Raw genomic sequence first — 288,358 nt, forward strand, 5'->3', positions numbered from 1 at the left:
AATGACCCTCCTCCTCTCACACTCTCTCACTGTTAATGACCCTGCTCCTCTCACACTTTCTCAATGTTAATGACCCCGCTCCTCTCACACACTCTCACTGTTAATGACCCCGCTCCTCTCACGCTCTCTCACTGTTAATGACCCCGCTCCTCTCACACACTCTCACTGTTAATGACCCTGCTCCTCTCACACTCTCTCACTGTTAATGACCCTGCTCCTCTCACACTTTCTCACTGTTAATGACCCTGCTCCTATCACACTCTCTCACTGTTAATGACCCTGCTCCTCTCACACTTTCTCACTGTTAATGACCCTGCTCCTCTCACACACTCTCGCTGTTAATGACCCTGCTCCTCTCACACTCTCTCACAGTTAATGACCCATTCCTCTCACACACTCTCACTGTGAAGGACCCTGCTCCTCTCACACTCCCTCACTGTTAATGACCATGCTCCTCTCACACTTTCTCACTGTTAATGACCCCGCTCCTCTCACAGTTAATGACCCATTCCTCTCACACTCTCTCACTGTTAATGACCCTGCTCCTCTCACACTCTCTCACTGTTAATGACCATGCTCCTCTCACACACTCTCACTGTTAATGACCGCACTCCTCTCACACACTCTCGCTGTTAATGACCCCGCTCCTCTCACACACTCTCACTGTGAAGGACCCTGCTCCTCTCACACACTCTCACTGTTAATGACCGTGCTCCTCTCACACACTCTCACTGTTAATGACCCCGCTCCTCTCACACTCTGACTGTTAATGACCCTGCTCCTCTCACACTCTCTCACTGTTAATGACCATGCTCCTCGCACACTCTCTCACTGTTAATGACCCCACACCTCTCACACACTCTCACTGTTAATGACCCCACTCCTCTCACACACTCTCGCTGTTAATGACCCCGCTCCTCTCACACTCTCTCACTGTTAATGACCGTGCTCCTCTCACACACTCTCACTGTTAATGACCCCGCTCCTCTCACACTCTGACTGTTAATGACCCTGCTCCTCTCACGTTCTCTCACTGTTAATGACCCTGCTCCTCTCACACTCTCTCACTGTTAATGACCATGCTCCTCGCACACTCTCTCACTGTTAATGACCCTGCTCCTCGCACACTCTCTCACTGTAATGATCCCGCTCCTCTCACACTATCTCACTGTTAATGACCATGCTCCTCGCACACTCTCTCACTGTTAATGACCCTGCTCCTCTCACTCTCTCTCACTGTTAATGACCCTGCTCCTCTCACACTCTCTCACTGTTAATGATCACACACCCCTCACACTCTCTCACTGTTAATGACCCTGCTCCTCTCACACTATCTCACTGTTAATGACCCTGCTCCTTGCACACTCTCTCACTGTTAATGACCATGCTCCTCGCACACTCTCTCACTGTTAATGACCCTGCTCCTCGCACACTCTCTCACTGTAATGATCCCGCTCCTCTCACACTATCTCACTGTTAATGACCATGCTCCTCGCACACTCTCTCACTGTTAATGACCCTGCTCCTCTCACTCTCTCTCACTGTTAATGACCACACACCCCTCACACTCTCTCACTGTTAATGACCCTGCTCCTCTCACACTATCTCACTGTTAATGACCCGGCTCCTCTCACACTCTCACTGTTAATGACCCCGCGCCTCTCACACTCTCTCACTGTTAATGATCACACACCTCTCACACTCTCTCACTGTTAATGATCCTTCTTCTCTCACACTCTCACTGTTAATGACTCCGTTCCTCTCACACACTCTCACTGTTAATGACCCTGCTCCTCTCACACTCTCACTGTTAATGAGACCGCTCCTCTCACACTCCCTCACTGTTAATGACCATGCTCCTCTCACACTCTCTCACTGTTAATGACCCTGCTCCTCTCACACTCTCTCACTGTTAATGACCCCGCTCCTCTCACACACTCTCACTGTTAATGACTCCGCTCCTCTCACACACTCGCACTGTTAATGACCCCGCTCCTCTCACACTCTCTCACTGTTAATGACCGTGCTCCTCTCACACACTCTCACTGTTAATGACCCCACTCCTCTCACACACTCTCGCTGTTAATGACCCCGCTCCTCTCACACTCTCTCACTGTTAATGACCGTGCTCCTCTCACACACTCTCACTGTTAATGACCCCGCTCCTCTCACACTCTGACTGTTAATGACCCTGCTCCTCTCACACTCTCTCACTGTTAATGACCATGCTCCTCGCACACTCTCTCACTGTTAATGACCCCACTCCTCTCACACACTCTCACTGTTAATGACCCCACTCCTCTCACACACTCTCGCTGTTAATGACCCCGCTCCTCTCACACTCTCTCACTGTTAATGACCGTGCTCCTCTCACACACTCTCACTGTTAATGACCCCGCTCCTCTCACACTCTGACTGTTAATGACCCTGCTCCTCTCACGTTCTCTCGCTGTTAATGACCCTGCTCCTCTCACACTCTCTCACTGTTAATGACCATGCTCCTCGCACACTCTCTCACTGTTAATGACCCTGCTCCTCGCACACTCTCTCACTGTAATGATCCCGCTCCTCTCACACTATCTCACTGTTAATGACCATGCTCCTCGCACACTCTCTCACTGTTAATGACCCTGCTCCTCTCACTCTCTCTCACTGTTAATGACCCTGCTCCTCTCACACTCTCTCACTGTTAATGATCACACACCCCTCACACTCTCTCACTGTTAATGACCCTGCTCCTCTCACACTATCTCACTGTTAATGACCCTGCTCCTTGCACACTCTCTCACTGTTAATGACCATGCTCCTCGCACACTCTCTCACTGTTAATGACCCTGCTCCTCGCACACTCTCTCACTGTAATGATCCCGCTCCTCTCACACTATCTCACTGTTAATGACCATGCTCCTCGCACACTCTCTCACTGTTAATGACCCTGCTCCTCTCACTCTCTCTCACTGTTAATGACCACACTCCTCTCACACTCTCTCACTGTTAATGATCACACACCCCTCACACTCTCTCACTGTTAATGACCCTGCTCCTCTCACACTATCTCACTGTTAATGACCCGGCTCCTCTCACACTCTCACTGTTAATGATCCCGCGCCTCTCACACTCTCTCACTGTTAATGATCACACACCTCTCACACTCTCTCACTGTTAATGATCCTTCTTCTCTCACACTCTCACTGTTAATGACTCCGTTCCTCTCACACACTCTCACTGTTAATGACCCTGCTCCTCTCACACTCTCACTGTTAATGAGACCGCTCCTCTCACACTCCCTCACTGTTAATGACCATGCTCCTCTCACACTCTCTCACTGTTAATGACCCTGCTCCTCTCACACTCTCTCACTGTTAATGACCCCGCTCCTCTCACACACTCTCACTGTTAATGACTCCGCTCCTCTCACACACTCGCACTGTTAATGACCCTGCTCCTCTCACACTCCCTCACAGTTAATGACCATGCTCCTCTCACACTCTCTCACTGTTAATGACCCTGCTCCTCTCACACTCCCTCACTGTTAATGACCATGCTCCTCTCACACTCTCTCACTGTTAATGACCCTGCTCCTCTCACACTCTCTCTGTTAATGACCTCACTCCTCTCACACACTCTCGCTGTTAATGACCCTGCTCCTCTCACACACTCTCACTGTTAATGACCCCGCTCCACTCACACTCTCTCACTGTTAATGACCTCACTCCTCTCACACACTCTCACTGTTAATGACCTCACTCCTCTCACACTCCCTCACTGTTAATGACCTCACTCCTCTCACACACTCTCACTGTTAATGACCTCACTCCTCTCACACTCCCTCACTGTTAATGACCTCACTCCTCTCACACACTCTCACTGTTAATGACCTCACTCCTCTCACACACTCTCGCTGTTAATGACCCTGCTCATCTCACACACTCTCGCTGTTAATGACCCTGCTCCTCTCACACTCTCTCACTGTTAATGATCCCGCTCCTCTCACACACTCTCACTGTTAATGATCCCGCTCCTCTCACACTCTCACTGTGAAGGACCCTGCTCCTCTCACACTCCCTCACTGTTAATGACCATGCTCCTCTCACACTTTCTCACTGTTAATGACCCCGCTCCTCTCACAGTTAATGACCCATTCCTCTCACACTCTCTCACTGTTAATGACCCTGCTCCTCTCACACTCTCTCACTATTAATGACCCTGCTCCTCTCACACTCTCTCACTGTTAATGACCCTGCTCCTCGCACACTATCTGACTGTTAATGACCCCGCTCCTCTCACGCTCTCTCACTGTTAATGACCCTGCTCCTCGCACACTCTCTCACTGTTAATGACCCTGCTCCTCTCACACTCTCACTGTTAATGACCCTGCTCCTCGCACACTCTCTCACTGTTAATGACCCCGTTCCTCGCACACTATCTCACTGTTAATGACCCTGCTCCTTGCACACTCTCTCACTGTTAATGACCATGCTCCTCGCACACTCTCTCACTGTTAATGACCCTGCTCCTCGCACACTCTCTCACTGTAATGATCCCGCTCCTCTCACACTATCTCACTGTTAATGACCTCGCTCCTCTCACACTCTCTCACTGTTAATGACCCCACTCCTCTCACACACGCTCATTGTTAATGACCCCACTCCTCTCACACACTCTCACTGTTATTGACCCCACTCCTCTCACACTCTCTCACTGTTAATCACCATGCTCCTCGCACACTCTCACTGTTAATGACCCCACTCCTCTCACACACCCTCATTGTTAATGACCATGCTCCTCTAACACTCTCTCACTGTCAATGACCCCACTCCTCTCACACACTCTCGCTGTTAATGACCCCACTCCTCTCACACACTCTCACTGTTAATGACCCCACTCCTCTCACTCTCTCTCACTGTTAATGACCCCGCTCCTCTCACACACTCTCACTGTTAATGACCCTGCTCCTCGCACACTCTCTCACTGTTAATGACCCCGTTCCTCGCACACTATCTCACTGTTAATGACCCTGCTCCTTGCACACTCTCTCACTGTTAATGACCATGCTCCTCGCACACTCTCTCACTGTTAATGACCCTGCTCCTCGCACACTCTCTCACTGTAATGAACCCGCTCCTCTCACACTATCTCACTGTTAATGACCTCGCTCCTCTCACACTCTCTCACTGTTAATGACCCCACTCCTCTCACACACGCTCATTGTTAATGACCCCACTCCTCTCACACACTCTCACTGTTAATGACCCCACTCCTCTCACACTCTCTCACTGTTAATCACCATGCTCCTCGCACACTCTCACTGTTAATGACCCCACTCCTCTCACACACCCTCATTGTTAATGACCATGCTCCTCTAACACTCTCTCACTGTCAATGACCCCACTCCTCTCACACAGTCTCGCTGTTAATGACCCCACTCCTCTCACACACTCTCACTGTTAATGACCCCACTCCTCTCACTCTCTCTCACTGTTAATGACCCCGCTCCTCTCACACACTCTCACTGTTAATGACCCTGCTCCTCTCACACTCTCTCACTGTTAATGACCCTGCTCCTCTCACACTCTCTCACTGTTAATGACCCTGCTCCTCTCACTCTCGCTCACTGTTAATGACCCTGCTCCTCTCACACTCTCACTGTTAATGACCCCACTCCTCTCACACTCTCTCACTGTTAATGACCCCACTCCTCTCACACTCTCTCACAGTTAATGACCCTGCTCCTCTCACACTCTCTCACTGTTAATGACCCTGCTCCTCGCACACTCTCTCACTGTTAATGACCCTGCTCCTCTCACACTCTCTCACTGGTAATGACCCCGCTCCTCTCACATTCTCTCACTGTTAATGAACCTGCTCTTCGCACAGTCTCTCACTGTTAATGACCCTGCTCTTCTCACACTCTCTCACTGTTAATGACCCTGCTCCTCTCACACACTCTCGCTGTTAATGACCCCGCTCCTCTCACACACTCTCGCTGTTAATGACCACACTCCTCTCACACACTCTCGCTGTTAATGACCACACTCCTCTCACACACTCTCGCTGTTAATGACCACACTCCTCTCACACACTCTCGCTGTTAATGACCCCGCTCCTCTCACACACTCTCACTGTTAATCACCCCGCTCCTCTCACACTCTCTCACTGTTAATGACCCCGCTCCTCTCACACACTCTCGCTGTTAATGACCACACTCCTCTCACACACTCTTGCTGTTAATGACCACACTCCTCTCACACACTCTCGCTGTTAATGACCCCGCTCCTCTCACACTCCCTCACTGTTAATGACCCCACTCCTCTCACACTCTCACTGTTAATGACCCTGCTCCTCTCACACTCTCTCACTGTTAATGACCCTGCTCCTCGCACACTCTCTCACTGTTAATGACCCCACTCCTCTCACACTCTCACTGTTAATGACCCCACTCCACTCACACTCTCTCACTGTTAATGACCCCACTCCTCTCACACACTCTCACTGTTAATGACCCCGCACCTCTCACACTCTCACTGTTAATGACCCCGCTCCTCTCACACTCTCTCACTGTTAATGACCCCGCTCCTCTCACACACTCTCGCTGTTAATGACCCTGCTCCTCTCACACACTCTCACTGTTAATGACCCCGCTCCACTCACACTCTCTCACTGTTAATGACCTCACTCCTCTCACACACTCTCACTGTTAATGACCTCACTCCTCTCACACTCCCTCACTGTTAATGACCTCACTCCTCTCACACACTCTCACTGTTAATGACCTCACTCCTCTCACACTCCCTCACTGTTAATGACCTCACTCCTCTCACACACTCTCACTGTTAATGACCTCACTCCTCTCACACACTCTCGCTGTTAATGACCCTGCTCATCTCACACACTCTCGCTGTTAATGACCCTGCTCCTCTCACACTCTCTCACTGTTAATGATCCCGCTCCTCTCACACACTCTCACTGTTAATGATCCCGCTCCTCTCACACTCTCACTGTGAAGGACCCTGCTCCTCTCACACTCCCTCACTGTTAATGACCATGCTCCTCTCACACTTTCTCACTGTTAATGACCCCGCTCCTCTCACAGTTAATGACCCATTCCTCTCACACTCTCTCACTGTTAATGACCCTGCTCCTCTCACACTCTCTCACTATTAATGACCCTGCTCCTCTCACACTCTCTCACTGTTAATGACCCTGCTCCTCGCACACTATCTGACTGTTAATGACCCCGCTCCTCTCACGCTCTCTCACTGTTAATGACCCTGCTCCTCGCACACTCTCTCACTGTTAATGACCCTGCTCCTCTCACACTCTCACTGTTAATGACCCTGCTCCTCGCACACTCTCTCACTGTTAATGACCCCGTTCCTCGCACACTATCTCACTCTTAATGACCCTGCTCCTTGCACACTCTCTCACTGTTAATGACCATGCTCCTCGCACACTCTCTCACTGTTAATGACCCTGCTCCTCGCACACTCTCTCACTGTAATGATCCCGCTCCTCTCACACTATCTCACTGTTAATGACCTCGCTCCTCTCACACTCTCTCACTGTTAATGACCCCACTCCTCTCACACACGCTCATTGTTAATGACCCCACTCCTCTCACACACTCTCACTGTTATTGACCCCACTCCTCTCACACTCTCTCACTGTTAATCACCATGCTCCTCGCACACTCTCACTGTTAATGACCCCACTCCTCTCACACACCCTCATTGTTAATGACCATGCTCCTCTAACACTCTCTCACTGTCAATGACCCCACTCCTCTCACACACTCTCGCTGTTAATGACCCCACTCCTCTCACACACTCTCACTGTTAATGACCCCACTCCTCTCACTCTCTCTCACTGTTAATGACCCCGCTCCTCTCACACACTCTCACTGTTAATGACCCTGCTCCTCGCACACTCTCTCACTGTTAATGACCCCGTTCCTCGCACACTATCTCACTGTTAATGACCCTGCTCCTTGCACACTCTCTCACTGTTAATGACCATGCTCCTCGCACACTCTCTCACTGTTAATGACCCTGCTCCTCGCACACTCTCTCACTGTAATGAACCCGCTCCTCTCACACTATCTCACTGTTAATGACCTCGCTCCTCTCACACTCTCTCACTGTTAATGACCCCACTCCTCTCACACACGCTCATTGTTAATGACCCCACTCCTCTCACACACTCTCACTGTTAATGACCCCACTCCTCTCACACTCTCTCACTGTTAATCACCATGCTCCTCGCACACTCTCACTGTTAATGACCCCACTCCTCTCACACACCCTCATTGTTAATGACCATGCTCCTCTAACACTCTCTCACTGTCAATGACCCCACTCCTCTCACACAGTCTCGCTGTTAATGACCCCACTCCTCTCACACACTCTCACTGTTAATGACCCCACTCCTCTCACTCTCTCTCACTGTTAATGACCCCGCTCCTCTCACACACTCTCACTGTTAATGACCCTGCTCCTCTCACACTCTCTCACTGTTAATGACCCTGCTCCTCTCACACTCTCTCACTGTTAATGACCCTGCTCCTCTCACTCTCGCTCACTGTTAATGACCCTGCTCCTCTCACACTCTCACTGTTAATGACCCCACTCCTCTCACACTCTCTCACTGTTAATGACCCCACTCCTCTCACACTCTCTCACAGTTAATGACCCTGCTCCTCTCACACTCTCTCACTGTTAATGACCCTGCTCCTCGCACACTCTCTCACTGTTAATGACCCTGCTCCTCTCACACTCTCTCACTGGTAATGACCCCGCTCCTCTCACATTCTCTCACTGTTAATGAACCTGCTCTTCGCACAGTCTCTCACTGTTAATGACCCTGCTCTTCTCACACTCTCTCACTGTTAATGACCCTGCTCCTCTCACACACTCTCGCTGTTAATGACCCCGCTCCTCTCACACACTCTCGCTGTTAATGACCACACTCCTCTCACACACTCTCGCTGTTAATGACCACACTCCTCTCACACACTCTCGCTGTTAATGACCACACTCCTCTCACACACTCTCGCTGTTAATGACCCCGCTCCTCTCACACACTCTCACTGTTAATCACCCCGCTCCTCTCACACTCTCTCACTGTTAATGACCCCGCTCCTCTCACACACTCTCGCTGTTAATGACCACACTCCTCTCACACACTCTTGCTGTTAATGACCACACTCCTCTCACACACTCTCGCTGTTAATGACCCCGCTCCTCTCACACTCCCTCACTGTTAATGACCCCACTCCTCTCACACTCTCACTGTTAATGACCCTGCTCCTCTCACACTCTCTCACTGTTAATGACCCTGCTCCTCGCACACTCTCTCACTGTTAATGACCCCACTCCTCTCACACTCTCACTGTTAATGACCCCACTCCACTCACACTCTCTCACTGTTAATGACCCCACTCCTCTCACACACTCTCACTGTTAATGACCCCGCACCTCTCACACTCTCACTGTTAATGACCCCGCTCCTCTCACACTCTCTCACTGTTAATGACCCCGCTCCTCTCACACACTCTCGCTGTTAATGACCCTGCTCCTCTCACACACTCTCACTGTTAATGACCCCGCTCCACTCACACTCTCTCACTGTTAATGACCTCACTCCTCTCACACACTCTCACTGTTAATGACCTCACTCCTCTCACACTCCCTCACTGTTAATGACCTCACTCCTCTCACACACTCTCACTGTTAATGACCTCACTCCTCTCACACTCCCTCACTGTTAATGACCTCACTCCTCTCACACACTCTCACTGTTAATGACCTCACTCCTCTCACACACTCTCGCTGTTAATGACCCTGCTCATCTCACACACTCTCGCTGTTAATGACCCTGCTCCTCTCACACTCTCTCACTGTTAATGATCCCGCTCCTCTCACACACTCTCACTGTTAATGATCCCGCTCCTCTCACACTCTCACTGTGAAGGACCCTGCTCCTCTCACACTCCCTCACTGTTAATGACCATGCTCCTCTCACACTTTCTCACTGTTAATGACCCCGCTCCTCTCACAGTTAATGACCCATTCCTCTCACACTCTCTCACTGTTAATGACCCTGCTCCTCTCACACTCTCTCACTATTAATGACCCTGCTCCTCTCACACTCTCTCACTGTTAATGACCCTGCTCCTCGCACACTATCTGACTGTTAATGACCCCGCTCCTCTCACGCTCTCTCACTGTTAATGACCCTGCTCCTCGCACACTCTCTCACTGTTAATGACCCTGCTCCTCTCACACTCTCACTGTTAATGACCCTGCTCCTCGCACACTCTCTCACTGTTAATGACCCCGTTCCTCGCACACTATCTCACTCTTAATGACCCTGCTCCTTGCACACTCTCTCACTGTTAATGACCATGCTCCTCGCACACTCTCTCACTGTTAATGACCCTGCTCCTCGCACACTCTCTCACTGTAATGATCCCGCTCCTCTCACACTATCTCACTGTTAATGACCTCGCTCCTCTCACACTCTCTCACTGTTAATGACCCCACTCCTCTCACACACGCTCATTGTTAATGACCCCACTCCTCTCACACACTCTCACTGTTATTGACCCCACTCCTCTCACACTCTCTCACTGTTAATCACCATGCTCCTCGCACACTCTCACTGTTAATGACCCCACTCCTCTCACACACCCTCATTGTTTATGACCATGCTCCTCTAACACTCTCTCACTGTCAATGACCCCACTCCTCTCACACACTCTCGCTGTTAATGACCCCACTCCTCTCACACACTCTCACTGTTAATGACCCCACTCCTCTCACTCTCTCTCACTGTTAATGACCCCGCTCCTCTCACACACTCTCACTGTTAATGACCCTGCTCCTCGCACACTCTCTCACTGTTAATGACCCCGTTCCTCGCACACTATCTGACTGTTAATGACCCTGCTCCTTGCACACTCTCTCACTGTTAATGACCATGCTCCTCGCACACTCTCTCACTGTTAATGACCCTGCTCCTCGCACACTCTCTCACTGTAATGAACCCGCTCCTCTCACACTATCTCACTGTTAATGACCTCGCTCCTCTCACACTCTCTCACTGTTAATGACCCCACTCCTCTCACACACGCTCATTGTTAATGACCCCACTCCTCTCACACACTCTCACTGTTAATGACCCCACTCCTCTCACACTCTCTCACTGTTAATCACCATGCTCCTCGCACACTCTCACTGTTAATGACCCCACTCCTCTCACACACCCTCATTGTTAATGACCATGCTCCTCTAACACTCTCTCACTGTCAATGACCCCACTCCTCTCACACAGTCTCGCTGTTAATGACCCCACTCCTCTCACACACTCTCACTGTTAATGACCCCACTCCTCTCACTCTCTCTCACTGTTAATGACCCCGCTCCTCTCACACACTCTCACTGTTAATGACCCTGCTCCTCTCACACTCTCTCACTGTTAATGACCCTGCTCCTCTCACACTCTCTCACTGTTAATGACCCTGCTCCTCTCACTCTCGCTCACTGTTAATGACCCTGCTCCTCTCACACTCTCACTGTTAATGACCCCACTCCTCTCACACTCTCTCACTGTTAATGACCCCACTCCTCTCACACTCTCTCACAGTTAATGACCCTGCTCCTCTCACACTCTCTCACTGTTAATGACCCTGCTCCTCGCACACTCTCTCACTGTTAATGACCCTGCTCCTCTCACACTCTCTCACTGTTAATGACCCCGCTCCTCTCACACTCTCTCACTGTTAATGACCCTGCTCTTCGCACAGTCTCTCACTGTTAATGACCCTGCTCTTCTCACACTCTCTCACTGTTAATGACCCTGCTCCTCTCACACACTCTCGCTGTTAATGACCCCGCTCCTCTCACACACTCTCGCTGTTAATGACCACACTCCTCTCACACACTCTCGCTGTTAATGACCACACTCCTCTCACACACTCTCGCTGTTAATGACCACACTCCTCTCACACACTCTCGCTGTTAATGACCCCGCTCCTCTCACACACTCTCACTGTTAATCACCCCGCTCCTCTCACACTCTCTCACTGTTAATGACCCCGCTCCTCTCACACACTCTCGCTGTTAATGACCACACTCCTCTCACACACTCTTGCTGTTAATGACCACACTCCTCTCACACACTCTCGCTGTTAATGACCCCGCTCCTCTCACACTCCCTCACTGTTAATGACCCCACTCCTCTCACACTCTCACTGTTAATGACCCTGCTCCTCTCACACTCTCTCACTGTTAATGACCCTGCTCCTCGCACACTCTCTCACTGTTAATGACCCCACTCCTCTCACACTCTCACTGTTAATGACCCCACTCCACTCACACTCTCTCACTGTTAATGACCCCACTCCTCTCACACACTCTCACTGTTAATGACCCCGCACCTCTCACACTCTCACTGTTAATGACCCCGCTCCTCTCACACTCTCTCACTGTTAATGACCCCGCTCCTCTCACACACTCTCGCTGTTAATGACCCTGCTCCTCTCACACTCTCACTGTTAATGACCCCACTCCACTCTCACTCTCACTGTTAATGACCCCACTCCACTCACACTCTCTCACTGTTAATGACCCCACTCCTCTCACGCTCTCTCACTGTTAATGACCCCACTCCCCTCACACTCTCTCACTGTGAATGACCCTGCTCCTCGCACACACTCTCACTGTGAATGACCCCACTCCTCTCACACTCTCTCACTGTTCATGACCCTGCTCCTCGCACACTCTCTCACTGTTAATGACCCCACTCCTCTCACACTCTCTCACTGTTAATGACCCTGCTCCTCTCACACACTCTCACTGTTAATGACCCTGCCCCTCTCACACTCTGACTGTTAATGACCCTGCTCCTCTCGCACTCTCACTGTTAATGACCACACTCCTCTCACACTCTCTCACTGTTAATGACCCCGCTCCTCTCACACTCTCTCACTGTTAATGACCCCGCTCCTCTCACTCTCTCTCACTTTTAATGATCCCACTCCTCTCACACACTCTCACTGTTAATGACCCTGCTCCTCTCACACTCTCACTATTAATGACCCCACTCCTCTCACACTCTCTCACTGTTAATGATCCCGCTCCTCTCACACTCTCTCACTGTTAATGATCCCGCTCCTCTCACACAATCTCACTGTTAATGACCCCGCTCCTCTCACACTATCTCACTGTTAATGACCCTGCTCCTCGCGCACTCTCTCACTGTTAATGACCCTGCTCCTCGCACACTCTCTCACTGTTAATGATCCCGCTCCTCTCACACTATCTCACTGTTAATGACCCCGCTCCTCTCACACTCTCTCACTGTTAATGATCCTGCTTCTCTCACACTCTAACTGTTAATGACCCCGCTCCTCTCACTCTCTCTCACTGTTAATGATCCCACTCCTCTCACACATACTCGCTGTTAATGACCCCGCTCCTCTCACATTCTCTCACTGTTGATGACCCTGCCACTCTGACACTCTCACTGTTAATAACCCGACTCCTCTCACAATCTCACTGTTAATGACCCCACTCCACTCACACTCTCTCACTGTTAATGACCCCACTCCTCTCACACACTCTCACTGTTAATGACCACGCACCTCTCACACTCTCACTGTTAATGACCCTGCTTCTGCACACACTCTCTCACTGTTCATGACCCCGCTCCTCTCACACTCTCTCACTGTTAATGACCCCACTCCTCTCTTACTCTCACTGTTAATGCCCCCACTCCACTCACACTCTCTCACTGTTAATGACCCCCCTCCTCTCACACTCTCTCACTGTTAATGACCCCACTCCTCTCTCACTCTCACTGTTAATGACCCCACTCCACTCACACACTCTCACTGTTAATGACCCCACTCCACTCATACTCTCTCACTGTTAATGACCCCACTCCTCTCACACTCTCTCACTGTTAATGACCCCACTCCTCTCACACAATCTCACTGTTAATGACCCCGCTCCTCTCACACTATCTCACTGTTAATGACCCTGCTCCTCGCACACTCTCTCACTGTTAATGACCCTGCTCCTCGCACACTCTCTCACTGTTAATGATCCCGCTCCTCTCACACTATCTCACTGTTAATGACCCCGCTCCTCTCACACGCTCTCACTGTTAATGACCCCACTCCTCTCTTACTCTCACTGTTAATGCCCCCACTCCACTCACACTCTCTCACTGTTAATGACCCCCCTCCTCTCACACTCTCTCACTGTTAATGACCCCACTCCTCTCTCACTCTCACTGTTAATGACCCCACTCCACTCACACACTCTCACTGTTAATGACCCCACTCCACTCATACTCTCTCACTGTTAATGACCCCACTCCTCTCACACTCTCTCACTGTTAATGACCCCACTCCTCTCTCACTCTCACTGTTAATGACCCCACTCCACTCACACTCTCTCACTGTTAATGACCCCACTCCCCTCACACTCTCTCACTGTTAATGACCCTGCTCCTCGCACACACTCTCACTGTGAATGACCCCACTCCTCTCACACACTCTCACTATTAATGACCCTGCTCCTCACACACTCTCTCACTGTTAATGACCCCACTCCTCTCACACTCTCTCACTGTTAATGACCCTGCTCCTCGCACACACTCTCACTGTGAATGACCCCACTCCTCTCACACTCTCTCACTGTTAATGACCCTGCTCCTCACACACTCTCTCACTGTTAATGACCCCACTCCTCTCACACTCTCTCACTGTTAATGACCCTGCTCCTCTCACACTCTCTCACTGTTAATGACCCTGCTCCTCTCACACTCTCACTGTTAATGACCCTGCCCCTCTCACACTCTGACTGTTAATGACCCTTCTCCTCTCGCACTCTCACTGTTAATGACCCCACTCCTCTCACACTTTCTCACTGTTAATGACCCCGCTCCTCTCACACTCTGACTGTTAATGACTCTGCTCCTCTCACACTCTCACTGTTAATGACCCCACTCCTCTCACACTCTCTCACTGTTAATGACCGTGCTCCTCTCACACTCTCTCACTGTTATTGACCCTGCTCCTCTCACACTCTCTCACTGTTAATGACCCTGCTCCTCTCACACACTCTCACTGTTAATGACCCCACTCCTCTCACACTCGCTCACTGTTAATGACCCCGCTCCTCTCACACTCTCACTGTTAATGACCCCGCTCCTCTCACACACTCTCACTGTTAATGATCCCGCTCCTCTCACACTATCTCACTGTTAATGACCCCGCTCCTCTCACACTATCTCACTGTTAATGACCCTGCTCCTCGCACACTCTCTCACTGTTAATGACCCTGCTCCTCGCACACGCTCTCGCTGTTAATGATCCCGCTCCTCTCACACTATCTCACTGTTAATGACCCCGCTCCTCTCACACTCTCACTGTTAATGACCCCGCACCTCTCACACTCTCTCAATGTTAATGATCACACACCTCTCACACTCTCTCACTGTTAATGATCCTGCTTCTCTCACTCTCTCACTGTTAATGACCCCGCTCCTCTCACACTCTCTCACTGTTAATGACCCCGCTCCTCTCACTCTCTCTCACTTTTAATGACCCCACTCCTCTCACACACTCTCACTGTTAATGACCCTGCTCCTCTCACACTCTCACTGTTAATGACCCCACTCCTCTCACACTCTCTCACTGTTAATGAGCCCGCTCCTCTCACACTATCTCACTGTTAATGACCCCGCGTCTCTCACACTATCTCACTGTTAATGACCCTGCTCCTCGCATACTCTCTCATTGTTAATGACCCTGCTCCTCGCACACTCTCTCATTGTTAATGATCCCACTCCTCTCACACTATCTCACTGTTAATGACCCCGCTCCTCTCACACTCTCTCACTGTTAATGATCCTGCTTCTCTCACACTCTCACTGTTAATGACCCCGCTCCTCTCACTCTCTCTCACTGTTAATGATCCCACTCCTCTCACAGATTCTCGCTGTTAATGACCCCGCTCCTCTCACACTCTCTCACTGTTGATGACCCTGCCCCTCTGACACTCGCACTGTTAATAACCCGACTCCTCTCACAATCTCACTGTTAATGACCCTGCCCCTCTCACACTCTCATGGTTAACGACCCTGCTTCTCTCACACTATCTCACTGTTAATGACCCCGCTCCTCTCACACTCTCACTGTTAATGACCCTGCCCCTCTCACACTCTCACTGTTAATCACCCCGCTCCTCTCACACTCTCTCACTGTTAATGACCCCACTCCTCTCACAGTCTCTCACTGTTAATGACCCCTCTCCTCTCACACTCTCTCACTGTTAATGACCCCACTCCTCTCACACTCTCTCACTGTTAATGACCCTTCTCCTCTCACAATCTCTTTCTGTTTATGACCCTGCTCCTCTCACACTCTCTCACTGTTAATGACGCTGCTCCTCTCACACTCTGACTGTTAATAACCCCGCTCCTCTCACACTCTCTCACTTTTAATGACCCCATTCCTCTCACACTCTCTCACTGTTAATGACCCCACTCCTCTCACACTCTCTCACTTTTAATGACCCCATTCCTCTCACACTCTCTCACTGTTAATGACCCCACTCCTCTCACACTCTGACTGTTAATGACCCTGCTACTCTCACACTCTTTCACTGTTAATGACTCCGTTCCTGTCACACATTCTCACTGTCAATGGCCCTGCTCCTCTCACACTCTCTCACTGTTAATGACCCCACTCCTCTCACACTCTCTCACTATTAATGACCCTGCTCCTCTCACACTCTCTCTCGTTTAATGAACCTGCTCCTCTCGTACTCTGTCACTGTAAATGCCGCACACCTATTTGTTTAAGTCAGAGTAAAAGCATTCAAGCCATAAACAGCAGGTGGGCCTTTTTAGCTGGAGAGCTGGAGACAGATATCTGGACTGTTTGCAAATAATTGCTGACTGGAGATGTTTTTTTTTAGAGTTAAATCTAATTGAGTTTTAAAGCATTCTGTGAAACATGAAAGTCTACATTGCCATCGAGGTGACCATGAGAAAGTTCCTCGTTTTAAAGCATCTGTGTCTTTTCTGTCTGAGTTGAAAGTTGCAGTCTGGATCTCATGTGGTTTGCAGCTCCTCGAGAAGCCCTGGAAGCATTTGGTGCAGTTGGGAGCCAGAGGTCCAGGGTATCTGAGAAGTTGGTGAACGGTTACTGTTTTCATGCTGAAGAGGACCATCATTCAGAAGAAGCCCCAGGAGACATTTATTGCTTGATGCATCTGGGAGTCTGGAGTTTGATTTGATTTGATTTATTATTGTCACATGTATTAGTATACAGTGAAAAGTATTGTTTCTTGCATGCTATACATACAATGCATACTGTACATAGGGAAGGAAGGAGAGAGTGTTACAGTCATAGCTAGGGTGTAGAGGAAAGATCAATTTAAAACGAGGTAGGTCCATTCAACTCGCTGACGGACGAAGGTGGAAGAGAGTATGTCCGGGGTGCGTGGGTTCCTTTCCGAGGCAGCGGGAATTGTAGGCAGAGTCAATGGATGGGAGGCTGGTTTGCGTGATGGATTGGGCTACATTCAGGACATTTTGTCGTGTCTTGCAGTCTTGGGTAGAGCAGGATCCATACCAAGCTGCGATACAACCAGAAAGAATGCTTTCTATGGTGCATCTGTAAACGTTGGTGAGAGTTGTACCTGACATGCCAAATTTCCTCAGTCTTCTGAGAAAGTAGAATTGTTGGTAGGCTTTCTTAACTCTAGTGTCGGCATGGGGGGACTACGACAGGTTGTTGGATCTGGACACCAAAAAATGTGAAGCTCTCGACCCTTTCTACTTCGTTCCCATTGGTGTAGAGAGGGGTATGTTCTCCACTACGCTTCCTGAAAATGATGACAATCTCCTTCGTTTTGCTGACATTGAGTGAGAGATTATTGTCGTTGCACCTGTCCACCAGATTCTCTATCTTGATCCTGTACTCTGTCTCGTCATTGTTTGAGATCCGACCCATTAAGGCGGTGTCATCAGCAAATTTGAAAATCGAGTTGGAGGGGAATTTGGCAACACAGCCATAGGTGTATAAGAATTATAGTAGGGGGCTGAGGACACAGCCTTGTGAGGCACCAGTGTTGGGGATGATCGTGGAGGAGGTGTTGTTGCCTATCTTTACTGATTGTGGCCTGTGGGTTAGGAAGTTCAGGATCCAGTCACAGAGGGAGGAGCCGAGGCCAAGGCCACGGAGTTTGGAGATGAGTTTCGTAGGAATGATGGTGTTGAAGGCTGAGCTGTAGTCAATAAATAAGAGTCTGACATCGGAGTCTTTGTTATCTAGGTGTTCCAGTGTTGAGTGCAAGGCCAAGGAGATGGCATCTGCTGTGGACCTGTTGCAGCGGTGGGTGAACTGTAGTGGATCAAGGCAATCTGGGAGGCTGGGGTTGATTCGTGCCATGACTAACCTTTCCAAGCACTTCATAATGATGGATGTCAGAGCCACTGGACAATAATCATTAAGGCACGCTGCTTGGCTTTTCTTTGGTTCAGCGATGATGGTCGTCTTCCTGAAGCAGATAAGGACCTCAGATTGTTGTAAACAAAGTTTGATGATGTCTGCGAATAGCCCCGCCAGCTGATCCCCACAAGGCCTGTGTGCTCGTCTGGGTAGCCCATCCGGGCCAGTGGCTTTCCGTGGGTTGACCTTCGAGAAGGCTGCTCTGACATCTGCAATGGTGACCTCAGATACAAGTTCATCCGAGGCTTCTGCGGTGGAGGGTATGATCTCGCTGACCTTTGCTCAAAGCGGGCATAGAATGCGTTGAGCTCATCAGGGAGGGGTGCGTTGGAGCCTGCGATTTTACATGCCTTCACCTTGTAGCCTGTTATGTCTTGCAGACTTTGCCATAGTCGGCGGGGCTCCGTGTGGCTAGCCTGGGACCTGGGCCTGTAGTGGCCACACCGTGCTATGGTGTGCACATGGTGGCGGCCGCTTGAGGACCCGGCCTGCAAAATAGTCCCCCACTTCGTCCGGCTCACACGCCCAGACTAACCCCCACATTGCCCCCAGCCCTGAATAATGTTTCCCCCCACTGCCCGTGGATCGGCCCTCCCCGACTGTGGCAGTGCTGGACTGAGTCCGCAGCCGCCACGCCGAGTTCCCGACGGGTGAGACCATGAGAGACCCGCACCATCGGGAACTCGGCTGGTCGGGGTCGGAGCATCGGGGGCAAGCCTCAGGCAATGTCCTGAGGCCATCGATATGTGGCGCAGCATACTCCTAGAGTGCGCCGCTTTGGCGGAGAAGGAGTATCGCGAAAGCGGCGCCGCCCCCGATTTCGTCGGAAACTTGGATTCTCCAGCTAGTCAGCGAATGCAATTTTGCCGTCGCCGACCGGAGAATCCAGCCCATGATCTTTGAAAGTGAAGAGTTGAAATCTGTTCTGAGGGAGGCAGAGTTTTAACACGATATTGTGATTCACAATGGTTACTGACATCTGGGTGGGTTACTGAGAAATCTATGAGATCAGACATGATCTCATCTGCCATTTAATGTGCAATGTAATCGCCTTGGCCACAGTTTGCCTGTTAATTCATATTTTCCTCATGGAAAGGATAGAAAGGCATGAAATTTGAATGTTAGAATATCAGATAGATATTATAAATTGGTTTAAATTTCTGACTGTAAAATTTATTTTTCTTTGTTTAAAACTGAAATCTCATTGCCTAATTCTCTTAGTGGATAACTGGGAAGTCAAACATTGCCAACTTTATAAGGAACATTACTGGTTGTTACCATCATGAAGAAAAAATGTTAAGTGCAGATTTATAATTTTTTTAATTACCTATTGCTATATTAAAGTTTACGATTGAGTTGTCGGCCTGAATGTTCCGCCATATTGGAAGCGGTGAGCCGCCAAATGTCCACTAATTTCAGCAACACTGGTAAATACTGTCAATGGGCAAGACAGGAAGACCCTGCTAACAGAATGATGCAGTACAGGTGGAAGCTATTTGGCTCATTGTGCCTGTGCTGGCTGTTTGAGTTATCCAATTAACCCTCTCCCCTGCTATTTCCCCATAACCCTGTGAGTGCTTTGCTAGTGTCAGCTCTGGCTCAGTTGATTGCACTCTTGCTGCTAAATCAAAAGGTTATGTGTTTATCCCACTTCTGGACTTGAGCCTAAAAATCCTGAAACCTGAGAGTAGTACTCAGGAATTCTGCAATGTTGGAGGACCTGTATTTCGGATGAAACTGAGGACCCATGGAGTTGTTTCAAAGAAGAGAAAAGGAGTTGGTCCTGGTGCTGTGGCCACTATTTATCCCTCAATCAATATCACAAGGAAAGATTATCTGATCGTCATCACATAGATGTTTGAGAGAGCTTCAATGTACAAACCAGCCGCTACCTACATCCCTCCAATGTTTCCTAAATTACAAGAGTGAATACACGTCAATGGATAGGAACATACTTCTGGACGTGCTGAGGTAGTGAAGGGTACTATGTAATTTCAAGGGCAGGATTTTCTCGGAAATCGGAGAAGGCCATTGACAGCAACAGCGGCCTTATCCACCGCATAGTTCAAGACCTTGAAAGCAAAATATCAAGGTGCGTGTCCCACGACATATCGCTGATGGCATAGCCTCTGATTCATCCACTTAGACTTAGACAATAACTTAGATGATGGAGAATTGGGCTGCCATTTTTAAAGGCGACCCCAATGCAGCGAGAGCAAAAGAGTTTACTCTGGCATTGCCCCCGACATTGCCTGAGCACAGCTCTCTGGTACTACCTGGGCATTGCCCGGTACTGCACCCTGGTACTGCCTGGTCACTGCCCTATGGCGCTGTCTCGGCACTGTCTTCTGGCATGAGCAGTGGCAGGGAGCAGTGCTGGTGTCAGTGCTAGGGGCAGAGCTGGGGCAATGCCAGTGGGGAAGTGCTGGTATCAGTGCCAGCGGCAGAGCTGGGAGCAATGTCAGGGGCAATGCCCAAGCATGACCCTGTCCCCTTGAGCTCTGCACTCACCTGAGCTCCCTGGAAGGTCTGTTTGCCAGGTGCACGGCTTGGGAGACCTGTCGGGTTTCATGCCTTTCTGTCGTTGCAGCAACGTAAATGGATTCTCTGATGGCGGGAGATGGTTCAGGAGTCGTGGCCTGTTAATGATATGTTAATATATTCAAATGATGTTCCCAACATTAAACATTAGGAAATGTGCCTGTCACTGATGGGAGGGGGAGAGGCGGATGCTGGGAAGTGGGGGGGGGGGGGGGGGGGGGGGGGGGAGTAGGGAATCACATCACACATTTACAAGGATGTAAAATGTGACTTTGCAGTTCTCAAAATATGTTCTGCTCCTGTCACGAACCTGCCCAGCATGGCCGTGAGCTGAAAATGCCAGCTCCAGTCTTTCTTTTTTCCCCACTTTTAATATTTATCCATATTTTTCTGAAAGTTAAGCTGTGATCCTTGACAAGATCCTTCAAATATTTGGTAAGATTTGTATTGTTTAATGCAGACAAGGTTTGAAATTCAAGATCCTTGCTGGGGGTGAATTAAGTCATAAGGTTCCACGTGTTTTGAACAAACAGAAAATCAACTTTACTCTAAGATTAAAGAAGGTATTGACAGGGTGGACATGGAGAGGATGTTTCCTTTTGGCAGAGAATCTAGAGCTGGGGTCAGTGTTTACAATTTAAGGGGCACTCATTTAAGACAAAGATGAGGAGAATTATTTTCACTCACAGTGTTGTGAGTCAGTGCAACACTTTTCATTAAAAGGTAGTGAAGTAATGTTCCTTCAATTGTTCTCCAAGATAGCCAAAAGTCGTAGTGTTTACAAAGAACATTAAGTGATGTATTTAAACAAAGCCTGTTTATTTTATACTACTTTAAATGGTTCACACACTCTACTGAGTAATAGCTAACAAAATAATAGTATTGAATCTGTTACAGTAATCTATTATGTCTCTCTAATACAACCAACACTCTAACTCAACCTCACACTATCCTTCCCCATCAATTTCTCCCAGAATGCTCAGAGACGCAGCCTTTTATAAGACTACAGAGTGATGCCATCTGGTGTTGATATATATGAACATCACCCTTTACTCTCCTTAGATTATACATATCATTACAAGTGGAAGCAAAGTCTTTGAATATTTTTATGGCTGAGTTATACAGATACATAAATAACAAGGAGGTGAAAGGCTATTGTTGTAGTTACAATCAGATCTGCCATGGTGGAGCAGATTTGAGGGACCGAGTGACCTTCTCCTGCTCCTTGTTCATATGTTCATATTGTAATTGAAAATATGGAAAGATACGTAATTTGAAACATGGAAGTCTGGCAATACCTGATTTAAGAGAAACATGACAGCATATAGAGAAAAAACCCACGAAGGGTTAACAGCAGCTGCCAGGAGAGGATTGTAAAATGCAGATAGCCTTGGTCAAACAGGCAAACAAAACAGCAGATCTTTCAAGTCACAATCGAGTGAATCTTTAGTATAAAGCTAAAAGCAATATTTCACACTTACATTGAAGTCAAGTAAGCAGCTGGAAAAGAATGGATAAAACTTTCAGTTGAATTAAGTGATAAATGTTTAAAATAGGCAGGTCTTTCAAGTCATAACCAAGTGGATTTTAGCATATAGCTAAAAGCAATATTTCACACCTTCATTGAAATTCACTTTCTTAGTAAGCAGATGGAAAAGAATGGCTAAAGGTTCAGTTGAATTAGATGACAATTCTAGGTGTGAAATTTTGCTGACATCAGGTAAATTAAAGAAAACTGGAGACAACCTGGAGGCAAATTAGACCCAAATCAAAGTCAAAATTATGAGCTGGGGACACAATTCGATAATAAAACTATAAAAATGACAGGAAACAAAATTCACACCCCTATTGAAATCAAAGCATTTTGAACATCACAAAGGAAACAATGTAATCAGAGATCTATGAGCTGAGGTCATGTCAAAATGAATACTTAGTCGTGTAAGAAAAATTTAGAATAAAGGTACCTTTTAAAATCCAAGTGAAATAAAAATTACTTCACAATAAAATCATAAAAACTTAATAACTGTTAGAAAAATATATAAACCCTGAGAAAGGGGCAGAGAAGCAGAGAAACAGAGAAGAAACAAGAGAAGCAAGCAGAGTCAGCTTACAGTCAGCTCGGTCATGGGGCAGAACAAAGCAGCCGAGCTAAAACAGCTAATACATCTAAGGAAGACCATAATTTAAAGAGAAAGCAGAGTCAGCTCAGAGTCAGCCAGCAGAGCCAGCTCTCACAGCTCGGTACATGGGAAAGATAGAGCATAGCAACCGAGCAGAACAGCGAATACATCTGAGGAAGACCAAAATAATTTAAAGAAGAGTGATTGTCAAGGTGGGCCTGAAGGTCCCTTCAACCAACCAGAAAGATCCAGAAGCAAGATTTTTTTACTTTTCTGTAAAGACAGTGATTGCAGCTTTTAAAAGAAAAAAATATAATAATAAAATAACTTAAAAGTTTTAACCTGAAACAGTGCTTATTGCTAAGCCTACTTTACTTACTTAGCAATGCAGGATCCAGGACATCGATGCTACTAAGTGGTAAGTAGGTAAAATTCATCTATGAAGATATGGGTTATACCGGGGGATAACTTGAAAATATAGTTTGACCTGAATAACACCCACCTAAGTCTGCATAGGAGTCAGGGAGTGAGAATCCCTGTTCACCATTTAGAATGTCGGCCCTTTTTGGTATAGGGGGACTTCTAAGAATAGTGGTGAGTTTTCAACAACAATATGTAAGATAAAACAAGTTACAATATTTATCTTGCACTCTAACATTCAGGGTAAACATGTGAATTAACATGCCGATTGTGGTCAAACATCTCACTTAATAAAATAAATGTCAGATGCGACCAAGAAAGAGTTTGTGGAATTCTCAAAAACCCACCCGGATGTCAGTGAGTCAACCAATCTCACAGAAACTCTGTCTGTCTCACGAGGGATTCCAGTCTTCATCTTCAAAGTTTTCACATTGGAATTGTCTCCAAAAGTTGTTCTATTGCAAACTGTATCGATAATGGCGCACCTCTTTGGGTTTCAATCTTGTCTCTGGAGAATCCGTTGCCCTGGTTTCCTGAGTTTAGAAACATATAAAATAGGAGCAGGAGGAGGCCATTCGGCCCTTCGAACCTGCTCCGCCATTCATTATGGTCATGGCTGATCTTCCAACTCAGTAACCTGTTCCCGCTTTCTCCCCCTTCCTTTGCTCCCTTTAGACCCAAGAGCTATATCTAATTCCTTCTTGCAAACATAGGGGGCGGGATGAAAGAGAAAATGCTGGAAAATCTCAGCAGGTCTGGCAGCATCTGTAGGGAGAGAAAAGAGCTAACGTTAGGGCTGGGGGGAGTTATGGGGGTGGCCAGGATGTGGGGTTGGGGTGGGCGGGTATACGGTCCAGCACGGCCGGCGCCATGTTTTCCAGTGCGACCGGTGCAGGTGTAAGTGTGTGCGGCTGCAGCTTGTCAGCTCTGCGAATGTGCGGCCCGGGACCCAGCGATTCTCCGGCTGTTTTCCGCTCATTCCGTGGGTGTTTCACGCGCCGCTGGTGCAAGCCCCTCACCGGTACCGGAATCGGTGAGGGTTACATGTGATTTTCCCATCATGAAACACCACGGAATCTCCGTTGCCGTAGGCACGTAGCCTCAGAAACAGAGAATCCAGCCTACACTGTTTTTACCTCAACTGCTTTCTGTGCCAATCAATTTTTTATCTATCTCAATACTTTACCAAAAGCTCATCATTCTCTTTATGAAGAAATTTCTCCACATCTCAGTCCTAAATGGTCTCCCCATTTCAGACTGGAGCCCCTGGTTCTGGACTCCCCCGCCATCAGGGACTTCCTTCTTGCATCTAACTTGTTCAGTCATGTTACAATTTTACAGGTTTCTATGACATCACCCCTCATTATTCTAAACTCCAGCGAATATAATCCTAACTGACTCAATTTCTCCTCATCCATCAGTCCCGCCATCCCAGGAATCAGTCTGGTAAACTTTCGCTGCACTCCCTCCATAGCAAGAACATCCTTCCTTAGATCAGGGGGCTGGATTCTCCAAAAATGGGGCTATTTCCCCACGCCGGCATAAAACTGCTGGCGTTTTACTCCAGACGTTCCTGAAAAACTTTAGAGCTATTCACTTACCTTGAAGGGGCTGGCAGGGACCCAGAGTAATTCACACAGCTTTGGCTTCGTGTACGTTCCCCGTACTTCCGGTTCTGAGTCTGCACATGCGCATGGCGGCAACCTCTGGCGGCCGCACCGAGAGCCATGGCGGACTCGGACCGCAGACCAGGACCAAGACGCAAGGTCCCACCGATCTGTCCCACGCCACTTCATCTGACCCACCCGATCGCTGCCACAGCCGCCCATAAGCCCCCCCCCCGGTACTTGATCCCCCTGCCACCCACCAGGTGACCGTGGACTGAGTCCGCAGCTGCTGCGCGTGTATCATGGCCGGCCACACGTGGTTAGAACCACGCCGTCGGGAACTCAGCCTGCTGGGAGCGGAGCATCGCTGGGAGGGCCTCTGGCAATGGCCCCCCAGCCATGCATCGTGATTCGCAGGCGAACGGTTCTCCGGGGACCGGAGAATCGCGGGAGCGGCGCCGGGCCTGATTCTCGCGTAAAAGTCGATCCGCGTTTGGCGCGGTGCTGCCAAATTCAGCCCAAGGAGACTAAAACTGCACACAATACTCCAGATGTGGTCTCATCAAACTCTGTATAACTGCTGCAAGACTTCCTTGCTCCTCCTGGATTTGAATCCTCTTGCTGAAGGCCAACCTAATATTTGCTTTCTTTACTGCCTATTGCACTTACATACTTACTTTCAGCAACTTCTGTACAAGGACACCCAGGTCTCATTGTGCATTTTCCCCTCTCAATCTATAGACATTCAGACATTGGTCGCAAAAACAGGAAAGCAGATTAATAACCTCACATTTATCCACATTATACTGCATCTGCCATGTATTTGTCCACTCACTCAATTTGTCCAAATCACACTGAAGCATCTCTGCATCCTCCTCATAGCTCACCCTCTCATCCGGCTTTGTGTCATCTGCAAATTTGGAGCTAGTACATTTAGTTCCCACATCTAAATTGTTAATATACATTGTGAATAGCTGGAGTCCCAGCACTGATCCCTGCGATACCCCATTAATCACTGCCTGTGATTTGGAAAAAGACCCGTTTATTCCTACACTCTGTTTCCTGTCTGCCAACCAGTTTTCGATCCATATCAATACAGTAAATCCCATGTGCTTTAATTTTAAACTCTAACCTCTTACTTGGGACCTAGTTGAAACCCTTCTGAAGCTCCAAATAAATCACATCAACTGCACTCTATTCATTACATCCTCAAAGTATTCCAGTAATTTGTCAATCCATGCTGAATCTGTCCAATCCTGCCTTGGTTTTCCAAGTGCTCTCCTAATAAATATTTTATGATAGACGCTAGCATTTTCCCCACTATCGATGCCAGGCTGATTGGTCTATAATTCCCTGTATTCTCTCTATAATCTCGCTTTAAATAGTGAGGTTTATTCAGCTCCCCTCCAATCTGTAGGAACTGTTCCAGAGTCTCTTGGAAGATGACTACCAATGCATCCACTATTTCTGGGGCCACTTCCCTAAGTACTCTGGGATGTAGATTATCAGGCCCTCGGGATTTATCGGCTTTCAGTCCCATCAATTTCCGCAACAGTATTTCCTACTTATATTGATTTGTGTCCTCCTTTGTGAAGACAGAACCAAAGGATGCATTTAGTTGGTCGGCTATTTCTTTGTTCCCGATTATAAATTCCCCTGTTTCTGACTGTAAGGGACCTACATTTGTCTTCACCAATCCTTTGCTCTTCGCATAACTATAGATGCTTTTACAGTCAGTTTTAATATTCCCCACAAGCTTACGCTCATACTCTATTTTCCCCATCTTAATGATCCCTTAGTCCTCCTTTGTTGAATACGAAACTGCTCTTAATCCCCACGTCTGCTGTTTCTTCTGGTCAATTTGTGTGGCTCTTCCCTGAATCTAATACTATCTCTAATTCCCCTTGTAAGCCATGGTTTGGCCAGCTTTCCCATTTTATTTTTGCACCAGGCAGGAATACAATTGTTGCAGTTCACCTAACTGCTCTTTGAATGTTTGCCATTGCCTATCCACTGTTATCCCTTTAAATAGTGTTCCCCAATCCAACATAGCCGACTCATGCCTCATGCAATTGTAGTTTACCTTGTTTAGATTCAGAACCCTAGTCTCAGAATCAACAATGTAACTCTCCATCTTGATGAATAATTTTATCATATTATGGTCACTTAACCCCAAGGGGCCATGCACAACTAGATTGCCAATTAATCCTTTCTCATTACACAATACTTAGTCTAGGATTCACTCCAGGAATTCCTTCTCTCAGGTGCAGTTACTAATTTGATTCTCTTTTATCGCATGCCTCACCAATTTCCTGTTGAATGCAATCCCCAACATCACCACTACAGTTTGGGAGTCTATTAGTCAACCCCCACTAATGTTTACCCAGCTTTACTCATACAGATTCCACACTTGGAGCTAATACACTTCCTCACTGTAGCGTAATTTCCTCTTTAACCAGTAATTCCACCACCTTTTCCTTTTTATCTGTCATTCCTAAACACTGAATACCCCTGGCTGTTCATTTCCCAACTCTGGTGACCTGACAGTCCTGTCTCCATAAACCTGGCTATATCATTACCATTTACATCTATTTGTGCGATAAATTCATCAGCTTTATTGCGAATACTCTATGCATTCAGGCAAAAAACTTCAAGGTTCGTCTTTTTAACATTCCTTCTCCCGCTCCCATTATATTTCATTGCGGCATTCTGGCCCAGGGTTGCCCTGCTGTTCACTTATCTTATTCCCTTTTCTGTCTTTTGTTCTTATCCTTGTTTCCCCTTCCTCTGGCTCCTTGCATAGGTTCTCATTCCCCTGCCAGTTTAATTTTAACCCTCCCCAACCACTCAAGCAAATACTCCCCCTAGGATATCGGTCCCGGTACTGCTCGGGTGCACCTTCCCAGAACTGGTCCCAATGTGCCATGAATCTAAAACCCGCTCCCTTGCACCATCTCTTCAGCCATGTAGTCATCCTGCTATTTCTGCTCTGACTAGCATGTGGCATTGGTAGTAATCCTGAGATCACTATCTTTGAGGTCCTACTTTTCAACTTACTTCCTACTCCCCATATTCTGCTTTCAGGACCTCATCCCTGTTTTTGCTCTTGTCCTTTTACCATAGCTGATGTATGCATGACCACTGGCGGTTCACCCTCCCCCTCCAAAATGTCCATTCCCCCCTCTGATACATCCTTGACCCTAGCACGAGGCTGGTAACATACCATCCTGGAGTCTTGATTGAGGGTATAGAAATGAATATCTATTCCCCTTACAATTGAATCCACTGTAACTATTGCACCCCCACACATTTTGCTGCTCTCCCATGCAGCCGAGCCCATCGTTCTGCAAGAAATGTGGCAGCTGTTGCTTTCCCCTGAGAGGTCATTCCCCCGAACAGTGTCCAAATTGATATCTGTTTTGTAGGCAAATCGCCACAGGAGATTCCTGCACTGCCTGCCTCGTCCTCTTGCTCTGTCTGGTGGTCACTTATTCCAATCTTGCCTATGGAGTCTTAGCCTGCGGTGTGACTTAGCCCTTAAAATTAAAGATTTTGTAGCTGTACTGGGACAGCTTGGCTAGGGGTGTGGCAAATTCTGGAGCACAAGTCTTCAGTACTATTGCCAGAATATTATCAGGACCTATAGCCTTTGCAGTTATCCAGTGCCATCGGCCGTTTCTTGATATCACGTGGAGTGAATCGTATTGCTAACCACTGTGCCACCATGCCTTCTTCACTTAAAATCTGCTCTCTGCACATCTTTTTCTGGAGTCTGTTTCTCTCTTCCTCTCCTTTTAACTGAACTTTTTTCTGTCCCTGTCCCCTCTCCCGGACATTTCTTTTGGAACCTCTCTCTGTAGGACCGCTTTCTGTCCCCTCACTCTGCCCCCTACCTGGGACTCTTCATTTTGATGGTGATCTGCTTCAGGCCACCTGACCTGGGTTTTCACAATTTTTTATGCGTAGACACACAGGGCCCGAAGAACGTAAAAAATGCCAATCCACAAATGTGCAGCCCACTCTTGATCTGCCCATGTGCAAAAGCTCTGAGGTCACTAGGGAGTTGATGTTCCCAGTCTCCACATTAAACACCAAGGTAAGTTTGGTTTTCATAACAATTACATTTGAATCTGCTTCCACCCCTCTCAGGCGGTTCTTTTCAGATTCACAAGAACGTGCCTTAATAAAACAAACTTCTTCATGTCATCTTTAGTTCTTTTTCCAATCAGCTTAAATTTGTGTCAATTGGAAAACAGTTGCTACTTTCTACTCTAATAAAATCATTCATGATTTTGGTTATCTCTAATCAAGTTTCCCCTTTGCCTCCTCTGCCCTAATGAGCCCGTTCTAAACTACAAATGTGTTTTGAATCGGCCTTTACCTTCCACACACCCACTGTCTATTAAGAAAGCTGCTCTGCAGTTTGGGTGTCCGCCGTATCTCAGTTGTTCACACTATTCCCTCTGGCCAATGGCTATGAATTCAAAGTTCCACTCTTAGGAGAGGGATTACACTTTTAAAAAATAGTTCATTGACGGTAAAGTGCTTTGTGACATCAGGTGCTCATGAAAACTGCTATATATATGCAAGTCTTCCTTTTAATGATGTATCTATTTTCTAGGCTGCATTAATGAGGTAGGTTGGCTGGTCAAGCCTCCACAGTACTCAAGACCTGCAAAGCCCAAAGTGATAATGTGGTTCTGATCTTCTATTGCAAGGTACGTCATCTTGGAACTAAAAACGCAAACAGGCCCTACTCACTGTGACATTATGGGAAATGTTCAGAATACGAAGAGTTAATGTCATATCATAATTAACCACTAGATGAAGCTAGAAGCAGAACTATATTAAGCACCAACTCACAGGCTTCCAGGAGAAGGCTGGAGAGGAGAGCATAGTAGTAATGAGAGAGATCCGGGTTCATTATAGATGGAGTGTAGAGACTAGTGTTAGTTGAGTGTAGATTACTAGATTATTGCTTACTATTGGAGTAAGTGGTCGAGCTTTAATAAGTAGTGTAAATAAATGTCAGCTTTGTTAATGAACTTAGCTTTGGTGGTCTTTGTGAACACTACAACATCCATCCTGAGAACAAGAATCACAAAGAATGCCACACTCACCTTTTCTGTAAATGTGGCAGGGCCCACGTTTGTAATACGCAATGCAAAGTAGCAGACCTCTTCTTTACTGGAAGCAAGGTTTACATAAGAGTGAGGTTACTTTATCTGGTATGCATATAATCTCACGGCATATCCATTTTGTGTGGCACCTTTGTGATTGAGTGCTGCTAACAGTACAGGAATTGAAAGCAGGGTGTAACATTAGGCAATTTTGCATCGCAGCTGCTTGCTATCAGGTTCCGGTGACAGCAACATCAAAATGACTTTACTGCATTATCATCTAATCTTTACATTAGAACTACCGCTGGTCTCCACAGGGGCATGTTCTGAGACACATGGGTCCTCACTGCCACTGAAGTCAAACAGGTCAGGAAATGTATACTGAAGAATGAGACTGTGTGAGACTTGCACTACCATAGGGGTCAAAGTCTAGCTTTTTCAGTTTGTTGCTTTAGGAGTGTTACCCTGCTGTGTTGCCCTTAAAGAGGCAAACATTACAGAGAGCAACCTCCATTCAATCTCTATTCTTGTTTGGATAAATACTTGATTGGAAAGCTTACCTCATTCAGCCCCTGACTGTGGTGGAAGTTGTTTTAAATAACTAAATAAAAATGTTCTCCCTCTCTTACATTTACCAGGAAGAGCAGTCATAAAACCCGAGACCAGGGAACTTGGTGGAACCAGCTACTTACTGTACCTGTATTTATATTCCGGCCATAAGTCTCCTCAAGCTGGCGGCAGTAGATCACATTGATCCATCTGTCTAATTATTGGATGACTCATATGAAGGACTGTAACTATTGCAAATGGATCACACAGCTGTCCTGATCTGATATAAAGGAATCCATGAAGCATGTCAACTCTTGGCTTCCCGCAGCATCTAGCATTTCATGGGCCCCCAAGAGTGAAGGATGAAGACATGGAAAACTAATACTCGACTCTGAAAAAATCATCTGTCGGGGGATTGTAGGCCCAAGCAGCAGACACATGACATCAACCTGTCACTACTGATGCCAATACCTCAGTGATTTTCCAGCATTTTCTGTTCTTATTTCAGAATTGAAGCGTTTGCTTTTTCTTTCCCGCTGCTCAGTTGTTGGCTGTTTTGACTGCAACAGCAGTGCTTTAAAATGTTTGTTAGCTACTTTTTATAACAGCAGGAGATTTTGTGTTCTTGGAGTTCCGTATACTTGCTGTTCCCATGCCATATGACTCCCTGAAGACGTGAACTCTAGGAATCGCCAAACGCGTCTACAATCACAATAGCAGCCAGACTGTTGCTAACTATTGGTTGGCTCTTAATTCGTAATTTGCTCTGTTTGTTTAACCTTTGCTCTAGAGTCGCCAGGTATCTTTATGATACCGCCACGAGGTTCAAGTTCAAGTAATGATCAATAACTCAACACACCAATTAGTAAGATTCAAATCAAAACACATTTATTATACACAGTAAATCACTACTCATGCATAAACTCTACTTTCTAGGCTATTCCTATCACTAAAAGGCCTATACTTAGCTTCGGACTGGCCCACCAGGTCAGGGGAACAAATGGCCTTTCGTTCAGGTCCTGAGTCTGCAGGATTAAAAAGCTGGTATGGACTGGTTGCTCGGAGCGCCTATCTCGTAGCGAGCGTTGACTTGAGACTTACTTGGTTGGCGGCAGCTGAGACAGGTCACTCTCACGGGTTGATTCAAGTTGCTGAGTGACCCTGCCAAAGAAGGACGATTTGAACTTGGGGGCTTTACTTTATAGTCCCCAGGGACATCCCGCCCTTCGGGGCGGACCCTGTACCTGGTTCCAAATGATTGGACTACTTTCCGATCACTTGAATCGATTTCTCCAATGCTGGAGCGGTTCCCTGATCGCTGGGCGGTCCCTAAGTGTCCGTTGGCCTCCCTTTGTCTTGGCCCCTGCTGGCGCCGAGGAGTCTGGCTTGGCTTTATTCACCTTAACTGTTGCGATTGTGCCTTGGAATCGCTCATTACTATGCAGATGGCTGCTGGTTTCAGTGCTGTCTGGTTCCTTACAGGTTTCAATACACATGATTTCTGCATTTGCTAGTCTTTGCCTGTGTTGGCTGAATTTCCTTTCAGCCTTTGCGGTTCTCCATTTTAAGTCGGGAAGTGGCCAACTCAGGTGGCTACAAGACAAAATCAGTCAGTCAACTGATGATCCCCTTAAATAGCATAGGTGGGGTGGGTCCTTCCTACTGCTGACCACATCTGCAGCTGGAGTATTGAGCTCCAAAATGGTTGTGCCAACATCAAATCAGCAGCACACACAGATCAACGTTACTATCTACCTAGTCTGTATGTCCGGCAAGCACTCCCTGCTCACATCCTAATGTCCTCACCAAAATGCCCCCCCCCCCCCCCCCCCCCCACCAACCCCACCACCATTACACAAATTGGCAATGAAGAAAATGCAGATTTCACCAAGGATAAATGTCAAAGGTGTTTTCCCATGAACAATGTGATTGATTTATAACCACCCGACCTATTCAACAGGGGGAAAGTACTGTGACAAGCTCATAAGTTGTTCAATATTGATGTAAAACAAGAACCCTTATTTAACTATTTCATCAATTGAATTGGGCAGATAATGCTTCCTTTCCTAACCAAATTGTTTTCTACTGTACTTGACCTGCGATCTCATCAGGACAGGCTGCTGAGAATGACTTAATAGGAAACTGCATTTAGGCTGAAGTGGAATCCTGGATATAAATTGAACAAACCTGCCAAGTATGACTCAGTTTCATCTGAGCAGGGACAAAGTGGGCCCTGTAAACATGACGCCTACACTCTTAAAAAGACTATTTTTACTGAGGAAAACGATTGACTATTTCCTTCCAAAAAGTACTGACAAGTTCTACAAGAATTTAAAGTGTCTTATCCGCCTGGTTTTCTGATTAGTCTTGTATGAACTGCTTTTAAAGCTTCTCCTACGGTTGCATTGCTCAGTGTCTTGCGTATGCGACATACTTCTATAAATAAATCTATTCATAAATTAACAACACAGATTTGCTGAAACTGGCAGCAAGTTCTAGAGTTTTACATGTGAGTTCAATATAGAAATCCAAAGTTGCTCTCTGTGATTCTATATTTCTCCATAGGGTGTACTGTCGAAGTCGCAGTGATGGAAATCACTGAGCTAATGAGAATATGACATTTTATGCCATCAGTCTTGTTGTAAAATTCCCCCACAAAATCCAGGCCTATTTTACCTTGTTACATAGAGTCTGCCAAGACTGATATTATCCTCCCTCTGGCAATGATGTGAAATGTAATAGAGTCCTACAGTTGACAAAGCATGGATACATTGCCCAATATAAACTATATGCTAAATGCATAGGAATGCATTTCATGGAATCATAGAGAGAACACAGGCTCTATGGTAGAGGTTATATTGGATGCAAACCCAAATCATGCTTACAAGTACAGGTTAGTTGAGAAATATGAAATTTGTCACCATGTAATTCTGCCACATTGGTGAAATAATTCAAACTGGGTTTAATCTTCTGGAATGTATCGAAAGTCAGACTTGAAAGAGGTGCTTTGTATGTAATTTCTGTAATAAGTACGTTGTTGGCAAGATGTCTCTTGCCTGTCTGACGATTGGGGATGCAATTGAAATGCTCATCGCTTTCCTGAAAAGAAAAATGAAATTAGCTATGAGCTGAAGAACACTTAGCTAGTGCCCAGACTTCAGTGTAATGAAAACCAGCTGACAGAGCGAAGCCCGTTGGGTGGGCCCTAGTTCTGTTCCCGTAAACTCATTCAGTGGGGACTAAATCTTGTCTGTAAAAGCTTGCAGTTAGATTGAGAGAGAGCCTTTCACTGGGGCCTATTTAACTCAGTTGTTGTAGCAATCTTTCCAAATTGCTTATGTTTTCTTGTTCCAGGGTTCACCTGAAAATGAATATTATCATGTTCTGAAGGTCTAGTTATACCAAAGGTCACATTATTGCATCATTTTCTCCCCGCGCCAATTTTCTTCCTCATCCTATACAATGCTGAAGTTGCTGGGTCTTTATTTCCATAGGCTGTAGCTGCCTAACTGATTCCCGAGTAAAATGGTCAAACCCTGATCTAAAATGGTGAACGAAAGAGGCTGATGGGAAAATCAGCCAACAGGACTCAAACGGACAGCTGCAGGCAAAACAGTGTATTCGGCTCTGGGGAAATCGTCCATGACCGATACCTGCAACCATTAACAGCACAACAACCCAGCCATCTGCATACTAAGCAGCCATCCCCGGGAACAATTGCTACACATTAGCAGCATAAAATCGATCCAGGCTTTTCGGCGCCAGCAGTGGCTGAGACAAAGAAAGGTGGACGACCACCCCCCGATCAAGGAATCGCCCCATTATTGGAGCATATCGAACCAAGTGATTGGGACCAAGTCCAATCACTTGGAACCAGGGTCAAGGTCCGCCCCGAGAGGCGGGAAGCCCCTGGGAACTATAAAAATAAGGGGCCAAGTTCAGATCGACCCTTCTTCTCCTGCTCGCAACCTTCGAGACCCTTCGACGAAGAAACAAGTAAGTGTTACTCCAGCAATCGCTACCAGATAGGTGCTCCAGACTATCGACCCGTACCAGCCTTTTTGAATCCCGCAGGCCAGACCCAATTCGATAGACCATTCATTTCCCTGACCTGGTGGGCCATCACCAAAGTTAAGTATTGGCCTTTAGTGGTAGGTAATAGTCTAGAAGTAGGATTATTGTATAAATATTTATTGCTGTATATAATAAATGATCGTTGATTTAACTTTTACTAAGCGGTGTGCTGCATTATTAATCATTACTTGAGCTTGAACCACGTGGCGGTATCAGAAAGATACCTGGCGACTCGTGAGCAAAGGTGACAGAATTAGAGCTAATAAAACTAAGGCTAATAAGAGCAACAAGGCCTAGGTCCAAATGCAGGCAGGGAACATAAGGGTATTGGAAGGGTCCTTCCTGGTGATTCCCTTATTTCGCCTTTCTTTATTTTTGCCATAATCATTTTTGTGTCATGGATTCTTAATGGACGTGATTCTTTGAGGAATTCGAAATTCACAAAAGAGACCCTTCTAGTTTTGGACAGGCGAACTCATACTTCCTGGCACCTGAGAGTTGGGTTGACTGGTTCGATTGGTTGGCTGGTGACCAATGAATTGGCCAAAAAGGTCTATTCTGTCCGGTAACAGGTGGTGATTCGATCCTGCCTGAGTGGGATGATTCTAGAGACCTACGAAAAGCAGAGTTTGAATTCTGGACACTCAGGGGAAAGGACCTGCTCTTTCTCTCTTTTGCTGTTTTTCCAGAAAAGCTATGTATTTCTGAAACTGCAAAGACCTGAATGAATCTACAGTGAAAACAATTACGGTCTGTCAAACAGAAATCTCGACCTGAGAGCCTGATTTGAAGCGAAGTGTGCTAGCAACAACCATCTGAAACAAAGACTCTTATCTTTTACTTTTACTTATTATTTCACCCTTCTCTTCCACTCTGTGTTTGTTTGTCTTGTGTGTATAGAGAGGGTAGGTGCAAGTTAAAGTGGGGGACTAAAATGAGATAATAGTATTTGCTGCATATTTCTTTATAGCTTTAGTTATAAATAAAAAGCAATTCTGTTTAAATTTACAAACCGGGTGACGGCAATTATTGGACAGTCAAGGGCCAAAGATTCAATTGTGTTGTGTTGTGTTAATTCAATTGAGTTTTGCCTCTGGGTCAAGGGGCCTGGAATTGACAGCGCCCTATTCCAGTGTATCGTAACTGTATGGACAGGCGGAAAGAAAGAAGGAAATTGTGCATTCATTTCGCACCTTTAAACAACTCAGGATAGCTCAAGGTACCTTATAACCAATAAATGATTACCTGGAAAATGCAGCCCAGCTAATCCCTGCTCCACATGAGTGAATAATTTTGAAGGGTGGTCTCTGCTGAAATGTAGGAAATAGTTCAACTACTCAATGGATAGACTTGCTGAACCACTGGGATGCGGTTATTGAACCAATATTTTTATTCTACTTTATACTGTAAATCATATGGGTAGAACCTTCCTACCTGCCCGTGTTGTGTTTTGTGGCAGGCAGGAGCAAAAAATACGGAGAGAGACCAAAAATCAGAATCCTGCCGATGGGAAAACAGTTTGGATTTTTCTCCTCACCTTTTCCGTGGCAGGCTGGTGGCAGGTAGGGTATCCCAATGGTCAGTGTTGGGAATGCTATTTTGCATGTATTACCATGTCATGAATGCTCATTAAATATGACATTCACCAGAATTACATTCCCCCTCCCAATCTTGCACGACATCAATAGGAAACTAGGAACATAGGAAGATAGAAATTAGGAGCAGAAAAGTAAGCAATTCAGCCCTTCGAACCTGCTCGCCGTTCGATCAGATCATGGCTGATTTCTTCCTAGTTTCAAAGCCACCTCCCTACCTGTTCCCCATATACCTTTAACTCATTTCTAATCAGAAATTTATCTATCTCCCTCTTGAAACCATTTAATGATTCCGACTCCACCACACTATGGGGTAGCGAGTACCACAAATTCACCACCCTCTGCGAGAAGTAGTGCTCCTCTTCTCAGTTTTAAATCCACCGCCTCTCTGTGATCTCTTCTTTTAGATTGCCAGTCAAGGGGGAACATTTGGTCGACATTTACTTTATCAATCCCTTTTAGTATTTTATATATTTTGATTAGATCCCCTCTCATATTTCTAAACTCCAGCGAGTATAAACATAAACTGTTTAATCTGTCCTCATACGTCAACCCCTTCATCACCGGAATCAATCTGGTGAACCTCCTCTGAAATGTCTCCAATGCCACAACATCCTTCTCAAATAAGGACACCAAAATTGGACACAATACTACAGGAGTGGACTCACCAACACCCTGTACAATTGCAACAACACTTCTCTACTTTTATACTCCAGTCCTTATGCAATGAACGCTAGCATTCCATTTGCCTTTCTTATTACGTTTTGTACCTGCATACAGACTTTCTGCGATTCGTGAACAAAGGCACCCAGATTCAAACTAGACCAGTCTTAATCATGTTTGGAAACAAGTGGCATGCAGCTGTCAGCCCTCACTTTGGTCCTGACTTCAAGGTGAGTGCAAGGTTCAAAGCTGACCTAAAGCAGCACTGCTTGGGGTTCTCGCCAGTGACACACTACACAGGTGGGGGAGTACGGTTGGTCTGCTGACTGGATTCTTCCATTCTACTTTTGAGCAAGAGAGTCCCAGAAACTCACAGGCCTCTGAGAGAAAAAACTATCTTCATCTCTCGTCTTAAATGAGCAACCCCTTATTTTCAAACCATAACCCTTAGTTCTGGATTCTCCCACCAGAGCAAACATCTTCTCAGCATCCGCTCTGTCAAGGACCCTCAGGATACTAAAGGTTTCAATGAAGTTGCCGTTTACTCTTCTAAGCTCCAGTAGACATAAGCATAACCTGTCCAACCTTTCCTCATAGGACAATCTTCCCATTCCTGCTATTAGTCTATTAAAAGTTCTCTGAACTGCTTTTACCATCTTTCCATGAATAAGAGGACCAATGTTATGCATTGTGTAAGTTAGGATTGTGTGTGATTTGGAGGAAACTTGCAGGTGTTATTTGTTGCGATATTCTGTGCATGCCATTGTAATGTAAAGGTCCTAGGCAGAGCATGGGTTAACATGGGATTGTAGAATAGCACTACCCAGAATATTGAGTTATAGACTCAGACTATAGACTCAGAGTGAACAATTTAGAGAGAACACTCTGGAAGCCCATCTGTAGGAGTAGCAGCACCATGCATGACAGTTAGCTGGGATCTGTAAATAGTGAAAGGCTAACAACGAACGGTTCATTTTTAACCATACAAGTCTCAAGATCTCATCATGCAGGCATCTAAAGAATCCTCAACAATCGTGTTTCCATGCTTACCATCATGTTCCCAATTGCCATTATGAAGGAAAGATTAAGCCGACTATGACAGATTTCTTTACTCTGTTCGCATTCGGCAGAGTGAAGTGGTGAGTGGGAGAGTTGGGAGCAGCGACTGACAAGAGGGTGAATCAGGGAGCGGAAGAGGCTTCACAGCTCCAAGGTCCCAGGTTCTATTCCCGCTTGGGTCACTGTCTGTGCAGAGTCTGCAGTCTGCACGTTCTCTCCGTGTCTGCGTGGGTTTCCTCTGAGTGCTCCGGTTTCCTCCCACAGCCCAAAGATGTGCAGGTTAGGTGGATTGGCCATGATAAATTACCCTTAGTGTCCAAAAACGTTCGGTGAGGTTACTGGGTTACTGGGATAGTGATGCATGGGCTTAAGTCGGGTGCTCTTTCCAAGGGCCGGTGCAGACTCGATGGGCCAGATGGCCTCCTTCTGCACTGTAAATTATATGATTCTATGACCCCAGCGAATCAGACAGCAGAGGGGCCGGGAAACGGGCGGGCTGCTGGTGGGCAGTGTGCTGAACCATTTGCATGTCCTGAACTTCACCTGGATGGCACTCTTAGTGAGAGCGCGCAGTTCCCATGATTCTACACCACCGGCAGCGCTTAGTCTCCAGAACGAGAATCGAGCCAGGGCTCAGACTGTTTTAAATTACTAATTAAGAACAGCCACGAGATGGCGCTGCTGTGGTTAGTGCTTGTCTAATGCATAAAATTCTGAAACATCTGTGTTGTGAGAAAACAGTAGTTTTGATGGCCTGAGGCTGCAGGCAACCATATAACTCCTTCAGATATTCACCTGGATACCCGTGTTACTGCAAAATATACTCCACATCAACCAGTGAAGCCTATGAGTAATTTTTACCTTCACAAATGGGTGATTATCTGGTAGAGCGGATTGTCTACCTTTTTTATTCCAGTGATTTCATGGGACCAGAAGGAAACAGACTAGCCACAGGTCTTCCCTGACATCTCTGCTGCCCTCAAGGATGTTACTATGCAGATCAGTTTCTTTGCTAGGGAGTAGCCAGAAAAAAGGGCTTGGTTGGATTAGATACAGAAATAAAATTGCTCAGTGGAATATATCCAATCACCTCCAAAATAGCCTAAGCCGTTGGGAAGTATGTGTGTGTGTGTGTGTGTGTGTTGGGGGGGGGGGGGGGTTGGATTGGGGGGTGGGGGGTGGGGGGGGTGTCATGATATCCACATTAACATATCATGGTGCAATCACACACGCACACTGATGGACAGGTAGTTGGACCAACCAACACACACACAACATCGCAGCCAATCACCAGTGAGAGCACACGCACTATAAAACAGGGAACACCACAGTTCCCGCTTATTCTACCAGGAGATAGCTCAGAACACAGAGCTCACAGCGTGCCACTCAGACATACACCATGTGCTGAGTGCCTCACCAAGATAGTGCTAGGGCTGGGTCCACAGGTTAACTAGTGAAGTACGAACCACAGCCAGAAGTTAACAGTTATTATTGTACAGAATAATAAAACAGAGTTGTACCATCTACAACCGTGTTGGTTCGTTTGTGTATCGGAACACCCAACACGACAGGTGGGGAGGTTTGAGGGCAGTTGGAACGAGTGGCCTGGGGTGGCGGGGTGAGGGGGGGGGGGGGGGTGGAGTTAGCTACAGAGTTTTGTACATGTAACTATTTCTTTGTACTCACTTTCCTAACATCAGTTGATTGCTCTGTGATCAATTATCCTGAGCGACTCAGCATTGGGCCTCCAATTTCACCATTGCTTACTGTTACTCTAGGCCTGTTGAAAGACAGTTAAAACCTGCATTTCTACCACACCATCCACAATGACCCAAATCACTTCAGAGCCAATTAAGTACTTTTGAGTTGTACTCACTGGTGCAGACAATGTTATAAACTGGCAGAGTAGAATTGAGGGGCCAAATAGCTTATTCCTGCTCATAATATACATGTTTATATGTCATTCTGGGATGGGTGATATGAACTCAGCTAGAAGACTTTTGATTAGGGCGAAGTCATGGTTGGAGTTCTGTTTACTATGTTGTTGCAGTGTCTGGCCCCTTTAAGGAGCGATCGGTCGATAGGATCAATTGACCCAGAAAAACCAATTGAGGAACCAGGATAGGGGTTCACCCTCGTAAGTGTGGGATTTTGCCGAAAACCGATTCCGGATCCTGAATGGTAACCTTGAAGTTGCAAGACTCTGTAAGATAGTATGTGGTAAATAAATGTTAGCTGTTTCATAACTAGCTGGTGAGCCAACGTTACTACATTGATGATGAAGATAAAGCAGTGGACATGTGGTCCCAAGACTGTGAATACAGAACCATTGAGGTCGAAGTCAGGTTGCAAACAGAAATGTGCTGCAGAGAAAATGCCTCTATTTGGTCAATTAGATCCCTTAGATGTCTCTATTGAGGATTGGACACAGTGTATAGCATGTCTACGTTATTATTTTATAGCCAATGGAATAAAGAAGGAGGGAAAGAAGAAGGCAATCCTTTTAAGCATGTGTGGGACCAAGACCTATAGTCTAATCTATCGCATACACCCCAGAAAGTGATCGATTCTAGTTAATTTACGGAGATAGCGGATTTGGTAAAGGCACACTATCATCCAAAGCCCTCAGTCATCCTGAGCAGCATTTTAAGTTTAGTTCCATGGGGGAGAGCCCCAGGAGAGACCATTGCAATCTACATTACGAAGCTGAGGCAAATGGCAGAGTACTGCGACTTCAGGGCCACACCTGCCAGACCCTTGTTAGAGAAGGTGGAGTCAGAATTTAAAAGGTTAGAAGAGCTGGAAATCATATGGCCAGTCTTGTTTGCAGGATGGGCATCCCTCATTGTCCCTGTGATAACACCAGACAAGACTGCCTGCATCTGTGGGCACTACAAATTGACAGTGAATCAGGCTGTGAGCTAGGCAAGCATCCCATTCCAAAGATAGAAGATTTATGTGCAAATCTGGCCAGATACCAATCTCAGACAATGAGACATGAGCCATGCTTATCAGCATCTTCAGTTGGCTGTCGATTCTCAAAGTTATGTTACAGTTAACACACACAAGAGTTTATTTCACCATATGCACCTGCCTTTCGATGTGGCGTCAGCTTGTGCCATATTCCAGAAAACAATGGAAAGTGTGTTGCAAGGATTGCCATGTGTAATAGTATACCTGGATGATGTATTGGTAATAAATCGATGGAAGCCCAGCACCTCGCTAACTCAGAAGAGGTGCTAAGAAGATCTCAAGAGGGTGTCGATCGCCCCAAGAAGGAGAAATGTACTTTTCAGGCCAATGAAGTGACTCACCTGGATTACCGGGTACATGCACACGGGTTACAACAAGGTTAAGGCAATAAAGGATGCACCGTCCCCGGAACCACATCTGAGTTTAAATCCTTCTTAGGAATGGTGAATTATTATGGATGCTTTCTGCCGCATTTGCCAATATTGTTGGTCCTCATACATGTGTCACTAAAGGTGCACCAGCATTGGTTTTGGAGGATGTCTCAGAGAGAAACTTGTATTAACATAAAGCGGTTATTACATTCATTTCGTTTATTGGTGCATTCAATGTATCCAGAAAATTGGTGTTAACTTGTGATGCCGCTCCTTATGGTGTCAGTACAGTTTTGTTTCATGCAATAGATTTTTTTTCTTTCTTTTTTTTCTTCTTTTTTGAAATTTTTTATTTAAAACAGATTTGTAACATTTACAGAGAAATAAGAAGGCCATATACAAAAGCCTTAACATATTGAAAACGAACAGTGGGAAAGAATAAACACATTAATAAGGCACTTCCCCTATCAGCTCTGTTTGCCCATGTCCCACGTGTTCAACTAAACTAATGTGGCTCTAACCCTCTTCCCCCCCCCACCACTCCAGGGTGCTGCTGCTGTCGGTTTCCTACTCTGTTCCCTGCAAGCGACTTTCTCCCCTGGGGGATCCCTGATCACCACCCCCCCCCCCTCCCTTGCCCACTTAAGTCTTCTCTGCTCTCCTTCCCGGCTACCCCCCCCTCCCCCGCCCTCCCCCCTCCCCCCATCTGCTGCTCTCTTGGCCAGTGAGCCTCCGCTCCCTGGTCCCTGCTGTCCGCCATGCTTCGCCGTCCGGTCTGGGGTCCCCGCTGCTCCTGCTTCCACCTTTGCCGCTCCATTCAACCACTTCTGGTCCAACTGTCCATACCCCGGGGGGGAAAACCTCTTCCCTTCGTCTCCTCCACCGATTCAGGTCGTCAGGTCCCGAAAAAATCCTGTGAAACAGGTCCGTTTGCCCATCGCGGGCGGGAGCGATCCGACCTGCGACCTGCTTCCTCGAGGGCGCCACCGGAAGTCCATTTCATGTAATAGATGATGGATCTGAAAGACCAATAGGATATGTCTCCAGAACCCCCTCTGAAGTCTAAAAATGCTATTCTCAGATTGAAAAAGAAGGGGTGGCTGTCTTGACGCGTGGCCATTAATCATCTATGGATCAAAAATGTAACAGCAAAAATCAAAGAAAGGGGAAATAAGGGAATAACCAGGAAGTACCCTTATCAATGACATGGTTAAAAGGCAATAATGCTCCTTCCAGATGAGACCTATGATAGGTGGGGAATCATTGGAGCAAGCTTGTTTATGTGGGTTTTAAAACTGTAGCTGAGACCAGAGTCTCATTTTGCTGTTCCTCCAGTTAACATTGAGCCACAGTACTTCATCTTCTGATTAGACACTTTCCCGCCTCAACATCGTCAGACCATGAACTTTCTCCTAACCAATGGATAATCAGAACCAGATACAACCAATGGGTAATAAGAACACCCAGCGGTGGCATCGCCACAAGAGGGCATCACGCGACCACTATAAAAGACAAGACACTCAGGCCCTCAACCCCCTTCCACTGGCAGAAACCTAGAGAGCAAGATGTGTGTAGCAAGTATCACCGTCACACCACCACATGTGGTTTAGAGTAAGTTCATATAGCTCGTCAAGTTTACTGTGTTACTAGAGTCAGATCAGTAGAGTGTAGAACTCATTTAGGAGCTTTGTTAATTGTTCAATAAATACGTTCAACTTACCTCGAAGTCTGGAGTATTCTTCAACAGCGCCTGCAGCAAGTAGAGGCTTATAACAACACATGGTACAAGGAATGGCTGCTGCATCTACCAAGTTAAACTCAGTAAGTTCAGAGACAAACTTAGACAGCTCTTTGGCAACAGAAGCATCGCCTCCGGAACAAACCCTGCTGACCACACACAAGCATCACCTCCGGAACAAAGCTACTGAATCCAGGCACGATGGACAAGACACAAGCTCCTCGTCGCCTCAGGACCACCAGCAATCTTAGTGTTAACTGGCGTTTGTTTAAACAAAAATTTCAACTATATGTAGAAGCGTCTGACTTGAACAACACGACCAATGCTCGGAAAATAGCTCTTCTACTGACCACTGCGGGTGACCATGCGATGGAGATCTTCAACTCTTTTCACTACACAGAAGGGCAGAATAAAACTAAGTACGAAACTATCCAGGAAAAATTTGATAGCCACTGCGACGTCGACACAAATGAAATAATTGAGCGCTATATCTTTAAACAAAGGATGCAAGGTAAAGATGAATCCTTCAACAGTTTTCTCACTAACCTTAGACTGCTAGCCCAATCTTGCAACTTCGGTGACATAACTGACTCCATTATCAGAGACCAATTAATTTTTGGAATCCACTCTGATCCTCTGAGAGAGCAACTACTAAAAATCAAACATATGACTCTAAAGAACGCTATCGAAACGTGCACTGTAAATGAACACTCAAAAAAATCGCTACTTACAATACAGAAATGCTGAAAATGGCGAAAAAACCTCCCACGAGGTGGAGAGTGTTCAGGCCATCTCCCGAATGCAGCGCCTCCATATCTCCGATGGCAGCCATCTTGTGTGCTCCTCCTTGGGCCCGGCACATGCGCAGTGCGACCAGAAACACAAAACGGCCAAGAACCGCACCACACATGCGCGGCGACGCACGGAACATCAACGTCATGACATGTACAAAATGCGGAACCGCCCACTTTAGAAAAGAATGCCCTGCAAAAGGCAAACAATGTCTCCAATGTGGGAGACTCAACCACTATGTTGCCCAGTGCAGATCTGCACCACAATTCAGGGGTCAGCGACCACGGTTAAAACAGAACCGCACCAGAAGTGTGCATTACCAAACAGATGACTCTGATCAAGGTAGTGCAACAGATCCAGACGATGACTACCGGGATAAAACATTCTGAGTGGGAACCATAACAAAGTGCGAAAACGCCACACCGGACACGGTGCATGACACATCAATCCTTGCCGTTGATTCCGAGGATGAATGGAATGCAGTGATGGATGTCAACCGATGACCCATCCAGTTCAAACTGGACACAGGTGCCTCCGCCAACCTGATCTCAAAGCTTGACTTCACGAAAATCAAGAAGGCTCCCAAAATCCTTCCAGCTGCCTGCAAACTGCAGGACTACAATGGCAACGCAATCACGGCACTGGGGTCATGCCATTTGACAGTGTCCAACTGACACACAGAGACAAGCCTGAGATGCGAGATTGTCCAATCAGACAGGGCGCCCTGCTAGGTGCAACTGAACCTCATTCAAAGGGTCTACACCATGACGCCGTCTTATCAAGATCTTCAGGCCAGCATCAACGACATACTGAACCAATACCCAGATGTCTGCAGCGGAATGGGCACACTTCCATACGAGTACAAAATTCTACAGCGGGCTGATGCAAAACCAGTGGTCCACCCACCAAGGAGAGTTCCTGCTCCACTGAGGGATCGACTAAAATCAGAACTTGCAAGCCTACAGAAGAAAGGCATCATCTCTAAGGTCACTGAAACAACTGACTGCGTCAGCTCGATGGTGTGCGTCAAGAAGCCTTCGGGGGACCTACGAATTTGCTTCGACCCCAACGATCTAAACAAAAACATCATGCGGGAACATTACCCGATCCCAAAAAGGGAAGAAATCATGAGCGAAATGGCACACACGTGCTTCTTCACGAAATTGGATGCATCCCAAGGATTCTGGCAAATCCAACTCGAAGAATCCAGCAGAAAGCTCTGCACTTTCAACACGCCTTTTGGCAGATTCTGTTGCAACCGAATGCCATTTGGCATCATCTCGGCATCTGAAATATTCCACCGCATCATGGAACAGATGATGGAAGGAATAGACGGGGTTCGTGTCTATGTCGGCAATGTCATTATCTGATCTTCGACTCCAGAGGAGCATGTGTCGCGACTGAAGATAGTATTCCGATGCATACATGAGCATGGCCTCCAGCTAAACAAATCCAAGTGCAGCTTTGGGATGTCAAGTTCCTGGGTGATCAGATATCGAAACACGGTGTTCGCCCGGTCACATAGAACATAGAACAAAGAACATACAGTGCAGAAAAAGGCCATTCAGCCCAGCAAGTCTGCACCGACCCACTTAAGCCCTCACTTCCACCCTATCCACGTAACCCAACACGGACAAAATAAAAACCACTGAGGCAATGAAAGTCCCCGAGGACAAGAAAGCAGTACTGCGCTTCCTTGGAGTCGTAGACTTCCGAGGCAAATTCATCCTGAATTTGGCCACACACACAACGTCCCTAAGAAAATTGATAAAGAAATCAACTGCCTTCGAGTGGATGAGCGAACACTAGACAGAGTGGTTGGAGCTGAAGGCCAAACTCACCACTGCACCCGTCCTCGCATTTTTTGACCCAGATCGCGAAACTAGGATCTCGACCAATGCAAGTCAGGATGGCATTGGAGCCGTTCTGCTACAAAAGACGACACATCATCATGGGTCCCAATAGCATACGCATCTCGTGCAATGACACCGACAGAGACCAGGCACGCGCAGATTGAAAAGGAGTGTTTAGGTCTTCTCACCAGCATCCTCAAATTCCATGATTACGTCTATGGCCTGCCAATATTCATTGTTGAAATGGATCACAGACCTCTGGTCCACATCATCCAAAAGAACCTGAACGACATGACTCCTCGATTACAGAGAATTCTGCTCAAACTTCGGAGGTACGATTTCAATCTTGTGTACACGCCTGGCAAAGAGCTCACCATTGCAGGTGCATTGTCCCGCTCCGTCACCTCACCGAGTGAGCCACTGGAGATCATCCAGCACACTGAATCGCAGGTACAAATGTGCGCAAGCAACCTCCCGGCAACGGCCGAAAAACTCGTTCTCATCAAAGAAGAGACGGACAAAGACCCCCTGCTGCAGCGAGTCATCTACAACCTCAACAATGGGTGGCCGAAAGGACAATGTCCTCAATTCTACAACGTCAAAGACGATCTAACGCTGATCAATGGAATCCTGCTAAAGATGGACAGAATAGTGATCCCGCTGCGTCTCAAGCACATGGTACTGAGGCAAATTCACGAGGGACACCTGGGCAAAAATGCAGACGCAGAGCCCGACAATCCGTCTACTTGCCTGGCATCAACCAGGACATCACGGACATGGTCTTGGGCTGCGAAACCTGCCAGAAGTTCCAACCAGCGCAGGGTAAGGAGACGCTTCAACAATACGACTTGGAAACCTCGCCATGGTCCAAGGTCGGCATTGACCTATTCCACACGAATGGTCGCGACTACATACTACTCATCGATTACTTCTCCAACTATCCTGAGGTGCTGAAGCTGTCCGACCTCACCTCAAAGACTGTCATCAAAGTGTGCAAAGGGACGTTTTCTCGGCATGGTATCTCGAATACTGTCATGAGCGACAATGGACCGTGCATCCACAGTCAAGAATGGATCACGTTTGCTAAAGGCTACAACTTCAAGCACGTTACCTCCAGTCCGCACTACCAGCAGTCCAACAGCAAAGTCGAAAAACGGGTGCACATCATCAAACAACATATCCACAAAGCCTCGGACTCCGCCTCTGACATACACCTTGCACTACTCTCGTACTTGGTGACTCCCTTATCAACTGGCATGTCACCCGCTCAACTGCTGATGAACAGGGACCTGAGAACAATGCTTCCGGCCCTACACCTGCCCAACCCAGATCACCTACTGGTACTACAAAAGATGCAACAGCTTCGTGATAGTCAAAAACATCACTCTGACACACATGCCACCGATTTGGACACGTTATCTCCAGCAGGGCCCGTCAGGATCAAAATACCTGATGGCGGGCGATCTGCCCCAGCTGTCATCATTCAACAGGCCACGCCCAGATCCTACATGATAAAAACGGCTGACGGCACCATCATTCGAAGAAATCAAAGGGCACTTCGGAAAATCACATGCCCACGATCAACCCCCCTCCACTTCCGTCTGCTGAAGTGACACCTGAAGACACCACGAACCACGATTCCACTAGTCATGACTCCCACATGACTATCAAGCCAACAGCATCTCCACCGCCACCTCTCAGAAGGTCATCAAGGACCCCAAAGACTGGACGTATGAACATTTTCCTTCTCATGTCTACTGTGTATCCAAGTCATGCATATCATGTTATTATCTTTAGTACTGTCAACCATAGCTACCATCACCACATTAGAAATGCACACAAACAAAAAAAAAGGGTGAGATGTAATGATATGTAAACATGTAACCAATGGGTAATCAGGACCAGACACAACCAATGGGTAATCAGAATACCCAGCGGTGGCATCACTACAAGAGGGCATCACACAACCACTATAAAAGACAAGACACATAGGCGCGCAACCCCCTTCCACTGGCAGAAACCTAGTGAGCAATACGTGTGTAGCAAGTCTCACCGTCACACCACCACATGTGGTTCAGAGTAAGTTCATATAGCTAGTCAAGTTTACTGTGTTACTAGAGTCAGATCAGTAGAGTGTAGAACTGATGCACTATCAATTACAATGAGACAAGAGTAGAGAGTAATCGAGGCTTTATTAAGCAGAGATGTGTTGCCTCCTGCAGCTACTGCCGAAACGGTTCCCTCGCTCTACGCCTTCCTCACTGCCTGACCGGTACGTACTTATCAAGAACACGCAGTAGCTGATCCTTGAACAAGCTCCACTTATCCAGTGTGCCCAACACTTGCAGCCTACTTCTCCAACCTATCCCCCCCAAGTCACGTCTAATGGCATCATAATTGCCCTTCCCCCAGCTATAACTCTTGCCCTGTGGTGTATACTTATCCTTTTCCATCATTAACATAAACGTCACCGAATTGTGGTCACTGTCCCCAAAGTGCTCTCCTACCTCCAAATCCAACACCTGGCCTGGTTCATTATCCAAAACCAAATCCAACGTGGCCTCGCCTCTTGTTGGCCTGTCAACATATTGTGTCAGGAAACCCTCCTGCACACACTGTACAAAAAACGACCCATCTAATGTACTCGAACTATATCTTTTCCAGTCAATATTTGGAAAGTTAAAGTCTCCCATAATAACTACCCTGTTACTTACGCTCTTATCCAGGATCATCCTCGCCATCCTTTCCTCTACATCCCTAGAACTATTTGGAGGCCTATAGAAAACTCCCAACAGGGTGACCTCTCCTTTCCTGTTTCTAACCTCAGCCCATACTACCTCGGAAGATGAGTCCCCATCTAGCATCCTCTCCGCCACCGTAATACTGCTCTTGACTAGCAGCGCCACACCTCCCCCTCTTTTGCCTCCTTCTCTGAGCTTACTAAAACACCTAAACCCCGGAACCTGCAACATCCATTCCTGTCCCTGCTCTATCCATGTCTCCGAAATGGCCACAACATCGAAGTCCCAGGTACCAACCCATACTGCCAGTTCCCCTACCTTATTTCGTATACTCCTGGCATTGAAGTAGACACACTTCAAACCACCTACCTGAACACTGGCCCCCTCCTGCGACGTCAAATCTGTGCTCCTGACCTCTATACTCTCATTCTCCCGTACCCTAAAACTACAATCCAGGTTCCCATGCCCCTGCTGCATTAGTTTAAACCCCCCCAAAGAGCACTAACAAATCTCCCCCCCAGGATATTTGTGCCCCTCAGGTTCAGATGTAGACCATCCTGTCTGTAGAGGTCCCACCTTCCCCAGAAAGAGCCCCAGTTATCCAGAAATCTGAATCCCTCCCGCCTGCACCATCCCTGTAGCACGAGTTTAATTGCTCTCTCTCCCTATTCCTCATCTCATTATCACGTGGCACGGGCAACAACCCAGAGATAATAACTCTGTTTGTTCTAGTTCTGAGCTTCCATCCTAGCTCCCTGAAAGCCTGCCTGACATCCTTGTCCCCTTTCCTACCTATGTCGTTAGTGCCAATGTGGACCACGACTTGGGGCTGCTCCCCCTTCTTAAGGACCCGGAAAACACGATCCGAGACATCATGTACCCTTGCACCTGGGAGGCAACATACCAAACGTGAGTCTCTCACGCTCCCACAAAATCTCCTATCTGTGCCCCTGACTATCGAGTCCCCAATTACTAATGCTCTGCTCCTCTCCCCCCTTCCCTTCTGAGCAACAGGGACAGACTCCGTGCCAGAGGCCCGTACCCCATGGCTTACCCCTGGTAAGTCGTCCCTCCCCACAAGTATCCAAAGCGGTATACTTGTTTCTCAGGGGAACGACCGCAGGGGATCCCTGCACTGACTGCTTCTTCCCTGTCCCTCTTACAGTTACCCATCTATCTCCAATCTTTGGTGTAACTAATTCCCTGAAGCTGCTATCTATGAGCCCCTCTGCCTCCCAAATGATCCGAAGTTCTTCCAACTCCAGCTCCAGTTCCCTAACTCGGTCTTGGAGGAGCTGGAGATGGCAGCACTTCCTGCAGGTAAAATCAGTAGGGACACTAACGACATCCCTCACCTCAAACATCCTACAGGAGGAACATTGCACTCCCTTCCCTGCCATCCCTCTAACTTTCAACCAAGATCTGGCTAACAACTAAATTAAAAAAAATAAAATAATAATAATACAATATGGTACTTACCTCACACCAATGGGTTTTATTATTAGGTTAGAGGAGGAGGGCGGGTGGGAGACACTACACGTGTAGTGTCTCGGGTTTCCTCTCCACCAGAATTTATTGGTGAGGGACTTCCCAGAAGTCCGCAGGACGAACTTCCTGTTCCCGCCTTAAAAAAAAAATACAACAGCAGCAAAGAGGAACAGAAACGGGACCAGGTAAGTGTTTACTTCAATACTCACCCACCAGCAGCCCCCGCACTCCGCTCCTGCTGAAACCCCAAGTGATTGCCCCTGCAAGGTAAGTTATTTTAAACCTAAATACTCACCTACCGGCAACCCCTGCACGCCGCTTCCCAGAAGTCCGCGGGTCGAACTTCCCGTTCCCGCCTTAAAAAATAAATTAAAAAAAAAAAAAATACAACAGCAGCAAAGAGGAACAGAAACGGGACCAGGTAAGTGTTTATTTAAATACTCACTCACCAGCAGCACCGCACTCCGCTCCCGCTGAAACTCCAAGAGCTGCTCCTGCAAGGTAAGTTATTTTAAACTTCAATACTCACCCACCAGCAGCCCCCGCACTCCGCTCCCGCTGAAACTCCAAGTGATTGCCCCTGCAAGGTAAGTTATTTTAAACCTAAATACTCACCTACCGGCAACCCCCGCACTCCGCTCCCGCTGAAACTCCAAGTCGACATGGACTGCTTAATTATCTGAGGAGTTATGAATGGTGCTGAACATTGTGCAGTCATCAGCGAACATCCCCACATCTGACTTTATGTTGGAAGGAAGGTCATTGATGAAGCAGCTAAAGATGGTTGGGCCTAGGACACTACTCTGAGGATCTCCTGCAGTGATATCCCAGGACTGAGATGAATGACCTCCAACAACCACAACTATCTTCCTTTGTGCCAGGTATGGCTCCAACCAGTGGAAAGTTTTTCCCCTGATTCCCATTGACTCCAGTTTAGCTGGGCTCCTCCTTCATTGAGGATGGGGATATTTGTGGAGTCTCCTCCCTCAATACTTGTTTAATTGTCCACCATTCACAACTGGGTGAGGCTGGGCTGCAGAGCTTAGATCTAGTCTGTTGGTTTGGGATCACCCAGCTCTGTCTATCACTTGCTTCATTATGATGTTTTGCCTGCAAGTAGTCCTGTGTTGTAACTTCCCCAAATTAACATCTCATTTTTCGGTATGCTTGGTGCTGCTTCTGCCATGCCCTCCTGCACTCTTCATTGAACCAGGGTTGATCCCCTGGCTTGGTGGCAATGGTAGAGTGGGAGATATGATGGGCCATGAGGTTATAGATTGCGGCTGAGTACAATTCTGCTGCTGCTGATGGCCCACAGCGCTTCATAGATGCCCTGTCTTGAGTTGCTTGATCTGTTCTGAATCTATACCATTTAGCATGGTGGTAGTGCCACACAACACAATGGAGCGCATCCTCAAAGTGAAGATGGGACTTCATCTCCATAAGGACTGTGAAGTGGTCACTCCTACCGATACTGTCATGGACAGATACATCTGAGGCAGGCAGGTTGGTGAAGATGAGGTCTAGTATGTTTTTCCCTCTTGTTGGTTCCCTCACTACCCCTCCCAGATCCAGTCTAGCAAAAATGTTTTTTAGGACTCGGCCAGCTCGGTCAGTACTGGTGTTACAAAGCCTCTCTTGGTGATGAACATTCACATCCCAACCCAGAGTACATTCTTTGCCCTTTCAACCCTCAATGCTTCCTCCAAGTGGTGTTCAACATGGAGGACTGATTCATCAGCTGTGCGTAATCTTTCCCACGTTTGACCTGAAGCCATGAGACTTCATGGGGTCCAGAGTTGTTGATGAGGACTCCCAGAGCAACTCCCTTCCGCCTGTATACCTCAGTGCCACCACGTCGACTGGGCCTGTCCTGCCAGTGAGACAGGACAACCCAGGAATGGTGATCGTGGTGTCTGGGATGTTATGGGTATGGTATGATTCCATGATTATGACTGTCAGACTGTTGCTTGACTAGTCTGTGAGACAGCGCTCCCAATTTTGACACAAGCCCCTAGATGTTAGTAAGGAGTTTGCAGGGTCAGCATGAGAGGTTTCACCTTGTCGTTTCCAGTGCCTAAGTCGTTTGGTTTCTTCCCTTTTAAACTTTGTAGTGGTTTTGATCCAACTGAGTGTCTTGCTAGGCCATTTCAGAGGGCATTTAAGGATCAGCCACATTGCTGTGGATCTGGAGTCACATGTAGGCCAGACTAGGTGAAGACTGCAGATTTCCTTCCCTAAAAGACATTAGCGAACCACCAGGGTTTTATTTTACAACAACCGACAATGGTTTCATGGTCATCATTACTTTTAATTCCAGAAATATTTGGATTCAATTTCCACCATCTGCCACAACGGGATTCAAACACGGGTCTCCAGAGTATTACCCTGTGTCTCTGGATCACCAGTCCAGTAACAATGCCACTATGCTGCCACCATCGCCCCATTTAAGATGTAACTTCCTCTTGGCTCATCTGCAGTTGGAACTGCCCCCTCATCGCAACAAACAATCTTGCACAAAAATTGCAGCTTTCCAATGATACAGAAATGAGGCTGGCCCTCAAAGTGACTCAAGCTTTTTGACAGTAACCATGCTGCCGATGACTGTACTCCTTGCACAACCTGCCTGACGTCCACTCAAAATGAAGGATTCATTAAAGTGCCTTCTTTGTCAGGTTATTTTGTAATACAAGAATTAAACGACCAAACAAAAAATTGAGTTGGCCTACACCCGGCTTTTGTTCAGTTCCATGGGAACAGGCAACTGAAATTTGAGGAACATATTACTTGTGTCTGGCACTGTTATAGTGATGGAATCGCTCGAACAGAGAGTACTTTATTAATTATCATATTACATCAGGAAATACGAACCCTGTCCTGGAAATAGTTTATTACCAGTCAGCAAGGAAATTCAAAACAGTACAGGGCATTAAAGGATGATCTTATAAATATTTGAATAAGGCATTCAATGTTTGTGTTATGTTTATCATTACTGGCTGGTCACTAAGAATAGCTTGTTACTCATTGACTCTGTGCTCGCCCATCTGTTATCACCCACTTGCAGCCTTTTATTCTCCCTTGTATAAACAATCGGGAATCTACTGGAATAGAATAGCTGAGGGTGAAAGCTCAGCAGTCGGGTTATCTGAAGGACAGACTCAGCTATTTGCAAAGTGGTGACCCTTTGAACTGGATTAGTAGGTCAATCAGCAAAGCAGGAGTTTATTATACATTGTCAGCATAAGGATCAGGAAGGTTAGGGATTTGAAGTTGATTAATCCTTACCTGTCTGAGATATGCTCCAAGTCAAATGTTGAAAGTTGTGGCAACCTGAACGCGATGAAAAACATCAGTTTCTTGAGCGGGTAACATGAAATACAGACTAAAAACATTCTGACAGGAGCTGAAATGTGGGCCATTTTATATTGATTATTAATCCAGTAACAACTTGCAATTATACATAGTACCTTCAGTGTAGATAAGTGCACCAAGAAATACACAAGGGTATAAGGAAAATAAATGCATTTCCACCCAAAGTGGAGATATATGGGCGGACTGACCAAAGGAATGGATGCCATGATGTGGAGATGCCGGCGTTGGACTGGGGTGAGCACAGTAAGAAGTCTTACAGCAACAGGTTAAAGTTTAACAGGTTTGTTTCAAATCACTAGCTTTCGGAGCACTGCTCCTTCCTCAGGTGAATGGAGTAAACAAATCAGGTGGAGGTCAAGGTTCTTGGTCTAGCAACACCTCAATTTTAAAAATCTGTTGTAATCTGTCATGGCTTTATCCTCCCTCTCTCCATATCTTCCATATCCTCTTTCTAAAAGCACGTCACAAACTCTGGGTTCCTTCATTTCTAGCCTCTTCTGCATTCCTGATTTCTTTCACCCACCATATGTGCCTGTGTGTTCTGCTGTCCAGGACTTAAACTGTTACATTTTTTCTCAAACATTTACCCCATTCGTTTCTCCTTTAAGCCACTCCTTAAAAACCGCCCTTTTCACCAAGCTTTTGATCCTCCAGCTAATAAGTTCTAAAGTGGCTTGGTGTTAAATTTTGTCTGATAAAATTCCTTGAGAGGTTGTGATGGCTCGAGACAGACACTGGAGGCTTCCAGTAGCTAACAAAGGGGTTTATTGATGAAAGGCGAAGGCAGTAAAGTAACAGGCACAGAACTCAATATGACAGGCCTTAACACTTTGGCTCCGGGACCACCCTGCCCAGGCTTCTGCTCCCAGGACCCCGTGCTAACTCCCTATTAGCCAGGGTTCACGGGCTCTCACGCGATTGGCCCCCAGGCCAGTCGCATGGTGCATGAAGCCCACCCCTTAAAGCAGACTACCACACAGGATTACTGCATTAACAGCGCTATATAAATGCAAGTTGTTGATGCATTTGAATTGAATTTACATTGTTGCATCATATAGTTGGGAAATAATCTGATCATTATTCCTCCAATATATTTTCTTAATAATAAAGAGTGCATAATTTAAATAATTGGGGAGGGGGAGGGGGATAATGCCAACTCGTGGGTCCCTATATTTCCTGTAGAAAATGGGTGTGAGGCCTCTGAATTTCGCTTGGTATTCCGTGGCATCTTATCAGAAGTGTGCCAGTAACCATACAGAATGGAAATTACCAAATGTAGCTTGCTAACATTATTGATGGTGCAGAACGGTTTCTCCAGCCCCTCTTGCACTAGTTTTTGGCTCAAGTTAAATTTCATCCTCAGGTGTTTTTTCCACATTTTAAACCGTTCAGATAATGAACAACCCATGGAAAGCGATTAAATTACAATAAAGCACTGAAATATCCAGAAAACCGATACTCTTCCATTTATGACAGGTTATTGAAAGCAATGTGATTTGACACTGTATTGAGCATTCTTGTAAGTCTCCCACCCTGACTGAGATTTCCTTCCTTCCTTTGTGATTTCTTTCCTACCATTATTTTTGCCAAAGAATAGAAACCTCTTTGGAGCTTACAATTGCTTTTTAAAAATATGACATAGCCAAGGATTTTCTTTATGTAAGTTCCATTGTGACTGATGTCTATTATTTGAGTGAAGAGTGGCTTTATTAAACAACCTTGAGTGTGTTAATTTATTTTCTTTAAGGTTTTTATTGATAGCCGTTTTAGGTTTTGGGCAGTTTGTAAACATGTGACACATTATGGGGAGGCAGTGGAATAGTGGTATTGTCGCTGAACTAGTAATTAGGAGACCCAGAGTTATGCTCGGTGGACCTGGGTTCGAATCCCGGTATGGCAGATGGTGAAATCTGAATTCAATTTTTAAAAAATCTGGATTAAAAGGTGACCATGAAACCATTGTTGATTGTTGTAAAAACCCATCTGGTTCACTAATGTCCTTTGGGGAAATAAATCTGCCCACCTTACCTGGTCTGGACTACATGTGACTCGAGATCCACAGTAATGTGGTTGACTCTTAAGGGATAATATCCTGAGCTTGTTGGTAGCGCTGCAGGTAAATACACTGCATAGTGCTTCATTGATTGATACAAGGAGACCAAGAAAGTGGCAGCTTCATCTCTGCCTTGCTCAGTGTTACTTGGCTTTAGCCGGAATAGCAGTTCTCACACTGAGAAGTCATTATTATGTTCTGTTCCATTACGTTCTGCCTCAAAAGCAGGTAGGGCTGGTTCCCAAAGAATCCCCATATCCAGGTCTCTTTACATGACTGTGCAGCAAGCATACTTGGAAGCAAATTAGACGGTTGCCCCTGTTGTATCAAGTCAGTAAATGTGGCACTTTCAAGACCTCAATGGTTCTTGCAATTAGGAGACACATGCCACTTTGCAACATTTCTCAGCTGCCATTCATGAAAGTCTTAGAGGGATCAGTAACTATGAAAACAAGGGGTACATCTTTATAGATTATAGGATTACACACCTCAGTGAACAAACAGTTGACTATTATGGCTGTGAAAGAACTATCCAAATATTTTCGCTGCCCTGTCTTTCATCCATTGATCTGCAAACCTTTCCCCAAGCATTTATCCGATTCCCTTTTGAAAGTTAGTATTGAAAAGTTTGTCCCACCTTCTCAGGTTGTGCTGTTCAAATCATAACAGCCTCCTGCCTAAAAATAATTCTCATCTGGTTCTTTTGCAAATTACATTAAAATGGTTTCTTCTGGCTTTCAGTTCTTCTGCCACTGCAAACATTTTCTGTTTACTTATTTTATCAAACCATTCATCATTTCAAATACCTCTATTAAATGTCCTTTTGTTGCTATCTTTTAGTGGCTATAAATACGGCGGTTAATAAGGTCTCCTTTCTTAATCTTAAATATGAATATGCTTTCAGAGTCGCCAGGTATCTCTTGATACCGCCACAAGGTTCAACCGAATAGCGATCAAAGAGCCAATACACCAGTTAGTTAGTTCAAAGTCAATGGTACTTTATTTACACACAGTATGGTTTACTCAAGCACAATAACACTACAGGCTAAACTATGTTTATCACTAACACCTATACTTAACTTCGGGTACCCGCTTAGGTCAGAGGAACAGTGGCCGTTGTTCGGATCTGAGGCTGTTGGGTTCAAAGAGGTAGCAGGAGTGTAGCTATGGTTGTTGGTCTGGTAGCGAGCGTTGAACCTGAACTTGCTTCTGGTGGTGCAGGTGGAGGGGTCTCTCCAGTTGAGAGCTGAATCCAAGAGAGCGAACACATGGCGGGGTTCATTCTTATACTCGGGGGTGCTTTGCCCGAATTAGGCGGGCCTTAAACTTGGTCCCAATCAATTGGGCAGCTTCTTGATCACTGCCGTCGATCTGAGCCAATAAAGGGGCGGGTGCCCTGATGGCTGGGCGTGTCCTAAGTGGCCGTTGGCCTTGCTTTCTTTGTACCTTTTTGCTGAGGTAGTGGTGCCGGAGTGTCTGGGACGGTATCGGCTACCTGAGCACTAGTCTTTTGTTTATCAGAGATGGGCCATCAATGTGCAAATCGGCCTAGAGTTTTGGTTCTGTCTGCAGTCTGTCTTCTAAATGCACATTCAGGCTCTGTGCCTGCTTGTTACTTTGCATTGTCCATTTTTCCCTGTATGCTATGAGTGTCCATTTTATATGCTGAAAGTGGCCATCCCAGATGGCTACACTCCCTCCATATGATCCTCAACGCGAAGCGTGAAGGATCACATTACTGAATCTTTGTTCTCTGCCTAAGTCAAGCACCTGTAATCAAGGACAGGTTCTATCCTACTCTGTCCTATGGATTTGAACCTTTACCTAAATTGCTTTTATTTACATCATATCATTATAAAACCCTAAGGGGCAATATAACATTCAAGCATGCATTACATTTCTTTCTTTAAACACGGGAACCTCTAACTATCTTCCTCTAAACTATATTCAGGCTGTTTAGCCAATAAAAGGAATTTACAAACAGTATAAAACTATACAGTAGCAGCGTTACATTTCTCTGTATCTTGGCGGTCAAGTACAGGAAATTCAAATCCTTTCTTTTGTTAGAACAAAACAAAAAAAAATAGTCGATGCACTATATTTATTTAGAGAGAGTGGGGGGTTTGCTGGAGTCCGAAAATAGGGGTCTAAGTGTGTATACTTGTGTGCGGGAGGCTTTCCTTCACCATTTTTGAAGTCTCAGTGTCTGGATAACACTGCAGAGTATTGCTATCACTAATAAGGCTTCCACGATGTATGAAAGGGAATACCATTTTATGAGGTTGTCACACCAGGTTGGTATGTCAGTGGCTGTTTCTGGGTGTTGTGTATGGCATGATGGGATACATTCACGGCCTGTGTGGTAGGGGTTAGGGGGGTCGCTTCCGCGCGCAACTGTAGTGATCCCACGATGATCCAAATGTAGGTCATTATGTCCGTCTTCAGTTTTCACTTGGTCTTCCTCTGTCTTTTGGTGTTTTGGATTTCCTGTAGACACAAGCATAATATCTATTATTACCTAGTTTAATATCTCGTATGTCTGTCTGTCTCTCCTTTTATCATCAATTGCCCATAGGAATTGTCACCATATATGAGTCACTCATTTTTTTTAAACCAAATATTTTTGGGGACAAGACATCCGAGAAAGAAATACAGTCACAGTGCGAGCAGTCTCGCAGCCTGCGTGGTCGATGCGCTGAGTGGGCGGACACTTTCTCCGTCCAGCAGCAAATCGTTTCACCCAAGTGTTTGAAGATGCAAATAGCATGTGGGGAAAGCGACCTACAGGTCGCCGGAAAGCAAAAAAACTTGTGGCAAAGAGCATTCTTTAAACCACATCCTAAGAAACAGTAAAAGAGTTTTGAAATAAAAGTGCCGAATGGGGTGCGTGTGGGCCGCGGCGGGGCAAGAATGGGTGGAATCCCCGGGTAGGGTGGTGACCAGTGCCGTAGATGCACTACCCGAGCTTAGCTGACCAGATGGGGGTCCTCAGGCAGGGCGAGGACCAGTGCCGTTACTCCACTGCCTGGGACAAGAACGGAAAGAATTTGTGTTCGCCGTGGATAAACTGGTTCTTATGATTGCTGTCGAATCAGAAGAGTAGTTACGACTGTATCAGGAAGCTGTATCGTGAGTCGAACAACATACAAACATTCAACATTTAAAAAAACAAGCTGAAACAAGAAAGCGGGCAGGCGCCATCAGAAAGAAGGACACTATAAATCTCAATCGGTTCCTTTTTCGCATCATCTGGACACCTCATTGTTCTACTGTAAAAAGCGTCGCAAAGGGGCTAGCCTGGTGGCAGTCAGACTCTGAGTCATCATCTTCTCCCGGTTGCCAAACTCATGACTGGAGTAGCTGTGCCAAGGCGACCTGGGCCGATGTGGGGTCCATCTCATTGTACGGATGAGTCTGTAGGAATTGTCGCGGTGCCAATGCTTAGTGTCTAGGGTGGAGGTGGTAGGGGGCAATCCATCGTCATCGGTTGGTAGGTCCGGTTCAGGGTCTTTTACATAAGTGGTCTTGTAGGGGTCAAACATATCCTGTTCGGAGTCACTGGGAGTGGGGCCTGCTGCAGAATTTAAATTGTGTGGCGGTTCCATGAGATCTAATGTATCAGTGCTGTCGCTGTCGGTGCTAATCGAATGAAGGGAGGGGCGGAGTCATGTGTTGGGGGGTGGAGTCGAAGTGGTGTCCGTGGACGGGCTGGAGGAGGGTAGGAATAGGTCGTTCATGGGTGGGGCGTGTTCATCTGCTGCGGCGAGTGAGGTGTGGTGGGGGTGGTTGTACTGTGTGCCATAAGCCTTAAGCTGGTTTATGTGAAACCATCCTGACTTGCCATTAGGATAAGTGATCTTGTAAACGGAGGGGCTGACTTTGTCTGAAATTGAGTAGGGTCCTGCGAATATGGGGGGAAAGAAATGAACTAGATTTGAACAGGGAGAGCATGACTTGCTGTCCTACTGAAAATTCCGTTGGGTGTGCCGGTTTATCAAAACATGCTTTACTCTGTTTTTTCCATGTGCCAAGCCGAACAGCTGCGGCGAGCTGGGCTGCTTTAACGTTTTCCAGGATTTGTTGTACTGCTTTCTCATGGGTGAGGGCGGTGACCATGGGGCTGGCCAAATCATGTCCTAATAACTATTCTGTCCCCTTCATGGGTCGTCCGGTCATGAGGGTGTGGGGGGTGTATCCTGTTGAAGTCGATACCGTGTTCCTAATGAACATGAGTGCAAATGGGAAACTGCGTCCCATGTCGTATTATGCTGCTGTACCATTTTCCTAAGGGTTGCTTTGAGGGTCGATTCATGCATTCTACAATCCCGCTGGATTGGGGGTGATAGGCTATATGGAAGTTTTGTGGAATGCCGAAAATTGAGAGGACATTTTTCATGACGCATCCTGTGAAGTGTGAGCCTTGGTCTGGCTCGATACTACGGGGGAGTCCCCATCTTGTGAAAATTTGCTGTGTTAGAATCTTGGCTGTCGTTTTAGCCGTGTTAGTCCTAGATGGAAAAGCTTCCACCCATTTTGTGGAGGTGTCGATCACTACCAACACGTATTTAAAACTATTTATGCAGGGGGGTAGGGGACCTATATAATCTATCTGTAAATTCGTCCAGGGGCCATTAACAGGGCGGGTGTGACGGAATTGACCTTTCTTCGTATACCTGTCTGGATTGTTCTGGGCGCTAATCAAACAATTCTCAATGTAATGAGTCACATTGGATTTTAAATCGGGCCACCAGCAGAGAGGTCTGAGGTGGGCAAGGGTTGAATCTATCCCTTGGTGTCCATGGAATTGGCAGATAATCTGGTTTCTATCTTGGGTGGGGATCACATAAATACCGTCTTTTAAAATTATGCCATTGTGTGCTGTTAAAGCGTCTCTGTACTTATCATAGGGGGCTGGGAAGTTACCTTTTAAAGCTTTTCGTCTTCCTTCTGTGTTTGGGCTAAATCTTGGATATTGGTCTGTGAGACCTGGACCGCGTGTACTGGGACACTCTCGGGGGATTCCAAAAGTGACCATGTCTGGAACCTGCTTTTGCTAGGGCATCTGCCTTAACGTTACCAGGGGGGGAAGAATGATGGTGGCTGCGAACCTTAACGATACCGTATTTTCAGTCTTTAGCTGTCTTGAGGATATGCTGGAGTAATGGGGCTGAGGGTAGGGGTTTTCCATTGGCGGAAACAAAACCTCTCGAATCCCACAGGGGTAGGAATTCAGTTAAGCTATTGCAGACAGAAAGGCTGTCGGAGTATATGTCGGCTGGGGTCGGGAACAAGTCGGGTGCTGTACAATGTAGGCTACGGCTGCTAATTCGGCTGCCTGCGAACCTGGATGTCCAGGCAATTTGAGTGAAATTTCGTCTAACGCGCGTCCCTGCGTGTCCTCTACATAAATACCACAATCTCCTTTGTTTTGTTGACATTGAGGGAGAGATTATTGTCGTCGCACCAGTTCACCAGATTCTCTATCTCATTCCTGTACTCTGTCTCATCATTGTTTGAAATCCGACCCACGACGGTCGTGTCATCAGAAAATTTGAAAATCGAGTTGGAGGGGAATTTGGCCACACAATCATAGGTGTATAAGAATTATAGTAGGGGGCTGGGGGGGACAGCCTTGTGGGGCACCAGTGTTGAGGATGATCATGGAGGAGATGTTGTTGCCTATCTTTACTGATTGTGGCCTGTGGGTTAGAAAGTTCAGGATCCAGTTGCAGAGGGAGGAGCTGAGGCCAAGGCCATGGAGGTTGAAGATGAGTTTCATCGGAATGATGGTGTTGAAGGCTGAGCTGTAGTCGATAAATAGGAGTCTGCCATAGGTGTCTTTGTTATCTAGGTGTTCCAGGGTTGAGTGCAGGGCCATGGAGATGACGTCTGCTGTGGACCTTTTGCAGCAGTAGATGAACTGTAGTGGATCAAGGCAATCCGGGAGGCTGGAGTTGATTCATGCCATGATAATCTTTCGAAGCACTTCATGATGATGGATGTCAGAGCCACTGGACGATAGTCATTAAGGCACGCTGCTTGACTTTTTTTTGGTACAGGGATGATTGTCTTCTTCTTGAAGCAGATAGGGACTTCAGATTGTTGTAAAGAGAGGTTGAAGATGTCTGCGAATACCCCCGCCAGCTGACCCGCGCAAGACCTGAGTGCTCGTCCGGGTACCCCATCCGGGCCAGTGGCATTCCGTGGGTTGACCTTCGAGAAGGCTGCTCTGACGTCTGCAGTGGTGATCTCAGATACAAGTTCATCCGCGGCTTCTGGGGTGGAGGGCTCGCTCTCGCTGACCTCTTGCTCAAAGCGGGCATAGAATGCATTGAGCTCATCAGGGAGGGGTACGTTGGAGCTAACAATTTTACATGCCTTCATCTTGTAGCCCGTTATGTCTTGCAGACCTTGCCATAGATGGCAGGGATCCGTGTGGCTAGCCTGGGACATGAGCTTGGTCCGGTACTGTCTTTTGGCATATTTGATGGATTTCTTTAGATCATATCTGACTTTCTTGTAGAGGTCAGGGTCGCCTGACTTGAAAGCCTCTGACCTAGACTTCAGCAAGCAGTGGATATCCCTGTTCATCCAGGGTTTCCAGTTGGGAAACATGCGGATTTGCTTCTTTGGCACACAGTCTTCTACACACTTACTAATGAAGTCAGTTACTGTAGTGATGAACTCGTTCGGGCTGGTCGCAGAGTTTTTAAATACTTACCAGGCCACTGACTCTAAGCAGTCCCGTAAGGGATCATCTGATTCCTCAGACCAACAATGCACGACTTTCTTTGACGGACTCTCCACTTCAGTTTTTGCTTATAAGCCGGGAGCAGGAGCACAGCCTTGTAGTCAGATTTGCCAAAGTGTGGGTGGGCGATAGAGCGGTAGGCATGTTTGATATTTGTGTAGCAGTGGTCCAGGATGTTTGGGCCTCTGTTGGAACAGGTGACGTGTTGGTGGTAACTTGGTAGTACGCTCTTGAGCTTGGCCTGATTGACGTCCCCAGGTACAACGAACAAGGCCTCGGGATGTTTCGTTTCAAGGCTATATGTGGTGGTGAATATTTCGTCCAGTGCAATTTTCACGTTCACATGGGGTGGGATGTAAACTGCCGTCAGGATAACGGAGCGGAACTCTCACGGAAGGTAGTAGGGACGGCATTTTAGCATCAAGTATTCTAGATGAATGGGAGATGAATAATGGGAGTAAGTTAATTTATGTGAGGTATGCACCTTGGTTGCATGTTTTGAGGCTTCTCACTTTTGTCTGCTTGTCCCCACCTCGTCCCGTGCATAGGTGAGGTCCTGTTTCTCACCTGCCAACTCAAGGACTTTCTCCTCAAAGGGTGTTTGGCATCTCAGCTCAGGTAATACTCTGGCAGACTGTTTCCACTCATGTTGGTTGTGCTTGAATTTGTCCTTGTGATAAATTATGAAATTGTTACATATTATATTTTATATTTGTGGCAATGTTATTAAAAACCCTGGTTTAAAATACATACAGGCAGTCTGTCTGCTAAAGATAGTTGTGAAATGTGAGATAATGATGGATCCCAACCACTTATGTGGTTACAGATAAAGGACTAATGGAATTGTGTTTTGATTGCTGGAGATTCCCTGGAGTGTAGATAATTTATGAGTGGTGTTCGTCCCAGCTAAGCAGAGCATGGGGCTTAGTGGGATACAGATGATGTAATTAATGGGAGGAGCCAGGGGGCATGGTGGCACAAAGGTTAGCACTGTTGCTTCACAGCTCCAGGGTCTTAGGTTCAATTCTGACCTCAGGTAACTGTCTGTGTAGAGTTGTACACTTTCTTCTCATGTCTGCGTGGGCGGGGGTTTCCTCCGGTTTCCTCCCACAGTCTGAAGATGTGCAGATTAGGTGGATTGGCTATGCTAAATTGCTCCTTTGTGCCCAAAAAAGGTTAGGTTGGATTTCTGGGTTACGGGAATAGAGTGGAGGCATGGGCGTAAGTAGGGTGCTATTTCCAAGAGCTGGTATTTTTAATGGGCCAAATGGCCCCCTTCTGCGTTGTAAATTCTATGACTCTGTCTGTAGTTTTATAGTCTGTTACAAGATTTTAAGGAGAACAGTAGTTTTTTTCCAAATGCTGTTAGGTTGAACAGAAGTGTACTGGATCTGCTCTGGAAAGGAACTCTCCTCAAATGTCCCATACAACTAAACAAGTAATCTATTTTGCAAATTTTTATTCATAAGTGGCATTTGAACTGTATTATGTTGCTTAATCGGAATTAGTGGCAGGAGATGGTAGGTTTTTCTCCCCTTTTGGCTTTAAAACTGTTCAACAAATAATTGTAAAGCTATCTCTTTGATGTTAATGTAGTTAATTATGTATTTAAATTAAAGTTAGTTTTAACATAAAAGATATCTATTGGTCATCATTCCTGGGATGAAGTATCCTTTCCTCACAGTATTACAAATAGAAAAATTGTTTGGGGTTGTCATCCGGTATCCTAACAAACATTGACATTTGGTCCACTATCCTACCATCCTGCAATGAAACAGATTGGGAGAATTTAGGCAGGAGTCCTGCGGGTCAGATGGTGATGAAGGCTGGCATGTATGGGTGTGAGCACTGATGTGAGGAGCAGATTATCCATAGGAGGAAACTATAGAGAGTTGTGGGGGGGAGAAGAAATAGTAAGGCCCCATGATAAGTGTTGGGAATTGTGAGCAGGTTGGGTGAGCGATCACTATGGAGGTGTGATTGATGTTTGAACGGGTGCAGCTGAAGACATTAGGAAGTAAACTTACATTGGCTGCATGAAGAAGGTCATTCATCTTCTTCCGGCAGTGCTGCCCGTCCTCATATGGATCCAGCTGGCACTTACTATCGTGGCCACTGCCTCCCAAGATAGGGTGGTGACCTTGTTTGTTGGATGTCTCGCCGATTGTGGGTTGAGGATGTTAAGCCTCTGTTCAACACAATCCAGAGGTTTTGTGAGGGCTCCCTCTGTGGAAGGTGGTGCTGTGGTGCTATCTTCCCAGCAGCCTCTGACCCCCCGCCCCCTCCCGCCCCCGCCCCGCCGCTAACTGAACTTCAAACAAGTGCTGAACGTTTAAAAGGAGCCTCTATTGATTACAGAGGTTAGGTTTCCCGAGACGAGGGTAATGGAGGCAAGTCGCAACGATCACAGCGCGAATCACTTGAAAAACTTGGGCGAGATTCTCCACTCCCGCACCGGTTGGGAGAATCGCCTGGGCCGCCAAAATTTCCCGGGACGCCGGTCCGATGCCCTCCCGCGATTCTCCCAAACAGCGGGAACGGCCCCTTGGAGTTCCGCAGGCCAGAGAATCACCGGAGACACCCAAAACGGCGATTCTCCGGCACCCCCGCTATTCTCAGGCCCGGATGGGCCGAGCGGCCAGGCCAAAATGGCGGGTTCCCCCCGGCGCCGTCCACACCTGGTCGCTGCCGTCGGGAACAGCGTGGGAACGCTGGGGGGGCGGCCTGCGGGGGGGTGGGGGGGGGGGATCCTGCACCGGGGTGTACCTCAAATGTGGCATGGCCCGCGATCGGTGCCCACCGATCGTCGGTCCGTCCTCTCTGAAGGAGGACCTCCTTCCTTCCGCAGCCCCGCAAGATTCATCCGCCATCTTCTTGCGGGGCGGACTCAGAGAGGACGGCAACCATGCCAGTTATGCGGCACCGGCCGCGTCATCTATGCGGCGCCGCCTTTATGCAGCGACAAGGCCTGGCGTATGTAGATGACGCGGCCCCGATCCTAGCCCATTGTCGGGGCCTGAATCGGTCGGGATCAGGGCCGTGTCGACGGCGTTCATGACGGCGTGGGCACTTCGGCGCGGGAGTGGAGAATCCCGCCCCTGGCACGTGTAGATGACGCGGCTCCGATCCTAGCCCATTGTCGGGGCCTGAATCGATCGGGATCGGGGCCGTTTCGCGCCGTCGTGAACCTCAACGGCGTTCACGGCGGCGTGGGCACTTCTGCGTGGGAGTGGAGAATCCCGCCCCTTATCGTTAAAGAGGCTGAATATTCGGTGAGTTGCCCGTCGGAGCTGACGGTGGGATTCTCCCCGGGTTTCTCATCGAAACAGAGACTTTGAAAAACTATGGTAAGATTCCACCATCGATGGCTGTGGTAGTATGTATTGGGGGTCATGTGGGACTGGAAGCCCTAATGTCATTGGCTGACAGATCCCGGGTCCTGGTTGGCCATTGACCTCAAGCTCCTCCCTGAAGGCGGAGTATAAGAAGCCGGAGTCTTCCCCCGCAGGCCAGTTTACTATCGAGCTGCGGGGGAACAGACACGCTTAATAAAGCCTCATCGACTTCACTCTATTCGTCTCATGGAGTCTTTGTGCGCTACAATTTATTAAGCGTGCCGTTCTCCCTATCTACTTGCCCGTTCCCCCGGGGGTTGTAGCTGGTCATCCTGCTTGAGGCTATGCCCTTGCTGAGCAGGAACTGGCGCAGCTCGTCACTCATGAAAGAGGACCCCCTGTCACTGTGGACGTATGCGGGGTAACCGAACAGTGTGAAGATGCTGTTGCTGTTCAGGGCTTTAATGACTGTGGCCGCGGTCATGTCAGAGCAGGGAATGGCAAAAGGGAAGCGGGAGTATTCGTCCACTACATTAAGAAAATATGCGTTGCGGTCGGTGGAGGGGAGGGGCCCTTTGAAATCGAGACTGAGGCGTTCAAAGGGGCGGGAAGCCTTAATCAGGTGCACTCCATCTGGCCTGAAAAAATGCGGCTTGCATTCCGCGCAGATGTGGCAGTCCCTTGTGACTGTACGGACCTCCTCTAAAGAGTATGGGAGATTGCGGGACTTGATGAAGTGGTAAAACCGAGTGACCCCCGGGTGGCAGAGGTCCTCGTGGAGGGTTTGGAGGCGGTTAATTTGTGCGTTGGCTCATGTCCGCCTACCATCGGCTCCCCATCCGCCCAAGTGACCGCAAGTACACAGCCTTCGAGGCAGACGGGCGATTATACCATTTCCTACGGGTCCCTTTTGGTGTACTGGGGGATAGGGCATCAGACGGCTCGTTCAGTTTTCCGCGACAATACAAAATCTCATAGTTGAAGGTGGAGAGCTCGATCCTCCACCTTAAGATTTTGTCGTTTTTGATTTTGCCCCGCTGTGCACTATCGAACCCTAGGAGGTCCTCCTCTGGAACGTCGCTGCCGACCTGGCTGGCGGCCCCAGGACCCATCCTGCTCCGAAATCATGTGCGGGCACATAAGGCGGACCCGTTGATGGCGCTTCGTGGCCTTTGCGATATCCGCTTTGATGCGGCTGAAGGCCTGGCAAGCCTCTGTCGACAGAGGGAAGGTCATGGTCTGTATTAGGGGGCGGGCCTTGTCTGCGTACTGGGGGACCCACTGGGCGTAGTACGAAAAGAACCACAAGCAGCGTTTCAGGGCTTTTGGGCAGCGTGGGAGGGGAAATTCCACGAGTGCGCGCATACGTTCGGGGTCGGGGCCTATTATCCCATTGCGCACTACGTAGCCCAGAATGGCTAGCCGGTCGGTGCTAAAAACGCACTTGTCCTCGTTGTACGTGAGGTTCAAGGCTTTGGCGGTCTGGAGGAATTTTTGGAGGTTGGCGTCGTGGTCCTGCTGATCGTGGCCGCAGATGGTTACATTGTCGAGATACGGGAACGTGGCCCGCAACCCATGTTGATCAACCATTCGGTCCATCTCCCGTTGGAAGACCGAGACCCCGTTTGTGACGCCAAAAGGGACCCGTAGGAAATGGTATAATCGCCCGTCTGCCTCGAAGGCTGTGTACTTGCGGTCACTTGGGCGGATGGGGAGCCGATGGTAGGCGGACATGAGGTCCACGGTGGAGAAGACTTTATATTGGGCAATCCGATTGACCATGTCGGATATGCGGGGGAGAGGGTACGCGTCTAGTTGTGTGTACCTGTTGATGGTCTGGCTATAGTCAATGACCATCCTTTGTTTCTCCCCTGTCTTCACTACTACCACCTGCGCTCTCCAGGGACTATTACTGGCCTGGATTATGCCCTCCTTTAGTAGCCGCTGGACTTCGGACCGAATGAAGGTCCGGTCCTGGGTGCTGTACCGTCTGCTCCTAGTGGCGACGGGTTTGCAATCCGGGGTGAGGTTCGCAAACAAGGACGGGGGTTGCACCTTGAGGGTTGCGAGGCCGCAGATAGTGAGTGGGGGTATGGGGCCGCCGAATTTGAACGTAAGACTCTGTAGATTGCATTGGAAATCTAATCCCAGCAAGGTGGGGGCACAGAGTTGGGGAAGGACGTTTAGTTTGTAGTTTTTGAACTCCCTCCCCTGCACCGTTAGGGTAACTATGCAGAATCCCCGGATCTGTACGGAGTGGGATCCTGCAGCTAGGCAAATCTTTTGTGCGCTGGGATAGGTGGTCAAGGAACAGCGTCTTACCGTGTCGGGGTGTATAAAGCTTTCCGTGCTCCCGGAGTTGACTAGGCATGGCGCCTCGTGGCCGTTTATTAGTACCGTTGTCGTCGTCGTCTGGAGTGTCCGGGGCCGGGTTTGATCGAGCGTTATCGAAGCGAGCCGTGGTTGTAGTAGTGGAGTGGGGTCCGTTGTTGCCGTCCAAGATGGCGGCGGGGATGAACAAAATGGCCGCCCTCATACATCGCACGTGGCTGGGGGGTCACAAGATGGCGGCGGGGTGGACAAAATGGCCGCCCCCATGCGTCGTACAGATCTGGGGGCGGTCCAAGATGGCGGCGCCCCTCCTCCTCTTGTGGTGGCCGGGACCCACAATGGCGGCATCTGCGGGTCGCACATCGGCGCCCCTCCTCCCCTCGTGGTGGCCGGGACCCAAAATTCCTGCCACCGCCGCACCCCGCGACCGTCCCCTTCCCAGGAGGATCGGTTCCCCTCCCCTCAGCACCGACCCGAGCTGAAACCGTACGGCTCCTGGAGGCGACAACACTGATACAAGCACCACCACCACCACCAGGGCCGAGGCGATCGACACGGACGACCAGACCGCCCGACCGACTCGTGGCGTCGAAGAAAAGCAAAATGTTCTCGTGAACAATCCATATTTGTTTTACATCGACGCCCCGAGTCGGTCGGGCGGTCTGGCCCTCCGTGTCGATCGCCTCGGCCCCGGCGGTGGTGCTTGTACCAGTGTTGTCGCCTCCAGGAGCCGTACGGTTTCAGCTCGGGTCGGTGCTGAGGGGAGGGGAACCGATCCTCCTGCGAAGGGGGCGGTCGCGGGGTGTGGCGGTGGCAGGAAGGGGGGGTTGGGTTGATGGTGTCGGGGGGGTGTGCGTGTTGCCGGCAGGCGCCAGATCCCGCAGGGAGACCATGTCCTGTCGGCCGTCGGGGTACTCCACGTAGGTGTACTGGGGGTTCGCGTGGAGGAGGTGAACCCTTTCGACCAACGGGTCCGCCTTATGTGCCCGCACATGCTTTCGGAGCAGGATGGGTCCTGGGGCCGCCAGCCAGGTCGGCAGCGACGTTCCAGAGGAGGACCTCCTAGGGAAGACAAGGAGACGCTCATGAGGCGTTTGATTAGTGCTCGTACCTAATAACGACCGGATGGAATGGAGAGCGTCCGGGAGGACCTCCTGCCACCTTGAAACTGGGAGGTCCCTGGACCATAGGGCCAGTAGGACGGCCTTCCACAAGAACATTTTGCTTTTCTTCCTATACCCTCTGTAAATAGTTGCAACAGGACGAAATTGTCCAATACTGTATTGCCATGTGAATGTTTTGTCCTCCCAGGACCAACCCTGTAAACCCTTACCACCATACGAAGCATCACCCCGCCGGGTTCATTTTTGACAAGGGGTGAATGTGGTAGTATGTATTGGGGGTCATGCGGGACTTGAAGCCCTAATGTCATTGGCTGACAGATCCTGGGTCCTGGTTGGCCGTTGACCTCAAGCTCCGCCCTGAAGGCGGAGTATAAGAAGCCGGAGTCTTCCCCTGCAGGCCAGTTTACTATCGAGCTGCGGGGGAACAGACACGCTTAATAAAGCCTCATCGACTTCACTCTATTCGTCTCATGGAGTCTTTGTGCGCTACAATGGCAAAATCAATCATCGATAATGGAGGCTATAAACAAATAGCCAATAATAATACCCATATGATTGAATTCTAGAAAGGCACTATGATTCCCATGTGAACTGTTCCTTAACAGGAGTCACCGGAATTTGTAGTGTGATTAAAGTTTTCCTGAACTTGCAGAACACATATTCCAGTCACCAATCAAATAACTACAATGCAAGTGGGAATTACTAATGGAAATAATCCCATCGCAGGATCAGATGAAGTCATTTATGATGAGATAATTTTCATAGAATGAGCCCCACCATGTGTGAGGAATCCTTATAATGTGACCAATTCTCCATTCTTCCGTATGTTGAAGCACTAATGCTGACTCCATGGGCGGGATTCTGCAGGAATCGGCGGGGCGGGCAACACCAGCGCCAAGGAGTGGCGTGAACCACTCCGGAGTCGGGCCGCCCCAAAGGTGTGGAATCCTCTGCACCTTCAGGGACTAGGCCAGTGCCGGAGTGGTTTGTGCTGCGCCGGCGGGGAAGGGGCTTGGCGCCACGCCAACTGGTGCCGAAGGGCCTCCGCTGGCCGGCACGAGTTGGCGCATGCGCGGGAGCGCCAGTATGTGTTGGCTTCATCCCAGCGTATGCGCAGTGGGGATCATCTCCACGTCAGCCATCGCGGAGGACCACAGCGGCCGACGCGGAAGAAGAGTGCCCCCGCGGTACAGGCCCGCCTGCAGTTCGGTGGACCCCCCCCCCCCCCCCCGAGGCCACCCGCGCAGCCAGGTCCCGCCGGCAAATACCTGATGTAATATATGCCGGCGGGACTGGCCGAAAACGGGCCCCGGGTGAGGATTCCCGCCCCCGGCAAATCCCCAGCGCCGGAGAATTCGGCAGCCGGCGGGGGCGGGATTCATGCTGCCCCCCCGGCGATTCTCCGACCCGGCCGGCGGGGGGGGGGGGGGGGTCGGAGAATCCCGCCCCATGTTTTGCTGTTCCCGGGGGTATAACATTAAATAATCGGCTTGGTTTAGGTCCAACACTAAGGACAGTTTTGTGCCAGTAATGGGCTAATTTCAATAATTGCTACTTGTACTATCCTAAATGTTGCCAGTAAACTCTAAGTAACAGGACTTTTTAAATATCACTTTGAATTAGTGGAAGTAAGGGTGATCAAATTCATAAATGTATCGTTTATACCGGTGAGAAAGGAGGCACAAACCACACTTGCAGGACAAATCCATTGCTACATAAATTGCCTTAAGCCAAGCACCATTGATTTTAATCAAATGAAACCGCTTCCCTCTATTTCTGCGAAGAAATAAGTTGCTTCTGGCCATGAGCAATGTTTAACTGTGACTTGTATGGCAAGCATTCAAAATCTAAAAAATTGAAATGCTGTCAAACATTTTATTGCGATTTGTTGCACTGGGATATATGTAAAAGTACATTGCAAAAAGCTACTTCGGGTTATTTTGGAAGTCACATTAACACTGCGCACAGCAAGAATGAAGTCATAACCCCAGCATTCCCCAAGCAAATTTAATTTAGCAGATTCAAGATATATTCTTAATGGCTTTTATAGCTTTGCATTGATGAGATATGGATTACATATGCCACACTACAGACTAGCAACTGGAAATGCATTTTTAAAATTATATGCACACCACAGTCAAGCTTTACAAAGAGCATATATTATGCATACGTCTACACAGCTTGCTGTTTTCTGGAAGTTATTATAAGTTTGATTGTTGCTCTCGGCAAGATGGAGTGATTCCAGTATAAACGTGTGGCCGGATGTTATTCTATGCTAATGTTAGGTTATTTCAGGGAAAAGATGTCTCATTAAAAGAACAATCCCAGTTTTGTGACTGCAAATCTGGAAAAGTTTGATTTGTTGGAAAATGTCTTAAAAGCCAAAACTGAATGGCAGTTAGCCTGTCAACAGTAATTATAAGCCATTTATTCTTTAAAATGTTCCAAATAATTCATTAATCCATAGCAATTTAGCTCAGTCATGTTCAGACAAAACTGCTTTTACGTTCTTCAGTGCTGGCCCCAGCAAGAGGGGAAGTGCAGATAATGGAGGATTAATAGATCAGGATAGTTAAGCTACACATGAAAAGTCAGTTTGAGATTCTTCATAACATCTTTAAAATGTGTTTCCCCTACCCCCACTCCTCTGCACCATTTTCCCCCTGCATTCCTCAACATGGTGACTCACAGCTCATCCTGTACCCGAAACTCAAATTGAAATATCCTTCATTTGTACAGAAGCCAAGACAAATTGTTAGCAAGCTCTTCAACGTGAAAAAACAGGAATCACTATTGAGCTAATAGCGAAATATGTACTTTTCAGTTGTATTTCCTGGATAGATGAATTTGCAAGTTGGATCCCTGGATGATTGAGTTCTCCTCAGCTATATATTAGAATAATCTGTAGAGTTTTCCACTTCGCTCTGGCCATCAATTAGCCAAGAGTATGGAAAACCATATACATGCAAAGAGCGACAAACTTTTAATTATCATCAGTTAAATTGAACTTTCAAATGCTTTATACCGTTGGGGATAAGAGTTTAGATTTTGAGTTAAGAGAACTATTGTGCCAGTAAAATGAACCTGATGACTGATGAGAGAGGGATGTTGAAATGCTGAACTCACATGGCTAGTGTCATAGAGTAGTATATCTATGTAGTCAAGTCTTCTGGATGCTGGAGTCTTGGGTGAAGAAAGAAAAAGCCTTTCTAGTGCTGTTCTGCATTAAAGATGAGCTTCAGCAAAAATGACAGGTCCACTGTGTGTGTGTGTGTGTGTGTGTGTGGGGGGGGGGGGGGGAAGAGTGTACAAAAGAGGTTAGAACAATAGTTTGCACTGCTTAATACCGAGAAGAAATTGGATAAATACCTTTGGCTTGAGCAATTTTTCCAAAGGGGCAAACGGTATTATAAATATTACTGTGTGGCAGTGTTCTTCAAACTTTCTTGCCCAGGACCCATTTTTAATACCAGCCATCCTTCGGGACCCACGTCGGCCGACCTTTGCGATCCACAGGAGACAATCTTCGCGACCCACCATTTCATGACATCACAATCTTACTTGCTTTGTCATTCAATGTTACATTTCTGCTAAGGGCTTGAGCTGAAGGTGTAAGGTCTCACTGCATCCATTGAAAAAAATCAAGAGGTTTGTCCTTGAACTCACCATGCTGAGTCTTGGAATCCTTTGAGGTTTTGAGGGTTTTAATCTTTTGTTTGCCAGTACTTCCTTGCACATAACACACACTAACTTTGCATTCTGATTTGCAGTGGCACAATTAATAAACCCATACCTCAAGAAATCATCCTTATATTGCTTTGTTCCTGATTTGAGCTGCTTCTTACTGGACCCTGGAGCACCATAGGCCTTGTAGCTCACACCAGCACTGCTGGCAGCTTTTGCACCCAGACCATGTGACATCAGTGTAAGGGACACGTGACCTGCTCTCTGCCACCGTTTCCTGAGAGAAGACTCCATCGATTTTTTAAAAGAATCTGCTCCTGGGTCAGCACGCTGACATTAGAGGTAAAGGTTCCATAAGACCATAAGACATAGGAGAAGAATTAGGCCACTCGGCCGATCGGGTCTGCCCGCCATTCAATCATGGCTGATATTTTTCTCATCCCCATTCTCCTGCCTTCTCCCTATAAATCCTGATTCCCTTATTAATCAACCCCTGATCCTTTTATTAATCAAGAACCTATCTGTCTAGGTCTTAAAGACACTCAGTGATTTGGCCTCCACAGCCTTCTGCAGCAGAGTTCCACAGATTCACCACCCTCTAGCTGAAGAAATTCCTCCGCATCGCTCTTTTAAAGGAACATCCCTTTCATTTGAGATTGCGCCCTCTGGTTCTAGTTTTTCCTACAAGTGGAAACATCTTCTCCACATTCATTCTATCCAGGCCTTCCAGAATTCTGTAAGTTTCAATAAGATCCCCCCCTCATCCTTCTAAACTCCTTCTTTATTCCAGGGATCATTTTTGTGAACCTCCTCTGGACCCTTTCCAAGGCCAGCACATCCTTCCTTAGATATGGGGCACAAAACTGCTCACCATACTCCAAATGTGGTCTGATCAGAGCCTTATACAGCATCAGAAGTACATCCCTGTTCTTGTATTCTAGCCCTCTCGACAGTGGATTGGAGAAAGTATTTGGTGAAATAAGGGTTAAAAGCCTGGGTTAGAGTGAGTTTTGAGTGCTGCAGTCATATTTTAAAAGTATCTTGGTTCGAAAGACAACAAAGCATTTAGGAGCCAAAGGTGGAATTGCCCATCGTAAAAAGCTTAGGCTAATGCAATTCTGTTTTGATTAAGAGGATTCCCTTGAGTTAATTAGTTTACAGCTTGGTGAGACGATGTCATTGCTGGGTGGAGCCAAAGCAGCAGCCTTTTGAGAAAGCATTTTCAGTTCAGTTCTGAGCTGAATGAAGCTGTGTGCAGAAGTGAGGCAATTCTACTATCACAAAGAGATTAATAGTTTTTAAAGCAGTGCAAACTTGGGAGGACCAAAGGGGAGCTGCCGCGTGCCATTTGAATGAACTTTTAAAGACATAATAGCCAGATGTTTAATTTTTAAAATTTAAATCCTAGGTTTATTTATGTTATGACAGAAGTCAGATCTTTTCTGTAAAGCAGTGTCCTGAGATCGATCTCTTTCTCAAATAATAACTCTAAAGCAAGTATTCCTCAGTGCCATTGGTGTTTAAGGTGGGTGTAAGTGGGAATGAAGATAACAATTAAGCGTATTACATTCACCGTATGTAGTAGTATTGTTTAATGGGTAATTGTAGCTATTTTCTAGTGTGATCAATTTTAATGCTGTTGGCAAAAAGTTTGTTTTAATATATCATGGGCGAAATTCTCCAGAAACGGCGTGATGTCTGCCGACTGGCGCCCAAAACGGCGCAAATCAGTCGGGCATCGCGCCGCCCCAAATGTGCGGAATGCTCCGCACCTTTGGGGGCTGAGCCCCAACCTTAAGGGGCTAGGCCGGCGGCGGACGAATTTCCGCCCCGCCAGCTGACGGCATTCCCGCGCATGCGCAGTGGAGGGAGTCTCTTCCGCCTCCGCCATGGTGGGCCCCGATCGTGGGCCAGGCTACCGTGGGGGCACCCCTCCAGGGTCAGATCACCCCGCGCGCCCCCCAGAGCCCGTCCACGCCGCCTTGTCCCGCCGGTAAGGTAGGTGGTTTAATCTACACCGGCGGGACAGGCATTTTAGCGGCGGGACAAGGACATTGCGGGGGGAGGGGGGCCGCCAACCGGCGCGGCGCGATTCCCGCCCCCGCCGAATATCCGGTGGTGGAGAATTCGGCAACCGGCGGGGGCGGGATTCACGCCAGCCCCCGGCGGGGGGTCGGAGAATCTCGCCCCTGATCCCTAATTCTTTGTGTGATTACCACTGGAGCAAAGTATCCTTTCTACAGCCAAATTAAAATATTGGGGTTTCTGTCCAGTTTCCGAGCCACTGTTGGGGTCTGGCACTGGGTCGTAATAACACCCTTATTCAAAAAGGGAGGAGGCAGAAAATGGGAAATTATAGACCATTTAGTTCAACATCTGGCGTTGGGAAATTGTTTGAATCCACTATTCTTTTTCCCCGAATTAAGGGGCAGTTTAGCTTGGCCAAACCACCTGCCCTGCACATTTTTTGGTTGTGGGGGTGAGACCCATGTAGACACTGGGAGAATGTGCAAACTCCAAATGGACAGTGACCCAGAGCCAGGTTTGAACCCGGGTCCTCGGCCCCATGAGGCAGCAGTGCTAAACACTGCGCCACCGTGCCGCCCAGAATCCATTATTAAGGAAGTAACAGCACATTTGGAAACTCAAAACACAATTATCAGGGTAAGCATGGTTTTATGAAAGGTAAATAGTGTTTGACTAATTTGCTAGAGTTCTACAAAGATGTAACAAGCCAAGTGGATGATGGGGCTCCTGTAGAAATATTTATCTGGACTTCCAGAAGGCATTTGATAAGGTGCCACATAAAAGGCTAACACACAAAGTTAAGATCACATGGGATTAGGGATAATTTATTAATTTGGATAGGGGTAATTTATTATCTTGGATAGAAGACTAGCTAACCAATAGAAGGCAGAGAGTCAGGGTAAATGGGTCTTTTTCTGGTTGGCAAGATGCAACGAGTGGGGTTTCACAGGTTTCGGTCTTCAACTATTTACAATATATATTAATGACTTGAATGCACGGGCCAAATTTGCAGATAAAATTTGGCAGAGGGCATTTAACGTGGATAATTGTGAGAATATCCATTTTGGTCAGAAAATGGAAAGGCAACTTATTATCTAAATGGAAAGAAACTTCAAAGTTGGTGCAAGGTATCTGGGTATCCGAGTGCATGAATCAAAGAAAACTAGCATGCAGGTAATACGTGAGACAAATGGAACGTTGGCCTTAATAGCTAAAGGAAGAGAGTAAGAGAGTTTAAAAGTAGGGAAGTGCTGCTGCAACTGTACACATCATTGGTGAGACAGCACCTGGAGTAAGGTATACAGTTTTGGTATCCTTATTTGAGGAGGGGTGTAGTTGCAACAGAGGCGGTTCAGAGGCTCCTCACTGGATTGAGTCCAGAGATGAGAGGTTTGTTTCAGAGCAGATTAGGCCTTTATTTCAGAGTTGAGAAGAGTGAGAGGAGATCTAATTCAGAGACAAGATGATGAAAGGTATTGACAAAGTAGACATACAGCAGATGTTTCCTCTTGTGGGGCAATATAGAACAAGAGGTCATAGATTTAGGAGAAGAGGTAGCAGATTTAAAACAGAGATGAGGAGATATAACTACTCTCAAAAGGGTTGTGAATCTCTGGAGTTCACTACCCCAGAGTGCAGTGGATGCTGGGATATTGAGCAAGGAGGTAGACAGATTTTTAATTAATGGGCTGAAGGGATATGGAAAATGGCCAGGAAAAATGGAGTTGAGGCTGAGATGAGATCAGCTACGATCGTATTGAATGTCAGAGCAGGTTTGAGGGGCTGAGTTACCTACTTCTGCTCCTAGTGTTCTATTTGCAACTATGGTGAGCTTCAAAGGTTGCACTCCATCTTCTTGGCTGCCAATAAGCAATGTAATTCGATGTTTAAAACGCTTAAAGAAAATCTTTCAATTGTTTAATGAGTGTAAATAATATAATAATCTTTTATTGTCACAAGTATGAAGTTACTGTGAAAAGCCCCGAGTCACCACATCCGGCACCTGTTCGGGTAAGCTAGTACGGGAATTGAACCTGTGCTGCTGGCCTTGTTCTGCATCACAAACCAGTTGTCTAGCCCACTGAGCTAAACCAGCTGTACTGGTCAGGTGATGCAGCAAGCCCAAGCTTCCAGTCTTTTTTGACCTATGGTAGATACTGGTTATATTTTGCATTTTGCCTGCATTCAAAGGAATTGCACAATGTTAATTAACTTCACTTCAGTGAAGTTAGGCCTCATCACTTTAGGATTAGAAACAGGGAACAATCCTTTGAGCCCTGCTGAAAAGTAGGACTAAAAGGTAAGAATTGGGTAGGATAGGATTGAGCAAGGCTACAAATTTCTCATATTAAAAGTACCCTACTGCCACACATCAATCTAAAAGGCCTCCTAGAAAAGGGTATAAAACTAAGATGGAAAAATGAAACACCAAGGCAAATAAAGTAGTTTGTGTTCATGGCTTTATTTTCATTCCCTCGCAGAAATTAGTAACACATTTATGCAATTTCTTAGAAACAAAAGATGGAGGAAAACAGTCTAATCTACAGCACAATGTAAAGGGCATACAGAAGCTGCACAGTTAAATCTACTCAGTAAATTTGTAGATTACATTGTAAAGGTGGGGAAAAAAAACAACATATCATAAACTGTATATTGTCATCTATAATCAGAAATTAGGAGATATTCCAAGAAACACAGCAAAACGTTCATGTCTCCATCAGTCTATATATGGTAAATAGTCAAAACACATGGAATTTAGCTATTTGATGCAAGATGAGTATGCTGTAGAAAGTTAGCAGAAAACTTCTGATGTCCCAGCATAGTGCAGCACAATGGCAAGAGATTTAAGAGCTTTTGACAAACAGTTGAAAACATTGGCCCCATTTACACACCATCGCTGCTCAGAGCACCCTCCTGTTAATAGAGCTGAAGGAAATTGATGCCTTTGTTTAGTCAAAATGTGGGAATTTGGTGTTGTACCCTCAAATTGATCGATTATTTTATTGACAAAATTTACCAAATCACTCAATTACATGATTGTGACAAATTATAGAAACAATTATTGAAATCAAGATATCTGTTTTCTCTCCCATTGTAGATACTGGTTATATTTTGCGTGTTGCATGCATTCAAACAAATTGTTCCCATCCCTATGCTGCTGACAGTCTCACATGCAGCCATCGGGTTACATAGCTTTTGCCCTTGAGCTCTGCCCGCAGCACAAGGCTTTGAAGTTTTACCCCCAGATTTTGGAACTTAATACCCCATCATTTGAAAATAGAGAATAAAAACAACCTTAACAGACTTGATTCGATTCTAATGTATTAATCCAGTCAATACTATAACTGCATAAACAGGTCAAATCTATTGTAGTCTTCCTTGATTCATTTTAAAATAAAAAGTTTTTCCAATCAGTCTGAAGATAATGAAAGGGTAATAACATTTATATTGATTTGAGATACCTCACATGAAAAAGGGATAATTGGTTTGGCAGTTTAAGTAGTTTCCTCATGTCTGAAATACTATGCCAGCATGTAATTTATTTATTTAATTTTTTTTTTAAAACTTAGAGTACCCAATTCAATTTTTCCAATTAATGGGCAATTTAGCGTGGCCAATCCACCTAGCCGGCACATCTTTTGGGTTGTGGGGGCGAAACCCATGCCAACACGAGGAGAATGTGCAAAGTCTGCACGGACAGTGACCCAGAGCCGGGATCAAACCTGGGACCTTGGCGCCGTGAGACAGCAGGGCTAACCCACTGCACCACCTTGCTGCCCGTCAGCATGTAATTTAGATCGACCATCACACTCATTTTGCTATCCCTCTCATTTATTGATCTTTGTTCTAGCCAAATAAAATCTATGGTTTTAAAATGCAATAAGGGCTTCTCTTATTTATTTTCAATCAGTGCGAAATAGAACGTAGGATCGTTGTTAACATTTTAGAAGTGCTAATCCAGCCAAGCATTTCAGATCTAACTCATGAGCTGATTTGATTCATTGATAACCACCTAGTATCTACAATCTATACACAACAGCAACATATATGTCCATAACACTGACACCAGTTATTCTGCTGGAGGCAGCATGCAACTTGATGATATTGTACAAAAATAATGCATTTCTATTTATCAAACAGTTGAATACTTATGTTTAAACTAAAATGGTTTTCAACCACTAAGTGCATCGCTCAGTCCCACTTTTATAGAATTGTTGCCTCAGTTCCACTCATGAGCAACACAGAACAGGCAATATGTATAACCTACAATAATTATTTCCAGTCCATTGACAACATATAAAAATCCTGTGTTAAAGCAGCAGAAGTCCCATTTTTAAGGCCAAGCTTTTAATGACTGGTACATTATATTTTAGGAGCTTGTTGTGTACACCTAATTAAGGCAGACTCTGGAAAATTCAGTAGGACAGGCATACTCAATTCTTTTGGGTTTAGCCACATCACAGGTTACTGCCACAATGGGGATAAGGAGCCCACAGAGCCTCCAATTTGTCAAGACAACAGAATATGGTACTGCTATATTGTGTGGAAAATGAAGGTTGCTTAGTTCACATCCGCACATGCAAGTCATCCAAAGTATATGTGAGGCGCCAGCACAGAGATCGCATCAATGTCATTTCTATCACAGAAGACCTGGCTACAAAAATCAAATCAGGGCAAGATCACACACCATGAACCAGATTTTCAAAGCAGATGGGGATTAAAATTGCCGTCCCAGAGGTCATCTCGGAATCCCAAGCCTCCTTCAAAGGGATAGCATGGGGGGAGGGGAGGGAGGATGAATGGGAAACATGATTGCTACCTGCCTTTGCTGCTGGTGCCAGGTCAGCACTTCAGCCCTCTGGAGGTGCCTGGCATCACGAATATGACGCCAGCTTGAGCACAGGTCTGGAACCCGGAATTCATCCAGGTGTTGCTTGGCCGAACATTATTGAAAATCCAACCCCATGATATTTTACCAAGTAGTGGGGCAGGTAAGGCAGACTACAAACCTTTCCCCTTTAACTCAAACCAGTGTAAAAGTCTTTGAATTGTTACTGTTCATTACAATTATACAGGACGGCACATTTTGTAGCACCAACTAATACATGGGCATTTCCCATACTCCTATCCCATAAGTCCTCATCCAAAAATGTCTTCCAAAGTTTCTCTATATTATGCATGCATCTGGATTGATACCCGTGATGGGCAGTAGGGCAGACTCTGCAATATTTTCGTGATACTTTCAGTCTTTCAACCCAGTTTCTCTGTTGCAGGACAAAATGATGTGCTGCTAGTGCTGCTGCTTCACGGCGCTGAGGTCCCAGGTTCGATCCCCGCTCTGGGCCATTGTCCGTGTGGAGTTTGCACATTCTCCCAGTGTTTGCGTGGGTTTCGCCCCCACAACCCAAAAGATGTGTAGGGTGGGTGAATTGGCCATGCTAAATTGCCCCTTAATTGGAAAAAATTAATTGGGTACTCTACATTTTTTTTTAAAAATGTCGCACCGAAGCAGACAGATGGGAGAAAAGGGCATTTTAATACAAAAAACTACAAGTCACTTCGGTCACTTCTGTACAGAGACAGTGAGAAGTCACAGATCTCCCCCAAGTTCATGGCTGGTGCTTTATTTTTCACTTGGTCTATCTGACTCATTCACTTTCCCTCTCCACCACTTGCATACATTCAAACACAGCACCAGGCAATGTTATACATCCTGCCGGTGATATGTGAATGGTATCACACGACGACCAGTTTAACATGTGCCCTTCTCTTTCTATAAAATTCAAACAAGTTGCAAAATCGCTACAGTGCAGAAGGAGACCATTCAGCCCATTGAGTCTGCATCGACCCTTCAAATGAGTATTCTATCCATGTCCACCCCACTCTATCCCCATAACCTAACCTGCACATCCCTGGAAACTAAGGGGCAATATAGCATAGCCAATCCACCTAATCCATACATCTTTGGACTCTGGAAGGAAACCGGAGCACCTGGAGCAAACCCCGCAGACATGGGGAGAACGCACAAACCCCATACAGACAGTGGCCCAAGGCAGTGATTGAACCCAAATAAGGAGTTGATTGAAAGTCTCTTGTTGGCTGATGAAACCAGGCAGTCACAAAAATGAGCGCCTGTAAATGATATAGGCCAAATAGAAATTAAAAGGGGAGCATCCAGCATGGAATAGGCTGCAAGTGTTTAGCAGCAATATTGCCGGTCATGCACACAGATCATTCTACCTGGAGGTGGTCATATCATTGGTTGAATATCTATCATCATATGCGATATGAATGTTTTGCATTCCCTTAAATGGCAGTAACTCTGTCTCAATTTGGTTCATATTCACTGACTAATCATATAATACAATTATTTTGTTTATACTCATGGCACAAGAGGAAAGAGTCAGGGCCCCATTGCATATAACATTTCCTGTGCAATCAAATACTTTAGCTAATTGGTATCAATATGATTAGTTCCTTAAGTCAAACAGTGTTTATCATTTGAAATAATGCAGCCCATGTTAGCCGTTGTCTAAAATACTACAGCCGCCAATAATAGCAACAATACCTGTCCCCTTTCAATGACCCTCCCCCACCAGAAAAAGTGTAATCTCTGCAAACTTTTCGCCAGCATTTATTTTACTTGTAGTCTAGCCATCGTCAATCCATCTCCAGATGTCTAGCCATAGTCAATACACCTCCAGATCTTGCAAATGTAGGCAATGTTTTCCTGTATATGTGCCTCAAAATTAATTTGTAATTTTCTACCCAAGTCAATGTGTGAATACAGGCTACCAGAAAGGCATTTGTTCAGTTACAATTATGAAAACAAAAGCGACAACTTTGAAGAAGCTATTGTGCCATAAATTTGGTCTAAGTTTTTCTTTTAAACTCAATGAAAAATAGAAATATGACTAAAACCCTCGTCTGCATTTGACAAAAACAGAACTTCACCTCGATGGAAGGATGATGAACAACAGAAACCAGAAGGTCTCAAATTGAATTCTTATTCTGCATGGAGCTTCCAGATGTAAACTGGTAATCGGGGGAAGTAGAATTAATGTAACAAACATTTAATGCAGTGATGCATCAACTGTGCGCCAAGTTACTTGAAATTTGTATTCCAAAGGTAAGCCTTGTAAATTTGTCCATGACACTATTTGTCTGAAGTTATTTGGTAAGCATTAATGATACAGCTTAATTTATCAATTCTGCATCGGAAACAATTCTGGTTCTAGATATGGTTTGACCACTAACACAAATTTAAATTATGGCACACAGCTTCATTCACAATCCAGATATCAAAAGCAAAAGGTTTAAAAAAAATTTTAAATAGAAATCCAGAAGGCGTATGCTCAACTCTTACACTCTGGAATTGGGATACACGGCTACAACCTCATATCCCTCTGGAGGCTGTACTCGTGCTTTTGCATGGGTCTCACAGTATAGTTGCTCTTCAATGAAGAAGTAGCCTTTCTGCTTCAGATTCAATCCACAGTCAGAACACATGAAGCATGCTGGGTGGTAGAGCTTCTCTCGCGCCTTAACAACAGCACCACTAGCAAAAATAAAAATAAGTGTCAACAGAGAGACAGAGAATTAATGATTTGGGAGCATGACAAACAAAATTTCACGTTATGCAATCACTGTGGTGCGCAGAGATAATCTTATTAGGAAAAGATAGGGAGAGAAACGGGTGATCAAGTCTTCAAAATAATGCAGAACTCTATTTTTTCGTTTCGTGAAACACATTCAAAGGTCAGAATTAAATCCAGTAAAAGGTATAGCTGCCTCACATCTCTGCTAGCAAACACTAAGTGGAAGCATTCAAATGTGAACCCGGATTGAACTTGGATGTTGCATGTATACAGTGGTTTCAATCAAAAAAAGGTGAAACCTATTGACAGAATCTTAGATAATGGGATTGTGTGGAAGGATTGAAAGGGCTCACACTCTCAACTAGAAATCACATAAGTAAACTAGAGTTTGAAGGCAGTCCAGTGTCAACATTAAATAGGAAATGCCACACTAAGTAGTCAGCCCCTTTCCTCTCTATCCAAAGAGAAAATGCTGGAAGATCTCCGCAGGTCTGGCAGCATCTGTAGGGAGAGAAAAGTTTGAGTCATTGGTCTCGAAACGTCAGCTCTTTTCTCTCCCTACAGATGCTGCCAGACCTGCTGAGATTTTCCAGCATTTCCCTTTCGTTTCAGATTCCAGCATCCGCAGTAATTGGCTTTTACCCTTTCCTCTCTATCCTTCTTGTACCCACTACAATTCAAGCTCACTTATAAATTAACATTCTTTTGTTACTTCTCTTCCTGCACAATCGGCACATTGTATAATATGCACAAAACAGGTGTTCAGACCTCTCTCTAGCTTGCTTTATGGATAACAGCCTAGTTAGTCTCTGCTCAATGTTTCGCTTTAATGGTGGCTCGAACGACAGCTTTTCAATGGGTTAGTAATTATGGATTCCTAAATTATACAGCTATATAATACTCAAGAGTATTTATATAATACTCGTAATGTGAAAAGGCTGTATTAAAAAAAAAGAAGAGTATTAAAATAATGCCATTAAGAAAACAGTACGAAGTCTTACAACACCAGGTTAAAGTCCAATAGGTTTGTTTCGATGTCACAAACCTATTGGACTTTAACCTGGTGTTGTAAGACTTCGTACTGTGCTCACCCCAGTCCAATGCCGACATCTCCACATTAAGAAAACAGGCATTTACTTAGAGGTCAGTGAGACAGATGTGCCTGCAGAGTCTGTCTATCCTCAAGTTTCCTTGCTAGGTAAGAGGGCAAGCTCTATGTTGAGTTGATGATGGTCACGCTCTGTTATGTCTCCTGGGTCACATTTCATACAATTTTTACCCAATTCATTTTTTTCAATTAACGGCCAATTTAATGTGGCCAATCCGCCTACCCTGCACATCTTTGGGTTGTGGGGATGAAATCCACGCAAATGCAAACTCCACATGGACAGTGACCCAAAGCCGGGATCGAACCTGGGACCTCGGCGCCGTGAGGAAGCAGTGCTAACCACTGCGCCACCATGCTGCCCTCATTTCATACAATTTTGAGGACTCCCTGAAAAGTCTCAATGAACCACACTGCCTTGTAGCAGTGCAGCCAAGATTGGGAACATAATGGCATGGATGAAATTACCAATACAATCCCAGAATGCAACACAAATGGCACAGCTGATTGGACTTCAAATAAGCAGTTACAACACTATCAAGCGAGGCTGGAGTCAATGCCAATCACCAACCTGCTCTCCGCAGCACCCAGCTCATGCTTTACCATCACTGATCCAATTTTGTCAAGAGGTTCTCACAGGTTGTGTCAGTGGACTGAATTTGCGTCACCAGCGTTGGCCTGCTCCTTAGAGCTACTGGTTCAATTAGAGGGCCGGCTGTTCAACAGCACCACTGCTAGTGATGGCTGCTGCTCCACCTGCAGATGGAGGTTGAGAGCACATCAATGCTGAGTTGCAAATTTATTTAGTGACGCTGGGGCAAGGCTGCCAGCATTTAACTTCCGATATGGGCAAAATGCTGGTGGGGTGGGAAGCGGCCCTTAATTGGCCACCCAGTAGTCAGCTGCACTACTGAGGTACCTTCTCCAGGAAGGTACACCATGGCTGTGGGAAGATGTTAGGCTCCTGGAACTCCATCCTCCATCATAGTACCAGGACTCCTGTCTCCCCGCCCATCTCCAAAGAGCTGGAAGACAGGAGTGCCATCAGGAACAAACTAATCAACCGACTCTCTTGAGTTTCCTGTCAGGATCAATGAGCCCCTCATGACCTTCCTTCAACAACCTGCCAAGTAGCAGCAGACAATGGTCTGCATGCTTTCACCACAATCCCTGATGCCAATGATGAGTCTGGAGAAGGTTTCTACTCCATCCTGGACACCATACTCTTCAACATTCCTAAGGAAGATAATCCTCCTTGGGGACTTCAGCGCCAGAGTTCGAAACGATTCCCAAATCTGGAAAGGAACAATCAGAAAGGAAGGAGTGGGAATTACAACTCCCACAGGGTTCTACTTGCAAAATGCACGAAACATCAGCTGGTTATCACTCATACACTGTTCCGCAAAAGAGACAAGTTCAAGACTTCCTGGAGACATCGATGATCAAAGCACCAGCACATGATTGACTTCATCCTCGTCCAATCCAAGACGAAAAAGATGGCCTCACCAACAAAATGATGATCAGTGCAGGTGACAGTACAGACCATCGGCTCATTCACTCCTCGATGTCCATCAACCTCTGCCAGAGGCAGAAGAAGAAACAGCTGAGAAAAAAGATCACCATTAGTGACTTTAAGAGCCAAGCATGCTCGTGAACATCAGGTGCAGCTCCCGACTAAACCGTGGAACAACAAACATGATTTTCACTGCCCGGCAACTTAAAGAGAAATGCCAGGAGCAACATCAACCACGTTTACATGGCCTTCATCAAGGCTTTTGACTTATCAATCAGAGGTGCTCTGTTAGGCCCTGTCAAAGGTCGGCTATTCAGAGAAATTAATCAACATCCTCTGACTCCTCCACGGCAAGATGGTCGGCAACAGTCCTCACCAATGGAAATAACTCAGACATTTGAGTCAAGACTGGAGTTGAGCAGGATGTGCCATTGCACCCACCCTTTTCGCTATCTTCATCACCACCACCCTTCATCTTGACAAGAGCAAGCCTCCCTTTGGAGTGGACACAAAAAAATTTCAACTTACCGGTTGAAATCCAAGAAGGAAACGACATGGCAATCGCTTGTGGAACTTTAGTATGCAGGTGACATTACCATCTCTAGAGAATTTCCAAGCCATGCTTGATACCTTCACAGAAGCATATAAAAGAATCGCTCTCTGCCTCAACCCCAAGACAACCAAGTCCTCTACCAACTCCACATGGCAAGATTCAGTCTTACACTCCATCAAGATCAACGGAGAAACCCTACCAAACGTGGAACATTTCCCAGACCTGGGGAACCACTTCTCCAAGGCTGACATTGATGCGGAGATCCAACATCGTATCCAATCCACTCTTTTGGATGCACAGGCCAAGAGTCTTTGATGACCGTGACATCCAAGTTGACACCAAGATCCTCCTGTAGAATGCAGGCGACCATCCAATTTTTCTATGTGGCTCAGAATCTTGGACTACGTACAGATACCATCTCAGGGCCCTGGAGAGGTACCATCAACGCTGTCTAAGATAGATTCTCCGCACCAGCTGTCTTTCCAGTGGCCTTGAAGGAGTCAAGAGCACCAGCATCGAGGCTATGATCATCCAAAACCAACTTCACTGGGCCCACCATGTGCTTCGGATGCAAGAGGTCCGACTGCCAAAGCAAATTTTCTTTTCCCGGCTTAAGGAAGGATCCCGAATAAGACGACAAAGGGAGCGCTTCAAAAATACCCAAAAGACTCACCTTAAAAAATGCAACATCAACGTCAATGCGTGGGAGACCCTTGCTCAGAAAAATCCATTTGGAGGAACCTCCTGATTTAAGGAACAAATCTTCGAGAAGACCCAACGGCAAAAGGAGACCCAAAAAAGGAGCGTGAGAAAGGAATGCCAGCCATCTAAAGTCCAAGGCCCGATCCCATCTCCCGGAAGCACCTGCCAAGTGTGCAGCTCTCGGATCGGGCTCATCGCCAGGAAAGGACCCACAGAACCCGTGACCAGTAACACAGAATTTCTTAGGTGGACAATCATACTCAATAGCGAGTTGTCACCAAAGATGATTAATACTGCACTTCAATCCCAAAATGTTGGCAAATGCAATGAGGAAACAATCACAAAAACCTCTCCATCGGTGTCCTTGTTAAGCTAATGTTTCATCAGTTTTCTCCTTACTAAAGTGCTGCAACTGAATCCCTGCACTCAAGTACCCGGCTATTCATTTATGAGCCGGAACATGTCCATTTACAGGCTACTCACTAGTGAGATACACTGCAGCCCAACCTAATCCTCAATTTGCTCTTACACCCATATACGAGTGTTTTCCAGCTTCGATGATTAGGTGCAATTAGGAACAGAAACCATGGACCGATCTTTTCCCCCCCTGTCACTAGTTGCAGTGTGGACGCCTACAACTGAGTTTAGGCAACTTGGCACGCACTAAAAGTCAATGCCCTACTGAAAACGTTATACTTACACTATGCCAGTCTCACATCTAGTACATTGTGGTAACTTCTGTAGTGTGGGTGCAGAATTGCTGAATTTTGTTACAGGAGATTTTACACTTTTGGTGATAGCCGGCCTTTCACTTTTGTCACCTAGAACAAAATTTTAGAAATTACATATATTTAGGACTGTAGAATTGAGGTTTGGAATGTGTACATAAATAGAAATATGCGTTGATTAATTTAAAAAGATAGTCCAATAATTGACCAGGTTCCAATTATACTCTGCATGTTTAAACTCAATTTAAAGATTATTATTGAGCAAGATTAATAATCGTCACAAATAGGCTTACATTAACACTGTGAAGTTACTGTGAAACTCCCCTAGTCGCCACACTTCGGCGCCTGTTCGGGTACACAGAGGGAGAATTCAGAATGTCCAATTCACCTAACAGCGCATCTTTTCAACAACATACTGGACTTTGATACATTTAAAGGAGCAACAAAAAAGTAATTTAATCATGTACGAGGTATTAATGGTCCATCCTTCAGCTAGGGGATTACCTGTCTGTTCTGCTTCCAGCATGCCCTGTAGTATTTTGAAAGACCCAGATTGCTTAGGTTCTGAAACTGGTTCCTCGCCATCCTGAAGCATCTTATAAACATCTGATTCCGTGTCGACCTCATTCCATAATTTTGGTGATAACTTTGGTAGATCAGTGCTATAAGAAAACAGAAGCTTTGGGAGTTAAGCATAGACAGATAAACAAACAGATAATTTTGATTTTTAATCACCAATTTTATCCAAGTAGAGCAAGCCAGAACTCATCTCGCAATTCAAAAAACGTTACACGCAACTTGACATTCTTATACTGGAGTGTGAAGATTTTTCTGAAATTCTGCTGGATTTCTGTGTTTGTCTGTAATACAACCATTGTGATTTATTAGCAAAGAGCTTGGCCTCGCAGCTCCCTTGCCCCAATTTGAAAGAGGGGACAACCAAACAGTTAGTAAGCAGTGAATAGGTAAGTCAAAGATAAAATTAAAAGTGGAAAAAAATTAAAATTCTGTGGATGCTGGAGATCTGCACTAAATATCTTCAACCTGTGGAGAAAGCATCCAGTTTTAATGTTCCAGGTTGATAACTTTTCATCAGAAAGATGATTCAGAGATTTAACTCTTCATAAACAAAAAAGTAACTGATAAGTGTTGGGAGAGGGAGAAATGAATAGAGAAGTTCTGAGAGAGGGTGGAGGGATTAAGTAACAAAAGGAATGGCAGTCCAAGGCAAAAGGTAATTGGACTATTATGAAACAAAAGATAGGCCCAGGGGAGGTGTAAATGGTTACAGCAGAAATAGAGAAAAGTAGATAATAGAAATATAGAGCAGTGATCATGTTGCTGAATGCAATGTTGAAGTTTTAAGGCTGTGAAGTGCCCAATCAAAAGGCGAGGGTTGGGATTCTCTATTCCCCGCTGCTGCCATCGGGAATTCTGTTGGGACAGGTAATGGAACATCCCACTCAAAAATAGGTGTGGCACCTGGCAGCCTCAGTGTGCTACCCACTCCACTCCAGCAGGGGGATGCAAACCACTGATTTCTATTTGACTAATGGACTGTAATTTAGCCTCCCCCCCCCCGGGGTCTGGTTATGTACCGACCCCACAACGACAAATCCTCTGGATGCGGTGGACCCGGAGGCGGCTCAAGGGGGTTAATGCACAATTGATGTCCCCCCAAAGTGCTTTGGAAGGACCCTCTCACCGCCCCCCCCCCCAACCACGGGAATAACTGGTCACCCCTCCCCCAAAGCGCACACACGTGGAGGACCCCGACCCCCTATCAGACCCCCCCCCTGCCAAATCAGAGACCTCCGCCTAAAAGCTGAAGAGCAGTCCTGGTGGTAGAGTGAAAAATCACTACATTTTCACTTGCCCTTCCCTAACATCTACTGCCTCAGACAAAAATGTTTAAAGCAGCAGAGCTTCAAATCCAGTGACAGCCTTCAAAATCCAAATCTTCCATTCAATTTCACACAGCAATACGTTGCATCAGCCAGTGATTGACAGTTGTATTGCTCCAGAGACAGCTGTTGGGTGGATTGCTGATCTATCTTTCCCTTCACACTTGAATGCACGTCAAGTACCCTGGCTTTGACACTAATCAAAATGTTCATAATCACTGCTATTATTAACAGCTCTTCACCTTATCAAAAGCAATCGTGTGGTTTCACTTCCTCTTTTTCACAGCAGAAAACTGTGGCCAAGCATCTTCACAGGTGCAGATTATGGAGGGCTTAAGGGCAGACCAAGTGCTGTGAACACTCTGCGTCTCTGGGTCATCCAGAGCTATCAGGTTAGCAGCGAGGCTAGGGTTCTCGTTTCTGGGTCTGAGTGCCTCAGTGTTGATTTTCCTGCAGCATTGTTTCCGTTTCCATTGGTGTTGATCACAGAGCAGATTAGGATGGTGGTGCATCCTGTAGTCATTGGCTCCTGTAATGGTGCAAGTGATACGCATACCCTTGTGAACCTTCGCTCAGACAATGACTAGTCCAGCAGGTACCAGTGCCTGAAGTGAGGGTGTTGCCAAGAGGTCATGCAATTATCTCGCTGATGGGACAAGATGTTGCTTATGACAGGGCCGTGTTCTAGGCATTATGTCAGGAGCAGGATGCCGCTGGTGTTGGATTTACCTATCCCCTCTCTGCCCATTAGACTTCCCCAGAGGTCGTTGTCCTTTCTAACTCTGGCATCAAAGTTGTCAAGGAGAATCAGTTTGTTGCCTGCTGGGACTCTAGTCAAAGATTGTTCAAGGCTCAAGTAAAATTCCACTTTGGACTCCTCTGTAGCTTCCAGTGTTGGAGTGTTTGAACAGAGAACTGTAGTGTACTGATTCTGGGTTAGGGGGAGCCGAAGGTTCATGAGGCAGTAGGTTATCCTGCAAGTGGAGTCTCTGAAACAGACAACTAGTTCGATTTTAATGGTGAACCATCCCATGGAGGTGGTGATCTTCTGGTTTATCGTTCCGCAAGATACAACTGCGACCTTGTTCCTTGAGCTGGCCTCCCTTGCTCATCAGGTCTTATTTAGGATGGCAATGTCAATGTCCAATGTCAATGTCATAACACCTGAGCTCCCGACAATAGCAGTATGCGATTTTGGTCTGTCACAGTTGCGATTGTCCAAGAGGGTCCTGACGTTCCCGATCCAGAACTTCATTTTAAAGGGTTGGAAGATGCCTATGCACGAGTTCGTTTAAAGTGGGTGCCCACTGCGCACGAGCTCCCACATGGGTTTGACGGAGCATGACCTTGGCCCAGTGGCAAGGGGTCAAAGACGACTGCAGAACAGGCTCCACTGTATACATGCACTAAATTCCCACCGTCTTCCTTTCTCCTTCCTACATGGCTGCTCTCCTTGGAACAGTGATGCATGCTCTACTTGCTGAAGTCTCCCTCTTCACACCCTGCATAATAAAGCAGTCAGTGCCCACATGTAGCAACAGCTGGAAACCAAATCAGGCTTACATTGCTAAGTGGCAAGTAACATTAGCAACACAAAATTGTCAGGAAATGATCGTGCTCAACAGGGAGAGTCTTGATCTTTGCAGCGCCGCTCTCCTCGCTGAAGTCTCGCTCTTTATAACCCCGATCTCCTCACTAAATCTCCCTCTTTATAACCCCGATATCCTCGCTGAAGTCTCCCTCTTCATGCATTACTCTCCTCGTCCGCGTCTTGCTCTTTACAGCCCCAAGCTCCTTGCTGAAGTCTCGCTCGTAATACCACTCATGTAATACAGCAGTTGTGACCGCATGTAGCAACAGCTGGCAAACATTCAGACTTGCACTGCTAAGTGGCAAGTAGCATCGGCAACACAAAAGTGTCAGGAAATTACTGCCCCCAACAAGGCAGAATCTAACCATCTCTTATTTGCACTTGAAAGCATTACTATTACTGGATCCCCCACCAACATCACTCTGGAGTTACCACTAACCAGAAACATACATCACTGCTTCAGTTAGCTATGTGGCTACAAAGGCAAGTAAGAGACTGTGTCTCCTGCAGCAATTAACTCATGTCCTGACTCCCAAAGCCTCATCAGCTATACGGCACAAGTCAGCATTATGTTGGAATACTCCCCACTTGCTTGGATGATTGCAGCTCCAAGAACACTCAAGGAGCTCAGCACCATCCAGGACAAGGCAGCCCACGTGACTGACACCTCTTCATTCACCTTAAACATTCATACCCTCAATACTGATGCACCATGGTTGTAATAATACATGTTGTCTGCAAGACATTCTACAGCAACTTCTTCAACAGCGCCTTCCAAACCCACACTTCTGGCAGCAGGCACATGGAAACACCACCATCTGCAAATTCCCCTCCAAATTACAAATCACCTTACTTGAAAACATATCACCACTCCATCATGGTTCTAAATCCTGGAACTCTTTCTCCCCAAAAACAGTTGTGCGTACTTACATTAAATGGACTGCAGCAAAATTGTGACTTAATTAAGAATTGACAATAAATGTCATAGAATCCCTGCAGTGAACAAGGAGGCCATTTGGCCTATCGAGTCAACACCGACCCTCTGAAAGAACACCCTACCTAGGCCACACCCCCAACCTATCTCCATTACCCAGTAACCCCACCTAGCCTTTTGGACATCAAACGGCAAGTTAGCATGGCCAGTCCACCTAACCTGCACATCTTTGGATGACAATCTCATGACAAAATAAGAAAAAAAAATGGTCTCGGGGAAATTAATTTTGCGTGCAACAACTTTGAATTGTGGAAAGTATTAGGTATTAATATTACAGCTTAATAGTGTTACAAGTACAATTTATAATAACAATTAATGTTCTAAGTAGAAATCAGTGCCGGTAATAGATTAGCAGAGTATATATGACATATTTAAGAGATAAGACTCCCTCCTCCCCCCACAAGAATGATACATTGCTCATACTGCATAAGAAAACCAAATGGCGTACAGAACATTTCTGTCTTCAATTATATGGTGCACAGGGAAAATAAAATACAACTTTTTCTTGCACACTGTTTAAATATGAAGGTCTAGCATACAAATGTTATAATTGAATAAATTCACTCCCATGTTATTTGGGGGGGGGGGGGAAAAGAGGAAAGAAAATTAAATATAACCAAATAATTTTGATCACTTTCCAAAATTAGCATTTATGCAGCTCACCTGGTTAAAGTAGTGGTAACAAAATCTATTGGAGTCTCAAGCTTGACCTCAAGCCATGCAACGAGTTACCGGATTTAATAATAATAATCTTTATTGTCACAAGTCGGCTTACATTAACACTGCAATTAAGTTACTGTAAAAGTCCCCTAGTCGTCACACTACGACGCCTGTTCGGGTACACGGAGGGCGAATTCAGAATGACCAATTCACCTAATAAGCACGTCTTTCGGGACTTGTGGGAGGAAACCGGAGCACCCTGAGGAAACCCAAGCAGACACGGGGAGAACATGCAGTTTCCGCACAGACAGTGACCCAAGATGGGAATCAAACCTGGGACCCTGGCACTGTGAAGCAACAGTGCTAACCACTGTGCTGCCATGCATGTGAGGGTATTAACTTTGGCTTTGATGGCAAGAGGTTGAGAGGGGAGAACTGGCCAGGTTTTCTACTCCCATCACCAATGAGCAATCCCTGCTGAAGTGGATATATGTCAATGCTGGTCGAGGATAGGACCAGGTTCAGTTCTTAATATTCTTATGGTGCGAGTAGCCTCCCAACACTCACTGTCTAAACTCACAATGAGAAAGGGTTACCAAAGACCCTAACAAATGAATCAATTATTCAGACTGTGACAGAAAGCTGGCAGGACAAGGATGATTTGTATCAGCAGGATACCTCTTGCACATGTGATATAGAGCCAAGATCATAAACATGTATGGACTCACTCAACTATCAGGTTGACAAACCATGGCATATAATAAGCAAACCAGTTTCTTTGGATTTCTACTTTTGTCCATTTACAGAAAAGGGCAGAATTATTTCACCCTTTGTCTGAAAAAAAAATCCAAGCATCTGTTTGCCATCAATTATCAGGACAAAAAGACATTGGACGCATTGTCCTTTCTGTTCAAGAATCAGAGAACACCACAGGGGAAAAAACATTCTAATAAGACACACATCATAAATCCAAGTGAAGTTGATTCTCAGAGCCGAGTGTGTGTTCTACAAAAATGCTGGGATGGCTTAGTAAAGTTAGCTCTTAACATGTGGAACAAAACCTTTGGCACCATTGTATTTTACAACAGCTTGGGGGGGAATAAAATAAATGCTTCATTGTTTATTTACTCTCCTCCTGCTGGGATATAGTTCCATGTGGCACCAATCATCTTCTTAAATAGCCACTTTTCATATGAGCCTAGACAATCAGTTTCAGAAAGTTATTTTACTACAGTGGATGTAATAGCTTGCGCAGGGTGTTCACATCCAATACGCATACTAATAGGAGTCACCCGATAGTGATCCCCAAACAAGAAAGATTGCCATTTTTTCCACAATGTGGCTGAAGAATGGAGAGATCAGTTGTAATATCCTGATCACTACTCCTGCATGAGATCAGATAATCTATATAGACAGGGGACTGAACACCAGCCCTGTCAGTGGCAGCGAGAATTTATTTTCTATGACAATTGACGTGGTATTTTCAATTCCCATGCTGACTTGGTAGAAGATGTCTCACTTACCTGAAAAATACAAATTAATAAAATATCAGGAAAACACAAAAGCAAACTTTCTACTTGGCTATGTGGCAGTGGCAATTTGCAAATAAAAATGGTAAAACTCTAGTGACTGTTGAGTTGGAATTGAGTGATATAAGCCAAGAAAAGGTTGAGTTCCATTTCCATGAGGAGGTGGGCTTAAAAATTGATAGTCAATCAAATTGTACATCCCACATACCCAAGTAACTGCAGATAAACAGCATCGGCATTTTCCAACTCATCTTTTACTCTTCCAATTTTGAAGCTAAAAGTGATTTATAGCTTGGAATCAACATTGGAAAAGTAGATTAAACTAATAAGTTTGAATAATCGAATTGCTTATGTGATTAGTAGTTTCTGATCAGATACTTCTGGGATGAAAAAGGAGATTTTCTACAGCTGAGTTAAGTTGTTGGAGACAGCAGAGAAATTAAGGTTATGGACTTGTCAGGAAAGGTAATCAGAGAACTCCGTCTGATGACCTTGCCTCCTTCTCATCACTTGTACCAAGTGCATCAGCAATATTATTTGCAGTAATCACCAAGACATACTTACTGCTGAGGAGAGGCGACGTGAAGCCCACTTAACTGTTTCTGCAAAGTGTGATCAACATGGTCATTGGTATAGAGTGCAGCAGGAGTGTTGTGCTGTGTATTTGCTGACTGTTTGGCCTCAGTCATATTTGTACCAACCCCAAATGGCATCGGCTTTCTATTATTTGAATTTCCAACGGGTCTGCAATCCTGGAGCACACAAAGAGGAAAATCAATCGTGAGCTTCATAAAGCATGTAATTGCATTCCGAGGGCATATGGGTTCTCAACACGTCATTGCACGAACAAGTCATTGACTTTTTCCTTCACATTTTGCAGACCAAAGTACTCCGTTTTTATATGGTTATTACACGTGTTGACTAGATTTTAATCCCATTCCCAATGGAGATGGCCAGGGCAGAGTATTGCTTTCCTCTTAATACCTTCAAGAAGAAAAATATATGTCAGCCACACAGTACTGACAAGTGTGACAGCCATAAACATCAAATTAATACTCCCAGAGGAGAGACACTGCACAAAACAAGTCACATGTTATATCTACGGCCGTCACTCTTTACTTTTCACAGAAATGTTTATGCTGCAATGACCGAAAAATTAGTTGGAAAATATTTCTAAATTACTTTCACATCTGTTAATAACAGCACATTCTGGAAAAAGTGAAAAAAATGTAAATGATTTGATTTGAAAGGTCAAGTAAGTGTCCAGTGACGCAGTTAGATGATATATTACCATACCTCTTAAAAATGTGGAAAATAATTGCCCAACCTGAAGAATGAGTTATGCGGGAAAAACAAAATAAATTCTCCCCTAGTTTTGTATCTACTATCAGCATTAAATACTTTCATGTCTGACCCAAGACACGGAACATGGACGCCATCAGAGACAACCACAATTTTGCTTTTGCACTTCCAATAAGGTTATCTTGCGAGGAACAGGAATCCTAGCCATTTTGACCCTACAGCTGGCCACGGTGTAGTCAGAGTAATGAGGTAGTTTACATCTCTGCCAAGGTTAACAAACTCAGCACACAAAGAAGTTAAAGCAAAGATCCTATAGTTCATTACCATACCCACAGGATCATCTGAATTTCTTTAAAAAGTATTCATTACATGGCTGGTTTGATTTGATTTGATTTATTATTGTCACAATTATTAGTATACAGTGAAAAGTATTGTTTCTTGCATGCTGTACAAACAATTAATACCGTACATAGGGAAGGAAGGAGAGACTGCAGAATATAATGTTACAGTTATAGCAAGGTGTAGAGAAAAGATCAACTTAATACGAGGTAGGTCCATTCAAAAGTCTGATGGCTGTAGGGAAGAAGCTGTTCTTTAGTCGGTTGGTACGTGACCTCAAACTTTGGTATCTTTTTCCTGATGGAAGCAGGTGGAAGAGAGTATGTCCGGGGTGCGTGGGGTCCTTAATTATGCTGGCTGCCTTTCCGAGGCAGCGGGAATTGTAGACCGAGTCGATGGATGGGAGGCTGGTTTGCGTGATGGATTGGGCTACATTCACGACCTTTTGGAATTTCCTGCGGTTTTGGGCAGAGCAGAATCCATACCAAGCGGTGATACAACCAGAAAGAATGCTTATATGGTGCATCTGTAGAAGTTGGTGAGAGTCGTAGGTGACACACCAAATTTCCTTAGTCTCCTGAGAAAGTAGAGTCGTTGGTGGGCTTTCTCAACTATAGTGTCAGCATGGGGGACCAGGACAGGGTGTTGGTGATCTGGACACCTAAAAACTTGAAGCACTCGACCCTTTCTACTTCGTTCCCATTGATGTAAACAGGGGCTTGTTCTCCACTATGTCTCCAACAAGTGAGGGGAACTCATGGATTTATTTGTCAACAAGATTAAGACCATCCATTCAGCTACTCTCTCTCCTCCTTAGCAACCAAGCCAAGCTTCCCCATTCCTTTACTTGTATACATATGATTTCTAGTTTGTTGCTCATCGACAGTCCAGCTCTATCCAATGCTATCCTGTTCATCGAGACCCATCTCCTGCCACCTCAACGCAATTTTTATCACCCTACTTCTCCATTTAGCACTTCCTCTAATTGATGTGATAAATAGCCCCATCTCTTTAGATACTGTCCCATCCTTTCAAACTGGTCAACACCCCTTCTCGATTAGAACTAATGCTCGACTAGCAAGGCCTCAACTCCAACATTCAGAATTCAGAGGCAGAAAGTAACTGCTGGAAATGAGTTAGGGGTGTAATTAACCCCCACCTCACCTCCCCTGTCCAGAGCTATTGGGTCTCAAATTTAAATATGTGGAGCAAATGAACGTATTTTTTAAACCCAGTATTCCGACTTTAACAACCGGCACATGGGTTTCCCGGGCGGTGTGGTGAGAACGTAGTGTGGATTCATTGCTTTTTTTTAAAAAATGTTTTAATTCTAGTGGAGTCATTGCTCAGTAAAACAAATAGGCTGAAAGGCCTTTTAAAAGGAGTAAAAACACTTAAGCCTTTCACTTGGGCAAGGAAGCAGTTATGTTCATAAGACCTGTTCTGTGAATGTGCTTTCACGGCATTAAACAGTTAATTTCCAACTTGGTCTCCGATGTTGATGTGTCAACCTTGATCTACCCTGCTGCCATGCACTGCAGCATTTTTACCTCTGACCCATGATGACAAAGATGAGCAACAACATCATCAGGAGCATAAGGAGCAGTCTCAGCACTTGCCTTCTCTGCCACTTACAACACCAGGTTAAAGTCCAACAGGTTTGTTTCGATGTCACTAGCTTTCGGACAGCAGCTCCTTCCTCAGGTGAATGAAGAGGTATGTTCCAGAAACATGTATATAGACAGATTCAAAGATGCCAGACAATGCTTGGAATACGAGCATTAGCAGGTGATTAAATCTTTACAGATCCAGAGATGGGGAAACCCCAGGTTAAAGAGGTGTGAACTGTATCAAGCCAGGACAGTTGGTAGGATTTTGCAGGCCAGATGGTGGGGGAGGAATGTAAAGCGACATGAATCCCAGGTCCCGGTTGAGGCCGCACTCATGTGTGCGGAACTTGGCTATAAGTTTCTGCTCGGCGATTCTGCGTTGTCGTGCGTCCTGAAGGCCGCCTTGGAGAACGCTTACCTGGAAATCAGAGGCTGAACGCCCTTGACTGCTGAAGTGTTCCCCGACTGGAAGGGAACATTCCTGCCTGGTGATTGTCGCGCGATGTCCGTTCATTCGTTGTCGCAGCATCTGCATGGTCTCGCCAATGTACCACGCTTCGGGACATCCTTTCCTGCAGCGTATGAGGTAGACAACGTTGGCAGAGTCGCACGAGTATGTACCGCGTACCTGGTGGGTGGTGTTCTCACGTGTAATGGTGGTATCCATGTCGATGATCTGGCACGTCTTGCAGAGATTACCATGGCAGGGTTGTGTGTTGCGGCCTCAACCGGGACCTGGGATTCATGTCGCTTTACATTCCTCCCCCACCATCTGGCCTGCGAAATCCGGCCAACTGGCCTGGCTTGACACAATTCACACCTCTTTAACCTGAGGTTACCCCATCTCTGGATCTGTAAAGATTTAATCACCTGCTAATGCTCGTATTCCAAGCATTGTCTGGCATCTTTGAATCTGTCTATATACATGTTTCTGGAACATACCTCTTCATTCACCTGAGGAAGGAGCAGCGCTCCGAAAGCTAGTGACATCGAAACAAACCTGTTGGACTTTAACCTGGTGTTGTAAGACTTCTTACTGTACTCACCTCAGTTCAACGCTGGCATCTCCACATCGGGGGCGAAATTTTCTGGAAATGATGCGATGTCCGCCGACTGGCGCCTAAAACCGCGCCAATCAGACGGGCATCGCGCCGCCCCAAAGGTGCGGAATGCTCCGCATCTTTGGGGGCCGAGTCCCAACATTGAGGGGCTAGGCCGACGCCGGAGGAATTTCCGCCCCGCCAGCTGGCGGAAACAGCCTTTGTTGCCCCGCCAGTTGGCGCGGAAAAGACATCTCCGGGCGGCGCATGCGCGGGAGGGAGTTTCCCACGCATGCGCAGTGGAGGGAGTCTCTTCCACCTCCGCCATGGTGGAGACCATGGCGGAGGCGGAAGGGAAAGAGTGCCCCCACGCCACAGGCCCGCCCGCGGATCGGTGGGTCCCGATCGCGGGCCAGGCCACGCTGGGGGCACCCCCCGGGGTCAGATCGCCCCGCGCCCCCCCCCAGGACCCCGGAGCACGCCCACGCCGCCTTGTCCCGCCGGTAAGGTAGGTGATTTAATTTACGCCGGGGGGGGGACAGGCAATTTAATCGGCGGGACGTCGGCCCATCCGGGCTGGAGAATCGAGCGGGGTGGGGGGGGCCCGCCAACCGGCGCGGCGCAATTCCCGCCCCCGCCGAATATCCGGTGCCGGAGACTTCGGCAACCGGCGAGGGCGGGATTCACGCCAGCCCCCGGCGAATCTCCGACCCGGCGGGGGGGGTCGGAGAATCTAGCCCCAGGACTCCATAAGACAGAGGGGGCAGTACCAGAATGCCAGCTTCAAATATGCGCAAGAGGCAGGTTCAGAAGAGAACTAACAACATTTGCACCCTTTTCCTCACCGTCCGTAATCATGGTGATTTTGGAAAGAAAGATGTTGTGTTTCTTGACCCCCAGAGTGTGTGGCCAATTTAAATAACAGCAGCAGCCAAAAAGGGTTTAAAGATGGCTAAATAAAGCTATCTATTCATGCATTCAATCCCTAAACACCACATAACAGATACATATGCTAACAATGCACCGTTACAAGTTGTAAACAAAAGTTCATAGTTCATGTTTGGCTCATCATAGGAAATACTATTGTTGCACAAAGGTGATGGCTTCAGCCAGAAAGGGTTGATTAGGTGGTTTTCAATACCTGCAGTCATATATTAAGGATTATTATAAGATTCCCTCAAAGAGATGGAAGTTCAGCAGGTCGTAAAGTGAGTCATGTGCAGTTTCCTCTTACCAGGAGATTTGTTTACAGGTGGGCTTGGAGTAGGAATCAAGCTCAGAGAACATTCAGGCTCAACAGCTGTCAAGATTTTTAAAAAGGAATAGATCTTGATGCCTTTGGCTGAATGTGATGTTCTCTGCAAATAATGGGTAGACTGCTCAAATTTTGAGAATGGATCGATTATCTGGAACTAGTTTCAGTCACATGACCAATACTTTTATTATACGCAATCGGTTGAAACATTGGGAATTGGTTGCCCTTCATTCCCTTAGTGTGTATCAATCATCATACCAGCTACTATTAGCTCACAAAGACACTATTTGAAATTCCAACCTCTTGGCACCGACACATCTAACAACCATTGTTCATTATACCTCTTGAGCTAGTCAGGATAGTCCCTTTGCACCCAAGAAACACATTTGAATTTGAGGAATTTCCAGAGGCATTTTCAGACAGAAGTTAATCCTCCATGCAGAAATTATCAAAATGACCTGATCCTTGGCAGTCTTTTTGGTGTTCATTTTTAATAAGAAAATAATATACTGAGCACAGTCTGTACTTCAATGTGCAAATATCTTCACTGGACATCAGAGAGGTGATACCACAGAATAGATATACAGGCAGAGGATCAATTTGATGGAGTAACACATCTCAGGAAGCTTAGGCTTTTGTGGCAGATCTTTACTGCTATCCACAGCTTACTGGAACACAACCGCCTTTTAAGAGAGCCTGGTGGGCATGCATTGCCAGTGGCCATCAAGGTCATCACAGCCGCCCTGAATTTATTAAACTCTACTTCCACCCAAGGATGTGCTGGTACTAACTGCAGGACTTTACAATCTGCTGACCACAAGCAATCCCACATGACCAATACTATGCTTGCCAAGACAAAACATACATTTACAGTGGCTGTATTCCCACAGGCAGCAATAGATGGCATGTGACAATCAAGATGCCCTCATCATAATTCAGAAGTATTTGTTGATGAAGAGGGAGTTTCTCAAAATTCAGACAGTAAATTACCATTGGAAGCTTATCATACGTGCAAGATGTCCGGAAACTACCATGAATCCTTCATTGGGCAATGGTCATATCTCCCACAGATCTTTGCAAGGAGTGGGTGATTCCTTGAAGACAAATGATGGCCTGGCTGAAGATATGTGAGGATCCCGTCCACTGATGCAGGAGAGTTAAGAGCTATATGACCACAAAGACAATAACCGAGCAAACAATTAGCTTGCTGAAAATTCAGTTTAGGTGTTCTGCCAGATCCGGGGCACCCTTCAATATGAAGCAGCAAGATTGATCTAGAATTCGGACAAAAGAATCGTGGAACAATAGAAAGTTAATGGAAAGAATCCATTTGGCCCATTGTGTCAGTGCTAGCTGACAAGTAGCCACCCAACCTAATCCCACTTCCCAGCTCTTGTAGCTAATGACACTTCAAATGCTTATCAAAGCACTGTTGAAATGCAATGATCTTTCTGTTTCTACCACCCTTTCACGCAGTGTGTTTAGATCCTACCACTCTCTGGTTAAAAAAAACCCTTAGACTCACGTTTAAACCATTCCACCCTACATTTATACCCCTGGTTATGAACCATTCTTCGAAGGGAAATAGGGCTTTCCTATATACGCTAGGCCACACCATTTTAAACAGTTCAGTCATCCACCCAAGCCTATCCAATCTTTCCTCATAATTAAAATCCCATGGTCTCCTTTCCACAACAATGTCTCTAATCAAAATATCAAATTAGATTCTCTGTGACAAACTCTCACGCCTCATCTCTCCTGACCTCTGTGCAACATAATTGGCCACATATTTTACTTCAGTGCAGGAATATAAGAGCAGGACTAGGCCAATTAGCCCATGGAGCCTGCTCTGCCTTCAATATAATCATGGTGAACTCCATTTCAATGCCACCCCCCAAGCCCTCCATCCTGCCCCACACAATACCAAGTCCCTTTATGTCATGGATATTTCGAAATTGGTCAATCTTTTCTTTAAACATACTCAATGACTAAGCTTGCACAGCCCTCTTGGGTAGGGTAGAGAATTCAAATATGCACAAACTTCTGAGTAAAAAGGTTTCTCGGCATTTCTGTCCTAAGTGGCTTCCCACTTGAAATGGTGTCCCCTGGTTCTAGACTCATCTACCCTGTCTAGCCCTTTCATTATTTTGTAGCTTTCAATGAAATCACCTCTCATTCTTGGAAAATCTAGAGAGTACAGGCGGAGTTTGTCCTTCATAGGACAATCCTGCCATCACAGAAACAAATCTGAGGACATTTGGCGCACACCCTGTCTGGCAATAATTTCTTCTGAAGGCGAGGGGACCAAATCTGCACATAGTACTCCAGGTGTGGTCTAACCAAGCTCCTGTACAGTCGGAGCAAGACTACGTTATTCCTGTACTCAAATACGCTTACGATAAAGACCAACATTCCACTAGCCTTCTGCAGGTGCAGCTACAAAAGTCCCCAGCATCACAGATGCCAGTCTTCAGCCAATTCGATTCACTCCACGTGATATCAAAAAACGGCTGAAGCCACTGGATAACTGCAAAGGTTATGGGCCCTGACAATATTCCAGCAATAGTACTGACAAATTGTGCTCCAGAACTTGCTGCACCTCAGCCAAACTGTTCCAATACAGCTACAACAAAGGAATCTACCCGGCAATGTGGAAAATTGCCCAAGTATATCCTGTACACAAAAAGCAGGGCAAATCGAACCTGGCTAAATACTGCCCTATCAGTCTACTCTAAATCATCAGTAAAGTGATGGGAGGGGTCATCAACAGGAACTAGATTTAAAGGGTACAGCAGACTTCAGAGGTAGTTGAACCATTTGATGTCATTTTAATACAACCTGGGAACCTCAGAGATAAAACAATCGTATTACTTTGCACAGCAGTCAAGAGAAAGAAATCAGTAAAAATCCTGGACTAAGAGTGGAGCAGAAGCTTTGTTTAAAAGTGCCATTTGGAAAACGTGGTCTGGATTTCAGAATGCAAACCACCAAGGGAAAACATAATTTGGAGAGATCCTAAAGCACGTTTTTGGGAGTGCAGTTTGGAAACCCTCACATGACAGTCATCTGGGGGGATTCTGAGGAGACATCCACAAACATTCATAGACAAGTCCCCTGGGCCTGACGGGATATATCCAAGGATTCTATGGGAAGCAAGAGATGAAATTGCAGAGTCGTTGGCAATGATCTTTTCGTCCTCACTGTCAACAGGGATGGTACCAGGGGATTGGAGAGTGGCGAATGTCGTGCCCCTGTTCAAAAAAGGGACTAGGGATAACCCTGGGAATTACAGGCCAGTTAGTCTTACTTCGGTGGTAGGCAAAGTAATGGAAAGGGTACTGAAGGATAGGATTTCTGAGCATCAGGAAAGACACTGCTTGATTAGGGATAGTCAGCACGGATTTGTGAGGGGTAGGTCTTGCCTTACAAGTCTTATTGAATTCTTTGAGGAGGTGACCAAGCATGTGGATGAAGGTAAAGCAGTGGATGTAGTGTACATAGATTTTAGTAAGGCATTTGATAAGGTTCCCCATGGTAGGCTTATGCAGAAAGTAAGGAGGCATGGGATAGTGAGAAATTTGGCCAGTTGGATAACGAACTGGCTAACCAATCGAAGTCAGAGAGTGGTGGTGGATGGAAAATATTCAGCCTGGAGCCCAGTTACCAGTGGCTTACCGCAGGGATCAGTTCTGGGTCCTCTGCTGTTTGTGATTTTCATTAATGACTTGGATGAGGGAGTTGAAGGGTGGGTCAGTACATTTGCAGACGATACGAAGATTGGTGGAGTTGTGGATAGTGAGGAGGGCTGTTGTCAGCTGCAAAGAGACATAGATAGGATGCAGAGCTGGGCTGAGAAGTGGCAGATGGAGTTTAACCCTGAAAAGTGTGAGGTTGTCCATTTTGGAAGGACAAATATGAATGCGGAATACAGGGTTAACGGTAGAGTTCTTGGCAATGTGGAGGAGCAGAGAGATCTTGGGGTCTATGTTCATACATCTTTGAAAATTGCCACTCAAGTGGATAGAGCTGTGAAGAAGGTCTATGGTGTGCTAGCGTTCATTACCAGAGGGATTGAATTTAAGAGCCGTGAGGTGATGATGCAGCTGTACAAAACTTTGGTATGGCCACATTTGGAGGACTGCGTACAGTTCTGGTTGCCTCATTTTAGGAAGGATGTGGAAGCTTTGGAAAAGGTGCAAAGGAGATTTACCAGGATCTTGCCTGGAATGGAGAGTAGGTCTTACGAGGAAAGGATGAGGGTGCTAGGCCTTTTCTCATTAGAACGGAGAAGGATGAGGGGCGACTTGATAGAGGTTTATAAGATGATCAGGGGAATAGATAGAGTAGACAGTCAGAGACTTTTTCCCCGGGTGGAACAAACCATTACAAGGGGACATAAATTTAAGGTGAATGATGGAAGATATAGGGGGGGATGTCAGAGGTACATTCTTTACCCAGAGAGTAGTGGGGGCATGGAATGCACTGCCTGTGGAAGTAGTTGAGTCGGAAACATTAGAGACCTTCAAGCAGCTATTGGATAGGTACATGGATTACGGTAGAATGATATAGTGTAGATTAAGTTGTTCTTAAGGGCAGCACGGTAGCATTGTGGATAGCACAATTGCTTCACAGCTCCAGGGTCCCAGGTTTGATTCCGGCTTGGGTCACTGTCTGTGTGGAGTCTGCACATCCTCCCAGTGTGTGCGTGGGTTTCCTCCGGGTGCTCCGGTTTCCTCCCACAGTCCAAAGATGTGCAGGGTAGGTGGATTGGCAGTGATAAATTGCCCTTAGTGTCCAAAATTGCCCTTAGTGTTGGGTGGGGTTGCTGGGTTGTGGGGATAGGGTGGAGGTGTTGGCCTTGGGTAGGGTGCTCTTTCCAGGAGCCGGTGCAGACTCGATCGGCCAGGTGACCTCCTTCTTCACTGTAAATTCTATGATAATCTATGATTAATCTAAGACAAAGGTTCAGTACAACATAGTGGGCCGAAGGGCCTGTTCTATTCTGTATTTTTCTATGTTCTATGGGGTTCAGAGTGGAAAGTGTATTTGCTCAAAGCCATCTTGTGTGCTTAAAAGGGACTGTGTTATTGAGACCATTGTAGATCAAGACATGCTTCGTAATCCATTTGAATCCTAAAACCTGTGTAATTGTTGAGCTAAGGGGAGACTAAAGTAATATTGTATCATAATCCAAGTTTTCTGTGATTAATAAATGTTTTGTTTCTTGTTGTGAAAATAGTTTGTAGTCCTCAGACTCTTGTTCTTCCACATGTTATTTCTAAATATTTACGGTCTTTTGAGTCAGTATTCCTTTCTGGACTTTCCCTTGGTTATACCAACTGGCATCATAAAATTACTGAAGGGCAGGGGAGACAATGGCAGCAGTGTACACAAACTACAAGATGCACTGCAGGAACTCAACAAGGTTCCATAGGCGGCACCTTCCAAATCCACAACCACCATCACCTCGAAGGACAAGGCAGCAGACCACCACCACCTGCAAGGAGCCCTCCAAGTTGCTCACCATCCCAACTTGGAAATATATAGTCGTTCCTTCACTGTCACTGGTTCAAAATCCTGAGGCTCCCTCTAACAGCACTGTGGATGCACCTACACCTCAGGGACTGCCGCGGTTCAAGGCAGCAGCTCACCACCACCATCTCAAGGGCCACTAGGGTTGGGCAATAAATGCTGGGCCAAGCCAGTGACACTCACCCCGTAAATTAATTTTAAAAAAAAAATTGAAAATGGAATTGCAGTTTGAACCAGCAACAGTCAGTCTCAAATTTAATGGTTTTATTTCCTTCTGGGGAATGGGGTTTGCATTTAATTTGGTAGAAATCCAATTAGCATCTGCCAATAAAGAACAATTAATAATCATACTCCTTATGGAAAGGCATGCACCCATTTCATACATTTTTCCCATCCCTCGCTCATACGCCACAGAATTCACAATATACAGACCACAAATATTGCCATGCTGTCATAAAGCATGGGCTTGTCCAGGAAGTTTAAGCACATTTGTTTAAATTCCTCCGCCCACTTCCAATTTTATGCTTTAAAACACATAACAGATGAGATCAGAATTTAAAAAAAAAAAAATCAGTGCCATTACTCAGTGGTTCCTCTCCCATGTCAAGAAACAGCTGCTTGTTACTTTCCAAATGCAGCTGTTGCTTGTTATTATCGAGATGCAGACTGAACCACTTTGTTCGGGAGAGCAAGGCTATATGTTAATCTCAGGAAATATGCACCGTTTTTAGAATGAACCAGTTTCACATCTAGGACCACAGAAATAAAACAAACAGGATCTGGGTTATTCAGGTCTGGAAATTGGGTGCATCGTTGGAAATTCAAAATGGTTCATCATCAATCCAGTAACCGATGACACTGTCCCACCTCTCATCTGATTTTCTGCAATGAAACCCTCTGCCAGTAATATTTTTTACGATGCTCTTAGGAATTACATAACATGCCTTGGACATTAAAAAGATATGCATCATCCGGGTTCTTTTTAACACAAGGGAATTAGGACAAAAGCCTAGTGCCCGTTTGCAAAAATCTTAATGCTGCACCAAACAAGATGATTGAGATTATTTCACATAGATATGAAATATGCACACATGATGAAATGTTAAAAATGCTGCACAGCTTCAGTTTAGATTTGCAAAAAATTTTGTTTGCCATTTAAGTTCTACATTAGTTTCCTCCATGCATGCAGGGAATGGCTATTCTAAGCATTACGCCAGACCCATTTTGTAGTACAGGAACACTTGAATTGCGAGTTGGTGGAAAGCAGTCTCTCCGGAATCACCTCAAGTGCCCAATGTTAAGTTTGGCCCAAAACAAAGAACTTAATCACCAAAATAAAATTTACAACTAAACTTCTCATTTTAGCAAACAGAAACAGCAGGAGCACAGAAACAGCAGGAGCACAAAGGTGATAGATGTAAGGTAAAGACAAACAATGTTAGTGACCTATCTGTGCCTTCCCAGATCACGAGGGAGAAATAAATCTGAACAAATTTTTTAAATCTCAAATATGTGCACATACCTTTTCCAGGATTGCCTTTTTAGGACAGGATTTCAATCTTCACGATTAAAGAGTTTGCTACAGTATACTACTAGGAATGTTACTGTACAATAGAGCATCAATGTTCCCTGACATGCAGTGGCAAGATGCTGTTAAGGACCTGCAATAAGTCCAAGGAGACTTGGGTTGGACTTTTCACAAGAACACCGAACAGAGATATATAGGGCTGGATTCTCCGTTCGGACCTGGTGGAGCTGAATCGCTTCTGTTTTGTGCTGGCACTAGGAGAGGATGCTCAGGAGTGATTCAGTGTCCCTTGCCATGCAAATTTATGCATGGCAGGGATGTCAAAGGATTCAGTCGCAAATCCTGCTATCGGGCTATTGAGCGGGCAGGGTGGCCTGATAGTGAGGTCCAGTGCTCCCCACCTCCCACAATGTAAATTCTTCCCTTCCTGAGAAGTAGGGGCATCCTCATCTCCCGCCCACAACCGGGAATTTCTGGATCAACCACCCCCACACAGAATGCACACGTGAAGGTGACCCAACTACCCCCATAGCAGAGAACCCCACCCCACCACCACCCCTCACCGCCACCTTACCTGGAAGCTAAAGAGCAGTCCAGGCAGAAACAGTGGACAAAAACTGCTTTTTCACTGGACTAGTAAACCAGAAACCCAGGATAATGCTCTGGGGAGCCAGGTTCAAATCCCACCACTGCCGGACTGGAAGACACCTGTAATGACCTCCAATTGGCATTATTGGTTGGCCAATTGGAGTATGAGCTCCCTCAATGATAGCTCATTGAGGGGGCCCATATAAGCACCTGTGTAGGCTTTGTGAGGCAGTCTTAAGTTGATTGGAATGCTAACAGCATTGTTTGGAGCTGCTCTTGTATATAGTTATTGCAAATAAATACTGGTGTAGTGAGGGAACCCCTGCCTCCTGTGGATTATTACAACACCCTAAAGCAAAGACGATTGTATTTGAACAAACCCTGGTGGGCATTGAAGGAATTAAAAGCCCAATGATGACCATGAAACCATTGTCGATTGTTGGAAAAAAACATCTGGTTCACTAATGTCCTCTATGAAAGGAAATCTGCTGTCCTACATGTGACTCCAGACCCACAGCAGTGTGGTTGACTTTTAACTGCCCCCTCAAGGGCAATTTGGGATGGGCAATAAATGCTGGCACTGCTTGCAAAGCCCACAACCCATGAACAAATTTTTTTTTAAAAATAGGAGAACTGTGAAACCATGACCCAGATGTTCCATTCACTCTTATGCCTGGAAGATGCATTTGCTGTGCTTCAGACGCAGACACAATTGATCCAGGTTGTTGTTGCGCTCCCCCTCAGGTTTCCCAGGGATCAGGATATCATCCAAATAAACTGCCATTTAGGGAATCCCCTGCAACAGATTATCCAATGTCCTTTGAGGTGGCACGGTAGCACAGTGGTTCGCACTGTTGCTTCACAGCACCAGGGACCCAGGTGGTCACTGTCTGTGCGGAGTCTGCACATTCTCCTCGTGTCTGTGTGGGTTTCCTCCGGGTGCTCTGGTTTCCTCCCACAAGTCCCGAAAGATGTGCTTGTTCGGTGAATTGGACATTCTAAATTCTCCCCCAGGTGTACCCAAACAGGTGGCGGAATGTAGCGACCAGGGACTTTTCACAGCAACTTTGTTGCAGGGTTAATGTAAGATTATTATAAAATGTGCCAGACTGGAAGACACCCTAAAACAAAGACAATTGTATTTGAACAAAACCTTGTGGGCATTGATTGTGACACACTGTTTGAGTCCTCCTCTAGTAAGAGCTGTTGGTAGGCTTGACTCATGTCAAGTTCAGGTTTTGAAAATATATTGCTGTCTGCCAGGGTGGAAAACTTAGACCCTCGCCATGGGTAAGCATTTAGCTTGGAAACCTGATTAATGGCAAGTTTGTAAACCTCACATACGAGCACAATAGCGTCGCTTTTAATAACCAGTACCATTGGAGCTGCCTAATGGTGAAAATTGAATGATTTCTAGCTTTTTGCAGCCGCACCAACTCACCCTTCAATTTGCTTTTCATGATGGAGGACACTGCCCTGGCCTCGAGTAGCCCGAGGATCCACAAACAACTTAAACAGTAGTGACCCACAAAGTAGCCAGTTCATATTGGAGAACCTCGGGATATTTCTGAATGACATCCTCGGTCACTGTTGTGCCCTTATTACCTCATCCCAGTTCAACTGACTTTTCCTGAGCCAGTCACGCCTGAGCAGACTAGGTCAATGCCCTTTTAATATCTAGAGCCATGCTCTTGCTTCTTGGCTGTTAGATGCAGTGTCCACCCACTCCAAGTAATGCTATAGTCTTGTCAGTGTACGTCCAGAGGCCCACCACTGCCAGTCTCACCTGCTAAAGCACCAAATTCTCCTGTAGTCTCCTCACTGATGACAGATGCAAGACCTCTTGCGTCCATCTCCATCAACAAGCTCTCGAGTATAAAAATTGGTAAGTCATGTTGCAGCTGTATAGGACCTTATTTAGGCCACACTTGGGAGTATAGTGTTCAATTCTCATCGCCACACTACCAGAAGGATGTGGAGGCTTTAGAGAGGGTGCAGAAAAGATTTACCAGGATGTTGCCTGGTATGGAGGGCATTAGCTACGAGGAGCGGTTGAATAAACTCGGTTTGTTCTCAAGGGAACGAAGGTGGTTGAGGGGCGACCTGATAGAGATCTACAAAATTATAAGGGACATAGACAGAGTGGATAGTCAGAGACTTTTTCCCAGGATAGAGGGGTCAATTACAAGGGAGCATAGGTTTAAGGTGCGAGGGGCAAGGTTTAGAGGAGATGTACAAAGTAATTTTTTTTTTTTTTTTTAAACTCAGAGGGTAGTGGGTGCCTGGAACTCGCTGCCGGAGGAGGTGGTGGAAGCAGGGACGATAGTGACGTTTAAGGGTCATCTTGACAAATACATGAATAGGATGGGAATGGAGGGATACTGAGCCCGGAAGTGTAGAAGATTTTAGTTTAGACGGGCAGCATGGTCGGCACAGGCTTGGAGGGCCGAAGGACCTGTTCCTATGCTGTACCTTTCTTTGTTCATTCTTTTGTCTATTGACCTCTACTGTACCATAGATAGGCTCCATTTAACATGTAGGAGTGCTCCTCTTCCTGCTCTGTGCTTTCCAGCAGATGCGTATCTGACTGAGGTGTCTTTGAATTTTCCTGCCCAGCCTTTGACTGACTCTTAGCACTACTGCACTTGTGCATTTTTGTTGCAATTACGACAGGCCACATCCATGAGCTTGCAATGATGTGCATAGTGTGTCTCCCCATACCTGAAACATTCCACTTCTTTCTTTTTGTTTGCTAGCTCTTTTCTTACTTGATGCACTGCACCTGCCTGTGCCCCACCGTTGGCATTTTGAGTACCTTTTGTATTGTTGGTATCCATTTCCATACCCGAGAAACTTAGAGCCTTCTTGAAAGTCAGTGTGGTTTCTCCCAACAAGCAATGCTGTATGTGGTCTTCATTAATGCCACAGACTAATCTGTCGTGGCATGAATATCATCGAACACTGCTCCAAACACCTAAAATACAGAGTTGACTCAAATGCAGCAACAAAGCTAGCTATAGATTGTCCTGACTTTTTTTTTTTCATAGAATTTACCGTGCAGAAGGAGGCCATTCGGCCCATTGAATCTGCACCAGCTCTTTGAAAGAGCACCCTACCCAAGCCCAAACCTCTACCCTATCCTCATAACCCAGTAACCCCACCCAACACTAAGGGCAATTTTGGACACTAAGGGCAATTTAGCATGGCCAATCCACCTAACCGGCACATCTTTGGACTGTGGGAGGAAACCAGAGCACCCGGAGGAAACCCACAGAGTTTAAATGTTGGACAATCACGGAGGGCTCAGGGTGGTATTGGTTCTGGACGTGTGAGATTAAATAACATGTCCTCTGGTTTCCATGACATTGCTAAACTCCTCACTACCCAGTAATTCTTCACCCCGCACATACTCAGGAGAATTGAGCGTTGTTTAGCTTCATCTGCTATTCCATTTGCCATGAAAAAGTGTACTAACTTTTCCATATATTCAGTCTAGTCCTCGTGCCCTTCCACAAACTTAGAGTCCCGAGCGCATTGCCATAGTGCCGCCAATTTGATTTTGTTTTCAGTCGGTAAACTCATGCAAACCCCCATGGTGTAGAGTTCTTAACTGCTGCCCACGTTACAAATTGGCTACTCGCTGTGCAAAACGTCAAAACATCTGGTCGCCATACTGCACTTCAAATTTCTCTTATCCGGTTTAATTCATCACCAAAAAGATGTGGGAACTTGACCACAGAAAGGTGGATGAATGCATTGCAAAACTTCAATCTTCTTACTTATAAAAATATTGAGATAATTATGCAGCTTGGCCTCAAACACCAGGAGCATTTATACATAACTATTTACAAGCTCTTCGTGGCAATACAGAAAACTCACGCACGCGCTACCAATGACGTGCAAGCTCATACTTGTTAAAGACATCCATACTATGAAACTCATAAGACATGGAAATAAAGCAACTACATGGTCAGGAGTGGGGATGTTTGCGGATGATTGCACAATGTTCAGTGCCATTCGTGACTCCTCAGATAATGGAGCAGTCCCATGTTCAAATGCAGCAAGACCTGGGCAATATCCAGACTTGGGCTGACAAGTGGCAAGTTACATTCGCACCACACAAGTGCCAGGCAATGACGATCTCCTACAAGGGAGGATCTAACCACTGTCCCATGACATTCAATGGTATTACCATCGCTGAATCCCCCACAATCAACATCCTGGGGGTTACCATTGATCAGAAACTGAACTGGACTACTATATTCATACACTTGCTAACAGAGCAGGTCAAAGGCTAGGAATCCTACGATGAGGAACTCACCCTCCTGGTGCCCCCTCCCCAAAAGCCTGTCCACCAACTACAAGGTGCAAATCAGGAGTTTAATGGAATACTCTCCACTTGCCTGGATGAGTGCAGATCCAACAATACTCAAGAAGCTCGACACCATCCAGGACAAAGCAGCCCACTTGATTGCTCCCCCTTCCACAAACAGTCAAACCCTTCATCACTGACAAACAGTGGCAGCTGTGTACCATCTACAATATAATGCAGTAATACACCAAGGTTCCTTAGACAGGACCTTCCAAACCCACGCCCACTACCAACCAAAAGAACAGAAGATTCCTGGAAACCCCACCACTTGGGAGGTTCCCCTCCAAGTCACACCACCCTGACAGAAATATATCACCGTTCCTTCACTGACGCTAGGGCAAAATCCGGGAATGCCGCCCCTAACAGCACGGTGGATGTACCTACACCTAAGGGACTGCAGCGGTTCAAGAAAGCAACTCACTGCCACCTTCTGAAGGGCAACTAGGGATGGGCAATAAATGCTGGCCTAACCAGCGGCGCCCACATCCCGTAAATGAATTTTTAAAAAGTCAGAGACTGGGAATTCTAGAGAGAGTAACTCATCACTAGGCTCTCCAAAGCCTGTTCACCATCTATAAGCCACAAGGAGGAATGTGATGGAATGATCTCCACTTGCCAGGATGCACTCAACTCCAAAAGCCCAACACCATCCAGGACAAAGCAGCCCACTTGGTTGCCACGACATCCTCCAGCTTCAACATTCCCTCCCCCGCAAGATCATTGCAGAAACTCACAAGGCACCTTTGACAGCACCTTCCAAGCCTGTGACCTCTACCACCTAAAATGACAAGGAACATCGCCGCATTCAAGCTCCCCTCCAAGCCACACATCATCCTGTCTTGGATCTATAAAATCGCAATTCCATCACCATCACTCGGTCAAAATCCTGGAACTGCCTTCATAACAGCACATGGTCGTACCTACACCACATGCACTGCAGCAGTTCAAGATGGCAGCTCACCACCACCTTCTCAAGGGTAATTAGGGATAGGCAATAAATGATGGCCTAGCCAGTGACACCCACACCCCGTGAAAAGAATAATTTAAGAAATAGGAACAGAAACAAGATTCTGCTGGCTTGCATCATTAATCAATAATGTCATGAGCAAACCTTTGCATCTCCCTCGATTCCCTTAAGATACAGAGCGCATGGGTCTCATGTTAAATATATTCAGCACCTTAGCATCCACAGCCAACATGTTTGACTCAAAAACCTAAATTGTTTCTCTCTCCACAGACGCTGCCTTATCTGGAGTTTGCCAGCACCTTAGGATTGAAGCACTTAGCACATGTCATTAAAACGAGGGCAATTTTGGTTTTAGTACGTGATTTAGCGTAATTGTTGCGGGTCTCGCAAGATCTGTTATGCTCAAAACGCTTTGCGAGATTTAATGAAATCTCACTGAATACAGGTTCACGGGATTCTCCTGGTGCCAGGGACCCAATGGCCAGGCCGGGGTGACCTCGCCAGTGTGCTGTTTAGTAATGGTTTCCATAAACATGGACCAGTTGTAATGGCACATCAGGGGATCTCCCAGGACATTAACGACCCCTGGGTGGTTGGAGACAGGGCATGGTAGCACCCTGGCACTCATTCTGACACCTCAGCACTGCCAGGGTGCCATTTCAAGGCTGGAAGTGGCACTGTTAGGCTGGAGGAGGGGTTGGGGTGGTGTAGGGGAAGGATCAGGGCAGTCAGACAAAATGGCGCTCCAATCTGTGAAGAGCCTTTCCTGCTGGGCTTGCCAGCAGGAAATTATTCAAATACGGCCTCCTCGAGGCCAAAATAACAGCAAAATGCCATTGAATAGGCCGCTGTTTCTCAGCGCTGGAGCCGTTTGAGGAACATGCCCGAAACGGGAGAGGTTTCTTCTGCTGAATCACGCCGGTAATGTTCCAGTTTCTTTCCTTCTTAATGGCATTCATCGTCTTACACCTTGGACTGCCTAAACTGAAAACTTCAGATTATAGACTTTAAACGAGAAGGAAAATGCTGAAGGCTGGTTTAATTGGAGCTCAGTGTATCATTCTACTTCAGAAGCTAACAGTTGTGGAGATTTTCACAAAATAAAATCCTTCAGGAAATTAAGCCATGATTTTATAAACTGAGCAACAATGTTTATTTTATTCCTTGAATTTGCAGCAAGCCAGCCAACTGAGGAAATACTTTAAACCTTCCTTCCAATGACATAATTTCTGACAGTAACATCCGTCAATTCAGTCATATTAAAGCAAAACTCCCATTTCTTCAGGAAAGGGAGGCATTAATTCAATTTACTTTATTCCCCATAAGTCATGCATTAACAAACACACAGTAAATGGCAGATATTGAGATATTGGGTCACCTTAAAGTGTTCAAATTAATACAGTTTTACAACAAAAATTTAGTCAACAATATTTCACCTCTGCAGTAGGAAGGCTATAAAAAGAAAAACGACTGTTACTTAAATATTATTAGCTGGAATCCCCAGTCATTCAGCCCATCAAATCTACACCGATCCGCTGAAACAGCTCGCAACCTAAAGCACACTCCCCCACCTGTGTGCCATTCCCTTCCCTACTGTGCGCAATCAGAGTGATTGTTTTGAAAAAGCCAGATATGTGTTTCTAAGCCCCCTTTCAGTGTGTGGTCAACTTTTAAAAATAAAGATTATTGACACACACCCGAAGTGCAAATGAGATCAGTCACACACCATGCACAAAAGATGATAAGTGTTAAAACAAAGTAGTTAAAAGTTAATGCGCCATAAATTTCTGGCTAGCATCCGAAAGGGATGACCCACAGGAATTACTTCAATGTAATCTGGTCTTGAAAACTGCTAAAACCTTTGATGGCCAGAGCTGCTTGGAGTCTGCGGCAAAGGTCCTCACATGCCCCAGTACAGTCCCGATGGATTCAAGGAGGCCACATCCCCTTTTTTTACTGCACTAGCTTTCATAAAGCAGCTAAATTTAAAAGTGTCCAGTGAAATTTCCAAGCCAGGGAGAAGGCACATATCAAATGTCAGTGGATGAAATTTGGGTGGGTGGTCAGAGGTTGGGGAAGTGGGGTCAGGCCGGTGGGCCTGAGGAATCCTTGCAAGGTCAGTATAGTGCAGCAAATCATTGCGGGGAAGGGGCAGGCTGTGTCTGGGTGTTCATAATTGTAACTGAGAATTAGGTTTCAATTCGTCAACTCATTGAGTAATTTTGGTGTAACCCTGGGAGAATCATCTGAAGTTAGCATTTTAATTCATTTATTTGGATAATTCCCAGTGCAGCACAATTGCCCAGAGGAAGTTACCACTTCTGGGCATTTTCCACAGTCCCAGGAAGGATTTCGCAGGGCACCTTTGGGAAACTCCCCAAATCTGACGCTAGGAAGCTCGGAGGTTATGGCTGCGTGTGTCTGGCTTGCTGTAGGAGACCAGTCATTGGGGGCCCGTTGGTGACCTTTTCCACTCTGGAATTGTAGCTCAGATGGGTTCAAATAGTTAAAAAGTCAGATATCCGGGTTGCAGGATTTCGTACAAGAAAGAATGTTCAGCAAGTTACGATGCTAGGCACTTGCGGTTTTCATATTAGGAGGTCAGATTTCTTTACAGATGGACTTTGGAAATCAGCTGGGAGACATTTAATGCCTTTATAAACTCTTAGTTTCTTAAAGGCAAAGATGACACAGCCTTTTTTACATCAGCTATCACGGTGTTCTTGTGATGAATATAGGTATTTCAGATATATGTTGCATTATATGTATCTGGTGCAGTATGGTTAAAAGCCTGGGTTAGTAGGTGTATGTATCGACTGCAGGAAGGACTTTAAAAATCCTGGTTTGAAAGGCAGGCAGACACTGTCCACAGAAGGGGCAATTAAAACATTGCCAAAAAAAAAAGAGATACTTATTTCAAACCATTCTACTGTTTAAAAAGACAAGCCTAATGAATTTCTATGATACCTGGGGAGTGTAGAATTATAGGCGCAATCTAACGGAAACATTCCCAAGCGTCATTTTGAGGGTGATTGACAGTGTTTCTCGACAGCAGCATTAGCGAGATCGCGGCCCGTATGCCAGAAATAATGAGCCCCCACGAACTTCTTGCCATTACTGGCTGTCGCATCGCCTCAGCAGCTCGCCACTAGTGAGAGAACTGCTTTTAAACTCTTGCTTAGTCAACAGGAAAGCATGGCAGCGCACAGATCGGAGTTTTGGAATCAATTTCAGTCTGTGAAGGTTAGAAACGGGGGAAATGAGAAATCCACAGGAGGGCAACGCAAAGGCGGTCTAGTTAGTGATATTAAGGAGAGTTTGCCTCATGTTTAGGAAACATATGATACTGTAGGAGAGATAAGAAAACAAATGTTTTTGTTGTGTTGCAGACACCTGATGCAAAATCAAAGGGGAACAAAAGGTTTAATTGCCAGGACTCTCTGAAGCACACAAGCCAGTTGACATCTAGCAGCCTCAGAAGCAGTCAAGTCAGTTTCCATTTAGCATCCTTGAAGGCGAACATTTATATCTATCAGCCTCTATGTCTTCAAACCAAGGCACTGCAGAAACCTTCATGAAAGGGAGTTTAAATATCTTTGTTGGAATTCCACAATTGATCATCAGCCTTGTATTGTGTGGCAATAAGAGGCATTTAACTTATAGATCTATTTAATTTGGACATTGTTTGGGAACAGGGGAAGTCCTAAACAGTTCAGGGATCGCTGATATATTTTGACGGATATGTTCTACGTGAACTGTGTGTGCGTTGAATGATTCATGCTCTTGGAGTAGGTCTGGAGTAGTGTAGTCCAGTTTGTGTCGATTTATTGTTATCTTTAATTTTAATAAATGGAATGCTTATTTTCACTGGGGTTTCTCTTGCCTCCTCACACCATTCTAAAACAAATCTATACACCATCACAAACTGGTGTTCCAAGTTGGGATACCCGCAGGGATAACAGCATGGTTCATGGCAATTGCACAAATTTGCAATCATAGGAATACGGGGGCAGGATTAGGCCACTGGCCAGTTGAGTTGGTTCCTCTATTCATTTAGGTCATCTACCATAACCCCATTTTCCCCGCATTATCCCCAGATCACTGGATGTCATTCGTATCCTGGAATCTATCGATTTCCACCTTGAACATGCTGCTTCCACAGCTCTCTACAATAGCAAATTCTGACGGTTCAGCACTCTCGGAGTGGAAAATATTCTTCCTCATCTCAGTCTTAAGTGGCCTGTTCCTTAATCTGAGACGGTGTCCTCCGATTCTAGACTCACCACCCAGGGGAAACATCTTATTTGCATCTACCCTACCGCACCCTGTAAGAACATTGTACGTACAAATTGTTATGGACCAGGGTTTAGAGAACCCCAAAGTGTATCATGGAGTACACTTGACCCACAACTCTTAATAGATTGTGGTATGGGGAGCACGCGGCCCACTCTACAGATGTAGTGCAGCAGAAATGGAAAAAGTTTTTTTTTTTTTAAAAAGCAAAACAATGTTTATTCTATGAACTCAAGTTAATCTTTTTAAAACAAACCGTGAACATCTTAGCAACCATTAATTCAAATACAACCCCCAAAGAATACAACACAAAGTAATCCTTAAGCTGTCCTTTTAACATCCAGAAGACTTTAAAAAAAGCCTTTAAACAGAAGCACATCAGATTAAAGTCACTACTGAGAGCAATCATTAGTTTCAAATCACCAAAGGATCAATTTACAGTTTTTAGATTACAGGGAGAGAGACTAATACACCTTCTGGCTGTGACTGCAGCTATCCAGATCTGAAACGAAACTAAAACACACCCTGCAGCAAACAGCCTAAAATGAAAGTAAAAAGCTGAGAGACAGCCCAGCTCCTCCCACACTCTTGACATCACTGATAAACACCCATTTATTAAAGGTACATTTCTTAAACACCCATTTCTTAAAGGTACTCTCACATGACAAAGTAAGATCACTTCTCATTCTTCAAAACTCAAGGCCATACCGGACCAGTTTCTGCAATCGCTCCTCATATCAATATTCTGTGAAATGGGGAAGAAAATCTGATTATCATCATAGCATTTACAGTGCAGAAGAGGCCATTCGGCCCATTGAGTCTGCACGGCTCTTGGAAAGAGCACCCTACCCAAGGTCCACACCTCCACCCTATCCCCATAACCCAGTAACCCCAACCAACACGAAGGGCAATTTTGGACACTAAGGGCAACTTATCATGACCAATCCACCTAACCTGCACATCTTTGGATTGTGGGAGGAAACCGGAGCACCCGGAGGAAACCCACGCACACACGGGGAGGATGTTCAGCCTCCGCACAGACAGTGACTCAAGCCGGAATCGAACCTGGAACCCTGGAGCTGTGAAGCAATTGTGCTATCCACAATGCTACCGTGCTGCCCCACATAATGTACAATTGTTTCATGTACTATATTTGTTTTGCTTTATGAAAAAGTGTTAAGTGAGGACAGCATGTAAGCAATGCCACACAAGTACATTAAAACAAAAGTTTGCGAAATGGACTTTTAATCATGTTATTTTAATCAAAGTATGACTTTAAACTTCTAGATCCAAACATATTAGTACAGGTTGAGCATCCCTTATCCAAGATGCCTGGAGCAGAGCGTGTTTATCGAATTTTGGAATAAAATGTGCATGTGTGGCCTGTGGGGACTGCGCATCACCCAGGGACTCGTGATGTCACGTGGGTGATCTGAGAAAAGTACAGATTTCAGAATTTTCCTGTTTTCGGAATTTCGGATAAGGGATGCTCAATCTGCATCTTCAATATACCCAAATGAACAGAATTTAAGTTTGTGTAATGGTGGGCTTATGGAAAAACAGCAATTATCAACTATGTCTAGAGAGAACTCTTTATCTGCAAGTGTAGCAGCAGTAGAAACAGCAATAATGCAAAATTGCAGCACAGTAGCACAGTGGGTAGCACTGTTGCTTCACATCTCCAGGGTCCCAGGTTCGATTCCCGGCTTGGGTCACTGTCTGTGTGGAGACTGCACGTTCTCACCGTATCTGCATGTGTTTGCTCCTGTTTCCTCCCACAAGTCCCGAAAGATGTGCTGTTAGGTAATTTGGACATTCTGAATTCTCCCTCAGTGTACCCGAACAGGCGCCCGAATGTGGCGACTTGGGGCTTTTCACAGTAACTTCATTGCAGTGTAATGTATGCCTACTTGTGACAATAAAGATTATTATTATTATGGTCGACTCTTAAACTGCCCTCGGAATTGGCCTAAAAAGCCACTCAGTAATATTTGAAAAGGTTGTGTACTGTCGCGTTCAAGGGCCATTAGAGATGGGCAATAAACACCGGCCTAGCTAGTGACACACATCCTGTGAAGAAACAAAAACCCTCCAAGGCTATTGAACATAGGAGAAAACAGGGCGCAGGCAGTCAGAAAATTAACCTTAATGTGTTTTAATTTCCCGAAGCAAGTGTGAGCGAGTTGGAATGGTGCTGATGAACTGGCTCAAGATTCAGCTGATGATCGACTCTTCAAATACGAGTTTCAAAGTCATCATAGAAGTAGTGGAAGTGGAGTTATTGGGCTTGAAGTTACCAGAGGAGTTCTTATTTAATTGCATGCTATGTTCCAAAATCTTAAAAAATATAATATTCAATGCTAGTCCCATGACAGAAAAAGCAAATAGACAATAATAATAGAACTTTCCACAGCAAGGGGTTAGGTTTTGTGCATCTTTGCAGCAGCATCAGGAACTGCAACAGTTAATTCACTTCAAACAAATATAGAAACAGGCAGATATGCTGGCTGTCCAAAACATCTTTAATAAATTTGCTCAGCCTGGCAGACCAGATGAGGGTATCATCCAGTTTTTCTCACTTGGGTTAACAAAAAAACTACCCCAAATGGTGGTGACAAAAAGTGTGGAACATGCAAACACTTCATATAAAATGTGAACACAGGGCAAACTACCTTTATAAATCAAAATATTATATGCAAATAACTCAATATATAACAATATGCAACCGGATGTCAAAGTGTTAATCTTATATATAGTGAAAAAAGGAAATGACTCAAAAACTAAAAGTTCCAGTCCACTTTTGTGCTGCCAGAACAGCAAATAAGGACAACAAAACATCAACAAAGGCATTTTATGTAACATGGTCTACACTCTTTGGAAATTATACAGCTCTAAACTAATATGAACTGGACATCACCTCATCACAAAGGAAACGAGAGACAGTGGATCACAAAATTAGCAACCAGTCACCAGATGGTTTGAATCAAGAATAAGGCAGGACTGTTTTTAACCCAGATTTAAAACTGAAATTGTCCATAAAAATATCATGCCTGACGAAGCTTTTTAATCCGTATGTGTATAACGTGAGCCAATCTCTTTGGACACAAACAGCGATCTGTCGCAATTTTTAGTGTCTAGTTTGCGTTGACTGTTGGAGGCAAAGGGGGTAAACAGGAAAGCTGGAGTCAAATGGCATCGCAAAGTCCTCAAGGATGGCATTCGCAGAATTATTACTTTTTTAAAAACCAAAACACTGCAGGACCGCTGCCACTCAGCCCACGGTGACCTTCATTCATAGATTCTGTCTCTTGAAGAGCAAGAAAATCAGGAGAGGGGTTGTGTACTCTGACACACAGACAAACTAACACGGTTGCGTATGGTACAACGCAGTTTTATTTCATTGAACTATAAACGTAGTAAACTCTGGTATTCAGCACATGGTGAACCTCCGAGTGGCTGGCAATGAGGTCTGTGCCCTGAGCTCTCTCCTGCTCGAGTGCCCAGGAAGTGTTGTGTTCCCTGCTTTGTACTGTGTATGCTCTTGTCCGTGATTGGCTGTCGTGTTGTGTGTGTTGATTGGTCTGTTGATCTGTCCATCATTATGTGTGTATATATGTGCTGTGATGTTCACCTGAATATCATGACATAATCCTGTTTAAAAAAAAAAGGGGGGGTATGTGCCTACGTGGTTATAAATAGAGATGTGTACTGAGTGTAGCTAAATGTGTGTGTGTGCGCGCAATATTTACAGCATGTACATGGGGTTTAACTATATACACAAGGGGAGATGTCGGGTGTGACATAACGAGGTTGTACGATGAACAAGGAACGGGGAAACGTTGAACGATAAAGCAAATTCCTGTAACGATAAGAACATAAACATATTAACAAAGTGGTTGCATGAGTTCAATGTATAAACAGTCTCATAAGTCCAGTCTGGTAGGTGGGCGACGGATTTGGGTTGACCGCCTCAAGGGTAGGTCTGGAACCACCGGCTGAGGAACGGGCCTGGCCACGGGCGACGACGGAAGGGGCATGGTAGCAGGCAGCTCCACGAAGTCGAAATTAGGAACAACAGGAGGGCACGGTGCCGGTGTAAGGTCTCGTAGCGAGCGTGGAAGCAGGCGAAGAGCCCGGCGATTGCGCCGACGAACGGATCCATCAGGCATGCGAACCAGGAACGAGCGGGGAACCACGCGTCAGAGAAATTCGGCAGGTGCTGACCAGCCACCTTCTGGTAGGTGGATGCGGACTTCGTCTCCAGGGGCCAGGGCGGTAAGATCAGTTGCCCATGTGTCATATGACCTCTTCTGGCGACTGCGCTGCAGTTGCATCCTGTGCAGTACCGGTGCATGGTCGATCGAGGGCGCCAGAATGGAAGGTACAGTAGTCCTGAGGGCGCGACCCGTCAGCAGCTGGGCTGGTGAGAGACCAGTGGCTAGTGGGGCCGAGCGATAGGCCAGCAGGGTGAGGCAGAAATCTGATCCTGCAGCAGCAGCCTTACAGAGGAGCCGCTTGACAATGTGAACGCCCTTCTCCGCCTTTCCATTGGACTGGGGGTGCAGAGGGCTGGACGTCACGCGTGTGAAGCCATACGAGGCTGCAAACGATGACCATTCCTGGCTGGCGAAACAGGGCCCATTGTCCGACATGAGAGTCATCTGAATGCCGTGGCGAGCGAAGGTGTCTTTGCAGGCTCTTATGACAGCAGACGACGTCAAATCGTGCAGGCGTATGACCTCTGGGTAGTTGGAGAAGTAGTCAACGATGACGACATAGTCCCTGCCGAGCGTGTGAAAGAGGTCCACACCCACCTTCGCCCAGGGGGACGTCACCAGCTCATGGGGCAGAAGTGTTTCAGGAGGTTGTGCCGGCTGAAACCTTTGGCAGGTTGGGCAGTTGAGCACCATATTGGCAATATCAATACCGGCCAGTATACCGCCTCTTGGGCCCTCCTTCTGCACTTCTTGACCCCCAGGTAGCCTTTGTGTAGTTGGTCGAGAACCATGCTGTGCCGAATCACAATCCGGTCCAGCTTCAGAAGGACACCATCAATGACGGCCAAGTCGTCTCGGACATTGTAGAATTGCGGGCACTGCCCTTTGAGCCATCCTCCCATCATGTGGCGCATCACACGTTGTAGAAGGGGGTCGGCCGCAGACTCTTGGCGAATACGGGCCAGACTGGAGTCGTCAGCTGGCAGATATGCCGATGTGAAGGCCACCTGCGCTTCGACCTGACATACGAACCCCTCCGAATCTGGCGGTGTGCTCACTGCTCTAGATAGGGCATCCGCAATGATGAGATACTTCCCTGGGGTGTGGACCAGTTGGAAGTCATACCTCCTAAGTTTAAGTAGGATGCGCTGGAGGCGAGGGGTCATCTCATTCAGGTCCTTGTTTATGATGCTGACTAGGGGGCGGTGGTCAGTTTCAACCGTGAACCGGGGAAGACCATACACATAATCATGGAACTTGTCTAAACCGGTTAACAAGCCCTGGCACTCCTTTACGATCTGCGCGGAGCGCTGTTCTGTGGGGGTCATGGCCCGCGAGGCATAGGCGACTGGGGCCCATGACGCAGTGTCATCCAGCTGCAGGAGCACTGCCCCAATGCCGGACTGGCTGGCATCAGTCGAGATTTTAGTGGCACGAGACGTGTCGAAAAACGCCAGTACCAGTGCAGTGGCGAGCTTGAGTTTGAGCTCCTCCCATTCCTGCTGGTGTGCGCGCTGCCACTGGAACTCCGTGGACTTTCTGATGAGGTGGCGCAGAGCTGTTGCGTGGGAGGCAAGGTTGGGAATGAACTTCCCCAGGAAGTTGACCATGCCTAGGAAGCGTAGTACTGCTTTCTTGTCTGCCGGCTGCGGCATGGCTGTGATGGCACTCACCTTGTCTGCATCCGGACGGACCTCTGACCGGGAAATGTGGTCCCCCAGGAACTTCAGCTCGGTTTGGCAGAAAGAACAGTTGGCTCGGTTGAGGCGCATGCCGTTTTCACGTATGCGTGCAAAGACGCGTTGGAGACGATAGGTGTGCTCCTGTGGTGTGGTGACCAGATGATGACGTCGTCCACGTAGACGCGCACCCCTTCGATGCCTTCCATCATCTGCTCCAAGATCCTGTGAAAGACCTTGGATGCAGAGATGATGCCAAATGGCATTCGGTTGCAGCAGAACCTGCCGAAAGGGGTGTTGAAATGGCTTTCGGCTGGACGGATCCAGTTGGATCTGCCAAAAGCCCTTAGAGGCATCCAATTTTGAAAATATTTTCGCCTGGGCCATTTCACTCGTAATCTCTTCCCGTTTGGGTATGGGTTAATGTTCCCTCATGATATTGTTACTGAGCTCTTTTGGATCAATACAGATCCGGAGCTCGCCGGAGGGCTTCTTGACACACACCATGGAGCTGACCCACAGCGTGGGCTCCGTGACCCTGGATAGGACCCCTTGATCCTGGAGATCCTGCAGCTGCTGCTTGAACATAGAACATAGAACATAGAAAATACAGCACAGAACAGGCCCTTCGGCCCACGATGTTGTGCCGAACCTTTGTCCTAGATTAATCATAGATTATCATTGAATTTACAGTGCAGAAGGAGGCCATTCGGCCCTTTGAGTCTGCACCGGCTCTTGGAAAGAGCACCCTACCCAAACTCAACACCTCCACCCAACACCAAGGGCAATTTGGACATTAAGGGCAATTTATCATTGGCCAATTCACCTAACCCGCACATCTTTGGACTGTGGGAGGAAACCGGAGCACCCGGAGGAAACCCACGCAGACACGGGGAGGACGTGCAGACTCCGCACAGACAGTGACCCAAGCCGGAATCGAACCTGGGACCCTGGAGCTGTGAAGCAATTGTGCTATCCACAATGCTACCGTGCTGCCCTTGAGAACAAATAAATCTACACTATATCATTTTACCGTAATCCATGTACCTATCCAATGGCTGCTTGAAGGTCCCTAATGTAACCGACTCAACTACTTCCACAGGCAGTGCATTCCATGCCCCCACTACTCTCTGGGTAAAGAACCTACCTCTGATATCCCTCCTATATCTTCCACCTTTCACCTTAAATTTATGTCCCCTTGTAATGGTTTGTTCCACCCGGGGAAAAAGTCTCTGACTGTCTACTCTATCTATTCCCCTGATCATCTTATAAACCTCTATCAAGTCGCCCCTCATCCTTCTCCGTTCTAATTAGAAAAGGCCTAGCACCCTCAACCTTTCCTCGTAAGACCTACTCTCCATTCCAGGCAGCATCCTGGTAAATCTTCTTTGCACCTTTTCCAAAGCTTCCACATCCTTCCTAAAATGAGGTGACCAAAACTGTACACAATACTCCAAATGTGGCCTTACCAAAGATTTGTACAGCTGCATCATCACCTCACGGCTCTTAAATTCAATCCCTCTGTTAATGAACACGAGCACACCGTAGGCCTTCTTCACAGCTCTATCCACTTGAGTGGCAACTTTCAAAGATGTATGAACATAGACCCCAAGATCTCTCTGCTCCTCCACACTGCCAAGAACTCTACCGTTAACCCTGTATTCCGCATTCATATTTGTCCTTCCAAAATGGACAACCTCACACTTTTCAGGGTTAAACTCCATCTGCCACTTCTCAGCCCAGCTCTGCATCCTATCTATGTCTCTTTGCAGCCGACAACAGCCCTCCTTACTATCCACAACTCCACCAATCTTCGTATCGTCTGCAGATTTACTGACCCACCCTTCAACTCCCTCATCCAAGTTAGGGTTAGGGTTAGGGTTAGGGTTAGGCGGTCTTTGAGTGGCGCAGGGACCCTGCGAGGTGCGTGAATGACCGGGGTGGCGAATGGTTTGAGCCGAATTTCATAGGTGTATGGCAGTGTTCCCATGCCCTCGAATGCCTCCTGGTTGTGGGCGAGGAGCGATTGGAGCTGTGCATTAAACTCTGCATCCGGGAAGTCAGACGTTCCGTCTTGAGAGAGCGAATGGACTCGTTGTACGAGGTGGAGAGCCTTGCATGCCTGTGCGCCTAGCAGGGAGTCCTTCGATGAGCCGACTATCTCGAATGAGAGTGTGGCCGTGTGTGTGTTGTGTGTCACCTGGAGCCGGCAAGATCCCATAGCCGGGATAACATTCCCGTTGTAGTCAACCATCCTGCACCGGGACGGCCAAATTGGTGGTCTGACCTGCATGGCGTAGAAGGCTGACCATGCTATGAGGTAGGCGGAGGCGCCAGTGTTCAGGCGGAATGTTATCTGTGATCGGTTGACCATTAGGGTGGCACACCATTCATCACCCGGATTGATCGTGTTAACTCGGTTCCCATCAATGACCGCAACACGGAAGGCGTCTCGGTCATCTGTGTCACCGGTCTGGATGTCATCTGGGCACGATTCGTAATGGGGAGGCTGAATGGCCCACACGTCACTGCGAGGTTGTCGGAGTTGTGGAAGATTGACAGGTTGAGCTGCTCGACAGTAAGCAGCGTAGTGGCCCACCTTGCCACAGCGTAGGCATTGTCGGGTTCTTGCGGGACATTGCCGCTTTAAATGTGCAGCTCCACAGTTGCCGCACGTCGTGACGTCATGGCGCTTGTTGCACCACTGTGCATGCGCAGTTCGGTCTTGCGTTGGGCGCGCCTGCGCATCACGTCCCTCAGTGTTGTCATAGGTTATGGCACGCACAAGCGCGGGAGGCCTCGAAAAGCACGCAAAATGGCCGACGTCGTCCGGGCCGCGGGCCAGGAGGAACTCGATCGCCTGGACCCGTTCGGCCTCGTGGGGCACCTGGCTCACTGATCTGGCCGCGTAGGACCCCCGTCGCGCCGATCCGGTCGCCTGAAATTGTGCATAGCGGCTAGTCGCATTTTCGTGCAGGACACAGGCTTCGATTGCGGAGGCTAAGGTTTGGCCTTTTATTTTTAAAAGCTGCTGGCGTAGTAAGCTCAGGTGCCCGAGGTGACCCCAAAAACGATCTGGTCCCGAATCATGCAGTCCGAGGTGGTGTCGTAACCGCAGGACTGCGCGAGGATGCAGAGATGGGTAATGAATGGCTGAAAGAGCTCATCCTTACCTTGCAGGCGCTGCTGGAAGAGATACCTCTCGAAGCTCTCGTTGACCTCGACGTTGAAGTGTTGGTCGAGCTTGAGAAGGACCGTCTCGTATTTGGATTTGTCCTCGCCTTCCGCGAACACCAGGGAGTTGTAGATATGGATGGCGTGCTGCCCTGCGGTGGTGAGGAGGATGGCGATCTTTCTGGTGTCTGAGGCGCTCCGGCTTTCGTTGGCTTCCAGAAAGAGCTGGAAGCGCTGCTTGAACAGCTTCCAATTTACGCCGAGGTTCCCAGCGACTTGCAGCGGCTGCGGTGTGTTAACGGTGTCCATCGCGCAGGATGGCAGATTTGTGGATAGGTGTCAATTCACTCCTGGTATCATGAAATGTTGGGTACTCTGACACACAGACGAACCAACACGGTTGCGTATGGTACAACGCAGTTTTATTTCATTGAACTATAAACGTAGTAAACTCTGGTATTCAGCACATGGTGAACCTCCGAGTGGCTGGCAATGAGGTCTGTGCCCTGAGCCCTCTCCTGCTCGAGTGCCCAGGAAGTGTTGTGTTCCCTGCTTTGTACTGTGTATGCTCTTGTCCGTGATTGGCTGTCGTGTTGTGTGTGTTGATTGGCCTGTTGATCTGTCCATCATTATGTGTGTATGTATATGCTGTGATGTTCACCTGAATATCATGACAAGGGGGAACCTGTAATTTGGAGGAGCTTAAGCAGTGACCATGGGAGAGACAGAGGGAGGCAATTCTCCATGGCGTTGCGCCGGGTGCAAATCCCAGTACTTCAGGAGAATAGTGGGAGAGCCCCGAAACACGGTCCTCGCTAGACGCTTAACAGTGCATGACGCTCCTGTCCCGCTGCAGCTGATGTAATCTGGTACACACCCACGCTGGGCATGAGCCAGATTAGCATATTTAAATAGCTTTTAAATATGCAGGATCAGATTTAAGACGGATTCTCAGGGTGGCGAGAATCATTCCTGCCCTCCCACCACCAGAGGCCAGTTGTAGTAACCACGCCGATTCCAAGCGGCAGGTATGGGAGTAAATATGAGTTTACCACTAGATAGCCTCCAGCAATATACTCAATGATACCCTGCCACTCAAACAGCTCAAATTTCCTCCACAACCATCTCCAAACACGAGCACTGATTTACTAATACTCCAGGCTGATTCCAAGTCAACTTTAGACAACTCATCTTTGAATAAATCTCTACCTCTAAGAGCCACTTCTAGTGAAGCATTCTATAATTGAACTTCTCCAGCGACTGTCCAGCAACATTTGCTGTAATTTGCAGAATTTCTATTTTTAAACACTTCTCCTGATAAGGGGCAAATGTGCGTAGCCAAATCATCTACCCTGCACATCTTTGGATTGTGGGTGTGAGACCCACGCGGACAAGGGAAGAACCCGACAGTGACCTGGATCGAACCCAGGAGGTCTCGGCCCCGTGAGGCAGCAGTGCTGACCACTGTGCCACCTAAATTGCACATCTCCTGTTGGAAGTTATATATCAGATGGTATTTTTAAAAATTCTTTCATCTCTGGCAATGAGTCTATGGCCCAAATATGTATATCACAAAGTGGTGTCTGGCACTCCTTTATACAATTACTGGCAGATTGAGCCGAACTCTCAGATGGACATCCTTACAGCTCTTTCATTACTCATCATGCGTGTCTATATAACAGCATATTGAAGCTACAAATCAAAACAATTTAAATAAATGAAAAAGGGGCTTTATATAGCATTTAAATAGAACCGATGATTCACTGTTGGTTGCTTGCAAACAGCTGGCTCATGTCTAATATAGGTGCTCCTGCAACACAAACATCTAAAAGGTTACACCATTTACAGAACAAGGGCAGATCTTCAAGTCAGTGTCCAAAGTGGGACAGGTAACTTGCCATAGAAGAGGGCAGTATTATTAAGCTTACGGAAATAGTTCATTTGGATTTAGTTTCCCTGTGATTTTGGACACACTCCATCTGCATTAAATTAGAAAAACAAATACCCTCACAAAATGCCTGGTCCCTTGTAGAATAGGCATCAAACTTTTTGTTATGCTCATTATACATGGACAGGATGTGCACATTATACAAATAAACCATGCAAAGATTCCTTTCAATATAATTTGCATTGGATTGCAGACAACAAAGTCTTGACATTGTGAGAGCACTTTAAGGCTGGTCTGAATGGTTATCTGGAGATGCAAGTAATTTAATTTTAGTGAACTAATAAAAATAAACTGCCACCCAATAAAGGACTTCTCACACCTGTTTCAGAATGTATGTCACTGTCTAATACACTCCAGATTGTTCATAGTCTGATATAATAGCATCATGCTCACATATGGTATAAATATGGAATTTTTATGTCTTCATTCACTATGGCGAGTATGATTTATTCCACTGTTCTTTTACTTGCTGTGCAATTTCCTATTTAATAGCTTTTCATAGCTGTGATTTGGAGATTGCAGAGGTGTTTGTACATGCCTGCAAATGTGACGTGACGAGTGTTTCAGTATTTCCACTTTACTGCTGCCGAATTATCCAATCAATCATTTGAGAATCCTATCTGTCTCATTCTGTCCCCTCATGTCACCTGTGCGTTAATCAATGCAGAACATAGCTTAGACATACATTTCTTTACTTGTCAAACACGATTTCATTGGATTGCTTTGTGACCATCTCCTCCAAGGGGACGTCTGGGCAGTTTTATTCAGTGTGCAAATGAGATTATTTAGTCCAAAAAGCTTGCAAGAGTCAGGTGATTTTATTTGTAATTGTTGCTGATTTACAAGTAACTCTTTGGCGGCGAGACAATTATTTATCTTTACCACAGGTGTCTTGAGATTCCTACACATCCTGGGTGGCATTGGAAGAGGGGGGATCTTGCCAAAGAAGCTAAATTAAATCAAAATGTCTGGAGATGATTAGTATGATGGGGGGGGGCATGTTTTTTCAGGCAGTATTCAGAAGCAGCTGGTCACAAATGTAGTTTCATGGATTTTCAGGGTGGAATTTTAAAAAAAGAATCTTGTTTCCTTGTATTTAAAATGTGCTTGCAGTTTTTTTTTTAAAAATGCATCCTTCTACTTTCCCTCCTCTCCCCACCCCCACTACATGGTTCCAAAGGTGGTTTAATAACTTTTGGCTGCAAATGTCCTCAGGAGCTGCTCCTGCTCTGGCATTGTAATTGAAACCCTGTGCATGCTTGCAAACGACCCTTTAGCTGCACTTCCAGCAACAGAGTGGGAGAAGTTAGGAGCAGATTCCCAGTTCTTGCTTTAGACAGGTTCTGTCATGTAACTTTACACTCAGAGTGGCGTCAACAGTTGTAATAACCCTTGGAATGTTACCACACACCAACTTTAATACATACTTGTGGCGGAGACTGTAAATCGACTTTGAAAGGATGGGAGTTTCCATCTTGAAAACCATTTGGGGACCAGGGTTTGTTTTCTGTCCTGCAATAAAGAAGAAATAATTTTGTCACATTCTAGCCTCAAAAGATATTTGAACTATAAAAAACCGTAACTGTTCAACCAGGATTCCATAGTGCCTTTGAAACTGAGCTCATATTTAAAAAAATGAGCCTATGGTTAGAGAGGACTCCATTCATGTCCTGAAGTAAAAGGTCTTCAACTTACATTTGCACTTGGCACTTCACCAATTAGGCAATCTCTTTCAGACAGACAAAATAGATGTGTAGGAAGGGGGTCAAACTAGTACACGGAGAGGCATTCTTCAGAAGTTGCATAGCTCCTAAATATCACCATAATGATTTCAGAGGAAAGAATGCCCATTACATCAGACATATCAAAGACTGCAGTCTCTCCTGTTCAAGTACAAGCTTTTTCCAGTACCAGCAATATTTGTTGTTTGGGTCATATTCAGTTACATCCATTCCACTTGGTTCTTGCCAATCTTGGATAGTAATCTCCCACGTCTGCCATTCAATTTTGTCCCCCGATCTCGTAATCCCAAGGTCGAGTGAGACAGATAGTTGCAGTCTCACCCAAGTGGCTACACTTCTCTTCAAGTCTACATAGTGATGGACGGGGGTGAAGTGGACTGACAGATTGAGTTTGACAGGACCTTTAACCTTCCGTCGTGTTCGCCTCAGTCCCAGCTGTGGTGTGGGCACAGGTATAGAGACCTTCGACTCCGGGAGCGTGTCGTCTTCTTGTTCATTCCGATGAGCCGACGGAGAGGGAGACGGTGTAGGGGCGGGGGTGATGGTAATGGTCACTGGGGAGGCTGGCGGTGCCAAGTCCCGAGGCAGCCGAGTGGTGGTGATGGTGGTAGATGTTGTAGGGGTGGGCGTGTTGGTGATAGTCGCTGGGGAACCTGCGGGTGCCAAGTCCCTGAGGGAGACAGTGTCCTGCCACCCGTCATGGTGTGCCACGTAGGCATACTGTGGGTTTTCATGGAGGAGCAAACCCTCTCGACCAGGGGATCTGACTTATGGCTCCTCACATGCTTCCGGAGGACGGGCCCTAGGACTGTCAACCAGGACGGGAGCGAGACCACCCCGCCCCCCCCCCCCCTGCGATGAGGCCTCGTCTCTGATCAGCAGAAAAGTTTTGGGGCTCACCCAGGCGTTGAGGAGACGCAGCTTGTGCACCTCGGTGACGGCGTCGGTCGATGAGTCGAGGCAAGCCTCAAAGCAGCTGAGCAAGTGCTCGAAGATCGCAGTGGCATCGGCTGCCTGCGGGTCAAGTTCAAGTCGGTCAGGCTTCAGAGCGTAATCCATTGTAATTCCATAAGACATAGGAGCAGAATTAGGCCGCTCGGCCCATTGGCTCTGCCCCGCCATTCACTCATGGCTGATATTTTTCTCATCCAAATTCTCCCCCATAACCCCTGATCCCCTGATCAAGAACCTATCTATCTAGGTCTTAAAGACACTCAGTGATTTGGCCTCCACAGCCTTCTGCGGCATGGAGTTCCACAGATTCACCACCCTCTGGCTGAAGAAATTCCTCCTCATCTGTTTTAAAGGATCGTCCCTTTAGTCTGAGATTGTGTCGTCTGGTTCCAGTTTTTCCTACAAGTGGAAACGTCCTCTCCACGTCCACTCTATCCAGGCCTCGCAGTATCCTGTAAGTTTCAATAAGATCCCCCCCTCATCCTTCTAAACTCCAATGAGTCCAGACCCAGAGTCCCCAACCGTTCCTCATACAACAAGCTCTTCATTCAAGGGATCATTCTTGTGAACCTCCTCTGGACCCTTTCCAAGGTCAACACATCCTTCCTTAGATACAGGGCCCAAAACTGTTCACAGTACTCTAAATGGGTTCTGACCAGAGCCTTATACAGCCTCAGAAGTACATCCCTGGTCTTGTATTCTAGCCCTCTCGATATGAATGCTAACATTCCATTTGCCTTCTTAACTGCATGTTAACCTTAAGAGAATCGTGAACAAGGACTCCCAAGTCCCTTTGTGCTTCAGTTTTCCCAAGCATTTCCCCATTTAGTAAATAGTCTATACCTAAATTCATCCTTCCAAAGTGCATAACCTCACACTTTTCCACATTGTATTTCATTTGTCACTTCATTACCCACTCTCCTAGCCTGTCCAAATCCTTCTGCAGCCCCCTTGCTTCCTCAATACTACCTGTCCCTCTACAGATCTTTGTATCATCTGCAAACTTAGCAAAGTGCCTTCAGTTCCTTCTTCCAGATCATTAGTGTATATTGTGAAACGTTGTGGTCCCAGCACCGACCCCTGAGGCACACCACTAGTCTTCGGCTGCCATCCTGAAAAAGACCCCTTTATCCCCACTCACTGTCTTCTGCCAGTCAGCCAATCTGGACCTCAGAGTTTGTGTCAAAGACTTTACAACAAAGGAACCCTGAAGGGAGAGGTGCAGTATCTGAAAGAGAAACCCTGATGAAAGCAGCAGAGAGAAAGCAGAATTCAAAAAGATTTGAAAGTGCGACTTTTGAAAGCCAAATTTGAAATTACTCATGTGGAAGCCAGAGTTCAGTGAGGCAAGGCGGCTCAAGGTACAAGAATCATCTGGTGTCGATTTTGAGGGAGAAATCCACAGACATTTACTTGGGTTCAGAGAGGCGTGTGTCTCACCACCATCATCGTGTGCTTAAAAGGGACTTTTTATGTTAATGAGGCCATTGTAGTTTAAGAAGTACTTTTTAAATCAAGTGTTAATCCCCAAACAAGTGTGTAATTGTTAAGATAAAGGGGGAGTAAATAAGTGTTTTTTTCCTGGTTGTTAAAAGTAATTTGCAGCCCCGTGACTCTGTTCTTCTAAGTTTTATAAAATAGTAGTAAAAGTTACCATCTTTTGGGTCAAGGTTCTATTCTGGGATCTTCCCATCCAGTTATAAAAACAAGTGGGATCATACACTATTTCCAGCAAGTTTCCACCATACCCACTAGAAAGAGGTGTCAAAGTGGGCAGCACGGTAGCACAAGTGGATAGCACTGCGGCTTCACAGCGCCGGGGTCGCAGGTTCAATTCCCCGCTGGGCCACTATCTGTGCAGAATCTGCACGTTCTCCCCATGTCTGCGTGGGTTTCCTCCGGGTGCTCCAGTTTCCTCCCACAATCCAAAGATGTGCAGGTTAGGTGGATTGGCCATGATAAATTGCCCATAGTGACCAAAAAAAAGTTAGGGGGGGTTATTGGGTTACGGGGATAGGGTGGAAGTGAGGGCTTAAGTAGGTCAGTGCAGACTCGATGGGCCGAATGGCCTCCTTCTGCACTGTATGTTCTATGTCCACAGGCGAGTGGGAGAAATCTAGGCTCCACCTTATATCCAGCAGCTTGTAATCTGTCAATGTTCCAAAACTAAGCAATACATTTAAATGGTTGAAGGCCTAATTATAATATCAACCAATTTGACACTGCGACTGAATTTGAAATGAATGAAAAATAAATTTGATATGCTGACTCCAAATTTACTTGTGTTTGGTATTGCAGTGACACAACTACCACAGCCCAAATTGCAGGCTGGCAAAGCTACCATTTCCACCAAAAATAATCATCCTGACCTCCTGCTACTTATTTGGGCCTTCCTGCAATCCACTCAGAGGAGTGGACACTCCGTACAACTGCTACAGCCTCAGAATAACTGGTTACTTTTTGCATCTTCGTCCCACGTAGACCTAGTATTTTACACCCTTTACATCTCATCCAGATGGGATGACCTGGCAGTTCTTCAAACATTCTGTTCTTTTCTGCCTACTTACTTCTTATTTGGATATCTCCACCAGAGCCTGCGGAAGGTGCAAACAATAAAAAATAGCAAGAATCACATGAGCCATTTAGTCCAGCTACTGCATCATTCAAGTGATGAAATCAACATTCCCTACCTACCTGCTGCTACAATTAGCCAGCTACTCTTGGCTTCTCACAGGTTGCACTGTTGATCCAAGTATGCACCCACCCTCCTTGCTATGCACTCCTCAATTTTACATAGGATTGATACCACTGTATCCTACCAATATTTAATTGAGCTGATCACCGCCCAAATTATGTCAAGCTCAGTGCTGGAGATATTAGCAGATGCAAGAAATGGTTGTGAAATTTCAGGATTATATGCTCAATGAAATTTTAGTACCAATATACAGGACTCAATAGTTTGGCAACAAGACTTGACATTTATTCAGCTTAATAACAGATTACCGAATCTAAGGATTTTCCTCCAGTTGTTTGGTGGGTTAGGTGTACCATATCGTGTAATGAATCATACTTGGGTTCAAACCTTATACTTTGTTCTATTTGCTAGTCTCGGCCAAAAGTGGCAATGAGGGAGCTACAATTAACTGAAGGTGTCACCTATCTGAAATATTAATTCTGTTTCTTTATCAATAGGGGCAGCCTGACCTGTTGAGTATTTCCAGCATTTTTGGATTTATTTTTAAAACAGTATTGATGGATTTAAACAGTATGAAACATGTTGAAGTTCACAAACAGGGAGGGTATTAAATTGGTACAATTTTATTTTAAATGATTCCACAGCTTGCAGGAAACATCAAACTTCATCACAAAAAGCTTTCAATCTGCTTATCTGGAGACCGTTGTTAATTTTGAAACAGCTGACAATATCTTTCGCATATCTACAGACAGGAAAAAATCTACACACCAGACAGGAAAAAACACAAAATGGCTCAAGCAGCTCTACTGAAATAATCTTTCGATCCAGAAGCTTTAATGTCATTTATTTTGGAAGGTCCAAACTGGTCATGCATTGCTTTCAACTGAGTCACTACTTGATATAGAGATAATAAAGCCAGCATGAGACTCAAATTCTTAACTCACTTTGTAAAGGTGGGGTAATATAGGATGTGCAATCAATATTTATTTTTCATATCTTAGGGACAGTTCGTTCAGGCAGTGTGGGAACTTAGTGCCAGAGTCCATGGCTGTGGCCTCCTGGTAGCAACTTCTCACTGCTGCCACACATTGACCATAAATCTGGGTGCAACTCCAGGAACTTTCATTCAAATGAGGCTCTGCCATCAAGATTCTCTTCTAACTCATTAAACTCGCTGAGCCTGTTGTTTTGGCAAGAAAATCATAGCATTGTAGAAGTTACAGTGCAGAAGGAGGCCATTCGGCCCATCGAGTCTGCAACGGCCCTTGGAAAGAGCACCATACCCAAGGCCACACCTCCACCCTAGCCCGTAACCCAGTAATCCCACACAACCTTTTTTGGACACAGGGCAATTTAGCTTGGCCAATCCACCTAACCAGCACATCTTTGGACAGTGGGAGGAAACCGGAGCACCCGGAGGAAACCCATGCAGACACAGAGAGAAAGTGCAAACTCCGCACAGACAGTGACCCAAGCCGGGAATCGAACCTGGGACCTTGGAGCGGTGAAGCAATTATGCTAACCATTGTGCTACCGTGCCTCCCGTTTGAAAGGTCTCAGTTGAAACCAAGTACAAAATAGAAGTGCAAGACTGGGCCTTGGTACCGAGCATGAGACAGCAGGTGGAATTTTGCCATTATTTGTCAGTGTCAGGCTCGACTGAAAACTGACGTGCATCTCTCCAGATGCACAGCCAAGTTTTCAGACCAGATTTTCCAGCACTACAAAAAAAAAAAATCAAAATCAGGGTGTGCAGTTTACACAGTCTGGCAGAGTGCGACCGGATAGAGCTAGTAAGTCCTGCTCCAGTGTTTGGGATGCCTTTTTTAATGGGCACCCTGATCACAACAGCTACCCCCCCCCCCACCCACTTCATGGCAGTACGACCACCATTGCCAACCCCCAATCACTGCAATGCCCCCGCTTCAATGCCGGCTCTGCCCCACCCCCTCCCCAGTCACCCCCCTTTTAAAGGCATTGGCACTCATCTCTGCCTCTTTCTCTCTTTCCCCCCCCTCCCACATTGTCCTCCCGAGGGCTCACCCCTAGCACTTCCCACAGTATGGGCTGATTCAGTAAATTGTGGCGGGGGGGGGAAATGGATCATGTGGCGTTTCGGCCCTTTAATAATATGTAAATCCATTAAAATGTTTTTAAATCAGGTTCCCACCCATGCCACTTCACCAGCGAGGGTCAGGAAGAATCAGTAAATGAGGTCTCGCCGGCGAGAATCTAGTTTCCAAATTCCCGAGATTTTGCGCCCTCATCACGTCCTCGCTGACACTGCATGTGGGGGAAGAAAGAAAAGAGGAAAAAAAAAAAGTTGCCCCTACCATCTAAGAGGATGGCAGGAAAAGGTGAGTGGGGGGGAAAAAAAAGCATGAATCGTGATTTTTACAAAATCCCAATTTAGTTTCCGATCCTACTCCACGATCTTTGGCAGCATACCAGTGTGGAACCTGACAGATTTTAAAAGGTTGGGGACCGGGTTTCGAATCCCATCATGGCAGCTGGTGCAATTTCAAGATGAAAGATCAATGCTTTTTGGATACTACGGGGGATAAGAGATCCATGAAGGTGGTGCGATGGCCTGAGGTAGACGGTCAGCATGATTAGGTTGAATGGCGCTAGTTGGTACGAAGAGCTGTATGGCCGATTCCTTTTTTTTTTTGCAGTGTTGATTCTGTCATGTAGAATGCCTTCCGAAAAAAAAAAGGCAACAGCGAAAATTTCCTTTACTTTGATTTTAAGGATTTGAGCTAGAATCATTGATAAATCAAGGGATATCTTTGAAGTTTGAGGGATAGCTAAACGCTATTGATGGAAGATTAACATTAGTAGACCAGAAGAGTGTGCATTGAACTTGCACATCACACAATATCCTGTCATATCCACAATTTACTGCAGTCAGCCAAGCTGTATAGCACAGAATCATCTGCACATCGACATCCCCTTGATCAAAGGTCAAAAACAAAGAAGCATGAGACATGATTCATCTGCTATATATTTGTTGCAGTCAGTAAGAATGAAGTAAACTATAATCAAACTATTTTTTTTAAAAACAGAGTTCACCGAATGACAATTCTTTTCAAGGTTGGGCAAAATTCTTTGTAGTTTAAGCTAAACTTTTTCCATAAATCTTGCAGTTGTTTTCTAAGAGAATTCATTAAATACTTGGAGCCTGATGTTTCCTCTGTAAAAGTGAGTCAGTGAGTTGAAACCTTGTGCCCTTGTGGACTAAGTCTTGACTAAACAAAATGGATGACAGACAAGTTTGCTGATGCTACTTTAAAAGTGCCTTGTGCTTCCTCGAGGGTGGATGTTTTGATGATATTGTCCACCAACTTTTCTCCAGTCGCTGCTCTTCGGCTATGATCAATGAACTTCCAAAATACAGTTCAAATTTGAGATTACTCTGGTCTTTGGGCTGGGGAATTAGATGTTGAGGCTCAGTGTATTAATGACCAGCCAATCATGCTATTAAATCATATACATCAAGGAACAATAGCATTGCAGTTCACAGATCAGTCTGAAAACCATTTCTTTTGAAAGGTCTTCCAGGATATGGGATAAATGAGTTAGCAGTTCTTTATTCCTTCCCCTTCTCAAAAGATGCAAAGCTCTTCCTAAACTACAAATCAGAACTTGCAGTCACTGCATCCTGTCTAGCTTCATTTCAATGTCCATGGGGCCACACCCAACAATTTTTACTTTCATCTCGCATTCCACCTATTATGATCCTGGACGAGATCCCAACAGTTGTAGGATACCGGATGGTAACCCCAATAATTTATTTAATTCGTAAGACTGAGGAAGGGATACTTCGCTCCAGGAATGATTTCTCACACACCTAGGTTTATGGTGTATTAAAACAAACTTTATTACTAACTCAGTATTACTAACTTTATCTTAAAGAAAATAGCTTCCAGTTAAATAATGCTTAACAATGACAATGAAACACCAACTCCTAACCGCTATCAACCCAGTCAACCCAGGAAAAGAGGTGTCTAGGATAGACCGCGAGAGAGCGAGAGCGCCTTCAGGAATCTAGCTCGTGTCAGACCACTGTTTAACCTGACAGCCGTTCTGTTCACAGGCAAATCTTTTTAACGAAACTGCTTTGAGGGAAGTTGCTGGTCTGTCCACAGTCAAATCTTTAACTGAACTCAAAAATTGAAACTTCACCCCCCTATTTCTTCAACCCCCTATCCCCTCCCATTAACTATATCCCCTGACTGAAGCTAAACACAGTGGACACGGTTTAACCACTGTGTTGAGCCCAGCGCAGATCAGGGCCGGGTGAATAGTGGGAAAGGCCAAAATAGAGGATCACGCCAAGTGCGAACCATTTTGCAATTCACCCTGCCCGCTCCCGATGGACTGTTCTGGGCCGTACCCCAAAATGACGAATATTAACGCTCATTTGCATTCATTTCAATCTCAATAGCAAGGTTGAAACCGAATGCAGTGGCCTCGTGGGAATTCCCAACTAGCCAGTGAGAAATCCCGCGGGCATCATTTAGCGCTCCTTTTCAAAAACCCGAAGCTGGCGCAGTGACTTCGGAGGGGAAGGGAAGAGGCGAGAAGCCATTTCCGTTTTCCGGCATGTAACTCAAGGGCACCCAAGCTGCTACCCCAGTGCTTGGGGTTGTGTCTCTATTAGGTCTTCAGGCCATCTTTAAATATTGCAGACACCCATAACCGGAGCAACCACAGCTACAGTCCCTTTGTCCTGCCAAACACTTCCAGGACAGAGCCCTACTGCAGCTTCGCTCTGGAAAGTCAATTTAACCTCCTTCGACTGCGAGCAGCCTCTAGTTTCACAGCTGAAGGCTATAAAGAATTAGCCTCATTAGTTGTGAGAGCACTTCACTCTCAACTCTCGAAGGCACACGTGCCAAGTCTCAAGAGGACGATTAGTGCATAGCAAGCAAACTGATGCCTGAACAGTGTGCCGGAACCCGAGGAGCTTCAGCACCATTGAAGCAGCTGCCAAAAATCAAACAGTAAAGAGGTCTTCAGCACTGAGGATCCCGATCAAAGGGAAAGCGTGTGGATAAAAGGGGGGCACCTGAGCACGAACTCCATGTTCCCGGCAGAGGTCTGGGGCTCCTGTTGTGGCAGTGAGTGATTGTGCAGAACAAGGTTTGCCAACACAACTGGCTCACTGGATGGCACTCAGGCAGGACATGCAAGGTGGGGAGGCTTGGGGGATTTGGGGCTCCCTTAATGATTGTTGGTTATCAGATTCTTTCCAGATCATAAGATGTTTGCTGGTGTTGATCCCGCAGAGGCTGCCCTCGCATTGCTGGTGGCAGCTGAGGCAGGCAGGTGCCAGGGAAGCCAACAGCGACAACACAGGCTGGCGATGACACCCCATCTGCAGGGGGCCATCACACACCCTGAAGACAAGGCCGCCCATCAGACTGAGGAGGGACCCTCAAGGGGTCACAAGTGTTATCATTGTCCGAAAGACATGCCAGGAGGAGGGATTCAGATGACCCAGACCACAGCCATCTCCTTGGGGGAAGGCCCTGGGGTTAACCTCCTGGTGGTGTTGTAAGGCCCTGGTTGATGGAGGCAAAGCTGCAGTGAGTTCCAGAGGCCTCCCATTCTTCAGGATGAACCACTGTCAGCACGCACCATCAGTGATGCTGTGACTGACCAAGATTTGGAGTGACTTGGCAATGTCCACCTGCATCTGAGACACGAGACACATCATGGCCGTCAGCCATGGTCGCCACAGACTGAGCCATGCCTTGAGCACCACCATTCAAGATGCAGACGTGTGCTCAAGACTGCATTTTCCACTGCAGTCGCCACTCTAGCAGTATTGGCCTTGGTGCAATGCATTGCTGGCACCATCTCCTGCACCTGAAGCCTTTTGCACCTCCTCTAATCGGCTTTGCAATCATTGGAATGTCACAGCCATGTCCCATCATCTGCATCAGTTCTGGGAAAACCTTGTCCAGTCGCTGACAGCTCCCTCCTTAGACAACCCGTGATTTCCAGAGCCTGTTCGTCATAGGGGGCGAGGACATGGATCTCTGGCATCCGGTCTCGCTCTTCCTCCTTGCCCTTCCAGGACCCCCTCCCACCCCCACCCCATGCCTTGGCCCATTCCCACTTATTAGCAGCTATATTCTCCTGTGAGGACATTATGAGCCGCATGTTTGGTGAGTTGGGGGGCCTACAACAGTTGACATGTGTGAGCACCACAACTGGACAAGAGGTTGTGCTGGTGGGTACCAGGAGGTGCTGAGGAACAAGCTTGAAAATCAGAAATGGGGTGGGTACGAGGTGCCAGCCTGTGATGTGTCAGCAGGGGCAGAGAATTTGAGGAGTGGCAGGTGGAACTAATGCCAGGAGAGAGTTGGTAGCTTACTTGCAGCTCGGTTGAGATTGTTTGACTTCTTCAGACATTAGACAGCAGTCCTCCTGGTCTTGCTGCCTGAACTGACAGCCATTGCCCCTGCCTCCCAGGCTCTACTGTTGGTCCTCCCATCCCCTCGGGGGAAACAGGGTGGCCTGCCTCTCATCCAGAGTAGAGAAACCTAGCCAGGTTGGCATCACAAAAACGGAGGAGCAGGTCTGCATGCTGCCATGTTGACTGGGAGTGAGTGGTGAGCGAGCGTTTAAAAGCAGCTCCCTCTTGTTAGCAGCGAGAAGCTGTGGTGCGAGTCAGGCGAATTAGATGGCGAGGGAGCCAGTAATGTCGAGAATCTAGTGGAGTCTCATTTTGGCACTTAGTGCCGTTGAATACGGGCTGCGATCTCGCCGGTCAAGAAACACCCCGCTAAATGCGGCCGAAAACACAAATTTTCCCGTTGAACTACACCCAATGTTGGTTGGGCCCAGGGAACCTTCTTCATATAAACAAAGTTCTATTAGATGCTTTTTTTAATCCCCTCACATGCGCTTCCCTCCCCCTCACATGCGCTTCCCTTCTCTGTGCCACCTGGGCATCCTGAGTGTCAAGGTATCCAGGTGGCAAATGAGTGCCAAGGTGCTACCCTGCCCAATGCACTACCACGCAAGAGTCTTCAATGGCTTCCCCCCACCAGGTGTCATAATGCCTGGTCCACATTTATGTGGACCAATACTAAACAGCGCCCCGTTAAGATCTCCCAGGCGTGGCCCGTGAATCCCAAGCATTGAGAGAATACGGCGAACACATATCCAAATTATCCCAGCGAGAGAGAGCGATCCAGTTTGCGAGACCTCAGGAGATTCCATTGAATCTTACAAGATGTTTCAAGCATCACAAATCTCTCACGGGACTCATCAGCCTCATCCCGACACCAAGTTGGGTGCGACAAGGCCGCTGAATCACACCCGAAATTCCCAGCAATGGTCACTGAATCAGAAACAGTAGCAAGAACGCAAAGTGGTCTTTCCTTAGCAAAGGGCTGCAAGGCTCATTGCAGCGTCTCAACTACTGACCACAACCTTCTAGATTTGAATTAGATAATAGCAATGATTGGCAGTTTATCAATACATTGAGCCTCAGCATATGTTTCCCCAGCCCAGGGAAGTCTCAAATGCAAACTTTCTACATGCGAAGATGCTGATCATAACCAGACAACACAGTGGCAGAAGGAGAAAAATAAAGTTGAGGAACAAGAATTAGCAAGGTAGACAAGAAAAAGGAGGATCTTAACACAGTTTCTCCACTGAGCAATAATCACCTGACAAACTTAACATTTTTCTCATGCTTGTAGCAGAACAATCAAGACGTCTTCATTTACTTACCCTCCCCATTAAATAGATATACTTTAAGTGCTACATGGGAAGTACAGCACATCAGCCCTTCATGTCACCTTCAATGAACCATAAGAATTTATGTGACCCGCCCATGTTTTCATAAGTGTTTAACCACTTTATTAGCCTACAAGGAGTGGTGCCGCTCTTTTCAACAATGTGTTCACTGTTTGTTCAATGAGCCTGATCAAAGAGCACAGATGGTGTTGTAAGACTTCTTACTGTGCCCACCGCAGTCCAACACCGGTGCATTTCCACATCAAAGAGCACAGAACCCAATGTCTGCTTCTCAAACAATTATGAATCTCACCAGTTATCTTCATAGCGATAACAATTGTATTTTATTATATTACCTCAATGTAGCACTACACATTCTTTAAGATGAGATGTTGAACCAAGAGAGTCTAGGTAGCAGAAGGCAGGCTGCAACTGGTCTCCAATCCCTGGGTTAGGGAGAGGGAGGAAAATGACCAGGCGTCCTGACCCTAATTGGTACGTGAGAATGAAAATGAGTTGGGTTGCATTGTAATGTGCCATGCAGTTGAATAGTCTACCACTTCATGAAAGGGTGATGAATTTAAAATGCATGAGGGGTGTGCATTGGACACTCATGGAGCCAACCTCAGCAGATTTGCCTTCGACCGGCCCCTTGAGGTCGATTGGGGGCTTATGAGGAAGCAGCAGGCAAATGAGCTGCCGAGGGCGATGGTGAGGAGACTACACTGGTTTCTGGACAAAGAGAAGGTCTTGCGGTGGGCCAGGCAGACGAGATGATGTACCTGGGAAGGCAACTAGTTCGGGTATATCAGGACCTGGGCGTGGAACTGGCAAAGAGGAGAGCCAAATTTAATCAGGTCAAGGCTGCACTCTAAGAAGGGGATGAAGTTTGGGATACAGTACCCAGCCCTCCTTTGGGTGACTCACAATGGCCACGAATACTACTTTGGAACACCGGAGGAGGCAATGAAGTTCTTAAGAGACAATGAACTGGCATGAGGGGGCAGACATTGAACTTTGGTGGGAACTTCTTCCATCGAGCAGGAGATAGAAAAGTCTGAGAACATGCACAAACAGACTCAAAAACAGCTTCTTCCCCGCTGTTACCAGACTCCTAAATGACCATCTTATGGGCTGGTCTCATTAACACTACACCCTGTATGCTTCATCCAATGCCGGTGCTTATGTAGTTACATTGTATACCTTGTGTTGCCCTATTATGTATTTTCTTTTCTTCCCATGTACTTAATGATCTGTTGAGCTGCTCGCAGAAAAATACTTTTCACTGTACCTCGGTACACGGGACAATAAACAAATCCAATGTGAGTTGGTGTTGGTTCTCCCTGCCCCTCCTTTGTTGTATTGTGTTGGGCGATGGCCAGGTAGAACTTTTCTTTTCTTAACTGTTTAGCTTTTTCACGGGGTTCTTTGGTGGCAGGCCAAAGGATGGTGAGTGCATCTTTTTTTTCTTCTTTACAGTGTTACAGTTGTTTGCCTTTCTACAGGAAACATATTTGAAGATTGTGTATCAGATTAGGCAGAGGAAGAGGTGGGTTGGACAGGTTTTTCCAGTTGGGGTTGGATTTGAAGACGTGGGGAGTTGGTAGTGCTAATAAATAAGTGGATAGCGTTTGAGGTGATGAACATATTGGTGATGAACAACATGGTAAGCGCAGCATTGGAGGGGATGCTCCTGGTCTTGGTGAATGGTGATGCCCCAAATTGGGACAATATTGAATTCACACACAGGTTGATTATTTGGGGGGGGGGGATGAACTTTAATACGGTCATCAAGCCAAGATTGGACGGGTCGAGTCCGCGATTGGGTAGCGGTGGCGAAAGAGCTGAAGAGGCTCATGGAGTGCAGTGCTATGTTTCAGTTTCAATGGAGTTGATATCAATTCAGGCGCACAGGGACAGGATGGAGCAAGTAAGAGATGGCAATGCTGCTAGAGGAGATCATGCGGGTAGATGGGAGATACTTGGAGGCCTCGGAGGCAGGCTTGTTGAAGGAGCAGCAGAAGCTCCAGATGTAGTTCGGGTTGGTGTCCACGGGGAAGGCATTGGGACAGATGCACGGGGGGGGGGGGGGGGGGAAGAAGATAGTATAAGAATATGGGGAGAAGGCAAGCAGGCAGGATGTTGGCTCACCAACATAGGAAGCAAGAGGTGATGAGGGAGATCAGAAAGGTGAAGGATGAGGGGGAAGGGTTGTCCTCAAGCTGGTGGAGGTGAATGGGGAATTTGAGGAATCTTATTGGAGACTATATGAATCAAAGCCCCCGGTTGGGGTGGGGGCACCCATTGGACTGGTGAAGGTGCTGGAGGGTATGGGGGCGATGCAGACAGGGAAGGCCCAGGGTCAGGATGGGTTCCCGGCGGAATTTTATAAGTAGCTTTCTTGTGACCTGGGGCCCATGCTGGTAAGGGCAAATAATGAGGCAAGGGAGAAAGGACAGTTTCCTTTATATTATCACAGGCCTCATATCCTTAACTCTGTTTGGAAAGGGGAGGCATTTGTCAGCGAACGTCAGGCACTTATTAAATGTGGTTATGAAGCGCCCGGTGGGAATGGGAATATTTGTGGGACGGCTTGGGGTTTGTGGATTGGGTTTGGTTGTTATATAGGGCACCGATAGCAAGTTAGGATGAATTGGGTGTGCTCGGGGTATTCTGGATTATATCAGGACAAGGCAGGGGTATCCACTCTCCCTGTTGCTTTTTGCCTTGGCGATTGTGCCAACGAGTTGGAAAGGGATAGTGGGGGGGGGGGGGGGGGGGGTGCATAAAGTTGTTATACGCAGACAATTTGCTACTTTACATTTCAGACTCATTGGGTGACATTAGGGGGGGATTATGAACATCTTGGAGGAGTTTGGCCGGTTTACCGGGTGTAAACTAGACATGGGGAAGAGTGAGGCTTTCCTGATTCAAGCAAGGGGACAAGAGGGCTGGGTGATCTGCAGTTTAAAGTGCTGGGGCCAAACTTTAGATACTTGGGCATTCAGGTGGCGCAGATTTGCACAAATTGAACCTGGCGTAGCTGGTAGAGCAGATGAAGGGGGATTTTAAAGAGGTGGGATGTGCTCCCGTTAACACTTGCAGGGGTTAACACAGTGCATAGCGTGAAAATGACGCTCCCGAGGGTCCTATTCGTTTTTCAGAACCTCCAGATTTTTATCCCAAAGGCCTATTTCAGGAAAGTTAATGCCCTGATTTTGGAGTATGTTTGGGCAGGGAAATCCCCCTGGGTCAAGAAGGTGCTGTTGGAGTGGGGACGTGGGTGGGGATGGGCTGGCCTTACCAAATTTGATGAACTATTACTGGGCAGCAAATATAGCCATGGTTAGGAAATGGGTAGTGGGGGAGGGGTCGGTATGGGACCGGACAGAGGCAGTATCTTGTAAGGGCACTAGCTTAGGGGCACTGTTGATGGTGCCTCTGCCATTGTTGCCGGCCAGGCCCGAGAGTGTGGGGACAGTGGCGACAGCATCTGGGTTAGTGGGTTGGGCACCGATTTGTGAGAACCACAGGTTTGCCGGGGAATGGGGGGGGGTCGGAGATTCATAATGAATTGATGGACTGGGAAGATGGCCCAATTGGATAAGTTAAATGGAAGTGGGAGGAAGAACTGTGGAGGGTGCTGGAGGCTGGGTTATGTGGTTGGGGGGGGGGGCTATGTAATTTCCTGTTTGTTCTTTTTTTTGTTGATTTTGGATTGTGCTTGATGTAATATTTATAAATGCAAATAAAAATATTTGAAAACAATTGGGTGCTAATCAGTGACGCACTCATGGATTGCAGTGCTGACTAAATTGGCTCACTTGACTCTTCGAGGAAGGGTCAGGGAGCTGATTGGGCAACTGGCACCCCGTGGGTCAGTCAAGGCACATCTGATGCACACTGCTGTCAACTTAATCCTTATTTGGCACCCTCATTCCTCTAGCTATCATGGGCTGCAGATAAATGAGTCTTCCATCTTTAACAGCCAGCCACCCAGACAATAATCCCTGACAGCCAGGCTCCAATAACCGGTGGCCTTGAACTTCCATACAGCTCTTGCACTCTAGCTTCACAGTGATCCTGAGTGCGGGGGTTCATTCTCACTGCAGTTGCCCTCTCGCATAAGGCTGGAACACACCCCTGGGTCAGAGCCCTCACTCTGCCCATAGAACCTGGCTTCTCATCGGTCTCCAGCCAAGAGCTTCAGTGGCCCCTAGTGCTGACCCTATGGATTTACCTGCTCCAACCCACTTTCCAGATGCCAGACTGGAAGGACAATCCCACAATGGTTGTACCATAAGCAGGACAAGGGAAGCTATTATTAAAGACATCATAGCAGGGCACTTTGAGGTAATCAGGCAGAGTCATAGACATAGAATATAGGCCATACAGTGCAGAAGGAGGCCATTCGGCCCATCGAGTCTGCACCAACCCACTTAACCCTTCCCTTCCAACCTATCCCCCTAACCCAATAACTCCTCCTAACCTTTTTGGACACGAAGGGCAATTTAATGTGGCCAATCCACCTAACCTACACGTCTTTGGACTGTGGGAGGAAACTGGAGCACCCAGAGGAAATCCACGCAGACACGGGGAGAACGTGCAGACTTCGCACAGACAGTGACCCAGCAGGGAATCAAACCTGGGACCCTGCTGCTGTGAAGCCACAGTGCTAACCACTATGCTACAGTGCTGCCCCTGTCAACATGGTTTACATCCAAGTCAACATGGTTTTGTGCAAGGGAAATCATGTCAAACTAATTTCTTCAGATTCTTTGAAGAAGTAACATGTGCTGTGATACAGCTGAACGAGGGGATGTATTGTGTTGTAGATTTCCAAAAAGCATTTGATAAGGTGTCAAAGGTATTGTGGAAAATAAAAGTTCATTGAGTGGAGGGTAACATATTGGCATGGATTGAAGATTGGCTAGATAAAGACAAAGTAGGCTTAAATGGGCAATTTTCTAGTTGGCAGGATCAGAGAAGTGGTGTGCCACAAGGATCAGTGCTGGAGCCTCAACTTCTTACACTTTATTTAAATGATTTGGATAAAGGGACTGAAGGTATGGTTGCTAAATTTGCTGGAGTATTGTTCTCTCCTTATTTAAGGAAGGATGTCAATGCATTAGTTAGTTGCAGTTCAGAGAAGGTTGACTCGACTAAGAACTCGAATGGGCAGGTTGTCTTGAGGAAAGTTTGGACAGGCTGGAGCTTTAAAGAATAAGAGGTGACATCATTGAAACACAAGATCTGGGAGGGTCTTGGACAGAATGCTGAGGAAAGGAGGAGAACCTAGAACTAGGATGTCACTGTTTAAAAAAATATAAGGGGCCGCCCATTTCAAACAGAGGTGCGGAGAATTTTTTCACTGACAGCTGAGAGTCTTTGGAACTCTCTTCCTCAAAAAGGTGGTGGGAGCAGAATGTTTGAATATTTTTTTAAAAGGTGGTGGAAGCAGAGTGTTTAAATATTTTTAAGGCAGAGGTAGATAGATTCTTGATAAGCAAGGGGCTGAAAGGTAAACCGGGGTTGGCCGGATTTGCAGTCGAGGTTATAATCAGACCAGCCATGATCGTATAAAAATAACAGAGCAGGCCTAAAGGCAAAGTGGCCTACTCCATAGAATCCATACAGTGCAAAAAGTGACTATTTGGCCAAAGAATCTTCAGTGACCCTCTGAAAATGCACCCTACCTAGGTCCACTCCCCCACCCTATCCCCATAATCCCACCTAGTGTCTTTGGCACTAAGGGGCAATTTAGCATGGTCAATCCACCCAATCTGAGCATATTTGGACTGTGGAAGAAAACCAGAGTACCTGGAGGAAACCCACACAAACACAGTGAGAAAGTGCAGACACGGTGTGCAAACTCCACACAGCCAATTGCCACCCATCGCCCAAGGCTGGAATTGAACCCCGGTTCCTGGCGCTGTGAGGCAGCAGTGCTAACCACTGTGCTACTACCCCACCCCATCCACACTGGTGCCGCTTGTAACACCAGTGTTATTTCATGAAAAAAAACCTTGAACAGCAGAGATTATGACCCATAGAATATTATAGGACTGATTGGTACCTGGCTCAACAATTGCTCTGGACCCAACTTGGTGCACATGTAACTGAGCCCTGCATTATTAATTCAAGAGTTTGCTGTATTATTTGAAGAGTATCCCACTATGTTACATGCTTTCCTCGAGTGCCATAAAAATTCGACATCATCATCATGTTGAGGGGAGGGGACTACCAGGCCTATCCTTGACATCAACAACTGTCCCATCAGTCTTCTGGAGTAAAGGGACAATTCTGTTGGGACTATAAAATACAGTTCAATGAAGTATCCAGGCTCCACCAGCATGGCCAACATGCCTCTGTGGAAGCTGGCATCTCTTGTCAGTACAAACTGGCCACCAGCCTCATGCCAGCTCCCCATGTGGTGCTGAAGTGGGAGCTCCCAACTTAAAAAAGGCAATAATAATATCTTTATTACTGGCTTACATTAACATTGCAATAAAGTTGCTGTGAAAGTCTCCTAGTCACCCAACTATGTGGAATGGGGAATCGGAATGCCATACAAAAGTCAAACCGGATTGTGAGGAAATGACCCCCAATGCACCAAACCCTTGTGGATTCTGGTAAGTCTCGAGGAATTTCAGCACCTCCGTCCCATTTTCAAACACTTAACAGTGCGGATCATACAGAGAGGATATTAATGAGGAAGAACATGGAAATTCTATATTTGGATCTTCTATATTTGGATCAGGAGATGAGTTTATCTGGAAAACAAACATAGTAAGTAATCCAAACCCCTTCCAATTTTTCCCTGCTGTGCAGAATTCCCAAAACACTTCCTAATGTATAAATGTGACAAACACAAAACGCCCAGTGCTATTAGACATTTTCAAACCGTGGTTGACAATTTCACAAAAGAGACAGAGCACTTTTTAAACATTGAATTACAATGTGTCAGTTAACTTGAAGCTGCTGTTTTCATATAACTGGAATAGAGGATGATGAATTGAGATTGCATGCAACCACGATTTTCAATGGTTTATAGAATCCTGATTCAATTTAACATTTCTTGGCAAACTGGTTACCTACTTCTCAGGATTCAGCTGTGATTGGACAAACAATCTCAGCATTAAACACCCTGGCGAAATAATTTTGGGGGACTCGATGACATGCTTCCAAGACAATGTTTCATTTTTTATTTTCTTTTGAGGGGTGGAGAAGGTGCATTTGTTATAGCAATAAAAAGATAACCATAGAATATTCTAAGTGAACCTCTCATCTCCATCGAACTCTGCAGCACAGGAGGTCCTCATTCATTCATCTTTGAAAGAGCTATCCAATTAGTTCCACTCCTCTGCTCTTTCCCCAGAGGCTACCAAACTACAACATGCACACAAGAGCAACAATCATGAACTGCTACCCTCCACATGCAAATGGAACATCTGGGCATTATATTCCAGTCAGAAGGGATGTTTGAACCCTGTGTGTACTTCTGGCAAATACCAGAAAGCCTGCAAACCATTTCTGGTGCCAAACAGGTTTACAAAAACCTCAAACCATCTGTGAAGAAAAAAACCTCCCCAGTGCTCTGAAGCACACCAAACATTATATCAGGTCTCTTGATTCACCCCCAAATAAAACCAGAATACCAAGGGTGCTGGAAATCTGAAATACAAAGAAAATGCTGGATAAACTCAGCAGGTCAGGCAGTGCCTACAGAAGAAAGGTGATGGTGATAAATGAGACACCAGAGCCAGAGCAACCAGGCGAATGGGCAGGAAGAGAAAACAGACAGACGTAGAATTTACTGTGCAGGAGGAGGCCATTCGGCCCATCTAGTCTGCACCGGCTCTTGGAAAGAGCACCCTACTTAAGCCCACACCTCCACTCTATGCCTGTAACCCAGTAACCATACCTAAACTTTTTTGGACACCAAGGGCAATTTAGCGTGGCCAATCCACCTAACCTGCACGTCTTTGGAGGGAATCAGAGGAAGCCCACAGAGACACTGGGAGAACATGCAGACTCCGCACAGACAGTGACCCAAGCCGGGAATTGAACCTAGGACCCTGAAGGTTGTGAAGCAACTGTGCTAACCACTGTGCTATCGTGTTACCCACAGTAAAACATCCATTCCCTGGAAGATGATGGTGAATTTTGTGAACATGGTGGACAGGATCAACAGTACAACTGCATGAAACAGCTTGATGTGAAAGTTCCCAGAGAAAATAAATTCACACAACAATTCAAATCAGGAAACGGGTGAGAGAAAAGCCCACACCACGATAAATCTGCAGGTGAAGAATGATACAGAGTGCAGAGTAACATGGACCCACTCAGACTATATCAGAATGCCTGGATCAGTGCAGGTCCAACAACACTCGAGAAGCTTGACACCATCTAGGACAAAGCCGCCAGCTTAATTGGTACCCCTTGCACGTGTCAGTCCCTCCACTGATGCACAGAAGCAGTGGGTATTCTCTGCACAATGTACTGCAGGAGCTCACCAAGGTTCCTTAGACAGCACCTTCCAAACCCATTATCAGTACCATCGAGAAGGACAAGGGCAGTCGATGCATGGGAACACCAATACCTGGAGCTTCCTGTCCAAGTCACTCGCCATCGTGACTCGGAATATCGCTGTTCCTTCAGTCACTGGGTCAAATTCCAGGGACTCCCTTCCTAACAGCACAGTGGGTGTATCTACACCATAGGGACTGCAGCAATTCAAGAAAGTAACTTCCATACCTTCGAAGGCAACTAGGGATGGGGAAATAAATGCTGATCTATCCAGCAAAGCCCACATCCCTTAATTTGAATTAAAAACATATCTTTACTAAATAATTGATGAAAACGGTATCCAAAGAAAAGGGGAAAAAATGCCCTGAAGCCGAACAATGTCATTTTAACAACATACAGTGAAAACATATTCAAGCTGGGAACAACCAAAATCAGCAGGACACAATAAAATAGATGTTAACTGCATGTTGTACATCACAAACAGATGGTCCCGTGATCTGAGGCAGAGCATTTGTGAAGAGCTGCAAGTTGTCTTCGTAAACAATGGTGAAGGAGGTGACACAAATGGAGGAAAGTATACCCATTGAAAAGCACCCTCCAATCAGATGCAACTGTACCAGGGTGTTGTGATTAGATGGTTGGATGCTTTGAAGATTTTGAGCATCACATCATTATTTAACCAGCAATGAAACCAGTGAGTTATCCTCCAGTACCAATAAAATGAAAGGGAAAGCTTGAAACAGATCTCCAAGGGATGGAAGAAAAAAGAGAGAGAGACAGAGGGAGAGAGAGAGAAAGAGAGAGAGAGAGAGAGACAGACAGGATGAGAGAGAGAGAGAGAGAGAGAGATACACACACAAAGAGGAGGATGAGAGAGAGAGAGAGAGAGAGAGAGACACACACACACAAAGAGGAGGAGAGAGAGAGACAAAGAGGAGGAGAGAGAGAGCGAGAGAGAGAGACAAAGAGGAGGAGCGAGAGAGAGAGAGAGAGAGAGAGACAGAGGAGGAGCGAGAAAGAGAGAGACAAAGAGGAGGAGAGAGAGAGAGAGAGAGAGAGGAGAGAGAGAGACAAGGAGGTGGAGAGAGAGAGAAAGAGAGAGAGACAGACAGACAGGAGGATGAGAGAGAGAGAGAGAGATACACACACAAAGAGGAGGATGAGAGTGAGAGAGAGAGAGAGAGAGAGAGACACACACAGAGGAGGAGAGAGAGAGACAAAGAGGAGGAGGAGAGAGAGAGAGAGACACAAAGAGGAGGAGCGAGAGAGAGAGAGAGAGACAGAGGAGCGAGAAAGAGAGAGACAAAGAGGAGGAGAGAGAGAGAGAGAGAGAGACAGAGGAGCGAGAAAGAGAGAGACAGAGAGAGGAGAGAGAGAGACAAGGAGGAGGAGAGAGAGAGAGAGAGAGAGAGAGACACACACACACACAAAGAGGAGGAGGAGGAGGGACAAAGAGGAGGAGGAGAGATAAAGAGAGAGAGAGAGAGAGAGAAAAACATTAAGTCTGATCTGGCTGCCATAGAGTCTACAAGTAAAGCCGTTTTTTGTTCCCAGGAGAGTTTTAAAAACAAGGAATGAGCTGAGACAACAAGTTTGAAGGAACTATTTAGATATTCAGCCAGAATCTGCAGGGCTTCTAACCGGGGTCCAAATCTGTTCTGTAAAGCAAGTATTACTCTATTCCCTGCTGATATTTAAGTTGGATGGAGAGCTATCGGTTTAATTTCTTGTTGTTTAATGGGAAATTGTATAGCTGTGTTAAGGTTGTAAGGTGTTCTTTTCAGGTGTGAAGTTAGAGTTTAATATTGTCATAAACAAAGTTGTGTTTTAAAATACCAAAGCCCTATTTTTTTCATGCCATCAATCCTGGAGCGAACAATTCTTTCTGCAGTCTTACAAAATAAACTAAGATATGGGGGTTTCGATCCAGTATCCGAGCCACTGTTGGGGTCTGGTTTGGGATCATAGTAAAATATGGATGCAAGAAGTTCCACACATATCTCTATGGGAGATAGTTCATAGTGGAGAGCGATCATCCGCAGTGGAGAGCCATCATCATCCATTGGAGCAGATCTACAGGAAGAATCTGTGTAAAGCACCAGCAAGACTGGAGTAACCGCTAAAGGTTTCAGAGCCACAATTTCACTCCAAACTTTAAGCCAGGGAGAGAAGTGGTGCTGGCCGATGCCCTATTTGTACCACAGGAGACGAAAGATCAGATTAACCACCGTAGAGGAAGCAACACCACCAAAACTGGGGCAATTTACAGATTAGGCCAGCAAAGAAGAGGCATTGCAGATGCTCTTTCTGAAGATATCAAGGAGTGGCTTGGTTTGATAAGATACAGAAATACAGCCATCAAAATGGCAGTACTGGTCAATTGCAGATGGCATCTCAGTGGGAGATGGTGTTCTGCTCACCCAATCCAGAATAATCATACCCATAGAATGGGAAGTGTAATCTCAAAGCCAAGTAAGCGGTGTACTGGATAGGCACATATAAAGACATTGAAAATATGGTGTCTCCGTGCAATCTACGCCAGAAGCACAGAAACACAAAGCAGAAGGAGGAGCAGATGATAGTTACTGAAGTGCCACTCAGATAGTGGAACACTGTGGGAACCAATTTATTCTCAGAAAAAAAAATCAATCAAGAATAGTATTGCATTATTCCTTTTATATGGAAAAGTGGAGACCCACGACCCGAACTCGGCAGTACAAGTTTGCTGAAAGATTAATATGTGACAATGGCACAGTTCAAATTCAGGAAAGTTAAGGAATGCGCTAAACAGAATGGGTTCAACATCACCTCATCACTTACCCTCCAAGACTATAGAAACCCATACCCAGACAGTCAAAAAGCAGAGACAAAGGAAGATCCAGATCTTGCCTTGTCACTCTGAACCCGTGAAACCACCTGCAGAGTTGATGAATGGACGAATATACAAGATTACTCTGACAAGCAAAATAAATCTTCCAAGTGCCCGGAAGGAGGTCAACACTTCAATATACATGCCAAATCTCTACCTGAGCTGTTGAAATGACAAGTGTACAGGAACACATACAGGCACCAATCATGAAAACATGAGGAATGCAACAGAATCGTTGCTGAAGCCGAAACATCAAGGCCGTACATAATTGAGGCCGAAATCAGTCAGCAAATGCAAAAAAACAGAGTCTGTAGTTGCAATTCAGCAGACATAAAACAAAGTCTACTTTTGGGCTTGGTTAGCTGGGTGTTTTCTCGGTGGCTGCAGCACCGAGATTCACCCCACTATTCACTGACATTTTGTTCATTTTTGGGCCTCAAGTTTCTCCCTGTTGAGGCTGCACTTCAGCGATTTCCCGCATTGGCGAGCTGAGTTCACCAGCAGGGTCGGCTCCTTGCCGTTCGGGGCACCATTTTGACCGGCTGCTCCGATCTCTGCCACCCCTTCCAGAGACCCTTCCCCCCACCCCCCCCTCAACCTTTTAGTGGATTCTGGTCCACATTTGTGGAAACGTGCCTGGTGGAGGTCACGCAGGCACGCCGTTGACTCCTGGGTGCCAGGTGAATAAGGTACACGGGTATTCATTTAAATATGCTGATCTGGATCACACCCAGCGAGGGTATGAATGAGATCGCGCCGGCGGAGCGAGTCAGTTGACTGGTCCAGTGCCTGGCCTGAAGCCCAATTTGGGGTTTTCATGGGATTCACCCATCACTCCTCGTCAGGTATAATGTGGTGGCTGAATCATGCCCCATATTCGACTCACACCAGAAATGGAAAACAGAAAACATCAGCAACACTGGAAACATGAATAACCAGTGAGACAACATTACCAACAGCAAGCATGACTCCTGCAACACCAGGGACAAACATGCACAATAGGGGGGGGGGGGGGGGCAGCACGGTAGCGCAAGTGGATAGCACTGTGGCTTCACAGCGCCAGGGTCCCAGGTTCGATTCCCCACTGGGTCACTGTATGTGCGGAGTCTGCACGTTCTCCCCGTATCTGCGTGGGTTTCCTCCGGGTGCTCCGGTTTCCTCCCACAGTCCAAAGATGTGTAGCTTAGGTGGATTGCTCTTAGTGACCAAAAAGGTTCGGAGGGGGTTATTGGGTTATGGGGATAGGGTGGTGGAAGTGAGGGCTTAAGTGGGTCGGTGCAGACTCGATGGGCCGAATGGCCTCCTTCTGCACTGTATGTTCTATGTTTATATCATCGGTAGTGTTCTAACTCACCATCAAGAGCAACAATGCCAAATCTACAAGATGGAGGCACACCATTTTGTCATCCAAGCTAGATACCATGAATAATAATTTTGAAAAGGAACACATGCTATGAAAGACTACTTTTAAATTTGATTAATCTTCTGCAGTTTTGAAAAGTATGACTGGAATAGCTGCATCGATAGTAGTTTAAGTTTTGAAGAAAGGGGGATGTTATGTATTGTCTTATTATCCTCTGTAAAGAGTTAGGAACCAAATGGTATGTGTATTTGTTCCGGGACTTCAAGGCTACACTAGAGACTCACAGAGTTCAACCTGGTACACAACAGCAGGAGCATGGCAAACATTAAACATGAAGAGCTCTCATCTTTTCAAGTTTAAAGTGAGATGATTAACAAAATCAGGGATCCAAAAGATAGCAAGAACACAGACCACTTCCCAACTACATTTCATAGAATTGTTAATTGGTACAGTATGTTTGTTTGGATTATTTGGTAATAGTGCTGCCTGTTATTTCCTTTGTTCCCATTTATTATTTTCTTTTGTCCATGGACCTGTAATTCGAAATATGCCTTAAAGCAGAAGAAAACCGCCTGCTTGCAAGGACATTGTCCCCAGGTTTCTATTTTGTAAGGAAGAAGCCAATCCCTTCAGCACCAAGTTGATCTTAGGAACCAGCTGTGGAGGGACTCCGTTCGATTGGTTAACTGGCAGCCAGTAGGTTGGCCAGGGACAATATTCTGTCTGACAACAGTGAGTGATTGGTTCATGTGTGATGCTTTCTGGAGAACCTAAGACCTTGGAAGTGAAAGGAACTCTCTCTCTTCTGCTTGAAGTGAAATAACTGCTCGATTGTTCTGAAAGCAGCAAGTACCTGGCACACCCTTTGCTGTAAACCTGAAATGATGCTGAATCTACAGAGAAAGTAGAAAACCTTGCCAGAGAAAAAACATCTCAAGCCTAGCAGGAAGTACCACCGTTGGAGGCTGAAGAAAAGATATTTACATTTTATGTCTATTTCATTATACTACTGTACATAAAAGGTTAAGTTACAAACCTGGTGACTGCAGTTCATTGGGCTCAACCAAGGATTTCCCATATTTTAAATAGATTTCACCTGTGTTGCGACTCTGGTCAACTGGGGCAGGAATTGACCATGCACTAGCCCAAGTTGTCGTAAAAGTTCAAAAACATTCTAATTTTGTTTCTGTGCATTCACTTCCCCCTCCTCAAGTGACGTTTAAGCATTCAGCCACCTCAGCTAAACTCTCTGGAAATTGCTCACTGCGGTGGTATGTATTAGGGGTAATACGGTCCACCATGATGCCGAGAGGCTATTGGTGGATAGATACTGGGTCCTGATTGGATCTGCTGCCTACCGGGCTACACCCAGAAAGGCGGGGTATAAGAACCCAGGTTCTCCCAGCAGCCGCATTCTGTAACTGAGCTGCTGGGGAACAAGTCTGCTCAATAAAGCCTTGATTGAGTTCACTACGTCCCGCCTTGTGTGTTATCAATGGTGCCACAATTTATTGAGCAGACTTAAAAAGGAATATGGAGCTCCAGATCGCCCCGGAGTGCCTGCGAATCGGCCCCCAAGCAGCTAACTCAACATCTACGTTTAAGCACTGGCTGGCGTGCTTTGAGGGATACCTCCGAACGGCCCCCGGCGGACCAACAGAAGACCAGAAGGTGCAGGTCCTACATTCCAGGGTGAGTCCCGAGATCTACTCGCTCATCGAGGACGAGGAAGATTTCCAAGCGGCGAACACCATGCTGAAAGAGACCTACATTCGGCCCGTCAACCAGGTCTATGCACGCCACCAGCTCACGACGAGACAACAAATCCCCGGGGAAATCGCTGGACCAATTCTACAGTGCTCTACTGATTCTGGGAAGAAACTGCAACTGCCCGACAGTAACGGCGAACGAGCACACGGAGCTCCTGATCAGAGACGCTTATGTAGCAGGTTTGGCATCATCTCAAATTCGCCAGAGACTTTTAGAAAAAGACTCTCGGACTCACGGAGGCTCGGGCCCTGGCGGCCTCCCTCGATGTGGCCTCGCAAAACGCCCGCGCCTACTCCCCCGACCGCACTACAGCCCCTTGGGCTCCGTGGACCCCCGCCGCGATCGACTCCCCGGCATCCCCCACCCCCCCGCAAGCCTGCACGGCCAGCACCCCAGGCCACCCGGAGGGGGACCCCGCTGCTATTTTTGCGGGCAGCTGAAACACCCCTGGCAGCGCTGCCCAGCCCGCTCGGCCACCTGCCCAGCCCGCTTGGCCATCCCAAACCGCGTGCGATCCATGGACGCCGCCATCTTGGCTGACAGGCAAGGACCCCAGCATGGATGGCTCCACACTGCCTGAGGACAATGACCAGATGCAGCAACTACGTTTGGCATCGGTGACCCTGGACCAGTCGCGGCCCCGTACGCTCCAGACAGCAACAACGAAAGTGCTGGTGAACGGGTACGAGACGCCGTGTTTGATCGACTCTGGGAGCACAGAGTTTTATTCATCCGGACACGGTAAGACGCTGTTCCCTTGTAATTTGTCCAAGCACCCAGAAAATTTTCCTGGCGGCGGGGTCCCATTCCGTTGAAATCAAAGGTTTCTGCATCGCAAACCTAATGGTACAGGGGAGAGAGTTTAAAAATTACCGGCTGTATGTCCTCCCCCACCTCTGCGCTCCCACCCTCCTGGGGTTGGATTTCCAATGCAACCTCCAGAGCTTAACATTCAAATTTGGCGGCCCTATACCCCCACTGACCATCTGCGGCCTCGCAACCCTCAAGGTTGAACCGCCTTCCTTGTTTGCAAACCTCACCCCGGATTGCAAGCCCGTCGCCACTAGGAGCAGACGATACAGCGCCCTGGACCGAACATTTATCCGGTCAGAAGTCCAGCGGCTGCTGAAGGAAGGCATAATCCAGGCTAGCAATAGTCCCTGGAGAGCCCAGGTGGTAGTCGTGAAGACCGGGGAGAAGCAGAGGATGGTCGTAGACTATAGCCAGACCATCAACAGGTACACGCAGCTAGATGCGTACCCTCTCCCCCGCATATCCGACATGGTCAATCGGATTGCACAATACAAGGTCTTCTCCACCGTGGACCTTAGGACCGCCTACTACCAGCTCCCCATCCACCCCAATGACCGCAAGTACACTGCCTTCGAAGCAGACGGGCGGCTATACCACTTTTTAAGGGTTCCATTCGGCGTCACTAATGGAGTCTCGGTCTTCCAACGGGAGATGGACCGAATAGTTGACCAGCACGGTTTACGGGCCACGTTCCCGTACCTCGACAACGTCACCATCTGCAGCCATGACCAGCAGGACCACGACGCCAACCTCCGCAAATTCCTCCAGACCGCTAACGCCCTCAACCTCACCTACAACAGGGAAAAATGCGTGTTTAGCACCGACCGTCTAGCCATCCTGGGCTACGTAGTGCGTAATGGAGTGATAGACCCCGACCCTGAACGCATGCGCCCCCTCATGGAGTTCCCTCTCCCCCACTGTGCCAAAGCCCTGAAACGCTGCCTGGGCTTCTTTTCTTACTACGCCCAGTGGGTGCCCCAATACGCAGACAAGGCCCGCCCACTAATCCAGTCCACTACTTTTCCCCTGTCGACAGAGGCACGCCAGGCCTTCAGCTGCATCAAAGCAGATATCGCAAAGGCCACGATGCGCGCCATCGGCGAGTCCCTCCCCTTCCAAGTCGAGAGCGACGCATCTGACGTAGCTCTGGCGGCCACTCTCAACCAAGCGGGCAGACCCATGGACTTTTTCTCCCGGACCCTCCACGCTTCAGAAATTCGCCACTCCTCAGTGGAAAAGGAGGCCCAAGCCATAGTGGAAGCTGTTGGATATTGGAGGCATTACCTGGCCGGTAGGAGATTCACTCTCCTCACTGACCAACGGTCGGTAGCCTTCACGTTCGATAATGCACAGCGGGGCAAGATAAAAAACGACAAGATCCTGCGGTGGAGGATCGAACTCTCCACCTACAATTATGAGATCTTGTACCGTCCGGGAAAGCTGAACGAGCCGTCCGACGCCCTAGCTCGCGGCGCATGTGCCAACACACAAGTGGACCGTCTCCAAGCCCTCCACGAGGACCTCTGCCACCCGGGGGTCACTCATTTCTACCACTTCATAAAGTCCCGCAACCTCTCTTACTCCGTCGAGGAGGTCCGAACAGTCACCAGGAACTGCCAAATCTGTGCAGAGTGCAAACCGCATTTTTTCAGGCCAGATAGAGCGCACCTGATAAAGGCTTCCCGACCCTTTGAACGCCTCAGTTTGGATTTCAAAGGCCCCCTCCCCTCCACCGATCGCAACACGTACTTTCTAACCATCGTTGACGAATACTCCCGTTTCCCCTTTGCCATCCCCTGCCCCGACATGACCGCGGCCACAGTCATTAAAGCCCTCTGCACCATCTTTACACTGTTCGGTTTCCCGCCTACATCCATAGCGACAGGGGGTCCTCCTTCATGAGTGACGAACTGCGTCAATTCCTGCTCAGCAAGGGCATAGCCTCGAGCAGGACGACCAGCTACAACCCCTGGGGGAACGGGCAGGTAGAAAGGGAGAACGGAACGGTCTGGAAGACCGTCCTACTGGCCCTACGGTCTAGGAGTCTCCCAATTTCCCACTGGCAGGAACTCCTCCCAGATGCCCTTCACTCTATCCGGTCCCTGCTGTGCACCACGACTAACCAAACGCCTCACGAGCGCCTCCTTGATTTCCCTCGGAAGTCCTCCTCTGGAACGTCACTTCCGACCTGGCTGGCAGCCCGGGACCCATCCTGCTCCGGAAACATGTGCGGGCGTACAAATCAGACCCGTTGGTGGAAAGGGTGCATCTCCACCACGCAAACACGCAATACGCCTACATGGCGTACCCCGACGGCCGACAGAACACGGTCTCCCTGCGGGATCTGGAGCCCGCCGGAGCTCCCCACACCCCCCCAACACCAATCACCCCCTCACTCCCACCGGTACATCCCACAGCCACTCCCTTCCTGGGGGGGGATCGGTTCTCCTCCCAGGCCCGCCCAGGAGTAAGGAAACAGGGACGGACAGCGCAACGCTCCCAGAGGCGACAGGGCCCGAGCCAGCACCACCACCACCACCCGGCCTGAGACGATCGGAAAGGACGACCAGGGCACCCACTCGGCTCATCGAATCGGTTTATGTTAATAATTCAGTGGCCCAGTAAAAGCGGCATTATTGTACATAGTTAATGGTTAAGGCACAATACCGACCCTGTAAACCCCTACCACCATACGACCCACCACCCTGCCGGGTTCTTTTTTTAACAAAGGGTGAATGTGGTGGTATGTATTAGGGGTCATACGGTACACCATGATGCTGAGAGGCTATTGGTGGATAGATACTGGGTCCTGATTGGATCTGCCGCCTACTGGGCTACACCCAAAAAGGCGGGGTATAAGAACCCAGCTTCTCCCAGCAGCCGCATTCTGTAACTGAGCTGCTGGGGAACAAGTCTGTTCAATAAAGCTTTGATTGAGTTCACTACGTCCCACCTTGTGTGTTATCGATGGTGCCACACTCAACAAATCCCTCCCACTCACTGCTGCTTTCCTGGATTTTCTGAAGTTTCCATAAGTTACGGTTTTGAATGTGCCTTCAATCAACTGAATTGTTCAGTCACTGCTCTGTGTCTACATATGTAAGCACCTTGAACCACTTTATTACTTTTAAGGGCCAATAAAAATGTATGTTCTTCTCATATCGAATGGAAAACTAAGCATTTTTGGCAACTGTTTAAAGATGTAATACAGACCCTCATTCTCAGGGCAGAGCAGTTAAATAGAATAAAATGTTTATTATTCATTTTATTATTGGGTGAGGAATTCCTTGTGCATGTTTGAGTGCTTACATTATTTAAGTATGCAGAAAAAGGATGCAAAACTAATCTGCTTTTGTAGACTATGGGCAGAATTTTACACTCCTCCAGGGGTTGGGGCTGGTTAAAATTGCATGGATGGGATGCCATCTGCTCTAACCCAGAGAGAATTTTGCAGTGGGGTGGGAGGGCCTCGTGCAGGATATCCACCCTTTCCCATAATAATAATAATCTTTATTGGCACAAGTAGGCTTAAATTAACACCGCAATGAAGTTACTGTGAAAAGCCCAAATCGCCACATTCCAGCGCCTGTTCGCGTATATAGAGGGAGAATTCAGAATGTCCAAAATTACCTAACAGCACGTCTTTCGAGACTTGTGGGAGGAAACCGGGGCATCTGGAGGAAACCCACACAGACACAGAGAACGTGCAGACTCCGCATAGACAGTGTCCAAAGCTAGGAATCGAACCTGGGACCCTGGTGCTGTGAAGCAACAATGCTAACCACTGTGCTACCATGCCACCCATATTACTGCACTTGAAGTTTCCCACCCTGCCTCAAATTTAGGCTGGCCGGTGCAGGTCAGAGCAGGGTGGGAAACAGAAATGGATGAACTTACATCTCGGGCAGGAAGGAGTCTCAATTTGATGGCATCTCCAGGTTTGGGGTGCCCTCCCATCTGGAACTTGGTTGCTCCAGCCATCCCCAACCCCTGGCCTACCCCCCAATGCCAAGATCATACCCTTCCCAAGGCAACCCTTCCCCCATTGCCCATGGGACTTACCTCAAGTGCGGCCCTGGAACTTTGTTCCGGCAGAGAACTGCAGTACCTCTTTTGACCACTGCAGTGCTATACCCGGATGGGCTGGAGAGCTGTCAGGCACTCAGATAGGCCTACAGCTGTCCAAGGCAGAACATCCTCCCAAGGGCTTCTGCCTAATACCAATCAGAGCTTAATTCGTGTGAAATTGCAGTCGGCCTGTTCAGAGTCAGCATATACAGGCATTCGCCATCAAGTAGATTCTGCCCTCTGAATCCTCGGCACTGAACTTTGAAATGATAGGCCGAGCATTTGATCGACGGAGGTAGTGGTCATACACAGCAGGTGCCCCACAAGGTGCACTGGAGGACATCCCAGAAATCTATGCAAGGACTGCACAGTAATAACCCAGAATACGCAACTATCCTGCACTGGGAACCGTCGGACTTTTTAGAACCTTCACAGGTTACATTAACACTGCAATGAAGTTACTGTGAAAATCCCCTAGTCGCCACATTATCCAGTGCATAGTTACCCAGCAGAAGATAGGGGACGGATGCACGCACACGCAACTCCCCACCGCACCCCCCTTTCTGGCAGTAGAGGCAGCTATTGGCCACTGGCGGGATCTTCCAGTCCCATTGAGGTTATGGCATTCTGTATGGTCACCTGTCCTGCCATCAGGGAACCCTCCGAGGGGATTTGCCTTCTGTGGGACTGAATATCTCGCCGGGGTGGGCCAGAAAACCCCACCCCTTGTGCTCAAACCTATGCCCCCATTTAATTTTTTTCTACCCAATCCACATTTCATACTGAATTTGACTGAGACCAGTAGGAGAAACCCAATCTAATTATCCTTTCCTTAACCTGTGAACACTATAAAATGTCAAGCTGCATTGTCTAAAATAAGTTACTTCCATGTCAATGTGCCATGGACACATGTTTCACCTAAATAATAGCTAAACCTTGAGCCAGCCAACATGAAGGAAACTGTTAATACTTTCCAAGAGTCAGAATCATGGAGAGAAGGAGAAAACGTGAAAAAAAGAGCAAAAGAGTTAAAAGCAGAGGAAAATAATCGGTCAGCAACCATGCAGGATTCTACTGAGAATTGACTCTTTTGCTCAAGGAGAAATGGCATTTAAATTTAAGGAAGTGGGCCTTGCTGGTGGGAGTCGGTACAGGGATACTCGGTAGGCCTCCTGGAATGATTTTTAAAGGATAGTGAAAGACTAAACTTGATGGCAGAGCGTAGGCATGCTTGGAATAATTTTATTTTTAAGGCTGTATATCTGCCCAATGTGCAGCATAAAGTAAAAATGTATCATAAATCTTAGTTAATGTGAAAGTACCTTTTCCTTAGTTTAGTATATTGGTTGCCAATTAAGTCATGTTTAGTCCATGTTCATTTCAGTTTGCTTGTTACAGTAAAGTGTCAAAACGTGAAATCTTGTCCTTTGGTTATTTCTGTCAGTCACTGGGAAATGGAGATCCCAACAATAGATTTTTAAAATGCTACCTTAAACAAAGTTACCTCAGGGTCTCCACTACAGCTACTGACAGGTTACATTACATTCAAAGCCACACCAGACAGCAAACAAAAGTATCTTTTTGGTTTATGTTTATGAAAATCAGTATTTATATGAAATTGGAGGGTACACCCAGCCATTAACAAAATAAAACAATCTCAAATAGTTTTAACCTTTCAGTAGAAAGAAGTTGCTGACTTTGTGAATTCTGAACCAGTGAGAAAGCTAGAATTACAGCACTAGTGGGTCAGGGGAGTCATTTATTCTTTGTTGCAAAGCCACAATTACTAAATGTGCAGACATACCTATTCTTAAAGGAACATGACTAATGTCTAAGCAAGCAGTTGACTTGGTGAAAATCTTAATGCATGCTCCATAAAATTGGATTGTGCAATTGCACATCTTCAAACCATAAGTTTCAAATGATTCAGCTTGGGTCGAACAACACACTTACCAAATGGATCCCATACTTGGTTGAATGATCACCATGGCAACTCCTACTTTGGAGCCTGGAATTGCATTTCTGGATTCTGGAGGGTTGAGTTATGGGCAGACAATAGCTGGCATTGCATTTTTGACAAAATGAGCTCCAGATTTTAAAAAGTGTATCCAATGGGCCAATTCCCTCGGATTCCAATGGTCCAATCCCCTCATTATATAATTGCTATTGCAGAATTCTTCATTTAAAAAACAAGCAGATGATGAATTAATACAACTGGAAAGAGCCTATAGAACAGTACAGCACAGTCCAAGCCATTCGGCCCATGATGTTGTGCCGACCACTTATCCTAATCTAAGGTCAACTTAACCTACACCCCTTCAATTTATTGCTGTCCATGTGCCTGTCCAAGAGTCGCTTAAATGTCCCTAATGATTGACTCCACCACCTCCGCTGACAGTGCATTCCACGCACCCACCACTGTGTAAAGAACCGACCTCGGACATCTCCCCTATACCTTCCTCCAATCACTTTTAAATTATGTCCCCTCGTGACAGCCATTTCCGACCTGGGGAAAATTCTCTGGCTATCCACTCTATCCATGCCTCTCATCACCATGATATAGGGATGCCGGGGTTGGACTGGGGTGAGCACAGTAAGATGTCTTACAACACCAGGTTAACACCTGAGGAAGGAGCAGTGCTCCGAAAGCTAGTGATTCGAAATAAGCTTGTTGGACTTTAACCTGGTCTTGTAAGACTGCTTACTGTTCTCATCATCTTGTACGCCTCTTATCAAGTCACCTCTCTTCCTTCTTCGCTGCAGTGAGAAAAGCCCTGGCTCCCTCAACCTTTCCTCATAAGACATGTCCTCTAGTCCAGGCAGCATCCTGGTAAATCTCCTCTGCACCCTCTCCAAATCATCCACATGCTTCCTATAATTTAAAAAAAAATTTAGAGTACCCAATTATTTGTTTTCCAATTAAGGGGCAATTTAGCGTGGCCAATTCACCTAACCGGCACATCTTTGGGTTGTGGGGGTGAAATCCACACATACATGGGGAGAATGTGCAAACTCCACACGGACAGTGATCCAGGACTGGGATTTGAACCCGGGTCCTCAGCGCCGCAGTCCCAGTGCTAACCACTGCATCACACGCCGCCCGTACATCCTTCCTATAATGAGGCGACCAGAGCTGGTCACAATATTCCAAGTGTGGTCAAACCAGAGTTTTATAAAACTGCAGCAAAACCTCACAGCTCTTAAACTCAATCCCCGTCAATGAAAGCCAACACACCATACGCCTTCTTAGCAACCCGAAAACCTGGGTGGCAACTTTGAGGGATCTATGTACGTGGACCCCACGATCCCTCTGTTCCTCCACATTTCCAAGAATTCTGCCTTTAACCTTGTATTCAGCATTCAAATTCGACCTTCCAAAATGTATCACTTCACATTTATCTAGGTTGAACTCCATCTGCCACTTCTCAGCCCAGCTCTGCATCCTGTCAATGTCCTGTTGTAACCTGCAACAACCCTCAACGCTATCTACAACTCCCCCAACCTTTGTGTCATCGGCAAACTTACTAACCCACCCTTCCACTTCCTCATCCAAGTCATTTATAAAAACCACAAAGAGTAGAGGTCTAGAACAGATCCCTGAAGTACACCACTGGTCACCGACCTCCAGGCGGAATACTTTCCATCCACTACCACTCGCTGTCATCTTTTGGCCAACCAATTCTGTATCCAGACAGCCAAATTTCCCTGTATCCCATGCCCCCCGGCTTTCTGAATGAGTCTACCATGGGGAACCTCATCAAAAACCTTACTGATACCCATATAGACCAAATCCAGTGCCCGACCTTCATCGAGGTGTCTCGTCACATCCTCAAAGAATTCAATGAGTCTTGTGAGGCATGATCTGCCACTCACAAAGCCATGCTGACTATCTTTAATGAAACTATGTTTTTCTAAATAATCATAAATCCCATCTCTCAGATCCTTTCCAGTATTTTGCTCACCAGACGCAAGACTGACCGGTCTGTAATTCCCTGGGATTTCCCTATTCCCTTTCCTGAACAGGGGAACGACATTTGCCTCCCTCCAATTATTCGGTACTACTCCAGTGGAGAGTGAGGAGCAAAGATCATCGCCAACGGCGCAGCAATCTCCTCCCTTGATTCCCATAGTAACCTTGGGTATATCCCATCTGGCCCAGGGGACTTATCCAGCACATTCTCCTTCTGAATATCTTACCTGGTCTAGCCTGTCAACCTGATTCACGCTGTTCAAGGAGTTGAGGTCATGGTCACCGAAATGCTTTCCCACCGAGACATCGGACACCTGGCCTGGTTCATTGCCAATCACCAAATCCAATATGGCCTACCCCCTCGTCAGCCTATCTACATATTGAGTCAAGAATCTTTTCTGGACACACCTGACAAAATCTGCTCCATCTAAACCATTTCCACTAAGGAGGTTCCAGTCAATATTAGGGAAGTTGAAGTCACCCATGACAACAACTCAGTTACTTCTGCACTTTTCCAAGATCTGTCATCCAATCTGTTCCTCTATCTCTCTCCTGCTATTGGGGGGTCTATAGAAAACTCCCAATAAATTGACTGCTCCTTTCATGTTTCTGATTTCCACCCATACGGACTCAGTAGACAACGCCCTCCTCGACTACCTCCCTTTCTGTAGCTGTGATGCATTCTAATTAACAGTGCCACTCCCCCTCCTCTATTACCTCTCTCCCTATTCTTCTTAAAACATCTAAACCCCGAAACATCTAACAACCATTCCTGCCCCTGTGAAATCCATGTCTCCGTAATGGCCACAACATTCTTGTTTCAAGTACTGATCCATGCTCTATAACTTTTTTTCCCCCCAGGACCCACTTTTGCCAACTGGCTGACCTTCGGGAGCCACTTGAAGGCAGGGACAGACCTGAAGGGCCGAAGAGCCTCTCTCTTTGTGTTCTGTGTCGTAAAACTCTATGAAAGTAGAGATTATATTCAAAGTGCAGAGGAGAGCCACGAGGTTGATGTCAATGTTTGAATAACGAAGAACCAACAAAAATTTACATTTTTCTAGCACCTTCACAACTACATGAGTATAACATAGTTTGCAACCAATGAAGTACAGTCACTGCTGTAATGCCAATGCATGCACAGCAAGATACCACAAACAGCAATGTAAAAAAGACGAGATAATCTGTTTTTATGATGTTGATTGAGGGATAAATGTTAGTTAGGACGTCAAGGATAACTCTCTGCTCTTATTTCAATGTAGTCCCATGGAATCTTTTACATCCACATGCAGGCAGAACCTCGATGTAACATGGTAATTGGAAAATGGCATTTCTAGCAGGGCAGCACCCCTGCAGTACTACACTTTAGCCTAGATGTGGAGATGAACCCATGCCCGTCTGATGTAGAGACAAGAGAGTTACCCACTGAGGCACAACTGACACAGAGGAAAGACTGCAGAAATTTAGGGTTAGTAGCCTTTAATCTTAAAGATAATCTTACAGGAAATGCTGTATGCTAATAAATTGGTTGGGGAAGATGAATCCAGATCATTGCTGTAAATTAAACTGAGAATAAGACAAAGGCATACAGGTTTAAACTTGGAAAAGTTGCTTTTGGGATTGATATCAATATTTTTTTCATTTACGATGCATGATAATTTTCTTTTGGAGGGTGCCGGCAAAGACAGCAAGTTTCCATAAAATGCTGCGAATTTTCCTTCGCAGCTGTTGTAGAAGTGTCGGAGTGTGATTGTTCTGTGCCAGGTTTAATCTGGTCCCTCTTGTACAGTTTAAATCTTTCAATATATAATTCAAATTTCAGTGAGTTTTGCTGCGGGTGAGGATTGACACCCAGACCAGAAAGGAAGAAGACCATTTTTGCCAAACCCTATAGTCCTTCACACATTTTGAATGGATGCGTCAAATCTCCAAGCTTCCCAAAAGCTCCTTCCAAAGAAAGAGTCAAGAGGGAGAGAGGGGAGAGAGAGAGACTTGCAGGCTGGGGGTCTGTGTCAGCTTCTCTACAGAAATGGGAATGGAGTCTCTTGGTGGGTGAACCTGAAAAGCTACTCAATTTAAGTTACGTTGATTGAAAGATTTCAGTTCAATGAAGACTCGGATTGATTTGTGACGACCTAATGGCCCGTTACTCGGCTTCAGTCTTGTCCGTGTTGTGACTATAAAGGTTAATGGAATGTGTACAGATAGCCAATAGAGGGAGCATGTCTCAGAGGTATATAAGAGAGGATGCAGAGTTTTGAGAGACAGAAGGTGGCAGGAGCAGGCGCTGAGCTAGGAATGCTGACGATAGAGAGCAAGAGTAGTTAATGAGTTAGTGAGTTAGATGTTAGAGGAGTATAGTTTAATGTGTGTTTAATCAACTGTTAGTTTTTAGAGATAAGTGTTGAATCCAATTGTAGTGTTAAATAAATAATTTTGTTAGTTTACAAGACTCGTTGTTCTCTGACCAACACTACACATCAAATCCATCTGGTTAGAACAAGACAGAGAACAACACATGGTTTGATTGATATTTATTGTCACATGTACCGAAGTGCAGTGAAAAGTATTTTTCTGCTGCCAAGGGAACGTACACAGTAGACAAAAGAATAATCGACAGAGTACATTGACAAGGGTACATCAACAAATAGAGATTGGTTACAGTGCGGAACAAGGGCAGCATAGGGTGTTGTGTAAGTGTTCTTACAGGGAACAGATCAGTCCAAGGGAGAGTCGTCAAGGAGTCAGTAGCTGTGGGGAAGAAACTGTTCCTATATCTGGATGTGCAGGTCATCAGACTTCTGTACTGTCTGCCTGATGGAGGCGCCTGGAAGACGGCAAAGCTTGGGTGTGAGGGGTTTCTGAGGAAGGTCCACATAAAAACAGTGCAGTGCTATCTCCAGACAGAGCTCCAGGGCCTCTGGTGAACAGCCTACAAAGACGAAACTTCAGTCAGGAACAAAGATGATTTCTTCGCGGTATGGTTTTTCAATTGTACCAATGCCAGTAAGGATGCATAGCCCATATGTGTTATATGCAGGGAAGTACTGGAAAATGAGAGAAGTTTCATATTTTGAAAGAGAAATGGTGGGTGAAAAATTGCTTTTAAGATTGAGATCCCACAGTCAGGTATTAACTTACAGCTGACTTCAAATGAAAAGACGGAGCTGTACCTGACCTGTGACAGCATATTAACCATTAACAACACACCAAATGTCCATGAAGCTATCAGCAATCTGACAAAGCATCTCCCAGGACCATCCAGTGCAGAGGAAAATCAGCATTTTGTTGCTAGTGCCCTTCACAATGACCTACATGTGCGAGGTTGGATTTTCCATTCCCACAAAGATGAAGACAGCACAAAAGAACTGGCTGAAGTCTGCACCCGATACGCACAATGCCCTTTTCTCCTGTGAACCTGATTGGATCCCAAGCAAAAATGGATCCCAAGAAAAAAAAAAGTTTGAAAAAGACTATCTAACCAAATAGACTCTCTTGCAGGAAGTTCCATAAATGCATGTTTCATAAATCCTATCTTTTTGAATAGTTCCAGAATTATGTCTCACTTGCGTATTAAGTATAATTAAAGCACAGGATCAAGAACTAATTTGTGCCACTCTGATACCCAGCAATGTTAATATAATTTTCAAACGTTTTAAACAAAGTCCAAATCCTTCATCAGAAAGGCAAAAACAAAAGGGTCAGAAAGGTGAAGTTACTCAGGGTGTCCGATTTCCTAATCCCAATTTCAGACCCTGCAGATTCGGGAGGCAAATAGCAGAATGGATAGCAAGCTGGTTACAAAACAGAGGGGGGAAAAACAGCAATGGCCAGAAGGTTGTTACTCAGATTGGCAATTGGTGAAAGGGGTGTTCCACAAGAAATCAGTGCCAACATCACACTTGGTCACCATTTGCAAGAATGATTTGAACTCTGGAATGATAAATTTACAGGTGATACCCAATTCGGTCACTGGGGATTAGTATGTTGGTGTAGTTAGAAGAGCACCGAAAAGAATATACAGCAAGATATTAATAAACGTACAGAATGGGCATGTCATTGGCAAAAACTAAATAGCAAATGTGAGACAGGACATTTTGGTGGGAAGAATACAGGGCATATGCAGGTTGGAAAATAAGCCAAATGGGGCAAAGGAACAGATAGACAAATCACAGAACCCGACAATACAGAGAGGGATATAAATAAAAAGCATAGAAGTTGGTGTAAATCCTGACAGAATTTTGTTATGTCACACTTTTGAGAACCGCAAACAGTTCTGACCAAAGTAAAAAAGGATACTAGAGACACAGGAGGAAGTGTAAATTACATTTGCTAACATGATCTTGGAACTGAAGAGTTAGGGATAGGTTAGCATAAAAGCAAACTCTGAAATATAAAGAGCAAATGCTGAAAAAACTCCCAACAGGTCTGGCAGTATCTGTGCAGAGAGAAAGAGAATGAATGCTTCGAGTCCATATGACTCTTCTTCTGAAGAGTATATGGACTAACGGATTCAGTGTTAAATCTGATATTCTCACCAGAGATGCTGCTAGACCTGAGTTTTCCAGCATTTTCTGTTTTTAATTATTGAATAGGGTAGGATTTTTTTCTCTTAAAAAATCTGCAAAGGTGACACTTTAAAATAATAAAAAAGGTAGACAGCGAGATGATATTTCCACTTGCAGAAAGGCCACAATTAGAGGCAATTAATAAAAATAGGAGCAATTAATAAGTCTAAGAGGAAATTCAAAAGTTACCTCTTTACCCAGAAAACAATTGACATATGGAATTCACCACCACAGAGCATTGAGGCAACTACGAGGGATGCATTTACAGAGAAGCCAGATGAGCACAATGAGAAAAAAAAAAGAAATAGAATGATACGTCATTAGGGTTAGAAGAAGAAAGATGAGGGGAAAAATGAAGAAAGGGGCTCTTGTGGACCATTAGCATTCGCATGGATTTGGGCCAAAAGGGCCCATTTCTGAGTTATACTGGTTTTTTATGACAAAGCATGGGAGAAGGCTGTCCACTCATTTTGTTTAGTGTTAGTATGTGCGCAAGGAAAGCACAGGAGAAAAAATATTAAACTAATGCGATTCTGGTGCTTTATACGTAACTCAGTTATGCAGTTGTTTATTTTACCTCTACAAAACATGCCACAATTTGGAAATTTTGACTTTTAAATCACTCATGATTTCACATTGAAGCTGTTTAGATAAAATGGTTTGTGTGAGCAAGCTTCTGGCAAAGATAGTGTTCACAATCTATTTCAAATGGACAAAATCAGAACCAATTGTCTCACTGCAACAGCCCCAACCCTCGACCCCAGAAGGCAACATCCCCCCCCCGCCCCCAGAAGGCAACATTCCCCCCCCCCCCCCCCCGCCCCCAGAAGGCAACATCCCCCCCACCCCCCCCCCATCACTAAATGATCATGTCACCTCCACTCCTGCTCACACCATCCAGGCAGGAGGGTGACCCATCCCTACCACGATCCATCCTCACCTACATCGGGGCATCGCCACCCCCTCCCATTGAGATGGTATGTTTAAAAAAAAATATTTGTTCATGGGACGTGGGCATCGCAGGCTGTGCCAGCATTTATTGCCCATCCCTAATTGTCCTTGAGGGGCAGTTAAGATTTCTGTGGGACTGGAGTCACATGTAGACCAGATCAGCAAGATTGGCAGATTTCCTTCCCTAAAAGGATATTAGTGAACCAGATGGGTTTTTGACAACATGGTTTCATGGTCATCACTAGACTTATTAAATTACAGATTTTTATGGAATTCAAATTTCACTATCTGTAGTGGCGGGGTTTGAACCTGGGACCCCAGTGTACTAGTCTCTGGATTAGTCCAGTGACAATAACACTACGCCACTGCCTCCCCACTGCCTTTCCATTCATCTTGACAATAGCAACAGATGGTTTTATAGTAGAATCATAGTATCCCTGCACCGACCCTTCCAATAAGCACTCTATCCATGTCCACCCCACCCTATCACCATAACCCCGTAACCTAACCTGCACATCCCTGGGCACTAAGGGGCAATTTAGCATGACCAATCTACCTAACCCGCACATCTTTGGACTGCGGGGGCAGCATGGTGGCGCAGTGGGTTAGCACTGCGGCCTCATGGTGCCGAGGTCCCGGCTCTGGCTCCGTGTGGAGCTTGCACATTCTCCCCGTGTTTGCGTGGGTTTTGCCCCCACAACCCAAAAGGATGTGCAAGCTAGGTGGATTGGCCATGCTAAATTACCCCTTAATTGGAAAAAAAATGAATTGGGTACTCTAAATTTATTATGCGAGGAAACCGGACAGGCACTTGGAGGAAACCCACACAGACACAGAGAGAACGGGTAAACTCCACACAGCCAGTGACCCAAGGTGGGAATTGAACCCAGGTCCCTGGCACTGTGAGGCAGCAGTGCTAACCACTGAGCCACCATGCCGCTACAAAAGAAAAATTAACTGGATGTATGGATAAATCCACTGAGGAGGAGCAGTCAGCTAGCCAGGCAGGTAGGTGATCACGGAATTAAATTGGGCAGCACGGTCACATTCCTGCAAGATGTTTTGTTGGAGCGACTAGCCTTGCAGTACTTGAGAACATCGAAGGCAGATAGATGCGGAATATGTAACGGCCCTCTTTTAAAGCTGGAATATTGATTCAAAGGAAACATAATTAATGAAAAGAGAAATACCAAAAACCGTCAGTGACTGAACAAGCTGTATTAGTGCGCGTGCTTGCATGCCTCCATCATTGAAGTTCCTATACTGTGTACATTTGAGGCGTAATGTAAATAATACTAAAATGAATATGACTGGGGGGGTTAAATCACAGTGCAGATGCTCACTCAATCAGTAACACTGGCTTTGACGTAATAGCAATGAAAACTAGTCAAAGACAGAATCAAGTCACGTTATAAAACGGCAAGCCATCAATGGTCAATATGTTGTTGAAAACATAATCATTATTTTGTCAGTGACCACTTTCAGAAGATATGTAGTTGAAATTCTCCCAAAGAATGATTGTCATTTTGGGCGGGAATCACGGGGTGATTTCCACCGGATGTATGGGGGCGATCCAGATTCCAATTCACACACACTTGGTGGAGATTCGCACTGAAAAATCGGGGCGCCCTTTTTAAAGGATGGCCGGATCTCAGAAGGTCTGCAACATCCCCTGACCACAGACATCGTGACCCCGCAGATGTGGGCAACACCCCCAACGCTCGACCCCAGAAGGCAACATCCCCCCCCCCCCCCCAATCACTAAATGATCATGTCACCTCCACTCCTGCTCACACCATCCAGGCAGGAGGGTGACCCATCCCTACCACGATCCATCCTCATCTACATCGGGTCATTGCCACCCCCTCCCAAAGTGAGCGTACCCTGGTATGGCCTTCACTGAGTGCTCCGCTACCTTTAGCCACACGCTATTTTCACCCCTCCCCTCTCCGCTGCTGCAAGCCCCACCATCCTTCATACCACCCTTTTCTTTCATGCAAAATCACTGGCTTTTAAAGCAGACCAAGGCAGGCCAGCAGCAGGATTCAATTCCTGTACCAGCCTCCCCGAACAGGCGCCGGAACGTGGCGACTAGGGGCTTTTCACAGTAACTTCATTTGAAGCCTACTTTTGACAGTAAGCGATTTTCATTTTAATTTCATCCACAGTCCTGCCCCTTGGCATGGCCCCGGAACCTGGGCAGTGTCAACCTGGCAGTGCCCTGTTCCCAACTGGATGCTCCAAAGGCCTCCGAGCCCCCCAGTGTGGTCATCACATCTGGTTTCAGTTTTTGGAATCCAGTACTGATTTGCGTCGGCCTCACGCTGCGCCAGTGAATGCCAGGAGACTCGGATCTAGAATGGGCTGCGCATATTTATGAATTTTAAGACTCATTGAAATATGCAAATCTGGTTCATGCACACGGAGGGCAGGAACCAGATCACATCGGGCACCGTGGGTCGGGAGCATTGCAACCGGTTCTGCCCCCGGTGGAAACCCCGAGACGGGCCCATAGTTTCACCTATTAACAAGCTGTATATATTATAGTGACAGACCACAAAGGGAATACTAGTATAAAGGTAGTTGGACATGTAAATGAGGACTTAAATTGTTATTGGAGAAGTCACATGTCTACATTTTGGTCCAGTTGTTCCATTTAATGCATAGCACATTTCACGTTGCAAATATCCTCAGGCAATTAATTAGAAAAAAAGCTGAGACAAGGAGCAGATATTATGAACGGTGATCATGAATGGACGTTTCAGTGACATGTGCACAGATGTAGGGGTAGGAATGGAATCACAGAAAAGATACAGTACAGAAGGAGGCTATTTGGTCCAACACATGAGCAAAGTTATAAAAACAGCTTCTTATTTGTAGAACTATTATCCATGTAAGCAAAATATATGAACTACATGCTCCAAAAATTTAAGCAACTGAATAATATTCAAATCACAAACATTACTCACTTCCAAGTTTGATCACAGTATTTGATTTTCAAGGTGTTAAGAAAGTCTTAGATTAGTTTAAAAAAAAAGTTGCAGAGATTCTAATTAAATACAGCATTCTCTCATCCACTTTGATGTTAAACATTTCTTAAACGAAGCCACGACGGAAGAGAAAATGGTTTGCAAGAGCTACTAACCTCAGTGCAAAGGAAATCAATTAATTAGAATCAATCCAGAGTGAACAAAGGCCCTGTGCCATCTTAATTGCCACATTCCGTTTCTGTTTGGGAAGGACAATAGTTGTTCCAAGACGTTTCCAGCAAATAGACAATTATTTTAAAAAACATTACTTATGGAGATAAACTTGCATCACTCTTGAATCAGAAAAGTAATGTCCTGTGCTGCTGTGTCAAGCTTGTGGCATTTTTTGTTGAAACCCATTTTTAACTAGATCACCAAGAGGGGTGTTCATGGTAAGGCTGTCCACCCCTCTAGATATTGCTGTTAGAAATCCAGAAAAGCAGACCTTTTCACCCGAGCACCCCAAACATAATTAACAAGGTGGACCCTGAGCACCCCAAACATAATTAACAAGGGAGACAAATGAGAAGAGTAACAAAGACAGTGCAGTCAGTAGTCAGAAGAGTGAGGGGGTGGGTAGAGAGTGTTAATTTAAAGCTGAGAAATTAGTATTCTGCACTGTACATTTCAAGTCGGCCTTCAATTTCAAACATCCATGCAGAGTTCTGTGAAGGGGTTTGTACCAGACCAACCACCTGGCTGACCAGTGGAGAGATGTGAAACCAGGATAATGGACACATGCAAAGGGCACAGCAGAGGAAAAAGGATGGGGAAATAAACAAGGAATGCAAGAGATTAAAATAAAGGAAGAAAGAAACGTAGACAAAAGGGCTTGCTGAGTTTGGAAGTCAGAGAAAGAGTTCAGAAAGTAACCCAAATTTCTAGATTTGTTTTTACACGTCATCTCACTGATACTTTTATATTCTCCAAAACAAAAAGACACTGAAATGTTAACCCTCAGGTGAAGGTTTGCAATTGACAAACAGTGGGCAGATATCACATGATCAAACCTCCAGGAAGAGTTGCCAACTATTGATCATGTGGTACTTGTGTTTCTTTTAACTGCCTTAATTTTACAAACAAGGTGGCTCACTGCATCATTCTACCTTCTGCCAAAAGAAAGAAAAGAACTTGCAAGTAAACCTCCTCTGGATATCGCAAGCACTTCACAGCCAATTAACAGCTTCTTAAAAAACGGTCAGCATTACAAAAGCAAATGACAGCCAAATCATGTATTTTGTTTAATGTGCACAAATTGGTTCAACTGTTTAGCTGGATTAAAAGGAGCAGTGTGGGCCACAACCCTGTTTTACCATGGGATCATTTTCTATCTCTCCGGACCTGGAGGAAGACCTCCAGTTTCAGAAAGTCTGATCAGAAAGACTGCTTTGTTGAGTTACAAAATTTGAGCGTCCCACTGATTGCCCCACTTAGGCATGCAAGTAAGTGAATAGTGCAGCAGCTCACACCAATCCTCAAATTTTAATAATGCTGCACTGGAATATTGACTGCATTCGTTGTTGGTGCTACTCAACATTCTTTGTTGTAATCTGCTCCAAGATGTATATCTTTTTACTCACAATTATATGCTTCAGCAACAAAAGATACAACAAACACTAAGGCTAAAGAAAATGGAGCAAAAAAAAAAAAACAAACAACCCAAAGCAATTCTAATCCAAGTAAAGAAACACTAGCCTTTGGAGCACTGCTCCTTCCTCAGGTGAATGAAGAGGTATGTTCCAGAAACACATATGTAGACAAAGTCAAAGTGTTCTCCAAGGCGGCCTTCGGGATGTGTGACAACACAAAATCGCCAAGCAGAAATTTATAGCCAATTTCCGCACACACAAGTACGGCCTCAACCGGGACCTTGGATTCATGTCGCATTACATTCACCCCCCACCATCTGGCCTGGGCTTGCGAAATCCTACCAGCTCTTCATTCACCTGAGGAAGGAGCAGTGCTCCGAAAGCTAGTGATTTGAAACAAACCGGTTGGACTTTAACCTGGTGTTGTAAGACTTCTTACTGTGCTCACCCCAGTCCAACGCCGGCATCTCCACATCAAGTAAAGAATGTCATGAGATATTGTATACTGACGCTACGGAACCCAATAGATGGCAGACATGATCAATACAAGTCATGCAAAGCTGATAATGAAAATGTTATCCTATATCAACTTGTATTCACTTCATCAAGTACATGTCACTTCGAGGCTTGGAACAAATACCAGTCCCAAACCAGACACCAATTTAGATATGTGGCTCATCATTCTGTTCCCAAAAGTCTGAAGTAATTAGATTTAATACCACATGAAAGGAGTATTTATTGCACACAGCTCAATAAGCCATCTTAAGCCAAAGGTTACAAATTATTGTCTCAGGGCAAAATTAAACCATTTTCCAATGAATAAATCCTGCCCTTTATTTTAATAGTATTTGTCACAAGGTTAAAGTCGCCACAGTCCCAGATGGCCATAGACTGTGTCCCCCTTTGAGGGGGGGGGGGGGGGGAGCAGACTGGTGGTGGTTTAACCTGAGGATCTCGGGCGAGGCGCAAGGTTGAGATGACGGACGTGCCTTCATGAATAACCTTCATGGAATAGTCCCCAGCATCACAGATTTCAGTCTTCAGCCAATACGATTCACTCCACGTGATATCAAGAAACAGCCAAAGACACTGGATACTGCAAAGGCTATGGGCCCTGACAATATCCCGGCAATAGCACCGAAGACTTGTACTCCAGAATTTGCCGCACCCCTAGCCAAGCTGTTCTAGTACAGCTACATAACTGGCATCTAACCAGCAATGTGGAAAGTTGCCCAGGTTTCTCCTGTGCACAAGAAACAGGAAAATTCCAACCCAGCCAATTACCACCCTCTCAGTTTACTCTCCATCATCAGCAAAGTGGTGGAATGAATCATCAACGGTGTTATCAAGTGGCACTTACTCAGCAATAACCTGCTTACGGATGCTCAGTTTGGGTTCCGCCAGGGTCACTCAGCTCCTGACTCATTACAGCCTTGGTTCAAACATGGACAAAAGAGCTGAAAACCAGAGGTGAGGTGAGAGTGACTTTCCTTGATATCAAGGTAGCATTTGACAGAGTATGGTATCAAGGAGCCCTAGCTAAACTGGAGTTAATGGGAACCAGGGAGGGAACCTCTCCATTGGTTGAAGTCTATCTGGCACAAAGGAAGATGGTTGTGGTGGTTGGAGGTCAATCATCTCAACTCCAGGACATCACTACAGCAGTTCCTCAGGATAGAGTCCTAGGCCCAACCACCTTCAGCTGCTTCATCAATGACCTCGCTTCCATAAGGTCAGATGTGGGGCTGTTTGCAGATGACTGTACAATGTTCAGCACCATTCGCGACTCCTCAGATAATGAAACAGTCCATGTCCAAATGCAGCAGGACCTGGACAATATCCAGGCTAGTGGCAAGTTACATTTGTGCCATACAAGTGTCAGGCAATGACCATCCTCTACAAGAGAGGATCTGACCACCACCCCCTGACATTCTATGGCATTACCATCTGGTACAGAAAGTGAATTGGACTAGCCATATTAACACTGTGGCTACCAGGGCAGGTCAAAGGCTAGGAATCCTACAGCAAGTAACTCGACTCCTAACCCCCCCCCCCCAAAGCCTGTCCACCATCTACAAGGCACTAGTCAGGAGTGTAATGGAATACTCTCCATTTGCCTGCATGAGTGCAACGCCAGCAACTGAAGCTTAACACCATCAGGACAAAGCAGTCCGCTTGATTGCTCCCCCTTCCATAAACATTCAAACTCTCCATCACCAATGAACAGTGGCAGCAGTGTGTACCATCTACAAGATGCACTGCAGTTACTCACCAAGGTTCCTCAGACAGGACCCTCCAAACCCATGACCACTACCATCTAGGACAAGAGCAGCAGATACTACCTGGAGGTTCCCCTCCAAGTCACTCACCACCCTGATTTAGAAATGTATTGCCGTTCCTTTACTGTCGCTGGAGTAACATCCTGGAACTCCCTCCCCAACAGCACAGTGGGCATACCTACACCTAAAGGACTGCAGCGGTTCAAGGCAAGTCACCATCACCTTCTGAAGAGCAACCAGGGATGGGCAATAAATGCTGGCCTAACAAGAGATGCCCACATCCCGTAAAATGATTTTTTAAAAACTTGTACAATGGACTGAGAGAAAAAAAGTCAAAGAATAATGATTGTTGGGTCCAAGGGAGGTGCAAACAGTGCAAGTAAAAGAGACTTCAATGAACCTTGGAAGTGGGTAAAAGAAAAGCATGATTCACTACATTATAGGGGATTGAGAGGGCAAGTCTGCCGAGGCAGAGATTACAGGAGCAATGCAGCCACTGCACTGCGTCCAACTCAAGCCAGACGGAACGGTGAATCCCACAAGAGCTCCAAACTGAGCTCGCATCGGGCCCGACTCACGCCATCCGCTGTGATCTGGACCACACCCAGCACGGGCGCTGCTTTTACCTGGTGCCGAAGAGTAAACAGCCGCACCTGCGAGACCTCAACCAGGAACCGTTTAGCATTGGTGGTCACAAAACGTGGGCCGGGTGTGACGGCACCTTGGGGAGGGGTGGTCTTGTAGACCTTTAGAGACCCCCCACTCCCCCCAATTGTCAGGCTAGTACGAGGCTTTACCCATGAAGTGGGGTGAGGGCAGACAAAGGTTGGGCGGGTGGCTTAGAGATTGGGACAGTCGTTCAAAACGGTGCCCCGATCTAAGAGGAGCCAGTCCTGCTGATGGGATCACTGCAGGAAAAGAGCTTAAGTAAGGCCTTGACGGGGAGAAACTCCCCGGTCCAAAAACAAACAGCACAGTGCCGATGAATAGCAGGCTGAATCTCGACACATCAGCCGCTGAGAAACGTGCCCGAAAGAGAACTTTCAACTAGTACGTTTTTGAATTCACCAGAAACAGCTGCAAAATCGGACTATCTTTTCAAATTTGATATATTTTCTCCTGCATTACAAACGGAGGTTGACCTTAAATAGAAGGAGGATTAGTTTTGGACTATGTTCTATAATTGCTGACCTGTTAATCGAAAGGGTAAGCTGGTCTGTACAGGCCTTGATCTTGTTTTGAGCATCCAGATGGTTCATATTCTCTGTACTGTCTTCATTGATGGCCACAATAACATCACCAGGACAAAGATTAGCCGAGGATGCCTTACTCCCAGGAGTCACCTTCAACAAAGAGAAATGCCCAAGTTTAGAAATCGTGACTTCATTGAATCCAAGACCAAATCCATAAAAGTACTCTGTTGGGTTTATTTGGTGGGCAGTGCCTGGCGCACACAAAGGACCAGAGCATGTGACGCAGGTGTAGCTGTCCATGGTTGGCAACTGCGATGGGGTGGGAGGAGAACAAAAACATCAGACGCCGAGGGGAGTCATACAAAGTACCCCTGGCTGGAGAGATTATTTCCATGAGGATAGGATGGGAATGACAATTACGGGAAGGGGACAGGAAAAGATGGAATGGCAGGGACAGTTTTTTGAAACAAATTTGCAACAAACAATTTGCAATCCATCCTTTGGTGCTAAAAATGAAGATTGTTTAAACTCTGTTGGATAAATTACATCAGCGTTGATTGAGAAAATGACAACAGTTTAGACCCCAAGAGTTTCTGTGCAGTCTAAATAAAAAGGACATATCAATCGCACAAACCTTAGAAAGGAGCAATTATAATATTGTTACAAAAGTGGAATCATAAACAGGATTGGTAATTTGGAAGCGCTTTTCTTCCATTACAGAAATTACAAACAGGCAGTTTTCAGAGAAGTAGAGTGCCTATTCCTTGAATAACATTGTCAGATGTAAACCTTTCTTTTCACGCAGGAGAAAACAATTTCCAATTAGACTTTCATATTTTATGGCTTATAAACAATTCACAAGACCAGACTCCTGATAAAGTTGCATTTATATTCCTTGGCCTGACAGCTTTATGTAACGTTTTCCAGAGCAGCAAGTTTTGATTCCATTAAAGTCTTATTAAAGGTGGTGAAGGGATAACGGGAAATCTTGCATTTAAAAAGAGACACTGTTGCATTAATGTACTAATTTGACCACAGATGTTTTGCAGGTCTCAAGGACGAGTATAATGATTTAGAATTCATTATGGAGTTTGGGGGTGTTAGAACCATTTAATTTATATATTATATACATACAAAAATAAGAACTGTTCGGTACTACAATGACTTAAGTCATTACAACTCTAAGTCATATGAACGTGAAGCAGTGGGAAGTTGTAAAGCAAGAAGTATATTCAGCTTGGGGTTAAATGGAGCAAAAAAGCCAACCTAAACGTTACAATGAGCTACACCACTATCTTTTCTTTCGTAAAACAAAAAAACAGTCACTGAATCCAACATTACAGATTGGGCATTGTACATCAAATCATTTCAGATATATTCATGGGAAGATGAATAACAGCATTGAGGAAAACGTCATTTAGTTTGATTATAGATTTCTAAAGTTATTTATTTTCACCCGTGTGAGACAACCGGCCTCACACAGATCAACCCAAACAGCCATGAGGGTATCGCACATACTGTGCCAAAGGAGATGGAGCAGAAGCTCTGGAGAGGCCGGTGGCCCACTTCGCCACAGACACAAATCCCGTTATAGCAGCTAAATCTCACCAGGGCCCAAAACAGGATTGGCACTGGCGAGATCGGTTTCAGATTCAACCCCCCCTCCCCCCACAGTGACATGATCAGATTCACACCGAGAAAGGGATTGACGGATTCCGTTAATTTGAATAAAATTTGTTTAAAACAGCTTTACTCTGTAGCTTCCTCCCCCGCAGCGTCACATCATCCTCATTGCCATGATCTCATTGCCATGATCTCATTGAATGGTGGAGCAGGCTCAAGGGGCCAGGTGGCCTACTCCTGCTTCTAGTTCTTATGTACTGATTTTTAAAAGCAAAAAAAACAGCGTGATGACTTGGGAGGGGGTGGTGGTGGTGGGGGTGGGGGGGGGGGGGGGGGGGGGAAAGAGAGAGAAGGTGGTGCCTGGAGTTGAGGGTTAAGGCTGAGCATTGCCAGGGGGTAACCCTCCTCCATTGGGGGGGGGGGGGGGGGGGGGGGGGGTAAATCCCCTTACATGCGGTGAGTGAGGGGCAGGAAAGAGTGCCCCGATACCCTTGTGCTTGTTTGGGCCGGGGGGGGGTTTGAGGGAACATGAGCGGTGTTTGAAAAACAGATGGGGGCATCCTTTAAAAGATGCCACCCGGATCTCTGTGGAGCAGGCCTTGCCGCCGCTATCAGACCCCACCACGTCAGAATGATGGCATAAACCATGCCCCCAGATTTTCTGTGTGCCAAGTGCCAGTAAATCAGGGGCGGGACTCTCCAGGCGCCGATGCCAAAATCATGTTTGGCCGGAGAATACCAGTTTCAGACCAAATTGGGGGCGGCGCCACTTTCGTAATGCTCCGCCCTTCGCCGAGTATGTAGTGATCTTTACACGGGTATGTATATAAGGGGTTAATGGGAAATTGAAACATCAGTAGGGGGCAGCACTGGCGGGTATAAAAGCAGGCGCAAGCGGCTCTCTGCCTCTCTTGGTGATTAGACTGTGACGAGAGTAGGAGCATAGATCTAGCTCAGGGTCACTTGTGATCAGACATAGCTACTGTATATAAACGTTGTAACCGTTCTACCGGTATTGATCTTAAAGTAAGAACTCACGCATGTTGTTAAATTCTGTTACTCAATAAACCTTTCAATACCTCTGGACGACTTTGTGCCTTCTTCATCAAGGTGCAGAAAGCCTCTGCCGCAACTGGATTGAGTAACGCATGTTACATACAGTAGTGCTAGCAAACACACTACAGTAAGGTAACAAAAGAGAGTACGCCGCGCGATGTACCGAAGGCCTCAGGATGTTGCCAGAGGCCCACACCCAGATGCTCCACCCGGACCGGCTGAGTTCCTAACAGTGACGGTCGCGTGTCCTATCATCCGTTGGGAACTTGGCGTGGCGGTTGCGGACTTAGTCCAGCGCCGACCGCAGGCAGGGGAGACTCTGTCAGGGACTGGGGGCACTGTTGGTGGGTGGTCCGAGGCTCGTGAGCCGGCCAAATGGGTTAACTATTTTGCAGGCCGGGTCCGCGGGCGGCCGGCGCCATGCTGCACAGGCGCAGCCTCTGCAGGCCGCCGCCGCCGTGCACATGCACGCCACGGACCCGGCAATTCTCCGTGCCGAATCAGCAGCTAGAGCCGGGTGCTCTACGCTGCTCAGCTGCTAGCCCCCAACAAAAGGAGGATCGGTGGCCATTTTTAGCTGAATTTCCGGTCTTAAAACGCCACCGTTGTCATGCTGCCGTGGGGACATAGCCTCAAAAATCAGAAAATCCAGCCCCAGGTCTGAAAACTCAGCTGTGTGTCTGGAGGGAAAGACGCCGGTTTTCAGTCAGAGCCTGACGGTGACAAATTTGGGGCAAATTCCGCACTTGTACTTCTTGAAACACTTGCATTTAACACGTGAAATATTTCAGGTTAAAAAAAAAGTGGTTGATTTTTTTATTTCTGTTCTCCATTTTAATTTCTTCCCCCATGACGTCTTGCTTTCCTAAGACCTTTTAATGAAAACCCTCTCAATTTCATTGCAATGGCAGATACTCAAATGTTTGAGAAGTAATTACTTAATGCTGTAAAATAGGAGAAGGCCATTCGGTCCTTTTCTGCCACTCCAGCATGTTCCCATTCTCTTTCTCCCTCCCTCCCACTCACTCACTCCCCGCCCACGCCCCCCCACTCACTCACTCCCCGCCCACGCCCCCCCCCCCCCCCCCCCCCTCCGTCCCAATCCTTTTTTCCCTTGAACCCCAAGAACTGCAGCCTTGTTGGAAATATACCGGGCTGTATTCTCCATTTGGGAGATTATGGGCACGATCCAACAGCCAGGCCATTAAGGCAACTCACCACGGCTCAGCGTGGCTGATAGAAGCCAGGAGTCCCCGTTTCCAGGATCTACCGACTCGCAACGCCTCCTCTTCAAGATCTAACGTGATCTTGCGAGAAGTTTCACTTTAATTTGCAGTTTCTGGAGGTGCCCGAGGCTTGGGCTCTGTCTCCTTCGCCCGGAAACCTCGAGCGAGCCTTGTTCAGTATGCATCGCCAGAAGGAACGGCGCTCGTGGGGGACTCCAAGGGGTTCAGAGGCCTCCAGCTGCATGCCCTGTGAGCAGGGTTTTACCCAGGCACCCTGACAGGGTGCCAGCCTGGCACTGCCAATGTGCCCAGCTTGTTCTGCCAGCTGGTGGGGCACTGCCACGCTGGCCCAAGTTCCAAGCTGGCATCTTTTTGTGCTGGCGATTGTGCCATTTAGAAATGGTGCCCGATCTCTCGCTATACTGAAGTTTCAGCGAGGGGAGCTCCTCGATGTAGAAATCGGTTATGTGCAGCCTCTGCTTTAACGCGAGTGGTGTTTTTTGGCCATGTGTTTCTTGCCGCAGCGAGCTAAATGTGCTGGCTAGGGGACTTGTGTTCCCATTAAGTTGAAACGCGCTCTCCCGCCGGAGCTGAATTGCAGCAGTTTTACGATCCCCTTGGGGTTGTAAAGTGGGATGAAGTTCCATACTCCTTGCCATGGACAAATATGGCGTGGAATAAGAGGGATTCCCAGGAAATCCCGCTATCGGTCTGTATCCAACGTGGTAGATCGGTTTTGCAGTGGATGGCCATCGAAGTTCTGCACTGCTTACCTAGTCCTGTGGCTCTGCCTGGTGGTCACCCATTCCTTTCCTGCCTCGAGTCCAAACCTGCCGTGTGACCACCGCTAACTATACACTCTGCCCTCGCGGATGCTCCCTATTTTCTTCCCTGACCGCTGACTACGATCCCATTCATGAGATTGTGGCTGAACTTCCACTGTGCTGGTCAACCTGGCAGTGCACCTTGCAGCCATAATGCCTCACAGCTGGTTTGCCTCACCCACTTACACGCTTTGAAGCTCTGATGCATCCCCCTCGGTGCACTTGATTGTCTGACCTATTTCAGTCACTTTGTCTAAGGTAATCTCAGTTTCAACCAGAAGATTCTTTTGCACACGGTTGTTAATACTGCATGTTAAACAGTCCTCTCAAAAGGTTCTCTTTCAACCAGCTTCTACAGCAGTCATTTTCGAACCGTGGGTCATGGGCGGGTGTCAGATGTTGCAGACTATGTCTCGTAACGTTCCCGATCGCGGGTCCATGCGCCACGGGGTTCCTGATTGCGCAAAGTCATGGCCTGCATTTAAAAATGCTGGCTGTGAATGGGTTTCAGAATGCCGGCCATTCCGTGCATGCGTGCCACCTCAGCAGTGCACAGACCCAGAGCACAGCGAGGAAGAATGCCTCCTCCTGATGTCAGCACGCTGCCCCAGAACCAGATGGTGTGATGTGTTCTTGGCACGAGAGAGTGATCCCTCCATTTTGCAGCTGCAAGCAGTGCTGGTGTGAACTCCAGGGCCTCTGGTGAACAACCCACGAAGAAGAAGCTGAAAATGGGTACAAAAGTAGTATAAAGATGATTACTTGAAGTGTGGGTTTCTTAATTGTGCCACTGCAAATTATGATTCAAAGTTCATGTGTTATATGCAGCAAAGCACTGGCAAATGCAAGTTTAAAGCCCTCAAAACTTCAAAGACATTTGAAGACTAAACATGGCAAGTTTAAGGACAAACTTCTTGATTATTTTTTCAACGGATGCGGGGAAATCTTAACTCATCAGCTGAAATCATTTTCAGAAATATAACATGGAGTTTGGAAATTCTTCCAATGTCTGTGTGGGTTTCCTCCGGCCAGGTGCTCCGGTTTCCTCCCACAGTCCAAAGATGTGGGTAGATGGGCTTGGCATGCTAAATTGCCCCTCAGTGGGGTTACGCGGATAGGGTGGGGGATTGGGCTTTTGTAGGATACTCTTTCAGAGGGAGGTGCAGACTTGATGGGATGTGTGGCCTCATTTTGCACTGAAGGGATTCTATGAAATTAGATCCTGATGACCGAGCAGGCACACCCGTCACATTAAAGATAAGTGAAACTGGTGGGTTGCGATGGCCGGCCAGCGGGAATACAAAGGTTGATCAGTGTGGGTCCTGAAGGATATCCAGTTGTTAAAAATGGGTCATAAGAATCATAGAATTTACAGTGCAGGAGGCCATTTGGCCCATCGACCCCTGAAAGAGCACCCTGCCTAAGCCCATGCCTCCACTCTAACTCCGTAACCCAGCAACCCCAACTAACTTTTGGACACCAAAGGGCAATTTAGCATGGCCAATCCACCTAACCCACAAATCTTTGGCCCTCGGTAAAAAAATTTGAAAAACACTTTAAGAGCACAACACCTCCCCGTATCGTCAGAGAGACAAATAGGCAGTGGGGACACGTTAATCCCGGGGGGGGGGGGGGGGGGTCAAGCTTTCAGAACAAGAACTAGGCTGCTATGATCCCCTTCAACTGCCTCCTCAGTAGCTAAACAGCTCCTTACAAAATGTGGTTTTGCAGTGCAACAAGAGGCATCACAGACATGGGGCGCAATTCAGCAGACTCAAGTTAAAGTCCCCTTAACGGTCCATTTAGTGAGATTCTACTCGGGAACTCAAGTCATTTCCTGCAATGGTGAGCTCAGCGCAGGAAGGCTAATAGCCAATGGGGTACTGTTTTTAAAGGCAGCCATGATCTTTTGACCCCCCTCAGCGGCCACAGGAATCCCCCCTCCCCACTGATCTCTTCTGGGGTCCTCAAGCACCCACTCACCCCACCTCTTATGGGCAAGGCTGCCAGGCTCCAAATTCTGGCATGAGAACCTGGCACCTGGGCACTTAGCATTATCGGACAGGCACTCTGGCAGTGTCCCTGTCAGTCTAGTAGAGCCACCCTGGTGCCAGGGTGCAACCCTGCCCAGTGCCTGACCACCAGTGCCCCCAACTACCCTGCCAAAGGTGTCAAATGGCACCCGCTTGAGGCCTCGCTGGCGATGCTGGTGACTCCTGGGCCCCGGGTGAATTGGGCGAACACATTTAAATAAGTCCAATGGGTCATAAATTTGCACACCTGGACCTCACCCAGCGAGAGCGAGATCCAGATCATGATGCACCGTGAGATTCTGTAGAATCTTGAGACGTTTTGAGTGTTGCAATTCTCGATGAAGGCCTCACCCTAACACCAAGTCAGCCGCTGAATCACACATGTTCTTCACTGCTGGGCAAATCCAAGAAAAATGCAAGAAACTGCACCCAACCATGTATATGGCCTTTTTGGAACTCATGAAAGCCTATGATTTGTCAACCATGGAGGCTTTTGGAATATCCTCAGGAACCTTGGCTGCCCACAGAAATTTGCCATATCTTCCACTTACTCCACGATGACATCCAAGACATAATCCTCAATTATATCACTGCAGACCCCATCTTGGAGATGGCTAATTTCAAACAAGGTTGTGTCATCATACCAACCATCTTCTCCATTTTCCTTGTGTCATGAGAATGTTGCTTTAAGAAATGTTTGGCTGCTCATGTTACTGCAGTGATGTCAGAGTGTGGGTGGAGCTGAGCTCTGGTTCTGCTTTTTAGTTTCACTTTGAGAAAAGCTTTGGTGTGTCTTTTTGGTTTCGTTTTTGAATGTGTTGCAGCTGAAGTCAGCCAACGCAGCTGTATTGTTGAGCTCTCTGCCATGAAGGACTATCTCTTGATCATTTGGTGAATTCAGAAATTTAAATGTTTTCAGTATTGAATGTGAACCCTGATGTGCTTCTGTTTAAAGGTTGTTAAGTCTTTTGGATGTTAAAAGGACAGCTTAAAGGATTACTTAGTGTTGCATTCTTTGAGGGTTATCTTTGAATTAATGGTTGCTAAGATATTCACTGTTTGTTTTTAAAAGGTTAACTTGAGTTCATAGAATAAACATTGTTTTGCTTTAAAAAAAATACTTTTCATTTCTACTGTACCACACCTGTAGAGTGGGCCGTGTGCTCCCCATACCACAATCTATTAAAAGTTGTGGTTCAGGTGAACTCCATGATACACTTTGGAGTTCTCTAAACCCTGACCCATAACACTTGCTTAAATACTGCACATCACCTCCAGAATATTATCCATAGGTATGAAAATAATTCACAGAAAAGATGGGGAAATCTACACTGCCTTCAATCCAAAACCACTCCACCCTTGTTCATGGAGCTTCAGTACTTGGAGAATGGGTTAGGTGGATTGGCCATGCTAAATTGCCCTTAGTATCCAAAAAGGTTAGGATGGATTATTGGGTTACGGGGATATGGTGGAAGTGAGGGCTTAGGTGGGTCGGTGCAGACTTGATGGGCCAAGTGGCTCCTCCTGCACTATGTGCTATTAAAAAAAAACACTTGCACTCACGGAGGCTGAGTTCCAAGTCATTGTTGACTCCTTCCATGAAGCACATGAGAAAATTAGCCTTCACTAAACATCCAGACAACTAAAGGTCCTTTTCCAACCACCTTCACAATACTACACATCCGTGAAGCGACTTAATTAAACAAACGAGGTACTAGAAAAAGGAAATAATTTTTCAGATCTTGGGAGCCTCATTTTACAGAGGGCAGGCATAAACAACAAAATCCATCATCGCGTCAGCTGTCTGCAGAAGAGAAGATTTGAGAACCAGAATCTCAAATTGGAGACTCAGGGTATTCGGACAGCAGTGGCCCCCCATGTTCCTATGTACTTCTGCAACTTGGGACAACCTACAACAGGCACCTCAAAGCACTGGAGAACTACCACCAACGGAGCCTTCACAAGATCCTCCAAATCTGGAACCAGGAAAGGTGGTTCAATAATAGCAGCCTCTCCCAAGCTGAATTTCTCAGTATTTGGGTGCTAGAAATCATTAAAAATCAGCCCTTTATGGCAGACATGTTGCTTGTATGCCCGAGACCAAACTTTTGAAGCACCTGCTCTAACTGGAACGCCATCAGGGCAGGAGACTCCCGAGAGGGCATCACAAATGCTTTAGCAGTGTTCTCATCCGAGTCACAAGTCTCTGGCTTGTGGCCAACGAAGAGGAGAATTCCCTGCTAAATATTTACTTGAAAGAATGGGACAAAGCAGGTGCAAGAACTGAGCATTTATGATGTTTGGGCTATCCAAACATGACGACGAGGAACTGGACGGACACATTTTAAATTGGCAGGTTCCTGAGCTGCAGGAAATCCATGCTGGAGAAAAAACCTGATTAATGCCTCGAAGAATGTTAATTGCTGTGATAATTACTGTCCAAACTTGTCAGAGGCATCTCCGTTAAGCATAGATGGAGGTGTGGGCTTAAGTAGGGTGCTCTTTCCAAGGGCCGAATGGGGAAGACTTGATGGGCCGAATGGCCTCCTTCTGCACTGTAAATTCTATGATTCTATGATAAGTAGACAAATTGAAGCCAGGTTACAGCCACAATCCAAACATCAACCATTAACGACCTACTTACAACCAAGCTATTCTTGAGAATTAAAATGCCCGCTCTCACCCCTCCAGTCTCTATACACTTATCAAGTTTATATCAACAATGGAACAAAATGATTCAAAGTTAAAAGATGCACATTCTACATGTCATCTGCCATCTTGCTGCCACTCACTAAATCAGTCTCTATCTTTTTTGCAGCCTGTGTGTCCTTCCCACAGCTTATATTTGAACATAGAACATACAGTGCAGAAGGAGGTCATTCGGCCCATCAAGTCTTCCCCGACCCATTTAAGCCCTCACTTCCACCCTATGCCCCTAACTCAATGATCCCTCTTAACCTTTTTGGACACGAAGGGCAATTTTGCATGGCCAATCCACCTAACCGGCACATCTTTGGACTGTGGGAGGAAACCGGAGCACCCAGATGAAACCACGCAGACACGGGGAGAGCGTGCAGACTCTGCACAGACAGTGAAACGAACCTGGGACCCTGCTGCTGTGAAGCCACAGTGCTAATCACTATGCTACCGTGTTGCCCGGAGTTGAATCTAGTTTTATATGGTCAGCGAACTTGGGTACATTAACGACTTGGATGAGGAGATCGAGGGGAATGTAGATTATAAATAATGGCCCCAGCACTGATCCTAGTCATATCCTGCTACTTAAATGCCCTACTTATCCTTATTTTCTACCCATTAACCAATCCATACTAATATTGTACCCCGAGCTCCATGAACCTTCTTTTGCACATTAGCCTTTTATTTAACAATTTTTCATCTACCTGGGTCCCTCGTGTCTTCCTGATTAGTTCCAGCTTGAAAAATCCTAATATATGTTTGCCACATATGATTTCTCATTTGTAAAAATACACTGATTTTTATGTGATCATACTACAATTTTGAAATACATTTGTAAGACTTCCTTAATGATAATTTCCAATTTCCTGATGACTAGCTAAATTGGTCTGTAGTTGCAGTTTTCTGTCTCTCTCTTTTCTTGAATAGTAGGAGTTACAACTGCTATTTTCAAATCTACTAGGAAACATTGGAAAATCATAGCCATTGCATTAACTATCTCTGCAGCTACTCATCAGGTCCTGGAGATGTCAGCATTTAGTCTTTTACATTTCTTTAACATTAGCAGAGAAAAAGTATATGAGCTATTTTAAATTACTCACTCTTATTAGCTTTTGCATACCAGAATTACAAGGCAATCAACATCATAGAGGTCGACAGCACAGAAGGCCCTTCGGCCCATCGCATCTGCACTGGTCAAAAACAATCAAAGCCATTTTCCAGCACTGGGCCCATAGCCGTGTATGCCTCAGCATCTCAAATGCACATCCAAGTACTTCTTAAACATTATGAGGGTCTTTGCTTCCACCATCCTCTCAGGCAGTGAGTTCAAGGCTGCCATGACTCTCTGGTGAAAATGTTTGAAACCGCTAGCCCCTCGCCTTAAATCTATGCGCCCTGGTCATTGATCCCTCCACCAAGGGATCATGCCTTTCAATTTTATACGTCTCAATCAAATGTCATCCCTTAGTCTCCTCTGCTCCAAGGAAAACAACCCTAGTCTGTCCAATCTCTTCTTAACTAAAACTCTGCAGCCCAGCCAACATAGAACATCAGGGCAGAACGAGGCAATTCGGCCCATCAAGTCTGCACTGACCCACTTAAGCCCTCACTTCCACCCTATCCCCATAACCCAATAACCCCTCCTAACCTTTTTTTGTCACTAAGGGCAATTTATCATGGCCAATCCACCTAACCTGCATGTCTTTGGACTGTGGGAGGAAACTGGAGCACCCGGAGGAAACCCACGCACACACGGGAGAACGTGCAGACGCCGCACAGACATCCTGGTGAACTTCCTCTGCACCCTTTTCAATGCTGTCACGTCCCACCTATAATGTGGATTCCAGAACTGCACACAATACTGTGGCCTAAACAACGTTTTATACAGTTCCAGGATAACCTCCCTGCTGTTCAATTTTATGCCTCAACTAATAAAAGCAAATATATCATATGCCTTCTAAACCACTTTCTTCACCTGCCCCGCTACCTTACGGGACCAGGATACAAGGTCCTTCTGATCTTCTACTTAAGCCAGAGATATTTGCCAGGACAAAGCATGAAGGCAACTTTGAAAATTCCTTTTCAACATGTGGGATGGAAGAAAGTCAGAGAAATCTATGGTTAAATCACATCCTTATGGATCTTCCTGGCCAAGGTGGCGGGTCTGGGCGTGGGATCTGGGACAGCATCCCACCAGGGTCCTGCCTCCTGCTGTTTCCCAGAGTGTGGACTGCCACTGGAATTCACAACCCACTCCATGAAGGTGGGTAAGCAATCAACATAATTAAAGCCTCGTGCCTCGAAGGCCATTAACCAACAATATTGGAATTTGTTTGGCAACATACAAACATTCCCACTTTTGTCAGGAGTCATGCGCCATACAATGCTTCAGAGGCAGCCTTTTGGCAGTAGGTCAAGGGGCCATTTGAAATGGCACTAAGAGAACTTAATCAGATAACAAAGAAAAGAAACGTACAGCACAGGAACAGGCCCTTTGGGTTGTAGAGATTCTCGTGGAGTGGCACCTACCCCAATAAAGAAGGTCAGCATATATAGTCCAAAGTATACTGGTTCTAGCAGTGGTCTTCTGATATGAATGCATAAAGAAAACATTTCAAACTGGTATTGTCAGCTACTTGAATTCAGTGTGCATTAATGTTAATATCCCAAGCGGAGCAAAAAAATTTCAATGCAGTGTGTTAACTTTGCTTCAGTGGTAATGCTCTCATGTTCAAGTTAGATCCTGGGTGATATTCTCTGGCCACCCCGCAGCATATTTTGCACCGCCAGAATATTTCCATCCTTGGCTGGCAGCAGATTTTTTCTGGTACCACCTCAGTCAGTGGAATTCCCCATTTAATCCACCCCCCCCGGCGCCAGGACACCCGCAGCAGGGAGCGCAGTCAGCGGGATCGGAACTTCTCGCCGCGTGTGTGGGGGGGGGGGGGGGGGGGGGGGGGTAAAGAGTGCTGCATTGCCCCAGATCTAAGATGAGATATTCAACATCGGAGCTGAATCTGCCCTATCTGGTTGATAATCTTGAAGCCTACAGATAAAAACATGGATTTAGTTCATTGGAATGTTGGGAGACGAGGATAAACATACTGACCCCCCCACCCACCCAGACTAATGTCCATCTTTAGTAATGAAGCTTAGTGTGTAGTTTTTGAAAAGTGAACCACAATCATTTTTTTTCTCCCTCAAGTTAAAGGATTTTTCCCCTCAATTCCCAGCAACTTGTCACAGACAGTGGGTGAGAGTCTCTGGCCTCCCGCAGCATTTCTCTCGCAGCAGGAGACAGCCCACCGTTGGCCTGCAGCAGGATCATTGGTCAATGGAATTTCCCATTGAATCTATCTCATGCCGTAGGATGTCCACAGCCAGGGTGCGCCGTCGTTGGGACCAAAAGATCCCGCTGTCGTGAGCAGCCAGAAGATCTCGCCCCATGTATGTTTTAATGAACCTTAATATAAATAAATTAACAAGGTCTAAGGAATTCAGAAAACACTGAAGACATTTTAGAAGGGCGGCACAGTGACGCAGTGGTTAGCACTGTTCCCTCACGGCGCCAAGGATACAGTTGCGATCTCAGGCCAAGATCACTGTCCGTGTGGAGTTTGCACATTCTCCCCATGTCTGCGTGGGTCTGACCCCCCACAACCCAAAAAGATGTGCAGGGTAGGTGGATTGGCCACGCTAAATTGCCCCTTAATTGGGAATTTAAAAAAGAAAACATTTTAGAACTATGAACCAAAAGTGCAAAAGTTACACCTAAAGTTCATTTTCATCAAAGTGAAGATGAGCAGAGGGACTACTGTACATGGGTTTGATTGCAAGGAGCGTTTTTGGACAGCACTACTGAAGCTACACAGAGTAGGTAAGTCACCTTTGGCTCCACCTCAGGTGATTGACAGCCTTGTGGTCAAAGTTGCAGCCCTAGAATAAAGGACTATTGGATCAAAAGGAATAGCAAAGGTCAGTGGAGATGCAATTAACCTGACTAGATGACATAAATCTCACATCTACTCAAGAAACCAACGGGAATCTCAGCATTTGGGAAACAGATTAGGTAACATGAGAAAACAGTTGCCTGGAGCACAAAGATCAAGGATAGAGAATGAATGCTTGAACAATAGGGTGGATTGTGTCTTTTTTTAAAAAATATATAAAACTTGCAAACTGGCTTTTTGCTTATGCTCTCTTTTCATTTTTGAGGGCTTAACACTCTATTGTTCATCAACCATTTGCTGAATCAACAAATACCCGGTTTGCTCGTTAACATCAAACCAAGAGAGTCACGCAAAAAACATTTTCACGGTAGGAACAGTGTTGGTAAGAGTTGTCTAAGCAATTCTATTTTATACATTCATGGGATAAGCTACATCATTATTCCATTAGTATAACTAATGCAGAGTGTTAATTAATTTACACAAAAAGCTAGATTGATTAAAGTAAAAAAGAGTTAGGTTCAGAAATATTTCTTAATTTAATAGTGGTAGCTACCCCAACTCACTACCCCGGAGCGTGGAGACTCTCTTGCAAGCTCTCCCAAACAGATCCTCTTTTTACATCTCTTATAACCGTACTAATCTTTTCATGCACATAGCCCTGTCCATCACACGAACCTCCCTCCCACCCATTGACTCCATCTACACCCCCAGCTGCCTTCGAAAAGCGGGCAGCATAATCAAAGACCCCTCTCACCCGGCTTACTCACTCTTTCAACTTCTTCCATCGGGCAGGAGGTACAAAAGTCTGAGAACACGCAAGAACAGATTCAAAAACAGCTTCTTCCCCGCTGTGACTAGACAACAACCCTCTTATTGACTGACCCTGATTAATACTACACTCCTGTATGCTTCACCCGATGTCGGTGTCTATATTTACATTGTGTACCTTGTGTTGCCTAATTATGTATTTTATTTTCATGTTCTAAATGATCTGTTTGAGCTGCTCGCAGAAAAATACTTTTCACTGTACCTCGGTACACATGACAATAAACAAACCCAAATCCCCCCCAAACTGCAAATATATTGGTAGGTGGTTGCACACAGGAGCGCAGAAGTACAAGTAGAGGAAATCTCAAAGCATTACACAATCAATGAAGCACTAAGTGCAGTCACTGCTGTGAAAGACCAACATCCATAAAATAGCACACATGCGACCTGGAATAAAAGGAAGCCACAATCCTGACCCGACATTCACTTGAAGCAGTTGTATAAATAATGTAGCTATAACAACAGGCCAGAGGCTGAGATGGCGAGCAACTCCTCCCGACTCCCCAAAGCCTGCCCACCATCCACATGTATGTGATGGAATACTCTCCAATTGTCCAGGCAAGTGAAGTTCCAACAACATTAAACAAACTCAACGCCAGCCTGGACAAAGCAGCTCCTTGATTGGCATCTACTCCTTTCACCTCCAATTCTCAGTGTGCCATCTTTAAGATGCAACGCAGTGACTCAACAAGGTTCCTTCCACAGCACCTTCCAAACCAGTGACTGTCATGATATTCAGGTAAATATCATCGCACAAACATACACACATACTGATGGACAGATCAATGGACCAATCAACACACGCACAACACCACAGCCAATCACAGGCAAGAGCATACACAGTATAAAACAGGGAACACGGCACTTCCTGGGCATTCCAGCAGGAGACAGCTCAGGGCACAAAGCTCATAGCAAGCCACTCAGACATCCACCATGTGCTGAGTGCCACTACAAGATAGCATTAGGAATAGGTCCACAGATGCTAGGGTTATGATCGAACCTCAGTAACCAGTTTAACACTGTAAATAAATGTTAGTAATAAAACTGAGTTGTACCATTCGCAACCGTGTTGGTTCGTCTGTGTAGCAGAGTACCCAACACATCATAGTACCAGGAGTAACTGTGGGACCTACCTACGAATCATCTGGAATCTGCCATCCTGCGCCATGGACACCGTCAGCACACCGCAGCTGCTACAAGTCGCTGGAAACCTCTGTGTTAATTGGAAGCTGTTCAAACAGCGCTTCCAGCTCTTCCTGGAAGCCAACGAAAAGGAGCGCGCTTCGGACACCAGAAAGATCGGCATCCTCTTCTCCACGGCAGGTCAACATGCCATCCAGGTCTACAACTCCCTGGTGTTCGCGGAAGGTGAGGACAAGACCAAGTACAAGATGGTCCTTCTCAAACACGACCAACACTTCAACATCGAGGTCAACGAGAGTTTCGAGAGGTATCTCTTCCAGCAGCGCCTGCAAGGTAAGGATGAGCCCTTTCAATCCTTCCTTACGCATCTCCGTATCCTCGCGCAGTCCTGCGGTTACGACACCACCTCCGATTCCATGATTCGGGACCAGATCGTTTTTGGGGTCACCTCGGGCACCCTACGCCAGCAGCTCTTAAAAATTAAAGGCCTCACCCTAGCCTCCACAATCGAAGCCTGTGTCCTGCATGAAAACGTGACTAGCCACTACTCCCAATTTCAGGCGGCCGAATCGGCACGGCAGGGGTCCTACGCGGCCGGATCGGCGAGGCAGGCATCCTACGAGGCCGAACGGGTCCAGGCGATCGAGTTCCTCCTGGCCCTCGGCCCGGACGAGGGCGGCCATTTCGCGCGCTTTTCGAGGCCTCCCACGTTTGTGCGCGCCAAAAACGACGTTGAAGCAGAGGGACGTGATGCGCAGGCGCGCTCGACGCAAGACCAAACTGCGCATGCGCGATGGCGCAACGAACGCCATGACGTCACGACATGCAGCAACTGCGGAGCCGCACATTTAAAGCGGCAATGTCCCGCAAGAAACCGACAATGCCTCCGCTGTGGCAAGATGGGCCACTACGCTGCCTGCTGTCGAGCAGCTCAACCTGCCAATGTTCCCCAATTCCGACAACCTCGCAGGGACGTGCGGACCATTCAGCCTCCGTACTACGAGTCGTGCCCAGACAATATCCAGACCCGTGACACAGGCGACCGGGACGTCTTCCGTGTTGCAGTCATTGATGGGAACCGGGTGTCTCCAGCCAGGACCCACCAGCCGTTGCAAGTGAACACTGTCAATCCGGGTGATGAATGGTGTGCCACCCTAACGGTCAACCCGAATTCGTCGCCCACCTACTAGACTGGACTTGTGAGCCTGTTTGTACATTGAACTCATAATACCACTGTGTTAATATGTTTCTGTTCTTCCTTATCGTTACAGGAGTTTGTTTTGTCGTTCAACATTTCCCCGTTCTTGGTTTATGGTACAACCTCGTTGTTATGGCGCACCCGCCATCACCCATTTGTATATAGTTTAGCCCCATGTACATGCTGTAGATATTGCACACACACACACACACATTCAGCTGCACTCAGTACACATCTCTATTTATAACCACATAGGCACATGTTCTTGTAAAAAAGGGGGATGTCATGATGTTCAGGTAAACATCATAGCACAAACATACATACATACTGATGGACAGATCAACGGGCCAATCAGCACACACACAACACCACAGCCAATCATAGGCAAGAGCATACAGTGATAGGCAGTGATCATAATATGGTAGAATTCAATCTCCAATTTGAAAGAAAGAAGGTAGAATCAGATGTAAAGGTGTTACAGTTAAATAAAGGTAACTACAGGGGCATGAGGGAGGAACTGACGAAAATCGACCGGGAGCAGAGCCTAGTGGGAAAGACAGTAGAACAGCAATGGCAGGAGTTTCTGGGAGTAATTGAGGACACAGTGCAGAGGTTCATCCCAAAGAAAAGTTATCAGAGGGGGGATTAGGCAGCCATGGCTGACAAAGGAAGTTAGGGAATGCATCAAAGCAAAAGAGAAAGCCTATAATGTGGCAAAGAGTAGTGGGAAGTCAGAAGATTGGGAAGGCTACAAAAACAAACAGAGGATAATAAAAACAGAAATAAGGAAAGAGAGGATCAAATATGAAGGTAGGCTAGCCAGTAACATTAGGAATGATAGTAAAAGTTTCTTTAAATACATTAAAAACAAACAGGAGGCAAAAGTTGACATTGGGCCGCTCCAAAATGACGCTGGTAATTTTGTGATTGGAGACAAGGAAATAGCTGAGGAACTAAATAAGTACTTTGCGTCAGTCTTCACAATAGAAGACATGAGTAATATCCCACCAATTCCAGAGAGTCAGGGGGCAGAGTTGAATATGGTAGCCATCACAAAGGAGAAAGTGCTAGAGAAACTAAGAGTTCTAAAAATTGATAAATCTCCGGGCCCAGATGGACTACATCCTAGAGTTCTAAAGGAGATAGCTGAAGAAATAGTGGAGGCGTTAGTTATGATCTTTCAAAAGTCACTGGAGTCCAGGAAAGTCCCAGAGGATTGGAAAATCGCTGTTGTAACCCCCCTGTTCAAGAAGGGAACAAGGAAAAAGATGGAAAATTATAGGCCAATTAGCCTAACCTCAGTTGTTGGCAAGATTCTAGAATCCATTGTTAAGGATGAGATTTCTAAATTCTTGGAAGTGCAGGGTCAGATTAGGACAAGTCAGCATGGATTTAGTAAGGGGAGGTCGTGCCTGACAAACCTGTTAAGAGTTCTTTGAAGAGATAACAAATAGGTTAGACCAAGGAGAGCCAATGGATGTTATCTATCTTGACTTCCAAAAGGCCTTTGATAAGGTGCCTCACGGGAGACTGCTGAGTAAAATAAGGGCCCATGGTATTCAAGGCAAGGTACTAACATGGATTGACGATTGGCTGTCAGGCAGAAGGCAGAGAGTTGGGATAAAAGGTTCTTTTTCGGAATGGCAACCGGTGACGAGCGGTGTCCCGCAGGGTTCAGTGTTGGGGCCACAGCTGTTCTCTTTATATATTAACGATCTAGATGACAGGACTGGGGGCATTCTGGCTAAGTTTGCCGATGATACAAAGATAGGTGGAGGGGCAGGTGGTATGGAGGAGGTGGGGAGGCTGCAGAAAGATTTAGACAGTTTAGGAGAGTGGCCCAAGAAATGGCTGATGAAATTCAACGTGGAAAAAAGAATAGAGGCATGGACTATTTTCTAAACGGTGACAAAATTCATAATGCTGAAGTGCAAAGGGACTTGGGAGTCCTAATCCAGGATTCTCTAAAGGTAAACTTGCAGGTTGAGTCTGTAATTAAGAAAGCAAATGCAATGTTGTCATTCATCTCAAGAGGCTTGGAATATAAAAGCAGGGATGTACTTCTGAAGCTTTATAAAGCATTAGTTAGGCCCAATTTAGAATACGGTGAGCAATTTTGGGCCCCACACCTCAGGAAGGACATTCTGGCACCGGAGCGGGTCCAGCGGAGATTCACACGGATGATCCAAGGAACGGTAGGCCTAACATACGATGAACGTCTGAGGATCCTGGGATTATATTCATTGGAGTTTAGGAGGTTGAGGGGAGATCTGATAGAAACTTACAAGATAATGAATGGCTTAGATAGGGTGGATGTAGGGAAGTTGTTTCCATTAGCAGGGAAGATTAGGACCCGGGGGCACAGCCTTAGAATAAAAGGGAGTCACTTTAGAACAGAGAGGAGGAGAAATTTCTTCAGCCAGAGAGTGGTGGGTCTGTGGAATTCATTGCCACAGAGGGCGGTGGAGGCCGGCACGTTGAGTGTCTTTAAGACAGAAGTTGATAAATTCTTGATTTCTCGAGGAATTAAGGGCTATGGAGAGAGAGCGGGTAAATGGAGTTGAAATCAGCCATGATTGAATGGCGGAGTGGACTCGATGGGCCAAATGGCCTTACTTCCGCTCCTATGTCTTATGGTCTTATGGTCTACACAGTACAAAACAGGGAACACGACACTTCCTGGGCAGTCCAGCAGGAGACAGCTCAGGGCACAGAGCTCATAGCAAGCCACTCAGACATCCACCATGTGCTGAGTGCCACTACAAGATAGTATTAGGAATAGGTCCACAGATTCCAGGGTTATGATCGAACCTCAATAACCAGTTTACCACTGTAAATAAATGTTAGTAATAAAACTGAGTTGTACCATTCGCAACCGTGTTGGTTCGTCTGTGTAGCAGAGTACCCAACACATCAGTGACCTCTATCAAGTATAAAGGGAAGACAACAGGGACACCACCACTGGAAAGTCCCCAAAGCATGCATCATCCAGACTGGATCTATAATTGCCATACCTTCACGGTGGCTCGGGTCAAAATCCAGGAACTTTCTCGTCAACAACATTGTGGATGCACCTACATGAACTGTAGCAATTCAAGGAGGAAGTAATCACTACCTCCCCAGGAGCAATTAAGGATGGAAAACAAATGCTGACCCCACCCAAGACTCACATCCCAGGAATAAAGAAAATCACGCAAAGAGCTTAAAAATGTAATGTTAATGTATTTTTAAAAACAAAAAGATATAGTGTTAAAAGATTCAAAGACATGGAATGCCAGCAGTGTTAGTTTGACTTTGCAACACTCTTGATACAATCTCAACTCTAATACAATGACTTTCGCCAGACCACAAAAATGGAGAGAGGAAGAGACTAGGAAGCTGGTTCATAATATTATTAGTCTTTACTGCACTATTTGAGGGACGAATAAGGAAATACTCACAATTATACTTTTGCTGGTGGGTTGGCTAACAAACTTTAATAGCCAAAAGGTCAAACCTTGACCCAAATCGATTGGAAACCTAACTGCACAAACGTCATTAATCACGTACGTCAGCCAACAATGCACATGTTTGGGTTCTCCTAAAAATAAATGGCCAAAAGATTGGTTTCTTGTGACAAGGCATTCTTTTTATGGTCTGCTTCCCTGATGAAGACAAGCACTGCACAACATGCTCTCTGGGGACGTGTGGCTAGACACAGCATTATTTAGATAGAAGGGGGTGATAGAGGAGGTGGGGGAAAGCAGGAAGAAAGATATTTGAAACCAAAACCTACCAAATTTGGTAGTCATCTTTCATACATCTTTCTAGACTGAATACTTGCATAGTCTATTCTACTGCATCATCATCGTACTTTGTACAAACTTAAAATTTACTGTGTTCATCACTCAACTGCAAGAGTGCCATTTATTTTAAATACAAGCAGTTAGTGAAGTGAAATCTGCAGATTGCTGTGGGGTGCAACTCAGAACCATAGATTTGCAGGGTGTAAAATTTTGCATGGGTTATTGATCATCTTCTTGAAAAAAAATGACCCGAACCATCACAACCAAACTTTTCTCTTTAAAATGCTGACAGACATTTGAAGGAAGTCTTCTAGCTGTTCACGCTGGTGGGGTCTTCTGGTCCTGCTGATGACGCACCCATGGCGGTAGGTGAAAAGAGTCCACATGCAGCACGACCTGAATAACATTCAGGCTTAAGCTGAGAAGTGACAAATGACATACACATCACACAAATGCCAGGCAACGACCATTTTTAACAAAAAAAGTTTATCCGTCTCCCATTGACATTCAATGGTATTACCATCATTGAATCTCCCACTATCATCCTGGTGTCGCCATTGACCAGAAATGGTACTGGACCAGCCATACAAATGCTGCAGCTGAAAGAGCAAGGCAGAGGCTAGGAATTCCGAGATAAGTAACTCACCTCTTGACGACAAGACACAAGCCAGGAATGTGATGGAATACTCTTGCCTGGATCAGTGCCAAGGACATAAAGTAGCTCAACACCACACAAAATAAAGTAGCCCGCTTGATTGGCACCCCAATCATCACCTTAAACATTCACTCCCTAGATCACAAATGCACAGTTGCAGCACGGTGCATCAGCTACAAGATGTACCATAGCAACTCACCAAGCCACCATAGCAACTCACCAAGGCTCTTTCGACAGCACCTTCCAGATCCATGACCTCTTATCACCCAGAAGGACAAGAGCAGCAAACATATATTAGAAAATCATCACCTGCACGTTCGAGCCACAAAATATTCCGACTTGGATGGTATTATTGTTCTTCAACTGTCACTGGGTCAAAATCCTGGAATTCCCTTTGTAACAGTACTGTGGGCATATCCACACCTAATGGATTTCAGTGGTTCCAAAAACCAGCTCATTACCACCTTCAAGGACAATTAAGAATTAGCAACAAATGCTGGTCTTGCCAATGGAGGCTCAGATCCCATTGAGTAATCTAAGAAAAAGCAGCTAGAAAAGCCAAATTTAACCCTCCCACCCCGGCCTTTCAAATTCTCCTGCTATTTGCCCGGCCACCATCATTCAAAGCGACTCATTCTCACAACACAGTCAAGGTCAAAAATTCACTCAGGTAGAACTTTGATTGCAAGCTCGCATTTACATCACATTGCCATCATTTTGATAGGTTAGATAAAGAAGGGATGAGAAAGGAGGAGGTTGGTTCGGAGCACAAATTGGTTGGGGTGAATTGAGTGTTTCCTGTGGCACAACACTGCAGACACAGCCATTCTATACCCTTTGAATTACAATTGAGCAATTAATATATTTTAGCAAGCAACACATAACTAAATATTTTATGGTCTCTGCAAGAGTGCTATACCTGATATTGGTGTACCTGGGTTCAGGAAGGGAAGAAAGGAAATGGCCAGTCTGCCACTCCTCGATGATCAGGGAAACTGCAGCTAGAATATGCACATGTGCAAACATTGGATGCCATTAGGACATGGCTCAGCTCTGATACCCATCTGGAGAGACAGCCTGCCAACATTAATCGTCATAGTTCATATGTGAAGAATGGGCACCAAAGGATGATTGGCATTCATTGATCTTCTTCCAGCTAAAGGTTAATTAATGCCTTCAGTGGTAAGAAAGGTCACGACTTGAAATATTAATTTGATTTGTCTCTCCACAGATGTCGGCAGGCCTGCTAGCATTTTCACTACTGCTAGCATTTTCAGTTTTGATTTGTGATTTCAGGCATCAGCAGCATTTTTTCTCCCTCTTCATTCATTCATGGGATGTGGACGTTGCTGGCCAGGCCAGAATTTGTTGCCCATCGCGGAAGGTTTTTTGTATTAGTGCTCAATTCACTGCCACTTATCTTCAGGAATAACCACCTTGAAGAAGTTCTGTTCTTTACTCTGACAGGAATAATTTGCCTCTTTTACCTTTTTCACCATCATTATTTTCTATTTCACCATCATGGTTTTCTATTTTACTTTTCATGCTTGATCAGGTATCTTCCAAAACCACTTTCACACCTACATTACTTTCCACAGGAATTGCAGCAGCTTCCACTTACTTCACATGGATTCCAACAAACATTCATGCAGAGTGTTTCGGATCCATTATTACCGATGGATCACAGATTATAGAGATCTCCTGGACATGGAGGGCTCCTAAAACCTGCTGTTCTTGGCACGGAGTATGGCTAATGAGGTGTGACACGTGCTCCCATATTAACACTCGTCCTTTCTCTTAAGCTGCAGCGAATCGCAAAGCTGGCCTGCTTCAAAGCTCTCATTTCATCCTTCATCTCATCTGAAGTTAACATAAAACTCTCTCTCTCTCCAAGTGTTAAGGATTGTAAGCTCCAACAAATCATGGGTAGCAACACCCGTTCATCTTCCCCTTCACTTCCTTTTGGTCCCATCCACTTCTTGCAGTGTATTCATGATTCCCTTTTCTGATGTGGAATGATCAGTCTTTAAATACTCAGCTTTATGCCTTATATCCACACTTTAATGAATTGAGAGCCCAGTACAACATTGAGCTCATCTTTCATTGCGTTGTTATCCATACCCACCTTGGCCAAGTGTCCGTCCCCCCCATGTCCCCACCCCAACAATCTGCAGCCCCCCCCCCCCCTCCCTTCCAAAAGCCATGTCATCCTCCTTCTGCTTGGAGCCCTCCTTCCAGCCTCTAATGTTCTCTATCTTTTCATGAGAACTGCCAATGTGACAACAGCCATCTTAATTTCTCTGCTCCCCTCACTCATGCATACCCTTCTGAACTTGCTACACTCTCTTCTCAGGTCCAGCACTAAAGTGGCTATCAAACCTGTTGACAAGGGTAGTGTTGTTTTGTCTGCGGAACCAACATAAATTCTGATTTTCTCCCAACTACGCCTGGATGATGACCACATCATCGAATATCAAGCCCATTGCTTCCAGCACTGACCTCAGCTCCTCTAGCTCCTTCCCAACAAATAGGAATGTCCTGGTAAAGCTGCCATTTCAGTTTGCTGCTACCCCATTGAACTGATTTCTTCTCATTACAACTATTCTTTCTTCCTTTGTCTGGTCATTCATAGATCATAGAATTTACAATGCAGGAGGCCATTGGGCTGATCGAGTCTGCACCGGCCCTTGGAAAGAACACCCTACTTATGCCCACACATCTAGCCTATTCGCGTAATCCAGTAACCCCACCTAACCTTTTTGGACACCAAGGGCAATTTAGCAAGGACAGTCCGTTTTTGGACACCAAGGGCAATTTAGCATGGCCAGTCCAACCCACCTCCACATCTTTGGATTGTGGGAGGAAGCCAGAGCACCCAGAGGAAGCCCACACAGACACAGGGAGAACGTGCAGACTCCAGACAGATAGTGACCCAAGATGGAAATCGAATTCTCCATCTACATTTGTGGCACTTCTGATGCCTTCTTGTCACTCGTCTTCACTCTCTCCTCTTAACAAGGATATTCAATCTCTCTGCACCTCCACCAAAGAAAAGTACATAATCCACAAAATCTTACATCTCTGCTGGCTGACCTTCAGAATCCTGTATATCCAATGCAGCAGAGCCCCAAGAGATCAGGACTATGAAAAGCTTACTCCCTTACTAAAACCTTCAAAATCAACTTTTTCCAATTAAAACGATATTTTTTTAAAAATTTAATACCCAATTCATTTTTTCCAATTCAGGGGCAATTTAGCGTGCTCAATCCACTTACCTCGCACATCTTTGTGTTGTGGGGGGCGAAACCCACGCAAACAAGGGGAGAATGTGAAAACTCCACACGGACAGTGACCCAAAGCTAGGTTTGAACCGGGGACCTCGGTGCCGTGAGACTGCAGTGCTAACCACTGCGCCACCATGCTGCTGAAAACATTAACATAAAAATTGTTTACAAAATAAACATCTGGCCTAGAATGCTACAGTAACAGTGCAACCAAGGTTCTGCTGCACATTTGCTAACATGCAAAGCTATCACCCACAACCCCTCTCAGCTCAGTCCGGGTATTGCCTCCATTTCAAAATTCTCACCACTGCCACTCATCTTCAACTTTGTCCAGTCTTGAAACCCTCGCGATTTCTGTGCTTATACAAGTCTAGCCTCCTGCACATCCCTGATTTTCTACACATGACACAGCTGCATTGCCGGCTGATCAGACAAAGGAAGTCCCTCCCCAAACCTTTGTCTCTCTTACCCTCCTCCCTTAAATGCGACCACATTGACCAAGGTTTTGTCCTAATATATCCTCCTTATGGTTCAGCATCAAATTTCTGATAACTGCATGGATATTAAAGGCACTATATAAAAATGTTTTTTGAAAAACCTGGTTCAAAACAAAACTACCTAAAGTATCAATTTGTATCGTGGAGATGAACACACATGCCTTGTATATAGTGTTTATAATGCATTTATCAGTTGTGATTTCTGAAAATAAAAAAAAAACAGCAGCTCCTGAATCAGCTTTAAATAGTGACTTTTGGTGGCGCGGGGGGGGGGGGAACAGCAGCTCCTGAATCAGCTTTAAATAGTGACTTTTGGTGGCGCGGGGGGGGGGATTTTAGGTGCTCCAATCTTGAATATTTGCTCAAACAATTTACATACAAATAATTAGCCAACAGAATGCAGCTGACTAAAAGTGCATTTTAAGCAAAGGTATTAGTGAATTGCTGGCAGACATCATGGGCGAATTCTCTGCTTTCCGCCGCTGAGGTCAGGAATTCCGATCGGGTGAAAAATCACACGCTGGCCCATAATCAGGATCGGCGCTCCCAGACTTGGTCCTGACTGCTGGCCATAGCGAGCTGCCCACTCCACGCCGGTAGGAACCTGCAAACAGTTGGTAGGCACTAATTTGAATACGATTAACCCCCCCCCCCCTGCCCAGATGCGGTCATGTATCAACACCCTCCCCCAGGCTGGAACTGCACCTGGCAGGTTTTGATGCAAGTATTGAGAAGCACATTCCTGCCGTGCTGGACACTGGGTGGGTGGGTGGGGGGGTCGAGAAGGTTAGCCCATTGTTTATGTGCTCCTCTACCACTACCAGGCTGGAGAGGGAGGGTCCTACAAGAGTTCTGGGAGTTGTGTGGGCAAGGGGTTCCAGTGTCTGTTCTGACCCCTTCAGCCCTGGCAACCTGGAGATCACTCTTTGCATGGTGACCTTGGGCAATCCCCTGTTCAAAATCATCCTTGTCTGACCTGTTCAAAACTTTGAATTGCTCTGTCTGACAGGTGAGTTGATGTGCAGATTGGACAGCTCATTGAAGGTGCAAGCCAGGAAGATTTTCCCTCTGCTCCCTCAGCCCTATGCATTAAAAACTTCAGCTTTTGACGTGTCGGAGTATTCCTAGAAAGCCCACAATACTTGAAAAGCCTTGAAATCTCCCAGATCCTTTGAAATGCTTAGCATTCTTTCACTTTTGCAATGCAGTACCTTTAACCAGCCTTTGATTGACAGCTTAATGTTTAAACACAGCAGGCTGGAGGTTTGTTTATATATCTTTCCCTTCATGCTTGAATGCAACTGAAGTACCCTCCATTGATCCTAACCACAATGTTTATAAACATCCTGGTTTTGATTGCCAGGTGCTGGCCACATCAAAAGTGCTTAATCTTCCTCTTCAAACTGCAGAAGACATTTGGGTGGTAGGGTGGGGGGGAAAGGAAGATGCCCCTCCTTGATGAGGATAAAGGTGCTCCCCTCATCAGCAGGGTGAGAAGGGGGGGGGGGGGTAGCACCTGACTCTGGCCGCTGGGATCAGTACGCTCATTCCAAATAGCAGCCAGAGACCAATACACGCAGAGAAGCTGGCGTATTCACAGCGGTGCATAATTTTGCATAGTCAAGTATGAGACTACCACTTTGGCGATGCTCCTAGCGCCAGCAGGATACAGTCCCGATTCTCCGCTGGTGGAAGCACTTTAGAATCCTGCCCCACGTTTATGAATATCACCAGTGTTACTTTGAAGTAACATAATACGATTCGGAACTGCCAGAGCACTAAATATCCTAAATTCCTCTTGAATATGTTTGGAGCATTTCTCCATCTGCAAGAATATTAGATCATGAAATGGTTACTTTCTAAACACACTTTGTAATCTGGTTTCTAGTCATTTTCTAAGCTCCCCAGGTAGATTGCCCATTAGTCATTTCCATCTCCATCACGTCACCTGATTCTGCGCCATCTTAGCTCCTCTCCTGCCAAAACCATCATCCATCTTTTTGTTACCCCTAGACTTTTTTTAAAAAAATATGTTTATTCAAAGTTCCAACAAAAATTTTCAACCATTTAAACCCCCCCCCCCCGTAACAGAAAAGTAAAATGGAAGTAACAGAACATAACATAAACATATCAATCCAACATAATACAGATCTTGTACATTGGGTTCCTCCGCACATATTGACTCTCCCATATGTTTATGTTTTTCCTTTTTCAAGTGCCCTAGGAAAACCCTCTACCCCGCCCACCCATATACCCTCCCCCCCCCCCCCCCCCGAAATGTGTTACCCCTAGTCTTGACCATTCCAAAGCACCCCTGGAGTGTAGAACATACGAGGTGGACCATGTGCTGGGCATCAGCCAAAACGCTGCAGTCAAGGTCTGCACTCAAACCAAGTCCATCATCTTCTGGCAAGGAGGTGAGAGGTTTATGGGGGGTAGGCAGGAATGTGAAGTTGAGGTTAAAATTAAATCAGCCATGATCTTATTGAATGGCAGAGTGGTTTGGGGAGGAAGGGGGGGGGGGGTTGCAAAGTGGCCCACTCCCTGCTCCTAATACATATATTAATATGGTTTGGCCACATTTGAAATGCAGTTTCCTAGGTTGTGAAGTGGGACTTGACCCAGAGCTTCTGGCTCAGAGGCAGGAACACTACCCTCTGCACCACAAAGCATCCATATAATACCAGATATGTATTCAGGGTCAGTTTATTATTAGAAACTCTTTCCCCCACCACCGACACTCCCAAAAACAACGTGAACATCAAAATAATGGGCTGCATTTTACATGACACCGGCAGGTGAGTTCTGGGGAGGGGGTCATGTAAAATGAGATTGGTGCCTGCTCCCCCCCTCCCCCCCGGCCTGCTCCCCCCCCCCCCCTCCAAATAAAGTATATCCCTGGAATAAACATTGCAACACATTCCTGTAGATCAACACTCACTATACAAATAATTTGTAGAGCAATGTCTTGATGGTAGTATCAAATTACTTCCACTACAGTGAATAGAGGAAAGAGAAGGAAACCCAATTTTATACACACATCTGTGTAGTTAAAAAAAAAGTTCTTCCATATGTACACACAGACATACACATTTATAGATGACAGTCACAATATTGATCATCACTTCTAATGAATTTCATTTACACAGCACATGTGGAAACATCCAAGTGTTTTACACAATTATTTTTATGCAATGATTTACCTGGTGATTGCTGTACTATAAAAATATAAGCACTTGGGAGTTTCCCCACTTGATGATTCAGTGAAGGGTGCTTTGCAAGGCACAGTACAGAGCCAGAGAGCAGGAAAGCCCCAACAGATTGAATCCTTGGTCTTTGCTGAAATGGTTGATCTCATTGGTGGTACTTTTCAAGAAAGGACAAAACAGCATTTCCACCACTTCATTTTAACCATTGCCTAGAGAGCAAGCAAATTCAGGGTCAGAATCATCTGTTTCAGTAAGGAATTAGCAATCTGAAATGCACTGCCCATGCTGGATCAAGAAAATAACATCACTTGGATAAAGACACTGAATAGCAGCACAAAAAAAGAACTGCCCACAAGAGAAAAGGGAGGGGGAAAAATGCAGTGTAAAAACACAAGGTTTGAGATAATTGTACTGACCGAAGTAGATTTTCCAGCCACTGTGGAACAGACGTAATTCAACAGGCATGGCAGGATTCGTGTAACTCAGAACCTTTCGGGTTAGATTTTTAAAAGAGAATGAAGCTACTTCAAGGCAGGTGGTTGCATGGTTGTTGGGGGTGGGGCAGCAATATATTGAGGACGACAAAGACGGTGGAGCATAAAAAAAGTCTAACAAAATTAATGAAGCACATTTCAATTCATATGCTCAGTCCGCCTACACTGAAGGGTCAATAATGCAGCCAGATTGCCTTGGCAATGACACCGCACAGGTCAGTGCACAAAGTCGCCCTCAGTTAAGCCAAGGCCCAACTATTTACAAAGTGCAAGGAAAAAAAAAGCAAACTAGAATTCTAGCATAAAAAGGCAGAACAAACACAGATGAATAGATTGTAGCAATTTAAAGAGTATGATAAACTCAGTTGTCATTTATATAGAAATAAAAGTTGTCCCCATTGTGAAAACAATTAGTAAAAGTAATTTTGAGAAACACGAATTAGGTTAGAGTTGTCTTTTCTGAATTCCATGCTTCTAAACACAGCATGCCATAGCAGTTCTCTAGCGATTAATGCAGCTGCACATTCCACATAGCGAATTCCCACACTGTGCCAACAGTGGCCACTTCGGAGCTGCAACATTCTGGTGCAGACACACACTAATTGCAATTTATCATCAAGAAAATCCTATCCTTCAGCCAAAAGAAAATAACATTTTTCAAACTGAAGGCCTGGAAGAAAAGGCATAGTGCGCGCAGAACATTTGCTTCTGAATTTCAGGGTTGATCCAAAGAATCCGTCATATGTGCTTTCAATCTCAAACTTGTGCCTACAGCTATTTAAAAAAGGAGTTAGCCCCCTGCCACACATCACGTTCCCGAAGACAATTCATTTAGTCTTATTAAAAAACAATCTCCCCTCATTAATTCTCCTCCGCGCATCTTGTTTTCTGAAGGCAGGGACACGGAACCTGCGTTGCCATGAGGAGCAATGCTAATCTTTGCTTATGAACCTGATCAATGAAAATCCAATTGTAGGGTAAGAAAATTTAAAGTCAATCCAAATTTATCCTTCAGGAAAAGGGCTCCAGGAACCAAAGCAAGCCCAATTTTCCTTTCCCTCCTCCAACCAGAAATTCAGCCTAGATAATATTACAAAGCAGGTCCTGGACCAAGGGTTGTTTTTCCCAGTGAGAATTAGCAGCACACCAATATATCAGATACCCCCGAGTAGTTACCTGTATCCCTTGGTGCAGTGAAATCACAGGACTGGTGTACTGACTTGTGCCGTGTCATTGCCAAGGCAATCCAGGCAGGATTTCCCACAACCTGAGCAGCTAGCTGATCAAATACGAGGGTTTGGATTTGTGGCATGCCTTGTCCATCAACCTGGCAAGGGAGAGAACTCTCAAAGCACCATTGTGCCATTTATGAAAAGGAAAATGGTCTGAGGGGGGGTGGGGGGGGAAATGGTGTGCTTTCAGTTCCTGCCACATTTCACATTTCCTACCAGAAATCAATGTAATGCAACTGATGAAGTACCACCTCAGGAAGACAGCAACTTCCGCTAGCATGCAAGGCTACTCTGCAGAAGCAAACTTTTCCTGGATTTCAAAGAACTAATGAAATAGCAATGATTCGATTATCTGATGGGTAACATCACCCTGCCATTCTTGCCTTCTTCAGTTGCACCGGAACAGAAGAGAGCAGCTACAGAAAATCCACAGCACCAACCTCAACCCTAGTCAACATTTTGCATCATGGCAAAAAAGGGTGAAGCCCAACAGAACCAACTCTTCCCCAATTGTAACCAACTAACCTTCGTAGCAAATACCCTGCCTGGAGGATGCAAGTGGTGTATCTAGCAATGTCAGAATAAACAGACAGGTACATAGGTGGGCATGACATTAAATACTTGAGAAATTGCCCTGGATTTCATTAGAACTTAGGGAATATACAGATATTAAGTTCTTCCCTGGACAGAAAATAAATGCATTGTAATATTAAAAATGGAAATAGGCTGTAAAGCTGTAATATTAAAAATGGAAATAAGCTGTAAAACTATAAAAACGTAGTTACTATGTACTGATAAAAATACAGTGGAGTTTTAACCTTGTTTTATAATAACAGCTTAGCATATACTGGGGAAATAATGGTAAATTTTATGTGTACCTTGTTAAAGTGCAAATCATCCAGTAATTTCTGGAGAGGAAGAGAATTTCGAATCACCACAAATTTTCTAAACAATTTGCATCACTAAGCTGTCAATCTAATAAAAATTGCAGCATTGCATCAAACCTCCCATAGGTTTTACAAAAGTGCGTGTTAATTTGCGGATTATACTCAAATCGCAGAGTTAGGGTTACTACTGAACATAGAACATAGAACATACAGTGCAGAAGGAGGCCATTCGGCCCATCGAGTCTGCACCGACCCACTTAAGTCCTCACTTCCACCCTATCCCCATAACCCAATAACCCCTCCTAACCTTTTTGGTCACTAAGGGCAATTTATCATGGCCAATCCACCTAACCTGCACGTCTTTGGACTGTGGGAGGAAACCGGAGCACCCGGAGGAAACCCTCGCACACACGGGCGAGAACGTGCAGACTCCGCACAGACAGTGACCCAGCAGGGAATCGAACCTGGGACCCTGGCGCTGTGAAGCCACAGTGCTATCCACTTGTGCTACCGTGCTGCCCACAAGTACCCCTTTTTTTTTTAAAAAGGACCCATGATCCTGCAATACCACTTAAACCTGCCCATCTTCCTTTAAATTGTGGACTTCATTTCTACAGGTAGTAAATTGTTGAAAGAGATTTAACATTTTAATTGCTCTCACTACATCATCAAGCTCACATTTCCAGGACTGAAAAATTTGAGCTAAGGGAGAGGGAAAAGTGCAAGTAACAGGACACCAACATGAGCTGCCCTGTTCCAGCAATTCTTCCCCCACAGATGCTGCCTGACTCAAGCTTGCGGCTTGCAACATTTTCCATTGACTCCGATAGGCTTGCAGACCACGGAGGTACAAACAAACAAGAGGTTTATTGGAAAGGTGGTTTACTCTACAGGCTATTAGGATAGAGAGCCATTTGCCCTTGCAAAAAGCTTATGAGATCATCAATGTATCACGTGATGGACCCAAGTGCCCTTGTTCCAACTAGGAACACAACTCCTTTTCTGAATAGAGCAATGCCAGCAGAAGGGCCATTGCGCTACTCAATTCATGAAGATTTACTTACAGTATTGGAATACTGAATAAGAGTAGAGGTACCAGCATTTCCAACCAAGGGTGGCTGCTTGTTTACATTTGTCACAATTTACATTAAGTTCCACATTTATGTATCCAGCAATAAATTCTAGTATTTTCCATTGCCTCCAATCTTAAACTGCACACTTACGTTTTCTTATTCTGTTACTCCTAAAGGCAACAACTCCTGATAATTTGACTTCCATTTACACATACTACTTCCATTACCGGTTGCTAGATAGCAGATCGATGCAGAAATTCTACTGAATTGACTCAAAAACAACTCAAGCTAGATGACATGAATTCAAACTTATAGAACATGGAACAAATATGTATTTATTTGATACCTTGCCCTCCTCCGTTCTCCTCTAGACACAACTTTCTTGGATAAGAGGATGACCTATAGAGCTCAGGTTTTTTACCAAGTGATTTTGCAGAGCTCACTAGCAAATGTACACAAGCACAAATCTCTATAAAATCAGTATGCTCTGCACAGCGCCTCCCCAAGATTGATCAGCTTAAGATCGTGAAAGCACATGTGGGTTCCTTCCATACATATACAGGAATAAAAAATCAAATGGAAAACAATTAGCATTTCTACACTGGAAATTGCCCGCAGAATTCTTCAGCTGCGTAAAGCTACAGAGCTTGTCCATAAATATTGACTTGTGCTGGGGTTGCTTCATGAGTTCTGCATTCAAAGAGCCACTATTATGCAAACCCCTAACATCGGATGTTGGTTATTGTAGCCGATCCTAATCGTACTTCATTCAAAGTCTACAATCAAATTTTCTAGAACAGTTCATTAAATAGTGATCATTAGCAGGAACCCCAACTTAAATGCCCTCCCCCCTACATAAGGTAGTTTGTTATCCTGAAATTAGCCAAATCAGTAATCAAGGATTAAACTTCAGGTATGTTATTTGTGCAAGTCTGTATGCACACCACATGGTATTATTGTAATTACTTCCAGTACATAAGAATTATAACGAATAAAAGAAATCCACTTATTAAAAAACCCAAATCTTGAATAAAATTTTAGACAGAAAAAATAATCACTAGATACAAGTTATGTCCATGTGGCAATTCAGCACACAAATATAACATTTTTAAAGCCATGGTTAGTACAGTTTTATTCATTAATATTGATAAGCTGCCTAATTTAGAAATGCTTGGTTTACATGAAGTGTCATGCCAAAGGTATGTTCAGCCCTACGAGTCTCTTTTGTCAATCTATTAAACCATGGTACCTCAGCTCAGACATCTATTGATCATAATTGTACCTCAAGTAAGATGCAGGGGCACCAGATTTATCAGAATGCTGTTGAAGCTGAAGGTTAAAAAGGGTAGATTGCACAAGGACAGGATGAATATCGTCTTCCTGGGCTGTAACAGAATCTCACATTTATATAGCACCTTTGACATGAAAATAATTTAAGGTGCTTCATAGGTACATAAATAAACATTAAGGATTTGTTTAAAGTGCAGTTTCCAATTGTGGCATTCTGTAAATTTTGATTTTGAAAAGCACAGGAAACTTGCTTTAATGTAAACCTACAATATTTAACAGACACTTTTGCCCTCAGTTTATCAAAATTTAACTCATTGTCCTCCGTATCAACATCTATTTTGAAAGACTTGATTTATTTACCAGCCAAAGACAAAGCTACTAGGAGGTGGCCTTCAGCTTAGTCGAAGGGGGGGGGGGGGGGGGGAGGGCGATTTAAAAGGCTGCTACTGGAAGAGAAGAAATTGGGAGAGGTAGATCTATTGAGAGCGGAACATCAAACGTGGAATCTAGGTAGCTAAAGGCATAGCTGCTACAGTGGAGTGAAGAGATGCACAAGTGATCAGAGTCAGAGAACAGAATTTGGTGGTGGTAGGTAAATTGTAGAACTGGAAGGAGCTGCAAAGAAAGCACAGCAGCAAAACTATAAAGGGATCTAAGCACAAGAGGAAAAAGGTTAGTGGCACTGAAGGTCAGGAGACAAATGCAAGGTCAGCAATAGAGCAAGACCTATTGTGGGACAGGACAGAGGCAGCATGTTTTCAGTTGACAAATGTGGAAGATAGGAGGTCAGACCAGGAATAGTGATGCCTGGAAAAGATAAATAGCATAAACAAGGCTCTCAGCACAACATGACTTAGGCAAGCAACTTAACGTAGGTGGTCTTTGAGACGTAGAGAATATACGAACACCAAGAAACAAACAGTTCAGCTCTGTCTGAGGCAGCAGATGGAGGCAAGGTAGAATTGGTGGCAAAACTAAGGATTTAGTACCAGGCTTTGAGGAGGCCAGATGTGGTCTCGTCAATTTTTAGCCGGAGCAAATTACTGATCATCTGTGACTGGATGTCACAGAGGCAATCTAACATCAAGGAGGCAGTGGAGGTCAAAACAGAGCAGAGCGTCATCAACATAGTGACTCCTTGTCTGCACCCGATATTGCCAAAGGGCGATCTGCCGAGAGGGTCACAGTCTGGGTAACAAATCAGGGTGGGGGGGGGGGGGGGGGGGGGGGGGAATTACCCGAGCAATTTCTGTATCTGTTCGACCTGGAAGCTGACTCACAGTCACAAGGCTACAAGCCTTTGCATTGTAGTAAGTTTATAGGTAAACAAATGTTGCAGTTGTTATTTACCATAACTGGTGAATGGGAAATATTACACCATGGTTGGAGATCACTGACTTTGGTCAGATTGGCAAGTGTGAAAAAAAGTGGGGCAATCCCACTTAGCACAGAAATGAAGGAAAAATCTTGGGTGTACCCAAGTGTGTATGACCAGGTCAAAGGCAGCAAGTGATCAAGGATGCTGATATGCTATCAATGAACACACGACGAGTGGTGAATGTAACTGTGGCTTTAATACACTAAACAGAAAGCCTCCTGGCCTCTGACCCCGAACTGGATCAGAGGCGGAGACCAGCCACCTTTATACATGAGCCCAAGGGGAGGAGCCGCAGGCAGATCCATCAGGGACAAGCTCAGGCATGCAACAATACGATACAATACAATGGTTTACCACAGATGCACAAAGCACCATGGTCACAGAATGTGGTTTATTCAGTCCTGTGTCAGCAGGTCAGATATTCAACTGCAACATTGCCCTCTCCAGTAAAGTGTTCAAATTTTAACTGCACGATTTGTAATTTGGAATATCTTCAATTACAGTAGTCCCTTAAAGTTTGACTCGCACAGTTTAGAACAAAAGCTCAACAACTTTTCCAATTTAAAGAAATCCAAATGTTACAACTACTAATAAATGGAAAGGCCATTCATTAAGATAAAGGTTCTATTCTGGGTTTGCATTACTATTCTTCACTTAATACAGTACATTCCACGACAATTAAGCTTCATAAATTTTACATCAGCATGACACTAATCTCCTCTTTTAAAAGATGAGAGTTTTGTTCAATTTTATGGTCAATTGGAAGACCAACTGGAGCCAATGCCTACTGGCCTGCAGGTGGCAGCATAATGTCTGTTGCAAAGACACTCAAAAAGGTAGTTTTCACACTAAGATAATTTGAAGGGAAGAAGAGTAAACCTATTTTGATCTTTCCAAAGCAGCTATACGTCAACCTTCTGGAATCATCACACATTCTCCATGACAAAAACTCTTTAAAAAATGTCCCACTCACATGGCAAATCTCTCCCCAACTCAAAAAGCTGGGTAATAGAAACAGAGCACATCTGTTACATTTGACATGGTATCAGAATGACTTGGTCACAAAATGTCACAACTAAAAGGTCAATTGATAGATCCCTATTAAAAAAGAGATCCGCATTAAACAAAAAGGAGAACTGAAGACTCTAGTGAATACTCACATCAAGATGGCAAAGTAATCAAATAACTAAATGTAATAACACCATACCCTTGAACCTCAAGTGCAACAACTTAGTTAAATGGACAGAAAGCTCCGACGTGCTCTACCAAATGGCTCGTCTCATTTCAGATGCATAAAACTAAGTACACGTATTTAGTCTGCCACATTTTTCTATTAGTTCATGTATAACATAAAAAGCCAATATGTTCAAGCATTTATTGTCTTGTAATTAAGTAGACTGTACACCTAGTACAGTAATTGTGGTTTAATAGTTTCTTGAAATGCAACCCAACTGTAACCACAAAGGAAGTACTGGGAGTAAATGACTGACCTATCAGAAAGATTTTAAAGCAAAAAGGCACTGATATTGATAGCTGAACTATGTATATTAGTGCAAGATTAGAGGCAGCACAGTAGCTAGCACAGTTGCTTCACAGCCCCAGGTCCCAGGCTCAATTCCCGGCTTGGATCACTGTCTGCGAAGTCTGCACGTTCTCCACGTGTCTGCGTGGTTTCCTCCCACAGTCCAAAGGTGTGCAGGTTAGGTGGATTGGCCATGATAAATTGCCCTTAGTGTCCAAAAAGATTAGGTGGGGTTACTGGGATACGGTGGAGGCGTGGGCTTGGCTGCTCATTCAGAGAGCCGGTGCAAACTCGATGGGCAATATGGCCTCCTTCTGCACTGTAAATTCTATGATTCAGAATATGTTAGCAATTTGTAACCCTGTATTTTTGTCAAGCATTAAATGCAAGAGCAAGAAATGCTCATCACAATATTGACTATTTTAATTCAATGCAATTTTTTAAATTCACGTTTATGGAGTATTTTTCAAGCTATCATTTTGAATACTTCAGATGGACAGGATGCAAGTGACCCAAGCAGTGGAAGGAGTTGAAAGTCCAAGGAGAGAATATCAGTTAGCCTGTTAAAGCTAATTTTGGTAATTAGCTTTACTCCACAAAGGACAAGAGGCATCGCTCTCCATTAGAGTGAGACAACTGGTTATGTTGCATGAGGCGAACCACTCCACGTTAAGTATGGGGCAAGGCACGGTGGCAAGCCTCCTCGAATTACCACAGCTGGTACACAGATTGAACCCATGCTTGTTGGCATCATTCTGCACCACACTCCAGCCATCTGACCACCTCCCCACCCGTCAGTCTATTAAAGATCACCCCTCTATTGTACCCTCTCAGCTGGATAGCTAATATTGAAATAACCAAAAATGTCTCTCTGTCTACTTCGTGCCCATTTAATTATCCCAGACATTCTTTATGTGGGTGTTTTCTATTTAATTATCCCAGACATTCTTTTATGTGTGGTGTTTTACTATCTAATCTAAAATACTTTCACTAATTTAAACACAACTCTGGATCCTATTATTTTGTATCAGCTTTCCTTAACTCAACTATTTCATTACTTACAGACATATCAACAACTACCCCCTCCCCTGCCCAAATATTTTTTGCTCTAAATTAGAGGTGGAGCTTGTTTTAATCTTTCCTTGGAGGCCATCCACTACACATTAAATCATTGCTCCTCATTTTGGAATTGTCTTCAATGCTTGCACATCCCTTCTGTGCTGTACTGTTCTGTGTTCAGTAGCATTGCAGCCAGCCACAGCAACTTCAAGTATGATCTGACCAGTGCGTGTACAGCTTCAAAAAAATGCCACAGAATAATCACTGTAATCCTTAAACAAAAATGCATGAACATGCTTAAAAATTCCTTTTGCTTTCCACTACAGAGAAATAAATCTGAAATTTTTTAAAAAAAATTTTTTTAAATGTGTTACACATCTGCTGCTTTTTGCTATTCGTAATGGCACCAAAATGATATTTGAATTAGTCTCAGATGGACAGAATGCAAGTGACCTCAGCAGTCACTTAGGTCACTGCTTAGGAAACTGGATTCACCCATTACCACTATAAAAAGGGCATATTCAGTCCATCAGCTTGTCCAAATCTCAGTTGCTTGCACTTTAACCTGCATCAAGCTCCCCATCACCTCAATGCTCACCAACCTACATGTACCCAGTGCACCAACAGGGTTTCAAATGCTTTCATGCACTTGCACATCTCAAGATTCCTCCAGCCCAAGAACCATCCATGAACTCTGTTCCCTTAATACTAGTCCCTCGTTCAACCCTTCACCCCGACATTCACAGACATACTTTCAGCTGTCTAGGCCCTCAAGACTAGCAATTCCCTCCCTAAAAACCTACCCAGGTCCAAGTTTGTCATCACCCTGCTTTTTGCCAGGTCATTTTTCTATACGAGATATTTTCCTACATTTAAGAATATGCTATGAAAAGACCCGGTTGTAAGTAAGAGTTTCTTGTATCTCACTATTCTCAAGTTGGTTGGCACTTATAATCACCAAGTACTGGAAGATGTACAGCTTAACAATTCAAAACTCTGGTTAAAATTAATAATTTATACAGGTTATGACATGTTCAAGGCTGAGATAGTAAGAGAATCAAGGGTTTATGGGGATAAGGTGCAAATGTGGAGTTGTGGATCATCGTATCAGATCAATCATGATCTCATTGGCGGAACAGACTTGATGGACCGAATGGCAAACTTATTCTCCTGTGTCTTACAGTCTAGGACACGAGTACCATTTCCCCACTTTAGAAAAGAAGGCAACTGCCTGTATTTTATAAATACAATTACGAGCTCTTTCCAGACAGCATCCACTTACAAAGAATAACAATCTCCCTTTATGTGTCAATCCATTTGGCTGCAAGTTGTTAAAGCTTTATGCACAGTAGACAGAAAATTGGTAAATCAAACGTGTAGTTCAGGCTATGGGGCTGGTGAGGGTATTAATGAATATTGGAGAACCATGGTTACACATGTAGCTATCAAACTGCATGTAAATAGTTACATTAAATAGAAAAAAGGATTAGTTTAAGACAGTGTGACCCGTTTCTCTGTTAAAGTAGGCTAGGAGTAGTATAAAAGACCGCATGTTTCTTCACCATTTGTTAAATTTGTATTCTGCTTTAACTGTACCAGCGCTTTCATCAACAGCGTAACTTGACGAAAATCACGATCACAATAGATTTCATTTGAACAAGCTTCCTCACGTGCCAGATTGTAACATCACAATTTTGGATTTTAATGATTGAGTTGCACCAACTATATACAGGAAATCTCCGAACTGGCAAACTGCCCTCAATTAAACTAGAACCAAACCAAAATGCATCATCATAAAGAAAAAACTTCGCCCGTGAAATAAACTTAAATCAATCGATTTTAATATGCAGCATAAAAAGAGAACACAGCGTACACTCCAGGGTCTGTCATTTGTCATTCAGTGAAGGGCTGCACGGTAACTCGCCAGTGTGGGATAAATCATTTCAAAATGTTTCCATCTCATGCAGTCAGTGCCTTCCCAATTAGAGAATGCCCCCCTCCCTCCCCAAATAATCTGTTTTGCTATTCAAGTCATTGCCTCTCCCAGCTCAAAGTTACAGTTACCATCAGCCATCTGAACAGTTCCCGACTCTGAACCTTCCCGGTCTCTATCTCGAGGTGCCTGTTTATCTATTCTCGCGGGTTAAATGGGTTCAGGGAACCCCCTCCCCCAGTTTACAACTGCTCTCGAGAAGAAGCCCATTGATGCGCTCCAGTCTCACAGTTACAATGCTCACTTACGCTGAATTAAGCAACAGCCCGTTATGCCCTCAAGATAATCCTTGGAGGCGATTTGTTACCAACAAATCAACTCAAATTTTAAAAAGGAAGAGGGAACACAATAGTGGCAGACCCAGCAGAAAGGTGACCCAGCCAGCAGCTCCCACTGGCTAACACTTCCTTTATTGTGATTGCTAGGACAAAGTTAGGCGGGGGGGGGGGGGGGGGCGGGGGGGTGAGAGAGAGAGAGAGAGAAAACTTTTCCACTTCACCCTCGAATAAATTTGTATTCTTTTCTTAAAACTTAAAAATATTGGCTGACCGCGCGCGGTGCAAAAGTAATTTAAGCAACTTTCCTGTGGGCTTCTTTCCACAAGTTACAAACTAATTTTAAAAGCATGAAATGAAAACGATACCAATCGCACTCCCCTCCCCTCCCTCTCGCCAAACGAGGGGATGGGGGGAAAGAGACGTTCCCAACAATGTGTTGCCTTTGGAGGGACGTTGTCGCTTACCCGCGAGATGGTTAAGGGTTGACTATAGTCCTTGCCTCCTACTAATCTAAAGCCCCAAGGTGACGGTCCGTAAAGTGTCACAGGATGTGGCATTTCTAAGCGGTTTATTGTTACTCCAGCCGGGGACTTGGAGCAAACTCTCTGTGACTCCCCGTGAGAGCGCAGGCTGCAGCAGTCCGGCTCTCCCACTCCGCCCTCCCTTTAAATTCGGTGCTTCCACATTACATCATCCCCCTGCAGCCTCCGCCACTCACAACAAAGACCCGCAGGCCGTCACGTGCCCTTGAGTGACAGCTCGACCCTCCCGTTACCAGGGCGACCGACACCGCCCCCCCCAGGGACCAGACCATCGACGCAGGTGTGAACGTTCGCAAAGCTCTCTGGGAATTGTAGTTCTCCCCTCCCACACGCATACACATTAGCAGAAGCCTCCTCCCAAAGCGCCAGGTTGATGTGTTATGTACTCTGGGATAACACAGGCTGCAACTGGATGCAGCTTTAACCAAAAGATACTCCAGACCTTGAAGTTAGTTCAATCTGATTTATTGAACCAGTAGCACAGTTCTCTAAGAGTTCGACTCTTAACCTCAGTGTGGTTACTCTGACTGAACCAGACTAGCTCTTAGCCACGTGCTGGAGGTGTGATACTGTACATACACCCTGACTCACTCTGTAGATGTTCATCAGTGGAAAGAGGCAGAGTGTGAGTGCCTAGAGCCTTTTATAGTGAGATACCACCCCTGAGTGTCCTGCCTGCTCATTGGTCATGTCCTGTTCTCTGTGTTCATTAGCTGCCTGGCTGTGCCTGTCTGTATATCATTATCTGCATGTCTGCATATCATGACACAGGTATCACTCACATAGCAGCCCCTCTGTGCAATCCCAGTGCCTGCTTGTCATTCAGACAACTGCCTTTTTACAACTTTCCTTTCTCTCTCTCCAGGCGGTGCAGATGGCTTTGATAAAGGGTCATCTGGACTCGAAAGGTCAGCTCTTTTCTCTCCCTGCAGATGCTGCCAGACCTACCGAGATTTTCCAGCATTTTCTCTTTGGTGCAGATGGAAAGGTGGCTGTCCCCCTTGGCAGTAATGTCAAAAACCAGAGACCGCAGCTTATAAGTGATTGGCAAAAGGACCAAAGGCCAACACAAATGGATTTTTTTTTTTAAAGCCAGCCTGTGGTTACAATCTGGAACGCGGTGCCTGAGAGTGTGGTGGAGGCCGTTTCAATTCTGCCTTTCAAAAGGGAGTTGGATAAGCATGTGGGATGGTTGGGGATGGGGGCATAAAGTTGCACGACTATGAAGAAAGGAGAATGGGACTAGCTAAATTGCTCTTGCAGAGAGCTAGCACAGACTCAATGAACCAAATGGCCTCCTTCTGTTCGATAACAATTTGACATCTTTATTTTTGTTTTCATGGAATTTGTTGTGGTTCCTTCATAGTTTTAGCAATGCAGAAACTAAATCAATATGTCAGCTGATCTCACAAAATTCTGCAACAATGCCCACTGGCAATTTACAGATTTTAGTACACTTCTGGCATGCGGAATTTGCAACTTCAATTATTTTATTGCGAAGTTGATGCCCCATAGGTAACTCTTATAACGGTGTTATCCTGGGAAAATTTTATGAAGGACTTAAAACTGCACAGTTTTATACTAAGATCAATTATTTGTGAGTGTCAATTGTTTGGCTGTCATAAAAACACTGAAACTCCTATTAGGTACAGTTTTGTTCACAGGAAGTACTTATCAGCAAAAGAAAAGTTAATTATGCAAATTAGTATCTATTAAAGAGGAATTATTCACATTGTAAGAGCTGTGCATTGCTTTAAAAGTATTAAAATGTTGTACCAAAATAATGTTTATTCATGCAGATGATGTCCTTGGGTTTTCTAATATAAGCAATGACCAGCAATTTCTTCCAGCTTTCAAGAGAATTTCTGTGACCATTTGCTAAGCCCACTGCAGGGCTTGAGCACACAAATCAAAGTCAACACTCCACTGAGGGGAGTACTGTACTTTCAGAAGTGTCATCTTTTAGATAAGACTTTAAACTGAGGCTTGTCTGCTTGGGTAAATGTCAAAGGTCACATGGCATAATTTCAAGAAGATCAGGAGTGTAATCCAAATGCCTGGGCCGAATGTATTTCAAATTTTTCCAATTAAGGGCAATTTAGCGTGGCCAATCCATCTACCCTGCACGTCTTTTGGTTGTGGGGGTACGACCCATGCAGACACAGGGAGAATGTGCAAACTCCACATGGACAGTGACCCAATGCCAGGCTCGAACCTGTGTTCTCGGAACTGTGGGGCAGCAGTTTCAACCACTGCGCCATCGTGACGCCCCACCCTGGCTAATATTGATCTCTCAATCAACATTGCAAAAAATGTGTTTATCATAATGCTGTTTATGGGGCTTTCCTTGTGTACAAGTTGGCTGCTTCCTTTCCTACATTGCAACAGTGACTACCCATTCATAAAGCAGTTCATTGGCCGTAAAGCACTTTGAGACATCCAGTGGCCATGAAAAGCACTGTATAAGTACAAGTCTTTTTTAGGATGATATACTGTGCCTAACTGCACTAGAATTGACCATATGTAAGAATAAAAAACATGAATGTATATAGTTCTTTTGAGATGCTCATGATACTCACCTCATCTCTGTGCTAAATGGTCTATCCCATACTCTCAGACTTGGATCCCTGGTTCTTGACTCCCCCATTATTGGGAACACCCTTCTTGCATCTACTTCTCCAAAAGGTCAAAGATTGGGCCTGGGGCACATGGTGAGAAAATGAACCCAAGGCAAAAATCTACTTGACCCGGTCCTCACCAATTTACAGTTAGGTGTGACACAGTACAGTTCTAATGGAGACAAAGTCCCACCTTCACACTGAAGACATCTCCATCATCACCATGCTAAATGGGATAGTTTCAGAAGAAATCTAGCATCTCAAAACTAGGTATTCCTGAGGTTTGTGGGCCATTGGCCACAGTAGAATTGTATTCAGCTACAACCTGTAATGCCATGGTCTGACAAATCACTCACTCAAACATTACCATCAAAACAAGGGACAAACCCTTATTCAATGAGGGGTTCAGGAGAGTATGCAAGGAGCATCACGAGGCATACCTAAAATGATATGCCAACCTGGACAACAAAAGACCAAAGGACTGCTAAACACTGGAGCAGCATGTTGCAGACAGAGCTGAGCCATCTCGCAACAAATGCATCAGTTCACATCTTGCAGTCCTGTGACCTCTGGTCATGAATAGTGGTGGACAGATTAACAATAAGTGAAAAAAAGGGGGCTCCTAATACCTTCCAATACTCAATGATGGTGGAGCTCAGCTCAACAGTGCCAAAGACAAAGTTAAAACATTTACAGCCTTCTCCAGGCAGAATTACCAAGTGAATGGTTCATCTTTGCCTCCTCCCAAGTTCACCAGCATTACAGATGCCTGTCTTCAGCCAAATTGGTTCACCCTCATGTGATATCAAAAGATGAGTGCACTGGATATATCACTCATATTCCAGAACTAGCCCTGACCAAGTTGTTCCAACAAAGCTGATATCTGGCTGACAAAGTAGAACATGGCCCAATTATGCCCTGTCCGCAAAGAGCAGAACAAATCTGATCCAGCCAATTACTGCTCCATTAGCTTATTACAGCAATCACAGTCATCAGCAAATGAGAGCAATATTTTGTCAACGGTGCTCCTGGCACTTACTCAACAATAGCCTGCTTGCCAATGCTCAGTTTGAGTTTCAACAGGATTACTTAACTGCACATCTTATTGCAGCTTTGATCCTAACATGGACCAAAGAGTTGAGTTCTATTTGTGAGGTGAGAATGACTGCTGTTGACATCAAGGCGGCGTTTGATTAAGTCTGACATCAAGGTTCCCCAGTAAAGTTGTAGTCAATGGGAATAAGGCTAATACATACCACTGACTAGAGGCATACCTAGTATAAAAGAAGATTATTCTTGTTGTTGGCAGCCAACCAGCCCAGCCCCAGTACATCGCTGAAGGAGTACTCGGACCAGTGTCGTGGACCCAACCATCTTCAGGATCTTAATCAATTATCTTTAGAACATAGAACATAGAAAATACAGCACAGAACAGGCCCTTCGGCCCACGATGTTGTGCCGAACCTTTGTCCTAGATTAATCATAGATTATCATTGAATTTACAGCGCAGAAGGAGGCCATTCGGCCCTTTGAGTCTGCACCAGCTCTTGGAAAGAGCACCCTACCCAAACTCAACACCTTCACCCAACACCAAGGGCAATTTGGACATTAAGGGCAATTTATCATTAGCCAATTCACCTAACCCGCACATCTTTGGTCCAACATAAGTTCACAAGTTGTGATATTCGCTAATGATACCGCAGGATTCCGTTCCACTCACAGCTCTTCAGAAAATTAAGCAGTCCGTGCCCATACAGCAAGACCTGACACCATTTAGACTTGGGTTGATAAGTGGCCAGTAGTATTCATATGACACACGTGCCAGATAATGATCATCTCCAATAAGAGAGAATCAGCTGTCTCTCCTGGATATTCAACATAATTACCATTGCTTAATCCCTCACCATAATCATCCTTGGGGGTGTTATGATTGATAAGAAACTAACAGAATGTGCCATATCTATACTGTGGCTATAAAAGAAGGTCAAAGCCTTGCTGGGTTGTGGTGAATATCTTATCTCTTAGCTCCCAAATCTTTCCATCACCCTAAATAGTTACTGCTTCTACCATCAACATACTGTGGGTGTAGTATATACCATCCACAAGATCCACACCAACTCACCAAGGCTTCTTCAGCAGCATCCCCCAAACCTGCCAGTTCTACCACCTGGAAGAATAAGAGCAGCGGAAGAAAGGGCCCCCACCTTCAGGTTCCCCTCCAATCACACATCATACTGTTACAAAGTTCATAAGATTATTACGTTTTGGGACTGTCTCTCTAATTTAGTGTAAAATAGAGGAACAAAAGGGGTCATGTGGTCTGTTGAGAAGTCTGCCTGACAACAAACTTGGGTGGCCTGGTTGTTAAAGTTAAAGGAGTGTCCAAATTGTTTTACTGGGAAGAAGGTGCAAGATACACCCACCTACCAAGGACAACTAGAGCAACTATACTGAAGGCATCACCTCCAAAGCCTCAAACCTCATTCACTACAACAAGCAGCACACCATCTCGGCGTGGGAGATCCAAAGCACTGTCTGCCTCATGCCCCCAGATGAACTGGCCAAACACGTCAGCTCCGAGGGTGGTCACCACATACACAAACACTGTTTAGGTCGAGCATACTAAAAGATTTTAAAAATACATGCTCCACAGCGACTGCAGCGGCTGAAGGTGGCTCACTATCACCTTCTCAAAGGCAAGTTGAGATAGGCAATAAATGTTGACTTTGCCAAAGATGCCCACATGAATAATCAAAATATTAATCATGTGTTTTAAAAGTCAAACTGAACAGAAAACAAAATAACTCTGTGGAAATATTTGCTGTATAAGATATAACTGATTGCATAATTCCTTCTTTAATTCTGATTTTCCCAGGAAGTTCCAACGCCCAATTTTGACTTCCTCAAAACCCAGAATTGAAATCAAGCCTGTTTCAAATTTGTATCCGTTCACTGCTAACCAAATCAGATAATCAAATCTCCAAATACCCTTAGAGCAAGAAAATGAAATCTGAAAAGATTTTTTTAACAAGTATAAAAATTTTTTTATTTATCTATTAGTTTTTGGGTTGTGAGTGACTAGGTCTATTTAAAACCTAACTTACCCCTAAAATATCTATCGCTTCACCAATTTGTGAAACATTCCAAGTAATCTGGATGTGTTTTTCTTCCAAATAATTTATTGTTCTCCTTACTTTTAGATTTCACTGTGCAATAATCATGATTGAGCAAGTCCCAGGAGCAGCTGAGAGATAGAAGGGAGCTTATTCTTAATTTTTCCCTTTGCTGCCTGGGCTTGCCCGCGATCAGGAAAATGCTGCCAACATAAATTCACATCCTATCACTTCTTTGCTTAGCACATTAATATAAATATGTTATGCAACAACACTTAGACTGCCAAATAAATCTTTCTTAATTAAGTTATATATTTAGTCTTCTGACTACATGAGCTAGAGCATGGATTGTTCATCACGCTCTGTAATATACTGTCATTTATGAGAAACCACTGCACACCATAACTTTCATAGAGAGCCTGCTTACTTTATGCATAAAATCATGGAACAATCTGAACAATTATAAATTATTTTCGGTCAGTCTTGAAGCAGAATTTGTTTTTCAGATTTCGAGAACAATTTGTCAAACTATATTCAGTAGATTTTCATGGTTCGATGGCAGTTATAAATATAAAGTGTCAAACTACCACTTGGATAGCTACTAATTTCAAAGCAATACGGGCAGTGAGATTTTACAAGCACTGACTGAGACAGATTCCAACCCAATTTAAACACAGGGACCTCTGTTTATATTCAAAAGAATGAGACACATAGGCGCACATTACGTTTTCAATCAGAAAGTTGTACTTGGAAAGACAGGAGACCTCACAGAATAGTGTCTGAGCCATAGACGTGCATCCAATTTGGGACTTCAGATGAACTTTAGTCAACATTTTCTGATTGAGTATCATTTTAATGCTGAGGTTGCCTGACTTACTTTTAATGGGTTAAAGTTGGTGTGAAAATAACATTGGTGGAAAATCTAGCCTCATTTGTTGAAATGAATGCATCGGATTTAAGAAGCAGACTTAATGATTCAAGGAATGTAATACCTAAGATCCAGAATGGTTCACTGGGTAAACGCATCACTGAATTTTTTAATGAGTCATGCCAACCAAGGAAGTCCTAGACTTGATCCATGATTTTTCGGAAGGCAGGGTTGGCCATCCAGCCATCTGAAGAGTCAACGAGGAACACATCCTCACCAAACTGTCTGCCTGCCAGTTAGCTGCAGGCAGGACTTACTCTCATTCTTTTTTTAATCTTTTATTTCCAAATGAGGGGCAATTTAGCTTGGCCAATCCAGCTACGCTGCATAACTTTGGATTGTGGGGGTGAGACCCAAGCAGACACGGGAAGAATATGCAAACTCCACATGGACAGTGACCCGGGGCCGGAATCGAACCGGGTCCTCTGTGCAGCAGGGCTAACCACTGCGGCAACGTTCTTGGGAGGAAGACTTGCCTTCGATTGACCGGCCGCTCTTTAGTCCATGCAGTGGACAGTGCTGGAACTGCATTTCTAAGTCCCAGGATTTGAGGAAGAGGTAAATTTTGAGGTTTCAGGGCAGGGAGGTAGGGGAGGCTTGGGGATGAGGACAGTGGAGGATTGGGGTGTTTGGTGAGAGGCCGAGGTGGGGAGGGGGGAAGGGAGGGGGGGGGCGAGGGGGGGGGGGGCGGAGATCCTGCGGTTGCCAACCTTAAGGGGAGGGGACAGAAGTTAAAAGGGGATTTCTGATGAAGTTCTCACTGAGGCCTGAACCCAATTATTTTCAGGCTTCTCCCATACCCTGGAACTCCTTCCACCAGTCTAAAAAATTAGGCTGGGTAGGAAACAACCTACTTAAGGGCTTCAATTGGTTCAAGGGTGGGCGGGCCATGCAAGGTCTCACTCGCCCCTGCATAAAACTACTGAGAGGTTGGGGCAGGCAACAATCCAGTGGAAAACCCATCCGAGGCATTTTACTCTCAATCACTGCCTGCAAACCCATTGGCGGGGAAGTATAAAATTCGTTCTATGATCTAAGCTGAATTATTTATCAGCCAGGATCATTCAAATTAAGGGTGGGGATCAGGCAGAAATCAGCTTGAGCTCCTTTTGTTTATATTAGCCAATGAGCTATCTTTATGCTTGTATTTTTCATTCAAGAGATATGGCAAGACCCATTTTAGTGCTCATTGCTTCTCGGTATTATTTCTGAACCACTGCCAGCAGTTTAATACACTTGCATGGGTTTTGAGGCCACCAGTCTAGAAATCTGGTCTGGTGTGCCAACCAACTCAGTTGGTAACACTCACATCTCTGAGTCAGAAAGCTGGAGATTCAGAACGTGAGTCCAAAAACCAAGGCTGACACTCCAGGTGAGGTACTAAGGAAATGCTACACTGTTGGAAGTGGTATATTGAGTCGAGAATTTCAACCGAGACCCCATCTGCCCAACAGGGGGAGGGATAAAAGATTTCATGGCACTATTTCATAGAAAAGTGACGATAACTCTGGTGCCCTGGCCAATATTTATCCCTTGATCACCATTGTACAATCAAAAATTTTGGTGATTATCACATTGTTGTTTATGGAAACTTGCTGTGTGGAAATTGGCTGACATGTTGCCTAATTAAAACAGTGACTGCACTCCAGAAGTACTTCATTGGCTCTAAAGTACTTTAGGATATTTTGTGGGCATGAAAGGTGTTGGGCGGAATTCTCTGTCCAACAAATCCCGGAATGCGTTCCCCGATGGGACGGAGAATCGGGCGTTGGGGAAAATCGGGATTGGCTTCGGGCGTGCCATTCTTAGTTCCAAGCACTAAGTGCATTCCAATCACTCAAGCATGTGATTTCACTGAACTTACCTCCCTTTGAGGTGGGCAATGTTTACAAACACTGGGGTTTCACCACTTAGGTCACTGAAGTGTGAAATGATATGAATGGGTCAAAGCTGCAAATGTTTTTTACAAGCTTTCAATCACAGACCACTACTCGAAAGCTATGAATGGCTTGCAAATAATGGATCTGTGAGAACCAGTTGCAGGCATAGCTGCTCTCCTTCGATGAATGAACACATGGAGCTGAAAGTCAGGGGCTGGTTTAGCACAGTGGGCTAAACAGCTGGCTTGTAATGCAGAACAAGGCCAGCAGCGCAGGTTCAATTCCCATACTGGCCTCCAGAATGTGGCGCCTAGGGGCTTTTCACAGTAACTTCATTGAAGCCTACTTGTGACAATAAGCGATTATTATTATTATAAGTATTACAGCAATAATCCTTCCCACTGCTCCTGTCTGGACTGCTCTCTAGCTTCCAGACAGGGCTCCCTTTTCTGGGGTGGGTCAGTTTGGCGGGTGTGTGTGTGTGTGTGTGTGAGGGGAGGGGTCTGTGGAGGGGGTTCCTTTAGGCAGGGTGTCCCTGTGGGGGGTCCCCTTATTACATGGGCCCCTGCATGGCGTTGAACACTGAATGGCATCCTGCTTTACAACCACAAGGGATTGTAAAATTGGTGCAATTCAGCTCTAGCAAGAGAACAAAGGATGGATGGGATTCTTCGTTGCCCGACGCCAAAATTGTAATCAGCGATCGGCCAGGAAATTGATTCCGATGCCGGAATCGGGGCCGGCGCTAGGTAAACGCCGGTTTGCGATTCTCCGCCTCCTCTAAACTGGTGTCATCGTGCCGCACACCGCGTGCAGTCGCAATGGCGTTGTGCCTCCTCGGCTGGCCCGCCCACAATGCTGCACCCCCGATCGGCCGAGTTCCCGACGGCGCGGACCACATGTGGTCCCACAAATCATGAACCCGGCATGCCGGCTGCGAACTGTGTCCAGCGAAGCCACACTCGGCCGGGATGGGTGCTGATGGACAGGGGGGTGAGGGCTTCTGCGAGGGCTGGGGGGACTGGTGGGGGTTGGCCAGGGGGTGAGATGTGGGGTCACGGATGGCAGGTTAGGTCCACGCACGGCTGGCGCCATGCTGTATGGCGCAACCGGTGCAGATCATCAGCCGTGCGCAGGCGCAGCCAAGGATCCAGCCATTCTCTTGCCATTTTCGGTGCGGGCGGCGGGACCGGTGCTAGCCCCTCACCGGTAGCGGAATCGGCGAGGGGTCGGCGGCGATTGTTTTCACGTGAACCTCCCACGGATTCTCCGTTTGACTGGCACTTAGCAACTGAAAATCCAGCCCATAGAAATGAAATGAAATGAAAATCGCTTATTGTCACAAGTAGGCTTCGAATGAAGTTACTGTAAAAAGGCCCTAGTCTCCCAAAAGGAGAATCCTGCCCGTTATATAAATGCACATCTTTCTTTCACTCCACGAAGCACTTCATGGTCAACCATGTTAATGCAAAACTAGAGTCTCACATAGGCCAACTAGGTAAAGAAAATAGGCTAGACAGTCGGAAACTAGTTAGGTTTGTACAGCAATCTGACAGCCCTTTATTTCCAGATTTTAAAAAAAAGCTGATTCAAATTCAGTTGTCAAGTTATTAATTTTGGTAGCAAGATTTGGGATGTGAAATATAAAATAAAGAGTTCAATTGTAAAGAGCACGCATGAGAAGAGGGTATATATGCACAAGTCATTGAGATGGCAGGGCCAATTGGGAGCATAGTCAGTAAAGCCTACATGATTCTGGGCTTTATAAATAGTGGAAAAGAGTTTAAAAAAAGGAAGTTATGATAAACCTGTACATAACAGATGCAGCCTCAGTATTGAGCCCAGTCCTTCACTCTTTCGGAAAGATGTGAAGACATTGGAGAGGTTGCAGAAAAGATTCAAGAGCATAGTTCCAGTGATGAAGATATCAATTGTGAGGTTTGATTGGTGGATCTGGGGCTGTTTTCTCTGAAAAAAAAATCAAAGTCACAATTATGAGCTGAGGACACAATTCGAAAATAAAACTATAGAAATGACAGGAACCAAACCAAAATTCACACCTCTTGAAACCAAACCATTTTTGAATATCACAAAGGAACTTTGAACATCACAAAGGAAACAATGTAATCAGAGACCTGAGAGGTGAGGTTATGTCAAAATGAATACTTAGTTGTATTAGAATGTTTAGATCAAAGATACTTTATACAATCAAAGTGATAAACGTTACTTTACAATAAAGTCATAAAAATTGAATAACTGTTAGAAAAATATATAAACCCGAAGAAAGGGGACAGCCAGCAGAGCCAGCTCTCACAGCTCGGTACATGGGAAAGATAGGACACAGGAACTGAGCTCATCAGCGAATACATCTAAAGAAGACCAGATTTTTAAAAGAAGATTGATTGTCAAGTTGGGCCTGAAGGTCCCTTCAACCAACCAGAAGGATTCCGAAGCAAGATCTTTTACTTTTCTGTAAAGACACTGATTGCATCTTTTAAAAAGAAAAAAAAGATATAATAATAAAATAACTTAAAAGTTTTAACCTGAAACAGTGGTTATTAGCCTACTTCACTTACTTAGCAATGCATGTCCCAGGATATCAATGCTACTGAGGGGTAAGTAGGTAAAATTCTTCGGTGAAGGTATGGGTTATACCGGGGGATAACTTAAAATGTAGTTTGACCTGAATAGCACCCACTGAAGCCTGCATCAGAGTCAGGAAGTGAGCATCCATGTTCACCATTTAGAATATCGACCCTTTTTTGGTTTAGGGGGAATTCTAAGAATAGTGGTGAGTTTTTAACTTCATATGTGATAGCCAGTTACTTATCCAATTGGCCAAATTTCCCTCTATCCCACACCTCCTTACTTTCTTCATGAGCCGACCATGGGGAACCTTATCAAATGCAAATTTGCACCCCTTGTGAACGGGCTCGCTAAATCCTGCCCTCAGTGCCGGTTTCAGCAGAAAAACCCAGTGCGAATCCCGCCTGCCCCGGCAATGCAATCAGGATCGTAGTTTTTAGACACTTGCCCACGTGAAAAACGGCATGAGAAGTGTCTGATTTGCACATCCCGGGGCAGTCCTATCAAGGGGGCACTGCATTTAAACAGTTCCACAGCACTTGCTCACAGTCAACTCGTTTCAGTGAGGAGGCCCTCACTCATCTGCTTGATACTGTAGAGGAGAAAAGGGGAACGATCTACCCTCAGGCTGGCAGGAAACCCTCCAGCAAGATCACAAACACCACTTCGGAGACAGTAGCAGCACTTGTAAGTGCCAGAACTCTCCACAAGAAGATGAATGACCTACTCTGTTCTGACAGGGTAAGTGCTCCCTGTATCCTCTCTGCACTCCACCTACCATCACCCAAGGAATGTAATCTCAGCCCCACATGCTGCCACCTAGCAGGGCCCCGATACTCGACCTCCCACAAACTTCCTCACACACCTGGGACTCCTCTTCTCACAGCCTCTCTCTGCTCACACACCATGCCCACACGTGCCAGTTTTCATCGACCTTTGACCTGCCAGGCGGCCAACTTGCATCATTCCTATTTGTGTTGCTGCAGGTTAAACTTACTCACAACCGCCACGAGTGAGAAAAGATGGGCGGTGGAATGCCTGAGTTGAAGATCATGACTCCTTTTGAGGAGAAAGCCCTGAAGCTTGCAGGGGAGGAGTTGGAGTGGGCCTGTGCTGAGAGCTAGTTGGGCCTGCGAGAGAAGAGTGAGGAGTCACTGCATGTTTAGCCAGTTGACCAAACTCAAATGAGTTCCGTGTATCCCAGACCATTGCCCTGGCCAAGCATTAATACCATGTTCCTTTCCTTGCAGAAACATTACCCGATCAGCCTGGCCCATCCACCAGCAGGTGGACCACTGCCCATCCTCAACATGACATTAGAGGAAATGTCGAAGGACACGGAAGATACATCATGGCTATCGCCTCACCATTGCAAAGGGCAGCATGTGACGCAGTGGATTAGCCCTGCAGCCTCACGGCGCTGAGGTCCCAGGTTCGATCCCGGCTCTGGGTCACTCTCCGTGTGGAGTTTGCACATTCTCCCCGTCTTTGCATAGGTTTCGCCCCCACAACCCAAAGATGTGCAGGCTACGTGGATTGGCCATGCTAAATTGCCCCTTAATCGGAAAAAATTGATTGGGTACTCTAAAAAATTTTTAAAAGAAAAAAAACATTGCAAAAACACACACTTTAGTGGGTGATCTGAGCCTGCAGACATCTGGGTCATTGTCTGGGAACAACAAAGTGATTCGGCTGCACATCTGATGAAGGTAGGATTGTTCCAGAGATCAGGCAGTCGGTGGTCTGTTGGATTGCAGGACTCAGTTGTGTCTCAGCCACGTACATTCCTCTGAACATGTTCATCCCTCAGCTGCATGAGGTGCAAAGGTAGAGCCAGAAATACCAGGAGGTTTTGTCAGTTGGAGAATCAGCCTTCTGTCGTAGGAGATGGTGCCGGCAATGCATGGCACCCAGGCCGTACCCAGGCCAACACTGCAAGGATGCCATCTGCAGTGGAATGCCTGGGATCAGAAATTGGATACATGGCGGAGGATGTCTAAAACAGGGCTCAGTCATTGAGCACCATGGCTAAAGGCTTCAACTGCATGGTGCAGATAATGGTGGACCTCCAGGACTGGCAGGGGCAGGTAATGGTGAGGCTTCTGCAGCTCACTCCAGTTGCCCTTCCATCCCATTGAGTAACCTAGGACCACATGAGCACCCGGAGGGAGGAGGATCCACTGGAGCACAGCCCAGGGAGGGCCCAGCCAATCTGTATTCCCCAATCCTGAGACCGGTGCAATTCAGGTGCGGCAGGCAGAAAGGGTGACATAACAAAACAAGTGCCACCCAAAAGTAGGCAGGGGCCCTCTAGGTCCCAGCCCTCCAGAGGACACCTGCCAAGGGCATCTCAGGCACCAGGGCATGGAAGGCAGCAGGCCACCTGTACCTTTGTTGTGCATTCTAGGGACACACCTCGAGATAGTGCATCCTGGGGACACACCTAGACATAGTACAGCCTGGGGATACACCTGGACATAGTGCACCTTGGGGACACACCTAGAGATAGTGCATCCTGGGAACAAACCTAGACATAGTGCATTCTGGGGACAAACCTAGACATAGTGCATCCTGGGGACACAGCTAGACATACTTCACCCTGGGGACACATCTAGGCATAGTGCATCCTACGGACACACCTAGACATAGTGCATCCTGGGGACTCATCTAGACATAGTGCATCCTGGGGACTCACCTAGACATAGTGCATCCTGGGGACTCATCTAGACATAGTGCATCCTGGGGACTCACCTAGACATAGTGCATCCTGGGGACACACCTAGACACAGTGCATCCAGCAGACATACCTAGGCATCGCGCATCCTGCGGACACACCTAAATTTAGTGCATCCTGCGGACACACCTAGAGATAGTGCATCCTGCGGACACAACTAGACATAGTGCATCCTGCGGACACACCTAGACATAGTGCATCCTGTGGACACACCTGGACACAGTGCATCCTGGGGACACACCTAGACATAGTGCATCCTGTGGACACACCTAGACATAGTGCATCCTGCGGACACATCTAGACATTTTGCATCCTGCGGACACACCTAGACATAGTGCATCCTGTGGACACACCTGGACACAGTGCATCCTCGGGGCAAACCTAGACATAGTGCATCCTGCGGACACATCTAGACATAGTGCATCCTGGGGACAACCCTAGGCATAGTGCATCTTGCGGACACACCTAGACATAGTGCATCCTGCAGACACACCTCGACAGAGTACATCCTGCGAACACACCTAGACATAGTGCATCCTGCGGACACTTCTAGACATAGTGCATCCTGCGGACACATCTAGACGTAGTGCATCCTGCGGACACACCTAGATGTCGTGCATCCTGCGGACACATCTAGACGTAGTACATCCTGCAGGCACATCTAGACGTAGTACATCCTGCAGACACATCTAGACATAGTGCATCCTGCAGACACACCTAGACATAGTGCATCCTGCGGACACATCTAGACGTAGTACATCCTGCAGGCACATCTAGACATAGTGCATCCTGCGGACACATCTAGACATAGTGCATCCTGCGGACACATCTAGACATAGTGTGTCCTGCGGACACATCTAGACGTAGAGCGTCCTGCGGACGCACCTAGACATAGTGCATCCTGCGGACACACCTAGACAGAGTGCATCCTGGGGACAGACCTAGACATAGTGCATCCTGGGGACACACCTAGACATAGTGCACCTTGGGGACACACCTAGACATAGTACATCCTGCGGACACACCTAGACATAGTGCATCCTGCGGACACACCTAGACATAGTGCATCCTGCGGGCACACCTAGACATAGTGCATCCTGCGGACACACCTAGACATAGTGCCTACTGCAGACACACCTAGACATAGTGCATCCTGCGGACACACCTAGACATAGTGCATCCTGGGGACACACCTAGACATAGTGCATCCTGCGGACACACCTAGACATAGTGCACCTTGGGGACACACCTAGACATAGTGCATCCTGCAGGCACTTCTAGACATAGTGCATCCTGCGGACACACCTAGACATAGTGCATTCTGCGGACACACCTAGACATAGTGCATCCTGCGGACACACCTAGATATAGTGCATCCTGCGGACACACCTAGACATAATTTTCTGAACTCAGTTGGGAATGTATTTAGATGGGAAAAGCTGCGTGATTTGCAAACTCCTTGCCTGAAATACGGTCTGATTGTCAGAATCTCGGTTAAATGTGTTTCTATTTGGAAACCTGAGAGGCCGAGACAAGAAGGATTGATCCAGCTCTATTCTCCTCCAAACTGAAGCTACATTGGTCACAACCTCCAGATACTTGATGGGACTAGCGTCTTGTTTTCAGACGAGGGAGCACCAGATTGTCAGTGTCAAAACCTTGCAAATTTCACCCATTTATATAATGGTTTTCTTCAACTGTGCATCTTTGCAGAGACCATGGGCTGAATTCTCCAGTTTTGCAGCTATGTCCGGAGGAAGCGCCTGGTCTTAAGACTAAAATGTCGGCGCCGCTCCCGCACCGATGCTCCGTCCGGTGGGGGACTAGCAGCCACGTCACGTAAAGCCCCCGTCGTTACCTGTAGATACGGATGGAGCATGGCCGCGTCCGTAGCCACGCATGCACACGGTCGTGATCTGTGGCGGCTGTGCCGTACAACATGGTGACAGCCGCACGTGCACCCAGCCTGCCATATAGTGCTCCTCTGTAACCCCCTTCGCCACCCCTGGACCAACCCCCACCAGTCCCCCAACCCATACTGAAGCCCCTCCCTGCCAGCGGAACGGCCCCCCTCCCCCGACTGTGGCGGCGCTGGACACAGTCCGCAGCTGCCACATGAGGTCCCCGAGTATTGATAGGACACGTGACCTAAATTCCCACCAGTCGCATCGGGAAACATGGTGCCGGCCCTGCTGGACTGTGTACCGCCCACCCCGTCCCCACAACCCACCACCTGGCCACCCCCCCCATACTAGCAGAAGCCCCCCCCCCCCCCCCCCCCCCCCCCCCCCCCGCCCCGGCCAGCGGCACGGATCCTGGACACTGTCTGCAGCCGCTGGGACCACAAGAGCCCCATTCTGTCGGGAACGTGGCCCATCGGCAGCAGAGCATCATGGGTGGGCCAGCTGATGACGTGCCAATGGTACTGCGACTGCGTGCGATGTGAGAGCGATGATGCCGATTTGGAGGGGGCGGAGCATCGCTAACCGGCGCCTGCCCCGATTCCGGGGTAAGAAGCCGTTCTTCGCCCGATCGCCGATCCCGATTTCAGCGTCGGTCTACGGAAAATCCCGCCCAACGTTTTTTAAATAACTAGAAAGTGAGTGTAGTCTAATGCAATCTATATATGCATGGTCCACGGACTCCACAAGGCTACAAAAAAGAGCAAGCGTTTTGGGAGTCCGTGAACCCATGCCGCAACCAGAGCCCATCCCTAATTACCGTTGTGGCTTGCCAGGCCATTTATGGGACAACTGCATGCAACACCTTACACCCAGGACCCCTCTGTGGAGGGACCTTCATCGGGGATCCCCACCACTGGGTGACAACAAGGCATGTCTGGGTGATGGGCGAGAGCAAATTTGCAGCAGCTGCCCATACAGGAAACCTATCATGCAGTGTTAAAGGGAATAGAGGGCATTTCCATGAGGTGGCTCAAGCTATGTGCCTCCGGCTCCCGAGGCGTGGTGGGGGGGGGGGGGGGGGGGGGGGGTGCGGTCAGGATTTGGGGCCATTATGAAATTCTGTCAGAGGTACACTCAGTTGGCCCACTGCACACCTGCGCCTCCTCAAGACCGCGAATGCCATCGGGTCCGAGCACGACTGTTTTGAGGTCATGGATGGCATTGGTCGTGAGCTGGAGTATCACATCCCATCTCTGCTGGCCACCCAAAATGGTGGAGGTGCGGATTCCTGAGTAGCAACGACAGTCACTACTCCAGCTGGAGGAGAGCTGTGTTGCGAGGCGACCATGTTCCAGACTTTGAACAGGTCCTGGTAAAAGTTGGGCAGCGCTTGAAAGGAGTTGCGAAGACCCATCAGGTCTATGAACAGGGGTTGCACGTCATAGTCGAAATATAGAAGAAATACATAGCTAAGACACAGCATCTAGGAGGAGGCTCAATGTATAGGTATCAGTGCAGGGCCTGAAGGTGGAAGGTCAGCACCACGGCACGGTGCATCTCATCACGGAAGACTCACGGCAGCACGGTGGCGAAGTGGGTTAGCCCTGTTGCCTCACGGCGCCGAGGTCCCAGGTTCGATCCCGGCTCTGGGTCACTGTCCGTGTGGAGTTTGCACATTCTCCCCGTGTTTGCATGGGTTTTGCCCCCACAACCCAAAAGATGTGCAGGTTAGGTGGATTGGCCACGCTAAATTGCCCCCAGCCCATCGAGTCTGCACTGACTCTCTGAAAGAGCACCCTAAGTAGAGTCAGGCCCCCACCCTATCCCTGAACCCAGTAACCTCACCTAATGTATTTGAGACTAAGGGGCAACTTAGTATGGCCAATCATCCTAACCTGCATTTCTTTGGAGTATGGGAGGAAACTGGAGGAAACTCACGCAGACACTGGGAGACACGGTCCATGGACTATGCATATTTTTGTAAGGGCCACGAAGAATCCAGCACGAGTTTTAAGGATACAAAATAATAACATTTATTTACTATAACATATATACATAACAGTAGCAGTAACTTTCCTTGCTACCTTCTCCTTCCTGCTGGTTCCTGAACTGGCCAGCTTATTTATACTAGGAGTTTCTCCGCCCCCCTCATTGGGGAAGCTCATACTCCCACAGGATTGTGGGATAGTCATTAGTCCCCAGCCAATCGTAAGTAGGCAGGTTATAACACATATATATGTTGCTTTAGACTGGATTCTCTTTCTAGTTATTCAAAATACCTTTTGTTTCAGTTTTGTTTGCTCTTCAGCAGACCCAGACAGTCACCTGAGGCCACAATTAAACCCGGGTCCCTGGCGCTGTGAGGCAGCAGAGCTAACATCTGTGCCACCCTGCCAGTGAGCATTCTCTGGATTGTGAGAAAATCAGAGGGAGGGGTCAAAGTGACCAGCCGGTACCACAACATGGAGGCCATCAGCTGGTTTATGACCAGAACTCGAGCCTTGTAGGACAGCACTCAGAGCAGTCTTGTCCAGCATCTCAGCCAAGTGGTTGCCTTGGCCTTCAGCTCCTGCCAATTCGCCAGCCAGCATGCCTCAGCCAGACCAAGATGGATTCCCACGCGGAGGAGGCTGGTTGTGCTCCAGGTGAAGGGCCTGAGCTCCTTTGGGAGCGGGTCCATCTGCTACTGACTGACCAGGAGCCCACAACACATGTTCCAGTTGATCCTGGCAGAGGACCCAGCCTGGCACTCACGCATCCTCCGCAGGTCAGCAGAATCTGTGAAGGCGAGGAGCACTTCATCAGCGTGGGTCAAAAGGACCACCCCGATGCTCGGCCCATGCAGAAGTAGTCCTGACAGTCACCTCCGCAGGAGGTGCAGGAAAGGTTCCACGCATATAGAATATAGTTGGCCAGACAGAGGGCAATACTGACGTACTCTTCTCCCAAAGCGAAGGGGCGGCGTCAGGGACCCGTTAACCTTAAGGGCACACTCTGCAGCGGCATACAGAAGTCGGATCCGAGCAAAAAAGTCTGACCCAAGCCTGAATATCCCAGAGTTCCGAATAAATATTTGTGATCCACCCTGCCGACTGCCCTCTCCTGGTCAAGAGACAGGAAGGCACTCGGCAGACCAGCCCTCTGGTCAGGGTGGATCATGTGGTCCACCACGGTGCCAAGGTGGGAAAACATTGACTTGGCGAAGGTTTTGTAATCATGCTGAGGAGGGAGACCGGCCGCCAGTTTTTAAGAAGGCGGAGGTCCCCCTTCTTGAGCGGCAGGGTAATGTTGGCCCTATGCCATGAAAATGGCATCTCCCCGGTCACAAGACTTTCCCTCAGGACCCCCACATAGTCACTCCCCAGGACGCCCCAGGACGCTCTGAACAACTCCACCGTCAGCCAGGGATCTTGCCCCTGGAGAGACTGTCAAGTGTGCCAGTCAGCTATCACGGGGTTCCCGAACTCCCGTGGTGAGATTTGCACTATTCCACTGGAGAGGGGGTCTGAAAATTGTAAAATTCTACCACACTGAAGATAATCATATTTTCCGATTCTCTCTGGATTTTGAGTCCGCGCCAAGTTTTTCGCGGGTGGAGAGTTGGGGCTTAAAATCGCCCCCACTCAACCATTTTAAAGCAGAGTTTCATTGCCTCTCCACCCCCACCCATTAAATAGAGTGAATTGTAAAGTATGGCATTCGGATGATTTTTATACAGATAATGGATACCAAGAGGTGATTACGCTTAGACTTAGGACGGAATGTTATGCCCGCGGGATTTTCCAATCCCGCCAAAGTCAATGGACTTTTGAACAGCTAGCTTCATTTTATGGTCCGCCCCTGCCAGGATGGGACTGGATAATCCCACCCTTAGACAGGTCAAAAGAAACCCTTGTTACCTAGGTTTGTTGTTCTGTAAATGTTCAGTTCTTTCAATCTGACATTGAATAGTAACATATCAATATTGCAGGGACAAGCAATTAAAAGAGAACAAGAAAGGGTGCCATGGATAGGTCCCGTGGGCCTTTGGAGATAACAGTGTGGTGGTGGGAAAAGACGCCTTTTCTAAAGAAGTTCTGGATATGATTTGATAGGTAAGACTGGAACCAATAATGAACATTCCGACTGACTGGAGTAAAGATGAATGGTGATGGAAAAGGATACTGTGATTGATTGTGTCAAAAACTGAGAGAGATTGTGGAAAATGAAAGAGTGTCCTGTCAACTGATCTTTACTATCAAGTATGCATATGTGGTTGTCAGATGAGAAAGGAACTGACTCAAATTTAATGATGCCCATATGTAGAGTCTGCCAGTAGTTAGTGTTAAGGCTCACATCTGAAGAAAAGCCACTTGGATGAAATGCTAAAAGGCTTTGAGTACCTATTGAACTGTAATGATTATTCATGGGGTTGCCAAGCTGCCTAGACAGAAGTGGAAACACTACACACAAGAAAAATGTCTTCTTCATTTACCACAGTGTACCGATCTCCCCCCCAACACCTCGTCAATTTTCACCCCACTTTTCATGAAAGTATTGACTCCTTGATGTGATACAGTTCATAGCTACCAGTCTCCACACTGGTACCTTGCTCATTTTTCATATGTGATCCCTGAGAGTTAAGTGTTGATAGATGATAGGACAGTGATGGGCAACATAGGCGAGTGAATGTGGTGCAAAAGTGGCCCTCCTTCATCTCAATGGGCTGCAAGATTGAAATTGGGCTTGTTCACTACCCATGACCCACAAATAAGATTTTATACATTTAATGCAGGCTGGCTATTTCATAATGAGTTATAGAAAATACTTAATCATTCATATATTACTAGAACTATCATCAACTTCAAATGGTAAAAGCAAAATAAAATATTTACACATTGGATGCAGAGTCTCACAGTCAATGTTGTGTGCAATCATCTTGCACCTCACTTCACTTGCCCTTTCTTTATGTGTGTATCACTTCAGTCATACCGATGGAGAAAAAGACTACATGCACGGAAATTAGCAGAATATGACAACACTGTGCGTGGGCAACGGTCAGCAAAATGTCTCGTGGGCCACACTCAGAACCACATGTGACCCCTGTGCTGCAGGTCCCCACCACTACTATAGAAGTACGGCACCCGAAAATGGTAGCATAGTGGTTAGCACAATTGCTTCACAGCTCCAGTGTCCCAGGTTCGATTCCCATCTTGGTTCACAGCGTGTGCGAAGTCTGCATGTTCTCCCGGTGCGTTTCATCCGGGTGCTGCGGTTTCCTCCCACAATCCAAAGATGTGCAGGTTAGGTGGATTGGACTTGCTAAATTATCCTTAGTGTCCAAAAAGGTTGGGTGGGGTTATTGGGATAGGGTGGATGTGTGGGATTGGGTAGGGTGCCCTTTCCAAGGGCTGATGCAGACTCGATGGGCTGAATGGCCTCCTTCTGCACTGTAAATTCTATGATTCTGTCCTAGTGCGACATCCATGCTACTTTGTTCTAACGGGGACAGTTGGATAGCAGTCAGAGGCAGAAACCCTGACCAATTTCTGTCTGCTGAATCAGGAGCACCGAAAACATCAATGCACCCCAAGCACGGTTCCAGCTGAGATCAGTTAATTCAGTACAGATTTATGACCGATTCAATGAGCACACAAAATCTAAGCACAGGGAGGAAAAACAGCAAGTCCATCTCTTATTGAAAAAATACTCGAAACCTTCATGTTCTGCACCACAGCTACTTATTGTATAAACCTGCTGGGATTCAGGGGAGCTTTGAAATTTATTGATATAGTAAGGAAGTTGAATTTGCTTGAATTATCAGATATTATATTAAGCAAATAGTCTGAATACACAATAGTAAAGGCACTAACTGTTCGCCTTCCAGATTCAGCAATCATTTCATATCTTCCAGTCAGTGGCAATGCTGGGTCCATTGCTGCGAAGTTCCCCACGCCGCGACAGAACAGTTCACTTTCAGCCAACACGTCTGATCCTGGCTGTATCAGAAATGGGCCTGTAGAGCCTTTTCAGGGTAATTCCGTCAAGCACAGGAGAGTTGAAGGAAGGAGAGGACATGCCCCTGTTTTATGATGCTAACTGACATCTTAATAATAATAATTATACTTATCGCTTATTGTCACAAGTAAGCTTCAAATGAAGTTACTGTGAAAAGCCCCGAGTCGCCACATTCCGGCGCCTGTTCGGGGAGGCTGGTATGGGAATGGAACCCGCGCTGCTGGCATTGTTCTGCATTACAAGCCAGCTGTTTAGCCCACTGTGCTAAACCAGCCCTTACAAGTGGGTAAGTGGGTTGGTGAGTGGATGTTGTGCATTGATTAGTGAGTAGGAAAGTAGTGGCTGTGTGGGTGGGTGAGTGGGTTGGTGAATGAATGTTGTGCGTTGATGAGGGAGTGGGAGGGTGAGTGTGTGGGTGCGCGAGTGGGGGAGTGTGTGGGTGGGTGAGCGGGTGGGATAGTTAGGTTGAGGGAATGGTTGGGTCGGGGTGAGTGGTCTGTTCAGGTGGGTAGAAACCTATTCTTACGGTCATTGATGTAGAAACTCATAGAATCCCTGTAGTGCAGAAGGAGACCATTCGGCCCATCGAATCTGCACTGACCTGCCAATAGTGCACTCTACCCAGATCCATTACCCGCCCACCCCACTCCATCCCTGTAACTTAATCTGAACATCCCTGGACACTAGGGGGTAATTTAGCATGGCCAAACCACCTAAACTGCTCATCTTTGGATTATGGGAGGAAACCAGAGCACCCGGAGGAAACCAACGCAGACACGGGGACAACGTGCAAACTCCAAGCAGACATCACACAAGGTGAGAATGGAACTCTGGTCCCTGGTGTTGTGAGTCAGCAGTGCTAATCACTGTGCCACCATGCTGCCCACGGGTCTGGTTGGGAGGGGTGGTTGGGTCAAGGGGCAGTTGGGTTGGGGGTTAGTCAGGTCAGGTGGGTAGTTGGGTTGGGTAGGTAGTCAGAGGAATGGTTGAGTCGGGGGGCTGCTCAGGTCAGGGGGTTTGTCAGGTAAGGAGGTAATTGGATTGGGGATGCTGGTAGGAGACGGTTGGGTTGGGAGGGGGGAAATGGGTGATTAGGGCTGTCGGTTTGACAGTCATGGCACTCATTCAGCTATCATGTAACACAACATGTTAAATATGTCCCGTCCTGGCATCCTGACAAATCACAAGGGATAAAAGTCGTGCACAATGGAAAAGGTGAACAAGATAATGTATAGTTACTATAGCAATAACAACAGTAATAAACAATGAACGCTATGTGAAACGTTTCCTCTGTAGCACTGGTTTTCAGTTGTCAGCAAAACATGCTAATGAGGGGCAGACGTCCCACTCAGCCATGGTTAATCAGACCCACAGCGCTTTATGGCAACGGGGTGGGGCGGGGCGGGTCTGCATGGAGCATGTCGATTCTAATTCCACGCTGATGAGGTTTTCGGAGCGGGGGCGTGTCATCTGCCCGACCTTGCCCCCCCCCCCCCCCGCCCCTCTCCATAAAGTATTATTCAGCTAGGGACAGCAAAAAAAAATCAATGCAGTAGCACATGTACATTTATTGTTGAAAGCATTCTCATCATGAACTGTGTGAGCTTAGAATTTCAAATACAGCACTTCAAAAATCATGTATACATCCAACTGGAGTTGATCATCTGTTGCTTGTTGCTGTATTCCCATCAGAAAAGCTGAACTTGAAACCGGTGGGCAAAGAAAGAGTGGACACAAGTTTGTCTATTTCAGCATTAACATTTCTGGAAATAAATAGAATAAGGTTTGCTCCTGTACTTTTGGGAGTAAATGAAAGGTGCACGATTCACTCAGACCCCAAGTCAAAATATAACTGACAGAAAATAATGTTTTTTTTGTACGTCATAAATGTATTAAGTGTTCACAGCTGCCTATTATTTTTCTCTGTTGTTTGGGATAAAGAGATAATTATATTGAGTTGGTTTTGTCCGCTGACTATAGACACAGCGGAAATACAGACAAGTGAATTTTGGTGTTGAAAAGCCAGTCTAAATTGCCAAAATGCATTGTCAGTTTTCAAAAATAAATCGGTGTTTTAACACAGTGCGCCACACAGTAATAGGATGTGGGTTTACGCGTGAGATTCTAAATGTTGGTACATTGTTTGGAGGAAAAACCACAACTTGGATTACTCCCATGCCTTTAACATTGTAAAACGTGCTAAGGCAGTTAGTCCACAGCAGACATCCAAGTTACTTCCCAGTTGTATGGCATTGGGAGAGGCCGAGAAGCTAATATTCCTCCAGTCCTCTTGGTAAATAAGGGGAAAGACCCCACAGAGAGAATTAATGGAAACAATGATATGTGGTCAAATTAAAGGGAGTCAGGAGGTGATGTAAGTATCCAGAAAAATCTGGAAATCTGAGACAGTATTTAGTCTGATTGTTAATGGCACAGTGGCAAAGGCAATTTATATCTTTATATTGTGACCACATTTTTTTGAATATGATGTCATTGTAATTAGTTTCTGTTAAATTAAAACTTACACTGAGTGACTCCAAGGATGGCTGGTGTGGAAAATGGGAATACACTGTTACAGTACGATGCGATTAGCTGAGAGTTTTGTTGGGAAAGCTGACCATTTGGAGCAAGTGGCTGAATCCAGGGGCCACTGCCTGTAAGTGGGTCGCATATAGGATGTGAACCCCCAAAGTGTGAGGCACCCATACACCTAAGCCCAGATTTTTTGCCACAATGGAGAGCACAGCTTCTTCCCCAAAGCTACAAGACTCCTCAACAACTCCCCCTCGGACTGATCTGTTCCCTGTAAGAACACTATTCACTTCGCCCTATGCTGCTCTTGCTCATGTATTTGCTTTGTTTGGCCCCTTGTTCCGCACTGTAACCAATCACTGTTTGTCGATGTACCATTTGTCAATGTTCTATGTTGATTTTCTTTTGTCTACTATGTACGTACTGTGTATGTTCCCTCTGCCTCAGAAAAATATTTTTCACTGTACTTCGGTACATGTGACAATAAATCAAATCAATCAATCAAACAATGGAGGAAACTGGCCATTCGAATCACCAGCTGCCTCCACTGAAGTCGGATTTTGGTTGGCCAGGAATGTGGGATGAGATCCTCCGTCTCCCCCCCGCCGAATGGGAGAATTGCTGTGGCACCACGGGAATCACGCCATGCCGCCCCGACGCCGGGACACGATTCTCCCACCCCTGTGAAAACGGCCGCGCACGAATGGCACCGGGCCGCACGGAGAATTTCTGCAAATGGCTGTAGTGCCGATCCTCCGGCAGCATCGTAATTCTCCGGACCGGATGGGCCGAGCAGCCGTCCGAAAAAATCCGAGTCCCGCCGGTGCCGTTCTAACATGCTCTGGGCCGGCGGGGCCTCAGGGTTTGAGGATCTGAGGGCAGCCTGTGGAGGGGGAAGGACGGGACCAACCCCAGGGAGGCCCTCCGTAGTGGCCTGGCCCGCGATCGGGGCCCACCGATCGGTGGGCCGGCCTCTCTGGCTGCGGACCTCTTTTCTTCCACCCCAGCTCCTGGATCCCTGCGCCATTTGGCATCGGGGCAGGCGCAGTGATGACGGCCAGTGCGCATGTGCTAGTTGGCGCCGGCCCAACTGCGCATGCGCGGACCCCGCGGCACTGGGTCGACATTGGGACCGGCAGCTGGAGTGGCGTGGGCCGCTCTAGCGCCATGCTGGCCCCCCCAGGACCTGAGAATCGGGTCTTGGAATTGGCGCCGGAGTAAAGTACACCCGTTTTGGCGCTGGCACTCTGGCGCCGGACCAGAGAATCGCAGCCCTGGTGTGCAGATTAGACCTGCCAAGAGCTGCTTTGAACTTTGTGGATTCATTTGGATGACAAAGGCACCCCTCTAGAAAGACCCTTTGGATATGGTTTCAGGATACCTTTGGGAGAGGCAAGGCATCCCTATGGATTTGTTAAAAAAAAATTCACGAGCTGTGGGCTCTACAAGCTAGGTCAGCATTTATTGCTCATCCCTAATTGTTCTTGGAAATGTTATGATGAGCTGCCTTCTTGAACCACTGTGGTTCATGTGACATAGATGCACCCACATTAATATTAGAAAGGGATTGTTAAAAGTAAACATGATTTTGCCTAAAAAGTGCATAAGTGTCAAAATTGGCAAAGAACTGTCAAACATGTTAAAGAATTGTCAAAATATACGAGATGAATTGGCATTGAAATGGTAAGGTCAAAGGATGGTGGGTGGGAGGCATGGGTTTGCATATGTTGGCACTACGTTGACATAGGGGCTATAAAGGGCCATGGGAATTCATAGATTTATAGAATTTACAGTGCAGAAGGAGGCCATTTGGCCCATCGAGTCTGCACCAGCTCTTGGAAAGAGCACCCTACCCAAGGTCCACACCTCCACCCTATCCCCATTACCCAGTAACCCCACCCAACACTAAGAGCAATTTTGGACACTAAGGGCAATTTATCATGGCCAATCCACCTAACCTGCACATCTTTGGACTGTGGGAGGAAACCGGAGCACCCGGAGGAAACCCACGCACACACGGGGAGAATGTGCAGACTCCGCACAGACAGTGACCCAAGCCGGCATCGAACCTGGGACCCTGGAGCTGTGAAGCAATTGTGCTATCCACAATGCTACCGTGCTGCCCACCGAATCTGAGATGCATAGGGATATTCGTCCACTGACGTGGGTAAAGGAGTTGGCATAGGTGGTATGATGGGCCATGGGGGTGGGCGGGGGCATGATGTGGCACAGGCGGTATGGATGGGGCATAGGGAGTGTGTGTCAGGGGGGAAAGGGGGGTGAGGGTTGGAAGGTTGCTTTTTGTTTCAATCTTTATTTTATTCAACAAAATGTTGGAGTACTGAGGCAGGCCTTCCACCCAGTCTTCTCCCGCACACAGCAGGTTTCTAATCCAGCTCCCTCCTACCACCTGGAACAAAAATCACAACCGCGGGCAGCAATCTTTAAGGTTTGGGATTGCAGAGTTGAAACTTCTCCTGTTGCTGAGCACGTGACCTGGAAGCGAAAATCTGGCCCTTCATCGAAGCCCACCTATAAATCCACCCCCCCCCCGCCCCCCCCAGTCCACCCACCAAGACCCATATATCAACAGCAGCAATTTTTCCAGGGCTTCCCCGATCAGTTGATGGAGTTTAAGCAGAAGATTATTATAAATCCAGTTGATGTACCTATCTGGATTTCTGGTGTTCTTCTGGAAGTATTCACTTATACATTAGCATCAATCTTTCTATACACTCATAAAAGTGTGCTAGATGCACAGAACCTCCATACCTTACTTAAGCTTTTATTCCTAACTTCCTGGTCTCGTCTAATTCACCTCAATGTGCCCTCCTGGCCATTGTCCACCCCCAACTACTAACTCCGCTGCCTTTTCATCCTTGACTGAAAAAATAGAGAAAGTTGCCATAGTGCCTGAGGACCAGAGGCTGTTCTCCCCTTCTGAGAGAGAGATGACTGGTGGTGATTTAACCTCAGGCAAGGGTTGAGGTTGAGAAGGTGTGCCTTCATGAATAACCTCAGCCACTGCGGGAATTGAACCCACGCTGTTGGTGTCGCTCTGCAACACAAACAGACCATTCAGCCAACTGGGCTAACCACCACCCCCCGCCCCTCGCATCCTTGACTACGACCATCATTACCGCTGGTATTATTGCTGTTTCTGCTGCCACTTGTACCATTGCCACCTCAGTTGCTGCCACCACTATTGTTAGCACCACTACTGCTACCTCTGTATACTTTGTCATTATTTTCACTGGTATCCAAGAATCTAGATGCTAAGTTTTGGATGCTAAGAAACATTAAGCCTAGCCCTTTAAACGTCCCATGCCTTATACATTGATAAAGGCAGTCTCTTGATTGTTGTTGATAGGCTTCTTATAAATCCACTAATCGAAAAGCAACCTGCTCTCATCTTCGAAACCTGGGATTTTTAAATAGCACAGACAGAAAGTTGACTTTGCGAAAAAATGGGCAAAGAAAGAAACTGAGTGAGGTGAAAGATTTTGGACTTAGTTAAACGATTGTGTCCTGGATACACCAGATTAAGGAAATTGTTTATTCAGCAGTGAAGAGGAAGAATTATTTTGCATCTAACTTGAAGTGTAACTGATCTGAGAGCACAGAATGTTAACTGGAAAGTTATCTATTTCCCAGTGTTATAACACACCACTTTGATGGACACAGAAACCCTTCCTCCTTCAAAAGTGTAGCTGTCCAATCTCCTTACGATAGTTCTGCAGCTTGGTTTGCCTGCCTCAGACTCTGGATTCAGTTGTATCAGTTGCTCCCTGATTCAGCTTGAGCATCAATGACAACTCCAGGATTCAGCTGCAGATGATACTTGGTAGCTTGAGTTGGAGGAGACCATCACCAGGCAAACCCAGGTCAGGGCTGGAGCAGGCAATCAAAAATTATAATTCAATATTTTTAATATTTTCTTTTGGACTGGGAAAAGCAAGAGAGCTCCACTGGGTGCCTCAGCTGGGCTTCCCCTTCATCTACCTCCCTTCCCTCGACAGCAATCGCCAAATCTATCTTATGCCAGTGACCCTTGAATCCCCAGCCAGTTTGCTGATGAGCCATGATCAAAATGAATGGTGTAGCAGGCTTGAAGGGACGAATATCCTCCTCCTGCTCCCAGTTTCTATGTTTCGATGTTTAAACTGAATCTTCCCAGAATATCACCTTTCGCTGGCCATTAAAAGTAATAACGGCCTATCCTTTAATTGCAATATATTTGCCCTGTTTGTGTTTTTGTGGCAGCTACACCCAACTGCAAAGATGTGCCACAAATGATCCTAGTCCCTCAGGGTGCAGTCATCTTGCATATCATGCAGGCAAATCATCAGAATGCTGGAAGAAATCAAGATACTTTTATTTTATGCCTGTCGGTTGTACCATCAGCTCTTGATCCACCGTGTCAAACCAAAAGCCGGCTGACTACTGGGTTCGTGATTCTGGTGCTAAAACAAGCACAGCGTGAATATTACAAGAACAATGCTGCCACATGAAATCATAGAATTTACACTGCAGAAGGAGGCCATTCGGCCTATTGAGTCTGCACTGGCCCTTAGAAAGAACAACCTACTTAAGCTCACGCCGCCACACTATCCCGTAACCCAGTAACCCCTCCTGACCTTTAGGACACTAAGGGGCAATTTAGCCTGGCCAATCTACCAAATCTGCACATCTTTGGACTGTGGGAGGAAACCGGAGCACCCGGAGGAAACCCACGAGGACACGGGGAGCAAGTGCAAACTCCACACAGACAGTCACCCGAGGCCGGAATTGAACCCGGGTCCCTGGAGCTGTGAGGCAGCAGTGCTAACCACTGTGGCACCATGCCACCCTCACCGTGCCACCCCATCTGGTACTTTCCCTCCAAATCACTCACCATACTGACATGGAAATATATCGTTGTTCCTTCACTGTTGTTCAGTCAGAATCCTGGAACTTCCTCTCGAACAGGTTTTTAAAATTTATTGATGGAATCGGGGCATCGCTAGCTGGGCCAACATTTATTGCCCATCCCTAATTACCCTTGAACTGAATGACTTGCTAGGCCATTTCAGTGGGCATTTTCTTTAAGAGTTAGGTGCACAGTGGGTGTACCTGCACCCCATGTATTTGTTATAACCTGCCTGCTTACCATTGGCTGGGGACTAATGACAATCCCACAATCCTGTGGGAGTATGAGCTTCCCCAGTGAGGGGGGGGGGGGGGAGAAATCATCAGCAGACTGGCCAGTTTGGAACCAGCAGGAAGGAGTAAGCAGCAAGGGAAGTTGCTGCTGCTGTTGTATAGATATGTTATTGTAAATAAATGTTATTTCTTTGTATCCTTGAAACTCGTGCTGGATTCTTCGTGGCCCTCACAAAACTGGCGACGAGGGTTAAAGTGAATAGCTGTCTCCACTGCTGAAGCCATCTCCCTGGATTTTTGGTGGATACAGGTTGGAAGTTGTTTTCTATTACACCATGCCTCAGTACGGACGTTTGGATGTTTTTGATGCTGCGCTGGAAAGCTGGAACTAGTACGCACAACGGAAGCGTTGCTATTTCTGGGCAAACAATATCACCAAAAACGAGCGCCAGGTGGTCATATTGCTCACCGCCTGCAGCCCGCATACATTTGGGGTGATTAGGAGCCTTATGTACCCAGCTGCGCCAGACACCAAAACGTTTGATGAACTTGTGAATTTAGTGGGGCAGCATTTTAACCCAACCCCATCCACAATAGTCCAACGTTACCGATTTAATACCGCTGAGAGGACCCCTGGAGAATCCCTTGCTGACTTTCTATCCAGGCTACGCAGAATTGCGGAGTACTGTGACTATGGTGAGACCTTGTCAGAAATGTTACGCGACCGTTTGGTTTGCGGTATTAACAATACGGCCACCCAGAGAAAGTTGTTAGCTCATCCAACATTGACTTTTCAACAGGCCATCCAAATAGTATTGTCCCGAGAGAGCGCAGAACGAGGAGTGCAGGAGCTACAGGGAATGGAAGTGCATGCCTTGGGGTGCAACCCCTTCCACCCAAAAACACCCCCCCGCACTCCTGCGGTACCTTGGGCGAGACGACATCCGGATCGACGCCAGTGGCCGTCGGACATTCCTCCCTGAAGGGAACCTTCTCCAGAACCAATAGATGAGGAGCCATGTCCGTGTCAGACTTGTAGGCGCCGACCCCGTCGCGGACGCTGGTCCTGGGGGCGCCAGAGACGCCATCGTTCCGACCGAAACTGGGACCAGCCAGGGGCAGTACCTTCCATGTGGATGAACCTGCGGCGACTACTCCTGAGGGCGTGGAGACGGAAGACGACTGCCTGCAGCTGCACTGTGTGCCAGCTCCCCGTGTGGCCCTCATTAAGGTGACAGTACGGGTCAATGGTCACCCGCTTGAGATGGAGGTGGACACTGGCGCAGCGGTCTCCGTGATCGCCCAGAGGACATTCAACCGCATCAAGCAGGGTATACAGACCCTTACATTAACCGACACACAGGCCAGTTTGGCTACCTACATGGGGGGAACCATTGGACATTGCAGGAACTACGATGACCCCTGTTGTTTCTGGATGCCAGGAGGGGCGTTTCCCACTTATCGTGGTGCGCAGCCATGGGCCCAGCCTGTTGGGTCGGGACTGGTTGCGCCATTTGCACTTGCAGTGGCAGCACATCCTCCAAACAGTTTCTGGAGGGTTTACTGAGGTGCTAGGACGATACCCAGATGTATTCCAGCCCGGTTTGGGGAAAAGAAAAGGGTCCGTAGCCCGTATCAAAGTCGAACCAGAAGCCACGTCGCGCTATTTCCGGGTGCGCCCGGTGCCTTACGCCTTGCTCGAGAAGGTAGAAGGGGAGCTCACTTGTTTGGAAACTTTGGGTATTATCAGGCCCGTCCGTTTCGCTGACTGGGCAGCACCAATTGTACCTGTAATGAAGCCAGATGCGACAGTTCGCTTGTGCGGCGACTATAAACTTACAGTGAATACGGCTTCCCGACTTGACCGATATCCAATGCCTCGCATAGAGGATCTCTACGCAAAGCTTGCAGGTGGACTCTCGTTCACAAAATAAGATATGAGTCACGCCTACCTACAGTTGGAGCTGGACCCTGCCTCCCGACCACCTGTAACGATTAATACACACCGGGGCCTGTATGAATATACACGCTTGCCCTTTGGAGTATCCTCTGCCTGCACTATTTTTCAATGCGTTATGGAGGGCATTTTGAGAGGTTTACCGCGTGCCGCTGTCTACTTAGATGACGTTTTGATCACAGTGACATTGGAGCAGGAACATTTGGAAAATCTGGAGGCTGTCCTCAGATGCTTTTCGGAGGCTGGAGTCCGTTTACGTCACACAAAGTGTGTCTTTCAGGCGAAGGAAGTAGTCTACCTAGGTTATCGGGTGTGTGGTAGTGTGCATTAGGGGTCATGTGGGACTGTGAAGCCATGATGTCATTGGCTGACAGATCCCGGGTCCTGGTTGGACGTTGACCTCTAGCTCCGCCCTGAAGGCGGAGTATAAGTACCTGGAGTCCTCCCCCGCAGGCAGTCTACTACTGAACTGCGGGGGAAACAGTCACGCTTAATAAAGCCTCATCGACTTCACTCTATTCGTCTCTCGGAGTCTTTGTGCGCTACAATTTATTAAGCGTGACTAAAAAGGACTATGAAGCTCAGGATCATCCCGGAATGCCTGAGGATCAGCCCCCACGCAGTGAACGCGGCAGCAGCTTTCAAGCACTGGCAGACTTGTTTTGAGGCCTACCTCAGAACGGCCACCGGCCGGGTCACAGAAGACCAAAAACTACAGGTCCTGCACTCGAGGTTAAGCACGGAGATTTTCTCTTTCATCGAAGATGCAGAGGATTTCCAGACGGCGTTCGCAGCACTAAAAAGTCTCTATGTCCGCCCAGTAAACCAGATCTACGCTCGCTATCAACTCGCAACGAGTCGGCAAAGTCCCGGAGAATCGATAGATGAATTCTACGCCGCGCTACTAATTTTGGGACGAGCCTGCAGCGGCCCGTCGGTGAACGCAAATGAACACACGGACATGTTAATGCGCGATGCTTTTGTGGCAGGTATGAACTCCTCCCAAATCCGCCAAAGACTTCTAGAAAAAGAGTCGCTAGGACTCTCAGAGGCACGGGCCCTAGCAGCCTCCCTAGACGTGGCCGCGCGAAATACCCGCGCCTACGGCCCCGACCGCGCGGCAGCCCATTGGGCTCCGTACGTACCCGTCGCGACAAACCCACCCCCCCCCCCCCCGGACACCCCACAGGCTTGCGCGGTCCAAACACCAAGTCGCACCGGGGGCGCCCGCTGCTATTTCTGCGGCCAGGCGAAACACCCCCGGCAGCGCTGCCCAGCCTGCGCAGCGATCTGCAAGAGCTGCGGGAAAAAGGGCCATTTCGCGGTTGTGTGCCGGTCCCGCGAGGTCGCCGCTGTCCCGGGAGAACAGGGAGCCCTGCACGCAGCTTACGCTCCCCAACCCCCCCTGCGCCCCATGTACGACCCACAGGCGCAGCCACTCTGGGTCCCGACCACCGCGGTCCCGGGAGAACAGGGAGCCCTGCACGCCGCTTACGCTCCCCAACCCCCCCGCCCCGCGCCCCATGTATGACCCGCCGGCGCTACCACTTTGGGTCCCGACCACCGCTCTCCCCGGAGAAGAGGGAGTTCTGCGCGGCTCTAACGCCCCCCAGCCCCCCCCCCCCCGCGCCCCACGTATGACCCGCCGGTGCGACCAATTTGGGTCCCGACCACCGCTGTCCCCAGAGATGAGGGAGCCCCGCGCGTTCCTAACGCTCCCCAACCCCCCCAGCGCCCCATGTGCGACCCGCAGGCGCAGCCATTTTGGGTCCCGGCCACCACGAGGGGAGGAAGGGCGCCGCCATCTTGGACCACCCCAGACCTGTACGACGCATGGGGGTGGCCATTTTGTCTACCCCACCGCCATCTTGTGACCCCCCAGCCATGTGCGATGCATGGGGGCAGCCATTTTGTTCAACCCCGACGCCATCTTGGACGGCAACAACGGACCCCAGTGTCGACGGCTCCACGGGGTTCGAAGAAGACGCTCCACCATTACAACCACGTCTGGCTTCATGACGCTGGACCAAGCACGGCCCCAGACGCTCCAGACGACGACGACAACGGTGCTGATAAACGGGCACGAGACACCATGCCTAGTCGACTCCGGGAGCACGGAGAGCTTTATCCACCCCGACACGGTAAGACGCTGTTCTTAAACCACCCATTCCAGCGCACAAAAGATTTCCCTAGCTGCAGGATCCCACTCCGTACAGATCAAAGGCTTCTGCATAGTTACCCTAACGGTGCAGGGGAGGGAGTTCAAAAACTACAGGCTCTACGTCCTTCCCCAACTCTGCACCCCCACATTACTGGGATTAGACTTCCAGTGCAATCTACAGAGCCTTACCTTCAAATTCGGCGGCCCAGTACCCCCACTCACTATCTGCGGCCTCGCAACCCTCAAGGTGCAACCCCCGTCCTTGTTTGCAAACCTCACCCCGGATTGCAAACCCGTCGCCACTAGGAGCAAATGGTACAGCGCCCAGGACCGGACCTTCATTCGGTCCGAAGTCCAGCGGCTACTAAAGGAAGGCATAATCCAGGCCAGCAATAGTCCCTGGAGAGCACAGGTGGTAGTAGTAAAGACAGGGGAGAAGCAAAGGATGGTCATAGACTATAGCCAGACCAACAACAGGTACACACAACTAGACGCGTACCCTCTCCCCCGCATATCCGACATGGTCAATCGGATTGCCCAATATAAAGTCTTCTCCACCGTGGACCTCAAGTCCGCCTACCATCAGCTCCCCATCCGCCCAAGTGACCGCAAGTACACAGCCTTCGAGGCAGACGGGCGATTATACCATTTCCTAAGGGTCCCATTTGGCGTCACAAACGGGGTCTCGGTCTTCCAACGAGAGATGGACCGAATGGTTGATCAACACGGGTTGCGAGCCACGTTCCCGTACCTCGACAATGTAACCATCTGCGGCCACGATCAGCAGGACCACGACGCCAACCTCCAAAAATTCCTCCAGACCGCTAAAGCCTTGAACCTCACGTACAACGAGGACAAGTGCGTTTTTAGCACCAACCGGCTAGCCATCCTGGGCTACGTAGTGCGCAATGGGATAATAGGCCCCGACCCCGAACCTATGCGCGCCCTCATGGAATTTCCCCTCCCGCACTGCTCAAAAGCCCTGAAACGCTGCCTGGGGTTTTTTTCATACTACGCTCAGTGGGTCCCCCAGTACGCAGACAAGGCCCGCCCCCTATTACAGACCACGACCTTCCCTCTGTCGACAGAGGCTTGCCAGGCCTTCAGCCGCATCAAAGCGGATATCGCAAAGGCCACGATGCGTGCCATCGACGAGTCCCTCCCCTTCCAGGTCGAGAGCGACGCCTCCGACGTAGCTCTAGCGGCCACCCTTTACCAAGCGGGCAGACCCGTGGCCATTTTCTCCCGAACCCTCCACGCTTCAGAAATCCGCCACTCCTCAGTGGAAAAGGAAGCCCAAGCCATAGTGGAAGCTGTGCGACATTGGAGGCATTACCTGGCCGGCAGGAGATTCACTCTCCTCACGGACCAACGGTCGGTAGCCTTCATGTTCGATAATGCACAGAGGGGCAAAATCAAAAACGACAAGATCTTAAGGTGGAGGATCGAGCTCTCCACCTTCAACTACGAGATCTTGTATCGTCCCGGAAAGCTGAACGAGCCGTCCGATGCCCTATCCCGCGGCACATGTGCCAACGCACAAATTAACCGCCTCCAAACCCTCCACGAGGACCTCTGCCACCCGGGGGTCACTCGGTTTTACCACTTTATCAAGTCCCGCAACCTCCCATACTCCTTAGAGGAGGTCCGTACAGTCACAAGGAACTGCCACATCTGCGCAGAGTGCAAACCGCATTTTTTCAGGCCGGATGGTGTGCACCTGATTAAGGCTTCCCGCCCCTTTGAATGCCTTAGTCTGGATTTCAAAGGACCCCTCCCCTCCACCGACCGCATCATATACTTCCTTAATGTGGTGGACGAGTACTCCCGCTTCCCATTCGCCATCCCCTGTTCTGACATGACCGCGGCCACAGTCATTAAAGCCCTGAACACCATATTCACACTGCTCGGTTGCCCCGCATATGTCCACAGCGACAGGGGGTCCTCTTTCATGAGTGACGAGCTGCGCCAGTTCCTGTTCAGCAACGGGATAGCCTCGAGCAGGACGACCAGCTACAACCCCCGGGGGAACGGGCAAGTAGAGAGGGAGAACGGCACGGTCTGGAAGACCGTCCTACTGGCCCTACGGTCCAGGGACCTCCCAGTTTCACGGTGGCAGGAGGTCCTTCCGGACGCCCTCCACTCCATCCGGTCACTACTGTGTACTAGCACTAACCAAACGCCTCATGAGCGCCTCCTTGTCTTCCCCAGGAAGTCCTCGTCTGGAACGTCGCTGCCGACCTGGCTGGCGGCCCCAGGACCCATCTTGCTCCGAAAGCACGTGCGGGCGCACAAGTCGGACCCGTTGGTCGAAAGGGTTCACCTCCTTCACGTGAACCCGCAGTACGCTTACGTGGAGTACCCCGACGGCCGACAGGACACGGTCTCTCTGCGAGATCTGGCGCCCGCCGGCAACACATACACCCCCCCGACACCAATCACCCAACCCCCCCCTTCCTGCCACTGCCGCACCCCGCGACCGCCCCCTTCCCAGGAGGATCAGTCCTCCCCCCAGGCCCGACCAGGAATGAAGCCCAAGCTGAAACCGTAAGGCTCCCGGAGAAGACAACACCGAAACAAGCACCACCACCACCACCGGGGCCGAGGCGATCGACACGGATGACCAGACTGCCCGACTGACTCGTGGCATCGATCTAACAGTACAAGGTGGACTTTGTGGACTTTTAACGAGAACATTTTGTCTTTTCCTGACGATTACTGTAAATAGTTTGAAACAAAAAAAAAACCTTGTACATACTGTTATACCATGTGAAAGTTTTCCTCCCAGGACCAGCCTTGTAAACCCTTACCACCATGCGAAGCATCACCCCGCCGGGTTCATTTTTAACAAGGGGTGAATGTGGTAATATGCATTAGGGGTCATGTGGGACTGTGAAGCCATGATGTCATTGGCTGACAGATCCCGGGTCCTGGTTGGACGTTGACCTCTAGCTCCGCCCTGAAGGCGGAGTATAAGTACCTGGAGTCCTCCCCCGCAGGCAGTCTACTACCGAACTGTGGGGGAAACATTCACGCTTATTAAAGCCTCATCGACTTCACTCTATTCGTCTCTCGGAGTCTTTGTGCGCTACAGGGTGGACCGTAAAGGTTTGCACCCCATCACAGAGAAGGTGCGCGCGATTCAACAGGCCCCCGCCCCGACTGACACTTCGCATCATCGTTCTTTTCTTGGCCTCGTAAACTATTAAGGGAAGTTCCTCCCCAATCTGGCAACTACGCTGGCCCCGTTGCATCTTCTGCTAAAGAAAAATCACACCTGGGTTTGGGGTCAGCCGCAAGAAACCGCTTTCCGGCGGGTAAAACAACAATTGTCGTCGTCTGGGTTACTAACCCACTATGATCCTGGAAAGCCTTTGCTCGTCACATGTGATGCATCCCCATATGGTATTGGGGCCGTCCTGTCCCACAAGATGGAGAACGGGGCCGAGTGGCCGATAGCTTTCGCCTCCCGCACATTGACTGCAGCGGAAAAAAAGTACGCGCAGATCGAGAAGGAGGGCCTGGCAGTGGTCTTTGCAGTGAAACGTTTCCACCAGTACGTGTATGGCCGCCACTTCACTATCGTGACTGATCATAAGCCTCTGCTGGGACTTTTCAGAGTGGATAAGCCAATACCGCCCATTGCTTCCGCACGGATCCAGCGCTGGGCTTTGTTGCTCGCTGCATACGAGTATTCTCTGGAGCACAAACCAGGAACGCAGATAGCGAATGCCGACGCACTGAGCCGATTGCCTTTATCGACCAGCCCCATGTCGACCCCCACGACCGGTGAGGTGATTGCAACCCTAAACTTTATGGACACCTTGCCTGTCACGGCATCATAGATCCGTGAGTGGACCCAGACGGAGCCAGTCCTGTCAAAGGTTCGACACATAGTCCTGTATGGTGGGCAGCATAGACAGCTCCCAGGCGAGTTGCGGCCATTTTCCTCCAAGCTGTCAGAATTCAGCATGGAAGACGGAATCCTCTTGTGGGGGACGCGTGTGATTGTCCCGGAAAGAGGACAGGAGCTGATACTAAGAGACTTGCACAATGGGCATCCAGGTGTGACCAAAATGAAAATGTTGGCCCAGAGTTATACTTGGTGGCCAGGCCTCGATGCCGACATTGAGAAGGTGGCCCAAAACTGCTCCATTTGTCAGGAGCATCAGAAGCTTCCGCCGGCCGCGCCCCTACATCACTGGGAATGGCCAGGGCGGCCTTGGGCACGCTTGCATGCGGATTTCGCCGGCCCTTTGCAAGGATCCATGTTCCTTTTATTAATCGACGCCCAGTCTAAATGGCTAGAGGTGCATAAGATGCTAGGCACAACGTCCTGCACAACAATTGAGAAGATGCGTTTGTCTTTTGGTACACATGGCCTCCCCGAGGTGCTGGTCACGGATAACAGCATTCCATTCACGAGAGAGGAGTTTGTGAGGTTCATGAAGATGAACGGCATACACCATATCCGCACTGCCCCTTACCACCCGGCGCAGTGCAGACATTCAAACGAGGCCTAAAGAAGCAGTCTTCCGGGTCAATGGACACGAGACTGGCTCGCTTTTTGTTTTCGTATAGGACCACACCCCATGCGGTGACTGGGGTAGCTCCCGCAGAACTCCTAATGGGCCGAAGACTTCGCACCCGCCTTAGTATGGTTTTTCCGGACATTGGCGCAAAAGTACGCCGCACACAAGAACGGCAGGGACAGGGTTTTTCTCGGCATCGGCCGATTCGGCAGTTTGCGCCCGGTGACCCAGTGTTCGTTTGCAATTTTGCTGGTGGTGCCCAGTGGGTCCCTGGCGTAATCTTTCGCCAAACGGGCCCTATATCTTAACAGGTGCAAGCCCAGGGTCGTCTCCAGCGCAAACATGTAGACCACGTTCGGTCCAGAAGACTATCCCTTCCAAAGGTTCCCCGCCCCCGGAGCTCATTTCTACAGCCACAGAGACCAGAGACAATGGAAAGTAGTCCTCGCAATCTTCCTCTGGTGCCTGCGCAGGCACTCAAAGCCTGCGCAGGTCATTACAGAACCGTGTGGAGATAGAGACGCCGAGATGACAGAGGCAGTGTCTCTGACTCCGAGATGGAGACACAGGACGCATCAGAGGGGGAATCCCCGGGCCCACGGGCCGTGGATGTACAACCGTCACGTTGTTCATCACGGAAGCGCTGGTCTCCATCTCGTTACACACCGCCCGATCCAGTGCCACGTGCAAATGGTGTCCGGCCTGCGGCAAAACGAGTCCGACGCCCTCCTTCGCCAGGGTCTTCGGTGGATTCCTTGGACTTTGGGGGGGAGGGATGTTATAACCTGCCTGCTTACCATTGGCTGGGAACTAATGACAATCCCACAATCCTGTGGAAGTATGAGCTTCCCCAATGAGGGGGGCGGAGAAATCATTAGCAGACTCCCTGTATAAATAAAGCTGGCCAGTTTGGAACCAGCAGGAAGGAGTAAGCAGCAAGTGAGGTTGCTGCTGTTGTGTGTACATATATGTTATTGTAAATAAATGTTATTTCTTTGTATCCTTGAAACTCGTGCTGGATTCTTCGTGGCCCTCACAAAAGTATTGCAACGTTTAGAGAGGGCAGCTCATCACCACCTTCAAGGGCAATTAATAATAATAATAATAATAATCTTGATTGTCACAAGTAGGCTTACATAAACACTGCAATGAAGTTACTGTGAAAGGCAATGAATGTTGGCCGAGCTAGTGATGCCCACATCCCTCAAATAATTTTTTTAAATGCCCGATGATTCACCACATGCACATTTGACTTCCAAGGTACCGTGACTGTCGCTGGTTCAAATCAGCTAGGCACTGACCGTTCTCTATTCAGAGCGAGTGAGCCAAAACCTAGACCTTTGTTCAAAGTCAAGAACTGATTCTTCAAGCTGGCAAAACTATCAGCTTAAACCCTCCTCGTGCAGGTACCATGGAAACTGTATTTACTGATGAATGAACTCCGCTGGCATGTCTGGAATTGAAACATCCAACATTAAAAGTATAAATATTGCAAGAAGGTGTTGCCGAAACCCCATTGTCTCAATTGAACCTTGTATGGAAGAAATAAAACTGTTAACCCCTTCATCTTATAACCTTTAAAACTGATAAATGAACACATACGTAGCTATGACTCAACTCCCTTGTTGCCTGATTGTACCATCTTAATGCAAACTAATCTAAACATCCTTCTAGACATGTGGACAAAAATGTTGAGACACTGGGCTGGATTTTCCAAACTCTGCCCCCCTCCGTGGAATGTTTTCCGGTGGAGGAGTTGGCTCAGCATTGGCTGCCATTGTGATCTTCCAGTCCTGCCGATGCCTACGGTGTTTTGTGTGGCTCACCCATTCCACCGCCAGGGAACCCGTTGCAGGGTGTCATGTTCAGCGAGACTGGAAGATCGCACTGGTGGGAAAGGCCAGAAAATCCCACCCATTATATACTATATAAAGTTGAAATTTAAGGATATAAACTTGGATTACAGGGGGCAGTTATCTCAGCTGGTTGGACAGTTAGAGTGTGGATCAGATTAATGCTAAGAGCACAACGTTCGATCTTCATTCTGGCTGAAGTAGACACAGGACCCTGTCCTCCCCCTACCAATGGTTCAGTGAATAATTACCAAGGACCTACCTGCCTTAAGGCAGAGAACTCACGGGCCAGGATTTGTCAGCCCTTCTCGCTGGTGGGATCTCCTCGTCCCGCTGAAGTCGATCTCCTGTGGTGGCGGTTTACCCGGCAATGGGGCGGGCGAGCCATGCAAAACGCTATAGACTTTGATGGGACCAGAAGGTCCCGCTGGTGGCCAATGGCTCGCTCACCACAACCGTATGGGAAATTCTACCGGGGGGTGGAAAATCCCAGCCAAGGAGCAGAGGAAGATTGGGGCTAGGCAAAACTTTATGATGGCAGATGTTTCTTGGAGTTTTTTTTGCAGCTATAGATTGTTTGTACAGAGTGACAGCTGAGTAATAGAAATGAATAAATTGTTACAAAGGACGAAGCCTTTGCTTTCTCAGGTGGATGTGTAAGTTCCCATGACACCATTGGAAAAAGAGCAGAAATTCCCAGTTCCCTCCTGACCAATATTTATCCCTCGTGCAACACCTGAAACCAAAACCAATTCTATGGTCATTTGGTTCATTGTTGCTGGTGGGAACTGATAACCAATTTGGTATCAAATGTCTTGCAATATAACAGTGACTACACTTCAAGAGTAAAACATCTTGAGTTACCCTGTCATCATGAAAGTTGCTATATGAACGCACATTCTTTCTTCAAATAGTGGTATGGAATCTAGGCTGTCCACCCGAGAGGGCAGACAAGTCCTCAGTTAAAGGTTTCACATGAAGGACAATGGCCAAAATTTTCCCGGATATCGATACAGGCGGGAAAAGCGGCGTTGAAGCTGCCGATGGCAATGGAAGCCTTCTACGCCATAGAGTCCGGGACTTAGAAAGAAACCTTCAAGGGACGGATCACAGAACGTATCATTGGCGGGGCAGCCTCTGATTTGTTAGCCCCGCCATTGACTTAGAAACTTGATAATCCGGTGCATCATTTTTAAAGGCCAACCCAATGCACATCGAACAAACCACTTAATCCTAGAACCCCGCCGCACCCTCGTGTACCACACCAGCAACCACCCCTGGCAGTGTCATGGCACACCTGGCACTACCCTGGTACTAACCAGGCACTACCTTGGCACTACCTGGGTAATGCCCTGGCACTACCATGGCACTATCCAGGCGCTGATGGGGCAGTTCCAGGGGTAGAGCCCGGGTAGTCCCTGGACAGTACCCGGGTATTAGATTCTCCCTCCTTCAACATCTTCAACAGTTGATCAGTCCTTCAGTATCCCCCTGGATTATGTCCTCAAGTTCTGAAATGATGCTTGGAATCCACAACTTACTGAATCAGATATTGCTGCCGTACAATGGGCAAGAATTTCCTTGCTCAAATATACAGTATGCTTTTGCTGAAATTGATTTTGGCATCGATGCTGATCTTGCCAACAGCAAATTGTGCCTCAATTTCCTGAGAATCTCATTAACCTACATCAGAAAATAAAAACCAACTCAAAATATGTAAAATCAGCATAAACAACCAGGACCCCAGAGAAGTTTGGGACATATGCCAATATCCTTCTGAAAAAAATCTGCCTTGATCTTACTCGCACAATGGAAATTGAAGTTTGAAGCCATCAAAAAATCTACATTTTAAAAACAGCTTGCTTAAGGAAATACAATTGTGGAATCTGTTCTTTTAATATAACGGCTGGAATTCTCTGTCTGTTAGGATTCTCTCTTCCTGCTGGCAGCGCACCCCCACCCACGGGCTTTCCGGTCGCCTAGGGTGGCATCAATGGGGCGGGAAGAGGGAATCCCACCGCCAGCGAATGGCACGCCACTCTGAAATGCGCGACTGGGGGACCGGGGAAACTTGTCCCAGATCTTGGTGCCATTAAAATGCATTCAAAGTTATGGAAAATACAGGTCTCAGGAGAAATGTTTTAATAAATCACTGACAATGCAAACAAGTAATGAGTAATTTCAGACTCTATGTCACTTAACATTTTCCAGGAAAATTTACAACCATTCAGGTGCAGAACATCTGTGTTTTCTAATCTTTTGCATGTGAGTTATATTAATGAATTAATTAGGTGTCAAGCAGATGTAATGTGGGAGACATAACAAATGATTGAGAAAATTCACACATAGCTAATTCTAGTAAACTGCTAAAAAGAGCATATGCTACATAAGTGAGATCTTCCAACTGTGCACAGTGGTCAGCACTGCTGCTTCACAGTGCCAGGGACCCAGGTTCAATTCTGGCTTTGGGTGGCTATCTGTGTGAAATTTGCACTTTCTCCCCATGTCTGCGTGGGTTTCCTCCGGGTGCTCTGGTTTACTCCCACAGTCCGAGGATGTGCAGGTTAGGTAGATTAGCCATGCTAAATTGTCACTTAGTGTCTCAAGATGTGCCAGTCAGATGGGGTTACGGGGATAAGGCGGGGAGTGGGCCTAGGCAGGGTGCTCGTTCAGAGGGCCGGCGCAGACTCTATGGGCTGAATGGCCTCTGAGTGCACTGTATGGATTCTATGGGGATTCTATGAGTCTATGGTTCCTCAGAAAAACTTGAGGTGTAATTCTACCATCTGCACCGAGCGAGACGGATGAATCGCGGGAGAGGCCCAAAACGGGATTTGCGCCAGGTGCGAAACCTTGCGTGAGTCACCAGACTCGCAGCACCTGGCTTGGTCTGGATCATGCCCTGGCTGAGGACCCCACTGTGGCTGGGGTACATGGGCAGCATGCATCAGATGGCAGGGGATGTGGGGTGGGGGGGGGGGGGGGGGGGGCGGCTGGGAATTGAGGGTCTCAGTGTGGAAGACAGTGTCATAACCCTCTCCAATTCCTTACAGATATTACACAGGATGGATATCTTGGATCCTGCGGAAGCTGCCTTGGCAGTGCCACTGGCAGGCCAGGCGGCCTGATGCCGGAGAAGGCAGAGGCAGCAGTGTCAACAGAGGCTTGAGGCGGTGACCCATGTGAAGGGTCCCACCCCAACCCTGAGGACCCAGCCGTCCATCAGGCCAGAGATGGGCCCAGAGGGGGAGGCCCATGACAGCCCAGGGTTTACAGGCGTCACTAATCTTTCAAACAGATGATTGACAGCGTATGTCGCAGGAGACTCTGCCTCAATAATGGGATGGAGTGGCACCTGCGCCATGTCCACACGGACTTGGTACCATTTGGTAGAGGAGGAGGATACTCATTCCCGGTGGTTGTCAAGGTCACAGCAGCCTTGAACTTTTATGCCTCAGGATCAGTCCCGGGCTTAAACGGGGACTTGTGTGGCATCTCACAAGCCACAGCCCACAATTGCATGCATGAGGTCATGGATGCTCTGTTTGCCCAAACAGCAAACTATGTAGACTTTGACATGGACAAGAGGGAGGGGGAAATGGGAGAGGATGTGTGGGAGGGAATGGGGTGGGATGTGGGGATGGAAGGGGGATGCTGGAGTCCAGTGTGGGAATCATGGATGGGCAGGTGAACATTATGGTGCTGGAGGGGGTAGTGTCAGGCGCGCGTCGCCGAGGGGGGGAAGGGGGGTGGCAGGCAGGGCAGCTGCCAGGGGGCCTGTGCCAACCCACCCGTGTGGCCCGGTGGACTTTGTTGATATTCTTATGGCACGAGATGCCGTTCCTCCTGGTGATGCTCCCCGAGTTGACGGCCATTGCCCCCTCTTCCCAGGCGACACTGGCTGCCCTGTGGCTGACCCTCGGAGCCCCTCGGGAGAATGGGGCAACCCATTTGGACTCGGCCACATGCAGCAATCTGACCAGGACGGCATCCCTGAATCTTTGCTCTGCGGGATCGGTTTAAGTGCTGCTTTCCCTTATTGGTGGGGAGCTGGCAAGCATGATCCCGTGAATCAGCTGGCTGGACCACCATTTGCAGCATGAAGCCCGTGGGCCCTCATTATGTGGACCAATTAATGTTTGATACCGGTGACAGTCTCAGCGGGTTGTGTGTCAGGAAGCTTGTGGCAGTTCCCACTCGCTACCACACTTGGAAACCTTTCCATTAAATTGCCCCTTAATTGTTGGTAAATACCGGTCTGGATCTCACCCAAAATCCCGTTGGGAAAAACCTACCCAACTCACCCGAAATGACACTTCAAAATATTTTGGTTAAATCGTCTGCTTGGTGGCTCTTACCTCATTTTGAGAACCAAAAATTATGAGGAAATTATGGACCAATGTAGCGTGGAGCAAACAAAAAAATTGGGAAGTGAATGGTGAATCAAGTTGCATTTCGAGCTCATCACCTTGATTACAACTAAAAGTAGCAGAAAGGGTTAGATGTTCCAGATGACCAAGAAATGAGGTGGAAATCAGCTCCAATCTAACCAGATATGTAATCGCTAATGTGCAGTTACATTGCTAGACCACACACATGTTGAAATAGAAAATAACATCTGGTTCAACAAATTTCGAATGGATAAATATGTTGCTTGTGCATGTTCCTTAATATTCAGAATAGCCAGTGTTGTTGGAATAAATTGGAAGCAAGTTCTTTCAGAATTATCTTACAGACAGCTTCTCTATTCACGGGTCAGGTGATTGCTTACAAATGTTGCAAGTTATGCATGAACAGCGCACATAAATGTGGACTATACCATTCAACTTAAAAAATAGAGGTCAGTGGCTCATTAAAATGGCAAAGACTTAAGTGGTGATGTGAAACTCCAGGGAGGAAAGCAGGGGAAAGGCTCCAAACTTCCCACTCAGGAGTTGCTGCAAAAGGTTAGGTTGATTTAAATGGCCAGGCTTCATTAACATTTTGCTGGCAAACTGCCTGCCCGAAACAGGCAGAGAGGCAGGTATGCAGCTGCCGCACTTTAGAGGCCTATACTTTTCCTGTGAAGAATCATTCCAGTTCCTCTTGGTTCCAACAAGTTAAGTTTTAAATTATTAGTGTAGTTTTTTTTACCCCCCTGCATGGCTATTAACAACTCACATGTGACAGTCACCTGGGTGGTGGCAATTGGATCCTCATCTCGGCACTGTACGCCAACATCTACGTCGACGACCGATCTGTCCTTGCCCATGTTCTATATATTAGGCATATTCTTCAATGCCCGTTATTAATGGCTACTGTGTAATTAAAATGCAGCAACAATATTGGGATTGGGCCTCACGTCATTACAGTTTGGACCCGAAATGAGTCATTAGCGAAGGACACAGAACAATGACTATAGGCCTCAGGCCTCTGTGGCAATTCAGGTACAACCGAATGCCATGCCCCAAGCCATTTTTCTTTCTCCTCACTGCCTGTCAGCTGAATGTCACTGAACCTCAGCCCACAAAATGGACCAGACTTCTCAATTGAACTATGAGACCACTGGTCAGCACAACTACCTCAGCTGGCTGCCCAGCCTATCTAAAATGTTAAAGTTCCTTTCTAATAACATGAAATATTGAAGGTGCTGCCCGTTACATAGAACATAGAACATAGAAAAATACAGCACAGAACAGGCACTTCGGCCCACGGTGTTGTGCCGAACCTTTGTCCTAGATTAATCATAGATTATCATAGAATTTACAGTGCAGAAGGAGGCCATTCGGCCCATTGAGTCTGCACCGGCTCCTGGAAAGAGCACTCTACCCAAGGTCAACACCTCCACCCAACACTAAGGGCAATTTTGGACACTAAGGGCAATTTATCATGGCCAATCCACCTAACCTGCACATCTTTGGACTGTGGGAGGAAACCGGAGCACCCGAAGGAAACCCACGCACACACGGGGAGGATGTGCAGACTCTGCACAGACAGTGACCCAAGCCGGAATCGAACCTGGGACCCTGGATCTGTGAAGCAATTGTGCTATCCACAATGCTACCGTGCTGCCCTTAAGAACAAATTAATCTACACTATATCATTCTACTGTGATCCATGTACCTATCCAATAGCTGCTGGAAGGTCCCTAATATTTCCGACTCAACTACTTTCACATTCCATGCCCCCACTACTCTCTGGGTAAAGAACCTACCTCTGACATCCCCCCTATATCTTCCACCATTCACCTTAAATTTATGTCCCTTGTAATGGTTTGTTCCACTGGTGGAAAAAGTCTCTGACTGTCTACTCTATCTATTCCCCTGATCATCTTATAAACCTCTATCAAGTCGCCCCACATCCTTCTCCGTTCTAATGAGAAAAGGCCTAGCACCCTCAACCTTTCCTCATAAGACCTACTCTCCATTCCAGGCAACATCCTGGTAAATCTCCTTTGCACCTTTTCCAAAGCTTCTACATCCTTCCTAAAATGAGGCGACCAGAACTGTACACAGTACTTCAAATGTGGCCTTACCAAAGTTTTGTACAGCTGCATCATCACCTCACGGCTCTTAAATTCAATCCCTCTATTAATGAACGCTAGCACACCATAGGCCTTCTTCACAGCTCTATCCACTTGAGTGGCAACTTTCAAAGATGTATGAACATAGACCCCAAGATCTCTCTGCTCCTCCACATTGCCAAGAACTCTACCGTTAACCCTGTATTCCACATTCATATTTGTCCTTCCAAAATGGACAACCTCACACTTTTCAGGGTTAAACTCCAACTGCCACTTCTCAGCCCAGCTCTACATCCTATCTATGTCTCTTTGCAGCCGACAACAGCCCTCCTCACTATCCACAACTCCGCCAATCTTCGTATCGTCTGCAAATTTACTGACCCACCCTTCAACTCCCTCATCCAAGTCATTAATGAAAATCACAAACAGCAGAGGACCCAAAACTGATCCCTGCGGTACGCCACTGGTAACTGGGATCCAGGCTGAATATTTGCCATCCACCACCACTCTCTGACTTCTATTGGTTAGCCAGTTCGTTATCCAACTGGCCAAATTTCCCACTATCCCATGCCTCCTTACTTTCTGCATAAGCCTACCATGGGGAACCTTATCAAATGCCTTACTAAAATCCATGTCCACTACATCCACTTCTTTACCTTCATCCACATGCTTGGTCACCTCCTCAAAGAATTCAATAAGACTTGTAAGGCAAGACCTACCCCTCACAAATCCGTGCTGACTATCCCGAATCAAGCAGTGTCTTTCCAGATGCTCAGAAATCCTATCCTTCAGTACCCTTTCCATTACTTTGCCTACCACCGAAGTAAGACTAACTGGCCTGTAATTCCCAGGGTTATCCCTCGTCCATTTTTTGAACAGGGGCACGACATTCGCCACTCTCCAATCCCCTGGTACCCCCCCTGTTGACAGTGAGGACGAAAAAATCATTGCCAACGGCTCTGCAATTTCATCTCTTGCTTCCCATAGAATCCTTGGATATATCTCGTCAAGCCCGGGGGACTTGTCTATCCTCAAGTGTTTCAAAATGCCCAACACATCTTCCTTCCTAACAAGTATTTCCTCGAGCTTACCAGTCTGTTTCACACTGCCCTCTCCAACAATATGGCCCCTCTCATTTGTAAATACAGAAGAAAAGTACTCGATCAAGACCTCTCCTATCTCTTCAGACTCAATACACAATCTCCCGCTACTGTCCTTGATCGGACCTACCCTCGCTCTAGTCATTCTCATATTTCTCACGTATGTGTAAAAGGCCTTGGGGTTTTCCTTGATCCTACCTGCCAAAGATTGTTCATGCCCTCTCTTAGCTCTCCTAATCCCTTTCCTCAGTTCCCTCCTGGCTATCTTGTATCCCTCCAGTGCCCTGTCTGAACCTTGTTTCCTCAGCCTTACATAAGTCTCCTTTTTCGTCTTAACAAGACATTGAACCTCTCTTGTCAACCATGGTTCCCTCACTCGGCCATCTCTTCCCTGCCTGACAGGGACATACAAATCAATGACACGTAGTACCTGTTCCTTGAACAAGTCCCACATTTCACTTGTGTCCTTTCCTGACAGCCTATGTTCCCAACTTATGCACTTCAATTCTTGTCTGACAACATCGTATTTACCCTTCCCCCAAGTGTAAACCTTGCCCTGTTTTCGCAGCTATCCCTCTCCATTACTAAAGTGAAAGTCACAGAGTTGTGGTCACTATCTCCAAAATGCTCCCCCACTAACAAATCTATCACTTGCCCTGGTTCATTACCAAGTACCAAATCCAATATGGCCTCCCCTCTGGTCGGACAATCTACATACTGTGTGAGAAAAGCTTCCTGGACACACTGCACAAGCACCACCCCATCCAAACTATTTGATCTAAAGAGTTTCCACTCAATGTTTGGGAAGTTGAAGTCACCCATGACTACTACCCTGTGACTTCTGCACCTTTCCAAAATCTGTTTCCCAATCTGTTCCTCCACATCTCTGCTACTATTGGGGGGCCTATAGAAAACTCCTAACAAGGTGACTGCTTCTTTCCTATTTCTGACTTCAACCCATACTACCTCAGTAGGCTGATACTCCTCGAACTGCCTTTCTGCAGCTGTTATACTATCTCTAATTAACAATGCCACCCCCCCCACCTCTTTTACCACCCTCCCTAACCTTATTGAAACATCTATAACCAGGGACCTCCAGCAACCATTTCTGCCCCTCACCTATCCAAGTTTCCGTGATGGCCACCACATCGTAGTCCCAAGTACCGATCCATGCCTTAAGTTCACCCACCTTATTCCTGATGCTTCTTGCGTTGAAGTATGCACACTTCAACCCATCTTCGTGCCTGCAAGTACTCTCCTTTGTCAGTGTTCCCTTCCCCACTGCCTCACTACATGCTTTGGCATCCTGAATATCGGCTACCTTAGTTGTTGGATTACAAATCCTGTTTCCATTCCCCTGCCAAATTAGTTTAAACCCTCCCGAAGAGTACTAGAAAACCTCCCTCCCAGGGTTTTGGTGCCCCTCTGGTTCAGATGCAACCCGTCCTGCTTGTACAGGACCTTCCCCAGAATGCGCTCCAATTATCCAAATACCCGAAGCCCTCCCGCCTACACCATTCCTGCAGCTACGTGTTCAACTGCACTCTCTCCCTATTCCTAGCCTCGCTATCACGTGGCACCGGCAACAAACCAGAGATGACAACTCTGTCTGTCCTGGCTTTTAACTTCCAGCCTCACTCCCTAAACTCATTTATTACCTCCACACCCCTTTTCCTACCTACGTCGTTGGTACCAATGTGCACCATGACTTCTGGCTGCTCCCCCTCCCCCTTAAGGATCCTGAAGACACGATCCGAGACATCCCTGGCCCTGGCACTCAGGAGGCAACATACCTTCCGGGCGTCTCGCTCGCGACAACAGAATTTCCTATCTATGCCCATAACCATTGAATCTCCTACTATTATTGCTTTTCTATTCTCCCCCCTTCCCTTCTGAGCCCCAGAGCCAGACTCAGTGCCAGAGACCTGGCCGCTAGGGCCTTCCCCAGGTAGGTCATCCCCCCCAACAGCATCCAAAATGGTATACTTGTTTTGAAGGGGAATGGCCACGTCCTTGCACTGTCTGCCTGTTTGTTTTCTTTCCCCTGACTGTAACCCAGCTACTCTTGTCCTGTACCTTGGGTGTGGTTACCTCCCTGTAACTCTTCTCTATCACCCCCTCTGCCTCCCAGATGATCCGAAGTTCATCCAGCTTCAGGTCCAGTTCCCTAACACGGTCTTTGAGGAGCTGGAGTTGGGTGCACTTCCCGCAGGTTTATTCAGTGGGGACACCGGTGGTATCCCTCACCACCCACATCCTACAGGAGGAGCATGCAACTGGCCTAGCCTCCATACCCTCTTACCTTACAGAATATAGCTGCCCTATGGACCAACTGGACCTCCGCCCTCCGACTCTGCTCCCAGTCAGCTGCACTCTCTGTAAACCCCTGGCTCCCTTCTCGCTCTTTGCAAAAATGTAGGAAATGAAATGAAAGGAGCACCTTTCTCCCTCCTCACCTAACTCCCTCAGTCACCAAACTCTCACTCAAATGCACCAAATTCAGCACTCAGTGCAAACAAAGTTACCTATTATTCCTTTGTTTTGTGGCTAATAATACAATTCCGTTTGAAGTCACTTAGTGTGCCGTGTGCCTGATCAAACATATACCACCCTGTGAAGTTAATACTATGATTTAAATATTTCTTGTACCAAAATATGGAGAGTGAAACATGTTCACCGGGATCGAACATTTTGGGTCCAAAGAGAGATTTGGGGTTGTGGCGAAGGAATGCTGCAGTGGAGAACAATCAGCCGTTTGAGGCCTAACAGATCTTAATGCTACATCAAGACTACCTGGGAAAATAAATATTTGTGTTTTATATATTAGGCTTATCCTTAAATGCCCATTGTTAATGGCTACCGTTTATTTAAAATGCTGCTGAGCCAGAAACAATATTGGGATTGGGCTTCATTTCATTACAGTTTGGGCCTTAAATGAGTCGTTAGCGGAGGACACAGGACAAGAGTACTGGTCTCAGGCCCCTGTGCCATAATATGGGAGGCAGTCCTTTGTACACTTGAGGGTAACGGGTGCAATCAATACTGACCCTCTGATGGGTACTTCATAATGTCGCATTGAGTGGCGGGTTGATGGATGTTCCACACAAAGGTATAACTGTGGAACTCCCAGTTGCAAATGTGACTCAGCAAGTGGTTTGACTGCCCATGAGGGAGAGCAGGAGACCCAGCTGATTTTAATGGCTGATCTTATTTACATTCTCTGGGTTGGACTCTTCCCTGAAATTAATGGGACGGACAAGGACCATGGTGAGCAGATACAGAATTTTGGGTGGCAGGAAGCTTCCACCAGAGACCCGAGACAATGATCTGCAGAAAATGATATGTTAAGTAGTTCTGGGAACACGATGCCTGGAAGTGATCATGGGTATGGGAGGGAAACCCAGTGCAGGCGACATCCTGCTTTTTGAGATCGGGGCGCCCTTTAAAAATTCCACTCCGATCTCAGATGTGTGGGAACAGTTAGCGAGACTGGGTTGTGCCCCTCTGAGTTCTGTCAAGAACGCCCGTGTGCCGAGGAATGGCACTGAAAACCCCATTGAGGGGAAACAAAATTCAAAGTGCCGTTGCATGGGATATTGGGAATGCTTCTAACGCCAGCGGGAATCATTCTGGTTTTCCCGCTGGCAGGAGCACTGAGTCACGCGCAGATCAGGAGAATCACGGCCTCTATTTTTAAAAAAATTATTTTTATTAAAGCTTTTTTCAACCAGGATTTTTACATAACAAAAAAAAAGAACAATAAACGAAAAATATTTAACAAAACAAGGTGGCTGCTATCATTATGCAAAACGAAAAAAACACATTATATCAACAAGTCCCCCCACCTGAGCCCCCCTCCACCCCCCCCCCCAACCCCCCCCCCCCCTCCTCCACCCCCCCCCCCCCCCCAACCCCGTTGCTGCTGCTGACAGTTTACTGCTCCCCGAGAAAGCCAAGGAAAGGTTGCCACCGCCGGGAGAACCCCATCAAGGACCCTCTCAGGGCAAACTTTATTCGCTCCAGGCTGACAAACCCAGCCAAATCGCTAACCCTGGTCTCCATGCTCGGGGGTTTCGAGTCCCTCCACATTAACAAGATCCACCTCCAGGCTACCAGGGAGGCAAAGGCCAACACCTCAACCTCTTTTGCTTCCTGCACTCCCGGATCCTCCGACATCCCAAATATCGCTATTGTTGGACTTGACTTCACCCGCGTGTCCAAAATCCTGGATATAGCCCTCGCAAAGCCCTTCCAGAATTCCTTAAGAGCCGGGCATGCCCAGAACATATAGACATGGTTTGTTGGACTCCCTGCACATCTCGCGCACCTGTCCTCTACCCCATAAAACTTGCTCATTCTTGCCGTCATCATGTGAGCCCGGTGCACCACCTTAAACTGAATCAAACTGAGCCTGGTGCACGATGCAGATGAATTAACCCTGCCCAGGGTATCACCCACAAGCCCTCATCCAGCTCCTCGCCCAGCTCCTCCTGCCACTTGCCCTTCAGCTCCTCCACTGAGGCTTCCTCCGTCACCTGCAGCTGCAGCTCCTGATATATGTCCGACACCTTCTCCTCTCCTACCCAGATGCCAGATACAACCCTGTCCTGTATCCTTCGAAAGGGTAACAACGGAAATGTCCCCACCTGTTTCTTGAGAAAGTCCCGAACCTGGAGGTATCTGAAAGCATTTCCCGGGGGCAGGCCGAACTTCTCGTCCAGCGCCTGCACGCTGGGGAAAATCCCATATATAAACAGGTCCCCCATCCTTCTAATGCCTGCCCTATACCAGCCTTGAAACCCCCCATCTATCCTGCCCAGAGCAAATCTATGGTTTTTCCGTATCGGGGTCCAAACTGAGGCCCCTTCCTCCTTCCTATGCCTCCTCCATTGACCCCAGACACTCAGTGCCGCCTTCACCTCTGGGCTTGTGGTGTATCGCGCCGGCGAGAACGGCAGCGGTGCCGTTACTAGTGGCCCTAAGCCTTCACATGACACTGCCTCTAGCCGCCCCCACGCCGCCCCCTCCTCCATTACCCACTTCCTAATCATGGCCACATTCGCCGCCCAATAGTAGCTGCAGAAGTTCGGCAGTGCCAACCCCCCCCCCCAAACCAGCCCCCTCCAGTTCCTTGAAATCCTAAGCGCTATGGCCAACGGCTGAATTGCCAGGGCAAATAGCAACGGGGACAGGGGGTATCCCTGCCTCGTCCCTCGGTGCAACCTGAAATACTCCGACCTCAGCCGGTTCGTGGACACACTCGCTATGGGGGCCTGATACAGTAGCTTGACCCACCCTATGAATCCCTCCCCGAATCCAAACCTACGTAACACTTCCCACAGGTACTCCCGCTGCACCCTGTCAAAGGCCTTCTCCACATCCATTGCAGCCACTACTTCTGCGTCCCCCCCTCCGAGGGCATCATAATAATATTCAGGAGCCTCCTCACATTTGTGTTCAGTTGCCTGCCCTTAACGAAACCCGTCTGGTCCTCCTCGATCACTCCCGGGACCAAACCTCTATTCTGATGGCCAGAATTGTGCCAGCAATTTGGCATCTACATTCAGGAGTGATATCAGCCTGTAGGACCCACACTGGAGCGGATCCTTCTACTTCTTCAAAATGAGCGAGATCAGTGCCTAAGACATCGCCGGGGGAGGGTTCCTCTCTCCTTTGCCTCGTTAAAGGTTCTGAGCAGGAGTGGGCTCAGTAGCTCCGAGAACTTCTTATAAAATTCTACAGGGAAGACGTCCGGACCCGGGGCCTTGCTCGACTGCATACTTGCCAGTCCCTTAACTACCTCCTCCAACTCAATCGGGGCCCCAGTCCCTCCACCCGCTCCTCATCCGTCCTTGGAAATCTCAGTCGATCCATAAATTGCTTCTTCCCTTCCCCTCCCCTTGGGGGTTCTGACTCGTATAGCTTCCCATAAAACTCCTTGAAGACTTCATTGATCCTCTCTGGGCTCAACACCGTGTTACCTTCCTTATCCCACACTCGCCCGATTTCCCTGGCCGCCTCCCTCCTGCGAAGTTGGTGCGCCAGCATCCTACTTGCCTTCTCCCCATATTCGTAGACTGCCCCTTTCACCCTCCTCAACTGTGCCTCCGCCTGCAATCTCCAGCGCTCCTTAAGCAGCCCCCCCTCGGGGGCATCCGCGTACATCCTGTCCACCCTAAGTATCTCTCCCACCAGCCTCTCCCTCTCCGCCCTCTCCCTCTACTCTCTGTGGGACCTAATAGAGATTAACTCCCCCCTGATGACCGCCTTCATAGCCTCCCAAGCCACTGCCGCTGATACCTCCCCTGTGTCATTCATTGTCACATAGTCCTGAATGCTCCTCCTTATCCGCCCACACACCTCTTCATCCGCCAGCAGCCCCACATCCAGTCTCCAGAGGGGGCGTTGCCCCCGGTCCGCCCCTAGACGCATGTCCACCCAATGTGGGGCATGGTCCGAGACCGCAATGGCCGAATACTCAACCTCCTCCACCCTCGGGATTAACGCCCTGCTCAGCACAAAAAAGTCAATCCGCGAGTAGACTTTATGGACATGGGAGAAAAAGGAGAACTCCTTCGCCCTTGGCCGCGCGAACCTCCACGGGTCCACACCCCCCATCTGATCCATGAACTTCCACAAGGCCCTGGCCGCTGCCGGCCTCTTTCCCGACCTGGACTTAGACCGGTCCAACGCCTGATCCAAGACAGTATTAAAGTCCCGCCCCATAATCAAGTTACTTGACTCCAGGTCCGGGATCTTACCCAGCATGCGCCTCATGAACTCTGCATCATCCCAGTTCGGGGCATACACGTTCACCAACACCCCTCCGGGCCCCCTGTAACTTGCCACTCACCATTATGTACCTACCCCCCTTGTCCGCCACGATGCTCCCTGCTTCAAACGCCACCCGTTTACTCACCAGAATTGCCACCCCTCTGGTCTTTGAGTCTAGCCCCGAGTGGAACACCTGGCCCACCCATCCTCTCCTTAACCTCGCCTGGTCAGCGAGTTTTAAGTGCGTCTCCTGCAGCATAGCCACGTTCACCTTCAACCCCTTTAGATGCGAGAACACGCGGGAACTCTTGACCGGCCCGTTCAGGCCCCTCACATTCCACGGGATCAGCCTGGACGGGGGTAGACACCCCCCCCCCCCCCACCCCCCCTCTCCCTGCCGACTAACCATCGCCCTTTTACGGCCAGCCACGTACCCGCGCCCCACGCTCGCTCCAGCCCTCCCGCCGGAGACCCCCCAGCCCGACTCTCCATCCATCCCCAACAACTGGCTCCCCTTCAGTCAGCAAAGCATCACCCCTTCCCCCCCCCAACCCCTCGCTCCCACCCCCCCTGCCAGGCACCTGCTCAGGACTGATTTCCCCCCATTGCGCTTCCGTAAGTCAGCTGACCCATGCTGACCCCGGCCGCTCCCGCCTCTATCTCCAAACTTACTATTGTTTCCTCTTTCGGGCCCCCCACCGCAGGGTAAGAGGGCAAGTGCCATGCGGATCATTCCCGTGCACCGGACAACGCAACCCGGGCGTCACCCCGCCCCCTGAAACAAAAAACAAGAACAGAAAAGCAAACAAACTTAAATTCTACATAAAGTCTTACAACAGGCCAACCTCCGATTACACATCCCCGCCAACGCGTTTCACCCACGTGCAGCTGCCCCTTAGTTCAAGTCCAACTTTTCATGCCTAATGAATATCCACACCTCATCCGGCGTATCAAAATAATGGTGCCTGTCCTGGTACGTTACCCAAAGTCTCGCCGGATGCAGGAGTCTGAATTTTAACCCTTTGCTGTGGAGTGCCGCCTTAGCCCGGTTGAAACCCGCACGCCTCCTCGCCAGTTCAGCCCCCAAGTCCTGGTATATGCGAATCTCGCCGTTCTCCCACTTGCTGCTCCGCTCCTTCTTTGCCCACCGCAGGACACGCTCCCTGTCTGTAAAGCGGTGGAACCTTATCACCAACGCCCCCAGTGGTTCGTTTGCCGTCGGCTTCCTGGCGAGGACCCTATGCGCCCCGTCCAGCTCCAAGGGCTGCGGGAAGGCCCCACCGCCCATCAGCGTCCCCAGCATTGCAGTCACATACGTGCTCACGTCCTCCCCCTTCGCACCTTCAGGGAGGCCCAGGATCAGCAGATTATGACTCTGAGACCTGTATTCGAGGTCATCCAGCCTCTCCTGCCATCTCATATGTAAGGCCTAGTGCGCCTACACCCTGACCGCCAGGCCCAGGATCTCGTCCTCGTTCTCAGACACCTTCCTCTCCACCTCTTTGATCGCCTTCTCCTATGACTTCTGGACCTCCACCATCTTTTCCATGGAGGCCTTCATAGGGGCCAGCATCTTTGATTTTAGTTCCGCGATACAGCTCCTCAAAATGTCCTGCTGCTCTCTGGCCCACTGGGCCCTTGCTTCTCGATCCGCGTCGGCCGCCATTTTGTCCTCCCGGACCCGCTCTGTCTTCCTCCCCGCTATTGCTCGTTTGACGGCCCCTCTCCTGGTTCCCGCCATACAGCACCAGGGAGAACCTCTCCAGCGTCCGTTCCCAGACCGGTACCCGCCCTTCAAGTGCCGACGCCGCCTCTTTTAACGGCCCTGTCATGGTATTCAGGTAAACATCATAGCACAAACATACATACATACTGATGGACAGATCAACGGACCAATCAACACACACACAACACCACAGCCAATCACAGGCAAGAGCATACACAGTACAAAACAGGGAACACGACACTTCCTGGGCATTCCAGCAGGAGACAGCTCAGGGCACAGAGCTCATAGCAAGCCACTCAGACATCCACCATGTGCTGAGTGCCACTACAAGATAGTATTAGGAATAGGTCCACAGATTCCAGGGTTATGATCGAACCTCAGTAACCAGTTTACCACTGTAAATAAATGTTAGTAATAAAACTGAGTTGTACCATTCGCAGCCGTGTTGGTTCGTCTGTGTGGCAGAGTACCCAACACATCAGGCCCGAAATCCCAATCCCAGCGGGAGCTTCCGTGTATGCGACCTAGCTGGTCATGGCCGCTACCAGCGCGGCCTCTATTTTAACTGTCCCGGTTTCTGCCGGTTGAGCTCAGAGTTTAAACTCCTCTCCCCACAAAATGTCTGTCGCCAGACAGACTATAATCAGACAGGGACAACATTGTACAGGTATCTCCTTTTACAACATTTACAATGATGAGATAATGCAATGGAATGTCCTTTAATTGCCCTTTAGTTTAATTGTTTTTTAACTGGGTGCATCAATAGGAAACCAGCAATTTCCCTGGATTCAGTCAGAATATACCTGAACCACTTTGCACTCTCTGGATAACAGCAGCTGTACAAACAAAACTCTTGAAGTCATCTCAAAGGGGCTGTTCTGGATTTTTGACTTAGTTTGAGCAGGCATAATGAAGGATTCCTCCCCAGTTCCAATAAGCAAACCAGAAAGATACTCCATTGTCTGTTAAAATCAGATTTTCATATGGCCACAGATTCAATATTGGATTTTCAGGAGGCAATTCATACTGGGATCCAGTTTGCTACGATTGTCCTTTGACATACCAGAAGATGTCAGATTGAGTGTTTTACTGTCACAAATTTAATGTTGAAAACAGCAAGTTTTCTACCTGTTTATTCAATTTGAAACGATCGCCTTCTGCTTTGGTGATACAAAAGGCAGTGATTCCAAAATTCTAATGAAGTAGCTGCACTTCTGATTTTTTTCAGCTAATAGATCTGAAATGGTTCCGTACCTTTCAGGAAGTATTACAATTTTAAGGCTGTTTAAAAGCAGCTGAACAAGAATGAATGAAGCTGTTTGTAAAACCCCTAAAACAGGTGATTTGGGTGAGAAGTTAATTTTTTAAAACTTTGATCCTCACCTTCCTCGATCCCGATGACTTCAGGTTTAAATGGATGCAGGTGGATGGTTAGGGGCTGGGGTAAGTGCAGGTGACATAGGTGCGCTCAAGAGGCAGGTCAGAAGTAATAGTTTTAAAGGAGGCTGGTGCCTCTATTTTTACAGGCTTCATTAACCTTGGAAACCAAGCAGATAAAAGGAGACGAGAAGAGCAGGATCCTTAAGATAAATGTATTTACAGCATTGCCTCTGGGCCACATTGTGCAGAGGCCCCGGCCGAATAAGCTGACATGCTTGCAACTCCACAATTGCTCTTCTATATCTCTATGCTCCTCCTTTCTTCCCGCTAACTACAATCTTTTAAAAATTTGTTCATGGGGTGTGGGTGTCACTGGCTGGGCCAGCATTTATTGCTTACCCCTGAGGGCATTTAAGTCATTGCTATGGGTCTGGAGTCACATGTAGACCAGATCAGGTAAGGACGGCAGATTTCCTTCCCTAAAGGATTTTAGAGAAGCAGATGGGTCTTTACGACAATTGGTAATGGTTTCAGTGTCACCTTTAGACTTTTAATTTCAGATTTTTATTGAATTCAAATGTCACCATCACCATGGTGGGATTCAAACCTGGATCCCCAGAGCATGATTCGGGATCTCTAGATTACTAGTTCAGTGACAATTCCACTATGCCACTGCCCTCCCCATATCTTCTTGTACATGCAAGCTACATACATTACACACTTGGCCTTTTTCTTTGCAGACAGAAAGAAGATTTACATACATGCGCCTGTTTCAGTTAAACAAAATAAGAGACAGCTATTCACTGGTTCATTTGACAGGACAATGTCTTGACCAGTCAGTGTCAAGCTTCCTGGTTTAAATTTCAAACAATGCTTGGCAGTTAACTGCCAGTCAACATCAACTCCTCTCTCCAGCATACTCCTGGCAAACATCTAAGCGATTGAAAACAAGCTGGATGAATGTAACACCAGAATTACCTCTCAGAGGTGTGCTCTGTTTCACAGAGACGTGGCTCAGCCCCGCCTCACCGGACTGTGCCAAACAACCTGAAGGCTTCTCAATTCATCGGGCAGACCGCATCACGTCATCAGACAAAGCGAAGGGTGGAGGGGTTTGCCTCCTCATCAGCTGCTCCTGGTGCTTGGATGTGGCGATCCTGGCGACCTACTGCTCCCCGTACGTGGAATACCTGACCGTGAAGTGCCGCCCATACTATCTTCCACGTGAGTTCACTTCAGCCATTATCTCAGCGGTCTACATCCCACCCTAGGCAGAAGTGAAGAAGGCGCTGGACGAACTGTACACAGTTATAAACAACTATGAAACAGAACACCCCGGAGACCTTGTTCATCGTGGCCGGGGACTTCAACAAAGCCAACCTCAAGAGTGTACTGCCAAAATTCAACCAGCGCATCTCCTGTCCCACCAGGGGCGACAATACTCTTGACCACTGCTACTCAAAAATCAAGGGCACCTACCGTTCCATCCCCGACCACATTTTGAAAATCAGACCATAAGACGGTGTCCTTCTCCCGGCATACAAGCAGAAACTTAAGCGGGAGAATCCAGCTAAGAAGGTCGTGCAGTGCTGGTCCGAGGAAACAGAAGAGTTCCGACATGACTGCTTAGAGACAGTGGACTGGTCCATATTAAAGAACTCAGCGACCAACTTAAATGAGTGTGCCACCACTGTCACAGACTTCATCAGCAAATGTTGGACGACTGCGTGCCAAAGAAAGCAGTACGTATGTCCCCCAACCGTAAACCATAGCTCAATCGCGAGATTGGCCCCCTACTGAAGGACAGGTCAGAGGCGTTCAAGTCAGGTGACCCTGACCTATACAAGAAATCCATATACGACCTCCACAAAGCCATCCAAGATGCCAAGAGAGAATATCAGACCAAGCTAGAGTCACAAACTAGCATTGCAGACTCTCGGCGGTTGTGGCAAGGCCTAAACAACATAATGGGCTACAAACATAAAGCGAAGCCGAGCAGTATCTCCAGCAGACCCCTCCCCCCAGCTTACTCACTCTTCCAACTTCTTCTATCGGGCAGGAGGTACAAAAGCCTGAGAACACGCACGAACAGACTCAAAAACAGCTTCTTCCCCACTGTTACCAGACTCCTAAACGACCCTCTTATGGATTGACCTGATTAACACTACACCCCTGTATGCTTCACCCGAGGCCGGTACTTATGTAGTTACATTGTGTACCTTGTGTTGCCCTATTATGTATTTTCTTTTTACTTTCTTTTATTTTCATGCACTTCGTGATCTGTTGAGCTGCTCGCAGAAAAATACTTTTCACTGTACTTCGGTACATGTGACAATAAACCAGTCCAATCCAACTGGTGCACTCTCCATGGCAATGGCTCTACCAATCAGAGTCTACTTGCCTATCAACCAGCATCTTCTTTTCATATAATATAAAGTTGTTTTTTCTCCTAACATTTGTACTATTGTGATTGTCTTGATGAGTGCAAGATGAAAATATTCAAGAATTTTTTTTCCAGCAATATTCAAGTACTGCACTACCATAGGACTGAAATAAATGTTGTTCCACTTTCAATGGTTTCATCATATTCAAACCTTCCTCTATTACAATGTCATGCCAGTTTCGGAATGAAGATACTACATGTTTTGAAAAAAAACAGTATTTACTTTAAAATTCATCCTGATGAACTACAGATTGGCTGCTCTGGGATCTCCTGACTTTTGAAACTTCAACAGCATCAGAAACTTACTGCAATGTTCTGAATTGAATTATAATGGGCAGGGGTCCCCTTTGATTAGATGTGACTAAAAAGCACTCGCCTGTGGAATTTCACACCTGCTACTGTCGAGGCTTACTCCAAAATGCAGGGAAAATAAACTGCCAGAAACTCTAATCTGTGCCTGCCACGTAACACAGTTGGGATATCAGGATCTAGGTCCAGAGATTTTCACCATGATGGTGATTCTCTCTGTCATGGTGAAAATCCCTGAATTGGCTGAAATGTCTAAGATCCCCCCCCTCCCGCCAAACGTTGCATGTTCCAATTTCAGAGGGAGGTGGGAAGCGAGTTGGGCCAGGGTTTCATGCATACATAGCTTACACAGACAGCTCGCCATTTAAATCACCAGCTGCCCTCATTGAAGTGAGATTTTGGTAAGCCATGTGCGGGATCCCCAAGGGTACATATTGGACCAGGTAAAAGAGGTTTGAACTTGGTGGATCTGTTTCGATATCTTGGGGCAACCCTTTGGAGAGGTAGGATACTCCTTTGGATGTGGTTCCTTTGGAGGAGGTAAGGCACCATTTGGAATTGTTAAGAATAAACATGATTGTATGTAAAAAGTGCATAAAGTTTCAAAGCACTGTGAAGTTGTTGAAGAAGTGCCAAATCTGTCAAGGAACTGCCAAAGGATATTGGATGAGTTGTCATGGAGGGGGTATGGGCAAAGGTTGGTGGTGGGTGGGTATGAGCATCATGGAATGGCATAGGGTCTATAACAGTCCATGGGAATGAGGAGCATAGGGAAATGAAAAGACATGGGTGCTGATGGGCATGAGGTGTAATAGATTGGCATGAATAGGGTATGGGAATTGTGAGGGGAGTGAGAGGTGAGCATGGTTTAAAAAAAAAAATCTATTCAATGCAGAGATGGTGCACAGAGGCAGGCCTTCTACACAGCCTGTCTCTGCACCTGGCAGCCTCAACACTTGTTCCAGGCGGTGAGAGGCCTGATTTAAATCCAGCTTCAGCCCACCCCCCTCCCACACAAATGGAACAAAAATCTTACTTGCGAGCAGCCATTTTTAAAGGTCGGGATTTAAAATCCAGGAATACTCCACTCTCTGCGCACCCTACTCAGGAGCAGAAATCTGGGTCTGAGTATCCACAGTGAAGTGCTAAAACCACCATCTCCTTTTTGACCATTTGACCGAATCATCTTGTTCACTGTGAAAGATATAAGGGAGAGACTGGGCAGTCTGTAGAACATCAGCGATTATAACATCAGTGTGGTGAACCACTGTATTAGGAGATGTAAGGTAGGACCTGCACTACAGGTTCGCCGGTAGCTCCTGCTGGCTGGCTCCGCCCACGGAGAACTGTATAAATATGCATGACCTCCAGTGCCCTGCCATTTCACCAGCTGCAGCAGGAGGCCTCGCATCTGACTGTAATAAAGCCACAGTTGTACCCAACTTTAGTCTTTGTGCAATTGATCGTGCATCAATTTATTACAGTCAGATTTTCCACAGAATGGATATCCCAATTAACCCCGATCGCCTGCAGCTGGATCCGCTCTCGCCTGACGCCGGGAAAGACTTTACTCACTGGCTAGCATGTTTCGAGGCTTACATCAATGCGGCGTCCCCGCGCCAACGGAGGCTCAGAAGATAAACGTCCTGTACTCCAGACTGAGCTCCAGCGTGTTCCCGTTGATCCAAGACTTACACAAAAGCGATGGAACTCCTCAAAGAACACAACACACAGAAGGCGAACACGCTCTTCGCCAGGCATGTACTTGCCACCCGCTCGCAACTACCTGGTGAGTCCATCGAAGACTTCTGGTGGGCCCTAATTCCACTCGTCCGGGACTGTGACTGTCAGGCCGTCACGGCCGCCGAACACGAGAATCTCCTCATGCGCGATGCCTTCGTGACGGGGATTGCGTCGGACCGCATCCGAGAACGATTGCTGGAAGGGGCCATGCTCGAACTGGCGGAGACAAAAACCTTGGCGCTCTCCATGACGGTCGCATCCCATAACATACAATCGTACATCTCCCGCCATGCTGCCCACCCTTCTACCCTTTCCTACCCCTCCTGGACCCCGCCGACGACCTCCTCAGCCCGGGCCCTGCCTTCGCAATACGCCTGCGCCGCACGCCGATCCGCGCATCCGGGGGTCCCTGCTGCTACTTCTGTGGTCAGCAGAAGCACCCCCATCAACACTGCCCGGCCCGCACTGCAGTTTGTAAAGCCTGCAGTAAAATGGGCCACTTTGCGGCTGTGTGCCAGGCCCGCGCATGCGCTGCGATCACGCCCGCTATCGCCCCCTCCCCCACGCCAGATGCACAAAGGGCGCCGCCATCTTGTCCCGACTCCACAATGTGCGCTCCATGGGCGCCGCCATCCTGTCCCGACCCCGCAATGAGCGCACCATGGGCGCCGCCATCTTGTTCCCCACAGGGTCCCCGGACATCTCGACATCGGAACCGCACCCGCTCGCCACCCGAAGCATCCGATGGCTACCCGCAGCTCGCTTCGATGACGCTGGACCAATCTCGTCTGCACAACCTGGCCATCGCGTCGACGACGGTTAAAATCAACGGCCACGCGACCTCGTGCCTACTGGATTCCGGGAGCACCGAAAGCTTCGTTCACCCAGATACGGTAAGGCGCTGCTCCCTCGCGGTCCACCTGGCCAATCAAAGGATCTCCCTAGCCTCCGGATCCCACTCCTTCCCGATCCAAGGCTTTTGTACAGTCACCCTCACGGACCAGGGCGTAGAATTCAGTAACTTCCACCTCTATGGCCTTCCTAATCTCTGCGCTGCACTCCTGTTGGGCCTGGACTTCCAGTGCATCCTCCAGAGCCTCACCCTCAAATTCAGCAGGCCCTTACCCCCTCTTACCGTTTGCGGCCTCGTGATCCTCAAAGGTTGATCCCCCCTCCCTTTTTGCCAATCTAACTGTGGATTGCAAGCACGTTGCCACTAGGAGCAGACGGTACAGCACCCAGGACAAGACCTTCATCAGGTCCGAAGTCCAGCGGCTGCTTAAGGAAGGTATTATCGAGGCCAGCAACAGCCCCTGGAGAGCCCAAGTGGTAGTGGTTAAAACTGGGGAGAAACACAGGATGGTCGTGGACTACAGCCAAACCATCAATCGGTACACGCAGCTCGACGCGTACCCCCTCCCAGAGGGATTTGGATAGGCTAAGTGAATGGGCTAGGGTCTGGCAGATGGAATACAATGTTGACAAATGTGAGGTTATCCATTTTGGTAGGAATAACAGCAAAAGAGATTATTATTTAAATGATAAAATATTAAAACATGCTGCTGTGCAAAGAGACCTAGGTGTGCTAGTGCATGAGTCGCAAAAAGTTGGTTTTCAGGTGCAACAGGTGATTAAGAAGGCAAATGGAATTTTGTCCTTCATTGCTAGAGGGATGGAGTTTAAGACTAGGGAGGTTCTGCTGCAATTGTATAAGGTGTTAGTGAGGCCACACCTGGAGTATTGTGATCAGTTTTGGTCTCCTTACTTGAGAAAGGACGTACTGGCACTGGAGGGTGTGCAGAGGAGATTCACTAGGTTAATCCCAGAGCTGAAGCGGTTGGATTATGAGGAGAGGTTGAGTAGACTGGGACTGTACTCGTTGGAATTTAGAAGGATGAGGGGGGATCTTATAGAAACATATAAGATTATGAAGGGAATAGATAGGATAGATGCGGGCAGGTTGTTTCCACTGGCGGGTGAAAGCAGAACTAGGGGGCATAGCCTCAAAATAAGGGGAAGTAGATTTAGGACTGAGTTTAGGAGGAACTTCTTCACCCAAAGGGTTGTGAATCTATGGAATTCCTTGCCCAGTGAAGCAGTAGAGGCTCCTTCATTAAATGTTTTTAAGATAAAGATAGATAGTTTTTGAAGAATAAAGGGATTAAGGGTTATGGTGTTCGGGCCGGAAAGTGGAGCTGAGTCCACAAAAGATCAGCCATGATCTCATTGAATGGTGGAGCAGGCTCGAGGGGCCAGATGGCCTACTCCTGCTCCTAGTTCTTATGTTCTTATGTTCTTATATCTGAAATGGTCAATCAGATTGCACAGTACCGGGTCTTCGTAACAATTGACCTGAAATCCGCCTACCACCAGCTCCCTATCCGGAAGTCAGACTGGCCATACACGGCCTTCGAGGCGAACAGTCGCCTCTACCACTTCCTTAGGGTCCCTTTCGGTGTCACAAATGGGGTCTCGGTCTTCCAAAGAGAGATGACTGAATGGTCAACCAGTACGGTTTGCGGGCCACCTTTCCGTACTTAGATAATGTCACCATCTGCAGCCATGGCCTGCAGGACCATGATGCCAACCTCGATAAATTCCTCCGCACTGCCACCCTTCTCAACCTGACCTACAACAAAGAGAAGTGTGTGTTCAGCACGACCCGGTTAGCCATTCTCGGCTATGTAGTCCAAAATGGTCTTCTCGGGCCCGATCCCGAGCGCATGCGCCACCTCATGGAACTTCCCCTCCCCCACTGCCCCAAGGCCCTCAAACGCTGCCAAGTGTTATTTTCCTACTAAGCTCAGTGGGTCTCAAACTATGCGGACAAGGCCCGCCCACTCATTCAGTCCACCCAATTCCCCCTTGCGGCCAAGGCACAACATGCTTTCGCCCGCATCAGAGCAGACATCGCCAAGGCCGGGATGCGCGCAGTGGACGAGTCACTGCCTTTCCAAGTAGAAAGCGACGCTTCAGACGTCGCCCTTGCCACCACCCTAAACCAGGCAGGCAGACCAGTGGCATTCTTTTCCCGCACCCTTCATGCCTCTGAAATTAGACACTCATCCGTCGAGAAGGAGGCCCAAGCTATCGTTGAAGCTGTGCGGCATTGGAGGCATTACCTGGCCTGTAAGAGATTCACTCTCCTTACGGACCAACGGTCGGTAGCCTTCATGTTCAATAACACACAGTGGGGCAAGATCAAAAATGATAAAATCTTGCGGTGGAGAATCGAGCTCTCCACCTATAATTACAAAATCTTGTATCGACCCGGTAAACTCAACGAGCCCCCAGACGCCCTCTCCCGAGGTACATGTGCCAGCGCACAAGTGGACCAACTCCGGGCCCTACACGAAACCCTTTGTCACCCAGGGGTCACCCAATTGTACCATCTGGTCAAAGCTCGCAATCTGCCCTACTCCGTCGAGGGAGTAAGGACAGTCACCAGGGACTGCCAGGTCTGTGCGGAGTGCAAGCCGCACTTCTACTGGCCAGACCGTGCGCGTCTGGTGAAGGCTTCCCACCCCTTTGAACGCCTCAGCGTGGATTTCAAAGGGCCCCTCCCCTCCACCGACTGTAACACGTATATTCTCAGTGTGGTCGGTGAGTACTCCAGATTCCCCTTCGCCATCCCATGCCCCGATATGACGTCTGCCACCATCATGAAGGCCCTCAGCACCATCTTCGCTCTGTTCGGTTTCCCCGCCTACATTCACAGTGACAGGGAATCCTCATTCATGAGCGATGAGCTGCGTCAGTTCCTGCTCAGCAGGGGTATAGTCTACAGCAGGACGACCAGCTACAACCCCCGAGGAAACGGGCAAATAGAACGGGAGAATGGGACAGTTTGGAGGGCCGTACAGCTGGCCCTACAGTCCAGGAACCACCCAGCCTCTCGCTGGTAGGAGGTCCTCCTTGACGCTCTGCACTCCATCCGGTCACTATTGTGCACCGCCACTAATAACACACCCCATGAACGTGTTTTTACCTTCCCCAGGAAGTCCACATCCGGTGTGTCGCTCCTGACTTGGCTCGCAGCTCCAGGACCGGTCCTTTTCCGTAGGCACGTCCGAGTCCACAAGGCGGACCCCTTGGTGGACAGGGTTCACCTGCTCCACGCCAACCCTCAATATGCCTACGTTGTGTTCCCCGATGGCCGGCAAGATACCGTCTCACTCAGGGACCTGGGACCGTCAGGTTCCACCCCAACACACACCCCGCCAATGCACCCCCCCCCCCCCACCTCCCACCACGCCGCCAATATTGACCCCACCAGACCACACCCCCCCCTCCCCTTTTCCGCACAAGAGGACGATGAAGACTTCTGCATGCTCCCGGAGTCCCCGATGACTGGCCAGCATCAGCACCGCCACCACCGCCATCGGCGCCAACTCCACCACCGCCAGCACCGACTTCGCCGCCACCGTTACACCGATCCCAACGAAGCATCGGACCGGCTGAACCTTTGACGGACTCCGGACCGTCAACATGGACTTTTCACTAATTGTATATAGTTTCACGTCACCCCCGCCGGACTCATTTTTAACAGGGGGTGAATGTGGTGAACCACTGTAATAGGAGATGTAAGGTATGACCTGCACTACAGGTTCGCCGGTAGCTCCTGCCGGCTGGCTCCGCCCAGGGAGAACTGTATAAATATGCATGTCCTCCAGTGCCCTGCCATTTCGCCAGCTGCAGCAGGAGGCCTCGCATCTGACTGTAATAAAGCCACAGTTGTACCCAACTTTAGTCTTTGTGCAGTTGATCGTGCATCAATCAATTGCTGCAGCAAGGCTGTGTCACCTTATCTTTTCAATATTGGTGAGAATTAAAGTATTTTAAAAGCCTGCTGCAACCTATTTCAAAAAACTTTGTGTTTTCCTGTAAGAAATTGGATCACCAGTTGTAACAGCCATTAGCCATGTCTACATGGTCTGCTGAACGATCTTTGCTTCGAAGGAGCTCTGCAGTTAATCTTGTTTTGACCCCAGCCATCTGAACTTACTTCAATTGCAATTCCATTATGGGAAAAGCTCCCTCCTTTACTGAACTCTCCAGGACGTAATAATTGCTAACTATCCTGTTTAGTTTTAATATTTGTAGAAGTGTATTAGTGTCTTTCATTGTATTTTATCTTGTGCATGTTTGTTGTATGATTGAAGTGGTGATAAGACTGTTCAGCGTGACTCTGTGGATAAATAATACTGTGTTTAAATTCATGAGAATCTGCTGATAGTTACTTTTACATTGGCTGCACACTAACAGGGGTTTGGGAACACACATCAGCCTTAAAAAAAATCAAAGTCCTCTGATTAAGGGACAGGCAATTGTGGATTTCAGCCAATCTCACATCCCCCTATCCGTAACATGATATATTTTCATTTAACAAGCTCTGCATGAATAGGTTTCCTCACACTTTCCTCTACCAAAACAAAGCAAAAGTGACATGATAAAAAGATTACAATCTTTATTGACCATTGTTTCATCCATTGTATCATCTGCACAGAGGAAGCAAAGACTGTTACTCCAGATGCTGCACTAAAAATGATGGAGCGGGCAATGAAAAATGGCTGTATATAGAATAGTATCTGTTACAAATATAACCTTGCTATGCTTGACATTTGTCTTTGTATTGCCATTGTAGGCATTTTAGCCCCCCTGCAATCCAGCGAGGAAGGAATTATCTTTTACAACGTTGGTAGTCGGTGTAAACACTGACATTTGAGCAACTCCAGAGAACAAATCACTGTGGTGAATGTAAATACAGTTAATTCACCAGTTATGTTCTATGTTTGTAAATACAGTTAATTCACCAGTTATGTTCTATGTTATTAACCCTGTGGGTTTTATCTGTGGGCCATTGTATGGCTTCACCCACAGGGGGAGATGTTGGAGGATGTTGGAGCATGTACGGGCTCAGCCCATGGCTCCGCCCCTTTGAAGGAGTACAAGAGTAGCTGGCCTTTGGGACTGTCCTCAGTATGTACCAGTCGCAGGCAGGCAAAGTTGATAGTTAATTAAAACCACTGTTTTACTCTGACACGAGTCCTTATGTGAATTGATGGTCGCATCAATTTAATTAACTATCTGAACAAAAACGATTATGGAGTCAGCCCTCAAACCTGACAGACTGGAGCTCGATCCACAGGCCGCGGAGGCGAAGGAAATTTTTTCACACTGGCTGCGGTGTTTCAAGGCCTACCTTGCCGCGTCGTCGACGCCATCCATCACGGACGAACAAAAATTGAGTCTCCTCCACGCACCGGTGAGTCACTGCATTTCTGTGCAACTCGAAGAGGCCACCTCATATACCGCCACTCTCGCAATCCTCAAGCGCATCTACGTGCGGCCTGTGAACATATGCGCGACATATTCTCACTACTCAATGCCAGCGCCCCGGGGAGTCACTCGATGACTATCTGCGCGACCTCAAAGCCCTCGCGCGCAACTGCAACTATCAGGCCGTTACGGCCACTCAGCACATGGAGCTCGCCGTCCGAGACGTCTACGTTGCGGGGGTCAGGTCAAATTACATGCGGCAGCGACTGCTCGAGAAAGGGGCCCAGGACCTGGACGAGACGGTGAAACTGGCGACTTCACTGGAGGTCGCTTTCCAGAGCCTCACTGCATTTTCGGCCGAACACTCGACCCCCTCGCAGGCTCCCGACCAGAGACTACCCCAGGCCTGTGCTGCGCGCCTACCCGCACATCATGGGGGGTTGCCTTGTTATTTTTGCGGCCAGCCTCAACACCCTCGACAGCACTGCCCGGCCCGCAACGCGCACTGCAACAGTTGCGGCCGAAAAGGGCACTTCGCCAAGGTCTGCCTCGCCAAGCCTAAGCACGCAAACTCTCAGACCCGGACTACCAACTCTCAGGCCCGCAGACCTCGCAATGTGGCAGAGTGCCTGCCGACTCCAACTCCGCACAGCACGTGCGACTCACGGGGGCCGCCATTTTGGCCATCCTCCCCCATGCGGCCAGCCACGTGCGATCCATGGGGGCCGCCATCTTGGACGCCATCTTCCTCGACGCCCGCCATGCTTGATCAACGGGGGCCGCCATCTTGGATGCCACCTGCTAATCCGCTTGACGCATACGACCTGCTCGGACAGTCACCGGGGGGCTGCCCCACCACAGCCGACCACGCAGCCGGTTACCCTCAACTCAGCGCAGTCACCTTGGACCAGTCTCGACCCAAGCACCTCAAGAGCTCAATGATGGCCGTCCGGGTTAATGGGTACGAGACACCTTGCCTGTTTGACTCTGGGAGCACCGAGAGATTCATCCACCCGGATCTGGTAAGCTGCTGCTCGCTCCCCATATTCCCAGCGCAACAAACAATTTCCCTCACCTCCGGATCGCACTCGGTACAAATCCCAGGGTTCACTACGGTAACCTTAGCGGTACAGGGTGCTAAGTACACTAATTTCCAGCTGTACGTGCTCCCAGACCTCTGCGCCCCCCTCCTTTTAAGGCTCGATTTTCAATGTAATCTCAAGAGCCTGACGCTTAGCTTTGGCGGACCCCTGCCCCCACTCACTGTGTGCAGCCTAGCCACTCTGAAAGTCGACCCTCCTTCCCTATTCGCTAATCTCACCGCTAATTGAAAGCCAGTAGCCACTCGCAGCAGGCGATGTAGCATGCAGGACAGAATATTTATTAGGTCTGAGGTCCTGCCTCTCTTGCGGGAAGGAGTCATAGAGGCCAGCAATAGCCCCTGGAGAGCTCAGGTGGTGGTCATCAAGACCGGGGAGAAGCTCCGGATGGTGTTTGATTACAGCAAGACCATTAACCGGTTTACGCAACTTGATGTGTACCCGAAATGCAGACATGGTCAATCAGATCGCTCACTACCGCGTGTTCTCCACAGTGGATCTGAAGTCTGCATACCACCAGCTCCCAATCCGTCCGGATGATCGCCACTACACGGCGTTTGAGGCAGACGGCTGCCTTTTTCATTTCCTCCGGGTCCCTTTTGGCGTCACGAACGGGGTTTTGGTGTTCCAACGAGCAATGGACCAAATGGTGGACCAGTACAGGCTGCGGGCCACGTTTCCGTACTTGGACAACGTCACCATCTGCGGCCATGATCAGCAGGACCATGACGCCAACCTCCACCGATTTCTCCAAACCGCCCAAAAACTTATTCTCACCTATAAGAAGGAGAAATGCGTTTTCCGCTCCACCAGGCTAGCAATCCTCGGCTACGTTGTGGAAAACGGAGCCCTAGGGCCTGACCCTGACCGTCTGCTCCCCCTCCTGCAACTCGCTCTCCCTCACTGTTCCAAGGCCCTCAAGAGGTGCCTTGGATTTTTTTCCTACTACGCCCAGTGGGTCCCCCAGTATGCGGACAAAGCCCGCCCACTATTTAAGGCAACCCTTTTCCCTCTGGCAGCCGAGGCCCGACAGGCCTTCAACTGCATCAAGGCAGACATCGCCAAAGCCGCGATGCATGTGGTGGACGAGTCTGTCCCCTTTCAGGTGGAGAGTGACGCATCAGAGGTCACTCTCGCCGCCACTCTCAATCAAGCAGGCAGACCTGTTGCGTTTTTTTCATGCATCCTCACCGCCTCTAAACTTTGACACTCCTCGGTCGAAAAAGAGGCTCAAGACATTGTGCAAGTTGTGCGGCACTGGAGGCACTACCTCGCTGGTAGGAGGTTTACCCTCGTCACCAACCAACGATCGGTAGCCTTCATGTTTGACAATACGCAGCGGGGCAAAATCAAGAACGATAAGATCTTGAGGTGGAGAATCGAACTCTCCACCTATAATTACAATATAGTATATCGTCCTGTGAAGCTCAACGAGTCCCCAGATGCCCTGTCCCGTGGCACATGCGGCAGTGCACAAGAGGACTGACTACGGGCTATCCACGATGACCTCTGCCACCCGGGGGTCACCTGGCTTGCCCAT

At 46.9% G+C, this 288,358-nt stretch overlaps 1 protein-coding gene across 2 annotated transcripts; it reads right to left on the reverse strand.

Annotated features, from left to right (window-relative positions):
• Positions 1-77,350: 77,350 nt before the first annotated feature.
• Positions 77,351-217,642, reverse strand: LOC140427056 (PDZ and LIM domain protein 4-like). 2 transcript variants are annotated; one of them, XM_072512509.1, is made up of 8 exons: positions 217,448-217,594; positions 205,772-205,986; positions 177,768-177,919; positions 129,057-129,141; positions 94,350-94,537; positions 87,612-87,769; positions 87,080-87,200; positions 77,351-82,466 (listed from the first exon to the last, which is right to left on the reverse strand). In XM_072512509.1, exons 3-8 carry the CDS (start codon positions 177,833-177,835, stop codon positions 82,271-82,273), a joined length of 816 nt encoding a protein of 271 aa, XP_072368610.1. In that variant the 5' UTR covers positions 177,836-177,919; positions 205,772-205,986; positions 217,448-217,594; the 3' UTR covers positions 77,351-82,270. The 2 variants fall into 2 exon arrangements, with proteins under 2 accessions (XP_072368610.1, XP_072368609.1); XM_072512508.1 differs by lacking the exon at positions 205,772-205,986 and having other exon boundaries at positions 217,448-217,642.
• Between the last annotated feature and the right edge of the window lie 70,716 nt (positions 217,643-288,358).

Source organism: Scyliorhinus torazame, chromosome 7 (assembly GCF_047496885.1).
Source record: "Scyliorhinus torazame isolate Kashiwa2021f chromosome 7, sScyTor2.1, whole genome shotgun sequence".
Taxonomy (NCBI): Eukaryota; Metazoa; Chordata; class Chondrichthyes; order Carcharhiniformes; family Scyliorhinidae; genus Scyliorhinus; species Scyliorhinus torazame.

Bases quoted from the DNA above. Each gene is read 5' to 3' on its own strand.
- LOC140427056 (XM_072512508.1), bottom strand. From the start codon at position 217,540: ATGCCACATCCTGTGACACTTTACGGACCGTCACCTTGGGGCTTTAGA. The intron at 94,538-129,056 runs GTATGTATTAAA...TGTGTGCTCCAG, and splicing joins ATTTACAGTCTCCGCCACAA to GATTGCAGACCCGTTGGAAA. The intron at 87,770-94,349 runs GTAAGTATGTCT...GTTTTCTTATAG, and splicing joins CACGTCGCCTCTCCTCAGCA to CACTGATCTACCAAAGTTAT.